This window comes from Vipera berus (assembly GCF_964194415.1).
Source record: "Vipera berus genome assembly, chromosome: 8".
Classification (NCBI taxonomy): domain Eukaryota; kingdom Metazoa; phylum Chordata; class Lepidosauria; order Squamata; family Viperidae; genus Vipera; species Vipera berus.
The window spans coordinates 24,114,878-24,383,458 of record NC_138211.1 but is presented as its reverse complement, the minus strand read 5'-3'; the positions used below and the strand labels follow the sequence as shown (position 1 = coordinate 24,383,458).

At 46.6% G+C, this 268,581-nt stretch overlaps 11 protein-coding genes across 20 annotated transcripts; 6 read left to right on the top strand and 5 right to left on the bottom strand.

The window, feature by feature from the left end:
• The first annotated feature begins 31,836 nt into the window (after nucleotides 1-31,836).
• Nucleotides 31,837-55,592, top strand: VAMP5 (vesicle associated membrane protein 5). Of its 3 annotated transcripts, XR_014027224.1 has the most exons (4): nucleotides 31,837-32,302; nucleotides 38,384-40,519; nucleotides 54,588-55,197; nucleotides 55,424-55,589. XR_014027224.1 is itself a non-coding variant. In XM_081333768.1 (3 exons), the coding sequence occupies exons 2-3, from the start codon at nucleotides 40,358-40,360 to the stop codon at nucleotides 54,780-54,782; spliced, it is 357 nt and encodes a 118-aa protein (XP_081189894.1). In that variant the 5' UTR covers nucleotides 31,837-32,302; nucleotides 38,384-40,357; the 3' UTR covers nucleotides 54,783-55,592. The 3 variants fall into 3 exon arrangements, 2 of the variants coding, with proteins under 2 accessions (XP_081189894.1, XP_081189895.1); XM_081333768.1 differs by having other exon boundaries at nucleotides 54,588-55,592; XM_081333769.1 differs by having other exon boundaries at nucleotides 31,838-32,302; nucleotides 40,382-40,519; nucleotides 54,588-55,592.
• Nucleotides 55,593-55,867: 275 nt separating this feature from the next.
• On the top strand, nucleotides 55,868-57,346 carry RNF181 (ring finger protein 181). Of its 2 annotated transcripts, XM_081333767.1 has the most exons (5): nucleotides 55,868-56,194; nucleotides 56,277-56,410; nucleotides 56,572-56,678; nucleotides 56,745-56,819; nucleotides 57,061-57,346. In XM_081333767.1, exons 1-5 carry the CDS (start codon nucleotides 56,103-56,105, stop codon nucleotides 57,106-57,108), a joined length of 456 nt encoding a protein of 151 aa, XP_081189893.1. In that variant the 5' UTR covers nucleotides 55,868-56,102; the 3' UTR covers nucleotides 57,109-57,346. The 2 variants fall into 2 exon arrangements, with proteins under 2 accessions (XP_081189893.1, XP_081189892.1); XM_081333766.1 differs by having other exon boundaries at nucleotides 56,572-56,819.
• A 221-nt stretch (nucleotides 57,347-57,567) lies between these two features.
• On the bottom strand, nucleotides 57,568-92,319 carry TMEM150A (transmembrane protein 150A). The gene is made up of 8 exons (XM_081333765.1): nucleotides 92,304-92,319; nucleotides 70,383-70,571; nucleotides 66,071-66,118; nucleotides 65,870-65,956; nucleotides 65,639-65,706; nucleotides 60,099-60,226; nucleotides 59,355-59,532; nucleotides 57,568-59,078 (listed from the first exon to the last, which is right to left on the bottom strand). Exons 2-8 carry the CDS (start codon nucleotides 70,445-70,447, stop codon nucleotides 58,831-58,833), a joined length of 822 nt encoding a protein of 273 aa, XP_081189891.1. The 5' UTR covers nucleotides 70,448-70,571; nucleotides 92,304-92,319; the 3' UTR covers nucleotides 57,568-58,830.
• Nucleotides 92,320-97,439: 5,120 nt separating this feature from the next.
• Nucleotides 97,440-101,524, bottom strand: LOC308671654 (UPF0561 protein C2orf68 homolog). 3 transcript variants are annotated; one of them, XR_014027263.1, is made up of 5 exons: nucleotides 101,311-101,463; nucleotides 101,083-101,198; nucleotides 100,825-100,988; nucleotides 98,832-99,090; nucleotides 97,440-98,174 (listed from the first exon to the last, which is right to left on the bottom strand). XR_014027263.1 is itself a non-coding variant. In XM_081334022.1 (4 exons), exons 1-4 carry the CDS (start codon nucleotides 101,394-101,396, stop codon nucleotides 98,968-98,970), a joined length of 489 nt encoding a protein of 162 aa, XP_081190148.1. In that variant the 5' UTR covers nucleotides 101,397-101,463; the 3' UTR covers nucleotides 97,440-98,967. The 3 variants fall into 3 exon arrangements, 1 of the variants encoding a protein (XP_081190148.1); XR_014027262.1 differs by lacking the exon at nucleotides 97,440-98,174 and adding an exon at nucleotides 100,134-100,321 and having other exon boundaries at nucleotides 98,954-99,090; nucleotides 101,311-101,524; XM_081334022.1 differs by having other exon boundaries at nucleotides 97,440-99,090.
• On the top strand, nucleotides 101,514-111,184 carry USP39 (ubiquitin specific peptidase 39). Its single transcript, XM_081334021.1, has 13 exons — nucleotides 101,514-101,733; nucleotides 103,566-103,635; nucleotides 104,683-104,777; nucleotides 105,155-105,291; nucleotides 106,144-106,296; nucleotides 107,630-107,855; nucleotides 108,209-108,286; nucleotides 108,632-108,699; nucleotides 108,917-109,105; nucleotides 109,766-109,908; nucleotides 110,418-110,553; nucleotides 110,667-110,753; nucleotides 110,846-111,184. Exons 1-13 carry the CDS (start codon nucleotides 101,538-101,540, stop codon nucleotides 110,894-110,896), a joined length of 1,629 nt encoding a protein of 542 aa, XP_081190147.1. The 5' UTR covers nucleotides 101,514-101,537; the 3' UTR covers nucleotides 110,897-111,184.
• A 1,751-nt stretch (nucleotides 111,185-112,935) lies between these two features.
• Nucleotides 112,936-130,225, bottom strand: SFTPB (surfactant protein B; the record flags this gene model as incomplete). The annotated part of the gene is made up of 10 exons (XM_081333429.1): nucleotides 112,936-113,256; nucleotides 113,853-113,933; nucleotides 114,892-115,043; nucleotides 115,544-115,727; nucleotides 116,822-116,911; nucleotides 117,295-117,444; nucleotides 117,747-117,872; nucleotides 118,536-118,607; nucleotides 120,083-120,237; nucleotides 130,183-130,225. The coding sequence occupies 10 exons, from the start codon at nucleotides 130,223-130,225 to the stop codon at nucleotides 113,047-113,049; spliced, it is 1,263 nt and encodes a 420-aa protein (XP_081189555.1). The 3' UTR covers nucleotides 112,936-113,046.
• A 7,152-nt stretch (nucleotides 130,226-137,377) lies between these two features.
• LOC308671679 (receptor expression-enhancing protein 4-like) lies at nucleotides 137,378-146,139 on the top strand. Of its 4 annotated transcripts, XR_014027267.1 has the most exons (9): nucleotides 137,378-137,758; nucleotides 137,990-138,062; nucleotides 138,185-138,261; nucleotides 140,539-140,659; nucleotides 141,147-141,260; nucleotides 141,665-141,797; nucleotides 145,107-145,197; nucleotides 145,566-145,738; nucleotides 145,861-146,085. XR_014027267.1 is itself a non-coding variant. In XM_081334076.1 (8 exons), exons 1-8 carry the CDS (start codon nucleotides 137,544-137,546, stop codon nucleotides 145,918-145,920), a joined length of 954 nt encoding a protein of 317 aa, XP_081190202.1. In that variant the 5' UTR covers nucleotides 137,378-137,543; the 3' UTR covers nucleotides 145,921-146,139. The 4 variants fall into 4 exon arrangements, 3 of the variants coding, with proteins under 3 accessions (XP_081190202.1, XP_081190201.1, XP_081190203.1); XM_081334076.1 differs by lacking the exon at nucleotides 145,107-145,197 and having other exon boundaries at nucleotides 141,147-141,248; nucleotides 145,861-146,139; XM_081334075.1 differs by lacking the exon at nucleotides 145,107-145,197 and having other exon boundaries at nucleotides 145,861-146,139.
• NUDT18 (nudix hydrolase 18) lies at nucleotides 146,129-147,754 on the top strand. The gene is made up of 3 exons (XM_081334078.1): nucleotides 146,129-146,391; nucleotides 146,486-146,699; nucleotides 147,089-147,754. The coding sequence occupies exons 1-3, from the start codon at nucleotides 146,245-146,247 to the stop codon at nucleotides 147,688-147,690; spliced, it is 963 nt and encodes a 320-aa protein (XP_081190204.1). The 5' UTR covers nucleotides 146,129-146,244; the 3' UTR covers nucleotides 147,691-147,754.
• A 146-nt stretch (nucleotides 147,755-147,900) lies between these two features.
• Nucleotides 147,901-165,220, bottom strand: FHIP2B (FHF complex subunit HOOK interacting protein 2B). Its single transcript, XM_081334079.1, has 17 exons — nucleotides 165,151-165,220; nucleotides 164,980-165,058; nucleotides 164,653-164,822; nucleotides 162,749-162,853; nucleotides 162,438-162,566; nucleotides 161,338-161,511; nucleotides 161,003-161,194; nucleotides 159,788-159,862; nucleotides 159,583-159,659; nucleotides 159,265-159,469; nucleotides 158,604-158,773; nucleotides 157,980-158,120; nucleotides 155,509-155,599; nucleotides 150,284-150,427; nucleotides 149,828-149,968; nucleotides 149,560-149,663; nucleotides 147,901-149,115 (listed from the first exon to the last, which is right to left on the bottom strand). Exons 1-17 carry the CDS (start codon nucleotides 165,199-165,201, stop codon nucleotides 148,977-148,979), a joined length of 2,187 nt encoding a protein of 728 aa, XP_081190205.1. The 5' UTR covers nucleotides 165,202-165,220; the 3' UTR covers nucleotides 147,901-148,976.
• Nucleotides 165,221-165,247: 27 nt separating this feature from the next.
• On the top strand, nucleotides 165,248-202,854 carry NDUFA10 (NADH:ubiquinone oxidoreductase subunit A10). The gene is made up of 10 exons (XM_081334074.1): nucleotides 165,248-165,347; nucleotides 168,312-168,480; nucleotides 169,464-169,679; nucleotides 171,035-171,121; nucleotides 191,108-191,229; nucleotides 191,710-191,789; nucleotides 199,117-199,171; nucleotides 199,614-199,699; nucleotides 200,917-201,025; nucleotides 201,469-202,854. The coding sequence occupies exons 1-10, from the start codon at nucleotides 165,282-165,284 to the stop codon at nucleotides 201,535-201,537; spliced, it is 1,059 nt and encodes a 352-aa protein (XP_081190200.1). The 5' UTR covers nucleotides 165,248-165,281; the 3' UTR covers nucleotides 201,538-202,854.
• DMTN (dematin actin binding protein) lies at nucleotides 202,384-226,234 on the bottom strand. Of its 2 annotated transcripts, XM_081334072.1 has the most exons (15): nucleotides 226,071-226,225; nucleotides 212,824-212,881; nucleotides 209,597-209,671; nucleotides 208,760-208,915; nucleotides 208,437-208,481; nucleotides 208,111-208,219; nucleotides 207,635-207,691; nucleotides 207,398-207,553; nucleotides 206,630-206,736; nucleotides 206,447-206,552; nucleotides 205,288-205,352; nucleotides 204,729-204,779; nucleotides 204,352-204,417; nucleotides 204,164-204,244; nucleotides 202,384-204,043 (listed from the first exon to the last, which is right to left on the bottom strand). In XM_081334072.1, the coding sequence occupies exons 2-15, from the start codon at nucleotides 212,839-212,841 to the stop codon at nucleotides 203,930-203,932; spliced, it is 1,206 nt and encodes a 401-aa protein (XP_081190198.1). In that variant the 5' UTR covers nucleotides 212,842-212,881; nucleotides 226,071-226,225; the 3' UTR covers nucleotides 202,384-203,929. The 2 variants fall into 2 exon arrangements, with proteins under 2 accessions (XP_081190198.1, XP_081190199.1); XM_081334073.1 differs by lacking the exons at nucleotides 202,384-204,043; nucleotides 204,164-204,244; nucleotides 204,352-204,417 and adding an exon at nucleotides 204,424-204,605 and having other exon boundaries at nucleotides 204,731-204,779; nucleotides 226,071-226,234.
• Between the last annotated feature and the right edge of the window lie 42,347 nt (nucleotides 226,235-268,581).

Genomic DNA, 268,581 nt, shown 5'->3' with positions numbered 1-268,581 from the left:
ATCAAGGAAAACTTCTGGTAATTTGGCTGGATATTTTTCTCAAGGACTCTGCACAATCAGTCATCAGTCTTGTTGCCTAATTCGTTCACCCTTTCCAATACCACCTCAGTTCAGTAAATGGTGATCTGTCTTTCAGGTCTTCGAACAATGCACTCATCAGTTATGATTCGGATTGAATGTGGTTTAAACCCAAACCAAACATATGGCTTGTTGCCCCCCAAAACCATTGAAAATGGAAGGTGCCTCAGCTTTGGGTGAATTTCTGAGTTGCACAAAATGCTGTGATTCAGATACGCTCACCAAACTCTTCTAATGAGTTTTGAAAAAACCTAGTCCTTTGTTTCTGTGTACTGTGTTGTTCCATATTGCATCACCAATATCATGACTAATGCAGCCAAGGAGCCAAAAGGCACCAGCTCTCCTTGCCTCTCATCTCCATGCACTTCCTGTGCATAGATATCAAATTTATTGCAAAAAGCAGCAGACATAAAAAAAACAGAAAAATCTGCTTGTTTTCTGATTGGAGATAGGATTCTTAAGCCAATGTGTATTCTGAGACAGATTAAAATAGGATTACAGCCCTGGCTTGATATAGTTGTGACATTTCAACAATAGCTTTGCTTAATTACTCCAAAAGAGAAGAGCCACCTGCTTTTGATCATTGTTTCCGGCCTCAAGTGTGCTGTAAGCAGGAATGAAAAAGTTTTGTCTTCTTAGAGGTGAGCTGTTCTTCAGTCCTGAAAGTTGCCTTTCTGCAGCTGTGCAACCCTCTCCAGGGGGCTCGAGTTCTGGATTCAAAAATTGGGGTGGGGGTGGGGTGGAGTTGTGAGTCAGCAAAGGTTATCCATGGGTAAATGTTGTGGGAATGCAACCTGGGAGTTCTTCAAGTTGGGGAAAGGACGGACTTTTGAAAATGTCGAATAGGTGGTGCGCTGCTTCCAGACTTCAATGACTTTAAGAGGGGTGGGCCTCAACTCTCAGAATTGCCCCCTCCCTGTGTTGACTTAGACTCCAACCCCTGGGTGCCTGGCTGTTTGTCCTGGCCACCTACAGACAGTCCGGCCAACAAAATGGTAGAGACCAGCAACTGGTCTCTGAATTCCTAGTTGAGCGCCAGAAGAAGAAAAGCAGTTCCCTCAATTCCTGTGTTTAAATCTCCAGACAGAGCTGCCTCTTGGCAAGAGTGCCACCAGGTGATTTCTGCAAAGGAAGACCTCTGTATTAAAGAAACCAGGCTGGGCAGTTCTTAAGTGGACAGAACAATAGCTGTTGATTCAAAAATAGAAGACCTTCCATTTCTTCTTCTTGATCGTCCTCCTCTTCCCTCTCAATATCAATTACCATGTTTCCCCAAAAATAAGAGCTTAGTGACAGTTCGAAGTTACAATGGCACTGAAAAAAGTGCCCCCCAAGCCACAGCCGAGCAAGACACCTGCCTGCCTCCCTGGTGGCACTCTTCCTTCTGTCCGAGGTTTTCACTGTTGTGAGAATTTCTGTTGAGGATTGGCAGTGGGGGTGGGGTGGGGGTGTTTGATTTTTATTCCCCCCCTCTGCTGGGTGGTTGCAGCAGGTTTTGGTCACTCCACATGACTCTGGGACACTGTGACCGTCATAAATATGAATCAGTTGCCAAGCATCTGAATGTAAATCACAAGGCCCTGGAGATGCTGCAACATGCCAGCTGAACACTGCTTCTTCTGGGCTCAGCAGAAGCGCCAGAATCAGCATTGAGCTCCACCTGGATCCTGGCGCTTCCACTGAGCCCTGACAGCCCTGCAGCTCCAGCCGTCTCTCGCTCAGGCTTGTGCAGTGCTGCCACCAGTTCAGCTCATTCCCCTCCCCCGCTACCACTTTTCTAGGATGGCCGCGTACCACCTGCCAGGTTCCAATGTACCACAGGTGGTACCCATACCACTGGTTGAAAAGCCCTGTTCTAGACCATCCTCAAATTTTATGAATGCATAAAAGTATAAATGGCATCGCCTGGCCCTCGCCTCACTCCAGTGCAGACAAGATGCTAACCTTAATCACTGAATGAAGGTAGAAAAGTAACATTGAATCATATCCATAAGATATACTAGGCAGCCCGTGCTCCGCAGTGGGGGAGGGGAGAGGCAGGGAAGAGCACAGGTGAGGAGGTGCTCCTGAGGAGACCTGGGGCTGCACCTGGGATCTGCTCCCTCAGCCCCCCTCTCCCACCGGCCCCCCTTCCAAGCTGAAAGGGAGCGCTTCTCCATCCAGCTCCTCTCTGCCTCTGGAAGCAGAAAGGCAAGTTAGGCAGAACCAAGAGCAGCCTGGGAAATCCTGTCCTTTCCTCCCCACCTGTCTCAGGTGTGACTGGGCTCCCAGGAATGCCAGGTATTTGGCTGCTGCCTTGTGGGAGGGTGTCCTGGCCCTTTGGCATCTAGGACACCACAGGGAGTGGGTGGTGCCCAGGTGCGCCCCTCCCTGCCCCAACTGTGTCCCCAGAACAAAGGACATTTCCTTCTGGGGTAGGATGGGCCAAGGAGCAACTCCTCAACCAGTTTCCTCATTAAATCCCCAACAGCCGAGTCACAGGCAGGTAGAGGTAACCCTCCCCCACACACATACACACCCCTGGGAACTGAGTGAGCTACTTGCACTATTTTCCCCACAAAGGGAAAGAAAGCCGTGTCGTGCAAGGAAGGGAAGGGATTCCTTCAGGCAGAAGAAGGGCCACAAAGCAGCCACAAGAGGAAGGAAAGGAGGGAGATGCATCCAGCGCCCAGAAAGCTGCTGGGTGCCGCTTCCACTGGAATCCACCACACCTGGCACACCACCAACCGCAGCACCTTAAAAATTAAGTACAGAGAAAAGTACTGTAAATTTACAGTACACATATAGGTAAAACATTACCTTATTATAGTCTGTTGTTGTAGAGATAAAATATAAGATTCATCTAGGATAATGTAGAATAACAGAGTGGGAGGGGACTTTGGAGGTCTTCTTGTCAAGCAGGAGGCACTTTGCCATTCTGGACAAGCCACTGTCCAATCTCTTCTTGAAAACCTCCAGTGTTGGAGCAGCCATGACCTCTGGAGGGAAGCTGTTCCACTGATTAATTGTTCTGACAGTCAGGAAGTTTAGTCTAGACTAGGCAGTTCTCCAGCCATTCTTCGTATGTTTTAGCCTCCAGTTCCCTCATTACCTTTGCTGCTTTTCTCTGCACAATTTCTAGGGTCTCAGCATCTTTTTGTATTGTGGCAACCAGACCTGAATGCAGTGTTCCAAGTCTGGCCTCACCAGTGTGGAATAAAGTGGCTTTAGTTCCACTTTATACTGCACTAGTTCTATCTATGTTGGATGGAATTGTGGTTCCTGTAATGTATTGGCCTTTTGTATATGTTGTAAGTGTTTGCTCTTGTTGCACTGCCTGCTAATTGCTTGCATTCAGTTGCTAAGTGCTAGTTCAGTTGCTAGCCGGCCCAGACTAGTTGTCTCCAACCAGCTAAGTAGGTCTTTGGGCGGGGAAACCTATGGTTCAAACCTATTGTTCGCCACCTATCGGCCAACCGTATAAATAGCTGCGCAGCAGCTCCTATGATGCTTCTCTTTTGTTTGACCTTCAATAAAGCATGTTGCTGTTTTGAACCTTCTGTCTCGCTCAATGCCTGCAAAGAACCAGCTACACAACAGTTCCTATCTCTGCTGTTTTATTATTTTAACTTTAACTGTGGGGTTTTTTTTAATGTAGCAATGCAACATGCACACAGTCAAAACAGATCCAGGTGAATCTCAACAGACATTGGGCCCTATCTAACAAAGTGAATTTCAATACAGAGAAAATAAAGTCTTAGACTTAGGCAAGAAAAAACGAAAGAACGCATACAGATTAAGTGAAACCTGTCTTAATAGCAGTAACTGTGAGGGGGATCTTGGAGTCTTAGTAGACAATCAATTAAATATGAGCTAGCAGTGTGCCAGTGTGCATTAGCCAAAAAAGCTAATGCAATCCTAAGTTGCATTAACAGAGGGACTGAATCAAGATCACGTGAAGTGTTAATACCCCTTTATAATGCCTTGGTAAGACCACACCTATAATACTGCAATCGGTTTTGGTCTACTGCAATCTTGAGACTCTAGAAAGAGTGCAGAGAAGAGCAAGTAAGATGGAGGCTAAAACATATGAAGAACAGTTACAGGAACTGAGCATGGCTAGTCTAGTGAAGAGAAGGACGGGGGGGGGGGAGATGATAATAGTCTTCTAATATTTGAGGGGTTGTGTCAAAACTGATTTGCACTTTCACCTATATTCTGCTTTGCTTGCAGTTGGACAAAGAAAAGGAGGGAGGGGGATGGAATGCAAGGTGACTGTAAGAACCCAATGGCCTAGTTGGAAATTGCCAACTGATTTTAGCCTCATGATAAAGTCCCTCAATTGAAATACTTCAAAGACTTTCCTTGCAACTGAGAACTCAACTGGCCATTGAGAGCTGAAAGGAGCTTTGGGGAGAGACTCCTTGTATCTTACACCTCCCAGGCTGCATCCCATGGCCATCAGGTGCAAAATGGGCTGTGTCCACTTTCTTCCGTTTGTTCAGCCAAGGCACGAAGGTCCTGCTATTTTCAGCTGTGCCTCTGCATCGCACTTCTTCCTTCTCCTGAGCTGCTCCCTCCCGGCACCAGTGGGAAGAGCCTCTTAAAGGTGCACGGCCTTGGCAGTCAGCGACCCATGGCTTTTGGCAAAGTCAATATTTAGCCAGCTCAGCTCTCATCTTACAAGGTTCTTTAACGAAATTCTGTTTAGAGGTGGGGTCACTGCCAAGAGGTTTCAGACTGGGCACATTTGTATGGAACATTACCTGCAAAGTTGATGAATTTCAGTCATTTAGAAAAAATGCTTTTGAATTTGAAAGCTGTAGCACTGTCTATAGAGCGCTCTAGTGACAACAAAGAAAAATGGTGTTAAGACTCCATCTACTCGCTGTCGTTTCCTGTTTCCTTGGGCTACAGTTTTTCCTTAAATGCATTCATCTTTAGCTGCTGCTTCTGGCTGCCTTCACATAACCTTCAGAGAAGAAAACCTTAGTTAAGAAGAACACCCAGAGGCAGCCTGTGAGACAGCCTATGACCTCTCTGAGACCAGCAACCCTGAGACTCATAGGTGAACATGACTCTTTACTCCTAGGAAAGACAGAAGTCTCCATCCAAACCAAACACAACAAAGAAGAAACAAGAAGCCAGGAAGGATAAGAGAAGAATGTCACTCAAAGGCTGGAGCTGAACAACCAATTTCACACCCTCCTCCTGGAAGGAAACATGCAGACACCTGGAGGAGAGTCCTCATCAAGTGTGCCAGGGACAAAAAGTAAAGTAGCTAAGAATTTCCCCAAAACTCTGAGTCTTGTATGTCTTGGTGATTGGTGACTCATTTCTCAGAGGGACAGAGTCATCATTTGTAGACCAGACAATTTTTCAAGGGACATGCAAAGATTAAAAATGTGACACTAAGACTTACTAAAATTACCATCCCCTTCTCCTTCTTCATGTGGGCATGAATGATACAACAAAGAGCCTGAAAAAATGTGTAAGGAACAAGAAGAAAGAGACTCTGGAAAGAGTGCAGAGAAGAGCAACAAGAATGATTAGGGGGTCAGAGAAGAAGGGTAGAAGGAATTGGGTGTGTCTAGTCTAGTGAAAAGGAAGACCAGGGGTGACAGGATAGCAGTGTTCCAATATTTGAGGGGCTGCCACAAAGAAGAAGGGGTCAACTTATTTTCTAAAGCACCAGAAGGGAAGACAAGAAAAAATGCATGGGAACTAATCAAGGAGACAAGCAACCTAGAACTAAGGAGAAATCTTCCGACAGTGAGAACAATCAAGCAGTGGAGTGGGTTGCCTTCAGAAGTTGTGGGCGCTTCATCACTGGAGGCTTTTAAGAAGAGACTAGACAACCTGAAATGGTGCAGGGTCTCCTGCTTACATGGGAGAGTTGGACTGGAGGATCTCTGGGGCTCCTTCCAGCTCTATTATTCTCTTCTGTTATTTTTTATTCTTTCTATGATTACGTATATCCATCTCATCAAGCCCAAAGAAACTCTGGGATAGTATCTCCTGCCATGGGTGGGGGAATTGGACTAGGAGACCTCCAAGCTCTCTTACAACCCTCTTATTCTGTGTTCTAGGCTCACTGGACAGGCATGCAGGTCAAAATAGGTAAGAAATTGCTAGAAGAACATTTATCCACTTTAGATGAGTGACGTGGGACTAGAAGGCCTCCAAGGTCCCTTCTGTGTTCTCTATTTAGTTCAAATCTCTGGGATCAGATGGATTACATCCCAGGATACTGAAGGAGCTGGCAGATCTGGCCTTGGAACCACTGAATAAAATCTTTCAGGACTCCTATAGCACAGAGAAGTGCCGGGGGGCTGGGGAAAAACCAACGTGGTTCCAATCTTTGAGAAAGGTGGGAAAAGGAGGACCTAGGAAACGATAACTGATTAGCATCAATACCTGAGAAAATCCTGTAAAAGATAATCAAGCAATGGATTTCTGAGTTCCTAGAGATGAACAAGCTGATCAATAGAATCTTGTTCTGGGGGAAAAAGCATCCGAAAGCAATTTTCCATAGTTAGGGGGGGGTTAGCCCTCCCCCCCCAGAAAAAGGTAGCAGTTTAAGTGTTTTGGAGAAACAGAGATGTCTACAACATCATTGTTGATATAACAGAGAGAACAGAAAAAAGAAAAGTTTGGGGAGTTTTAATTTTTTTCTTTTTTTATATTTTATATTTTTTTTGGAGAATATTGGATCAAACTTGGTCTAAACCAGACATGTCAAACACAAGGCCCGGGGGCCGGATCCGGCCCGTGAAGTGGTTTCCTGTGGCCCGCGAAGCCATCCTGGAAACAGTGAGGGAACGGCCCCCACTGCCTTGGCCCTGGCCCAGAGACCCTCCTTCTGCCAGAGACCCTCAGATCTGTCCCACTCCTGCCCAGGCCCCCATAGGCACCCTTGATGCCAACGATGTAGAGCTGGCCACGCCCACCCAGTAGGCCATACACACTCTAGCCACGCCCACCCAGTAGGCCACGCCCACCCTGGCCATACCCACCCGGCCCCCTGAGGGCAACCGCAATGCTGATGCAGCCCTCAATGAACTTGAGTTTGACACCCCTGGAAACTAACTGGAAAATTACAAAATGGGCATCTGAGGACATCTAGTGGCAAGAGCAAAGAACTACACTAAACCATTTACTGAACTTATCTAAGATTTTGTCTAGAAACTTAGAACTCGGTTAGATGTCCGGACATAGTTTACAGTTTAAACTCTTTGATGTTCCTGACCTTCAAAGTCCTGTGGATTATAGCTGAAAAGAGAAGAGAAAGATATATTGTGTTGAATATAGTCTTAATGGCTTGGTGGAAGGCGGGTGTGGGGAAAAAGCCTTAGATTTTGAAAAAGGAGTTGGGGGGGGTAGAAATAAAATGAGTGTTCCGAATTTAAGTAAAACTGATAAGAAAGCGCCTTCAGCCCCATCCTCCACCTCAGCAAGCCCGGTGTATCAGAGATCAATTGAAACAATGCTCCAACAAGAAAAAGCTAGCAACTTCCAGAAGGAGATGCAAGCGACATTACAAGTGATCAAGAAGCAATTTCCCCCTCACAAGTAAGATACAAGGAAAAACCATGACAAAAGACAACCATAATAAAATGAACCAAAAAATTAACAATTGAAAAGCCCTCCCCTAGAGCGGGGCTTTTCAACCAGTGGGATAGGTACCACCTGTGGTACATTGGCACCTGACAGGTGGTATGCGACCATCCTAGAAAAGAGATAGCGGGGGAGGGGAGTGAGCTGAACCGGTGGCAGCACCGCACAAGTCTGATCGAGAGACGGCTGGAGCTCGGCACTGATCCTGGCGCTTCTGCTGAGCCCAGAAGAAGCACCGATCAGCTGGAATGTTGCAGCATCTCCAGGGTCTTGTGATTTACGTTCAGATGCTTGGCAACTGATTCATATTTATGACGGTCACAGTGTCCCAGGGTCATGTGAAGTGACCAAGACCTGCTGCAACCACCCAGCGGGGGGGGGGAAATAAAAACCAAACACCCCACCCGACCCCCACTGCCAATCCTCAACAGAAATATCACAACAATGAAAACCTCGGACAGGAGGAAGAGCACAACCTGGCGGGCAGGCAGGTGTCTTGCTCAGCTGTGGCTTGGAGGGCACTTTTTCAGTGCCATTGTAACTTCGAACAGTCACTAAGTGAACTGTTGTAAGTCGAGGACTACCTGTACTTCATCACTTTTTTCCTCTTTTTTTTGATCATCAAGTTTTTGACACCTTGCTAGGCGACTGGTGGTGCTCGGATGTTGCCATATCCTAAAAGTGGTACAATGGGTGAAAAGGTTGAAAAACCCTGTTCTAGATTTCTCAAGTGGTTTCATGCACACTATCCTGATAAACCTGATTGATGTGTTTGTTTTCCTCTCTTATCCTTCCCTCTTTTCTTTTCCAGGTGGATTTGTTGCTCTATTACAGGGGCTGTATGTCTGACCCCTCTAGTACTGCTTTGCTTATGTACTCATTTTTGGGGTCTGCCATTCTGGTGGGAAGGGGCTGATTGCTGGGGAATGTATTTGTTTTGCTCTGCTTTTTCCTCTGGGAAGATGCCTCCCTCCATGAAAAAGGAATGTGGCCTGAAGACATCTGCCTTATCTCCACACAACAGAGCCTGGGACCGTTGGGAAATAAGAACTGAGAGAGACTTTGAGACCACGACAAAAGACAACCATAATAAAATGAACCAAAAAATTAACAATTGAAAAGCCCTCCCCTAGAGTGGGGCTTTTCACCAGGCGCTAAATCACCAGGTTCTCAAAACAAAATAGCACCTTTGGATTGGCTGGATTTCAAATGGATGGTTGGACACTGGAGATCTTCAGATCTTGTTTTGCTCTACTGCTATTAAAGGTAAAGGTAAAGGTTCCCCCGCACATGCGTGCTAGTCGTTTCCGACTCTAGGGGCCGGTGCTCATCTCCATTTCAAAGCCGAAGAGCCAGCACTTGTCCGAGGACGTCTCCGTGGTCATGTGGCCGGCATGACTAGACGCCAAAGGCGCACGGAACGCTGTTACCTTCCCACCGTAGTGGTCCCTATTTTTCTACTTGCATTTTTACGTGCTTTCGAACTGCTAGGTTGGCAGAAGCTGGGACGAGTAACAGGCGCTCACTCTGTTACGCGGCACTCAGGATTCGACCCGCCAAACTGCCGACCTTCTGATCGACAAGCTCAGCGTCCTAACCCACTGAGCCACCGTGTCCCTTTTCTACTGCTATTACTAACTCTCAATAAAAGTTCCTTTTGAAACAATGCCTGTTTCAAGAATTCTGCTTTCTTAATGGATTGATTACATCCAGAATAAATATGGGACTAAAAAGTTTCATTTAGCATTTGAATAAGTGTTGATGTGATATTTATATTGCTTGTAGTCATTTTATAAGATTTAAAGTGTGATAGACTTAATAACTTGTTGTTAGCATATGGTAGATTATGATTGTTTTTACTTTTATACCTTGTATTTAGCTCTGGGAAGTCGGGGAGGGGGGAAGGGGAGGGGGGGAGGGTTGGGCTGGGTTGGGAAGGGGTGGGTGGGTTGGGAGGGGTTGTTTTGTTAAAGATAAAATGTATTGAAAAACTTTTCAATAAAAAAAAAGAATTCTGCTTTCTTGGGAGATCTAATTGAGGCAGATCCTCTCACAGTTTCTGGCATTAAGCCAATTTTCACCTAATCTACTGTATACCTATACAATTGGTTTTTCTTAAAAAGGTAAAGGTAAAGGTTCCCCCGCACATGCGTGCTAGTTGTTTCCGACTCTAGGGGACAGTGCTCATCTCTGTTTCAAAGCCGAAGAGCCAGCGCTTGTCCGAGGACGTCTCCGTGGTCATGTGGCCGGCATGACTAGACGCCAAAGGCGCACAGAACACTGTTACCTTCCCACCATAGTGGTCCCTATTTTTCTTGCCTAAGGGTAAAACCTTACTTGTCTTCTGGGGTATTGGCTATTCCTGCCAGCTTAGTGTTGTCTGCAGATTTGATGAGTTCCCCTTCTAATTTCCTCATCTAAATTGTTTATGAAGATATTGAAGAGTATTAGGCCTAAAATAGAACCCTGAGATACCTCATTGCTTACTTCCCTCCACGTGGATGTAGTTCCATTAAGGACTACACAATGAGTGTGATTTGTCAGCCAAATGTCTATGGAGACTGTCAGTCATCCAGGTCATAGTTGTCGAAAAGATGCTTTTTCATGAGGCAACTGGCCTTTTTTTTCTTTAAAGACATTTGGCTTCTCATCCAAGAAGCTTCTTCAGCTCCAACTAGATGATCGGGAAGTTATACTCCTTGCAGACAGCTGGTAATTTGCATTCTTTTAGAGTTGTTGAGGCCACTTGGAGGTTTATCTGTCATCAGGGTCACATGAGTAGTGAAAATTGAACAGCCTTCTCTCAACAGAGCAGGAGGGATACAACATCATCTATCACCAGTCTACAATCCAGTCCTTTTAACATTTTCAAGAAGGCTTCACACATTGCTTTAATTGTGTTCTGTTGCTTGTGTCTGTTTTATATTGAATTCCAATATAACAAGGTCACTCTCCTCTAAAGTTCCTACAACTTCAACCCCCTCTATCACTTCTTCTCTGTTGGTAAGAATAAGGTCCAGTATAGCTCTCCCTCTAGTTACCTCCTCTACCTTTTGGGTGATGAAGTTGTCAGCTGCCACTGGGCCTTCTTGTCTAAGAGCCTGTGTAACTGCAGCCTTGTGTGGGAGGAAGGCATGGTAAAAATTCAGGAGTCCCAAGAAGGCCTGAAGCTCCCCCTTAGACTTAGGGCAGGGAGCCTGCTGGATTGCCTTTAGCTTTGAATCCACCGGGTGAATGCCTGCGGCATCTATGTAGTAACCGAGGAACTCGGTCAAGTCTACCCCAATCTTACACTTCTCTTTTTTTAGCTTCAGCCCCGCTTTGCGGAACCGCTGAAGGCCGGCCTTGAGCCATTCTGCTAGTATTTCCCTTGACTCCCCGGCGATGAAGACATCATCAAAGTAGGGGCACACCCCTGGGATTCCTTGAGCGTACACTCCATCACTCCCTGGAAAAGCCTGGGGGCAACTTTGACCCCGAATTGGAGACACTTAACCCTGAAAGCCCCCCTGTGGGTGACAATTGTCTGAGCATCTGCCATGGTGTCGTCCATGGGCAGCTGCTGGTAGGCTTGCACCAAATCTAATTTTGCGAAGATGTGACCCCCCTGCAGGGATGCCAGAATGTGGCTGACCACAGGCACCAGGTACGCATGTTGTTGAAGTGCACGGTTAATCGTGCACTTGTAATCTGCACATATGCGGACCTCCCCATTGGCCTTAAGTGGCATAACTATGGAGGTCTCCCACACCCCACTATCAACTGGTTGTAACACCCCCTGCTGCACAAGCTTGTACAGCTCTGCGTCTATTTTGGGTTTGAGGGTGAAAGGCACTCTCCGAGGCTTGATCCGTATCGGGGTTACTGTAGGATCAACATGAAGGGCAATAGCCGGCCTCTTGTATTTTCCTAAACTTGGGCTGAACACATCAGCAAACTCATGGCAAACTGCTGACAAATCCGCGGCTTGCATTTTGTGGATGCCGGTCACGTGGATGCCCAAGGCATCAAACCAATCTAAGCCAATGAGGCTTGTGCAATGTCCTTCCACGACTACGATGTCTTGTGGATCATCAACCCCCTTGAACTGTACGTGGAGCGAGGCCTCGCCCTTGATCGCCACACAGGAATTTTGGAAGTCTGTGAGCAAAAGGTTTGACGGCCTGAGCTTGGCTCGTCTGCCACTGCGGCTGCAAATGTGCTGGAAGGTCCCTTAGGAGATTATGGATAGGGCTGACCCTGTGTCCCATTCCATGCTGCATGGAACTCCCTGAAGCTTGACCTGAAGTCTAACCTTCTGTTTAAGGGGGCAATGGGCACCAGTCCTGTACACACTCCTCCGGCTGGAGCAAAACCCTACTTTGTGTTGCCCCGGGGCACCGGTACCTCTCCTGAATGTGTCATCTGGCAGCCCGTCTCTTTGGTGACCTCTGCAGATGGCAGCAATGTGGCCTGCAGTCCTAGCATCTATGGCGACCTCCACAGCCCATGCATCGAGGTAAGGGAACTGCCTTGTCAGCTGGCCATGGTCCCCTCTCCGGTTGCTTCCTCAGCTGGTTGATTTCGAGATCCAAGTCAGAACCTTCTGCGTGTTCAGTGTTCTTGTGGTGGACGGTTTCTGAGCTGTGTGTGTTCATGGAGGGCCACAAAGCTTTAACAGCCCCTCTGGCGGCTTCATTGGCCATCACCTCCTTCAAGGCGTCTTGTAGTGAGAGGGTCTCCTTTGCGAAAAGCTTCTGCTGGAGCTCTCGGTTGTGTAGGCCGCAGACTCGCCGGTCCCTCAGTCTTTTCTTGAGGTCTGCAAAGTTACATAGTCAATATGTCTGTCGGAGGGTGGCTATGAACTCGATGGCGGACTCTCCTGGCTGTTGCTCCCGCCACTCAAATGTGTGCCTCCACGCTATGATGGATAGTTTCGGCTCGAAGTGGTCCCTGAGCTTCTTCAGATCTGTGTAGGTGACCGACTCGAGCAGAGCAGGGGAGACCAGGTTCTTGGCTATATCAAAGGTAGTTGGGCCGCATACGCACAGGAGTGTCGCGGCTTTCAACTGATGTTCGCTAACCTCATTAGCACGGAGATAATTCTCGATGCGAGAGATGTAAGAACTCCACCTCTCGGGGTGTGCCATGTCGAATTCCTCCAGTTTCCCGACTTTCGCCATGGTGAGTTGCTTCTTGCTCGCAATGCCTTGTGCTGCTGGCTTCTGTGCTGGCCCTAGGATGGATCCTTAGGGTGTGGTGGTCTCCAGCGTGGCTTGCTGGCAGACCGAGGGGGGGGAAACATAGTTCCTGCCAGGCTATGGTGCTGGCTTCACCCCCTAGTGGTTTCAGGCTCTCATGATTAAGCAGCACATCCCACCTTCGTTGCCACTGTTAAGTTCTTGGTTCAGTTAGGCATTGACGAGGCAGAGCGGTGAAACAGCAAGCATGTTTATTAAGTACCAACAGAAGCAGCTCTAATGGCTGCTGAACAGCTATATATATGGTTCACCTGTAGGCAGCAACCAATAGATTTAAAGTAACAATTCCCGCCCAAAACATAGTTAATATCTTGGAGACAGACAGTCTGGGTTGCAGCAACAAGAACCGTTAAGCAATCATTCACTTAAGTACAGCAATTAAGGACACTACATTGTGCAACTGATTGCAGCAATTAAGTCCAATACATTATAGAAACACATCCAGCCGGCTCTTTAAAAGCCCTGAGCAGATTTTGTTTGGGGAAAAGCATGACAAATCTTTGTCCCTGGGAAGCAGATTTGGTCTCTGTGGGTAATGGTGACACACTGGTGTCTGCTATTACCCTAAACACAGATTTCTGTATATCTGTGGAACCATGAATAACTCTGGAGAGAGTCTTTAATATTTTATTTTTTCCCCTCCTACCTGCTGTTGCTTCAGTGAGTTCAACGAACAAATGATACTGATCTGCTTCCCTCCAGCAACTGCTGGTGACCACCGAAGTCTACAAGAAGAGCGAGTGCCGATGTGATCCTTTCACCTTCTAGCAATGGAGGACCAGCCCAAAAAGAGAGGGAAGCCCCCTGAAAGCGATATTTCTCTGGGGCTGCAAACTGACGGAGCCACTGCAGGGCTGATTTAGTGTGTTGCGTTTGAAGATAATGTGACAGTTGGTGTATGTGACCAGCAGATCAAAGCCAACACTGACACCTGTCTATCACCAGGAATCCTTGCAAGAAGAAATAATAATTGAAGAAATAGTTGTATTCTAAAGAGTGACTTTAAGTTCCGAACTTAAGTAAGCTGCTAGGGACCTACACTTTCATACTTTGTATGTTTTGGGTCCGTTCAGGAAATTCAAGATTGATGGCTTAAAAAAGCTACAAGAGTGTTGTTACCATTTCTGCATTTCCCAATAACAAAATACTTAACCTTTTAAAATGAGCTAGCTATGAAAACAGTTTTTGGGAAACAAACAGCTTACAAAAACTGTAAATGAATTACATATTTTTTTTAAAGGACATGGAAAAATATTTGTGCTTACATCACCATCTTTGGCAAGTTCCCTGCCACACCGCCTATTATTTGCTTCTAGTTCCTCTGTATTAATCTCTTGAGGCCCTGAACATACAAAATAACTTTCTATAAAATGGCATTCTATCAAAGGAAAGCACAAGAAAAGTATTCTAACTGGTTTCACACAGATCTTAAGACCTGAATAAATTCACTGTTCGCCAGGAACTTGTCTTTTTAAGTGTGCTGAAATCCCTTCCGGCCAAAGGACCACCTAGGAACATCGTGATGGGGTAGCCAGCACCCCTGGCATGCACTCCCAGAGCCGAGTGTGACGGTCTGCACTGGCCGCATTTCCACGCCCGCATTTCCCCAGCAATGCTTCACCAACACTCCTGCCCTGCGTGCCACTCCCAGCCGATTTGCCGAGGGACTCTTGTCACTGCGAGTTTTGCTTCGGCGGGCCTCCCGGTGGCCAGGCGGGAGAAGCGGCAGAGGCAACAGCCCGGCCAGCGCTCACTCCCATCGGGGCCGGACTGCCTGTGCACTCGCATCCCAGCCCATTGGGGGGGGTGCTACGGCCCCGCCAGCAGCCACGGGACAGTCAGGAGGGGTCCCAAAGGGAGTGCAAGTTGCGCCCACAGCCGGAGCCTCGGTGGCCCCGCAGCAAAAGTGCAGCCGGTGGCCCCTTCCCCCCAGGAGACCCAGGGCATGCTCCAGGACGATGGGTGGGGGTGTCTCCCAGGCAAGGTGAATGTTCTTTGGGGAGCCCTCTGTTAGAGATTAAACTTGATTTGGGTGACAATATTATATAATGGAGTAAAAGCACCTTTAAGGAGTTAAACGGCCTAAGGGTGTGGCTGTAATTATTCCACATAAAAGAGAGTTAGATGTTACACATAGTTGCTCTTGTATATGTGTTTGATGTTAGTGTTTGGATACCTCTTGTTCTCTTGTTTGCTAACTTGATATTTATTCTCTCAAGAATCAACTGCTTGCTACAGTGTATATTGTTTTTGATATTGGTAAGCAGCTTTTGTATTTTGATACTATGTTTTTTATGGACTGACTTTTATGTGCATGATACTGGATTGATACTTGGACTATTTCTTACTGTGTTTCTTTTTGTTGTCTGAGTAAAAATAAGTTATAAAACTCGTGTTAGTGCATTACTGTTTGCCTAAAAGTCCCAGTACAACTTCCACTGTGTATTAATAATACTCTGTTAAACAAACCATTTTTTCAACAACATATTCTAACAATGGTTATGGGCCCAGATCCAGTGTGGTGCTGAGGACTGGCACAGTATTGTATTTATATTTCCTAACTGAGTTTTCAAATTCAGACAATGGCACAAGGACTATTCAATCCATTCTGCATTACCCGGCTTAATGGGTCAAACTACGTATCCTGGTCTACACAATGTAGTTTGCTATTACAAAATCAAGGTCTTTGGAAAATAGTCCATAATCCTCCTGATGTAACTGCCTGGGATCCAACTAATGAAGAAGATAACAAGAAGATTGTAGACTTCAATAAAGACAATGATAAGGCTTTATCTATCATTGGGCTAACATTAGGAGACCAACAGCTAGTCCATGTGCGTGGAGAAGAATCTGCTGCTAAATGTTGGGCTAAGTTGAAAAAGATTTTTGTTCGGGACAGTGTTGGTGCTCATATAAATCTTACCAGAAAGCTATTTAGAGCTAGACTGGAAAAGAATGGCGATATGTTAGCTCACCTTAACTTTATAAAAGCAACTTTGTTGGAACTGCAAGAAAAAGAACTTATTTTCTCAGAGCTTCACCAGGTTTACATCATTTTATCATCATTGGATGAGAGCTACGATGCCTTTGTATCGTCCTTGGAGGTTTTGTCCAAAGAAGACCTAACTGTTTCTTCAATAACTGGAAGGTTGTTGGAAGAATCAAGATGTCGTATGGAGAGAAAACAGTTGAGAGAGCCATTGCAACAAGAAATAAAGAAGACTGAATCTGCTTATATTTTAAGGAAATGCTTTAATTGTGGGTTAAAGGGACATATTGCTAAGTTTTGTCAGAATAGTAATTGTCAGAGAAAGGAAAGCCATAGAAAGAATAAAAAGCTGATTAATGTAGCTGTAGCTAATAGAACTACTAATAACCACAATTGGTGGGTGGTAGATAGTGGAGCTACACACTGTATTTCAAAAATAAAAAGGGATTTTGAGAATATAAGGTCTAGTAAAAAATATATTTCTATGGCTAATGGCTGGAGAGTCAAGGTCTCTGGAGAGGGTAAGGTTTACTGTTCATTTTTAAAACAAAATTTGGAAATGCTATATGTTCCCAGATGTGATTATAATTTATTATCAGTTAAGGCATTATTGGAAGCAGGTTTTAAAGTTACTTTCCAAGGGGAGGAATGTCTTATTCAAAAGAATGAAGTGAACTTAATAGCTAATATGAAAGACGGTTTGTTTGTAATTAGCAATGATCCTATAATAATGGCTACTACTTGTACAAATCAAAAACCACATGATGAATGTATTCATTTATTACATAGAAGATTGGGTCATGTGAATTTTAATACACTAAAAAGAACTGTAGCTTTGTCTAATGGGTTTAAGTTAAAGGCTTGTAAGAAATATCTGCAGTGTAACGTATGTGGTAGAGAAAAGAGCAGGGCAGCACCAGCTAATAGGTTAGATGGATTTAAAACCACAACTCCATTAGAACTGGTATTTATGGATTTGATAGGTCCTATGAAACCCAGTTTAGGGGGTGCTTGCTACATATTAAATATTCTAGACCATTATAGCAGATATGGGTTCTGTTATCTCCTTACGTCAAAAACTGAAACTATACAAACAATATCTAATTGGCTCAAGTTTGTACAAAGGAAAACTCAGTTAAATGTAAAAACCATAATAACAGACAATGGAACTGAGTTTGTTAATAAACAGTTTAATGAGCTGTTAGTTTCAGAGGGAATAGAGCATAGACGTACAGCTCCTTATAGACCTCAGCATAATGCATTTGTTGAACGGAGGGGCCAAACATTGCAAGCTATGATTAGATCTATGATTGAAGATTCTGGTTTACCTGATAGCTTATGGGGAGAAGCAGCAAAATGTGCTAATCATATTTTAAACAATGTGGTTAGTTCAGCTACAGGTAAAATTCCTTATACCTTATGGTATAAGAGAAAACCAAATCTTAGTTATATTCACACATTTGGGACACCTGCTTGGGTACATATTCCAAGTTCAATAAGAAATAAAGGAGAACATAGAGCTAAACAATTATTTTTTGTTGGCTATGAGTTAAACCATAAGTCTTATCGGTTCTGGGAGAAAGGTACTAAAAACATTTATTGTAGTTCTAGCGCTGTTTTTCAAGAACAGTCAGGCTGGGAAAGGGTAGAAGATATTGTATATATTCCTCAACAAGATTTAACTAACTCCTCAAATGAAAGTGATAAAGAAGAGGAGGAAACTGCTAGAGAGATCAAACAAGAACCACTGATAGTGGAGACAGGAGAGGAAGAAGATAATAATGTAAATGTACCTATAAGTCCAATAATTCTCAGAAGGTCTAACAGGGAAAGACGACAGCCTGATCGTTTCGAGGCAGGTTTAATTTGTCAAATAGACATTGAACCTTCTAATGTTGAAGAAATAAAAATGTATCCTGAGAATGAAAGAAAGAATTGGAAAGTAGCTATGGATAAAGAAATAAAGTCTTTGCAAGATCTTAATGTTTATCAAGAGGTTAAAATACCTAAAACAGAAAAGTTAATTGGATGTAAATGGGTTTTTAAACTGAAAGAAAGTGTTACAGGAGAGGTAATACATAAAGCAAGATTAGTTGCTCAAGGATTTGCACAGAATAATAGTGATTATGATGAAGTATTTTCCCCAACGTTAAGAGCTTCCACTCTTAGGGCTGCTTTAGTTTGGGCAGCAAATAAGAATTATAGTATAAAACATGTAGATATTGAAACTGCTTATTTGCATGCAACATTAAACCATGATATATATATGAAAGTTCCATCAGGAATAGAAAGTAAGGTAGGGTACTGTTGGAAACTGAATAAGAGTTTGTATGGTTTAAAACAGTCAGGTTATGAGTGGAATAGATGTTTAGTAAAAGAGTTAAATAGTTTGGGATTTAAAGCTAGTATTGCAGATCCTTGTTTATTTATAAAACAGCAAAATAGTGAATTATCATTGTTATTATTATTCACTGATGATATTGCTATTATAGCAAAAGATGAAACAGAAACTGAAAGAATAATTTCAGGGTTAAAAAGAAAATTTAGAGTAAAAGATCTAGGAGCTATTAGTCATTATCTAGGGCTGGATATTGTCAGGACTAGTAAAGGATTTAAACTGTCTCAAGCTAAGAAAATTAATGGTTTGCTGAAACGTTATAATATGGAAAACTGTAAACCAGTAAAAACACCTATGGTTCAAGGTTTTGAGAGTTCAGCAGATAACAGCAATGTCTTTGATAAAAAGATATATCAATCATTAATAGGCAGCTTGATGTATTTATGTAACTGGTCAAGACCTGACATAGCATTTACAGTTAATCATTTAGCTAGATATTGTGAGAATCCTACAACCAGATGTTGGCAAGGTGCGAAAAGAGTTTTAAGATATTTGAAACACACCATACATTATTCTCTATATCTAGAGCCAACAAAGGAATTGGAACTAAAAGCATTTGCAGATGCTAGTTTTGCATCTGATACTGTAACCAGGAAATCCACTTCAGGATTGGTTGTATTATTGGGAAACGCTTTAGTAGGATGGAGGTCTAACAGACAGAAGCATATAAGCTTATCAACAACTGAATCCGAATTTTCTTGTCTATCTTTATTATGTACTGAGCTATTGGTATGGAAACAATTATTGTTTGATATGGGTTTAAATTGTAATGAACCAATAAAAGTGTATGAAGACAATCAAGCAGCTATAAAATTAGCAACTAATGCTGCAGTGAAAACTAGATCAAAACATACAGATCTACGGTATCTAAATGTCAGACAATGTGTTAAAGATAATTTGATTAAACTGGAATATTGTGCAACTGAAGATAATATTGCTGACCAGTTTACTAAAGCTCAGGGTGCTATAAAGCATAAATCTGTTTGTGATATGTGTAATTTGAGATTGTAAAAATATATGTATAATATGCCACCCAAAAGGGGAGATTGTTAGAGATTAAACTTGATTTGGGTGACAATATTATATAATGGAGTAAAAGCACCTTTAAGGAGTTAAACGGCCTAAGGGTGTGGCTGTAATTATTCCACATAAAAGAGAGTTAGATGTTACACATAGTTGCTCTTGTATATGTGTTTGATGTTAGTGTTTGGATACCTCTTGTTCTCTTGTTTGCTAACTTGATATTTATTCTCTCAAGAATCAACTGCTTGCTACAGTGTATATTGTTTTTGATATTGGTAAGCAGCTTTTGTATTTTGATACTATGTTTTTTATGGACTGACTTTTATGTGCATGATACTGGATTGATACTTGGACTATTTCTTACTGTGTTTCTTTTTGTTGTCTGAGTAAAAATAAGTTATAAAACTCGTGTTAGTGCATTACTGTTTGCCTAAAAGTCCCAGTACAACTTCCACTGTGTATTAATAATACTCTGTTAAACAAACCATTTTTTCAACAACATATTCTAACACCCTCTTTTTATCAGCTTGCTTTTTATAGGTCTCAGAAGTCTTTTTTAAAGCAGTTTTCGTGTTTCTCCAAACTTCTTCCCACCCCCTCACCCATTGATCAAGTGTCTGGGTAGCAGAGGGCATTTGAGGGTATTCAGGTATTGGGCTGAACTCTTTTTCCTGTGGCTACTCTGAAAGGTGCATAGCCAGTGCTGCTGTGAACAGAATTATTGTAAGCCACCTCTGCAAAAGGGAGGAGGTCGGTCCAGTTTGTTCATTGGTATGAAACATAACATCTGAAATATTGCTCCACCATCTTGTTAGCAGATTCTGCAGCCCCATTGGTAACTGGATGGAAAGCAGATGACAGGTCTTGAGATGATCCAATTAATTTAATGCTTCTCCAAAACTTCGCTGTGAACTGCACCCCTCTATCTGAAATTATTCATTTAGGGGCGCCATGCAGCTGATAGATGTTTCAGGAACAATTTAGTCAGTCATTGGGCTGATGGGAGTCCTTTGCAGCCAATGAAATGAGCCTGCTTCGAGAACAGGTCTATTACAGTCCAGATGACAATATTTCCTCTACTTTAAGGTAGGCCTACTATAAAGTCCATAGCTATTTCTTCCCATGGTTTAGAAGGGTCTGCCACTGGCTGAAGTAACCCAGGGGTTTTCCCTGGGATTATTTTCATGGTGGCACATACAGCACAACTCTTGACATATTTTTCCACATCCCGCTTTAGCCCCGGCCACTAAAATTGCCGGCGGATGAGATGTAGACTTTTTAGATATCCAAAGTGTCCAGCCTGTTTTACGTCATGCCTATGTTTGAGAACCTTAAGATGGAGGGCTTCAGGCAAATATACAGTTTCCCCCCTTTGTAAGCCAAACCATCCCTACATGTTAGGGAGGTTTGATTGTCCTTGAACCATTGATCGGTGAGGAGTTCTTGCCCCAGGGTCATCAGAATTAGGGGCCCTGTGAGGTGTGAGTTGAGCAGCAGTTTGTGGATTGGAGATAATTGCCTTGTTAACCTCTTCGTGTTCGCTTTTCTACTGGGGCAATCGCAATAGTGCATCAGCTAGGAAGTTTTTTCCTCCCAGTATGTACTTTAGAGTGAAGTTGAAACAGTTAAAGTACTGCAGAGAGTTTACAGTGCCTCTAAATTTTTGTGATCTGTCCATACTTCAAAAGGCATCTTGCTCCCTTCTAGATAGTGTCGCCAGTTTAATAGTCCCCACCTAATTGCGAAGGCCTCCTTCTCCCAGATTGCCCATCTCCTCTCGTCTCAGAGTGGAACGACCAATCCCCAGCTGTTAGGTTCATCATGGGAAAAGGGGAGATAACATCAGTCCGTCTCCAGATCACACAGCGATGGTTGACGGCTCTTCACACCTTCCTCTGGGATTGTAGAAATAAAATAGGCACAGAGGTTACATTCTTAATTCCTTCCCTTGTTCTTACTGACAGTTTAGGGAGATAAATTCAGAGAGAGATATAGCGCAGGGGAACAAGATGTTACATTGTAGTGGATAGAGGAAGCAAAGGCAATAAACAAAAGCAAAAGGCTACATTGTAGCAGATAGAGAGGAAGCAGAGGCTATAAACCCACGGACACATCCCTCCTCTCCCTTGGGAGTATGGCAGAACCCAAGGAAAGGTGATATTAGCCTTTGGGTTAGAGCAGGGCTTTTCAACCAGTGGTACGGGTACCACCTGTGGTACATTGGCACCTAGCAGGTGGTACACGACCATCCTAGAAAAATGGTAGTGGGGGAGGGGAATGAGCTGAAGTGGTGGCAGTACTGCACAAGCCTGAGAAAGAGACGGCTGGAGCTGCAGGACTGTCAGGGCTCAGCGGAAGCACCAGGATCGGTGCTTCTTCGGGGCTGTCAGGGCTCAGCGGAAGCGCCAGGATTAGCTCCAGGCTCCAGTTGGAGCTCGGTGCTGATCCTGGTGCTTCTGCTGAGCCCAGAAGCGCCAATCAGCTGGAATGTTGCAGCATCTCCAGGGTCTTGTGATTTACATTCAGATGCTTGGCAACTGATTCATATTTATGACGGTCACAGTGTCCCAGGGTCATGTGAAGTGATCAAAGCCTGCTGCAACCACCCAGCACACGGGGAAGGGGGAATAAAAACCAAACACCACCCCACCCCACCCCCGCTGCCAATCATCAACAGAAATGCTCACAACAATGAAAACTTTGGACAGGCGGGCAAGCAGGTGTCTTGCTCGGCTGTGGCTTGGGGGCACTTTTTTACTGCCATTGTAACTTTGAACAGTCACTAAACAAACTGTTGTAAGTCGAGGACTACCTGTACTTCATCACTTTTTTCCTTTTTTTTTTGGTCATCAAATTTTTGACACCTTGCTAGGCGACTGGTGGTACTCGGTTGTTGAGTCCTTTGGGAGTAGGGCGGTGTATAAACCGAATTAATAAATAAATATCCTAAAAGTGGTACAATGGGTGAAAAGGTTGAAAAGCCCTGGGTTAGAGGGGATAGATAGAAATGGAATAGGAATGGGTTCTGACATGACATATGACACCAGTGAGATTAGTGAAAATGTTTAAAAATATTTCAAATAATTGTTGGAAATGTAAACAAAGACCAGGTACTTATTATCTTATCTGGTGGACATGCCCTAAAACAAAAAAGTTTTGGGTTAAGATACATGTATGGTTGGACAAGATGACTAAACCAGAATTGTTTTTGCTGGGAATAATAGGAGCTAATTATGAGAAGGAGAGCGAATATTTAATATTGCATTTATTAACAGCAGCAAGAACTGTATTTGCCTATTATTGGAAAAATGAAAACTTACCATCTGAAGAAGTATTAATCAAGAAAATTTTAGAATCTGCAGAAATGGATAGATTGACTTTAGAGATTAAAGAGAAAGAAGATACAGTTTACTTTAGAAGATGGGATAACTTCTATCAATGGTTAGGAAAACGAATTAGGGAGAAAGGAATGTGATATGTTATTTTGAATACATACTAGTAAGAAGAATGTTATGGATTGATTAATACTGTTTACGATAAACAATCATATTTACTACTGTTATCTATTACTATATTAATTATTGTTAGTTAAACATATGTACCTAGACAGTATTCTGTTTGCTAAATATTGAAAATGTTACTGGGGGATAACCCCAATGTTGATCCCAACCTTGTCCTAACCTCAATCCTCACCCCAACCCCAGCCTAAACCCTAACCCCAATCCTGACCCCATTTTATCCCTAACACTATAAAATCCAATAAAACTCTTTTTTAAAAAAAGATACATTTGTCTGGAATGTTATAGATCTCCTGCTTGGGCAGGGGGCTGGACTAGAAGACCTTCAAGGTCCCTTCCAGCTCTATCATTTTATGTGCTATATTTTAGTAAATGAATTAATGAAATAAGATAAATTCTGCCACTCCAGAGGACTATACCAAGAATTAACCTCTAGAATCCTCCTTTTTCCTCTCTATTGGCCCAGATGGGTAGAATATTTAGAACCCAGAGCTAAACTTGAGCTGATTTAGTCCAGATCATTCATTAGGGTTTTTTTCTGGCAGATGTACTAATACATAATGCTTGACTACCTTGTCTAACCAAAATAGGCTAGAACAGGGGTGTCGAACTCAATTTCACTGAGGGCCACATCAGCATTGTGGTTGCCCTCGGAGGGGGGGTTGTGTGTGGCCAGGGTGGGCGTGGTCTACTGGGTGGGCATGGCTGGAGTGCATGTGGCCTACTGGGTGGGCATGGCCAGCTCTACATCGTTCATGTCAAGGGTGCCTATGGGGGCCTGGGCAGGAGTGGGACAGATCTGAGGGTCTCTGGCAGGAGATGGGACCGGGGCAAGTGCCAAGGCATGGTCCACTGGAGGAGCCTTACTGTTCCTCTCAGGTCATGTGGGGGGGGCTGGATGGTGGCACGGAGGTCAAATGCCCAGCCCAGCCCTCAAGCACCCACAGCACTAAGCCCAGCCCCACTTCCCCAAGGGGGTGCCCAGCTGCATTTACCTCCTCCTCAAGGCTGCTGCTGCTGTGCTTGTTCTCTTTAGCCAGGTTGCTCATGATGCGTACGAGGGCAAAGTCAAGAGGGTGGCCCACTCCCTCACCATGTGAGGAGACCTGGCTTTGTATCCAAAGCTTCCTTAGCAATAGGATGGGAGACCCCCAGGATAGGCCAGAAGGAGGGGGCAAGGGGATGGTTAAAGGGCAGCAGGGCAGGACTAAGGCAGGACTTCCCTCAGACCCTCCCTCTCCTTCCCTCCCTCTCCTCTCCCTCTCCTTCCTTCCTTCCTTCCTTCCTTCCTTCCTTCCTTCCTTCCTTCCTTCCTTCCTTCCTTCCTTCCTTCCTTCCTTCCTTCCTTCCTTCCTTCCTTCCTTCCTTCCTTCCTTCCTTAGTACAGAGTGCTGGGAGCCTTGGTGGAGCAGTGGGCTAATGCCTCCTTAAGTAACACCAGCTGCCTGCAATTAGTGCAGGTTCACATCCCACCAGGCTCAAGGTTGACTCAGCCTTCCATCCTTCCGAGGTAGGTAAAATGAGGACCCAGATTGTTGGGGGCAATAAGCTGACTTTGTAATAATGCCGCTTGGGGCCCCCCCGAAAGCCCTAATAAGCAGGCATATACATAGAATGAAGGCTATTGCTAAGCACATTGGTTTGTGCTTAAATTGTAAGCCGCCCTGAGTCTTCAGAGAAGGGCGGGATATAAATGGGATTAAATATATATATATGTGGACCTTTGGTCATTCGGGTTTTCCCCGCGTAGAAATGAAGGTGTAGGCGCAACGTTTCGACGGAATCCCATCCGTCATCATCAGGCTGGTGGCTTCTGCTTCCTTCTTCTGGGAGAAGCATGTGGTAGTGGCTGTTTGTTCCTCTTTTTTAAACTGCCAGAGGGGGTGTGTTCTGTGGGTGGAGGTGTGCTCTGATTGGGTGGGGGATTAAGTGTGTTCTGATTGGGTGGGAGTGTGTTTTGAATGGTGGGTGTGTTCTGATTGGGTGGGGGTGTGTTTTGAGTGGATGGGCTGGTCTCAGCTGCCAGCCTTAGACCTGAGCTGGTGAGTTGTGCTGCTTTTGTTCGGCTTCGTGTTTGTGGTGGTGCCATGTTTTTATAGTGGGTGTCAGTTTGCTTATTGTGTGGTTTGGAGGGGTTTAAAGTGGCTGATGTTGCAGCTGTAGTTAGGTTTCTGTTTTGTGGTTGTGTGTCGTTATCATTGTGGGTTCGGATTTGCTTTTTGAATGGTTGTGTGGTGGTGATGTCATGTGATGTTATCATGAGTTTGGGTCTGGTATCATTCTTGGTGGCTGGGACTCTTCTGTCAATCAAGGCGGGTTTCCAAATGGCTGGTAGGCGAGAGGTATCATCTCGTTTGTTCATGCTGTGGGGGCGTTTTTCTATCTCAATGGCTTCTCTGATTATTCTGTTGTTAAAATGTTCAATTTTGGCGATAGTTTTGGTTTTTTTAAAATCAATTTCATGTCCCGTGGCTTCAAAGTGTTGGACCAGGGATGAAGTTTGTTCTCCCTTTCTAAGTGAGTTTTTGTGCTCTTCAATGCGTGCACTTATTCTTCTGTTGGTCTGTCCGATGTATGTGGTGGTGCAGGTGGTGCATGGGATTTCGTATACTCCTTGGTTTTCTAACCCAATTGTGTCTTTGGGGTTTCTTAGGATGGTGGATATTTTTCTGTCTGTGTAGAATGCTGTTTTGATGTTGTGTTTTTGGAGGATCTTGCTGATTCTGTCTGTGGTCCCTTTTAAGTATGGGAGGAGGGCTTTGCCATTTTCTTGTTCTCTGTCTTGGGTTTTCGTGGGTGTCTCTCTTCGGATTAAGTTGGTAATCGTGTTTCTTTGGAATCCATTGGCTGTTAGTACATTAGTGAGAGTGTGTAGTTCAGTTTTTAGGTGTTGTTCGTCAGCTAGGTGTTTTGTTCTGGAGATGCGTGTCTTGGCTACGGAGTTGATCTGTGCTGGGTGGTGGTGTGAGAGTGCGTTCAGATAGCGGTTTCTGTGTGTTTTTTTATGGTAGATAGTGTGTCCTAGGGAGCCGTTGGATTTCTTGTAGACTAAGACATCAAGGAAGGGAAGTTGATTGTTAGCTTCTGTTTCCATGGTGAATTGTATTTTGGGGTGTAGGCTATTGAGGTGTGTGAGGAAGTCATCCAGTTTTTCTTTGCCGTGTGGCCAGATTACGAAGGTGTCATCTACGTATCTGAGCCAGAGTTTGGGTTTGTGGTTTGATTTTTCTAGAGCGAGGGTTTCAAAGTGTTCCATGTAGAGGTTTGCGATGACAGGTGAAAGGGGTGATCCCATGGGTGCTCCTTCCATTTGTTTGTATCTTTGTCCATTGTAGATGAAGTATGTGTTGGTTAGGCAGTGGTTGGTCAGATCTAGGATGTGTTTTGGGGGGTTGTATTTATTTCGGATAGCTGTCAAGGCTTCTTTGATTGGCACTTGGGTGAAGAGGGATATGACATCAAAGCTCACAAGTAGGTCACAGGGCTGTAAGTTTAGTTTACTTATGATCTCTATGAATTGGAATGAGTTTTGTACGTGTGAGGTGATGGAATTTGCGTAAGGCTGTAGTTGTTTGGCAAGAAATTTGGCTAGATTTTGTAGAGGTGAGCCTATGGAGCTGACTATGGGTCTGAGTGGGGTTCCTTCTTTGTGTATCTTGGGCAGACCATAGAGCTTGGGACATCTGGATGATTTTTCTCTGGGAATGATTGTTTGCTGGATCTCTTCACTGATGGGGGTGGCTTTTATTTTGGATTTTGTGGTTTTTTCCAGGTAGGTCGTGGGATCTGTCTTGAGGAGTTTGTATGTGGAGTCTTGGAGTAGGTTGGATAATTTGGTATGGTAGTCAGATGAGTTCATTACTACCGTGGCATTGCCTTTGTCTGCTGGCAGAATGATTATGCTGGTGTCTTTTTTTAGGTTAAGTAGTGCTGTCTGTTCCTCTTTGGGTAAGTTGCTTTTGGGTGGTTTGCTGGTGCAGAGGATGTTGGTAACTTCGAGTCTGATTTTGTTGGCGTCTTAATTTTGGTCAGGCTGGATTCGACTCCGCATATAATGGTTTCCGTGGGAATGTGTTTGGGAGCGACTGCAAAATTAAATCCTTTAGACAGGACGTTGGTTTCGGCTTTGGTGAGAATCCTATCTGAGATGTTGTGCACAGTTTGTTTCATGTGTTGCTGTGAGAGAGGAGGGGTTTGTTTCTGGCGTTCCTTTAGTCTTCGGAGTTTATTGGTGTGTGTGTCTGTTTTGTAGGCAGTCTCTGTTTCAGCTCTCCAGACAGCGATTTGTTTGAATTTGTCCCAAAGTGTGGGGTGGATCTTGTTGCTGAGTTTGAGGTGAAGTGTGAGGAGGTCTCTGTTGATTCGGTCCAGGAGGAATCTTTTTGTGTGGAGTTCATTTCTGATTAGGGCCAGTTCAGTTCTTATCAGGATGCGTTTGATGGCTGCAGAGTTGGAGTGGAATTTCAATTGGAAGGATGTGGGGATTAAATTTTGATCTCGGCAGTTGCGTAGGAATGTGAGGTCACACAGAATGGAAGCTCTTCGTACTTCGAGTTTTTCGTAGGTCCTAGTTAAAAAAGAGGAACAAACAGCCACTACCACATGCTTCTCCCAGAAGAAGGACGCAGAAGCCACCAGCCTGATGATGACCTACACCTTCATTTCTACGCGGGAAAAAACCCGAATGACCAAAGGTCCACATACAGACACCCGCGAATATATATATATATATATATATATATATATATATATATATATATATATATATATATATATATATATATATATATATATATATATATATATATATATATATTTGAGATGAGGGAGGAAGAAAAACAGGCAAGAAATGCAGCTAGGGAAGTGTCATCCTTAGTGAGGAATAAAGAAATGCACCATCGCCTGGAAATGGCCAGCACACGGCCCTCGCCTACTTCATGTATCCAGCTTGGTGGGCTCTGGGGGAGGGGATGCCATGAGCAGCATGAGAGTCAATGTTACCTGCGCAATGCTGCCCAGCCCCCAGCCTGCCCAGTTTTGGCAGGCAGCAGGGTGCTCTCCTTACAGTGCTGAGAGGCTGAGCTGGGTGGCACGAATCTGAAGAGAAGTGCAATGCTGCCCAGCCCCTAGCCTGCCCAAAGTAGGCAGGGCCATGTGCTAGCTACTTCCAGGCAATGGTGCATTTCTTCATTCCTCACAAAGGGTGATACCTTCCCAGCATGTGCCCAGGGGGCAGTGCCGACGTGGCAGGGGCCGGTCCTTCGCTGTTTCCAGACGGCCTTGTGGAGCTAAGCCTAAATGTATTTCAGCATAGATAACCACCATGAAATTGTACATTGGCTCCCAGCTGGCCTGGGCCAGGGCCAAGGCAGCAGGGGCTGTTCCCTCAGTTTCCAGGATGGCTTCGCGGGCCACATGAAACCACTTTGCAGGCCGGATCCAGCCCCCGGGCCTTGTGTTTGACATGTCTGGGCTAGAAGAAACTATTCAGCTGAGCTAGGATAAGGTATAGCATGCTTAAAATGATTTTACCTATTATTTCTTTGATACTGTAATTGTCACATTCTTACTCATGAGGGCTGTTTCTCAGTTCAGATGAGAACATTTAATAATGGCCAAGCAGGGGTCATGGGAAATAAACAGATGAATCACTGAAATAAACTGGCAGGCAGCCTAATTTACAATGGTTTTGTGTTCTGCATAATTAGGGTTGAAATCTTGAACTACACATTAAGAAATGACTTGGGGTTACAATTGTTGTTGTTGTTAGTTGCGAAGTCGTGTCCGACCCATCGCGACCCTATGGACAACGTTCCTCCAGGCTTTCCTGTCCTCTACCATCTTCTGGAGTCCATTTAAGCTCATGCCTACTGCTTCAGTGACTCCATCCAGCCACCTCATTCTGTCGTCCCCTTCTTCTCTTGCCCTCAATCTTTCCCAGCATTAAGGCTATTCTCCAGTGAGTCCTTCCTTCTCATTAGGTGGCCAAAGTATTTGAGTTTCCACTTCAGGATCTGGCCTTCTAAAGAGCAGTCAGGGTGGATCTCCTCTAGGACTGACCGGTTTGGTCGCCTTGCAGTCCAAGGGACTCGCAGGAGTCTTCTCCAGCACCAGAGTTCAAAGGCTTCAATTCTTTGGCGCTCAGCCTTTCTTATGGTCCAGCTTTCACTGCCATACATTGCAACTGGGGTTACAATTAAGGGATTATAAATAACTGACCTCACCTTATTTTTCCACTTGCAACTGAACATATTTGTTTGTTTCTTGTATTTACTACTAAATATTTTGTGGTTAAATGTTTTTTTCCTTTTTCCTTGACTTACAGCAAAATTGTTTCTTCCATTTTCAAATTTTATACTTATATAAACCCTGATTGTGGAGGTGGAAAAATGTTATTATTCTGTGATTTATTTTAAAAATGTAATATATCCATCAAATTAAACTCCTGCAGATAAGCTTGTGATACTTTCAATCTACTGGCATTAAACACAGTTAAAACAGTGCTGCAGTCTAATTAAACTGTCATCCATCCCACTTGGTTTAATTAGCAAAGAAAGACTCCTGGTTCATTTTTTTCCCAAGGGTATACTTTACTGAGAACAAAGTGGTTACAGATTAGAGCAGACAGAATCTGTTGGCTTGGTGCAAAAATGATGTAATTAACTTCCCAAATATCCAATTAAAAATTCTCAGGTTGTTTTGGAAACAGACCCTGCGTTCATGCCTTTCCCATCTCCGTATTCCTTTTGCTGACGTTGTGCTTGATTGGTGCCCCTCACAATCAGGGCTGGCTCTGCTCTGCTTCAAACCTGACCCCCTCCAGCCACCCACATTCCAATATCTCCCCCTCCCGCCGTTGCAGGTGTCAGGCTGGCAAGATGCAATGCAAAGCAAGTAGCAGAATGGCAGTCATGACAGAAACATATAAAACTCGAACAAAATTGCCAACCATACTTATCTGATCCATCACTAGAATAAAGTGATGGACAAACACACAACCTATGCTGGGAATACATAAAGCAGAACGTAATTCTTTTCTTGCACTTGATAATTTGTTATTACAGAGGTCAACAACTGTTGAGCAGCTCTGACACGCACTCAGTACCCAACTGCAAGGACTTTCCAATCTGGCATCCCCAAAAGCAAATGTTGGGATCTGGATGCCATCAAGAGGGAGCTCACGGTTCCCACAAAGCAAAAGGCATTCTGGAGGGGGTGAAAAAGCACCCCACCCAGAAGGAGCACACTTGCCTGTCAAAGCGACGCCTGTGTTCCTGCTGCCCCCGGTTGCATCACGGAGAATGAGGCACCAAGAAGTCTTCAGGGTGAAGGCTTGTTCCTAGCACAGAAGCAGGAAAGGGGAGCTAGTGGCAGTGAACTGGCCACACCAAGCTGGCTGTGGTGAATGTCTATGAAGATTCTCCATCATCCAGGTCATGGTTGTTCCAAGGGTGCTTTATCAAGAGACAACTGGGCTTTCTTGGTTTTTCTTTGAAGACGTTTCGCTTCTCATCCAAGCTCTCAGAAGAAGCTTTTTGGATAAGAAGCGAAACGTCTTCAAAGAAAAGCAAGTAAGTCCAGTTGCCTCTTGAAAATGGCCCTGGTGAGTTATCCTAGATCTATCCAGGAGAGCCTCCTTCCTTAGCAGACTCTTTTGCACCACTCAGTCCTTGCTGTATCATCTGGCCAATCGTGTGGAGCTATCAGTGCATGTGAGGGGGGGATGAGGTAGCATTTTTTGGAGATTGGGGCCTCCCTTCTTGGAGACAGATGCCATCCTTGCAGACCGAGTGGTGTCCTAGTGAAGGTGCAATGCCTAGTTTAGCTTCCATTTGGCTATCCTTAAAGAAATGCCTTGACTGCTCCGTACTTAGAAGCGTGCAGCAGCTCCTCCTCCCAGCCCCTCATTTGGAATGCCTTTGGGCCCTGGGCCCACTGAGCGTGTGTGCCAGTTCTAGACCCGTCCTGTGTAAATTGCTGGAGAAAAGCAACACTTAATTATTTCCAGAGCTCCAGCGAGAGGAACTTTTACTGCAGAAGGTCACTGCACGGTAAACAATCTCTGGTTGTCCTTAGTGGGGTTTGATTCTCCCCAGAATAGCTCCTGAAGGTGCCATCTAGAAAGTCTCTTCCCTTCCCCCCCTGTCCAAGATCTACAAGGGCAGGTGCGGATGGCAACGGAGATGCTCGGCTTGCTCTGGCTCACATCTGCTCCTAGCAAAGGAAGCCTCGCCTGCCCCCCCCCCCCCCGGTCTAACTGAGGGATGACTGCAGAGCAAGCGGTCTATGAAAATCGACTTATGCTGCCTGCCTGCCTGCCCGCCCGCTCTTATCCAGCACCATCTCCACCCCCCAAAATATAGCACTTGGAACTAGGACTAGGAACAGCAAGAATGGCAAAGAAAGTAGGGAACCAGAAAGACCGCCATCTTGACTGAGACGAACATCTTCGTGGATTAGCACAGAATTCACCAAATACTTGTCTGACAATCAGGCGCTCGCCACCGGCTCCACAGGAAGCTCCCACCAGCAGATTCTGAGAAATGCTAGAACAGCATTGAAGGACACCAGCCGGGTGGTGGGACATTTAACATACTCAAAGCCGACGAAGGCTTCCTGGAGAAGAGAAATCCAGCCCAAGGAGGAAATCTAGCTGACTATTGATGCTGGAGCACTTTTCATCAAATCGGGTGGGGCAACTTCAGCTAAATTGAGGCCGGGCAGTTCGAGGGGGGGCGGGCAGGCTGCTTCCAGCCCAGACGGCCCAGGAACGGCTCAGCGGGACGAGCTGCCGCTCCGAAGATTCCTGGCCTGGAACCAGTCCGGCTCTGCTGCCAGAAGGCGCCTGGCTTGGAGCGGCCTTCCGTTCCCAGAACCGCTTCGCGACCGAATTCAATTCCAGTCCTCCTGGAATGATACCAGGAGCCCGCCGAAAACCCCGCTAGAGGTGGGCCTCTAGTTTAGTTTCACGGCCTCTACTGCAGTCCAAAGCGGCTCTCGGGCCTGATCCGGACAGGCGGAGCCCCGATCTCGGGTGCTGGATCGGAGGACGGGAGGGGGAAATCCCACCGCTCTCGCCTCTGGAGCCCAGCGGGACCCGCCGCCGCGGAGGCCCCGAGGCAGAAGAACGCCGCTCCCGACGGTCAGAAGTTAACGAGGGCGGGAAGCAGCGGTCCCTGCAGCCCAGGCGGGGCGGGCGAGCGGCGGCGGTCTTCCGCTCGGGGCTCCTGGCCGGCGCGACCGTCCGCGGCTCCGCCAGGGCTCCGGGAGGCGGGGAGGGCGGCCCTCGGCCTGCCTCGAGGCGAGCGCGGCGTCCCGCCCCCCGAGAGCTCCGGAGGGGCGGCGAGCTGTCGGGCAGCAGCGGGTCCCGCCTACTCCTGCCCCGCGGGCGGCCAGAGGACGTGCTCCGGCTGCTCCCCGAGGTCCGCTCCCGCCGCTGCGGCTCCCGGCGCCGGCCATGGTAAGTGCGGAGCTCCGACGGCTGCCTCTTCTGCCCCGGGCGCGGCTCTCGCGCGGAGCGGAGCCTCGTTCCTCCGCGCCCGCTGCCCCGGGGACTTGTGCGGGCTCGACGGGGCGCGGGGACGCCCCGGCTTCTCCTGGCCAAGAGGCCGTCTCGGGTTGCCGGCCTTGGAGGCTCTCAGTCTGGCCGGGTATTTCTGGGCCGCGGCGAGATCTGCTCCGTGGCCTCCTTGCGGGGACGGCTCCTCGCGGTGGGCTCCTGGGCGGCCCTGGCCCCTCCTGGCCTGTTCAGCGCGGCCTTTGGCGGCCCTCCGGTTCCAGGGGAAGGGCAGCCGTCAGCCCGGTTCTGCCTCGGGAGGAATTTCCTGTAGGGAGGGTAGAAAGACCGGCTCCACTCTGGTCCCTGCCGGCCTTTGGAACGCGCCTAGACGGGACGATCCAGCTGGCCTTGCCCCGGGAACCCCGCAGGCCCCTCGGCCTCCCTTCGGGAAATGTCCCGACGCCTTTCAAGGGTGGAAAGCCGCATCTGAGAAAGCGCTTTCCGCGGTCTGGGGCACGAGGCCGGCCAGGAGGACGGGGTGTTTGCCCAGCCGGTCTCACTGGCGAGTGGGCAACTGTATGAATCGATATAACTAATTAAACGGCGAATAACCTTTGGAGGGGCCGCTGTCTTGGCGTCCCTCTGGCTCCGGAGACCGAGGTGGCGCCCACCTGATGGGGGTAAAAGGCAAATGCGCCCGGCGGGAGGAACGGCTGGCCTTTCACTTCCTCCGCTGCAAAGAGCCCGGCGTGCCCCGAGGGCCTCTGCTCCTCTTCCGCCTGCATCAAGGAGGTTCCCCCAGTGTGAAGAAAGGTGCGGGGCACGGAAACACCCAGTGCCCAAATGCGGAGCTCAGCCCCTTTCAGATCCCCCCTCTCAGCTCAGCCTGAAGCCCTTAGTTCCCCACTTCCAGCAAAAACTGCCTGTCCGAGTGGCTTTGGAATTGTTATGATTAAAGAGGATAACAAATAATTTAAAATGAATTTAAGTAAAATTTATTAATTCTGGCCCAACTGATTTTTCGTATTGCACACCCTCAGCTTCCTTGCAGTTTGAAGTGATAAAGAGGCCACTTGGTGCTTTTAATTAGCCATATTGGTGTACTTATGCAGAAGTTGTTAGACACCTGGTGGGCACCAGATTTCTACCCTCCCTGCCTCCCACCCCAATCATGTGCAGGAAAACAATGGCGACCCAGGCCCTGCTCCAAAACTATGCTGCCTCAATACAAGGCACCTGTGGGGCCCAGCATCACTATTGACTCAACTGCAGCGAGAGCTCAGCGTGGGAGAGAAAGAGGGGATATAGTTTGTCTGAATGTGTTCAGAGTATGTTAGTGCTGAAGGTCAAAGCCTCTGGTTCATTTCTCCCCCAGGACATTATTAATGATCGAATCGTGGGATCTGTGGCTGTCCTTGCTCTGGATTGGCTCTAGAGTTGGTCCCACTGGGCCTACCCTGGCAGTACCTGGGACTGACAATTCAGAGGTGCTGCGACTGGAAAAAGCCTTTCACGCAGCAACCTCAGGTTGAGCTGAGTTTTCCTTCCATTGTATGAGTCCAGAGAATTGTGATATCAGCTATCAGCCTCCACTCCTTGTCCACAGCCTGCACCTCCGGGCTGGAGCCCTGTGGAATCGGCCTCTGCCCATTTCCAGGGAAGGGAGCCTGTTCAGCCAAGGAATAGAATAGAACAGAGCTGGAAGGGACCTTGGAGGTCTTCTAGTCCAGCCCCCTGCTCAAGCAGGAGAACCTGTACCATTTCAGACAAGTGACTGTCTTCTTAAAAGCCTCCAGTGATGGAGCGCCCACGATTTCTGGAGGCAAGCTTGTTCCACTGGTTAATTGTCCTCACTGTCAGGAAGTTTCTCCTTAATTACTTCTCTCTTTGGTCAGCTTCCAACCATTGTTTCTCATCCTGCCCTCGGTGCTTTGGAGAATAGTTTGACCCCCTCTTCTTTGTGGCAGCCCCTCAGATACTGGAATACTGCTATCATGTCTCCCCTGTTTCCTCTTTTCTCCGGACTAGGGAAGGAGGGAAGGCAGAGAAAGAGCAGCTTCTGGAGGCTCCCTGGCTTGTGCCTGCTCCTCCCTGGCTGTTTGCAGAAGTGAAGCTCTGAAATGCACCTTTCAGGGGCTGCTGCTTCTCTGCTGCTCAGTTGCTTCACGGGTGCAAGTCAAATAACGGAAACTTCTGGCTGCCTTCAAATGAATCTCTCCCGCCCACAGGAAGCGCCGCATTTCAGACGCTGCTTCCTGGCAGAATCTCCCCGGGGCTTTCCTTGCCTCCTGTTAACCAAATACCCGAGGAGCTGGCACTTCCTTCAGAACGAGGCTCTCAGTGGGAATATTTGAAAAGTTTCCAGCAAGGATTCCTGCACACACTTTAAGGCACTTTGAAAACACATTCTCTGCTATGCAGCACAAGATGGGATCACAAAACAATTTTAAAATTGTTAATTTAAAGCAAAGGTACAAAAAAGTACTATGCCTGGTAACAAAGGCAAAACCTCTTTTGAAGAGAAGAAAGAGATTAGGAAGCGGGTTCAGTAGCAGAGCTGGACCAGCAAACATGCCCCACCCTGATGCAGAAGTACACGTCCTGACCTGCTTGACGGTGCTTCTCAGGCTTCAGGAAAACACAAATCCTGATACAGCGATAGAATGACCAGCTACTGACCTCAGTCGATTTTCACTCAAGTCAATTTGGGGAAACAGATGGGAGAACCACGCACCCAGTGCGTGCAACCATCTCTCTGGCTTTCTCAGCTACACCTCTTCCCATAAGCTCATCTCCACTTCAGTCCCACAAAAGAGTTTTTCATTTCTTGGCTCCAGAGACCTTGATGGACTTCCATCTGCATCTTCACCCACAATCCAGAAGAACGATGTCAGTTTATCAAACAAGTTCATTTCCTGGACCTTTTGGTGAAGCTGCACAATGGGCATAAAAGTAGCGCCATAAATGAAAAAGTCCAGCTACCACCCTGAACACAGTGAAACATCAAATTGGTAGCCCAATCCTGGCAGAATAACCAAGTTGGAAGGGATCTTGGGGATCCTTGAGTGCAACCCGCTTCAGGAGAACCTAGACCATTTCACCTAACTAACCACGTAGCCTTATTGGGCCAAACTTGTTAAATAAAGCATTTCTCAGTTTAGAATATCTCTAATGAGCAAAAATATCAAACAGATCAATCAATCCAGCAATAATTTATTAGAAGTCTCATCCAGAACAGAAAACTATGGAGCTTCACTTTTTGTTGCCTTTGTGCTTATTCCACTGAACAGCCATCTTGTAGGGCTGGGTTGGAAGACCATTTTGGTTTGCGGGCCCACTGAAGTGTTGAAGCCAAATGCTGGTAGGCCGGGGGAATAGAACTTGAGAGAAGAAACATATTTTAACAGAGGATTACTACCAGAAATGCTGGGCCAGAAGGCCAGCCAGGGAAGTTAAGGCAAGGAAGAGTCATTGCTGAGCTCTTGGAAAGAAGAACTGAGCTTTACTTGAAGGCAATTTTACTTTATTTCAGTAAGTGGCCGTGCTTGACCTACTGTCAAGCAAGTGGGCAACGTACAAGTACAAATCATATTAAAGGGTTTTTTTAAAAAATAATAATAATGGTGCTCTGTTGAACAGTGTGCAGTGTTTTTCATTTAATTCCCAAGAGATGCCTTCGATCACACAGAAACATGAATGTAGTCCAAGAATGCAAATCTGTAAAGCAGCTGCATTTTCCTGGGACCTCTTAGCAGCTGCGAAAGTTTGTGTCCAGGGTAAGTGCCGAGTCCCTGAGAGGCTACAAGGTTTCGGTTGAGTTTGTGGGAATGTTGAGGTTCTTGACAACTCAAGAGGAGGCCCTTCCCTGAAGCTTTTCCATCCAAGGCTTCAACTTTGAGTCCACTGTGAGAGGTTCCTTCCCGGGCACAGAATCTGCCCTGCAGTTCTTTGGCAGCCCACCAAAGTTCTTTTCCTTGGAAAGCCCCAGCCCCCCCCCCCCCGGGCTGGCTCCGAGACCTCCTCTCCTGCTGTTGCGCTTCAGCCTTGGCTTGGCTGCCCTCTCTTCTCTGGCTCCTGTCCACAGAGTGCGGAGGAAGGTTTAGGGAAGGCCGGGGTGTCGGATGGCCAGTGCCAGAGAAGGCTTTGGTCTTCTTCCCAGGCGGATTGTCAATCGCAGGCAATCAGTATATATTGTTGGGTGTTTGCAGCAAGACAGCCAAGTGCATGGATAAAGAGGGTTTTCAGAAGGAGCGCCATGGCAGGCGGCTGCAGCAGGTTCAATGGGAACAGTAGTGGCAGGCTGTTGGTTCCAGAACTCTTAGGGGGACAGTTTGCCCACATTGCAAGTGATGCAATGAGAGTGGGGTCCCCCTTCTGCCACCTGGAAGGCAGGCGAGGGAGGGAGGGAAGGAAGGAAAGTAAGTGATTTGTTGTCTACTTGAAATAAAATTCACAAGCCAAAACTTCCAAGAGAAAACAATGGCAATTTATTTGTACCTCTTTGCAAAGGGGGTGCTCCTGTGCATGCAAGCAGTGGACACACCTTAAATCTTCAATATCCATTCTTTATATTCTCCATTGCCATTACAAATTTACCTCCCACCTCTTCTTCATTGGCTTTGTAATCATACTGTAATCATGTTGTCACAACCTATCCAAAGCTCCTAAAGGGAATACGAATTTCCTTTTATGGTTGTTAGTTCCTAGGGCTTGTCTCTAAAGTTGCTATCGTATCAATAGATTCTGGTTAGGATTCTGGTTAGGACCGGTTTTCAGCAGAGACCTTCCTAGATGCAATTCTCAAGTTTCAAGCTAGGCTCATGAGATTAAAATGTATGCAATGTATTTGCTTCACAGGCTTGCATGTCCTCTCACGGTTCTGTAAAAACAGTAAGCTCTTTTTCCCACAATCCCTCCTTTTTCTTTTCACAATCAGTATTGATTTTACACTCATATTTCTCAAAATTGTTTCAACATTCTTCCAGCCTCTTCACTCTCATCTTTCATTTTCCATCCGACCAAGCAATCTTTACAACTCATCACCATCATTGGTCCAAGCTGCATACAACAACAAACCATCATTCCAGTTATCAGTATTAAAATTCCCAACACTATCAATTGTTTTACCCATCCGGCCAAGTTAGGGATCCAATCACTGAGTCCTTCCAAGGGATTCCAACCATCCCTCCCTAGGCCCTAGCCCACAGGTCTGCAACCCGCGGCTCCGGAGCCGCATGCGGCTCTTTCAGCCATCTCCTGCGGCTCCCAGTCCTCTGCCATGTGCAGTCCCCAAAAAAAAGTGGGACTAAAAAAGTTCAACCAATCAATGCAAATATGCAGGGTAGGTCCATATCTCGCCTTGGCTCCACTCTTCAGTCAAACCCTGTTCTGCGCATGCACGCATGTACGTGCATGTGCACACATTTTTTGCGGCTCCCAGTTTTTCCTTTTGTGAGGGAACCAGTTCCGAGTGGCTCATTCACTGTTTCAGGTTGCTGACCCCTGCCCTAGCCGTTTCTTGTAATTCATTTACTTGTTCATGATGTTTCTCAATTAGTTCAGAATAATCAGGTACTTCTTCACTAGTATTATGTATCCAAGTGCAACAAATATGATCAATTCACTCTGCACATAGTTTACTCACAGCAGCTGCTAAGCTCTCTATTTCTAATTGCTGCCTTAACAACGTAGTCCTCACTATTTTTAATTCTTCACTTAGTAACATTATATCACTTTGAGTTATGTTTATTATTTCATCCATAATATTGGTGTAATTATTTATTCTTTTCATCATTTCCCATCCCCATCCTGTAAATGAAGGGGCTAAAGTCCATCATCTGTCCTCAGTTTCAAACAAGTTATCTTTTTTTCCCCTCCTATTTAACAAATATCTGGGATATTCTGGTGTGAATACATGTGTCTCATCCTGCACCTCCATTACCGGCACCAACTTGGCAAGGTAACACCATCGGATTCTCCTCGTGTTCGTATATTGGAAACATTTGTTTTCACAACAGTAATGAATGTTATTTCCCACACTAGGCATTAGCAACACCGTTGTGCCTTTCTGATCCTGCATCCTGGCATTGTTCACAGCCTCCAAAGCGTGGAACCACTGATGTGGCAGATCATCTCCAGTCCAATTCAGATAAGCCTCATACAAAGATTTTTTCTTGGATGATTGAAACAAACTTCTGGTGACACTTTGAACATTGAACTTATCAAAGGTGCCGGGAGTCATGGTGGCACTGACTACAGTATTTCCACACCAGCCATCTCCAGTGGTTAAAATTCCTCTGATGCACCAATCAGGGACATATAAACTTCCCACTATCTCTTGTATCTGTATTTCTCCCAACTGTCTGTCTCTCCCAACAAAGTTTCCATAATGAATACTTGGAGTACTCATTAAAATCCGTGAGATATTAATAGGAACCGCTACCATTGGAATCTTCATTGTCTTCTCATTCAAATGAGAACATACCCAACAAATGGAGTGTCCTGATTTCCTAGCATAAAGATATTTCAAAGCTAGCCAAGCATCGGTTGGTTTGATATCCATAACTTCCATATTCACATCATAAAATGGTTCAGTATTTTCTATAATGTCAGTAACAGGTACAGCAGAAGGAGGAGGAGTGGCTTGAAAAGCATTTTTTAATTTGTTGCCATCTCCACCCTTCATCCAAATGCAGACCTTAACCTGCTCATTCAAATTATTGCTAGTAGTAATAATTACGTCATCCCACGGACACCATTTAGTGGCAGTATATATCAATATACACTAAGGGGGCCACCGTTTTCTCAGTTTATTAACTAATTGTTGACTGAAAACTCTAGAAATTGGTGCTTTACCTTTCACTTCTGAGCTGCATTTGCATTGTGTTCCAGAACTTGCTGGAAGTGTTAGGACTGGAGTGAAAAGTAGGCCATACAATAACAACAGCAATATCCCCATCTTTCTCTAAGCAAGGAATATTACAACAATCAACAGTTAACAAGATGATAACAGTGATAATCAGTAATACAATTATAATTGTAAAAGAACACACTCAGGAACTGATATTTCTTCTGACTTCTTTCTTCCAAACACACAGAAAAGTAGAAATCCAAGTGCAATTAACAAACCCCAAGTTACCCAAAATTGCCGAGATTCCAGCATCAGTTTAATTCGTAGAGGATGTTCAGCTGGTTGAACAGTCCAGATGGCTGGTTCTTCCACTGGTCCCTTCATTTGGGTATTATGTGTCCATCCCTTCTCTCAGGTTCTCAGTGCAGTTTCAGTGGTTAACAGCACTTGGTATGGTCCCTTTTAAGTTCATTATAAGGACAGATAGATAGTGAGGAAAAAAACATGATTGATTCGTTCATTCATTCATTCATTCATTCCTGCATTTATATCCCACTTTTGTTATTTTTACAAATAATTCAAAGCAGTGAACATATCCATCTTCCTCCTCCTATTTTCCCCACAACAACCCTGTGAGGTGGGTCCAGCTAAGCGAGAGGGACTGGGCCAAAGCCACCCAGCCAGCTTTCATGGTTCAAGTGGGACTTGAACTCAAGGTCTCCTGCTTTCTCGTCTGGTGCATTAATCACTAGAGCAAACTGGCTCTCAAATGTTAAATGTGTGGTATCTGGAGCATGCTAAGGGAAAGATAAAATGCAACAAATTAGCAAGAAATGTGTGTTTGGGATGTTTAAATGCTCTGCCTCCATTAGCTTTGCTCATCTTCTACTGGAAATCAAGAAAAATTGTGCAATGCACGGCTGACCCTCCAACAGTTTTTCTTTCCAGAGGAAGGTCCCTTCTGGAGGAGGTTCACCTGGGGTGCAGAAGGGCGGCTTGCACCCTGAGCAGACCTGGCTGCTCTCTCATGAGAATCCAGGGCCGTCACATTGGCGTGAAAAAGGCATCTTCAGCTCATCTGCTTTAGCCTCCCTGGCACTGGGCAGCTGCGCCTTGCGCCTCTCAAAGAGCGTCTTCTTGAGCCCCAGCCCCTCCTGTCCCACCCTATGACACCCTGTCCCCTTCTGCAGGGCGAGAACCAGCTGGGGCGATGCCAGCAGAAGGCTGAGGAGGTGACGGAAATCATGCTGGACAACTACACCAAGGTGTTGGACCGCGAGGGCAAGCTTAGTGACCTGGATGAGCGGGCTGATGAGCTTTGTAAACAGGTATGGAAGGTGATGTGGGGACTGGGTGGGGCATCCAGGAAGACCAGTGTGCTGCCACCACGTGGCTGTGTGGAGAAATGTGGGCAGTCAGACCCTCCTACCCTATGATGTATTTCCTTTTCCCTCCCCTTTCTGGGATGGACTTCCTCCTCCTTTGTCCCTACAGAGTCCATTCTCTTTTAGCCCGAAGACATGGGGTAACTTGCAGACTCAATATGCAGTTCCTGGGAATACTACCATTTTCTAACCTTAGAGATACCTTGGAAATATCTTGGAAATGCTGTAGAAAGGTCATCTGAATGCATCCACCTACTGTATTCAACTGTACATGCAATAAAGGTATTTCTATATGATAAAAGGTGTCTCTACAAGTTCAAAACTATCTGGAGAGATCTCTTAATGTTAATGATATCTGTTATACAGACCATAGAAATCTTAACAAGAGATTAATTAATTAAAGTACAACAGCTTCGATCCAGAATAGTTAGAAAATGGCATTAAATTCCTCTTGTCTGCATATTCCTGCAATCAAGCATAGTTAGAAAATGTGTTTTAATTCCTAAAATCTGCAGCCTAAAGTCTGTAATGTTTTCTACAATCAAACTCAGTCAGGAAATGTAATTTGAATTCTTTCTATCTGCTTCTAAAGTGTGCATGATTCTCTGCAACTAAAGCTCAGTCAAAAGGTGCTTCTATAAACACTCAAAAGGCTTGTTAAAAATTTACTGCCTCCTTGCTTGAAATGCAATGAATCTCTCCTGAGATCTGTCTCCAACATTTCTAATTACAAAGAGAGACTGTGTTTGTAAGCTTGAGTTTTGTGAAATCAAGATGCAAAATTAGAATTTCCTGTCTGTCTTCTACTAAAGAAAACATTGCCTCTCACCTAAATTGTCTGAGAAAGTTCAGAGATTTACTGTTGCAAACAATTGGTTTCAGAGCTGAATCTTTATTCAAAGAGGATAAAAGTTTGTTCGTTTGCAAAACCCTTTCTCTCTGGCTCAGCCATAAAGTAGGCAATAAAAGAGTAATAAAACCATAAATTGTCATGGAAACCAGGCATCTGGTGGAAGGAAGCCACTGCTAGTCTTTACCCCCACCTTTGGAATGCCAGCTAATGTAGCAGCTTGCAAGCTTGGTTTTATGCTAAGGCAGGCAGCGACCCCTAGTGGCCAAATTGAAACGCTTAAACTGTCTGCAAATTTGAAACGCATGTAAGCTATGCAAGCATTTTATTTGGATAAGCAAGTGATTTATCGTACTCTAGCTATAAACTAGGAACAAAGAGCAAATTAACCTTCGTCAGACACAGTTTTATAGCCTACAGTTGGTATTCTTAATACAGACAGGAAGTCTCTCGAGAGTTCCAGACCGGCTCACGACTAGTGGTCATAAAAAGGAACAATTGCCTCACTTTGCATCCAAATTCAAGCTAGAGACAATAACAGGCTTGTATCCAAACAGCGACCTCTAGTGGTCAAGGGGTGAACTTCGCTGAAGTACTCACCTACACAAGCAGCATCCCAGTGGCTGCTCAGCAAGTAAAAGGCTTGTCCTCAGGCACGTGTAGAGTGCCTCCTAGTGGTCAAAGGGTGAACTTTCCTGAAGTCCCTAACCACGCAGAAGGTCCCCCTAGTGGCCAACAGCCGAACTTCCCCAAAATCTCTGACCGCACAGAAGGCACCCCCTGGTGGTCAAAGACTGAAGTTCACCGAATTTAGTCAAAATTAACTAGGAAGTTTTCTGTATCTGTCCTAGCCATGGCAGGGTGTACCATTGATCCAGAAGAGCTGGTTCAACCAGACAACCCTGATTTGCACCAAGAGGTTGCAAGACCCAAGCGTACAATAAAACCAACCCAGAAACTCATAGAAAATTACGAGGCAATTAAAGATGAACTTTCCAGTGGTCTGCCAAAGCTATGGGACAGAACCGCACACGCCATGACAATTTTGCAGAGTCTTAAGGGCAATCCTGCTAACTTGAGAGACTCTATAGATCGCCTATCTGCAGCTTATGAATGTTACCAACGGCAGTATGCAAAATACATAGGTTTTTTGAATGACTCTAATGTAGATGATTCCTCAGCAGAATTAACCAAAATTGAGGATCTGAACCAGCAAAGAGATCTCCTAGTACAAGATGCAATGAATAAGGCAAAAATCCGTATTGCTGAACTGCAGGATACCAGATCCCATAGAACCACATCAACTAAAGTCACAGTACGCTCTGCTAGATCCTCTCGCTCCAGGGCTTCAACGATATATCACAAGCTACTAGAGGCCCGTGCGCTTGTAGAAAAAAAGGACGTGCTTGCTTCCTTTGTCAGGAAGGAAGTTGAAATAGAAGCCCAGAGAAAAGTCCGTCAAGCAAAGGAGGAAGCCCAAATGAAAATTCTGCAAATAGAAAAGGAACAAGCAGCTGCCCTGGCAAAGCTGAAGGTCCATGAACAGGCAGCGAAGAAAAACACCAATGTGGAGTGTTCCATCCCAACAGTAGTGGAAGATCCGATGGAATGCACCAGTCAATACGTGTTAAAGCATAATGTTTGCAACGATGCAGAGCCATCTTCCACATTGCCTACAAACATCACAGAGACCCCAGAACTGTAAATGCCTGTACTCCTTCAGCACCACAACACAAGTTCATTCTCTGCACTTCCCACTCACCACTCAGAGACCACAGAACTGCAAGGGCCTACACCCCTTCAACAACGCAACACAGGTGCGTCAGCTGTGCTTCCCACAAAGAGCACAGAAGCCCCGCGCCTGCCAGAGCCTACATCTCTTCAACGCCCAAAAGCAGATACGTCAGCTGTGCTTCCTACAGACAGCACAGAAGCCCCAAGCTTGCCAAGGCCAGCACCTCTTCAACGCCCAGAAGCAGGTGCGCCAACACTTCAAACTGCACCACCTCTTGCCAACGACAACGTAACTTCCAGCAATGATCAACGGTTGAATCGACAGCCAGCACAAGCTTTAGAGAATACACCGCAGCTGAATGCCTTTACAACATCACTCTATCCTGGTGCACCTCATCCTTATTCACCAGAGAACCTCCACACCCAAGGGGCCCAACAAGTTTCTTTGGCATCAAGGAGTTAGGGGTTAGACCGTTCTGACCATGATTTGACAAGAGCTTCTCAACTCTAGCCCCTCAAAGTTTAATGACCGTCCAGAGACCTACAGATTCTGGAAAGCAACCTTCAAAGCTGCTATTGCTGATCTCAACTTCAACATGAGAGAGGAACTCGATCTACTCTTTTCCTTCCCCCCATTCTCATATTTTTGCAGGTTCATAAGTCACCATGCCTGGACGAACAATGACCCCAGCTTCAACTACCCTGAATCCAGTGTGCCTGCTCCAAGGTATGTTAACACAGCAGCTCAACACAAAGATTCACGTGGAGCTGTGTCTACAAGAAAGACGGACATCTCACCTCCTATATCATCTCCTCCTCAATGGAGTGATTCAGGTGGTGGCAACTCACATCCTGTACCATCTCCTCCTAAATGGAGCGATTCAGGTGGTGGGGATGAAGATCCCAATCGTCAGTGTCCTATTCACAAACTGCCTCACCCTCTTAGAAAATGTCATCAGCTTAGAGCAATGACTATACAAGAGCGGAAAGAGGTTCCTCAAAACTTGGAACATGCTACAGATGCTATGCTTTATATGGTCATTTATATATTCATTTTGCTAAAAATTGTAAAGCCTTTGTCAAGTGCAAAGAATGCGATAGCGACAAACACGATACAGCTACGCATCCTGCTCCACTTCCAGGCAATCCACAGCAACCACCTGTATCCAACCCCGCTTCAAATTATGGGGAGCAGCATGGCGGGGAGCAACAAAGTCACGCTCCAGTCACCAACGTTTCACCTTTACCCTATCTTCAAGTTAGAGACCTTGTTCTGTTTAAGGAGCAACAACCTCAAGAATCAAAGGGCACCAAAATCTTTCATCAGACCATCGCAGAACTTGTCCTGCTTTTGCCTCTTGAAGACTGAACTCATTGTTTTCCTTGTTGAATCCTGACTTCAAGAAGAAAAGTGCCTTCAACTTGATCTAGACTATTGAGGCCTGAAAAGGCAATTGTTATTATTACAATATATATGCATGTTCTTTTATATCTTTCAGGTCTTGAACACAACAAGCAAAACCTCAGCCTGAAAGGGCAGTTTTTATTATTGCAATATGTATGCATGTTATTTCTTATATATCTCAGGTTTCTATGTCTTATATATATCATGTTGATTTTTATATCTTTCAGGTTTTATACCTCATATGTATGCATGTTTATTTTATATTTCTCAGGTTTTTATCTTAGGTTTATTACTTATCTTAGGTTTATTACTTATATCTCAGGTGTTTATGACAATTAGCAAACTACAAATGTGTATTTGCATTTGTATAACTACCGTTATACGTCTTTATATGGTGGTATTATGTAATACCTGATGGGGAGTGTGCTGCCACCACGTGGCTGTGTGGAGAAATCACAATGTGGGCAGTCAGACCCTCCTACCCTATGATGTATTTCCTTTTCCCTCCCCTTTCTGGGATGGACTTCCTCCTCCTTTGTCCCTAGAGAGTCCATTCTCTTTTAGCCTGAAGACATAACTTGCAGAATCAATATGCAGTTCCTGGGAATACTACCATTTTCTAACCTTAGAGATACCTTGGAAATATCTTGGAAATGCTGTACAAAGGTCATCTGAATGCATTCACCTACTGTATTCAACTCTACATGCAATAAAGGTATTTCTATATGATAAAAGGTGTCTCTACGAGTTCAAAACTATCTGGAGAGATCTGTTAATGTTAATGATATCTGTTATACAGACCATAGAAGTCTTAACAAGAGATTAATTAAAGTACAACAGCTTTGATCCAGAATAACCAGCAAGCTCTTTGTCCACAGCCTGGCAAGGGCAGCTGGGCCTACCTGCCATTTGGAATTTCAGTGGGGTCAGGTCCAAGGAACATAAACCAAGGTTGGAAAGGGCCTCAGAGGTCTTTTAGTCCAACCCATGGCTTCAGCAGGAGACCCTATATTATTCCAGAGTATCTCCAAAAGCCTTGATGTTCATGTGTCCACGGTAAAACAGACTGTGTACAAATGGAGAAAGTTTAGCACTGTTGGTACTCTCCCTAGGCGTGGTCGTCCTGTAAAAATGACTGCAAGAGCACAGCGTATAATGCTTAATGAGGTAAAGAAGAATCCTAGAATGTCAGCTAAAGATCTACTGAAATCTCTGGCACATGCTAACATTTTTGTTGACACATCTACAATAAGGAAAACATTAAACAAGAATGGAGTACATGGGAGGACACCACGGAGGAAGCCATTGCTGTCCAAAAAAAATATTGCAGCACGTTGGAAGTTTGCAAAAGAGCACCTGGATGTTTCACAGCACCACTGGCAAAATATACTGTGGACAGATGAAACCAAAATTGAGTTGTTTGGGAAAAACACACAACACTATGTGTGGAGAAAAAAAGGCACAGCACACCAACATCAAAACCTCATCCCCACTGTAAAACATGGCGGAGGAAGCATCATGGTTTGGGGCTGCTTTGATGCCTCAGGGCCTGGACGGATTGTTGTCATTGATGGGAAAATGAATTCCAGAGTTTATCAGGACATTTTGCAGGAAAACGTACGACCATCTGTCCGCCAACTAAAGCTCCGCTGAGGATGGGTGATGCAACAGGACAATGACCCAAAGCATACAAGTAATTCAACAAAACAATGGCTTCAACAGAACAGAATACGCCTTCTGGAGTGGCCCAGTCAGAGTCCTGACCTCAGCCCGATTGAAATGCTGTGGCATGACCTTAAGAGAGCGATTCACACCAGACATCCCAAGAATATTGCTACACTGAAACAGTTTTGTGAAGAGGAGTGGTCCAAAATTACTCCAGATCGTTGTGCAGGTCTGATCTGCAACTACAGGAAATGTTTGGTTGAGGTTATTGCTGCCAAAGGGGGGTCAACCAGTTATTAAGTCCAAAGGTTCACATACTTTTTCCACCCTGCACTGTGAATGTTTCCATCTTATGTTCAATTAAAACATGACAACAGCTAATGTTTGTGTAGTATTATTTTAAGCAGACTGTTTTTCTATTGTTGTGACTTACATGACATTTAGAGCGCATTTTATGACCAATTCATGCAAAACTCCACATAATCCCAAAGGGTTCACATACTTTTTCTTGCAACTGTATTTGCAGAATTTTCATTTGGGCTTCCACCTCTGCTTGGCGAGCCTCCTCCTCTGCTTGGCGGGCCTTCTCCTCTGCTTGGCGGACTTTTTCCTCTGCTTGGCGGGCTTTGCTCTGGACTTCTATTTCAGCTTCCTTTCTGGCAAAGGAAAGAAGCACGTCCTTTTCTTCTGCAAGCGCACGGGCCTCTACTAGCTTGTCATGTATGGATGAAGCCCTGGAGCGAGAGGATCTAGCGGAGCGTACTGTGTGTCTACTTGATGTGGACCTATGAGATCTGGTCTCCTGCAGTTCAGCAGTACGGATTTTTGCCTTATTCTTTGCATCTTGCACTAGGACAGGGGTCGGCAACCTAAAAAAGGAAAAGAGCCACCGGGAACCGGTTCCATCACAAATTAAAAAAACTGGGAGCCGCGTGCGTGTGTCCATGCACGCGCATGCGCAAAAAACGTTTTGCGCATGCGCAAAATGGTTTTTTGCGCGGACGCACGCGGTTGCCAATTTTTTAAAAAGTGAGATGGAACCGGTTCCCGGTTGCCCGACGGCGACGGCCCGTCTGCAAAGCTGCCGCTTTCGGCAGCTTTGCAGACGGGCCGCGGCAGCGTCCTCAAAGAGCGACGCCGCGGCCCGTTCACGCGGAGGTACGCGCACACCTCTCCAAAGGTTTGGGGAGGTGCGCGCGCAGCTCCGCCCATTCAGGGAGGTGCGTGCGCACCTCTCGGAACGGGCCGCGGCGTCGCTCTTTCAGGAAGCTGCCGTGGCCCATCTGCAAAGCTGCCGCTTTCGGCAGCTTTGCAGACGGGCCGCGGCAGCGTCCTCAAAGAACGACGCCGCGGCCTGTTCGCGCGGAGGTACGCGCGCACCTCTCCAAAGGTTTGGGGAGGTGCGCGTGCAGCTCCGCCCATTCGGGGAGGTGCGTGCGCACCTCTCGGAACGGGCTGCGGCGTCGCTCTTTCAGGAAGCTGCCGTGGCCCATCTGCAAAGCTGCCGCTTTCAGCAGCTTTGCAGACGGGCCGCGGCAGCTTCCTCAAAGAACGACGCCGCGGCCCGTTCGCGCGGACCTCTCCAAAGGTTTGGGGAGGTGCGTGCGCACCTCCGCCCATTCGGGGAGGTGCGCGCGCACCTCTCAAAACGGGCGGTGCCACTCTCCATTTGGAGAGGTGCGCGCGCACCACTGCCCCTTCGAAGAGGTGCGCGCGCACCGGGCGGCTGGGAGCCGCAGGAGACGGCTCAAAGAGCCGCATGCGGCTCCGGAGCCGCGGGTTGTCGACCCGTGCACTAGGAGATCTCTTTGCTGGTTCAGTTCCTCATTCTTGGTTAGTTCTGCTGAAGAATCATCTACATTAGAGTCATTCAAAAAACCTATGTATTTTGCAGACAGCTGCTGGTAACTCTCATATGCTGCAGATAGGCGATCTATAGAGCCTCTGAATTCAACAGGATTATCCTTAAGGCTCAGCAAAACTGACATGCAGTATTCAGTTCTGTTCCATAGTTCTGACAGATTACTGGAAAATTCATCTCTAGTTGCCTCATAATTTTCTCTGATTTTCTGGGTTGGTTTTATTGTACGCTTGGCTTTTACAGCAGGATCTTTGCACAAATCAGAGTTGTCTGGTTGAACCAGCTCTTCTGAATCAATGGGACACTCAGCCATGGCTAGGATAGGTACAGAAAACTTCCTAGGTATTTTTAACTAATTCGGTGAACTTCACTCTTTGACCACCAGGGGACGCCTTCTGCATGGTTAGAGACTTCAGGGAAGTTCACCCTTTGACCACTAGGGGGCACTTTCTGCGTGGTTAGAGACTTCAGGGAAGTTCACTCTTTGACCAATAGGGGGCAATCTACACGTGCCTGGGGACAAGACTTTTACTTGCTGAGCAACCACTGGGGTGCTGCTTGAGTAGGTGAGTACTTCAACGAAGTTCATCCCTTGACCACTAGATGTCGCTGTTTGGAAGCAAGCCTGTTATTGTCCCTAGCCTTCACTTGGACACAAGGTCAGCCAAATTGTTTCTTCTTAGGACCACAAGTTTGTAAGCCGGTCTGGAACTCTTAAGGAGCTGCCTGTCCGTATTAAGAGTGTCAACCGTAGGCTGTAAACTGTGCCGTTAACGAAGCTTAATTTGCTCCTTGTTCCTTTGTTTAGAGCTAGCGAGACTGAGCTTCACGTGCAGTTTAAATTTGCAGACAGTATAAACATTTCAGTTTGACCACCAGAGGTCGCTGCCTGCTTTGACATAAATCCAAGCTTGCAAGCTGCTGTATTAGCTTGCATTCCAAGGGTGGGGGCCTCTTTCACTGAGCAGTAAACCAAGGGCTTGGTTGCCAAGGCAGTTAATTGTTTTATGACCTTTTTATGGCTTCCCTGAGCAGTCTTTTGAACAAAGGATTTTAGCAAACTGGCAAACTTTTTTTTTTCGTTTGAGTAAAATTCAGCTCTGAACACAAATTGGTTTGCAAAAGTAAGTCTGTGAACTTTCCAGTGAAATTGGGTGAAAGACAGTTTTGGAGAAGACAGACAGGAAGTTTCGATCCTGCATTCGATTTTATAAACTCAAGCTTACAAACACAGTCTCTCTTGCAATTAGGAACATTTGTAGCATTCAAAGTACATCTTAGCAGAGTTCATTTGCATTTCAAGGCCTCTCCAATTACTTAAAACGCTGGCTAGTGATTCACTGGCAAGGAAACAGTAAGATTTTAACCAGCCTTCTGGCTGGTTTCCTCAGGAATACAGGAAGAGACAACATTCACAGAAACTCAATCCTAGAAACACGGCTCTGCTTCTTGCAAAATCAGCTGGAGAATGGCGAATTACTCATCTCCTTTTTATGGCAGGCATGCACTATTTCGAAGCGCCTTTTGACTGAGCTTTGCTTGCAGGTAACATGGACATGTAGGATTGCAGACATGAGGAATTCAAATTACATCTTCTGACTAAGCTTGCTTGCAGAAAACATGCATACTTTAGATTGCAGACAAAGGGAATTCAAATTACATCTTCTGACTAAGCTTGCTTGCAGAAAACATGCATACTTTAGATTGCAGACAAAGGGAATTCAAATTACATCTTCTGACTAAGCTTGCTTGCAGAAAACATGCATACTTTAGATTGCAGACAAAGGGAATTCAAATTACATCTTCTGACTATTCTGAATCAAGACTGCTGTATTGTGATTACTCTCGTTATCACTGTTAACAGCCCTTTTCCAGATAGCTGAACTCATGAAATACTTTGATCATCCAGAAATACCTTTATTTGCATGTAGCGTACGTTACAGCATGATAAGGTGAGTTAGGAGATTTATTTATTTATTTATTTATTTATTTCGCCCCCCCCCCCAAGCGGCATTATTACAAAGTCAGCTTTTTGCCCCCAACAATCTGGGTCCTCATTTTACCTACCTCGGAAGGATGGAAGGCTGAGTCAACCTTGAGCCTGGTGGGATGCAAACCTGCACTAATTGCAGGCAGCTGGTGTTACTTAAGGAGGCATTAGCCCACTGCTCCACCAAGGCTCTATTGTACAGTGTTCCAAGGTCCGAAGATGGTAATAACTCCCAGCGTCTGCACATGGATCTGGAGCACATGTCTGCTGGTTATCACGTCTGCCGGTTATGGAGGATATCAGGCACAGAGCCAACAAGAAGGAGGAAGTTCATCCCAGAAAAGGGGAGGGGAGAGGAAATACATCATAGGGTAGGAGGGGTTCTGGCTGCCCACATTGTAATTTCCCCAAAACGGCCACGTGGTGGCAGCACAATTCATCATATGCTTTAGCCTACATCCCTTATCATCTTTGTTGCTCTTCTCTGTACTCTTTCTAGATGTCAAGTTTCCGATGGATGAGCTCTTCAAAGGACTCTGAGGCATTATTTACCTTAAAAGTCTTTTATTAGAGCCCTGTAACATCGGCAATGCCCCTCCCCTTAGCACAATAATATTAAACACAGTTCTCCTTTCATTGCCGTCATTAATCACATTCTCCAATTAGTTTGAAGGGTCAGTTTTCCCTTCTGTTAGACAACCCACCAAGTTCTTATCTTCTCTTATTTCAAAACAGCCTTGAGAGACATTCTTCCTCTTCCCTCCAGCACCGATTCTAGCTCTAAAAGTAACACACGTTTTAAATATGAAATAGCTGCTTCTTCATCTTTTGTCAAAGCAAGAACATCTGATGTTAGCAGCATTGACGCTAGAGTCTCAGCAACTTTTTAATATTGTGGTGTCCAGAACTGGACACAGTATTCCAAGCGTGGCCTCACTGTCCACACTATAGAGTGCTATCATTTCCCGTAATCTTGATGCTATCCCTCTGTTGATGCATCTTAAGACTGCATTGGATTTTTTGGCACTGTTGGCTCATACTTAACTGCTGCTCCACTAGGTGGGACACCTAGGTCCCTCTCACAGTCACTATTGTTGAGCCAGGTAGCACCTATTCAATATCTCTGCATTTTATTTTTCCTGCCCAAGTGTAAGACCTTACTTTTCTCACCACTGAACTGCACTTCGTTGGATAGGGCCGTGTTCAAGTCTGTCAAGATCCTTCTGGATATTGACCCCATCTTCTAAAGTGTCCGTTATTCCCCCGCCTTGGTATTGTCTGCAAATCTGATGACTTTCCCTTTCATCCCCTCATGTATATTATTGATGAAGATATTGAAGAGTACTGGGCAGAGGTAGCCCTCTGCATGCTTCCCTCCACTGAGGATTATATGTTGAGCCTGGTTTGTCAGCCAGTTGCAAGTCTGGTAGGGATGCTGTGTATCCTGCATTTTTCTCTTTCCAAGGAGTAGGTTGGGATCTACTGTTATCGACTGCCTTACTCAGGTGGAAGTCAACTAGTCCAACAGTATTTCCCTGATTCACTAATTAGCCACCTTGTCAAAGAATACAATTAGGTTTGTCTGGCGTGATCTTTTTTTAACAAACCCATATTGGCTTCTAGTAATCACTTTGCTTGTTTCCAGGTGCTTGAAAATCCATTGTTTGATTGGATTCTCAGGTATTATTGACAGACTGATTAGTCTGCAGCTTCCTGGATCCATTTTTTCCTGTTTTTGAAGTTTGGAACCACATCAGCTCTTTTCTTGTCCTCTGGGAATTCCCTGGTGCTCCAGGAGCTTTGAAAGATTTTTTTCAGTGACTCTCAGATCGCATCTGCCAACTCCTTCAGAGCCCTGGGGTGTCATTCATCTGGTCCTGGAGATCTGAATTCATCTGAAGGGGAGAGAGATTCTCTTAACATTTTCTTGCATATTTTGACTTTTATTCTTATTCTCCTTCTATAGTACTGCTTTTGATGTTTTTTCCTTTTGTGTAAAGACAGATGCTGAGAATGAATTAAGCAGTCCCATTTTCTCCCTGCTGCCTGTCACCTCCTTGCCAACTTCTCCCATTAGTGAACCAATAGTTTTCTTGATTTTTTCTTGTTTTGTCATGTTGAATTGTTTTTATTGACATTTGTAGCAAGTCTTAGTTCGTTCTGAATCTTAGCTTTCCTGACTTCATCTTTGCAGATTCCAGCCATATGCTGGTATTCTGCCTTAGTTATGTGTCCCTCTTTCCATTTTTTGTACTTCTTTTTGTCTCTCAGTTTTTCAGAGTTATTTATGCAAGCATACTGGTCTCAGTGATATTGTGTTAGACAGAGCTTTCATAATTCCATTTTTCAGTTTCCCAAGTGTCTTGAGTTGTTTTCCCGGTTAAAATTGCCATCCTTGGAATTCTTCCTAAGCTTTCTCTTTAAGCTTTCTTAAAGTCCAAGATTCTAGTTTGACTTTGTTCTATTGGTTCTGTGTACCCTGTATTGAATTCCAAAATGACATGATCGCTCTCCCCCAAAGTTTCCAGAACTTCAACTCCTCCTATAGCTGACCCTCTGGATAACATTGTTGTCTGCTAGGTTCTTTAGGAACCTGTTTGATCTCCTACTAGGTGCAGAGTTTGTCTCCCAATTGATAACAGGGTAGTTAAGTTCCCCATCACTACTGTAGCATGCATCCGGCACCCTTTAACTAACTGATTAGCAAAATGTCCATCTATTTCCTCTGCTTGGTTGGGAGCTCTGTAGTCGGAATGGGACAACTTGCTGTGACCAACTCACCGCAGCCAAATCACTGCAGGGACAACTCCACATGGGACAATTTGCTCTGCACTGAGCGACAGCGTCCGTATGCCCCGACCGGATCTTTCGTGTTTTGTAACACCTTGTATTTAACTTGCTTTTTTTTTTACCTTGCCACACAAATTTACATAAATCTTTCTGCCATTGTTTAAATCAGGGGTCCCCAACCTGTGGGCTGCGTGAATGGCTGGCCAGTGTGCGTTTGTACGCATGCACAGAGCCCCTCTTGTGTGAGCATCGCCACAAACGTCGGCATTTGCAGCCTCACTCGTGCGAGCAACAGGTGTTTGTGCACACACGTTTACCCCTTCCACAAAACCATCCCTTCTTTCCCTCCTCTCCCCCGCTCCAGGCCGCCAACACCCAAAGGTTTAAATGATACATCCATTGTTAGAACAGGCATTGTCTGGAACACAAATAGCATGCTAGGTAAAACGTTAAATTTTAGTCACAGAAATTCTTCCCAATAGTGAGAATTGTAGTTTTTCCCATCTTAGCATATCCTTTCCAACTTCTTAACATTTTGAAAAAATGTTTTGTTATGATTTAATGTGGTCAGTTAAAACAAACTGATGGCATTTGCCTTATTCAGCCTGGCTGATGTTCCAATGGTTTGAACCTCTGGCTCCAAGCTGTAAAAGCAGCTTCAACAAACACATAACATTAACTGGAATTATTAGTGTTGTAATGCACAGCAGTAGGGTCTTACTCCCTCTTAACAGCCTTCGGTGTTGAATAAAATAGATTTTGCATCCCCTCCAAAAAGGTGCCAAACCACTCTGTTCCACAGCTTCTGCCATTAATTTCCTTTCCTTTCCTTGTGGGTTTGCTTCTCCTGGAAAAAGACCATGAATTCTGTAGGGAGCTGAGTTCCCCTCTGCCTAACCATGTGCAGCTCTTGGGCCCAAATATGCCCTTTCAAAGCCACACCAGGAATGACCGGGTTGTTGACCACCTCACTTCAGTCCACTTTCCTGTTATCACCACGGAAGGGGCTGCTAGAAGCCTTACGGCGGACTCTCAACCAGGCCTTGAAGTCAGAAGTGGGGCCAGAGGCTGTGAGTAGCTTTCAGGCAGGTACTTGCAGAGAAGTGTGACTGGGCTGAATCTCTCTCCTCACTGTGGAATTTGTGCCTGGTCTTCTAGGCTGGCCACTGGCCACTTCCCTCAAGCAGGCAGCCATTCCAGGGCAGAAGCTGGAACACGCGTCTTTTCAGCCATTGGCTCTACTGATGGCTAACCTTCATGACGTGGGCAATTCCCATGGAAGCCACGGAGAGACCTTAGGGCCAAAGGCCCATGGCCACAATGGACCCCAAATTTCCATTGATAAGCAAAACACTTGTTAACTGAATTGTGCTCTACTTTATGACCATTTTGCCACAATTGTTAAGCTAATCACTGCAGTTGTTAAGCACATCTGGCTTCCCCCATTGACTTTGCTTGGTGGAAGCCAGCTTGGAAGGTTACCAATGGTGATCACATGAGCCGGGAGAGGGGAGCTGTCGTGAATACATGGCAGTTGCCAAGTGCCTGAATTTTGATCATGTGACCATGGGGATGTTGCAGCAGTCTGACATGTGGAAAAGTCACTTTTTTCAGTGCCGTTGTAACTTCAGTCACTAAACAAACGGTTGTAAATTGAGGACTACCTGAATTTACTGGAATGAGATTACAGCCACCTCCAATTGGGTTTTTTTTTAGAGTTCTGCTTTCACCAAGACAACAAAGACACTGGCCCAGAAGAAACGCTGGGAGAATATGAAATTCAAGATCATCCTGTTGGCTGTGGTTGTGGTGGCTGTTCTGCTCATCATCTCAGCCATCACCCTCTACTTCACTCTCTCTGGATCTGGGAACCAGGTGGCTCCAGCAAAGACCAGCACTGGTGGCGACTGATCAGCTGAGCTTTCAGGGGTGCAGGGCATCGGGGCTTTGCTAGGACCTGGCAGTAGCCTCGACCTCCTCATTTCTCATCGTGGCAAGCAAACTGAGAAAGGAAGCAAAGGACACAGCCCTCTTGACGTCCACGACCTCAACACCAATAAAGACTCTCTGTGAGTGAGTGCCAAGGAAGCCAGCCAGCCTCCCTGCTTGTGTACTTCCTGCTCCATTGTCCCCGAGGAGATGCATTACTCCCAGCAGCAAGGCCTTGTGCGCTGATGTTCAGTCTTGGGCTACAGCAATCAAACCGGGCCCAGGCCTTGAATCTCCTGCCTCCAGCCGTCTGGTTAGAAAAGGCTCTCCTCCCGCTGCTGCCCACCCCAGCTGTACTTGGGGAAGGGCTTGCCCTCTTCTGCACCTAGGACAGAAGGTATATCCCACCACAACTGACACTTGTGACCTGTGGGGTGGGGGTTGCTTGGCTGTACCATTCTTGTGGATACTCCCAATTGCACACATTTTTGGTATAGGAAGGTTTCAGGATTTTTGAAACATTAAGCCTCTTAGGGTGTGTTTTGCCCTTTCTGCCTTAAATTGGTGGGAAGCTGCCCCTGGTTTTCGGCCCAGAACGTGCTCTGAAGTCTCCCGTCTCCTAGGTCTTGTTTTGAGGCACCGAAGGGTCCCCGACGAACTTGGCCCGCTTACGCTCGGCGTGGAGCCGCTTCTCCTGGGACGGGAACTCTGGGCGTCTGAGAGCTGCGCGAAGCCCACCGCCCTCCCGCTCTTCCTCACGGGGAAGCCCCGGCCCGCCGGCTGGACGCGGCCGGCCAGGTTTAACTTCGCTGGAGGGAGAGCCCGAAGCGAGCGACAGCCAGCCTCCCCTCGCCTACGGCTTGCCACCACCACCACCCCGTCTTCTTCCAGCCGCCATTTGCGCCCGCGGCTCTTTCGCCAGCGCTGCCTGGCGAGCCCCGCCGATCCCCGAGCAGCCCCGACGGAAGAGGCCGGCCCTGGAAGGGCCTCGGGTGGGCGTCGTGAGCGGAAGGGAGCCGCTCGCGCGGCGCTGCGGAGGCCGAAAGAGGCGACGGTTGGCGGTCGGGACGCTGCGCTCGCATCCGGAGACCGGCCGGCCTCTTGCGCGGCTGGCGGGGTCGCCTGAAGCCGGCTCTCCGCCCCTCCCGGGGCCGCTCGCAACCAGAAGCGCCTCGGTCGCGCAACGGGGGCCGCTTCTGCGCTGCCGGCCAATTGCGGCGGGGCGGGGGAAAAGCCGGAGGCCCGCCCGGATTGGGCGCCGGCCGAGGAGGGCGCGGGCGGGACCGGCCTCCCGTCGCGGCCATGGCGTCCTACTTCGAGGAGCACGACTGCGAGCCCGGAGCCGCGCCGGAAGAGCGCCTGCCGCCGCGCCGCGCCCTGCTGGAGCTGGCCAGGTGGGCCCGGGCGGGGGCGGCCGGGCCGCGAGCCGAGGAGGGGCCCGGCCGGCGGGCTCACGGTCGACTTCCGCACCTCTAGGTCTCTCTTCCGCGGCCTGGAGATAGACGCGGGCGCGCTGCAGGGCGGCGACTGGGACCACCGGCTTCCCCCGCCGGCCGCCAGACGGGCCGTGGAGGGCCTGCCCGAGGTCCGCGTCAGCGCCCCGCAAGCAGGTGGGCGAGGGTCGCGGGCGCTGGGCGGGAGCGGCTCCCCCGCGGGCCTTCCGGGAGCAGAGGCGGAGTCCCGGGGGCACTTGCGGAGAAGCTCTCGGCTGACGGGGCGGGCGGCTGCAGCGGGTTTGACGCCGTGTTGTCTCTCGGCCCTCCGCGCTCAGCCAAGGGGCTCCGGTGCCCCGTGTGCCTGCTGGAGTTCGAGGCGGCGAGGACGATGCCCTGCCAGCACCTCTTCCACGCCGGCTGCCTTCTTCCCTGGCTCGGAAAGGTGAGACGGCGGCGGGGAGAGGGGAGGCCCCCCCCCGCGCAGGTGCTGAGGCCTTTCTCCCTCCAGACCAATTCCTGCCCGCTGTGCCGCCACGAGCTGCCCACCGACGACCAGGAGTACGAGGAGCACAAGGAGGAGAAGGTGAGGGGGGGCGGGGCTGGCCTTGGACTGCCTGCTCTCGGGCCACTGGGACGTAGCTTGGAAGGGCAGGGCTCACACCCGCCTTGGAAGGGGGGCGACTTGGTAGCAGAGCTCTTGCGGTCAGCAGGAGCCCGAGAGCCAAGCGACTCGTCTAATCTCGGTGCTGCAAGTCCAGGGCTCGCTGGGTGATGTGCTTCAGTTTGAGGTTTGCAGGGTGAACTCCTCTATTTTAATCTGAAAGGCTCGAAGCAGCAGCAAGTGCACCGGCTGGAGTATCTCCATGGCGTGATGTACACGTGACCCTACAGTGTCGCCTTCATCATCTGGGGCAACCACCGCAGGGATTTTCCCAGTTGCAAAGGACAGGAGCAGCTTCCGGGGACAAGAAACGCCGCACTGGCAAGTCCTGTCCTCCTCCTCCTCCTCCTCCAGAGTGGCATTCAAACCTTCTCAGTGCTTTTTCTAAGCAAGTCCCCAAACACGCAGAGAGCTCAGAGTGATTTTTGAAAAATAAAAGGTAGCAAATGGCTTGTTTTCAACGGTGAGGTTGTTTGGCATTGTTGGGGCAGAAATGAGGGGAACTACCTCCCAAAATGGGCTATGTGCAAAAAAAAAGTAGTATTCAGTTTCTCTCCACTCTTTCCCATGTTTTGTTCTTATGTCACATCCAGCCATATTAACTCCCACTCCTAGCAAGTGCCCAGCGTAGGATTTGCGGCAGGCTAGAAATTATGCTGTTCTACCTGGGGAAGATAGAAGACAGGCTGGCCAAGGAGAAAAACCTTGTGAAGGGCCATCTATCTAGAAAATATGTAATAAACATAAAAACGTTAACATGCATCATACTCTATAAAATATATAGGACACCCTACACAATTTACAATCCCTGGGTCAGGAAGCTGCCTTCTGTTGATTAAGCTGCATTGCAGAGCTGTTGATTTGGCTGCTTCTTACTCAACCCAACATTTGGGTTAATTGAGGGCAACGGGCAGTATCCTTCCAAGTTTCCTCTGGAGGACGAGATGCCCAACACAACCACTGTGGTCTGAGCTTAGAGACCATCTTACATCAGCAAACCCTTTTCACTTTGCAGAACAAGGAAGACTTCTGTCACCCAACTCATATGAGCAGCAGGAGGAATTTAGCTGTTAATCTAGGGTACTGAGATGGGACATTTTCCTCGGCAAAAGTATGAGTGGGTTGTGTCTATGCACTGCCCAGATGTTGAGCTAGGTTTTGGTGTGGGCAACATCTGCATTCACAAAGAGATCCTGGAAAGCAGAAGGGTCCTCAAGGCAAACATCACTTGACTTTCTGCTGCTCTGGGGAGGGCTTTGTGGCATGGAAAGTCCACCCCCCACACACACTTTGCAAAACAGAGATGCAGAACACAGAAACAGTCATATACACCACAAGCAGTCTTCCTCTGATAGCTCTTTTTATATTTCGTTTACATAGGTAAAAGATACAAAACAGTTCTACAAAATATCAAACCGCTTTACCCCTAGCTGAAGAGAAAGGAACTGTATGATGTTGGGGGTTTGTGAAAATAGTGGAGGTGGTCTTTTTTCCATACTTCAGGTTTATTTTCCTGAAAGGCCTGGAACAAGAGGGGTGTATTTCCACCAGCATGGGACATCCCCAAATAGGTTTGCTTCTGCAGCTTAAGCATCTCTTGCCTCGAAAGGAAATGGGGTGGCAGCAAGGCACAATTTTTGCCAGAGGAACCTGGATTCTTGGGTACCCTGACACGCACAAGAGCCCTGTTCTGGCTTGGAGGCACTTCCTGGAGGATGGCAGGAGATCCAGCAGAGAAAGCGCTTCAAGGTGACCTGACGCAAAGGTGGGCAAAGAGATCCTTGGGACATCTCTGGATGTTTGGAAAACAAAGTTCTCAGATGGGCTAGGCAGCCATATATTCTTTAAAAAACCATCTTGGTATAAAAAGGAAAAGCCAGCCCGCCAGAGCAGCGGAGAGGGCGGGATGGACCGGCTCTCCCTCCCGCCACCCTCATATCATGGCAATGCTCTCCGGGTGGCAGTTCAGGTGGGCAGAGGGGCTGCTGCTGCTGCTGTCTGGCAACTTGCAGCCTCGGCCACTGGAGTGCTGCAAGGCAGCAACCAGGGTCTTGCTGGAGACGGCACCAAACTCGTAGCTGAAGGTCCCATAAAAAGCGAGAATGTCAATGACAAAGACCCACTCGCAGATGGCGGCCAGGTGCTGCAGGAGGAAGCTCTCGTGGGTAAAGAAGGCACCGCCTGTAGTGGGGTCAAGGCAAGGTCGGAAGAAGGTGGCCTGGCCCAGGGGATGCCAGGTGCCCAAGCAAGGAAGTCAAGGCTGGTGCCCACCCAGGGACTGAATTGGGGCAGGACACGATTCTTCTGCACGGGGGAGAGGGGCGCTTGTGAGAAAGCACAGGAGCACAAGAGGTGGGCCGATACGTAACTTCAGTTGGAGGAGAAACGAGAAGGGGGCTCCGGGCCACAGGGCCGTCTCAGCCTCTCCCCAACCAGCAGGTTGCCATAAAAGGATACTGAGGACAAGAGCGATGAAGGCCGTGGTGGAGAGGAAGAGACGCAGATGGGCCATCCAGAAGTCCAGGGCAGAAACGGCCGTGTGATAGGAAAGGAAGCACTGGAGGCAGACGAAAAGCAGACCAGCTGGGAAGGCAACGCTAGCTCCGATGTAGTGAAGAGATTTGGCATAATCCACCTGGAGGCAGCAGGAAGCCCAAATAGGATGGATGGTTCTTGTTGGGCCTCTGCCCAAGCCAGCTCTGCCTCAGCGGCACATTGGGCAACTCAGGCAAGGATGCCCAGGATGAGTCTGGCTCCAATGAAGCCGCCAAGGGCAAAAAGCAGCCATTCCCTCTCTGGGAACACAAACATCTTGCAACATCAGCATGAGAAACACAGCAATAGGTCAAACGGCTAACCCAACTGACATCCACTCCACCCTGGCAATGCCGAACAGCCCGGCTAAAGAGGTGTTCAGGTTGGCCATTTTCTGGCAGCTCTGCGTTTGCAAAGGCCTCCCTTGTGGCGTGTAGCAGACCGGCTCTGGCCGCTAGGGCAAAGGCAGTCTTACAGCAGCAATTATTGCCTTATTCAAACCAAAGGAGTCAGCTGCTCAAGCTTTTGTTGAACGATGGGAACGAATCTGCAGTGTGGTTCTCTCTGCTCCACAAAGGCCAAATAGCCAAGAGGTCCCACAGGGCCAGGAAGCAGAAACAGCACACAGCAACCCTAACCTTGGAGACAACTGTCCTTTCAACCAACCTGAAAATTCCCAACCACCACCAGGCCAGCCGCGTTGGTGCAACCTGTGACAAGGGCTGCTGTGTTTATCCCGGAGGCCTGTCTCTGCTCTAGGAGTTGCCCATAGCGCAGGAAGCAGATGATGGCCACTGGGAGGGGAGAGAGAGAGAGAGGCGTCAAACCCAGCATGCAAAGCAGAAGAATAAAGCTGTGGGACCTCATGGGAATGACCTTCCCAAGGACAAAAAGCCCATAGGGACGTGCACAACATGGCAGTCAAAACCAAGCAAGCCATCTTAAGCCTTAATATGTTGCATGACTGACTTATCAAGACAAGCTAAAACTTGGCATGATGTTGAAACCAGACCATGCAAAAAACATGGTTTTATTATCATGAATTCTAGTGAACTCAACAGTCCAATGAAAAGAAAAATGGGAGGAGGGTTAGAGAAGGATATGGATGCACAAAGGGAGTGTTTGATCTATATGTTGGCGGCCACATGTATAGGAAATAGAAGGTGGGTATAACTGAGGAAAAATGTTAGCAAATAATACCATTTGGAGACCTTCAGACTAAAGAACGAGGGGAACCTGAGCTATGAGAGAGACTTTAAAAACAATAGAAAGCATATTTATTTGGGGGCCATGTCAATTACAAAAGCCACAGACTGGAGCTTGGAGAACAGGTTCAGTCAAGAGGGAGTGGAGACTGAGCAGAGCTTCTCAATCTCTGCCTTCCTTCGGTCTTCTCCCCAAAGGGGACTGCGGTTCAAGCAGACCTAAGAGATGGTCAAGAAGGAGGGACAGGAGTCTTCACAAAGCTTGTGGGCATCATTTCAGAGCAGGGGTTCCTATCTTTGCAGGGGGGGGGAGGAGAGTGGCCCTTGGCAACTGTGGGCCATTCTGTTTGATGCTGATTATTCAGCAGAATTCTGGAACTGATAAGGAACTGGTCTGCAAGCCATGCCAAGTCAACTCCATCTTCTCTGATAGATCAGTTTAGCTGACTAGGTAACCACCACTTCAGTACATAAACCCTCCAGTCCAAAACGTAGAGGAGAGAGTCAGCTATACTGCTAAGTTTGTAAAGCCGCCCTGAGTCTTCGGAGAAGGGCGGGATATAAATGGAATTAAATAAATATACTGGACTTAAGTTGCAGGAACTTTGGGGAGAATATTGGAATTCAACATAATGAAGGTACAAGCAATAGAACAAATCAAATCAGTGTCTCTCACTTTAAAACAGTTTATTTCAGCAAACTTAGAACATGGGAAGGATTCTATGGATGAAAATTTTAAAGGGGAAACTAACTCAAGATTAACTTGGGAAACTCTGAAAAATGTGGGTATAAAAGCCCAGTCTGGTACAATACCATTGAAAAAGAAAAATAAGAAATCCAAAAGAAACCAATATTCTGGGACATATAACTAAGGCAGAATGGCCAGCATATGGCCAGAATCTGCAAAGATGAAGTCAGGAAAGCAAAGGCTCAGAATGAACTAAGATTTGCAACAATTGTCAAAAATAGTTTTTTAAAAAAGGTTCAACATGAAAAAAACAAGAAAAAAGTCAAGGAAAGAATTGGTCTACTAATGGCAGAATATGGCAAGAAAATTATGGGAAGCAGGGAGAATGCAGAGCTGCTTAATTCATTCTTTGCATGCAAAAGTAAAAAAAATAGGCAAGCAAATGGTAAGGCAACTCCTGTCCACCCTAGATCGACCAGGAACAGATGGATTACATCCCAGAGTTCTGAAGGAACTGGCAGACGTGATCTTGAAAACCATTGAACCATACTTTCAAAGATCCTGAAGCACTATGGAACTACCAAAGGACTGGAAAAAAGCTAACGTGGTTCCAATCTTTAAAAAATGGGGGGGGACAGATCTGTTGTCCAGTGTGCTGCAGCTCCCAAAAAAGCCAATGCAATTCTAGGCTGCATTAACAGAGGGGTAGAATCAAGATCATGTGAAATGTTAGTATCACCTTACAATGCCTTGATAAGGCCATGCTTGGAATTCTGCATCCAGTTTTGGTCACCACAATATAAAAAAGGTGTTGAGAACTCTAGAAAGTATGCAGAGAAGAGCAACAAAGATGATTAGGATGCTGGAGGATAAAACATATTACCGTATATACTTGAGTATAAGCCGACTCGAGCATAAGCCGAGACCCCTAATTTTACCCCAAAAAACTGGAAAAAGTTATTGACTCGAGTATAAGCCGAGTATAAGTATAAACTTGGCCCCTTCTTAGCAACATATCTATATTCTGTGCCACGACGAGCCGCTCGTTGACTCTGGCAGCATCCCGGAGCTGGCTCGGGCCGCGGTTCGCAGGGTCCGCTCATCAGGCTGCCAGGCTTCCTGGCAGCACATCCCGCAGGGAAGGTCTGCTAGGGAGGCGGCAGTCAAGCGTTGTTTCCCTCCTCGTGCGTGTGTGTGTGTGTGTGTGTGTGAGACCTGCGGGAACGGCTGGTAGAGGTGGCGGCAGTCCGGCGTTTCCCCCCCTCATGCATGCGTGCGTGTGTCAGACCCGCGGGAATGGCTGGTAAGGAAGCGGCGTCCCCCCCCCTCCTGTGTGTCGGGCCCACGGGGCTTGACACACAGAGAAACGCAAATGCCGGACTGCCGCCACCTTTACTAGCCATTCCTGCGGGTCTGACACACACACACACACACACACGCACGAGGGGGAGAAACAACGCTGGACTGCCGCCACCTCTACCAGCCCTGCAAGCCTCTGCCGCCCCTTCTCTCCGCTGCCTGGCCTGAACAAAGAGGAGCCGAAGGGAGCAGCTCTGCAAGGCTCTGCCGCTCCTGTCGGGCCCGGCACGCCCGACATTCAGCAGGGCCGCGGAGCGACCCACCGGGCCCCGAGATCTACCGCCGGTGCCCGCGGTCTCCCGAAAAGCCGGGGAAGTGCACAGCCGCCGCGACAGCCCAGCAACCGCCCGCCCGACGCCCGGGGAGGCCACAGAGCAACCTACCGGCCTCCGGGAACAGCCGCCAGCGCCCGCCCCTCCCCAACAAGCCGGAGAGGAGCACAGCCAAGGAGACGGCGCAGCGGCCACCCGCCCATCAGCTGGAGAGGCCGCGGAGCGACCCGCCGGCCTTCGGAAGCAGCCGCCAGCGCCCGCGCCTCCCCAACGAGCCGGAGAGGAGCGCAGCCGAGGAGACGGCGCAGCGGCCACCCGCCCATCAGCTGGAGAGGCCGCGGAGCGACCCGCCGGCCTTCGGAAGCAGCCGCCAGCGCCCGTGCCTCCCCAATGAGCCGGAGAGGAGCGCAGCCGAGGAGACGGCGCAGCGGCCACCCGCCCATCAGCTGGAGAGGCCGTGGAGCGACCCACCGGCCTTCGGAAGCAGCCGCCAGCGCCCACGCCTCCCCAACAAGCCGGAGAGGAGCGCAGCCTAGGAGACGGCGCAGCGGCCACCCGCCCATCAGCTGGAGAGGCCGCGGAGCGACCCGCCGGCCTTTGGAAGCAGCCGCCAGCGCCCGCGCCTCCCCAACGAGCCGGAGAGGAGCGCAGCCGACGAGACGGTGCAGCAGCCACCCGCCCATCAGCTGGAGTGGCCGCGGAGCAACCCGCCGGCCCTCGGAAGCAGCCGACGAGCCGGGGAGGAGTGCGGCCGCCGAGTCGGCTCAGCGGCCACCCGCCCGGCACCTGGAGAGGCCACAGGGCGTCTTGCCGGGCCCCGGGAACAAGCCAGGGAAGGGCGCGGCCGCCAACGCGGCCCAGCAGCCTCCGGGGCCGTCCGGAAGGCTGGGGAGCAGCCATACGGTGGCGCAGCCGGCAGTTGCCCAGCGCCCGAGCAGCAGACCAAGGACGGGCGCCAGGGTGGACCAGGAGGCGGCAGAGTCTACCGGCGGAACGGCAGAGTCTACCGGCTCTGCAAGGCTCTGCCGCTCCCTTCTCTCAGCAGCCTGGCCCGAACGAAGGGACGCCCCTTCGTTCGGAACAGGCAGCGGAGAGAAGGGGCGGCAGAGGCTTGCAGGGCTGGTAGAGGTGGTGGCAGTCCAGCGTTGTTTCTCCCCCTCATGCGTGTGTGTGTGTGTGTGTGTGTCAGACCCGCAGGAATGGCTAGTAAAGGTGGCGGCAGTCCGGCATTTGCGTTTCTCTGTGTGTCAAGCCCCGTGGGCTCGACACACAGGAAGGGGGGGAATGCCGGAATGCCGCTTCCCTACCAGCCATTCCCGTGGGTCTGACACACACACGCACGCACGAGGGGGAGAAACAACGCTGGACTGCCGCCACCTCTACCAGCTCTGCAAGGCTCTGCCGCTCCCTTCTCTCAGCAGCCTGGCCCGAACGAAGGGACAGTTCTTTTTTTTGTTCACTGGAGTATAAGCCGAATGGATTTTTCAGCCCAAAAAGTGGGCTGAAAAATTCGGCTTATACTCAAGTATATACGGTAACAGTTGCAGGAACTGGGTATGTCTAGTCCAATGAACAGTAGGACTAGGGGTGACATGATAGCAGTCTTGCAATATTTGAGGGGCTGCCACAAAGAAGAATGGGTTAACTTATTTTCCAAAGGTCCAGAAGGCAGGATAAAAGCAATGGATGGAAACTAATCAAAGAGAGAAGCAACCTGGAAAAGGAGAAATTTCCTGATAGTAAGAACAATAAACCAGTGGAACAGTTTGCCTTCAGAAGTTGTGGGTGCTTCATTGCTGAAGGCTTTAAAAAAGGGACTGGACACCTATTTGTCTGAAATGGGTTAGGGTCTCCTGCTTGAGCAGGGAGTTGGACTAGAAGACTTCCAAGGTCCCTTTCAACTCTGGTATTCTGTTACAGTTCACCCTCAGTTCTGGGAGCTCACTGGGTGAGTTTGGACCAGTTGCTCTCTCTCAGCTCAAGTTGCCTCTGTGGGAAAACAGAAGGAGGGAGCATTGTGTACGCCACCTTTACTCCTTATATCAAAGGGGAAAATATGAATCTAATCAGCATACAGCATAAACTTATATATCAGCAAGATTAATTTGAAAAAGAACAAATGGGAAATCCTACATTTGAGAAGGAACATTAAAAATATAAGTACAATACGGGAGAGACCATCCTGGATTGCAGTAGATGTCAAAAGGATTTGGGTATCTTGATCAATCACAACTTGGACATGAGCCAGCAGTGTGACGCAGTGGCAAAAAGAGCAAAGGCAATTGTAGGTTTCATCAATAGACATGTGTCAAGCTGAAGAGAAGTTATTGTAATACAAATCCAGAACATCATGTCCAATTCTGGGCACTGCATTTTGGCAAAGACTTTGAGAAAACAGTGGATTCCCAGAGGACAGCCACAAAGGAGGTGGTGCCTGGAATGCTTACCTGATGAAGGTAAGATACCTGCTATTCCCTCACCCTGCTTCCTGCCCAGAATTGTCCTTCAGGAAGCCACAAATATGCTAAGATGATTTAACTAACAGAGGAATTTTTGCTCTGGAAAGCCTTGCTGCCTTGGATCAACAGCTGTTCACTGTGTGCAGGTGGCCAGTTGCCATCTTGCCACCAGCTTCTTCACATGCTAATGAGATTGGGAAAAGAGAGGGAAAGGAATGCTTACCCAAGAAAGCTCCAACGTTCCCAATAAGGCTGAAGAGGCAACTTTCAGGAGGGTAAGTGCCACATTTACTAAAGGGAAGGAAAAGAGCATTAGCACGAGACACAAGTCACCCTATGCATTTGATATGAACCCACCCAATTTGGGAACTGCCTGGCACCATTTCATGATGCCACATCAAGAGCAGCTCATGCAGCCGCTGGCCCATCTTCCACGATCTTCTTTCCACCTCACCTGATCAAAGGGACATCTTCCAAGGTGCAGCAGCTTTTGGGGTAGCCGTGCTTGGTAGAATCAGCAGAACAAGATTCGTTGTACGACCTGCAGCCATTTGGATAGATTACGTGGCATTCTGAGATGCTCCAAGAAAAAGAGACCCAACACCCTCCTCTCTCCCACTAGCGGAACGTCCTCCTGTTTTCCAGCACAACTCACCAGTTCTCAACAGGGCACACATGCTGGTTCACAACTGCCATGGCGTAGCTAGGAGCAAAATAGATGGTGCAAAATAGATGATAAGACAGCAATAATTGGGTAAGTTTGAAAATAAATAGTTCCCTAATGTTTATGGAAGTCTGTGTTAGCCTCTCTCTCTCTTGGCTCTCCAACTGATTGCTCAAAATTTTCAATCAAAGCAACAATATCAAATCAGTTGAACAAACTCCTTTAATTCCCCCAGTACGTTTTTAAATTCCACTGAAATGGCAGAGAATGCGGCTTTCCAGCACAGGCCTCCCTGGGTGAAGGAACTCCCAAGTGGTTCACATCACCAGACCCACAAAGCGTTTAGAAGAAACCACTTTCACTCCCACGTGTCAGTTTAGCGAGACTGAAGGTTACAGAAAATGGCCAGGATTAGGGAGCATCTCTCGTTCACCTGCAACTGCCCATCTAGGCATGGCTTGCCAATCTTTCCCAAAAGGCCTTTCAATCGCTGACCCACTAAAGGATATATAGGCAAGATTCAGTACAGTCCACTACCTGGAGACTGGAGACCTCTATCCCTAGAAAAGCAAGCTACAGAAAATTTCCAGGAAACCACAAAACCTTATAGAAATTTCATTCTGGTTGTGCCATTTGCTCAGAAAATTGGCCCAGCTGGGGGTAGCATGGAAGCCAGGAACTTTGCTTTCCGAGCAGCCTTCAGGAGATCAGGTATGAATGTGACCTTTGCCTGACAACCCACGGCCAACTCTGGTTGCTTAAGTCTGCCAGATTGGTCCTTTGAGCATGTAGGTTAACAATAAAAAGTTCCACATTCAGTTTCTGCCCAAAATGTCCTCTAAAGATTTGGGCTTGGTCCATTTGAAACCAGGGTCCAGAGGAAATACTTTTAAAAACTGTTGCTGTAATCACCACAAAGTTTCCCACTGGGCTTGCATCCTTTTATTTCACCAATTCTGCATTTTGTCTCCCAAATATAGAGCTGTGGAGCACCCCAAACCCATGAAGGTTTTCTTGATGGCAAACTTAGTAATATCAAATTTTTGCAAACAACAAACTATGTTGTTCTACCTAGGGCATGTTTTCCATATGATTCAGTTAAATCAATGCAAACACTTTGGACCAGTTTAGAAATGATTTGATGCCAGATAAATAGAAATGGGAGTTATCTTCTGTCTCACCTTGCTGATCTTGGCTGACCTACTGTAGCAAACTAGGCAGTTAGTCCGAGGGACTAACCATTTTTGAACCAAAGTACCTAAAATGGGTTAACTTACAGAATGCATCCAAAATTCAGGACTCATGACTCCCGTAAAATTAAAATTTGGCAAATTTTATGGAACATTTTATGACATAAATATTAACAAAGCAATTTTTGCCTTAATACAAAATGTCATCAAATATTTCCTGTGGTCAGCCCCTGATGTTTGACTATGTTATACGGTTTAACATGGCTCCTTTCAAGACAGAGATTCCTGCTTGTACCTGTCACAGTTGAAAGTATTAAGAAATCTGGTGAGGAAACATCTCTGAAAGGGTGACCCAACCGTCATCTAGTAATACCTTGGCTAGTATTATTTAAAAAGTATACCAGAACTATTTAGGCTTTCCCCAGTGCAGTGTTGGCTATTTTAGTTCCTAGACCACGGTCAGATGCAAGAATTTAGTTCTTCCAAAGAATATAGCCTAAAAAGATGTAAAAAAAAATGAAATCTAAATATGCAAAGCGTTTTTCTAATGTGATAAAAATGTCCTTAAAGATGATATTGATAGCTGCACTACAGTATATGGGAAAGATACAGATGGGAAGCTCCCAATTCAATTCCACCAACACAGAGGAAAATTGGTAAATTAATAAAACCCATATTCCTTCACTTGAACCAAGAGGTATAAATTTGTATGCTCAAAGCTATGATATGGTAACTATGGAGAAATCTAATTGGTTTACAAACTAAAACCAAGCTCCAATGATAGAATCACCTGCTAAAATCACAGAGATACAATGTGAAAATAAAAAATTGGTCATAAACTGTCAGGTCCTGAAATCCTTCTTGTTTTCCCTGATACATGCTCTTGTTTTGGGGCCTGCCATTCTGGTGGGAGGAGGGGGGAATTTGCTTTTGCTTGGGATAACTTTCGCTTTCTCTTTCCTCTCCTGCCTCTCTCCACTTGGTTGCAGAGCTGGAGAAGACCTTGAGATGTGTGCCAGTTACCCACACATGCCACCTGTGGATTGGCTGGATTTCAAATGGACATTATGACTTTGGTAGGAGGAGGAATATTGCTGTTTTAACTATTCCGTTTAAGTGGGATTTTCCCCAGATCTTGCTTTGACTTCCCTACTGTCACTAACCCCTAATAAAAGTATCCTTTTGAGACAATGCCTGTTTCAAGAGTTCTGCTTTCTTGGCTGGTTAGCCGAGGTGGGTCTTTACATAAACTTTGAAATGTTTGGATGTTGGTTCTGGAGTGCTCCATATCTGCTTTTGGAAACCCAGGTAGGAGTATGCGTGTGTACATACAACTACTTACACACACGCCCACACAGCAGAAATTGAGATGAGACAGAGAGAGGGATAGATAGATAGATAGATAGATAGATAGATAGATAGATAGATAGATAGATAGATAGATAGATAGATAGATAGATAGATAGATAGATAGACAGACAGACAGACAGACAGACAGACAGACAGACAGACAGACAGACAGACAGACAGACAGACGAGACACAGACCGATGTGGGGGTGCAAAAGGGTTATATAGTTTTAACATTTCCTCTGGAGTATTTTTTTAAATCAATTTGTATAGACACCCCCCCTCACAATTTGTGACTCTGGCAGTTCACACAATTAAAAACAACCAAAAACATATATAAATACAATAGAAAAGTGTTATTAAAAACAATAATGCCTCCTGAGCGGTTTAAAGCTGTGGTTTGCTAGGAAGCCTCAGCTGCCTCCACAAAAGAGGGGGGGTTCCCTTTGAAGAACCACAGTGGACCCTTTTCTTGAACTGAACTGAAATTTCCACCATGCAGTTCTGTCTCTGCCCCAAAGGCCAGGTCAGAAAAAAAAAACTTGTTTTGTGTGTGAGTGGGGGGGGGATGAAAGTTGCAAGCTACCCAGCAGCAGCTCCGGCACCACATTGTTTCCTATTGCAAGGCTGGGCCAAGCAGATAAATGTTGAGTCTGAATAATCAACTGAGGAGCTGCAATGTTCAATTTATTTATCAAATTAAACATGGCAATGTTGCTTAGAAAATCCCTTCCCACCTTGCATTTGCACAGAGCAGCAGCAACTTTCCTCCTTCAGATGTAATTTTGCTCCATGTGATGCTAAAGAGTAAATTACTTTGGAGGAACAAAAGTTCAGTTGAAAGATAGTTGTAATAAATAGAAACACCACCCCCCCTCCATATTCCTGAGTGGGGGATATTTCCAGAGCAGCTTCTGCACAGGGTCCTTCCCTTCTCCCCTTCCCAAGGCTGAATGGAAAGTTCTCAGTGGTAGCAGCTGGGTAAGGCAAGGACACAACCTGTTGCTGGCTCTTTGTGGGAAACAGACCAGGCTCTATGTTTATGCTGCAAGACGGAGGCCTCATGACGTAGGCATATCAATCAGGTCATCCGCAGGAGCAGGACCACCCCCCATTCAATCTGCAGTTTGGCAGAGACTGCCCTAAGCAACACCACCTGTTGCAATCAGCCTGCCTGCACGTGGGATGTGTGTTTGTGTCTTGGGCCAGAGAGCCAGTAAGGGTTATGCACTGCACTTACATCCTCCCAAGAGCATCACAGTAAAAGTAGCCATGATGAGGGCAGGTGAGCCACATTAGGCAACCTGGCCCCAAAAGATCACGGTCTCTTTCCTGCTGGACCACAGAAAGCGTGGGAAGCTCTGGCTAAGCCAGGCTGCTGGGGCAGGAGGAAGAAGTAGCCGCAAACCGTCCCTTCCAGAGGAGACATGAACATGAGCTATGGTGATCTGGCTTTAAGCCCCTTGTGGTCTCTGGCATGTTCAGTACCAAATGCCATTCAGAATGCAGAAAATCACACAACCCTGTTCCTTCATGAATCACAGCATATACAGGTCATGATTTGGCAACACCTTTGCTAAGTAACCTTTTAGGAAGTAATTCTGCTAGCAGGAACCCAAGAGAACCGCTGACACAACCTCGCAGCAGTACTTGGAGCTCCAGGAGCAGCAGAAGGACCAGACGGACGCTTCTCTGCAGGAGGAAACAAATCATGCGGGCTCTACCTCTCATGCATGACCCAGCCACAACTCACAACAGCTCTTACACAATCCATATTCCAGTGATTGAGAAGGTAGAGAGGCTGATAGGAAGGATGATCCACGCAGTCATTAGTGGGTGCAGAAGAGGGACCCTTAAGAGGAGGAGGGGGGAGAGAGGAGAAGGGAGGGGAGGGGCAGGATGGAAGTGGGAGACCCGGCCGCAGCCCAAGGCCTCCAGCTGGAACCAGGTGCTCCTAGAAGAGAAGCAGGAGAAAAAGATGGGTCAGTCAGTGTCAGCCCTTCCAGGAAATGACTAAACAAATTCTACTTAACGGAGTCTTCTAAGTCTGAAGGCACAAATCTCCCCCTCCCACTTTTAACTGTCAGGGCAGGTCCTTCCTAAGTTTCTTCTCTGGCCTCAGCCACTGGGGACCCCTGACTCTCTGATGTCTCTTCCCCTCGTCCCCCCAGGTCATTTCCACACACCACTAGTCAGCAGTCTTGGACAATTGTCTGACCATGCAAGTATTTTCTGGAGTTGCCTCTTCTCCAGATCAAGTTTGAAGACAACATCACAAACCGCAGGCCGTATTTCAAGAATGCCACAGAATGTCTTTCAGTTTTTGCCCCAAGTCCCAACAGAATCCCCTCAGGCCAACACTGCCCAACTCCTTCCTTCTTGGTTTTAGAAATTAGCAGAGACTTTACTTAGAGGACAGGCTGTGTTATTAGAGAGTAGAACAGAAATATCTCAGCAGAAGACATTCTCTCAGTCTTCCTGCAAAAGGCATGCAAACCAAGGTTCCCTACCAAGATATCATAACCTCGCTCCCTCAGAAGAAAGCATGCAGACAGACACCTGGAGAAGGGACATGCATCATCAAGTGTTCCTGTGACAGGAAGAAAAGTAGACCAAACTCCTCCCCCCCAAATGACATGTGTTGACGATAGGAGATTCACTTATCAGGGGAACAGAATCAGCAGTCTGTAGACCGACAATCAATCTAGGGAGATGTGTTGTCTCCATGGAGCAAAAATCAAGGATGTGGCCGAGAACCTTATTAATCAAGCCCACAGATTACTATCCCTCTCTTCTCTTTCATTTGGGGATGAATGACACGACAATGAATCTGAAAACAATACCAAGAGACTATGAGCAGCTCTGCCAAAAAGTTAAGACGTTAGGTGCAAAGGTGGCGTTTTCATCTGTACTTCCAACGAAAGATCCACATCCAATGAGGGAGCAAAGGATTTTAGAAATGAACCACTGGCTCAAAGGCTGGTGCTGCCGAGAGAACTTTGCACTCCTAGACCAGGGTCTGCATTACCTACACGAAGGGCTTCTGGCAAGGGATGGGCTGCACCTCACAAGAATTGGGAAGAATGTACTTGGAAAACAACTGGCTCAGCTTATCTGATGGGCTTTAAACTAAACTGAGGGGGGAGGGTGGCCAATCTTTAGGCTCTTCAGGTAGAGGAGGTAGAGAGCATGTGGGCTAATGTAAAAGGAACAAAAGAATGACATTGCCATAGGTGTGTACTAGAGCCCATCCAACCAAGCAGAAGAAATAGATGAACCTTTTGCCAATCAGTTAACTAATGTGTGCAGGAAACACACCACAGTAGTAATGGGGGTGACATCAATTGGGAGACAAACTCTGCATCAAGTAGGAGATGGAATAGGCTCCTTGCGAGCCTAGCTGACAATTTTGTCATCCAACAGGTAGAGGAACTAGAAGGTCAGCTGTACTGGACTTAATTTTTACTAATAGAGATGAAATGATACAGTAGAGGGAGTTGAAGCTGCAGGAAATTTGGGGGACAGTGACTATCATATTGGAATATAATGCAGTCACAAGCAATAGAGCAAAACATACTGGGATTATGTAAGGCATTTAACAAAGTAGATTACAACCTACTTCTTAGTGAGCTAGAAAAATGTGGGACAGACAGCATTGCCAGCAGATGGATTTGTAACTGGCTGACAAACCGTACTCAACGTGTAGCACTCAATATATCTACATGGAGGGACATAAGCAGTGGGGTACCCCAAGGTTCTGTCTTAGGCTCACTCCTCTTCAATAGCTTCGTAATCATTTTAGATGAGGGAATGGAAGAGGAACGCATCAAATTTGCAGATGACTCCAAGCTGGCAGGAGTAGCCAATACCCCAGAAGGTAGGCTCGAGGTCCAGGTGGATCTCAACAGACTTGAACACTGGGCCCTATCTAACCAAATGAAATTCAATTTAGAGAAAAGTAAGGTTTTACACTGAAGCAAGAAAAACCAAACGGATAGGTGGAACCTGGCTGAACAGCAGTAACTGTCAGAGGGATCTTGGAGTCCTAGTGGACAATGACTTAAATATGAGCCAGCAATGTGCTGCCAGTGCAATCCTAGGCTATGTAAGGTATACAAGAAATGTATATGTTACAATTTTTTATAATATAGGCAAGTTTACAGTTTATAAAAACTGCCTGGAGTTAGTATTTTAAAGCATAACTATCCATCAAAGTGTAGCCATGTTTAAGCATGAACTCTGTTACATACATAGTTTCTAGATGAAAAGAAGGCATTCTTATAGATAAACAAGGGACGATATAAATCCTTTGTAATTGCAATTATCCAGTTTAGGTAGACATGCTCACCTTGTAGGTAAGCTACAACCTGAGTTAGCAGGATGTTACAAATCATGCCACTGTCAACGCTGTAAACATTGGATGTTCCCGCTGCGACAACTGATGAAAATCACAGCCATTTTCGCTTTGCTTTTAACATGCTTTTTCTCCTATTTAGAGATCAGGTACAGAAGTGGGGGTGGGGGGGTGGGATGAATGCTGAGCTCAGTTACCATAATAATAAACGCTGCTTTGTGGGAACCCAAGGACGAATTGATGATGTTTTGGTGGGCTGAGGAGCTGGGGAGAAAGCCCTTGTTTCAGGCTAATTGGAGAACGTGATTTATGACTGCTTGTTGGGGGGGGGAATTTATTACTTTGTATGGGGGGGAAGGGAAACTAGTTTTGGGTTCAACTATGTAGTACTGATACTTTGTTTCCTGAATAAAATGTTCCTTGAGGAAGAATTCTTGCTTGCTTGCTTGCTTGCTTGCTTAACATACAAATGTTAAAAAAGATTAAATTAACAACCCAATGATAAAATGATAAAATATTAAAAATATTCTATTTAAAAATCCCTATCGTTAGTCCAGGTCAGCCTGATGGAAGAGAAATGTTTTAAGGCTACGATGAAAGGACCGGAGATTCGGGGCCATCCGGAGCTCAAGGGGAAGTTGATTCCACAGGACCGGTGCTCCCACAGAGAAGGCCCTCCCCCTGGGGGTCGCCAGCCGACATTGTCTAGCCAACAGCACCCTGAGGAGGCCCTCCCTGTGTGAGCGCACCGGGCGATGGGAGGTCATTCCTGGCAGCAGACGGTCCTGCAAATATCCCGGGCCTAAGCCATGTAGGGCTTTATAGGTAAGAACCAGCACCTTAAATCTCACCCGGAGGACAACCGGTAACCAATGTAGCTCACACAGGAGGGGTGTAATATGGGAGTATTGGGATGCTCCCATCACAACCCGTGCAACCGCATTCTGCACCAGCTGGAGACTCCGGGTGGTCTTCAAGGGCAGCCCCATGTAGAGAGCATTGCAGTAATCTATATGGGAGGTAACGAGTGCATGAGTGACTGTACGTAGAGCATCTTGGTTCAGATAGGGGCACAACTGGCACACCAGGCGAACCTGGGCAAATGCCCCCCTGGCCACAACTCCTATATGATCTTCAAAACTGAGTCGTGTATCCAGGAGGACGCCTAAGTTGCGCGCCTTGAAGTTCTTTTGATGGGTCACAAGATACTGGGTTTGTTGTCACTGTGAGTTGGGGTGAGGGGGCACGAAGGGAGGCTCAGCCAATCTCAATGTATACATAGTTGTACTTTGACAATAAAGGTCCATTCATTCATTCATCTATCGGAACCATGACAGCCACAGATATGGAAGGAGAGATAAGAAACAAAAGGGGCTTTTCATCTAATAATTGGAGGTCTGGTTGCTAGGCGGTCAGAAAGCATGTGACCAGAATGGACCTAGCAACTGGGTCTGGAACAGAAGGATGTGGCATATTTTACAGGACAGGACATAAAAGTGTATGCTGAAATGATTCAAGTGTGGCCCTTTCCTTGCAGGTAGAAGGGTGCATGAGCCTTTGCAAATGCTTCAATAAAACTTGTTTTGTTTTCCAACACTCTTGGAGTTGAATTATTCCTCACAGCTGCATTAACAGAGGGACAGAATCAAGATCATGTGAAGTGTTAGTACTACTTTAAAATGCCTTGGTCAGACCACACTTGGAATATTGCATCCAGTTTTGATAACCACGATATAAAAAACATATTGAGACTTTGGAACAAGTGCACAGAAGAGCAACAAAGATGATTAAAACGTATGAAGAATGGTTGCAAGAATTGGGTATGTCTAGTCTAGTGAAACCCCTTCATGGATTACTGCCTTGTTGTGGCGAAGGGGCTTGCATAATTCAATGAAGCTATGAGCTATGCCGTGCAGGGCCACCCAAGATGGACAGGTCATAGCAGAGAGTTCTAACAAAACGTGATCCACTGGAGAAGGAAATGGCAACCCACTCCAGTATCTTTGCCATGAAAACCCTATGGACAGTACCAAAAGGCAAAACGATATGACGCTGGAAGATGAGCCCCTCAGGTCAGAAGGCGTCCCATATGCTACTGGGGAAGACCAGAGGGCTAGTACTAGTAGCGCCAGAAAGAATGAAGCGACTGGGCCAAAGCCGAAAGGATGCTCAGCTGTGGATGTATCTGGTGGTGAAAGGAAAGCCCGATGCTGTAAAGGTTTTTTCTCCATAGGAACCTGGAATGTAAGATCCATGAATCAAGGAAAGCTGGACGTGGTCAAACAAGAGATGACAAGACTGAACATCGAAATCTTAGGTATCAGCGAACTAAAATGGACAGGAATGGGTGAATTTAATTCAGATGACCATCAGGTATACTACTGCAGGCAAGAATCCCTCAAAAGAAATGGAGTAGCCTTCATAGTCAATAAAAGAGTAGGAAAAGCAATACTGGGATACAATCCCCAAAATGACAGAATGATCTCAGTTCAAATCCAAGGCAATCCATTCAATATCACAGTAGTCCAAGTCTATGCCCCAACCACCAGTGTTGAAGAGGATGAAATTGACCAGTTCTATGAAGCCCTACAGCACATTATAGAACTAACACCAAAAAATGATGTCCTTATCATCATGGGGGATTGGAATGCTAAAGTAGGAAGCGAAAAGATAACCGGAATAACAGGCAAGTTTGGCCTCGGAGTACAAAATGAAGCAGGGCACAGGCCGATAGAATTTTGTCAAGAGAATACGATGGTCATAGCAAACACTCTTTTCCAACAACCCAAGAGACGGCTCTACACATGGACAGTCAACACAGAAATCAGATTGACTATGTGCTCTGCAGCCAAAGATGGAGAAGCTCTATACAGTCAGTAAAAACAAGGCCAGGAGCTGACTGTGGCTCAGACCATGAGCTTCTCGTTGCAAAGTTTAGGCTTAAACTGAAGAAAGTAGGGAAAAGCAATAGGCCACTCAGGTATGAATTAAATCATATCCCTGTTGAATATACAGTAGAGGTGACAAATAGATTTAAGGAATTAGATCTGATAGACAGAGTGCCTGAAGAACTATGGACAGAGGTTCGCAACATTGTACAAGAGGTAGCAACTAAAACCATCCCAAAGAAAAAGAAATGCAAGAAAGCAAAATGGCTGTCTGAGGAAGCTTTGCAAATAGCTGAGGAAAGGAGGGAAGCGAAAGGCAAGGGAGAAAAAGAAAGATATGCTCAATTCAATGCAGAATTCCAGAGAATAGCTAGAAAAGATAAGAATGCCTTCTTAAATGAACCGTGCAAAGAAATAGAAGAAAACAATAGAATAGGGAGGACCAGAGATCTCTTCAAGAAAATTGGAGAGATGAAGGGAACGTTTCATGCAAAAATGGGCATGATAAAGGACCAAAATGGCAGGGACCTTACAGAGGCAGAAGAGATTAAGAACAGGTGGCAAAATTACACAGAAGATGATGCAGTAAAAGTGCTACATTCAATTTGCCAGCAAATTTGGAAAACTCAACAGTGGCCACAGGATTGGAAAAGATCAGTTTACATTCCAAATCCAAAAAAAGACAGTGCCAAAGAATGTTCAAACTATCGCACCATTGCACTCATTTCACATGCTAGTAAAGTTATGCTTAAAATCCTACAAGCTAGACTCCAGCAGTATGTGGATCGAGAACTACCAAAAGTACAGGGAGGATTTTGAAGAGGCAGGGGAACTAGAGATCAAATTGCCAATATACGCTGGATCATGGAAAAGCTAGGGAGTTCCAGAAAAACATCTACTTCTGCTTCATTGACTATGCTAAAGCCTTTGATTGTGTGGATCATAACAAACCTCGGAGACGAGGTCTAGAGAGTTGTTGGAGATCCAGCCAGTCTGAGTCTGACCGATTGCGGTTAAGAACCTTTATGAGGTCTTATCTCGCGGCGATGAGGACAGCAAAGTCTAATTACTTCGCTGCCCTCATCGCGTCCGCAGATAATCGCCCGGCTGCCCTGTTTAGGGTGACTCGCTCCCTCCTTAATCAGGAGGTGAGGGAGGAGTCCTTGCAGGGGCGGGCCGAGGAGTTTAGCTATCATCTGACGGACAAAATCGCTCAGATTCGAGCCGGTTTGGATTCTGACTGGGCAGAGACTGATGGGGAGGAATCGAGCGGTCTAGAGAATGTTACCTGGAGTGAATTCGATCCTGTGACCCCAGATGAGGTGGACAGGATCATGAGGAGACTGAGTTCCGCCACGTGTTTATTGGACCCGTGCCCCTCCTGGCTGGTATATGCAGCCCGGGAGGAGGCACGAGGCTGGTTCCAGGCAGTAATAATTGCTTCTTTGAGGGAGGGTACCTTCCCTGCCACCTTGAAGGAGGCGGTGGTGAGGCCCCTCCTCAAGAAGCCTGCCCTGGACCCGGCTATTTTGAACAACTATCGTCTGGTCTCCAACCTTTGCTTTCCTGCGAAGGTGGTTGAGAGCGTGGTGGCACTTCAGCTCCCTCTGTTCCTGAAGGAAACTGATTATCTGGACCCGTACCAATCAGGTTTCAGGCCCGGGTACAGCACGGAGACGGCATTGGTTGCACTGGTGAATGATCTCTGCCGGGCTCAGGACAGGGGTTGTTCCTCTGTCCTAGTCCTATTAGACCTCTCAGCGGCTTTTGATACCATTGACCATGGTATCCTACTGCGGCGTCTCAGGGGGTTGGGAGTGGGGGGCACTGCTTTACAGTGGTTCTCCTCCTACCTCCTGGGCCACTCGCAGTCGGTGTTGACGGGAGGCCAGAGGTCCGCCCCGAGGCCTCTCGTTTGTGGAGTTCCTCAAGGGTCGGTCCTCTCTCCCCTCTTGTTCAACATCTATATGAAGCCGCTGGGTGAGCTCATTCATGGTTTCGGGGTGGGGTATCATCAGTATGCTGATGATACCCAGCTTTTTCGTTCCACCCCGAACCAACCCAGTGATGCCCTCGACGTGATGTCCCGTTGCCTGGAGGCGGTCCGGGTTTGGATGGGGAGAAACAGGCTTCATCTCAATGCTGCCAAGACTGAGTGGCTGTGCCTACCGGCATCTCAGACTAACCAATCTTTTCCATCGTTAACTATGGGGGGTGAGGTGTTACCCCCCGTTGATAGGGCCCACAACGTGGGTGTCCTCCCGGATTCACGGCTCAGTTTGGAAGATCATATAGGAGCCGGGGCCAGGGGGGCATTTGCCCAGGTTCGCCTGGTGTGCCAGTTGTGCCCCTATCTGAACCGAGATGCTCTACGTACAGTCACTCATGCACTCGTTACCTCCCATATAGATTACTGCAATGCTCTCTACATGGGGCTGCCCTTGAAGACCACCTGGAGGCTCCAGCTGGTGCAGAATGCAGCTGCATGACTTGTGATGAGAGTTTCCCAATACTCCCATGTAACACCTTTTCTCCGCGAGCTGCATTGGCTTCCAGTTGCCCTCCGGGTGAGATTCAAGGTGCTGGTGATAACCTATAAAGCCCTAAATGGCATGGGCCCGGATTATCTGAGGGAGCACCTGCTGCCAGCGTCAATTTCCCATCGTCCTGTGCGCTCCCACAGGGAGGGCCTCCTCAGGGTACCACCGGTCAAGGATTGCCGACGGGCAATCCTCATGGGGAGGGCGTTCTCTGTGGGCGTGCCTGCCCTATCGAATCAACTGCCAACGGAACTCCGGACTTCCCCCGTCTTTCGTTCATTTCGCCGGGACCTAAAAACCTGACTTTTTGAGCTATCTGGTCTGGACTGAGGGGTTTTAATGTTTTTAAATTGTGATTTTAATTTTTTGGGGGTAGACTTAATTTAATTTAATTTTAATTTTATATTGTATTGTTTTTAAATTTTGGCTTGTAAACCGCCCTGAGTCCTTTGGGAATAGGGCATTATATAAAACAAATTAATAAATAATAATAAACTGTAGCAAGTTCTTAAAGAGATGGGAGTACCAGACCATCAATTAAATCTTGAGAAACCTATATGCGGGTCAAGAAGCAACAGTGAGAACTGGACACGGAACCACTGATTGGTTCAAAATTGGGAAAGGAGTCCGGCAAGGCTGTATACTGTCGCCCTGCCTATTTAACTTATATGCAGAGCACATCATGAGAAAGGCAGGGCTAGATGAATCAAAAGTTGGAATTAAGATTGCCGGGAGAAATAAAAACAACCTAAGATATGCAGATGATACCACAATAATGGCAGAAAGTGAAGAAGAACTAAAGAGCCTCTTGTTGCGGGTGAAGAAGGAGAGTGCAAAACTTGTGTACTGAACATTAAGAAAACCAAGATCATGGCATCCGGCCCTCTCAATTCCTGGCAAATAGATGGGGAAGAAATGGAGGTAGTGACAGATTTTATTTTCCTGGGCTCCAAGATCACTGCAGATGGGGACTGTAGCCAAGAAATTAAAAGACGCTTGCTCCTTGGGAGGAAAGCCATGGCAAATCTAGACAGCACACTAAAAAGCAGAGACATCACCCTGTCAACAAAAGTGCGTATAGTCAAGGCTATGGTCTTCCCAGTTGCAATGTATGGCAGTAAAAGTTGGACCATAAGAAAGTCTGAGCGCCAAAGAATTGAGGCCTTTGAACTGTGGTGCTGGAGAAGACTCCTGTGAGTCCCTTGGACTGCAAGGCGATCAAACCGGTCAGTCCTAGAGGAGATCAACCCTGACTGGTCTTTAGAAGGCCAGATCCTGAAGCTAAAACTCAAATACTTTGGCCACCTGATGAGAAGGAAGGACTCACTGGAGAAGAGCCTAATGCTGGGAAAGATTGAGGGCAAGAGAAGAAGGGGATGACAGAGAATGAGGTGGCTGGATGGAGTCTATGAAGCAGTAGGCGTGAGCTTAAATGGACTCCAGAAGATGGTAGAGGACAGAAAGGCCTGGAGGAACATTGTCCATGGGGTCGCGATGGGTTGGACATGACTTCGCAGCTAACAACAACAACAACAACAAGTCTAGTGAAAAGAAGCACTAGGGATGACATGATAGCAGTGTTCCAATATTTGAGGGCCTGCCACAGAAAAAAGAAGGTCAACCTATTTTCCAAAGCACCAGAAGGCAAGGCAAGAAACAATGGATGGAAACTTATCAAGGAAAGAACCAGCCCAGAACTAAGGAAAAATTTCCTGACAGTGAACTAACCAGTGGAATAGCTTGACTTCAGAAATTATGGGCGTTCCATCACTAGAGGTTTTTAAGAAGACACTGGACAGCCATTTGCCCAGAATGGTATAGAGCACGGGTCGGCAACCCGCAGCTCCGGAGCCGCATGCGGCTCTTTGAGCCGTCTCCTGCGGCTCCCAGCCGCCTGGTGCGCGCGCACCTCTTCGGACGGACAGTGGTGCGCGCGCACCTCTTCGAACGGACAGTGGTGCGCGCGCACCTCTCCAAATGGAGAGTGGCACCACCCGTTCTGAGAGGTGCGCGCGCACCTTTCCGAAGGGCGGAGGTGCGTGCGCACCTCTCCAAGCCGCCGCCGTCCCGTCCGGAGACCTGCCGCGTTCGTCAAACATTGACGAACACGGCAGCTGTGCAAACGGGATGGCGGCGGTTTGGAGAGTGCGCGCACACTCGCCAAACTGCCGCCATCCCGTCCGGAGACCTGCTGCGTTCGTCAAACATTGACGAACACGGTAGCTGTGCGGCGGTTTGGAGAGTGCGCGCGCACCTCTCCCAAGCCGTCGCCGTCCGGAGACCTGCCGACGTTTGGGGAGGTTTGGGGAGGTGCGTGCGCACCTACGGTCGTTCGGAGAGGTGCGCGCGCACCTCTTGGAATGGGTAGCGGCGCCGCTTCTTGGGAAAGCTGCCGCAGCCCGTCTGCAAAGCTGCCGCTTTCGGCAGCTTTGCAGACGGGCCGCGGCAGCTTTCCCAAGAAGCGGCGCTGCTGCCCGTTCACGCGGAGGTACGCGCGCACCTCTCCAAAGGTTTGGGGAGGTGCACGCGCACCTACGGTCGTTCGGAGAGGTGCGCGCGCACCTCTTGGAATGGGTAGCGGCGCCGCTTCTTGGGAAAGCTGCCGCAGCCCGTCTGCAAAGCTGCCGCTTTCGGCAGCTTTGCAGACGGGCCGCGGCAGCTTTCCCAAGAAGCGGCGCTGCTGCCCGTTCACGCGGAGGTACGCGCGCACCTCTCCAAAGGTTTGGGGAGGTGCACGCGCACCTACGGTCGTTCGGAGAGGTGCGCGCGCACCTCTCGGAATGGGCAGCGGCGCCGCTCTTTGAGAAAGCTGCCGCGGCACGTTTGCAGGCTGCCGAAAGCGGCAGCTTTGCAGACGGGCCGTCGCCGTCGCGCAACCGGGAACCAGTTCCATCACACGTTAAAAAAAATGGCAACCGTGCGTGTTCGCGCATGCGCAAGAAAAAACCATTTTGCACATGCGCAAAACTTTTTGCGCATGCGCGTGCATGGACGCACGCACGCGGCTCCCACTTTTTTTTATGTGTGATGGAACTGGTTCCCAGTGGCTCTTTTCCTTTTTCAGGTTGCCGACCCCTGGTATAGAGTCTCCTACTTCAGCAGGGGGTTGGACTAGAACAGGGGTAGGCAACCTTGGCTCTTTTATGACTCATGGACTTCAACTCTCAGAATTCCTGAGCCAGCATGGCTCAGCTTGGAAACCTCTCCCTTTCCCATCAGCATGGCTGGCTCAGGAATTCTGGGAGTTGACGTCCACGAGTCATAAAAGAGCTGAGGTTGCCTACCCCTGGACTAAAAGATCTCCAAGGTCCCTTCTAACATTGCTATGCTGATTTAAGATGGAGGACTGAGCTAGGGCTGCCTGCTCCATAGGAAATTGCCGATATTTCCTCATACCTTTATCTTATCCCTATTCTATGTCATCTGATTAACAAAGTCCATGCCAGATGTTGGGAAACTAGACCTTCTGATGATAATTGAGTTACTGGAACAAACCACACATGGATGAGACAAGAGAACCCGGAACTGATGGAATGCTTCTACAAACAGTAGAATTAATGACAGGGGTTATCTAAAATGTACGAAGAAACTGCGAATGGAGAGAAGACCTGCAACTCTACTGAAAAACAACTAGTTACTCAATGGCTCAATATAGTGAAGCAGAAGCTGCTCTCACAACTTGAGATAAATCAACTACACATTACATCCCATACTCAAGACGACCTAGAAGAATAACTAGATATGCAGGCAATACCTGAAGCTGGAACATCACTACCACTACCCTAACCAATTGCCAAGGCTCAGCAGAGTAGTACCATCAGATAGTATGTTAGAAAATGTCGACAGAGCCCTCACGACAATCGCTGCTACTTCCAGAACTCAAAGAAATGAATGGCATATTTACAGCCACTGTAAGCTTGGCTACACAATCAAGAACAGCAGTGCATAACCACCCCCTACTACCCCCAAGAAAATTAGGTTAGAGGTGAAGATTGAAGCAACTTGGAGAGAAGTTAATCAACTGGTAGCATTACAGAAGAGTGAGGAAATTAAGGTTAAGACTCAGCTACTGAAAAAAATAGAAGGACCTAATTTCATCTGAAGCCCTAGAAACCACTCATGAAAGGCTCAGAGCATTGGCTACCGGTTTAAGAAGATGTACTGGAGAAATAGAGGCCAAGAAAATAAACGTCCTGTTCTTCAAAGATATCTAAGGTGTACTCACAACTTCAGTGCAATGACACAATAACAACACAGCCACCAACAGCTCTGGAAGAACATATGAGAGAAAGAGAAGACACCAATCCAAAATGGCTGTAGGACCTGTGAGCAGACCACAGCAATCTCGCACAACAGCTACTAATCACCATCACAGCAGCAGGCCTCAAGCACATGAAGACCTAGACTGCACCTGGTTTGGACAGAATCCATACTTACTGGCTAAAGAAACCAACAGCAATGTATGACCTCTGAACAGCACAAGTGAACCAGCTACTAGCAGCAGGCTCCCACCCAGACTGGCTAACACAAGGAAAGACAATGATAATCATGAAAGACACTCCAATAAGGAAACAGCACCAGCCAACTACTGGCCAATAACTTGCTTCTCCACAACATGGAAAGTCCTACTAGGCATCACAGCTGCTACATTACAGGACCATATGGGCCAGTACATGAGCCCAGCCCAGAAGGGCATTGGCATAGGTACTCACCCAAGACTCAAGATAGATCAATCTGAACAAAACCTGGATTGATTATAGGAAAGCCTATGATTCAGGACCACATACAAATGCCTGCCACACAAATGGATCTGTGAATGCCTAGTGCTAGATAAAGTCAACAGAACACTAAGGACTTTCCTCAAGAATTCAGTAGGACTGTGGAAGATAATACTGGAAGTTAACTCAAGACAGCTCACACAAGTGGCCATCAGGGTGATGCACTGTCTCCACTGCTTTTCTGCATAGGCTTAAACACCCAACCCAACTACAAGTACCTCGGTATCACACAGTCACATGGGAACTGTGATGAGGAAGCGAGGAAGACAGCAATATCCGAGTACCACCAAAGGATAAGCAGGTCCGAAAGAGTCAGCTCAATAGGAAAAACAAGATACATGACATGAAAACACATGCCCTGCCAATCATCAGATGCCCTGCTGGTATAGTGCCAATGGATATTGCTGGAAGCTCCTCGCAATGTATCCAAGTTTCTACTACAAGTCCAACACCCAGAGATTGCACACCAGCTGGAAAGGAGGAAGGTGGGGTCTGGTATCAAAGTCACTGTCCCAGATGAAACCTGGAGGATCCAGTACATCAGTAAGATGACACCCACTAAACACAGAATAATAGGGTTGGGACCTAGAGGTCTTCTAGTCCAACCTGCTGCTCAAGCAGGAGACCCTTTATCTTTCTGGACAAATGGCTGTCCAGTCTTTTCTTGAAAACTTCCAGTGATGGAGCATCCACAACTTCTAGAGGTAAGCCGTTCCACTGATTGTTCTGTCAGGAAATTTCTCCTTAGTTCTTGGTTGGGTCTCTCTTTAATGATCTTTCACCTGTTACATCTTGTCCTGCCTCTGGGGGCTTTGGGGAATAAGTCAACCTCCTCTTCTCTGTGACAGCCCTTCAAATACTGGAAGACTGCTATATATCTCTCCCAATGCTTCTCTTTGTTAAATTACCTAGTTCCCTCAATCATTAATTGTAATGGTTTAGCCTCCAGCCCCCTAATCATCTCTATTGCTCTTCTCTGCACTTCTTCTAGGGTCTCAACATCTTTTTTGATCACCCACATTCATTACCAAAAAATGAGGTGCGGAGAAGAGGCCTGAGACAGCAGCAGATCTGACGGGAAGACCAGCTGAGGAAGCGCCATGGCATCCCTCCATGGGATGCACCATCGACAGATTGCTAAGGTAGCAGACATTGTGGAATGCTACCAGTATCCAGAAAGGGCTGGACTAAAAGACAGCATTGAGGCACTGATCACAGCCACAGAAGACCAGATGCTAAGCACCTGGTCGACAGAAGCAGGGGGCCACCACACCAGACAGCATCCAAGATGCAGACTGTGCAGAGCCCTTAGAGGCAACCCAACACTCGGTGGAGGCAGGAATGTGTCACTGAATGGTACAGCCAAGTAGCTGGCATTGTGTACAGGCACATCTGCACAGCATGTTCAAAGTCCGGGTGGAGATCCCAAAGAAGGTCATGGAGAATAAGGGGGAACTTCCAGATCCAGACAGAGAGGCAAGTAATAGCCGATCATCCAGACATCATGGTAGAAGGCAAGGACCAGAAGACAGCAGTGGTGGTAGATGTAGTGGTGCCAAGTGACAGCAACATCTGGAAGGAGGAGGATGAGAAGATGGAGAAGTACCAAGGGCTGCGGTAGGAACTGAAGAGGTTGTGGAAAGTGAGAGCCAAAGTGGTCCAAGAGGTGGAGGGAGGAGCACTTGGGGCGGTGACTCATGGGAGATCCCGGGAACAAAATCAAATCTGTCCAAAAGAGTGCAGGGTTACCTTCAAACTCCCCTGCAGGTTGAGGAAAGCATATATTGCACAAAGAGGTGAGAAAGAGGTTTTTTTTTTAACTTTGCTGAAAGGAAACTGAAGCTGCTATAGGTTGCCTGCTCTTGTCAGTCTTACAGATTATTATAAACAAACCTTTATATATAGTCCATTTTCAAGGGTCAGCTACATATTTTTTCTTGTGAAGCTTCCAAATGAGGCCATTATTGTAATTTCTCAGATGCCACTTTGTCACTTTCTGTATTTCTCTTTTGTTTTCTTTGAACAATGATTGGTTAGGCAGAAAAATCTGGAACAAAAATGGAAACTTCCCAGAGTTTCATAGCACTTATAGGCTCATTTTATAAAACTTGCACTGGGATTCTATAAATTTATGTACTACATTCTTGCCTTTTGTATCTTCTTACTGGTGAGAAATGTTTTAGAATAAATAAAACAATTCCTCCAATATGAATTTGTAGCTTTTAATAAAATGTCTCCTTACTTTTGATAACAAATAGTTCAGTTCCTTTTATTACAGCTTGAGGCTGTAAACTTAAATGAGATTTATTTATTACTATTGACAGTTCTATGCTACTCTGCTCCCAGTAACTGAACAGCTAACACAAAATCAGCTTATTTTAGCATGGTGCTTGCAGAGCCTCCTCTCACAATTTCTCCAGCCTCTGGCAAGACCAAGCACACTTTAGTGCAACACACACTGCTGCTCAGCTCCCCCCACCTTGCTGGGCTCAGACTTATCCTTGAGCAGAATCTGGCCAAGGTCCAGCATTTGCCTCACAACCAAGAGGTCATTCCCTCCTTCACTTGCTGCTCCCACTTTCGATCAAGCCCTTGAGAGGACCTGTCCTTGATGAATTTATGAAATATCTTTTGAAAGATTTTGCCAAAATCTGGATTGTCTGATCTGCCCATTCTATTGGTAAAAATTTATACCCTTCTTATCTAAGAAACTCTGTAAAGTATACAGAGGAACATATCCATCTTTTTGTAACAATACTGTGAGTTAGATTAAGCTGAGATCACTCAAGTTTATTTCATGTAAGAAGATCAGAAATGGAATCAGCTGATAACCAGAACAGTTTCAATTCTTCTTACAGAAATTCAGATCCTTTTGCCTCTTTACTATTAGAGAACATACACAGAAACGTACACGGTGCCAACACATTTCTAAGCCTTTAGCCATATCATTTAGTTATCAGAATTTCACTCATCTGTGGCTTTTCTATCTTGTGTTAAATTTAAAAAAACCAGCCCTTAACAATGTAATTTGAAGATTAATCTCTACCATCCAGAGTTCCAGCAGAATTGCTTCGTTAATATGCATGTTTCTTCTGGGTTCATATCCATGTAACATTTTATGAGTATGATCATTACTACAGAACAATAGAGGTGAAATACGGTGTTCACTAAAATGTTTATTTTCTTATTTTTTACTATTAGTTGTAATGGTTTTACTATTAGTTAAAATGGTAAAAAATGTCCATATGCAGGAGAAAAAACACTTTTTCCTTCAGGGTCTTGGTGTTCTCCTATTTGATGGCACTTTTCACACCTCTCAATTTAACTTTACTCCACACATCATGGCCAAACCTTTAGTAGGAAGCCGTTCGAAGGCCTCCTTAGGCTGAGATTTCCTCCAAGAGCTTTGAGCTGCCAATTACATTCAAACACGCAGGCATATTTCTGAAGGAACATAACATTTGTCCTCCCTTTCATGGATCACTGCCTTGTCGTGGCAAAATGGCTTAGGCAGCTCAGAGAAGCCAGGAGATAAGATGCTGCCCAATGCAGAGAGACCCCTGGGGAGAAGTTCTGACAAAAAACGAAGGGACACCCCAGGGTGGGAGGGTCCGGCGATGAAAGGAAACCCCAAAGTTGTGTACAGAACAAACTTGCATTGGAACCTGCAATGTAAGATCAACGGATCCACGTAAGCTGGATGTGGCCAGACATGAGATGGCAAGACTGAAGATCGACATCTTGGGAATCGGGGAACTAAAGTGGATGGGAATGGGCAAATTTAATCCAGATGGCCAATTTATCTCCTCCTGTGGCCAAGAACCCCTTAGAAGAAAGGGAGCGGCCCTGTCAACAGAAGAGTGGGAAAAGCAGTAACTGGGATACAATCTCAAAAACGACGGTACGATCTTGGTTTGAATCCAAGGTAAACCATTCAACACCACAGTAACCCAACTCTATGCCACAACCTCTGATGCCAAAGAAGCTGAACTAGACCGGTTCCATAAAGGCCGACATCACCTTCTAGAACTAACGCCCAAAAAGATGTCCTTCTCATCACAGGGGATCAGAATGCTGAAGCAGGAAGTCAAGAGGTAACCAGAATAACAGGCAGGTTTGGGGAAAAATGAAGCATGGCAAAGGCTAACAGAGTTTTGTGGAGAGAACACGCTGGTCACAGCAAACACTCTTTTCCAACAACTTATGAGGTGACTCTACATATGGGTATCACCAAATGGTGAATTCCAAAATCAGATTATATATTTTGCAGCCAAAGTTGGAAAAGCTCTATACAGTAAGTAGAAACAAGACCTGAAACTGACTGTGGCTCAGATTGTGAGGCTCTTATTGCAAAATTCAGGCTTAAATTGAAGAAAGTAGGGAAAACCTTCTGGGGCCACTTAGGTATGACCTAAATCATATCCTTTACAAATACACAGTGGAGGTGATGAATTGATTTAAGGGATTAGATCTGGTAGACAGAGTGCCTGAAGAACTATGGATGCAGGTTCGTAACATTGTTATAAGAGGCAGCAACTAAAACCGTCCCAAAGGGGGGGGGGGAAATGCAAGAAAGCAAAGTAGTTGTCTGATGAAAATTTACTAATAGCCGAGGAAAGGGAAAAGAAGGGACAAAGGCACATTGCCCAACTGAATGCACAGTTCTAGAGGACAGCAAGGAGAGAAGAGGAGGCCTTCTTAAACGAAGAATGCAAAAAAATAGAGGAAAACAGTAGAATGGAAAAGACTCGTGTTCTTTAAGAAAACTGCAGATACCAAGAGGAAGGTTCAAAGTTGTCCGTGACAGGCGATAAAAATGATAAGAGACTTAACAAAAGCAGGAGAGATTAATAAGAGGTGGTAAGAATACACAGAAGAACTAGACAAGTAAGATCTTATTATCCCCAATAATCACAATGTTGCGATTGCGGACCTCAAGCCAGACTTCCTGGAGTATAAAGTCAAGTCTTAGGAAGCATTACCTAGCTGACCTATTTAAAATCCTGAAAGAGGGTGCTGTTAAAGTGTTGCACTCAATATGTCAGGACCCAGATTGTTGGGGGCAATAAGCTGACTTTGTAATAATGCTGCTGGGGGGGGGGGCGAAAGCCCTAATAAGCAGGCATATACATAGAATGAAGGCTATTGCTAAGCACATTGATTTGTGCTTCTTAGATTGTAAGCCGCCCTGAGTCTTCGGAGAAGGGCGGGATATAAATGGGATTAAAATAAAAAAAAATAAAAAAACTTTTTGGAGAACTCAACAATGGCCACAGGATTGTAAAAAGTTTGTGTTTCAATCCCAAAGGAGGGCAATGCCAAAGAATATTCAAACTGCCATGTAATTGTGCTCATTTCACAGGCTAGCAAGGTCATGTACCAAATCCTACAAGCTAGACTTCAGCAATATGTGAAGCGAGAACTACCAGAAGTACAAGATGAGTTTTGAAGAAGAACTAGAGATCAAATTGCCAACGTTTGCTGGATTATAGAGAAAGCAAGGGAATTCCAGAAAAATATCTACTTCTGCTTCATTGACTATGGTAAAGCTTTTGATTGGGTGTTGTTGTTAGCTGCAAAGCCGTGTCCGACCCATCGCGACCCTATGGACAACGTTCCTCCAGGCCTTCCCTGTCCTCTACCATCTTCTGGAGTCCATTTAAGCTCACGCCTACTGCTTCAGTGACTCCATCCAGCCACCTCATTCTCTGTCGTCCCCTTCTTCTATTGCCCTCAATCTTTCCCAGCATTAGACTCTTCTCCAGTGAATCCTTCCTTCTCATTAGGTGGCCAAAGTATTTGAGTTTTAGCTTCAGGATCTGGCCTTCTAAAGAACAGTCAGGGTTGATCTCCTCTAGGACTGACCGGTTTGGTCGCCTTGCAGTCCAAGGGACTCGCAGGAGTCTTCTCCAGCAACACAGTTCAAAGGCCTCAATTCTTTGGCGTTCAGCCTTTTTTATGGTCCAACTTTTACTGCTATACATTGCAACTGGGAAGACCATAGCCTTGACTATACGCACTTTTGTTGACAGGGTGATGTCTCTGCTTTTGAGTGTGCTGTCTAGATTTGCCATGGCTTTCCTCCCAAGGAGCAAGCGTCTTTTAATTTCTTGGCTACAGTCCCCATCTGCAGTGATCTTGGAGCCCAGGAAAATAAAATCTGTCACTACCTCCATTTCTTCCCCATCTATTTGCCAGGAATTGAGAGGGCAAATAGATGGGGAAGAAATGTTTTAATGTTAAGTTTCAACCCAACTTTTGCACTCTCTTTCTTCACCCGCAACAAGAGGCTCTTTAGTTCCTCTTCACTTTCAGCAATTAGAGTGGTATCATCTGCATATCTTAGGTTGTTGATATTTCTTCCAGCAATCTTAATTCCAACTTTTGATTCAAGCCCTGCCTTTCTCATGATGTGCTCTGCATATAAGTTAAATAGGCAGGGCGACAGTATACAGCCTTGCCGGACTCCTTTCCCAATTTTGAACCTATCAGTGGTTCCGTGTCCAGTTCTCACTGTTGTTTCTTGGCCCACATATAGGTTTCTCAAGAGACAAATAAGATGGTCTGGTACACCCATCTCTTTAAAAACTTGCCACAGTTTGTTATGATTCACACAATCAAAGCCTTTAGCATAGTCAATGAAGCAGAAGTAGATGTTTTTCTACTTCTAACATAGCTTTCTCCATGATCCAGCGTATGTTGGCAATTTTATCTCTAGTTCCTCTGCCTCTTTGAAATCCTGCCTGTACTTCTGGTAGTTCTCGATCCACATACTGCTGGAGTCTAGCTTGTAGGATTTTAAGCATAACTTTACTAGCATGAGAAATAAGTGCAATGGTGCGATAGTTTGAACATTCTTTGGCACTGCCTTTCTTTGGAATTGGAATGTAAACTGATCTTTTCCAATCCTGTGGCCACTGTTGAGTTTTCCAAATTTGCTGGCAAATTGAGTGTAGCACTTTTACTGCATCATCTTTTGAGATTTTGAATAGCTCAGCTGGAATACTGTCAGCTCCACTAGCTTTGTTGTTGCTCAGCTTTTCTAAGGCCCACTTCACTTCACATTCTAGGATGTCTGGCTCGAGGTCAGTGACCACCTCATTGTGATTATCAGGGACATTAAGCTCATTCTTGTATAGTTCTTCTGTGTAACTTTGCCACCTCTTCTTAATCTCTTCTGCCTCTGTTAGGTCCCTGCCATTTTGGTCCTTTATCATGCCCATTTTTGCATTAAATGTTCCCTTCATCTCTCCAATTTTCTTGAAAAGATCTTTGGTCCTCCCTATTCTATTGTTTTCTTCTATTTCTTTGCACTGTTCATTTAAGAAGGCATTCTTATCTCTTCTAGCTATTCTCTGGAATTCTGCATTCAATTGGGCACATCTTTCTTTTTCTCCCTTGCCTTTCGCTTCCCTCCTTTCCTCAGCTATTTGCAAAGCTTCCTCAGATAGCCATTTTGCTTTCTTGCATTTCTTTTTCTTTGGGATGGTTTTAGTTGCTACCTCTTGTACAATGTTGCGAACCTCTGTCCATAGTTCTTCAGGCACTCTATCAGATCTAATTCCTTAAATCTATTTGTCACCTTGTAGAGCCGTCTCTTGGGTTGTTGGAAGAGAACGTTTGCTATGACCATCGTATTCTCTTGACAAAATTCTATCAGCCTGTGCCCTGCTTCATTTTGTACTCCGAGGCCAAACTTGCCTGTTATTCTGCTTATCTTTTGGCTTCCTACTTTAGCATTCCAATTCCCCATGATGGTAAGGACATCATTTTTTGGTGTTAGTTCTATAATGTGCTGTAGGGCTTCATAGAACTGGTCAATTTCATCCTCTTCAGCACCGGTGGTTGGGGCATAGACTTGGACTACTGTGATATTGAATGGTTTGCCTTGGATTCGAACTGAGATCGTTCTGTCATTTTGAGGATTGTATCCCAGTATTGCTTTTCCTATTCTTTTATTGACTATGAAGGCTACTCCATTTCTTCTGAGGTATTCTTGCCCGCAATAGTATACCTGATGGTCATCTGAATTAAATTCACCCATTCCTGTCCATTTTAATTCGCTGATACCTAAGATGTCGATGTTCAGTCTTGTCATCTCGTTTGACCACGTCCAGCTTTCCTTGATTCATGGATCTTACATTACATTGATTGGGTAGATCACAACAAACTGTGGCAAGTTCTTAGAGTCTCAGACCACCTTAAGGATCTCCGGAGAAACCTGTATGTGAATCAAGAAGCAACAGTTTGGAACAACTGATTGGTCCCAAATTGTAGCAGAAGGCGGCTGCGTATTGTTGTCCCACTCATTTAACTTACATCGTGCAAAATGCCAGACTGGATGAATCTCAAGCAGGAATTAAAATTGCTGGGAGAAATGGCAAGAGCCACTCTAATGGCAGAAAGCGATGAGGGTGAAGGAGGAGAGGACAAAAGTTGGCTTGAACTCAGCGCTAAGAAAACTAAAGATCCTGAAGCTGCAGCCCAAAGGCTTTGGCCACTAGAAGAGAGGACTCCTCGGAAGAGGCGGACGGCGGCGGCGGAGAGGCCTAGACGGGGCCATCCAGGCGACCACGAGGAGTCTGGGCAAACTCCCGGAGACGCGGAGGGGGGGAGGCGGACTCCGCTTGCCGACTCAATAGCAGGTTCTCCGGCGGCCGCCACTCGCCCAGGCCTGACAACGCAGCCCGGCTTCTCCAGACCGCCCGCGCGCTCCCGGCCCTCGGCCGAGGAAGCTCCCCCAAGCCCTCCGTCTCTCAGCGGCCGCTGGAGCCGACCTTTCCGTCCCGCCGCCCTCCCACGCGCAGCGGCGGCCCGGCAGCCCCTTCCCGCCGCGCGGAGCGGAGAGCCGGGAGCGAGCCGGCCCCGTCCCACGCTCCAGCCCGGCCGGCCCCGACAAGGGGAGGGAGGAGCCGGCCTGCCCTCCCTCCCGCGGGGTCTCCCGAGCCGCCCGGCCCCCGCCGCGCCCGGCTCCCCGCCAGCGCCGCCCGGCCCCCACGCGCAGGGAGCCCGCGTGGGCAGCGGCCGTTCCCCGGGGAGGCTGGCCGTCCCGCAAGCCAGCTCTCGGAGGGCGGAGGCAGGGTTGCCGGCCGGACCTGCGCGGAGAGCAGCGGGCGCTTCCCTTACCGCTCGCCGCTGCCGGAGCCTGGGAGGCCAGGCGGCTGCCGCCCAGCTGACCGGGCGGGGCCCAGCCTTCAGCCGGCGGGGAGGGCGCGCGCGGGGAAAGCTGGGAAGAGCCGGCGCCGCTCGCCCCGCCGCCGCCTCGGAGCGAAGCCCGCGCCCCACGGGCAGCCTCCGGGCCGGGTGGCGCGGAGCCAGAGCCGGCGGCGCTCGGGCCGCCCTGCTTCGCCGGGCGGAAGCTCCCGGGAGGCGCCGCGCTCGGGCATCGCGGAGCGGCCCCGGCTGAAGGAGCGCAGAGGCCCCGAGCCGGCCCGCGCTTTGCAGCCCCCGGCGAGAAATCCCGGCTGAGCCCTCGGTCTGCAGGGCCGTCAGCCCCTCCCTGGGGGCGGCGGTGGGGCCCTCGGCGCCTGGGACCCACTCGGGATAATCTCGAAGAAGGGGAGAGAGGAAGGGGAGGGCTGGTCCCAAGCTGCTCCCCCCTCCCCCGCCCGCAGCTCCTACAGCCGAGCCGGGCGCGTTGCTGCTCGCTCGGGGGTGGGTGCTCCCATGCTGGCTGTGCTTGTCAAAATGTGCTAAAACGTGGTTTATTGAATCAATTTCTATAGCCACCCAACTCAATCAAGTTACTGTGGGCGTTTTACAATTCTAAAATTATAAAGCAAAACCATTTAAAAGACTTTAAAAATCCACAAAATAATAAGTAACACCAGCTGCCTGCAATTAGTGCAGGTTCGAGTCCCACCAGGCTCAAGGTTGACTCAGCCTTCCATCCTTCCGAGGTAGGTAAAATGAGGACCCAGATTGTTGGGGGCAATAAGCTGACTTTGTAATAATGCCCCGAGATGGGTCCGAAAGCCCTAATAAGCAGGCATATACATAGAATGAAGGCTATTGCTAAGCACATTGATTTGTGCTTTAGATTGTAAGCCGCCCTGAGTGTTCGGAGAAGGGCGGGATATAAATGGGAATTAAAAAAAATTATAAATCCCAGCCCTGATGATTAACCAATTAATAGTGCAGAGAAATAACTGCCCGGCTACAGAGCCAGGTTTCGAAAGCCTTGGGAAAGGGCAACAGGATCAGGGGGAGATATTACATAAGGCAGGGGCCACAGCAGAAAAAGCTCTTTTCCTCTGGTTTCCACCAGTTGGCCGGTGGGATCTGCAACCTGGCCAATCTGTTGGATCACATTGGACAGATAGAAATTCTTGGAAAAAGACTGGCCCTCAAGTAGCCATTACAATCAAGTTGTTTCCTTAACATTAGTGGGAAATGATACATATGTAACTTTTATTTTACTAAAAACCCTGATGTAAAAGCCTTGGCTGATCAAAGCAACAACAGGCAAGGGAGTTAATGGTTGTGGGCCAATCTTTTAGCTCTCATGGCATATGGCAGGTTGCATCTTTGCAGGGCTTTTTTTCTCATAGAATGCTCAGAACGGGGTTCCGGCACCTTTTTTTGGATGGAACCTTGTAGGGTAGGCAACGTGGGTTGTATGACGTGAGTTCCGGCACCTTTTTCTTTTCCAAAAAAAGCACTGCATCTTTGTATGTAAAATGTTGTGGCAAAGAGCATGAAGGCAGTGGATATGAGACATAAAGGATGTACTAGATCTGTAAGATCTTGTGGAGTGAAAGTGAGGAAAACATGGAAATGAATGGGGAGGTCTAATTGTGAACAAAAGGGCTTTTAAAGAAGAGCAAAATTGTGCATTCTAGGTGGTTGTGGGTGCAATCTAGTAAAAGATGATAATGAAAACCAAAACCGAGGACTTCGTTTGCCGACACAGCTGCTGTGGATGCTTGGAAGGCGAGCTTGTCTTCCACGTCTGATTTTGTGTCACTGGGGGACCCTGGAAAGGGTTGAAAGTCACCCAGTAGGGGCAACCAGCAAGGAGGGGATCCCCGCTGGATTGCGGGAAAGCGCTAGCTCTTCCACTCCATCCGTCACAGCCCTGCAAACCGGCGGACAAAAGACCGGCCATAGCAATATAGCTCATCACTAGGCTGCAGCCAAAGTCACACTTACCTACAAAGCAGCGCGGATGAGACTGGGTGAGATCTGAACCTCTCTTCAATCCTAATTCTTTTTTCTACCTGTATAAAGCTGCCCAAAGTATTTTCCCCTCTGTGGAGAGAGGGAAACACTATCCCACCCTCTAAAACAGCAGCGACTGATTATCCAGGGGAATTTAAAACATTAGAAGAATAACCTGATTCTAACTGGACTTTTACCTTTCTAAACCTTGAGGATCAAAATTTAGTAAAGCAAATTAGAGATTCAAATTGTGCACATATAAAGAGGATATATAATGCTTTAATTGAATTGGATTCGGAAACGGAACTGGTTAAAGACTGCATGATAAAGTGGGCACAAAATATTCAGGAACCAATTTCGTTGGACACCTGGGAGATAATTTGGGTCAGAAATGTTAAATTTACCCAGGCTCAAAATTTAAGAGAAAATTTTTATAAAATGTTTTATAGATGGCATCTGGATCCCAAGAAGCTGTCCAACATGTATCCTAATTTACAGTCTAAATGTTGGAGGTGTAGTTTACAAGCTACCTATTTTCACATGTGGTGGACTTGTAGAAATATAAAAGCTTTTTGGATTAAAATTTGGTGGAACATTCAAAAGATTTTTAAGAGAAAGATAAAGTTTTCCCCGCAATTGTTTTTATTGGGCATTGTTGTAGATTGTGATGTTAAAGAAACTAACTTGATGTTGAACATGATAACAGCAGCACGATTATTGGTGGGACAATATTGGAAGAAGGATAGTTTGCCCACTGTAGAAGAATGGGTGTTTAAAGTTTCGAATCTTGCAGAAATGTCTAAGATTTCTGCTTATCTGAAGGATCATTCACAGGAAAGATATATTTCAGTTTGGAGGAGATGGATAAATTATATTCAAAACAAATATGGGACTAAAAAGTACCATTTAGCTTATGAGTAGATTTTAGTGGGATATTGTTATTGGTACGTTGTTTGTAGTTATGTTAAAAGAGAGTTAAAGCGCATTATGAATTTGGTTAATTGTATATTATGCATAATTTTTATTTAGAATATGATTATTGTAACTATAATCCTGTATTTAGCTCTGGGAAGTGGGGGGGGGAAGTGGGTGGGTTTGGGGTGGGAGGGATTTGGGGATATATTGTAAAATTTTGTTTTTGTAAAACTCTTTAATAAAAAAAATAAACCTTGAGGACTAAAAGATTCCTTATTTTTATTGAAGATTTGGGTTTTTATCTACAAAAAGAAGTAAAATCAGGAAAAGGATTTAATGGACTTAATAAGAAAAATCCTAAATGGTATGGTTGACACCTTGTGGCTAAACCTGACGTTGCAGCCTGTTATTGCCTAATAGACTTGGCTTGCAGCCCAGACTATAGATAAGATTTCTGTAACCTTGGCAGGTATCAGCTGTGAGAAGCTCAGCTGTGTTACACACCAGTGACAAAATTACTTTTATTTTTTTATTGTAAAGCTTTTAATTTAACACACTATTAAGAAAATATGGCTGAAGATCAGGAACAGATCCTTTTTATGATGAAAGCAATTCTTAAAACTATTATTACAGCTACTGATGAAATAAGAGAACAAGATGTCAGCCAAAATATACAAATGCAAACTTTGACTACAACTAAAGAACCAACTACACAGAATATAATAGTGGAACAATTAAATACTATTACAGAAGATTTAATTGACCAACAAATAGGAAAACCCAGAAAAGAGACTGATAATATTGAAAACAGAAAGGATTTTCTACACAAACCAGAAGAAGCCTGAGGACCAAGAAGAAAAACAGACTGAAGGGAAGATAAATATTTCAGGACAACTACATCGAGACGGAAAAAGAGATGGTTAACACTGTCAAAAAATGCCGATTGGATGCCATCTTTTATTTCAAATAACATGTATAACAGGGAGATTCATTTGATGATTTAAAAGCATGGAAATGGAAGGCGAGTTGGCAAAGAAAGAAAGCTAGAATAAGGCTGAAGAAAATTGGGGTTTTGACGTATTAGTGAAGATTAAAAGAGAATATATTCAGATAAGATGTATACTTTGAATACTAAATTTTGTTATGAACTGAGATGAAGAAAATTTTGATTATTTAAAACCTGGAGGTATAAATATTAAGTTAAAATTGAATATTGATTTGTCTACAAAGACTGAATGTAGAAGTAATTAAGATATATATATAAGCTAAAAATCTATGGATAAATGTAATAAACATGTCTCTACTTAGCTGATATAATAAGAATTGTACTAGCCTAAATATGATAGTAGACATTAAGAGAAAAAGAGAGTAAGTATTTGATGTTGAAACGAGAAATTCTGATTACTAAGGTTGAGATATTTGGAAATTAATAGAAAATAAGAATGCTGTATTATTAATTAGATGATGTAAGATGGTGAGAAATAGAACACGTTTGAATAGATGTGTATTCTGAATATTAGACTTTGTGATGAATTTGATAAAGGGAATTTTGGTTACTCAAAATTTGGAAATTATAAACAAATGTTAAATTCAAATATTAATGGAAACTAAAAATTGGGAAAACTAATTAGGACATTGATTGTCCATAAAGACTGAATGTTAAAATAACTAGGATATGCATAAGCTAAACATTATTGATAAATGTAAGAATGTTATTTTTATTTAACTGATATAATAAGAATTGTATTAGTTTAAACATGAGACAATAAATACTAAGACGAAAAGAAAGGAAATATTTAATGTGGTATTTTGAGATTTGTATTAAAGATATCTGTATGTCATTGAATTATTCGTTAACCCAGCTGCCACGTTGCTTTTCAAATACTTAAATGTAAAATTAGAAAATCAATAAAACCTTTTTCAAAAAAAAAGAAAAGAAAAACAAAACCCAATAAAAGGTTTGGGAAAAATTGTGCAAAATTCTATCAAGTGATTTGAATGGATAGAAAGAAAAGAAAAAGCAAGTTATTGGACTTTTCCAAAATTTCAGAAATGAGCAAGGAAGAGTAAGACATTGACACCACCCAAATCGATTCTTAATATGGGCCTTACATTCTTTTGCTTCAGATGCCCAGAAATAAAAGCCCAGGGGGGCTATTAACAAAAAATCAAAAGGGAATCTGGTAGCACTTTTTCCAAAATCGTTTATTAAAAGGTGAGAGCTTATGCCTTTCTGTAAATAAATAAAAATGAAATAAACCAATGACCTTGGATGAGCTTTTTTTTAAAAAACCCCTCATAACTCCACTTTGCTCCAGGTTCCCCCGGAACAAGCCCTGGGCCTGGCTGAAGCTGAGGAACAGAGAGCATTTTGTCCGATTTCCTGGACTGATTTGAGTTGAACGGCTTTGGCCAAATTCTACCTTTCTGGAGTAGATCGCAGAAGCCCCTTAGACTTCTTTTTTAACCTTGATGGATGAAGATGAATTCCTAATGAATCAGTGACTATCAGTGACTATTATGGAAAGGAATCTAACCCAAGTGTTTCTGCTTTCAGGGAAGCAGCTGGTAGTACTGATTACTGAACGGGACGGGGCAACGCAGCAGGTTCTGGGTAGAGCTGTTGAGACCCGCCTGAGGGGGCTACAGGACCCGATCCTTGACATCCACTTGTATGTGCACCACTACAGCTACTTTTCAGTGCCCGTGTTCCCAAATGGCAGGTGTGCATGGAGACAGGGATGCTCTCCAGGGGGCACAGCGTTCCATTTGCCCCAGGGGAGCCCAGCCTTGTAACTGTTCCTTGGAGAATGGCACTTGCCTTTTAAGCTCTAGTAGTCTGGGAGGTTACCTTTTTGTAGCTTGATGCGTTGTGTGCTCCTCCTGAATAGGATTGTTTCCCAGAAACAATCTGGGAAAAAGCTGGTTAAAAAAAATGTAAAATGCAAGTGCTTTTCATAGAAGCAGAGTTCAATTTTGGATCTTCTTTCTACTCCCTGCGTTGTTAATTGTCCAAGAGCCTCTTATACATGTGAACGGGAAGAACAGGGACAACAGTGCCTTCTTATTTACCAACGATGTTTAGTCAACAAAAGGGTCAGGTAGGTTTTCACAAAACCATGCAAGCATTCAGAACAAATTCCTGCACCAAAGAACTATTATGGAGGTTCCAGGACTTTATCTACAACCCTGTGCTACATTTCTGAAAACCTTTGCTGCCAGGAAGAGGGCAAGGTGAGCTAGACTGAGCCCTGCTTCTTCCCACACTCCCCACCACAACCCCTCGGTCAGCCCAGCGGTCTATTTTCTGCACTTTCTGGCTGATCTACCAAAAAGCTGCAAAATCTAGGGAGCAGCTCCCTTCAAGAACCAATTCACCAGCAACTGTCTCTACCCTCAGCATAATACAACGCCCTGAACAGTTGGACGAGGCAGCTGGTAACATCCTGCTACCTCCACCTGGGTCTGGTCTCCAAGCATACAGCAAGCTCGGCTTGGATATTCACCAGAGGGGGAGGCAGACCGCTAAGATACAGGGCCAGCAGGCAAGTCTGGGCTGCAGTAATCTGGCTGGCTTACTTTCTGGGCAGAGCTGCAGGGATTTGCTTCCTTCTGCCACCGCTCCTGATGGTACCCTTGAGCAGCGTAAGGGGATCCCCCAAGCAGGGTCCAGCACCGTTTCCCCTATAGTATTTCCCAATCCCTGCAATGGCTCTCAGCGCTTCACTCGCCGCTTCTCCAATTCCTCTCGCACTCGTTGCCGAAGGGCTTCGTGCAGAGCTGGCTCCAGCTCATTCTGGGCACTGACCTTCTCCACCACTTCTTCAGGGTCATTATCCTGTACCAAGAAGGAAAAGGTGATAAGCTGTAAGTGCCCAACATCTCTCTCACCCTGCTCAGATGACAAAGCGTGCGCAGAAAATGCTCCTAAGCAACTCTTTTGGGATTATAAAGGACAGTTTCATAAAGCTTCTAGACACTGGTGTCAAACTCAGTTGTGTCACGTGATGTATCACAACATTTTTTGCCGTTGTAGAGCCAGGGTAGGCGTGGCTTGCATGTGACACATGCGGCCTGTGGGTTGCCAGTTTGACACCCCTGCTCTAGGAGCTCAATACATACTTTTCAGTCTTTTTAGAAGTAAACAGTGAAAATGGATGGTTTTGTTACCAAACCTCACTGGTATAAACTTCAGGTTGTATTAGTTACAAAAAGGGGGATACAATTCACTTGCTTTACTGCCAGCTTGCTGTTTTTAAAAGTAAGAATAATTTAAAAAGCAAAAAAACCAAATATAGCAGTAGAATAATAAATGCTTGATGAACAGTAAAAAAAACCACCATTTACTGTCAGGAAATATATACACAGCAGCCATGGAGCTAAATAAATCAGTTTTGTCCAAATGTTTCTTAAAACAACTAGTTCTTAGCTAAGAGTCTGAAAACTGCCATTTTTAAAATGACTCTACTCCCAAGAGACAGATAGATGTTCAGCAATGGTGTCAAACCAGACGCGTGAGGTACATGCAAAGGAAGCTGGTTCCAAAATATTAATTTAGAAAATGGACGTTCCATTCTCTTGATGGCTGAAACAACACAGTAAAAATATTACTCCCTTTAAAAATCAAGACACGTGGCAGTAGCCTTTAAAAGGGAAAGTAGTGTTTTAATGCTCCTCTTAAAATGTAGTAAAGGGCTTGCTATATCCCCAATGGCCAGTCCTTCCATGTCAAATGCATGCAGGAGAGGCCCACAGAAGCAGCCAGTCTAAGAACTGGAAGTACAACCCTATATCACTCTCTTGAATGTGCAACATTTTTTCACCATCACGAATGAAATCCTGAATTTGATTTGGAAGACTGATCACGACCTGTGAAATTACCTGGGCATGCAGAACCCCAGGAGTTCCACGTTATCACACTGCTGTGTTCAAGGGCTGCCCCACAACTGTACCACCATAATCCAGCCTTAATCTGTGACTCTCGAAAGCCACGGTTCAACCCTGAGTACAAATATTCTTCTTTATCCATCATGTCATTGCTCTGTGTAAGTTGCACATTGACCGCTAAACTAGACAGGGGCCAAGAAGAACAACCTTTATATTTAACCGTTTAATCGTTTAATATTGCCCATTTTTGTAAAACGTGCTTGAATAGTACGCCCATAATGCCACTGAGGATAGGGGTGTTCCAGACAATGCAGCCTTGAAAACACAAAGCGGCTATGAAAATAAAACTTTAATTCGTGTTCTACTACTGACTTCTCTGAGTTTTGACAAGAGAGCAGCCTTTCCGTCATTCAAGCTATTTGCTTTTTAGCGCAATTAGAAGCAATAAGAATGCAATAAAACGATCAAAAGCCAACTGGACTCGAAACAGGCCTGCTTGTTCTAAATTAGATAGCGGGGCCAGCCCTCCCGAGGGAAACATTCTCCCACCAGCCCGTCCGACGGTAGAGACAAGCGGGCAGCCCCGCAGCATCCCCGGAAGAGCAGGGGGAGGAGGCCGGGGCAGGCCCAGAGCGCTTCGGGCCCGGCCAGGGGAGCCGGGCAGCGCCGAAGCCGCAGCGCCTACCTGGTGGACCACCACCGAGGTGACCTGCCCGCCGTCGGCCTCGTACTCCAGGCAGAAGAGGGCCGGGCCGCGGGGGCGCCGCTCGCGGCTGCTGGAGCTGCTCTCGCTGGACGCCTCCGACTCGCCGCCGCCGCCGCCGCCGCCCGGGGGGCCCCCGGCCGCACCTGCAAGGCGGAGAGAGAGGGCGCCAGGGGGGCTCGCGGGCGCCCCTCCCTCCTCCCTCCCTCCCTCCCTCCGACGGGCCGGGGGGGCACTCACTGCTGCGGCCGGCGCGGTAGACCTGCTGGTCGGGCCTGCGAGGCCGGGCGGGCGCGGGGGTGAGCCTCCGCCGCAGCTGCTCCTTGGCCTGCTTCACCTGGCGGTCGTAGGCGTCCCTGCGCGGAAGGAAGGGCCGGTGGGAGCAGCCCGGGGGCTTCCAGGGGGCCGCCCAGCCCCCCCCCCCGCGGCGGGAGCTCCTCCCCGCCCCCCGCCCCCCCCGAGCCCCACCTGGCGATCTGGTTGCGCCGGATGTGCCGCACGAAGCCGTGGCTCAGGTCCAGGCGGCCGCCCGGGGGCCCGCGCCCCGCCTCCATCGGCCCCTCCGCGCCTGCAGGGCCGGGCCCGGCCGGGGCTGCAACCCCGAGTCCCGCCGGCGGGGGCGCGCGGCCCTCGTGACGGCATCAGGGCGCGCCGCGCGGCTCTCCGCACGCGCCACCGCCTCGGCGCCCGCGGAGATGGCGGCGCGCGTCAAGCGGGAGCCTCGCAGCCCGGGGCCGTGGCCGGGCTGCCCGACGGGCGCGCCTCGCGGAGCGGCCGGCTGGGGGCGGGTGAAGCGGGAGCCGGCCGAGGAGGTCGCCGTCAAGCGGGAGCCCGAGGAGGAGCCGGAGGAGGAGGAGGCGGAGGCGGAGGGCGGCGACGCGGAGCCCAGAGGTGCGATTCTCCTGCCCGGGAGGGCCGCTGCGGTGGCGGGAGACCTCCTCGCCCTCTGGCGGCGGTCCCGTCCCGGTGGTCCCGGCCGGGAGAAAGTTCCCCCCAGTGAAGCAGCCCTGAACCCCGCGTGGTCTCCCCTCTTGGCGGCGGCTGCGATTCCCCGGAGACGGAGCGGCCTCGTAGTTTCCACGGAGAAACGCTGGGCAAAAAGCCCGCTTGCCTGTTCTTGGCCCGCTCCCCTTTGCGGTTTCCCTTCAGGGGGTCTGTGTGGAGGGTTTGGGCCGACTTCTCCAGGAAGGGGTGCCACGGAGAGATCCTAGGCCCCTGGAAACCGGCAGTGCTAGCCCACCGTGCTGACCTAAAGATTCAAACAGGGTTAGAGAACATCCCCAAACTACATTGAGCTTCTTCGGGAGAAATGTCTTTTGCAGGCAGAGCCCCACCATCCCCTGCCAGTCCTCTTTGGATTCAGTGTTGGGGATCATTCCGCTTGAGCCAGGGTGCTTGGACCAGTCTGGGCTACAACGTGTCCTTTAGATTCAACTCCTTATGAGGGAGATACTCTGACTACCCGGTGCAGGGTATGTGAAGGAGGACAAGGGAGTACATTCCAGTGAAAGGGAGTGTTAAATAGACACCTTTTTAACAGCTGGTTTCAAATTAACCATTTCTGGTCAAGGATTCATTCAACCATGCATCTGTCACAAGTAGGAGGTTGGCCTTCAGCAAGTGTGTCTCACTTGCCACAGACACACCATTTAATATCAAATACAGGCAGAAGTGGTTTGCTGAGATGCCTTGTCCCTCAACTGACCTGTACTTCTCTTCCTTCTCCCCCCCCCCAACCTTTAACTGAAAAGGAAACTTAAAACAATAATTAAAAACATTTATGTTTGCCTTTCAATCTTCAGGGCAACTTACTGTTACCTCTGCTCCTATATACAGGTCGGGTACAACCCAACAACCTTCTTCCCTGCCCAGTGAGAGGGGCTCTTGGTAGAGACAGCTTTTGGTTGGGTGGGAAAGAATATTTGGAATTTTGAGAGCGTGGAATGGGGCTTTTTATGAAATAATTGTCATGGGTATGTAGGCATTTGTAGGCAGTAAGGTAGGATGAGAAATAGATCTGAATTTCACACATCAGACTAAATTGTAGATTCTGGCTTATAAACCACAATGCAGAAATCCAAAAATGTGCTAAGGAAAAACCAAATTAATCCTACGTTTTATATGTGACTGGCTCATAGTCATCCCAGGAACCCAGGTCAGTGAATTGTCCATTTAATGGATCTAAGGAAGGAGAGTCATTTGAGCAATTTCTGTGGTAATGTGCTATGTTATGTAATGACGTTATGCAAATAGAACAAATCAATAAAGTGCTGTGTATTGATGTCATTGTACAAATTATAACAATTGCCTGGAATTTTAGGGGATCGTGAATGTCCTATCCTGAATATGATCTATCTAGTAAAAAAAAATCACTATAGTCTTTTCAAGATTTGAACCTACTGTATGTCCCTTCCGTTTATTTCCAGCATTCTAGTAGCTGGAACCGTACTGTATCCATTGTCGGTGTATCTACAGGGTCTCTTATTTGTTTTATGGGATTTCTTAAAACTTACTTGAACTTTAATCTGCAAGGAAAAAGCTAGTTTTTAAAAAATCAGTGTATCAATGTGAGTTGTCCTGTTGGGGAGATGGCAACATAAACATTTAACAAATGAAAGTAAACAATTCATTCCACTAAGGACATTAGATTCCAGCAACTTGCTATCTAACATATTTATTTCAATTTTCATACTAAAGGTTTCTGATTTATTTCTTTTTTTCAGTAAAGTATGGTCGATTTGATCCAGAAGATCGCCGGAGCAGGCATTGTCCATACCTGGATACCATAAACAAGTCAGTGTCAAAATGAAATTGTATGTGTGTGTGGCGGGGGGGGGGGGGGGGAATCAGTGAGTGAATAATTGTAGAAAAAGTGAGTCAATGCAGAGACTGAACAAACATTAGGAGACTGCAGGATGGTCAGTTGGTGGTTGGTGTCCCATCTGAAGCCTCCTTTGGCAAGAGGGTCCCCCAGAAAACAATTCCTGTGAAGCACCTGATGCATGATCAAGAAAAAACACTCCTGGGTTCTCCCCCTCCCCCAGTGGAATGCCTTGGCCCATCCCTGGGATGTTTCCTTTTCTGTGGCAGAACCTACTCAAGAAATGAGGGAAACATCTGGTTCCCCCCTCCCCCCCCAGTATTTTCAGTTAGTTGCCTGTGGTTTCCCCCCCCCCCATTTCCCTTCCTCCTCCCTGGCCTGTCGCTCCAGAACTGGGGAGAGGCTCTCTTTGCTAGAGAGAGGATCCTAAGAAGGCTGTGGCAGCCTCCTGCATGGAAGGCCCGTTCTGAGACGTTCTGCCTTCCTCCAGGGAGTCTGCTGCTGGGCTGACATCAGAGGCTGAGCGTTTTATTTCCACCTTCCCAGATTTCAGAAAATCAAATGCTTGTGTAAATGGAAACAACTTCTTCTCTTAAATGCTACTAGTAAACAAAGGTCCCTTTCTTATGCAGAATCAAAGAATCTGAAGTAAGCAAGAGTCCTAGAGACTGGCACAACTTTATAGTATGCCAGGATTATATATGGAACCTAATAATATTTCCAGGTTTTGTTTTAAGAAAAAAGGTCCTTGGGAGAAAAATCTCTAGTTTTTGTCTCACAGCTTTAAATCTTTCCTCCTAAGTCTTTAGCAGAAAAACATTGTTTTACTGTATGAAATAATGAGAGAGGAAGGGTCATCCCTAATTTAAAAGTAGTGGACCCGCCACGATGAGGTGTTGGTAGGGGTTTTATTTTGTTCCTCTGCATCTACTATCAGGTCCTAGAGTTTCCCTATAATGCATTACTGGGGTGATATTGATAGTTGTGTGTTGTTAAGAATTCATTTTGTACCTCTGCAGGAGCGTCCTGGATTTTGACTTTGAGAAGCTGTGTTCAATCTCACTCTCACATATCAATGTCTATGCTTGTTTGGTGTGTGGGAAATATTTCCAGGGTAAGCCTGATTCAGTCCCTTCTGCCTCTTGTTTGATAGTTGACATAGGAATGTGCATGTGGTTCTTGATCAACCTAGTAGAAAATTTTTGTGCGTAATACCTGGGAGGAGGGGTCTTGCCTCATCTTGGTGAGCTTAATCTTGAGCAGGTATTACAGCTGATCTCTGACATAATATGCATGAATGAGAGATCAGCTCTTGAAATGCAGCCTCTCCCATCCTTTTCCATAAGGGTTGACAGGTCATAATGTTGTGGGCCTATCAGCAGCAATTGATACCCCCTCCAACACGTGACTCCCTCCCTCCCTTCCTGCTTGTAATGCAGATAGCACACAGTTCTTGCTCACGGGGCTGCTCTGCCTCCATCTTCTCCACAGGCCGTGGCTTGAAGTCCCATGCTTACATTCACAGTGTCCAGTTCAGCCATCATGTGTTCCTCAACCTTCACACCTTGAAGTTTTATTGCCTGCCGGACAACTATGAGATCATTGACTCTTCTCTTGAGGACATCACTGTAGGTGGCTTTTGGGGGGAGGGGAGAGGTGGGACACCCAGCTCAACCCAACTCATAATAGTTAAAATGTTCCTTCTCAGACTTTCTCCCCCCATCTGTTGCTACGAAAGCGCAGCAGAGGGGAGGTTTTTAAGCACCCTCCAAATTTAGTGCTTATGTCCAGGATTGTAGTCTGTATTTCTACGTTATACTCATCCTTTCAGCTTTCTTTCTTTTTGTGTTCAATTGAACCTGGAAATGTCTTTTTCCTGTCCAGATTCATTCACAGAGAAAGCAATAGTCCTCCAGTTACAACCATTTGTTCAGCGACTCTTTGAAGTTATAAATGGCACCGAACAAAGTCTCTCCCCTTGGCCTTTGTCCACACCCTCTGCAGGTTCCTCCCTTCGCTTTCTTGCACCCGTGGATGCCCCCTGGGCCCTCCTGCCATTGCCCCCACTCACCCACCCACCCCTTTTTCCAGCCTCCCTGGGCTCTGGTGCACACCTTCACCCGGCCTGCTCTCCCCTTTCCCTGGCTATGTGCCAAGCTCAGGCCACGCTGCAGCACCCACAAACTTGCATGTGAGCTGTGCGGGGCCTTCCCTGCCCGCCTGTCCTCACCCGAACTCTCCCTGCTTCCCTCTTTGGTTAGGAGGACAATGTGGACTGCCTGGCCGCAGTCCCAGTTGCCATCCTAACCTGTAATAATGCTGCATTTATATGAATTATTAAGCTTAATTTATTTATATCTTGATTGACCCTCTAAAAGCTTGAAGTGGAGAGCTTCTTGCCAGACTGGTCTCTCGGGATGGCCTGGCTAAAATTCCCAGCGGAATGTCTCCTCTCTTGCTTATTCTCTCCCGTTTTCCAGTATGTTCTGAAGCCGACCTTTGCCAAGCAGCACATCACCAGTTTGGATAAGCAGGCTAAACTCTCACGTGCCTATGATGGCACCACATACCTGCCAGGCATCGTGGGATTGAATAATATCAAAGCCAACGACTACGCCAATGCAGTTCTCCAGGTACCGTGCCATCTGTGAAGTGGAGAAGGGTAGGAAATCCCCTCCCCTTCACCAATACAATACAGCACAGCACAATACAATGCAATACAATAACAGGTAGGCCTTGTTTAGCAACTGCCTCATTTAATGACCATTCACAGTTAAGGCAGTGATGAAAAAGCAACTTTACGACCAGTCCTTATATTTATGACCTTGACAGGCCTGGAAAACAAAGGAAAGCTGAAGGAAGGTCATAAACACAGTTGTGGTTTTACTTAGCAACCACTTTGCTTAACAAAGTTGGGAGGGACCTTGGAGGTCTTGTAGTCCAACCCCCTACTCAAGCAGGAGACTTTATACCATTCTGCCTAAACGGCTGTCCAGTCTCCTCTTAAAAATATCCAGTGATGGAGCACCCACAACTTCTGGAGGCAAGCAGTTCCACTGGCTAATTTTTGTAACTGCCAGACAGGTTCTCCTTGTTTCCAGGTTGCTTGTTCCGTTGCTTCTTGTCTTGCCTTCAGGTGCTTTGGAGAATAGGTTGACCTCCACTCTGTGGCAGCCCCTCAAATATTCATCTGGTCCTTCTTTTCACTAGACTAGACATGCCCAATTCCTGCAACTCTTTCGTATGTTTTAGTCTCCAGCCCCATAACCATCTTGGTTGCTCTTCTCTGCACTCTTTCAAGAGTCTCAATACCTTTTTTTATATCATGGTGACCAAAACTGGATGCAATATTGCAAGTGTGGCCTTATCAAGGCTAACAACCAAATTGCTGGTCCCAGTTGCGGTTGCTAAACATCCACAGATATTTATTCTTGCAATGAAAAACAGAAATAGTGATATCCTACACAAAATCTGCTTTCATGTTCAAGAATTGCATTGCTTTAATTTTGGTTTCTAACCTGAGAGCAACCAATAGATATTTGGAGAGGGAGAAGCTGAACATTTAAGTAAGTAAGTAAGTAAGTGTGTATTTTGCCACTGACTGTATTTATTTATTTGTTCAATTTATTTGCCACCCATCTATCCGTGGGGCTACTCCAGACGGCTTGCGAGAATAAAAAGGAAGACAGTGAAAGAAGTGTAAAGAGAACAGAAGTAAAATAATAGAACTATAAAATAAATAGCGAAAAAGGAACACAATGCACACACGCACACATACATCAACATGATAACAAAAGATGAGTGGAGGGGGAGTAGAAGGGGAGGGGGAGTCCACCCTGGAGCCAGCAGTCATCTCCAGCGTGGGGACACACACACACACACACAGGTACGTTGAATGCGCAGGCCAAGCAGCAGCAGAGCCAGGTTTTCAGGCTTCCTTGTTTCGTATTTGCGGATGTCGTGTAGGCATTGTCAAATGTCCCGCCCCTGCGGAATTACTTCCTGGAGGAAGAGAATTACAAGCACATCAGGCGTCCTCCGGGGGATATCATGTTCCTGCTGGTTCAGAGGTTTGGAGAGCTCATGAGGAAGCTGTGGAATCCACGGAACTTCAAAGCTCACGTCTCCCCCCATGAGATGCTGCAGGCCGTGGTCCTGTGCAGTAAGAAGACCTTCCAGATCACCAAGCAAGGTAAGAGGCTGGAGGAATCCTGGTGCCAGAGATGACTCCAGGGAAATCCACGATGGCTGTTCGGTGGAATCTTGGATCTGGCCGTCTGGTCATAGTGAGCACATTACTGCTAGGCATCCAAATCTGGAATGTTCCCCATTTGAATCTCTAGATATACGAAGGGCAGCAAAGGGCTACTGAGGCCGTCATTAAGGGGGGACAACGCTTCTCCATGCATGATCCCCTCTTGGGAAATTTTAAAGCTGGAATGATCCACTTCAGGAGGAGGAGATCCTGCTTTAATCATGGAGCCCAGTGTGAGGGGTTCAGATGAGCCCTTCCTTTCATTGCCTCTACCTTCTCTCTCTCTGCAGGTGATGGAGTTGACTTTCTTTCTTGGTTCCTGAATGCCTTGCACTCTGCTCTTGGGGGGACAAAGAAGAAGAAGAAGAGTAAGTGAAAGGTGTCGATACCTCTTGTAAGTTACAGAACCCTTTGTAAGACTACGTCAAGCATCAGGTTTTGAATCAATTCAGGGCTCTGGTCAATTATTCTCTCTTATCCACTTGTGACCCGCCCGACATTGCCTCTTCTTTTCCGATGGCTACAGACAGGCAGTTGCTGCAGACGGTGCCAGGAGGTCTTCTGGCAGGAGGACGGGCAGGCCAGAAGCAACGCACTTTTAAAAAATATTCTGTAATCAGTGTAGAAAACTTTGGAAATCTGCTGATTAAAATCATGGAATATAGGCCTGAATAAATTGTGTTTTCTTTTGTTCTCTCCCCTCTTGCTTGCAGCCATTGTAACCGACGTCTTCCAAGGCTCCATGCGGATATTCACCAAGAAGTTGCCTCACCCTGATCTGGTGAGTTGAGCAAAGGCGGGGAGGATGAAGGCTTGCCTTCGCTAGGGTAGTTAAGTGAGACCCTCAGCTCTCCACAGGCATTTTGGAAGCTGAGTCCAGTGCTCGGGCACTTGAGCACTAAGAGGCCCTCGGGCTGGTCCAGCCACCCCAGCCCACAACCTCCTGATCTCCTCCTCCTCTGCGTGCCTGCTCAGCTCACGGTGTTGCTCTGCTTCAGCCTGCCGAAGAAAAGGAACAGCTGCTCCGGAATGAAGAGTATCAAGAGAAAATGGTGGAGTCCACTTTCATGTACCTGAGCCTGGACCTCCCCACCGCTCCCCTCTACAAGGATGAGAAGGAGCAGCTCATCATCCCTCAAGTTCCACTCTTCAACATATTGGCCAAGTTCAATGGGCTGATGGAAAAGGTAACTCCTCCGCTTTGCCCTCTGCTGGGAGCGTTACAGGCTCCCAAGGCCCCAGCTGGGACGGAGCACCTGCAGGGCAGGCAGCCCCAGTGGGCTCAGTTCCACAAGCGCAGGCCCTTCCCTGGAACCAGTGTCGCCAGCGTCCTTGTCGGGTGGGAAGGGAAGCGCCTCGTCCAGAGAGAGCAGGCCTTCTCCATGCAAGCAGGGAGGCCAGCGGTTCTTTATCCAGAAGGCTTAAGTCTCTTTGCTGGATCGAGGTGTCTCTCCTCCTCTGAGAGAGAGAGAGAGAGAGAGATGGACTGGGCTCCTGGGCCTTACTGGCTGCTCCCTCTCCTGTGCACTGCTGCTCGTGGCTCCTGTCTAGACCTCCCTTTTTGACACTGGTGAGCGCGGCACTAGAGGTACCCCAGTCTGTGCCGCTCCCCTGTCCCCTCTTTACAGTACATGGCTGCGTTTATGTGTCCCTGTGATACCGGACAATAAACGGCTGTGTTTTTAGAAGAGTCATAAGCTGGAGCTTACTGTTGGCAGCTAGCCCCTGATGCTTGCTGGGCATACATAAACTAAGGAAAATAGTTCCAGAGAAAGGGTGTCTAAAGTTGTGCTTTAACCAAAGGTGTCTTGGCTTCCCTGGGAAAGAAAATTTTTTCCCCCCCTCAGGAATACAAGACATACAAAGAGAACTTCCTGAAGCGCTTCCAGCTCACCAAGCTGCCTCCTTACCTCATTTTCTGTATCAAGAGGTTCACCAAGAACAACTTCTTTGTGGAAAAGAATCCCACCATTGTCAACTTTCCCATCACGTATGTATGACCCTTCTGCAGAAGAAACAGCTCTGCCTTGGCAGATGCCAAAGGCCGGTGTCGGGATTTGAAAGGCCCGAGACTGTGAGACTCTGAGCCAGGGGAGGAACCATCAGGCCTTCCAGAGTGATCCGATGGCCGAGAGGCGTGACAAGCGCCAGCAAGGCCTCGGTGCTTCCTAGGGACTTTGTGGGCCCTTTGAAAAGGAGGCCAGTGAGCTGTGCTGCCTCTAGGCATTTCAGAGGGGAAATGGAATTTATTTCTGGGTTTTAGTCTTGCATTTTGTTGTAGCTGTGAGAAATCAGCAAAGAGCTTTTGTGAGCCACGATGGAAGGCTCAGTGGCAGAGAGATTCATGTTGGCTTAGCGTCAGCATGGCAGAAGCGTTTGGCCCCTGAAGCCAATTCCACTTCTCTGGAGAGCCGTAAGAGAAGAGAATCCCTCTGTGAGCCTTCGCAGGTGGTGAGGGATCCGGCCCACAGAGCCTTGATGGTGACTTTCCTGCTGTAGGAACGTAGATCTCCGGGAATACCTCTCCGAGGAAGTGCAGGCAGTGCACAAGAACACCGTCTACGATCTCATCGCAAACATTGTGCATGATGGCAAACCTACGGAAGGAGCCTACCGGATTCATGTGTTGCATCACGTGAGTTTTTGGCTTCCCTGCCAGCCTTCAGCCCTGGGCACTCCAGGGTCTCCCTCTTGTTCTTGAGGCCAGGCTGTGGGTGATGACCTCTGACTTGGACGGGACTCTTGCAGGGCACAGGCAAGTGGTATGAGCTGCAGGACTTGCAGGTGACCGATATCCTTCCCCAGATGATCACGCTGTCTGAGGCTTACATCCAGGTGAGTGCTTGGCATTTCTTCTGCTGCCCACTGAAAGCCACAGGACTAGGAGTGCGCATTCTTCTTAATATGAGTTTACTTTATTTCGGTAGATCTGGAAAAGGAGAGATAGCCAAGAAGAGAGCCACCAACAAGGAACGTGAACTGTGTGTGGAACAGGCCCGGCTAGAGGCTGGAACATTGCTGCAAAGACCGTTTGCCTGGGTCGCGTGGGGAAGCCTCTCCTGGTTTTCAAGTTTTTTTCTGCATCAGGGGACGAGCTTGCCGGCACTTTGGTCCTGATGCAGCACCAGCATGTGGCTCGTCTCCACTTCTCTGGGCACAGAATTCACAAGCCTGTTTCATTCTTCGTTTGGAGAAGACCTTGCAGAGAGACGGGCATTTCTGCTCCTCTCTGTGCATTAAACATGCATGCTTGTTTTTCCCCCTAACCCTGCTGTTTTCCTGCTCTCCTTCACTCCCTACTCCCAGGGAACATGTGATTCAAACAAGGCATCCCATCCACAATGGGTTTGTGTTAGATACTTTCACATTGTTTAGATGCTGCTTTTGGTTATAAGGGAACAAGCACTCAGTGGGACCAGATTCTTTGAAGATACGCGGAAACAACAAAAAAAATCTAAACAGCACCATAATGGATTAGTTAGCAATCTAAAAAGAACTCCATGTGTTCTTAATGACATTCCTCCCTCCCTCTCTCTTAATGACATTCCTCCCTCCCTCTCTCTCTCTCTCTCTCTCTCTCTCTCACACACACACACACACACACACACACACACACACACAGAGGGAGGGAGGGGTTGAGAGAGGGAGTTCAGGCATTGACAAGGGGAAATGAGAATCCTCAGATGGAGATGCACAGAATGGATGACCTTTCAAAGTCCCAGCTGCATTGTTGTCTGAGTGGCATCTGCTGTCGTCCTCACAGCCAGGAGAGTTAAATTGCTTTGAAGACCTTGGCTTTCTGCCCAGAAATTCTGGAATATTACATAAACCTCTGAATCTGTCATCTGGCAGCAGTTCTGATGAAACCCCTCTTCCCCACCATCATGCCTGTACTGTACAACAACTGGTTTTCACACACAAAATGTCAACGAGATCAGAAAAGAAAGATTCAGAAATCCTGCTCAGACTAAGAAGACTGATGCTCGCTGGACATCAGTGGACAGCCCTCTTCTCTACCCATCTTTTCACCAGGGGAAGGAGGCCTCCAATTGTAAAACATGACCCTCCTTGGCCTACCAGAAAAATAATACACATCAACTGGAACAGCCCTGCTGGTGGCTTGTTATTCTGTGGGGCAAAATTTAAGGGGATGGTGTTAATGTTTCCTCCTGAACAATTATCGGAAGGACCGTAACTTGATGCCTGAACAGTGGTCAGTGGGGAGCCATACAGAGAGGCCAGCATTTTCTAGTTGATTTGACCAGCCCTTGGGAGAAGGTGATGGCTATAAATTAAATGATGTTTAATCATTCTGCTTTCTAAGGCAAGGGTTGGGAGATGAGCAGATGCACAGTTCAGCCTCACATTGGGGCACCTCAGAGAAATTCATATTTTTATTACTAATAAATATGGTCTCTTGATTAGTTTCCAAGGTTCAGTAATCCCCTTTTCTTGACAATCTGATTAATGAGACCGTTTGCTTGGATGTTCAGGGCTTGACAGTACTGGAGCAGTAGCTATGCAATGCTAGAAAGTGACACAGCTCTTTTAATGAGCCAGACGGTGCTTGGCTCATATTACTGCATGTTCCAAATTCATTCCAAGCCACTGCATGGCCATACCATTTACTTCCTCCCAAAATATTTCTAATACCTTGGTTGAGTTCTCAATGGTGTCTCCTTAGGGTAAAAAAAGCCTCAAGAATTCTCTGATAAAAGTAAGGTATGGACAGTCTTCAATCCCAGGATTTGTCTTGTACTGTATCACATGTATCTATAAATGCAAACTTAGCTTGCACAAGGAAAACACTTTGTCAGTGTGCTCTGCAGGTTAATTTTAATAGTTGAGAATATTTTCTTCATCAGCACTCAAGGTGAGAGAAGCAGAGCTGTCCTGCCTTAAGTAGGACACTCCTTGGTCGTTTACAACCATGCGTGATTCTGGCAATGCTGTATAGCCTAGAGGAGGATGGGAGAGCGAGAAATTAGATCCTGGTCCCAAACAAGGGATCCCCATCCTTGTGACCCCCTGCAACTTTCTGGGATGAGCCGAGGAGGAGGGGGGTCATAGCTCCTAAATTAATTAGAAATCCATCCTTTTGGGTTTACACTGGTTCCCAATTGTGTCCTCATTGAATTGCTAGGACTAAAACAGCCCCGCCAAGCTGGCAGCCGCTGGCAGTGCAGACTGGCCAGGTCTGAGGGACGCCTGAGAAGGAAGGCCCAGTCCTCACCTGGCATTGCTTGGCTGCACTCAGGCTGGAGCACCAGTAAGTGGGTCCCTGGGCACAGGGAGCGGCGCTTGGCAAAAGCTGCTCGGCTCTGCAGGCCCCCAGTTCCTGTGGAGGGACAAGAGGAAACAGAGGCCCCGTTTGGGTAAGTGGATAGGAGGACCGCCTCTTCTTCCCTCATCACAAGAGGAAGGGGGGACAGTCTGACTTCACTGGCCAACCCTTCTCGTGAAGTCCAGGTGTCCACACTACCCCTTTCCTTAGACTGACCCATTTGCAGGCAGCTCTCTGCAAGTGGGTCAGTTCTGCTTCATTAATCTGGAGAAGCAGAAAAGAGAGCAGTAGCGCTCAGAGTAAATGCCTGTTTCTTTTAAAACCTGGAAAAACAGATCCCCATAATAGCAATGCTTGCAAGATCCCTTTTAACCAGAACAGACCGGCCTTTATCCCTTTCATGCTTGGCTTCTTTTTCCTCACGTTGAATCACAAAGATTCAACAAAGTCTTTCCAAATACGCCTTTTGTATCTGCCCTTTTCCTCTCTCTTTGCTCCCCCAGTCCAGAATATGTGGCTTGGATTGTTAACACCTGTGTCTTCCCGAGGTGCACGGCCTGTGTTTTGTCTCCAATTGCTCCACTCTTAGGATTAGTCAGAACGGTGCACATCAGTTGGCTGTGCTTGAAAAGTTTCCGAGCTCTTCCTACCTGGCAGGTAGTTTGGGAGTCCCATGGCTTCATCAATAGTGCAGACAGCTTTGGCTGGTGCTGATAGATGAAGTGGTTGCACTGTGGAGAGACAGAAACATAGCTTCTGGGCCACCGGAATGCACATCCCCAAACCCCCAACCTCAGCAGGGGGACTGCAGGCGAAAGGGGTAAGGACCAAGGCCAAAGAATGGCCCTCTCCGGATGGTCTGAATATCTTCCTGAATTTTTAAGAACTTTTCCAAAACATTGGAAGCTCTGCCATTGCAGAAGGTATTGAGGATCTGTGAAGGAAATATCTCTGAAATGACCCAACGGGCCATGGATTGTCTAGACATTAAAATGACTGGTTTTGATTAAAATAAACACCGGAGACTTACTTGTATGTTTTACCTCTAGCCCCTTCTCAAGCCACCCCGTTCCCCTCCCCAGTTGCTGTGGCGGACTGGGTGGGCAGGAGCTGGAGCAAATAATGGGAGCTCACCCTGTCACAGGGCACTTGGCTCTCGAACCGGCTGCCAGCTTTCCAGCTGAGAAGCTCAGCATCTTTAACCAACCGAGTCACCACACCCACTATGTCTGTATATGCATTAAATTTAACTATTTAGGAATTTTTTTCCTGTGTCACATTTCTCAATTAACTACATTAAACATGAATAAGATGCACAATTTCCTTGCAGACTGATAGATTTAAACCTTATCCTGGTGAAGGTAGTATCCACATAAGATATGTTGCTGAAATTCTTCTGTTTTGAAAATATTTTCAAAAAACAGTATATTGTTACAGTTCTGAAAATATTTTTGAAAAAGACGCAGCTATCATTAAAAATGGAGGTTCTGGTTTTTATGCAGACCTAGTGACTAACCGCAGAGTATTAGTGATTTGGGGACACCTTGCCTTAGCATAAACTAAGTCCCATGTGCTATTCAGTATCCCATCATGTCTGCCTGTGTCACATCTACAAAAAGTAGCATTCTGCTCTCCCAGGACAGCTGGAATGCTTAGAGCACAGCCGCATCCCTGCCCCAGGATCCTCACCTGAGGCCAGAAGGAAAAGGAACGGCTGCAGGCTGTGGACAAGGCTGCCTGCACTGCCCTCCTGGTGCGATTTGCTCTTAGCGATGCCTTCACTTGGTCACTGATCATAAGACACGTCTGACATCCCTCGGCTGTAGCCGGCAACAGTATGTCTGCAGAGGAGAAGCACAAAGCGCTGCTGAAGTTAGATGGGGGGAGGGGGCACCCCAAGGAAGCCCTTTTCAGCCTCTGCTTTCCCTGGAGGGGTATCGACTGTAGCAGCAAGTCCTCGAAACTGTCTCCTGCGTGAGAGTTCTTCTGCAGCCAAAAACAGACTTCATGGGAACAGACCTCAAAGAATGTCAGGATGATCTAGCATTGGCCGCCTAGCGTGTCTTCATTTTGATACTGAGGACTGGCGTTGCTGGAGACCAGTGAATCTTTCTTGTGCCATTAAAATATTGACAGCGTCTCCCTTTTGAACAGCCTTTCCTTGCTGGAGACACAGCGTGTGTCCCCCTCTCCTCCCACCCTGTGTTTGGCCACAGCCTCTTCTGCACTGGAGTTGGCCTATTCTATTCCCCACATGCCCGTTGCTTCTTGGTCACCTGGTGTGTCATTACCTGGCCTGGGAAAAAGAGAAAAGGAAAGAGCCTCATAGAGACTTTTGTACCTGGACCACAGTTTTCCTCTGAGGCACACATGAACATCATTCCACAGATCAGGCGTGGCCCCAGCTTGCTCACAATTGTGTCCACAATGATCACCGTATATTTCTCCATCAGACACTGGCACATGCCAGCCACAACCGCTGGCAGAATGTAGCAGAGTTTGGAGAAGGCTTTCCCTATAGCGGCCTGAGGAAAGATGGATACATGAACATCTCCATTTCAAGAAATCTGGTGGGGCTTAATTGAAAGCTTCTAAACTCTAGGAGAAAGAGATTCTAGAGATATTACCCAACTTCTTTACAATGTTTGTTCATGGAATGAACAAAGTTTTATTCATAAAATGTATGAATTACCTCCTGAGCTGCATAAATAGAATCCCCAAATAGAAAATTTCTGCTTGGCTTCCCCAGGGGCTGAGAGACATTGTGATGGCACTCCTTCCTCTGAGGGGACTTTTAGCTCTGCTACTGACCACTGTCTCCCTCCTCCCACCTCTTTTCCAACCCTCTTTAGTTTCATCTAGTGGTTAAGGCAAGAGAGTTCAAGTCCCACCTTAGCCATGAAAGTCAGCTGGATGACTCTCAGCCCAGCCCACCTCAGCAGGGTGGTTGTTGTGGGGAAAGTAGGAGGAGGGAGAAGGATTAGATGTAAAAATAATAAAGGCAGGATATAAACAAACAAATAAAATGACTTAAGCTCTTGACCACTGCAAGCAATTCATGGTGAGTTGTGCAAAGTACACTTCCTGTGATGTGCTCTGAATTTTCTTTGCATTAGATCCCTCCGACTCAAGCTCAGCTGCTAAGAGGCAACAAGAAAGGATAAGAGAGCTGGAAGGGACCTTGTGGGTCTTCTAGTCCAACCCCCTACTCAGGCAGGAGGCCCAAGACCATTCCGGACAAATGGCTGTCCAGTCTCTTCCTGAAAACCTCCAGTTTCAGAGCAGGACAGTTGCTTTAGTTATACAGGTCAGGAACAGCCTCGCTGGCTCTCTAGACCAAAAGCAGATCCTACAAAGAGGACCTCTTCCCTTATCCAGGGACCACACCACCCCTGTTTGATTTGCCCTTACAAAAAAGCCACCGCAGCCATTCATGTCCGTATAGACAACGTTCATGAACCCACCGCTCCGATTAGTCCCTTTCCCTGCAGGCTCTGTGAGCGTCAATACACACCCTCCACCCCTTACGTGCCGCACGATTCGCTCCCCTGGTGCTGAATTTTGCAGCCGATTGCTCAAGGGTGCAGCCGCTAACGAGGCAGACCCGGTGATGCCGTACCTTGGGGATGACAGACTCAGCCTTGCCAATAAACGTCCTGCACAACCAGCAGAGAGGCAGGGGGATGGGCAGCAGTTCCCGGGGGGCCTCCTAGCAAAAGAAGAGCCTGTTACTCCCAGGCCACATGGAGCCTTTGGCCGAGAGGTTTCATGTGGGACCTTGACGGCTGCCCAGCTATTTTCCGGCAGCAGCGGCAGCAGCAGCAGCAGCGGCAGCAGCAGCAAAGCCCATCTCTCCCAGTTCCTCACCACATAGACCCCATGGTGGAACCCAGATCCTCTCACCTGCCTCTTGGAAGGTTTTAAAAGACGTTTGGAGTGTGGAAGACAAAGGTGCTTGAGGAATAGAAGGGCATCTTGCCCTTCCCCTTTTCCAGGCCTCCCCTCCCCCTCCCCCTCCGCTACATTGCTGAGAAAGGAGGGGTCCCACAAGCCCTTACCGTGGAGCTGTGGGCACTCTGAAGCTGCCTTTACCTGAGTGTGGCCACTGGGCAGGATGGGTGTCTGGCCTTGCAGCTGTGGAAGGAGCTGCTCTAGCCCTGTGAGCAGCTGCATCAAGCCATCCTTGCTTCCCGGAAGGTCAGCTGGACAGGCACCCAACCGGGCACAAATGACGTGGGGGTCCTGATGGGGAGAAAGGGCATGACCTATGTAGTGGCCAGCAGAGGCAGAACCTAGAGGAGGTCCCTTTCATAAGCTCCACTGGATTCAGGAGCGGTGCAAAGGTCTTGTGCAGAAAGCCTTCCCAGGGCAGCCCAAGTGGCTGTCGGATGCTGCCCAGCCATTCCGGGAACTCCCAACCTAATCCGTACATATCTTGAGATACGCCATCCATCCTCCCCAGCTCAGAGACTGTTTTCCCGGTGAGATTGGAAGAAGAGGTTGTGATGAAGACATCTCCCCATTCATAGGAAGTAACTACTTACAAACTGTTCCTCCAGGCTGGCAATTAAACGAGCATAGTAGTCCTTTACCAAGGCCTGGCACTGTGGGATAAGTGTTTGAAGTGGCAAATTGGTACATTCATGCTCTAAATACTTCTGGAGAGTTTTCTGTTGAGAGATGATTATATGAAGAGGATTACGCAAGATGGGTTGGGACAAGACGGCCTTCCACTTCAGCTGGGAGCTGCTCAGACCACTTGGCCCTGCCCACAGCCTCAAAGTTAGAAAAACATCCATGCAACGGAATAACAGAATAACAACAGAGCTGGAAGGGAAGTCTTCTACTCCAATCTCCTGCTCAAGCAGGAGGCTCTATTCTATTCTAGACAAAGGGCTGCTCAACACCCATATCTTCTGGAGTCTGTGACAAATTGCCACGGCCAATTCATTGCCAGACAACTTGCCACAGCCAGCTCGCTTCAGGACAACTCGCTGTGGGACAAGAATTACACTAATATCAAAGAAATAGTGGAATAGAATCATTAAAGAAAGGATGCAAAAGGACGGACAAAATGAAACGTGAATTGCAAAAATTAAAATATTTTTTATTTATTTTAAATAATTAAATAGAATTATTAAATTGTCCCACAGTAAGTTGTCCCACAGTGGGCTGGCTGTGGCAAGTTGTCCCATTCTGTAACTTCTGGAGGAAAGAAGAACAAATAAACTGCACATCTGAGTCTGGAAAAACTTAAGAAGAATAGCAGGCACTCAAATAATGTTGTTAGATTCTACTCTGAGAGCTGGTAAATTAATGAATTGCTTTGTTACCTTAAAGGTTGATTCCTTGGCCATGCGCACAAGGATGGAGATAAGTTGTTTGCAGTCTGCACACATGTCCTCCTGGAAGAAAACATAATTCACCCTCTGAGAACCTCTTCCGCAAAGCCTTCACTCACCCATCCCGAAGTATTTCCTCTTCTCTGGGCTTCAGCGTGTTGACTTCTGAGCCCTGGCAGTCAACGGGTCCACAGATACCTTTATTCATTTGAGGTAATCCAGTTAAGAACCACCAACCATAGAGTTATTGTAAGATTCCATTAGCAGAATCTTTCAAGACCGAGACTATTGCTGCCCTCCTCTCTTTTTAGTCTCTGGAAAATTAGGGAGGATCCCTTCAGGATGGGCCTCGTGCCCCCCCACCTCTGGACAGAGCTGCCTTGCATCAGACCATGGCTGCAGATCTTCCGCCAGTCTCCCATGGTCCTTCCTACATATTGATGGCAACAGCAGAAGGAGGGAGGAGCTCTTTGATTAATGTTTTCAGTAACTAGACATTTCTTTGAGTAACATTACTAGATGTCTTCGAAGTAACAAACAAGCTCACCATGAGGAATGTAAAGTCTGATAAGAACTGGTTCAAATTGCCAAGAACAAGGAATCTCCTTTATTGTATATAGACTTGAAGTGTAGTAACTTGCAAATTCATTATAATGTGGGAAATATGCCTCCTCAATACGAGGATGAGCCTTAACAAGATCATACTAAGAATATTAAGGCATACTATGAAATGTCACATGCTACCTACTAAAGCTATTGACCATTCATGCTACATCACTGATGGGTCAAATGATATCATGTGTTCTGTACCAGCCTGCTACCGGCCCTGCAGAAAAGGCAGGGACAACCCCTTTTACAAGAAGGCAAGAGGCTGGAACTAAGCCTGCCAAATTTATTAACATAAAAACATAAACAGAGCAAACAGAGCAAAGAGAGCAAACACGAACCATGAAACAGGAGCTATTCAAACAGTTGCCTTCAGCAAACCAGTCCTCCCACGCATTCCCCTTTTAAACAGTTCAGGGCATGGCTTCTCTCTGCCTCCTTCCGAGGTGCCCCATTGCCTTCCTCTGTTTACTCCTGATTGACTGCCTCCTGCGTCGGGCGTCCTTGAACAGGGCCAGCTGTGGGTCATCTTCATCCACGCTGTCAGGCTCACACAGCTGGGTCTGCGTCACAACCAGGTGGGAGGGGCCTGGCTGAGGGCTCTCATCAGCAAGCTCTCCAACCCCCTCAGCAACCTCTCCAACACCCCCCTCCTCCTCCTCTGAATCGTCCGACCCAACTGCGGAACCCACAGGCTGACCCTGAATCACAACATCATGCAGTGAAAGAACTCATTACAAACCCAACTATTTGAACTGAATATAAAGCGATTCTCCATCTTTCCTCTTTTGGGTGAAGTGACTCTCTTTACTTGTTTACATAACAAATACGTTTTTGTCTGCATTTCCGGCTCAGGTGCCATTTGGGCAAAGGCCCACTGGGCTAGCAGATCTGCTGATATTTATGGCTAACAGTAACATCACAATACCTACATTGCTGATTCTGTTCCAGAGACTCTCATTGCTGGCTTGATTCCACCCAGTCTGGACACAGTGATCCAAAGCACCACACTTGATAGCTGCTATTAAGTTGCTGCACCAGTACGCTGCCCCCTTGGCACATTCATTCTGGATCTTGCTGGTTAGGACTGGAAAGGGAAGGAGAAGGTCAGGTTGTTACTGGTTGTATGCAGTGAGGACAGAAAAAACAGAATGCATTAAAAACCATTTTAGCCTGCCCTTATGTTCAGGGCAAATATATATTCTTTACATAACACTTCTCTAAAATAGGTTAAGTATAAAGATGTTGATTGGCTCAAGGTTGTCCAGTTCATTTCATAGGAGACTAAGCTGTTACACTTGAGTCATTTCCCACCAATGAGATATAGCATTTGTTCGTGTCTTTCTGCTTTGGCTTGCCAAAATAGTACTGCAGTTGGTCCTCAAAATACGGCCAAAATTGGCACCACTGTCCATTGCTAAGCATTACAGTCATAAAGCAGGACACCACGTGACCACACTGGTTAGCAAAGGCAATTCCATCAGCCCCAGTTGCCACTGTGACTTCAGGCAGGGAGGCCATTAAGTGGAAGTGAAGGGAGTCCCAGGTAAGGAGTGCAGGGATGCTACAGGGGGGGGGAGATCCCGAGAGTCCCTGCACAGGCTGCATGAATTGGGGAAGGTGCTGCAGGAGGGCAAAAGCCCAGGGAGGTTGGGAAAGAACATGCTGTGACTTCACATGCTCACTGAGCGAATAAGTAAGTCAAAGATTACATGGTGTTATGTTTATGTTAGTGATGGCAAAAATCATTTTTTTGGTGGAAAAGCAAGGGTATCAGCCTGGCAACTAAATGTAGAATAGTCCATTTTCCTTTTATATTGACCCAAATGCATTCGAGATGGTTTTCATCATTGTTGTGCTCTATTTCTGTAGAGATGTAGTTATTTCTTATATAAATAGTGCAACTCCTCCTCCTCTTTTGTTTGGTCTGTTTCTTTTAAACGATTTAAATTCCTCTAGCTGCGTTTTCCATTTATGGATTTCATCCCAACAAGTTTCTGTAATGGCAACAATATCATACCTGCCTTCATGTACTTGGAATTAAAGATGGCCCTGTTTGTTTCTTGTACTTTGAGCATTGGTGTATAGGCATTTAAGTCCTTTTTGATGACCCTGTGTTTGCTTTCCACACCACCTGTTTTGTTCTTTCTTACCACTTGTTTGATTGCCCTGAGGTCTGTGAATAGAATTAGCTTTCAATACTTTGTCTCCCTCCCCCTCCAATTTTGTTTAAAGTTCTTCAGATAAGGTGAGCCAGCTGGTTTCCAAAGACGTTCTTCCTGGTTCTTCTGAGGTGTAACCCATCCCCTGCCAAGGGCTCTCCCATGCAGGCATTGTGGCCATGGTCTAAGACTCCAAAGTTCTCTCGATGGCACCATCCCGAGCCAGGGATTTGCTTCCATGGTTCTTCATTCCTTCATTGGATGCCTACCTTTCATGGAGAGTCTAGGAGAAAACAAACACCTGTACCCTCATCTCTTTGGCTTCCATGCCTAGCTACTTGCAGTCTCTTGATATTGTTGTCAGTGACTTTGTCGTATCATTGGTCCCCACATAAAAGAGGAGAAAGGGATAATAATCTGTGAGGTTAATTATTTTGTAAGCCCTTTAATTATCTCTTTGATAATTGCTCCTGGGAGACAGCTACCCACCCTAGTCTGATTGTCTGTTCTACAAGTCGCTGGTTTAGTTCCCTTGAGCAATGAATCACATGCCTTTTTTTCTTTTGCTTCCTGATTACTTTGGGATCTATCTTATAGGTTTTGGGCTGCTAATTAGGAAAATAATTTGTCACAACCTATCACATACTGTTTTATAGAAATATTCTGTTTTGGCACTGTACATGTTGGTTGTGCTGCACACATGAAAGAAACATATAAAAACATGGAACTGTCCAGTACACCAAGTACAACTGGAATATCTGTGGACATCTAAAAGTAATGGCTCTGCTGCTTGAAATGCAACTCGGATATATCCAGTTGTTGTTGTTGTTGTGTGAATGGGACAGCTATGGAAGAAAGTCACATTACATTAAAAATAAATTGCCTCTATAATAGAATTTGGTTCCAGGACAGAACAAGGTGGCACCTTAACTGCTTGTTGAACCGATAAAGATATTTTTGCCTTTGCTTCACATAAAACTCTGACTAATGAAAATTTTTGGGACAGTGATGAACAAGGAAGTTAAAGGTTTTCATTATTTGAGATAGTATAGGTTCTCCTGCCTGAGCAGAGGGCTGGACTAGAAGACTTCCAAGGTCTTCCAGCTCTATTCTATTCTAAGATACATGTTTCCAAGAATAACTCATGCCAAGATTAAGGAAGACATTTTTGTTGGTCCGCAGAACTGATATACCATCAATGACAAGCAGTTTGAAGATCTGTTAGTGGGGTCAGAGAAATTGCCTGGAAAGAATTCAAGGATGTTGTTGAGGATTTTCTTGGTAACTACAGAGCACCAAACTACACTTAGCTGGTTGACAGACTTCTTACAGTATACAAGACCACAAAGTGCAACAGGTTCATTTTCTGGCGTCGACTCCCCTCCGCCCTGTGCGTTCCCACAGAGAGGGCCTCCTCAGGGTGCCTCCAGTCAGAGAATGTCGGCTGGTGGCCCCCAGGGGGAGGGCCTTCTCTGTGGGCGCTCCGGCTTTGTGGAATCAGCTGCCGGTTGAGCTCCGGATGGCACCGGATCTCCGCTCCTTCCGGCGCGGGTTAAAGACCCATTTATTTGAACAAGCTGGCCTGGCCTGATGGGGAGTTACTTAGGGTTTTAATATTTATATATATTTTCTATTGTTTTTACTGTGGGCAATAATTTAATTCTTTTTTAACTTTTGTATTTTTGTAGTTTTATGATATGCCCTGTTCACCGCCCTGAGTCCTTCGGGAGAAGGGCGGTATAAAAATTTAATAAACCTTAAACCTTAAACCTTCTGCATTCATGCTATTTTCCTGAAAGTCTGTTGTTGTTAGCTGCGAAGTCGTGTCCGACCCATCGCGACCCTATGGACAACATTCCTCCAGGCCTTCCTGTCCTCTACCATCTTCTGGAGTCCATTTAAGCTCACGCCTACTGCTTCAGTGACTCCATCCAGCCACCTCATTCTCTGTCGTCCCCTTCTTCTATTGCCCTCAATCTTTCCCAGCATTAGGCTCTTCTCCAGTGAGTCCTTCCTTCTCATTAGGTGGCCAAAGTATTTGAGTTTCAGCTTCAGGATCTGGCCTTCTAAAGAGCAGTCAGGATTGATCTCCTCTAGGACTGACCGGTTTGATCGCCTTGCAGTCCAAGGGACTCGCAGGAGTCTTCTCCAGCACCATAGTTCAAAGGCCTCAATTCTTTGGCGCTCAGCCTTTCTTATGGTCCAACTTTCACTGCCATACATTGCAACTGGGAAGACCATAGCCTTGACTATATGCACTTTTGTTGACAGGGTGATGTCTCTGCTTTTTAGTGTGCTGTCTAGATTTGCCATGGCTTTCCTCCCAAGGAGCAAGCGTCTTTTAATTTCTTGGCTACAGTCCCCATCTGCAGTGATCTTGGAGCCCAGGAAAATAAAATCTGTCACTACCTCCATTTCTTCCCCATCTATTTGCCAGGAATTGAGAGGGCCAGATGCCATGATCTTGGTTTTCTTAATGTTAAGTTTCAACCCAAGTTTTGCACTCTCCTTCTTCACCCGCAACAAGAGGCTCTTTAGTTCTTCTTCACTTTCTGCCATTAGAGTGGTATCATCTGCGTATCTTAGATTGTTGATATTTCTTCCGGCAATCTTAATTCCAATTTTTGATTCATCTAGCCCTGCCTTTCTCATGATGTGCTCTGCATATAAGTTAAATAGGCAGGGCGACAGTATACAGCCTTGCCGGACTCCTTTCCCAATTTTGAACCAATCAGTGGTTCCGTGTCCAGTTCTCACTGTTGCTTCTTGACCCGCATATAGGTTTCTCAAGAGACAAATAAGATGGTCTGGTACTCCCATCTCTTTAAGAACTTGCCACAGTTTGTTATGATCCACACAATCAAAGGCTTTAGCATAGTCAATGAAGCAGAAGTAGATGTTTTTCTGGAACTCCCTAGCTTTCTCCATGATCCAGCGTATGTTGGCAATTTGATCTCTAGTTCCTCTGCCTCTTCGAAATCCTGCCTGTACTTCTGGTAGTTCTCGATCTAGATACTGCTGAAGTCTAGCTTGTAGGATTTTAAGCATGACTTTACTAGCATGAGAAATGAGTGCAATGGTGCGATAGTTTGAACATTCTTTGGCACTGCCTTTCTTTGGAATTGGAATGTAAACTGATCTTTTCCAATCCTGTGGCCACTGTTGAGTTTTCCAAATTTGCTGGCAAATTGAGTGTAGCACTTTTACTGCATTGTCTTTTAAGATTTTGAATAGCTCAGCTGGAATACTGTCACCTCCACTAGCTTTGTTGTTGCTCAGCTTTTCTAAGGCCCACTTCACTTCACATTCTAGGATGTCTGGCTCGAGGTCAGTGACCACCTCATTGTGATTATCTGGAACGTTAAGCTCATTCTTGTATAGTTCTTCTGTGTAATTTTGCCACCGCTTCTTAATCTCTTCTGCCTCTGTTAGGTCCCTGCCATTTTGGTCCTTTATCATGCCCATTTTTGCATTAAACGTCCCCTTCATCTCTCCAATTTTCTTGAAAAGATCTCTGGTCCTCCCTATTCTATTGTTTTCTTCTATTTCTTTGCACTGTTCATTTAAGAAGGCATTCTTATCTCTTCTAGCTATTCTCTGGAATTCTGCATTCAATTGGGCGTATCTTTCTTTTTCTCCCTTGCCTTTCGCTTCCCTCCTTTCCTCAGCTATTTGCAAAGCTTCCTCAGATAGCCATTTTGCTTTCTTGCATTTCTTTTTCTTTGGGATGGTTTTGGTTGCTACCTGTTGTACAATGTTGCGAACCTCTGTCCATAGTTCTTCAGGCACTCTGTCTATCAGATCTAATTCCTTAAATCTATTTGTCACCTCTACTGTATATTCAACAGGGATATGATTTAATTCATACCTGAGTGGCCTAGCGCTTTTCCCTACTTTCTTCAGTTTAAGCCTAAACTTTGCAAGGAGAAGCTCATGGTCTGAGCCACAGTCAGCTCCTGGTCTTGTTTTTACTGACTGTATAGAGCTTCTCCATCTTTGGCTGCAGAGCATATAGTCAATCTGATTTCTGTGTTGACCGTCTGGTGATGTCCATGTGTAGAGCCGTCTCTTGGGTTGTTGGAAAAGAGTGTTTGCTATGACCATCGTATTCTCTTGACAAAATTCTATCAGCCTGTGCCCTGCTTCATTTTGCACTCCAAGGCCAAACTTGCCTGTTATTCCAGTTATCTTTTGGCTTCCTACTTTAGCATTCCAATCCCCCATGATGATAAGGACATCATTTTTTGGTGTTAGTTCTATAAGGTGCTGTAGGGCTTCATAGAACCGGTCAATTTCATCCTCTTCAGCACCGGTGGTTGGGGCATAGACTTGGACTACTGTGATATTGAATGGTTTGCCTTGGATTCGAACTGAGATCATTCTGTCATTTTGAGGATTGTATCCCAGTATTGCTTTTCCTACTCTTTTATTGACTATGAAGGCTACTCCATTTCTTCTGAGGGATTCTTGCCCGCAGTAGTATACCTGATGGTCATCTGAATTAAATTCACCCATTCCTGTCCATTTTAGTTCGCTGATACCTAAGATGTCAATGTTCAGTCTTGTCATCTCTTGTTTGACCACGTCCAGCTTGCCTTGATTCATGGATCTTACATTCCAGGTTCCTATGGAGAAAAAATCTTTACAGCATCGGACTTTCCTTTCACCACCAGACACATCCACAGCTGAGCGTCCTTTCGGCTTTGGCCCAGTCGCTTCATTCTTTCTGGCGCTACTAGTACTAGCCCTCTGCTCTTCCCCAGTAGCATATTGGACGCCTTCCGACCTGAGGGGCTCATCTTCCAGCGTCATCCTGAAAGTCTAAGTACAGTTAATGATGAACATGGTGAAATTTTTTATCAGGATTTTATCGGGGCAACTGGAATCCACTGATGCTGGCTGACTATTTCGGACACTGCAGCAAGATGTGTTGGACACTGAGTACAAACAAAGCCCAGCAACAAGACATTCGTAGCTCTGTTCAGCTGATGCAGCATCTCATAAACATTATGCGATTCAATACATTCTAGTCATTAAAAGTTGGTTTCATAAATCTCAATGTTCATAGGTGATACAGTAGTTCTGAAATTATGTTTGTGTTCAGTTTGAAACGGTCTATCATAACCACCAAATGTTTTTAAGGAAGCAAAGCTTTTGGAAAAAATGGTTGTATGTAATGTTCCTACTCAAATTGTTTGCTCAGGTTAGCTCAATATTTAAAATACAAACCAACTGGCAGCCAAAAACACCAAGTTGACTTACGGTTATTTATTTGAAGTGTATAAATGCAAATGCAGTGTGCTGTAGCTGCCAAAAAGCCCATGTAATTCTAGGCTGCATCAACAGAAGAACAGTATGAAGATCACGTGAAGTACCACTATATACTGCTTTGGTAAAACTACACTTGGAATACTGTGTCCAGTTCTGGTTACTATGATACAGAAAAAATGTTGAGACTCTAGGCAATGGTGGAAACTAATCAAGGAGAGAAGCAACCTAGAACTAAGGAGAAATGTCCTAACAGTTAGAACAATTAATCATTGGAACAGCTTGCCTCCAGACATTGTGGGTGGTTCATCCCTGAAGGTTTTTAAGAAAAGATTGGACAGCCAATTGTCCAAAATGGTTTAGGATCTCCTGCTTGTGCAGGGGGTTGGACTAGAAGGTCCCTTCCAACTTTGTTATTCTGCTAAGGAATCTCTGATGTGCTGCTCGTCTTAAAGTTCAGGGTGAACCATGTTAAGACAGTGGAGGGAAGGCACTCTGCTTAGAAAGTTAGGTTCAGAATGTCAGAATCTCTCCAATTCAGACTGTAGTTTGTCTAGTCCAACACAGTCCCTAGATATGAATGAAATTGAGAAAAATAGCTTTGTTTTCCATGGTCTAGTGCAGGATTTTTCAACTGGTGGTACGCATACCACCTGTGGTACTTTGCTATGTGGCAGGTGGTAGGTGACCGTCCTAGAGAAGTGTAGTGGGGGAGGGGAACGAGCAAAACCGACCCAAGCCTGAGGGAGAGGCAGCTGCAGATGCAGGACTGTCTGGGCTTAGCAGAAGCCCCAGGAGCCGGCAGGGCTCCATCTGATTGGCTTCAGCTGATTGACGCTTGCTAAGTGGAGCTGGAGGTGAATTGAAGAAAAGGGGGGGAGGAGAGGAGAGGCTATAAAAGGAGGTGGTTTGGATGGGAAAGGGAAAAAAAGGCAACAGGGAAAGAGAATTCAGCAGTCAGGAAGGAAACAGGGACAGTGAAGAAGCAGCAGCTGTTGCTGGAAGAAAAGGTCCCCTGGTTTGTTTTCTCCAGCCAGGAAAATGCAATCAGTGCTGATGAAATGAAAAGCTGGGAGACGAGCATGTTGGAAAGGAGGTGGATTTATTTAGTTCTGGATCAGCTGGCAGTTTGATTGGGTTACCATAAGGATTTTTGTACAGTTTTTACAGCGTTTTGTAATTCAGAGGCTCCTTTGTGTGCTTTGGTTATTGGAATATTTTAGTCTGTATTTTTGGGAAAGATTGAGGGCAATAGAAAAAGGGGACGACAGAGAATGAGGTGGCTGGATGGAGTCACTGAAGCAGTAGGCGTGAGCTTAAATGGACTCCAGAAGATGGTAGAGGACAGGGAAGGCCTGGAGGAACATTGTTCATGGGGTCGCGATGGGTAGGACATGATTTCGCAACTAACAACAAAAGTCTGTATTTTAGGCTAGCAATGAATCCAAAGTATTGACTTAGGTTTAATCCCTTTAAACAAAAGTAATTAGTTTTACCCCTTATCTTGAGTCTGTCTATGGCTTTTAGAAAGTTTTCTTTTCTTTTCTTTATTTATATTCATTTTTATGAATAGAAAGTTTTCTTTGAAAGTAAACAGGCTAAATTTAAAGTTAAAGCTTTTCGCAATTGCCGGAGCCTTTCAGTCTTGAATTGCAACATTGTGACACGTGACACACCTGAGGCAGCTTAAAGAAAAAAACCCAGAGTTTATGTGTTTCTTTATTTTGTGAGCTTTTCTTGATTTGCACTTGATTCCTGTGTCTTTAAGGATACAGAGAAGGGATCTGGGGTGCATTCTTACTACACTGTGGAAGGAATGCTCAGAAGGGAAAAAGGAAGAAGGGCTGACCAGCTAGCGTGTACAAACTCAATTCCCAGAATTCCTCAACCAGCTATGATTGCTGAGGAATTCTGGGAGTTGAAGTCCACAAGTCTTAAAAGTGCCAAGTTTGAAGATTCCTGAGCTAGCTGGTACTGGTGCATATTAATAAACATGGATAAATTCATCATACACTTGTCAGTGCAAAGGGAAAGTGATTCAGCAAAGGAACAGCCACTGAAGAAATTAAAACTGGTACTTTTTTCCTTTCTTTCTGCAGTTTGTAATATTTTATTAGATTATAGAATAAAATACAAAAATACAAAAACAAATAGTAGGACACAGTGGGGAGGAAAAAGGGGGGAAAAGTGAGAGGGAGAAGGAAAAAAGAACAGACTTCCCTTGTTGCAGTAGAAGGAAGCATTAACATTGAACCTCAACTTTTTAACTTTTCCATAATATTATAAACTAGCCATTTCTATAACAACAGATGAGTCTAATCAGTAAATCCCCAAATCCCCCTCCTTTTTTAGTCATCAAATTTTTGACACCTTGCTAAGCACTGTTGTTGTTAGTTGCGAAGTCATGTCCGACCCATCGCGACCCTATGGACAACGTTCCTCCAGGCCTTCCTGTCCTCTACCATCTTCTGGAGTCCATTTAAGCTCACGCCTACTGCTTCAGTGACTCCATCCAGCCACCTCATTCTCTGTCGTCCCCTTCTTCTATTGCCCTCAATCTTTCCCAGCATTAGGCTCTTCTCCAGTGAGTCCTTCCTTCTCATTAGATGGCCAAAGTATTTGAGTTTTAGCTTCAGGATCTGGCCTTCTAAAGAGCAGTCAGGGTTGATCTCCTCTAGGACTGACCGGTTTGATCGCCTTGCAGTCCAAGGAACTCGCAGGAGTCTTCTCCAGCACCATAGTTCAAAGGCCTCAATTCTTTGGCGCTCAGCCTTTCTTATGGTCCAGCTTTCACTGCCATACATTGCAACTGGGAAGACCATAGCCTTGACTATACGCACTTTTGTTGACCAGGGTGATGTCTCTGCTTTTTAGTGTGCTGTCTAGATTTGCCATGGCTTTCCTCCCCAGGAGCAAGCACTGGTGCTACTCAAATACTGTCATATCATAAAAGTGGTACAATGTGTGAAAAAGTTGAAAGGCCCTGATCTAGAAAACCTGATGGCTGCTGGGTAAAATGGTGAAGGGAAAAGCTGGTGATGGAGAGGAGGCAGGAAGCATCCCCAGTTATCTTTGGCCAGAAATGGGCCAAATTGCTATGGGCTCTGGAGGCCCTTCTGCCTTTCCCCTGGCTGGCCTCTTGGGGTGTGTCAGAAGTCAGAAAATCATCCATTTTCTCTCCTGAATTAAGTCTTCTACTGAAGGGTCACGGATTAGAAAATGTTGGGGGTAATTTAAAACAAACGTCACTCACCCCACTGCCTCTCAATCTTTCCTGAGGCCCATCAGGGTATCCTGATTAATTCCACACACACACCCCGCCCCTGTATTGCTTTGTAAGTAATTCAAGGCAGGAACATAGCCCCCTTCCTCCTCCTCCTGTTTTCCCATCCCAACAGCCCCTTTGAGGTGGTCAGCTGGAGAGGGAGGGACGGCCCAAATGTCACCCGGGTGGCTTCAAAGGGCCAGGACTTCCTCAGGCTGAGAAGCCTTTTCCTCCATTTTGGGGTATCTTATTAAGCAGCCTGCCCAGATGGTGGCAGGCCTGTGGGGGGGCTATGGTGGTTCTCCCCACTCAATGCCCCCCCACCCCCGTTACTTACCCAGGCCTCCGGAGAGCAGGCTGAGCAGGAGCAGGGGCCACATGGCGAGCTGTCCGGCATGCATGCCACGGCTCAGACAGAGCCCTTTTTATTCTTCACTGAGCGAGCAAAGGCAGCCAATGGAGAGGCTGATGGAGAAGCATCGCCTGCTTGGCACTTCCCAATTCATTCCCAGCCCTGCGGGACTCCCCCAGGAGGGCGGCTGCCAGGCCCTCAAGATTAGGCGTCTTCAGAGGACGTGGGTTTTGCAACTTGGGATGGGCGCTCCCTTTCAGCCCCTGTGCTTCGACAGCAACGGAGCACATTCACTCCTCAGGAACCTGATGAGGGGAACTGGCAGGTGCTGGCCTGGCTCTCCCTCAGCTGAGCGTGTCGCCCTTGTCCCTTCCCCATGTTGTGGTCTCGGGGGTGTCACACACGCACCTGGTCACTTAGTGCACGTGCCATGGCTCAGCTGGGGCCCCTTGGTAGGAGACCCCCCCCTTTGCCTTTCCACAGAACTGAAAACTTTTATTGAAAACTACCACTGTTCCTCTATTTACATGTAGTCAATGTTATTAATGCAATTTTGTTAAAATAAATGTAATTGTAATAGTGTATTCACTACAATGTAGAAAAAATAATTTTCTGAAATCCTGCTGCAGTTTCTTTTGTGCCAGTATAGTGTATTCAACGAAAGTATTACTTTTGGGAAGAACAATATCCCAGCAGTTCCTTTTTGGATTCGCTAGCTGGAAATCTGACATTTGCTAGGGGAGTGAGGGGCTCCCAAGGCCCCTCCCGACCAAGAGGAGGCATGGCTGGACCTCCATTTTGTGGGCGATGCATCTCACGAAAGGTCCAGGCTGTCCGGTTGGGGGCCGAGGAGGATCTGCTTCCCCCTCAGGATGGCTTTTTGTGGCAGGATTGATTGCTTTTCGGTCAGGTGGGTGTGTTGGGCCTGGCCTCCCTCTTCATTAAGTAGTGAGGCAACTCTTGAAATGGGCTAAGTCCCCTTGAAGTGGGATGATGCAACTGAGCAAACCACTTCTGAACAGACCAGTTCAAGGAATGAGCGAGGAGAGGGTCCTCCTCGAGAGAAGTGGGGGTACTAGAGGAAGAGAGGCCTTTCTCCTCACACATAACCCTCTTCTTTACCTTCCAGATTTTTCTTTTCCAAAATAGATGTGAAGCAAAAAGAAAAGCAAGACTTCACGCATAGGGATACTCCAGACACAAACAACACAGGAAAAAATGCCAAGGGTGGGGAGAAATTGTGAGACAAAGGCTTAGTTTTTAAGCATTTAGTTACATCAATGTACTTGCATTTAACTGAACAGGTGGTCTTCGGGTTGTGATGGCAATTGGGACTGGGACTGTCCTTGTTAAGTGATACAGTGACTACATTGCTTAGCAAGGCCCAGCACCGGCTACACACAAGTGCAGGGAGGCCAAAGGTTGGGCGGCTCAGTGGGGCATGAGTGCAGGAAGGCCAGCGGGATTTATCACAGTGACTTGTCACCTTTCTTGCTGGTCCCCATTGGTTGTGAGAAGCTGGCAGGGAGGGTCACAAATGGAGATCATGTGAATGCAGGTCACTGCACCCATCAGAAGTGCAAGCCGCTTGCCAAGTACCCGAATCGCAATCACATGAGTGCAGGGGCATTGCAGCAGCCAGGATCCGCCATAAGTACCACTTGCTTAAAGGCGACATAAATTAGATTGCTGAACAAGTGGTTGGTAACGAGGGCCACCTACACTGTGCAGCTCAAGTCACACCTTGTAATTGGCATTCTAAGGATTGCTGAGTTATATGCAACTTGCAATCAATTAAATTTAAAAATCTTTTTCACCGTTTGACTGATTCTTCATCTTTTAAGGGTTTTGAATGAAATTTTTGAAGAAACATCTTCAGGATTGTGCAGAGGAATTCATGGAAGACGTGACGGATAAAATTGCTTGGATCTGTTCACAGTTGGAATCCAAGGGTAGAGCAGGTCCATTAGAGATGCCTGGAGAGTTTGACCTTGTTGGCCCCAAGGAAGTGGACAAGGTCTATTAGTGCAACTATTACATCTGTGTCCCTCCTGGCGAGTGAAAGCTTCCAGGACGGTGACTTCAGGTGGGTCCAGGTAATGATTAACACTTCACTGCAGCTGGGGGGGGGTATTCCTGGCACATTTAAGGTCTTGGTCCACCCCCCCTTTAAGAAACCATCCCTGCACCTCCACCCGCCTGAACAATTTTCATCCAGTTTTTTACCTTCCCTTTTTAGGAAAGGTGGAAATGGTCATTATGTGGCAGCTTTAGAGGGTCCTGGGTGAAATGGTTCATATGGACCCCTTTCAGTTGGGCTTCAGGTCCAATTATGGGACAGAAACGGCATTGGTCGTGCTTATAAATGTGAAAGCAGGATGGGGTAATGCATCCAACCTTGCTGCCCTTGACCTCCTTGCGGTTTTTGATACTATTGACCACGATATCCTTTAGTGGACAATCACTTAAAGATGAGCCAGCAGTGTGCTGCAGCCACCAAAAAAGTCAATGCAGTTCTAGGCTGCATCAACAGAGTGATAGTTTCAAGATCACATGAAGTATTAGTACCACTATATACTGCCAAGATCACACTTGGAATACTGTATCCTGTTCTGGTCATCATGATACAATTTTTTTTTGAGACTTTAGAAAGAGTTCAGAGAAGAGCAACAAAGATGATTAGAGGTCTGGAGGCTAAAACATATAATGAACGGTTGCAGGAACTGGAAAAGTCTAGTCTAATGAAGCGAAAGACTAGAAGTGACAGGCTACAACTCTTCCAAAATTTGAGACGCTGTCACAAAGAAGAGGGAGACAACCTATCCATCAAAGCACCAGAGTGCAGGACGAGTTTAGAAGATTATTAAAGAGATATCCAACTTAAAACTATCTCAGAGGCTGCCACAAAGAAGAGGGAGTCAAGCTATTCTCCAAAGCACCTGAAAGCAGGACAAGAAGCAACGGATGGAAACTAGTCAAGGAGAGAAGCAACCTAGAACTAAGGAGAAACTTCCTGACAGTTAGAACAACTAACCAGTGGAACAACCTGCCTCCAGAGGTGGTGAATGCTCCAACACTGGAAGTTTTTAAGAAGAGACTGGCCAGCCACTTGTCTGAAATGGTATAAGGTTTCCTGCCTGAGCAGGGGGTTGGACTAGATGACCTCCAAGGTCCCTTCCAACTTATTATTATTATTAAAACTAAGGAGAAATTTCCTGGTAGTGAGAACAATTAAGAGCCTTGGTGGAGCAGTGGGCTAATGCCTCCTTAAGTAACACCAGCTGCCTGCAATTAGTGCAGGTTCGCATCCCACCAGGCTCAAGGTTGACTCAGCCTTCCATCCTTCCGAGGTAGGTAAAATGAGGACCCAGATTGTTGGAGGCAATAAGCTGACTTGGTAATAATGCCGCTTGGGGTGTGTGTGAAAGCCCTAATAAGCAGGCATATACATAGAATGAAGGCTACTGCTAAGCTTGTAAGCCGCCCTGAGTCTTCGGAGAAGGGCAGGATATAAATGGAATTAAAATAAAAAATAAAATAAATAAATAATCAGTGGAATGGCTTGCCTCCAGAAGTTGTGGGTGCTTCAGCGCTGGAGAGCAACCAGCAGATCTTTCGTAGCAGCTGCTGACATTGTCACTTTAGTGGGGGAGGATCCTCACCAAGGATCAAATAATCATTCATAATCACCTGTTTTTTTAGCAATTACCATAGCAAAGAAACAGTTGTGGAGATATAAATAATAGGAGGTGGTCAGAGTCTGCTACTGAGCCATCTTGTCTCGAAGTCCCACATCAAACAAATCAAGCAAATTTTCCAGAATACATTAAGCCAATTTCTGGAAAACTTACATTACAGGACAGAAGTGACAAAAAGGGGGATATTTCTTGCATCCATCCTTATTTGAGATAATTCTTTGAGGTATCTATTGGTTATTGCAAGATCCAGGAAGCTGATTTAGATAGTCCTTTGGTTCCAACTGGACGTTTTGATTCCTCAGAGAATTTGGGATAAACACAAAAATATCACTATCATGTGAATTCAAGCTATCTTTCACAGTAAAAACAAACTGAATCTTTTAACACAATTTCTTTCTAGGTGAGTCATGTAATTACTGTGACATGTAAATCAGAATCAGAATAGAGCTGGAAGGGACCTGGAGGTCGTCTAGTCCGGGGCTTTTCAACCTTTTCACTGATTGTTCCACTTTTAGGATACGGCAATATTTGAGTACCAGTTGCCTAGCAAGGTATCCAAAACTTGATGACCACTTGAGCATGGTTTGTCAGCTAGTTAGAAATCCATCTGGTGCTGATGTTGTCTATTCCAGGGCTTTTTAACTGGTGGTACGTGTACCACCTGTGGTACATTGGCACGTGGCAGGTGGTACGTGGCCCAGGGTAGCGGGGGAGGGACCAAGCCAAAGTGACGCAGCGCAGGACTTGCCTTGAGAGAATCCTCAGGAGCTGCAGGATTGGCACTTCCGGCACACCCAGAAGAGAAAGGCGGAGGAGGGGGCAGAGACAGGAGAGGCTATAAAAGGAGGCAGTTGGGGGGGGGGGGAGAAAAAAATATATATGCAGCCTTGGGAGGAGGAAGAAGAGTCAGCTGGAGCTGCACCGAAGGTAAAAGGAGGAGGAGGAGGGGCGAGAGGACTAAAAACAGGCCAGGTGTGCACACAGGTGGCAGCAACAAACAGGTAAGAAACGCAGCTGGGGAAGGGTTGCGGCATGAGAGTCCTTCCTTCCCTCCCTCTCACTGTCCCTTCCTTCCTTCCTTCCTTTCCTCTTTGTCCCTTCCTTGCCTCCCTCCCTCTGTGCCCAGGAAGGGACAAGGAGAGGGGGACCGGCTGCCAGCGTGGCTGTGCTGCCAGTGATCATGGCTTGAAAGACCACTATAAATTGCTGGACAAGAGCCGCACAGCGTTAAGAGCAAAGTGGCAGGAAGATATTCATAACGAGGGAGAAAAACAGGCATCCCCTGAAAGAAACCACCAAATGGCCCTCACCCTCTTCACACACCTGTGGACTATTGGGGAGGGGATGCTGCGAGCGGCATGAAAGTCCACATTACCATGCCCAGACCCCAGCCGGGTTTCGGCAGGCAGCCATGCGATCTTCTCACCACATGGAGCGGCTGGGCAAGGCGGTCAACATGCCGAACCTGCCTGTGCGCGCACAGAGGAAACCGCATGCGCCTCAGCCTTTGCGCATGCACAGACAGGTTCGGCATGTCACTGGTTTGCCTTGCCTGGCCTCTCTGCGTGGTGAGAATACAACCTGAGTGATGACCTGGCCATGCCCCCCCGGCCATTGACTTTGCTTGTCAAAAAGTTGCAAAAGGTGATCACATGACCCTGGGACACTGTGACCATCATAAGTATGAATCAGTTGCCAAGCATCCGAATGTAAATCACATGACCCTAGGGATGCTGCAAAAGACATGTGAGAAAAATGGTCATAAGTCACTTTTTTCAGTGCCGCTGTAACTTCGAACAGTCACTAAGCGAATTGTTGTAAGTCAAGGGCTACCTGTACTTTCCCCTTTTTTTGGTCAGCAGATTTTTGACACCTTGTTGGGCGACTGGTGATACTTGACTATTGCCATATCCTAAAAGTGGTACAATCAGTGAAAAGGTTGAAAAGCCCTGGTCTATTCCACCTTTTTCTAGCTTATCTAGCAGTAGGTTGTGGTCTATTTTGTCAAATGAATTATTGAAATCTAACTATACTACATCCACAGTGTTTCACTGCTCTACTAATTTGGTCACTTTATCAAAGAATGAAATAAGATTGGTTTGGCATGATCTGTTTTTGAGAAACCCGTGCTAGCTACCGGTTATAACTTTGTTTACTTTTACTCATCCCAGCTTCTGCCAACCTAGCAGTTTGAAAGCACGTAAAAATGCAAGTAGAAAAATAGGGACCACTACGGTGGGAAGGTAACAGTGTTCTGTGCTCCTTTGGCGTCCAGTCATGCCGGCCACATGACCACGGAGACGTCCTCGGACAAACACTGGCTCTTCGGCTTTGAAACGGAGATGAGCACCGGCCCCTAGAGTCGGAAACGACTAGCACGCATGTGCGGGGAAACCTTTACCTTTTTAATTGTTTGCAGATCTGTTTTTTTATTATCTTTTCCAGGATCTTCCCAGGTATTGATGTTAAACTGATTGGTCTGTAGTTTCCTGGGTCTGTTTTTTTCCTTTTCCCAATCCTCAGGTACTTCCTGGGTACTCCAGGATTCTTGAAAGATATGATGTTCAGAACTCTGGGATGTAATCTGTCGGGTCCTGGTGATATATACTTGTCAAGGTCGAATAGGTGTTCCCTTACCATTTTCTTATTTTATTTTTTGTTTCTAGTATGTCTTTTGCAGTTATGTTTTTTGTGTGTTTGCCTATCATTTTTTTGTGAACACTGATTGCCTGTTACTTCCTTGCCATCTTCTCTTTTTAGTGTGTTGTTAGTGGCGAAGTCATGTGCGACCCATTGTGACCCTATGGACAACGTTCCTCCAGGCCTTCCTGTCCTCTACCATCTTCTGGAGTCCATTTAAGCTCACGCCTCCTGCTTCAGTGACTCCATCCAGCCACCTCCTTCTCTGTCGTCCCCTTCTTCTATTGCCCTCCACCTTTCCCAGCATTAGGCTTTTCTCCAGTGAGTCCTTCCTTCTCATTAGGTGGCCAAAGTATTTGAGTTTTAGCTTCAGGATTTGGCCTTCTAAAGAGCAGTCAGGGTTGATCTCCTCTAGGACTGACCGGTTTGATCGCCTTGCAGTCCGAGGGACTCGCAGGAGTCTTCTCCAGCACCATAGTTCAAAGGCATCAATTCTTTGGCGCTCAGCCTTTCTTATGGTCCAACTTTCACTGCCATACATTGCAACTGGGAAGACCATAGCCTTGACTATACGCCCTTTTGTTGACAGGGTGATGTCTCTGCTTTTTAGTGTGCTGTCTAGATTTGCCATGGCTTCCTCCCCAGGAGCGTCTTTTAATTTCTTGGCTGCAGTCCCCATCTGCGGTGATCTTGGAGCCCAGGAAAATAAAATAATAACCAACTATATAATAAATAACACGAACGTGATAAATAGGGACTTTCTCAGTAGCAGCCTCCACTCTTGGGACCAGCTGGGCTTTCAGACTGAGCATTCAAGGGCCTCGGATGACAGAAACGGCCCCTTGGAGAGGAACAAACGCGCAGCAAACGCGCGGCTGACAGAAGCCGCCACGAAACATCCTCCCGAAAGCCCCGCCCCCGCTCCCGGCTCCCATTCGGCGCTCTCGCGAGACTCCCCGAAGTTGAAGTTGGACTGGAAGCGCAGATCAAGCCGGAGTCTGGCACGTGATGGAGGAGAGGCGGGGGCGGGGGGACTCGCAGGAGAAACTCCGCCCAATCCAGCAGCCGCCTGGATCCAAACAACGGAAACCAGACCGAGGGCTGCTCGCGGCCCCGCCTCGATTGGCCGGCCGCGGCGGGGGCGGGGATAAAGGCGGCCAATGGCAGCGCGCGCGGGCGGTTGGAGCGGCGATGGTGGCCTGGGCGCTGAGCCGCGCCGTGCAGTGAGTCCCGGGCCGGGGGCGGCGGGGCCGCTGGCGGGGCGGATCCCGGGCGGGGAAAGAGCGGCGGCGGCGGCGGCGGCTCCCGGAGAAACCCGCTCGCCCTCCGCCGGCCATGGTGCTGGGCGCCCTGAAGGCCGCTGCGCTGCGCTGCGGGCGGCGGGCCTGGCTGGCTCTGCTGGCGGGCGCCTACCGAGGCTGGCCGGCCTGCCTGACGCCGCCCTTGCGTTACAGGCTCCTGCTGGGGACGCTGTACCCGGCCTACGCCTCGTACAAGGCCGTGAGGAACAAGGACGTCCGGGAGTACGTGAGTGAGAGCCCGCGCGGGGGCGGCAGCCCGGGGGAGACCGCCGCGTCTCCGCGCCCCTTTTCCTCGGGGACCGGGCGGGGGGCGGCGGCAGCGGTCCGACCCACCTCCTGGCTCCCCAGGTGCGGTGGATGATGTACTGGATCGTCTTCGCGCTCTTCATGGCCACGGAGACCGTCACGGACGCCTTCTTTTCCTGGTGGGTGGCTCCTCGCCAGGCGGGACGAGGCGGAACAAGTCGAGGCTTTAGCCGGACCCGGCTGCCTGCGCGTGCAGAAACGCCTGCTGCGAAGGGCTGTGCAGCAGTTGGAATTCTACAGCAAAAAGTAGCACTTAAAGCTCCCCCCTCCCCATCCTTGGCCATTAACCACCTTCTGCATTGGGGAGGGGCTTTGCCCCCACTCCGTTTTCCCAACCAGTGGCTTGCCCTTTTTTCACATCTGTCCGTGACTCAGAATGGTTGTTAGTATTCTGTTCTTCCTGTTTTGCTTGACCTACTATCCGAACTAAGTTCACCTCTTTATCTCATTACATTTGTTGCTCCCCTTTCACGGTTTTCCCAATTTATACTTGCGGTAAGCTTTTCGAGTAAATGAGACAGGAAAAAAATGTCAGCATGGTTTAAATAAGCCACGGTTGGGTTAAAGGTAAAGGTAAAGGTTCCCCCGCACGTGCGTGCTAGTCGTTTCCGACTCTAGGGGCCGGTGCTCATCTCCGTTTCAAAGCCGAAGAGCCAGCGCTTGTCCAAGGACGTCTCCGTGGTCATGTGGCCGGCATGACTAGACACCAAAGGCGCACGGAACGCTGTTACCTTCCCACCGTAGTGGTCCCTATTTTTCTACTTGCATTTTTACGTGCTTTCGAACTGCTAGGTTGGCAGAAGCTGGGACAAGTAACAGGCGCTCACTCTGTTACGCGGCACTCGGGATTCGACCCGCCAAACTGCCGACCTTCTGATCGACAAGCTCAGCGCCCTAACCCACTGAGCCACCGCGTCCCTTTATACGGTTGGGTTACCACCCTCTTAAATCCTAAGTTGACATTTTACTGCTTAATGCAGCCAATGAGTTTGCTGGGCAGAGCTGAAACATTTTACCTCGGGTGTCAAACTCAATTTCATTGAGGGCTGCATCAGCATTGCGGTTGCCCTCAGGGGCCCCTGTGGATATGGCCTGGGTGGGCGTGGCCTGGTTGGGCATGGCCAGCTCTACATCTTTGGCATCAAGGGTGCCTATGGGGGCTTGGGCAGGAGTGGGACAGATCTGAGGGTCTCTGGCAGAAGGAGGGTCTCTGGGCCAGGGCCAAGGCAGTGGGGGCCGTTCCCTCACTGTTTCCAGGATGGCTTCGCGTGGCCCAGATGAAACCACTTCGCGGGCTGGATCTGGCCCCCGGGCCTTGGGTTTGACATGTCTGTTTTAACTGGTTCTGAGCACGTATAGAGGAAAATTGGATCCAGCCCTTCTTGTTAGGAAGATTCAGTTGGGGTGGCCTTCACAGCCAACCCATCACAGGGATGTGGTTTATCGTCTTGCTCTGGCTTTTCTTGTTTGGGAGAGATCATGTGATTGGGCCAGAGTCAAAACAGTAGCTTTAATTGCTAGTTGATTGTTGCCAAGGGGCAAAAGGCGGTCACATGAACATAGGATGCTGCAACCAGTCATAAGTGTGAACCAGTTGCCAAGTGCCCAGATCACGATCACATGCCTGGGGAGCTGGGGAGATTGCTGGGACTGCCAGGACTCCAAAGGCCAGTTGTAACCACCATTCATTCAGTGCCATCATAACTGGTCATTGAACAAATGGTTGTAGGCAGAGAACTACCTACAGTAACTGAAATGGCTCTGTTCTCGGAGGTAGCAAAGGAGTGCTGGGATTCCTTTCGTTCCCTAATCATTTCTGGGTTTTCTGGAAAGGCTTCTTCTAACCCTCCTTAGTTCTGAAAGTAGCCCATTTGCCAGGATAGCCATTGCTGAAGTCTGTTGTGATTCCGTGCCAGCCTGTGATCCCAACAGCTGAGTCCGGGGAATCTGAGGAGGGGTTTGGGGAGCCATCAGAGTCGGAGGAAGGCTCTGATGAGCTCCAAGACTTACATTCCAGTGAGGAACCTGGCCCTTCTGCTCGTGCTCAGGATGAGACGCAGCTGGGTGGGGAGGCTGGGTAGGAGGAAATGAGAGACGCCCGCAAACAAAGAGGCTAGGAGAGTAAGCCAGAGAGAGGCAATGGGGCGACTCGACTCCGGAGGAGGCATTGAGAAGCCACACCTTGAGGACTGAATTACAAAAGGGGAATGTATGTGGGCGGTGCTGGTTGCTGAAGGCAACCTTTGCAAAGTACTTCATGGGATCATGTTCTGTTGGTATTGCCAGCGACTAATTCTCTGTTTTGCATTGTATTTTGTGTGGACAATTTCCTCCACAGAACAAAGTCAGCAATCTGTTGGGCACTGCTGGCTCCATGGGTATCTTTTTGGTTGCAGGTTTCCCTTCTACTATGAGATCAAAATGGCCTTTGTGGTATGGCTCCTGTCTCCTTACACAAAGGGGGCCAGCCTGTTGTACCGCAAGCTTGTGCATCCTACACTGTCCAGCAAAGAAAAGGTAATGCTCTTCCTAGCCCAGGCCACTGTTGTTGGTGAGTGGACAGCAGTGCCCATTGTCCTGTTTTCCCCCTTTTTCTCAATGAAAATAATGCAGAGCATTTCCTGACTGCACCTTTAAAGGCGCTGAGCCTGCATGAAATTATGCCAACTTAGAATGTGCTTCACCAAGGCAGAACAAGGAGTCAGAGCTGGAGGCAGCCTTTGGGAAATGGGTACAGGCAGCAGAAGATTGGGGTCTCTGTAATGATCACACCACGTGTACCGAAATAGCTGCCTCCTTGCCACCCATGGCAATAAATGGGAGGGAAAGATAAAAGGCTTTTTGGGTGCCAGACCTCCACTCCTTGCCCCCCTTCCTTTCCTGCAGTTGAGTGGCAGGAGCACTTCCTTATCCTGTGGCAGGAGATGCATGGGGAAAACCTGGAGGGGATTTTTTGGGGGATGCCCTTCTTCTGAACCTGTCAATTGTATGTGAATTCCTGCAGGAGATTGACCACTTCATCTGCCAAGCCAAAGAGCGTGGTTATGAGAGTCTTGTGAGCTTTGGGAAGAAGAGCATCAATGTGGCAGCCACAGCAGCTATCCAGGTGGCTGCAAAAGTAACCTCTGATGTTTCCTTTGCTCTGATCTCTTGGCGGGATTGGCAAGCTTGGGCCTTGCGGAACGAAGGGGAGGGGAGGTACTGCCATTGGTATTCCTTCCTGTAGAAGCAGGTTTCTCACCCCCAAATCATCTTTGGTAACTAGGCGGTATTGGGCTGCTTCTCCCCCTAATTCTATGCCATTTTCAGCTTGTATCACATGGGTAGCTAATTTCCTTCCTCACCTACTACTACCTCCTATGTTTCTATAAAGGCTTCTCATATATGTACTTTGGGTTAAGTATCAGGAACTGTGTGCTGAGTGATGGATCTTTCTCTTCTGAAATACTATTTCCCATTTCTGAAGCAACCCCTTTGTCGATTCCCAAATAATTCCCTTTAACTCTCTTGTCTCCCGGTTAGGGCCAGGGTGCTCTGGCAGGTCGTTTACGCAGCTTCAGTATGCAGGATTTGCGCTCCATCCCAGAAACAGCCATGGTGCATTATTCAGATCCCCTCTATCTGGAGGAACAGGAACTATGCCGGCAACCAGTTGGTAAGGAAACCTTCATTGTAGAGCAAGAGACAAAAATATCCAGTGTTTTTAAAATCCTCCAAGGCTAGGTTCAAGATGACTACCTTAACATGGCATTCGGTCACTTTTGTAGTTCAGCATTTTGTTTCCTTTTAAAAAAATTTTTTTTATTGACTTTCTAGTTTTACATTTAAGTATTTAAAAAGCAACATGGCAGCTAGGTTAATAATTAAATAACATACAAGTGTCTTTAATACAAATCTAAAATTACCACATTAAATATTTCCTCTCTTTTTCTCCTACTATTTACTGTCTCATGTTTAAGCTAATACAATTCTTATATCAATTAAGTAAAAATATTGTTACATTTATCAATAGTTTTTAGCTTATTCATATTCTAATTGCTTTAACATTCAATCTTTATAGACAATCATTGTCCTGTAATTTTTTTCCCAATTTTTAGTTTCCTGTCAATATTTAACATTTAATATTTATAATTTCCAAGTTTTAGGTAACCAAAGTTTCATTTACCACAATTCATCACAAAATCTAATATTCAAGATACATGTCCTATCGATTTGAAATATTGTATTTCTCACCATCTTACATCATCTAATTGATAATACAGTATAACATTCTTATTTTCTATTAATTTCCAAATGTCTTAAATTTAATGGCCAAAATTTCCCTTATTTCAACATCAAATACTTCCTCTCTTTTTCTCTTAATATCTACTATCTCATATTTAAACTAACACAGTTCTTATTTTATCAACTACGTAAAGGTGCTTATTACATTTATCATTTTTTTAAACTTATATGTATCTTAATTTTACATTCAATCTTTATAGACAATATCCTATTTGTTTCCCCCAATTTTTAATTTCCCATCAATATTCAAATTTAACTTTAGATATTTATACTTCTGAGTTTTAAATGACCAGTTTTCTTTATCTCAATTCATAGCATAATCTAGTATTCAAACTACACATCTTGTTTGTGTGAGTGTATTCTAATTGATAACATAACATCCTCACTAATAAATCCAAACCCCTATTTTCTTGAGCCTTATTCTAGCTTTCTTTCTTTGCCAACTCGCCTTCCATGTCAGTGCTTTTAAATCATCAAATAGATCTCCCTTTGTTATTGTATATATTATTTGAAATAAGAGCCCATCCAATCACCATTCTTTTGGAAGGACTAACAAATTGTCTATTATTCTATCTCCCCGTAGTTGTCCTGGAATGTTTATCTTCCCTTTGGCCTGTTCTTGCTCCTCAAATTTCTTCTGGTTTATATAGAAAGTCTTTTCCGTTTTCAGTGTTATCAGCCCCTTTTGTGGGTTTTCCATTAACTGTGTTTGTTGTCCATTGAATCCTCTATCATAGTGTTTGATTGTTCCACTTCTATTGTGTTCTGTGTAGTTGCTTCTTTAATTGTAGTCAAAGTTAGGGTTTGAACATTTAGGCTGACATCTTGTTCTTGTGTCTTATTTCATTGGAGGCTGTAATAATAGTTTCATGAATTGCTTTTGGCAGAAAGAATCTGTTCCTGATCTTCATCCATATTCTCTTAGTGGTGTATTAGATTAAAAGCTTTACAATCAAGGGATGAAAATAATTTTATCACTGGGTATAGAACACAGCTGAGCTTCTCACAGCTGATATCTGCCAAGGTTGCAAAAGTCTTATCTATAGTCTGGGCTTCAAGCCAAGTCTCTCTTAGACAATAACAGGTTGTAATATCAGATTTAGCCACAAGATGTAACCAATGCCGTTTAAGGTTTTTAAATAAATTTTTATATTTCTTTTTCCAATTTTACTTCTTTTTTGGTAAGTAAAAACCCAAATGTTCAATAGGGATAAGAAATCTTTTGATCCCCAAATTTTAGAAGCATAAATCCAGTTAAAATAAGGTGATTCTTTCAGCGTTAACTCTCCTGGATAGTCAGTCACCACTGCTTTTAGAGGGTGGGATAGGATTTCTCTTCCCTCTCTCCACAGGGGGAAAAATACTTTGGGCAGCTTATACAGGTAAAAAAGATAATTAGGTTTCAAGAGACATTCAGATCTCACCATCTCATCTGCACTGCTTTAGAAGGGCCTGGTTGACTTCGGCTATCTGCAGTCTATGGGACGCGGTGGCTCAGTGGGTTAGGACGCTGAGCTTGTCGATCAGGTCGGCAGTTTGGTGGGTCGAATCCTGAGTGCCGCGTAACAGAGTGAGCGCCTGTTACTTGTCCCAGCTTCTGCCAACCTAGCAGTTCGAAAGCACATAAAAATGCAAGTAGAAAAATAGGGACCACTAATGTGGGAAGGTAACAGTGTTCTGTGCGCCTTTGGCGTCTAGTCATGCCGGCCACATGACCACAGAGACGTCCTCGGACAAACACTGGCTCTTCGGCTTTGAAACGGAGATGAGCACCGGCCCCTAGAGTCGGAAATGACTAGCACGCATGTGCGGGGGAACCTTTACCTTTACCTACCTGCAGTCTAGTGACGGGCCATATTTCTATGGCCGGTCTTTTGTCTGCCGGTTTGGAGGTCTGCCCCGGATCAAGAGGAAGGGCTACCACCCTCCCGCGATCAAGCAGGGATCCCCTCCTTGCTTGTCGCCCCTACAGGACAACTTTCGACCCTTTCCAGGGTCTCCCAGAGGTGCAAAATTGAACGTGGAAGATGGAGCTCACCCTCCAGTGGCCGTGATGGCAAACCGGAAGTCCACATTTTGTGTCTTAGTATCTTCTCTAGATCAAGTTAAACCATGCTATGGATGTTTGTTCAGTTATCACTGGTTATGCCACCAGTTTTACTGTGGGGCAATCCCTTTTGGGTGAACCCAGCCTATTGGAGCAAGTTTGGCTTAGTGGTTAAGACGCCAAACTTGGAACCAGGAATCTGAGTTCCAGTCCCGGCATAGCCATGAAAAACCAGCTGGGTGACCCTGGGTCAGCCATACACTTTCAGCACATCTCATGGGGTAGTGATTGTTGGGAAAATAGGAGGAATGAGTTAGATATGTTATTCCCCCTCTTGAGTTATTTCCAAAACATAAGGTGGGGTGGTCAAATGTTATAGCCACTTTGATGGTGTCTAAGGGCCATACATGCAATGCAGGATTAAGACTTCAGATGAGGGAGGGAATACATCTGCAACAGGAATCTTACTGTAAATTTGACATTTCTGCTGTGCATATCTTGAGATGAGGTACACACCTGTGTGTGCATAGTTTACCAGGGAGGCAAATTGACTCGAATTCAGCCCTACCAAGGCTGAGTGGCTGTGGACGTTGAGGTCACCTAGGTCTACATATCTTCTCTCTTTACTCCTAGGTGGGATCATTTCTCCAGGAGCGTGGTACACAATCTGGGGATTATCATTCCTTCAGCCCAGACTGATTTCTGAGGGTTCTTTTGAGACCGAGTTGAGTTCCTTAAAGGGTGGGGTGGCAAACTCTGCACCAAGTGCTTTGCTTTTAATCAAGAATCCAACATAAATTTTGTAGTTCCTTTTTCCAATCAAAAGGGATGAGAGATCTTAAATGTCAATCAAGCCAGATTTTTTAAAAAATGTTGACAGTTGGAGATACTAGTTTGCGCGTGTGATCAGTCAATGCAGGGATCTGGTTGAAAGTAAAGAGGGTATGGCGAATCTCAGTTTCATTCATGGGGAGGTCAGACATTCCTTTTATCAAGTTAGGGGCGCCTTGCATCCAGCTTCAGTCTGGACAGACATCCAGAGGTTCACAGGTTGCTGCTCTCTGAGTCTTCCTTCGGCCTGTATTTGCCTAGGGCGCAGGCAGCAGCCGGGCTCCGATAGCGAGGAGGAGGAGGAGGAGGACTGCTGGACAGACTCTGAAGTCTCTGCCCCCTCCAGAGGCCGCTGCAAGGACCCCGCCCTTCCCAAGCCCTTGGCCAGAAGCCAAAGCTTCCGGCAGGTGAAGAAGCGGCCGCCAGCGAAAGAGGTCAGGCGGCAGGCTGGGCCAGGCGGCGGGGAACCCCGGGCTTGCTCTGGCTCGGAGCGGGGGGGGGGGATGGAGTCCTGGCCTCGCCCCGCCAAACGCTGCTGGCCGCCTTCTTTTCGCAGAGTTCTTCTCGGGGGCTCCGAAGCCGTTCCCGGAAGCAGAGGCCGGACCAAGAGCCCTAGGCTCTCCCGGAGGCGCGGCGGGCAAGGCTTCCAGCTGGGTCAGGGCCAGCTCTTCGTCGTTTCCCCACGCCCAGAGCCGCCCGGCCGCGGGCCGAGGAGGAGCTGCCGCCGCCGCCGCCGCCCTTGCCCGGCTCGTTCGCGCGCGCCATCCCCGGCCGGAGCCACCAAGCGAAGCTTCCTCGGGGCCGCCGCCCCTTTTAGCCTTCCAATAAAGGCCTTTTCCCCGCCCGCGCAGCCTCGGCCCGTCTCTTGCGGGGGGGGGGGGGAGCGCCCGGCGGGGGCGGGGCTGCCGCGCGGGCGACGCAACGGCCTCCGGGCGGCGGGATGGCGGACGAGGAGCTGCGGGCGCTGCTCGGCGGGGAGGGCTGGCCGATGCCCGAGGCGGGCGGCAGCGACCCGGGCGCCCCCGAGCCGGCGCGCCTGCGGGGCAACGTCTGCTACGTGGTGCTGGCGGTGCTGCTCAACGAGAAGGTCCGCGGAGTCGGCCCCCCGCCCCCCCCGCGCGGCGCCCGCGGGCCGCCCATTGACGACCCCTTCTCTCTCCCCCCCCCGTCGCCCGGCGCAGGACGAGGTGCTGGTGATGCAGGAGGCCAAGCGCGAGTGCTACGGGAGCTGGTACCTGCCGGCCGGCCGGATGGAGCCCCGCGAGACCGTGGTGGAGGCCGTGCGGCGGGAGGTGCAGGAGGAGACGGGGCTGCAGTGCCGGCCGCTCACGCTGCTGGCGGTGGAGGAGCGCGGCCCCTGCTGGATCCGCTTCGTCTTTCTCGCCCGGCCCACCGGTGGGGCCCGGCCCGGGGATGCGCGAGGGGGCGGGCTGGCCGGCTCTGCTGGAGGGGGCTCCGCGGGGGACGGAGCGGGAGGGGGCGATCCGCCGGCTGGAGCGAACGCACGAGCTGCCCCCCCCCCCCCCCGACTGGCGGGTGGGAGGTTTGAAGCCCCTGGATGGAGTTTTGGCTGTTCCCAAGCGAGCGTTCTTCCCCCGGCTGGAGCCCTGGCAGGCGGCGCCTCCTTCCAGTCCGCGGGCTCGCAAAACGCTTCCTAAAGCTTGGCGCGCCTCCTCTCGCCAGTTTCTGCTTTGCTTGCCCGCCCTGGCATCGACCTCCCGCCGCGGCCCTTAAGACGAGTCCGGCCGGGCGCAGCTCCCTAGCGCTGATCTCCCTTTCTCTAGGCGGGACGCTGAAGAGCCTGCGGCAGGCAGACGCGGAGTCCCTGCAGGCGCTGTGGTGGGACCGGGAGAGCCCCGCCCTGCCGCTCCGCTCGCGGGACATCCTGCCCTTAATGGAGCTGGCCCTGCAGTACCGCGCCAGCCCCCGCCATCCTCCCGTCCTGCCGGTGGAGCTGCCCTGCGCGTCGGTTTGCCAGAGGTTCTTGCTCGTCTTCGCCGGCGGCAACGACTCCTTGTGGGTGCTCCTGGAAACGGGCGGGGTGCCGCACCTGCCCGTGGCAATCAGCAGCCTGTCTCCCTCGAAGCCGGGCAAGAGGCTCCTGGCAGCCGTGCAGCCGCTGCTCCGGAAATGCACGGCCCGGCCCGAGGTGGCCGTCCGCCTCCAGGGCCTGCTCGGCCTGCAGCATCTTGGCAAGGATCCAGGGCAAAGCGACGGCATCTGCTTCAACGTTGTGGCCACGGTCGGAAGCGACGGCTCGCAGGAGCCGGCCCCACCGGCATTGCAGGAGCCGGCTTTCACCTGGTGGGAAGTGGAAGAGGCGGCTCTGAAGAACCAGCTGCTCCAAAGGCTTCGCACCGCTTCCTTTCTCCCCATTTACAGTTAGCTTCTCCCAGCCGAGGGCTGCGCCGGAAATGGAAGCCGCCCGGAGTTCTGGCTGGGATAGAAACGCCCCGAGGTCACCAGACGCACAGCAGGCCTGGGATGCCTCTTTTCCAAAGGATGCTATTCTACCCACCCCTGCTGAAAGGAAGGTGGGCAAGGAAGACCAAGCAGTCCTGGCAGCCCTTGGTACGTTCACAGCTAAATGCACAGCTGAATTAATAAATACATTTATTTCATTGTGGCTCTGCTGTGTTTCTTGAAGGAAGAATGTAAGATCAGAAAAGGTTCCCAGACTTTCATTTGTTAGATGCACAAGCCGTCATTCCTCCAGGGGCTCAAACCGGTGTTGCCACCGGCTCTCCTCAGCAGGGCAGGTTTCTCTTTCTTCCATCTTCATTTTGGGCCAAAGATCAGCTTGCTGCAGAGAGCTAGGCAATGTGCCCAGGCAGCACAGCACCTCCAGACCTCCTTCCCCAGACAATTTATAGACTAGGAGAACTTTGCAAGAGTCCTAGGAATGAGAAGGTAGGAGAGGCTTCCATTATCTCACCACAGCAAGCTCTGGGTACAAAAGAAAACCAGGGATAAAGTAGCATGGCAGGATTAATCTTTAGACTGATGGAAAGTATTGCAAAAAATAAGTCCTGGCACAGAACCTTCAGCTGAGCACATATGCCAAGAAAAGTGGGCAAGAAGAGGGTCACTCAGCCAGACAGCCCCACAGAGAGAATACAGGAGGGCTCTGGACAGGAGCCTTTCGTCGTTTGGCCTGGGCTGCACTTAGCGATGATCATGACTGAAATAAGAGTAGCAAACATAAAAGGAGGCAAAGTTATAGCAACAGATTCCCAAATCCATGCACCACAGAAAACTCCTCTTTTACAAGGACCTCTGATTTAATCCCAATGGCTAAAATAAGCTGAAAGTATCTAGTATTTTTTAGAAGATAAAATCCAGATGCTTTATCTGGCTCTTTTTCTTCTTGGCATTAGGCCAAGACAAAGGACAAAGCTCCGGTTGGCAAGCTGGGTCAGGCGCCAGAAGGCAGGCAGCAGGCTCAACAAAATCCCAGCGCGATCAAGGAACACACATTCCTCCGGAGACCTGTGTCAGGCAAACAATGCTTCTCACCCCAACCGTCCATCCTTATTTGAAGCCACTTTTGTACCAAGAAGAAGCTGCTGCTGCTGCTTTTCTCTACACACAGGAAGTCAGCCATGGTGTTGCTCTCAACTACTGAAGGCCTCAAAGAGGCAGGGGAGCCAACGTGCCAGAGACCCAGACCTTTCAGCTGGGTGAAGGAGCGCACTGCTGACTCTGCCCAAGAGGGCCCTTAAGGGCAGACTTGACAAAGACGATGGCAGCCAGTTCTTTGCAGAATTCCTCCAACACGATCACCCCCTCCAAGAACATCTGGTGGCCAATCCTAGAAAGAGATTGCATGCAAGACAAAAAAGGAGTTTTCCTCCTCTTATCAGCTGCCTTTCCCTCCCATGGCTGATTCTAGGTGATGCTTACAAAGACCTCTGGGCAGGAGAGCAGGCTTAAGGCCCATCTGGTTATCATTACTGCTCTTGCATGTGCACTAGAGGCCTCGGGCTGTGCACGTTTTCTCCAAGGCAGGTCACTGCTGTTTGATCACAACTGCTGCCATCGAGATCAAAATAATAAGCTCATCTTCTCTGGGCCACAGTGGTTGTAACGGTCTCTGTGCAGCATGCGGGTGGGGTAGCTTTGCCTTGGGCACATTGCCATCAACTTTGGAAGTTGTGCAGGCAAGTGCCCGGAGGGGCCTGAAAATGCTCCAGCCAAAGCTGAGCTCTGACATGAACCAAAGGAAGAACCGCCCCGTCCTCTCTGTCCCACTTACGGGGGGTCATCTGGCACCAGCCCCATTAGCTTTTTCCGGACTAGCAGCACGTTGGTGGAGAAGTCTGTGATCCGATGGGCTTTGTGCACCAGGCTGCTGATCACCTGGCAAGAGAGAACGGGTCAAGAGGCTGGCAGAGGGAGCAGAGCTTCTTGGCTGCAGCAACAGCAGCCAGAGAGAACGTGGCTGGGCACGCCTTGAATCAGCTGCAGAAGCTCACAGCACCCTGTGTTTCCCACCCTGGGCTTGGCACCAACCCAAATGTTACCCTAATTAGCACCGAGAAGAGAGTCCTGCAGCCAGGGGCCAATGGGAGGTAGGGGTCCAGAAGGTACTCGTGGAGGTGAGGGTGAGGGAAGAGGGCCAAGCGAGACAGTACCGACGTCACCTGCAGATTCACTGCATAGGGCTGCCGTGGGGAGGGAAGGAGAGGGAGAGGGAGAGGGAGAGTAAAATGCAGTGTTACATTCACAATCTGCTACTGGTAGCCGGTTCCATCAACCGCCCACAAGAAAAGGGAGCAGGAGGAAGCTGCTGCCTGCGATACATGCCCAGTACAAGGGCTGCACTGCACCAGGTTCCACAACTAGGAAAAGCAGGACGCCTTGAAGCTACCTCCCTGCAACTGACGGGGACCTCTTCCCACCTTGCTGTCACCAGAGCATCCTCCGTATTGGGGACCAATACGTATTGCTCTCCTAGGCTGCTTCCCTCAGGATCCCACCTGGTGTAAGATCTGGGCCAGCCGATCAAAGAGCACCTGCAGGAAAGGACCCTCATAAAAGCGGGGTCCCGCTGGGTTGCTCTTCTGGGGCAGTTGAGTCTGGGGCCACGTCCAGCCCGCAACATTCGCACAGCATTCTTGAAACTGCAAGGAGACAGAATTGGTTGGGTTTTGGATGGTCTGGATTCTCATTCTTTTCTCACAAAGTTTTATATTTTGCCCATTTCTGTATGACTTGAAAGAGTCCTACCGAAACTCAAGATCCAATAGTTCGAACCAGACCTGGGGACTAATGAGCAACTGGCTCAACGACTGTGTCAATGCTGCTAACATCGGATGTTCTTGCTTTGACAACTTATGGAGATGCAACCTTTTTCTTTAACTTGTGTGTTACTCTTAGAGTTAGAATTAGATGATACTTGGGGGGGGGGGGAGAAGAATGTGTATGGGAATTAGTTAGACATAACAATATTGTAGTAGTGTATGATTCAAGGTTTGAAATAAGAGATGGTAAGAAATGGCAGGTTGGAGAACTGGAGGGAAAGTCTGCATTTCAAACCAATTGGAGAATGTGATTTATGACTGTTAATTAGAGGAGGGAATTGTGCTTTGATACTATGTGTTCAGGGGAGGGGAATTCAGATTTTGGCTTCCACCATGTACGTGCCGATGCTATGCTTCTTGAATAAAGATTCTTTAAGGTAAACAATACCTCAAAGTTCTTTGAAGAGCTTCATCTGTCGGAATCATGACAGATTGCAATATTGAGCGTTACGTGGCTAAACCTCCCACCTGCAGTTGGGCGGTGGGTGTCCCTTCTTCATAGGCAGCCCCGTCCATCGTGCGTTGCAGCAGTCAAGGGTCCCTGATCCAAGAGTCCCCACGCTCTGATTTAGCCCAGCCTTTGCAGAGGTGCTTCCTGCAATGAAACCTTGTAACCCGAGGGCTTCATGCTGGAGCTGGGGTGGAGCCAGAACTGACTTGCAAGGGTTTACCCTGTCCTCGTTTGGATAATCTTCGGGCACCAGGTCTTCCGCAGCACGTCTGCCTCGACTTCCGGCCAGAATGGCAAACAGACATTCTGCAGACTGTGCATCGTGGGAGACATTATTGCTGAAATTGATATTGGATCGGGACTGCAGAAAATTCTCCCCGTACGAGAGATCTCAAGCTTCCTCACGTGCTCTCTGGGCAAGGAATGAGGAGTGATGAGCAAAAAAGAACTTTTTTGCAGTCACTTGCGATCATCTGGGACTGTGGGATTCCCTCAAACCCTGAATGTAGCCTTTTTGGGAGACTCAGAGTCAACAACAGCCAATACAAAAGTCCTTTTTAATCTCTTTGGAGTTTATTTTTTATTTTTACTGTTAAATAAAGACTGCAAAACCTTCAGAACTGCGAGTTTGATTTTTGTTGTTTTACTTCAATCCGTCTAGAAATAAATTTTTATAATGCAGATTTTTAAGTCTTTTCTGATTTATGCAGCAAAAGGAGGATTGTTGTGTTGATTTTAGAATGTTTTTTAAAGCAGATTGAGAATTCATTGGATATGATTTTAAAAAAGAATTTGAAGCTAATCTTAACTTGTGTTTCGAATTGTTTTTTACAGTACTGTTTTTAATAGGTTGGTCTGTTTTTTCCCTTTGTGTAAAGACGGATGCAAAAAACAAGTTAAATAGTTCTGTTTTCTCCCTCTTGCTTGTCACCTTCTTGCACTTTCTCCCACTAATGGGCCAATCATTTCCTTGACTTTTTTCTTGTTTTTTACAAGCTTTTTTTTGTTATTTTTGAATTTTGCTGCAAGCCTTAGTTCATTTTGAGCCTTAGCTTTCCTCATTTGATCAGGCTATTTGCTGATATTCTGCCTTACTTATGTGCCCCACTTTCCACTTGTTATACTTGTCTTTTTTGTCTTTCAATTTATGAGTTATTTACGCAGCCATGCTGGCTTCTTTTAAGAGCTGTTCTTTTTCTTCTTTGTTGGTATTGTGCTAGACTGGGTTTTTATTATCTCACTTTTCAACATTTCCCAAGCTTCTTGAATTGTTTTCCCCTTAAAGAAAGAGGCCATTGAGCTGCTGAGTGCCGTTCGAAGACTTTGGTGAGAAAAGGAGACCGGCCTGGCGATGAAAAGCACTGAGGTCGTGGAGTTCCAACCCTCCCAAAAATCGGGAGGGGGAACTCCGACCCCACTGGAGAAGGGCCTAGAGACATCCGACAGTGACTCTGATGATGAACCCTTGGTAAGTGGGCCCACTGCACCCATTACCAAGCCCATAGAACTGCTAATCCCAGAGATGGAGAAGGTGGCCCTAAAGGCTTTACTGGACTCAGGGTGCACCAGATGTTTAATAAGCCCAATCCTGATGGGAAATCTGGGGATTCCTGTGAGGAGGCTGAAGAAGCCAATTTCGTTTGGTCAGTTAGATGGATCTATCGCAGGGGGCATCCCGGGCATCCTTTCCACGATGCTCATAAATTTGAGCATCATTGAGACTTTGACTTTTATAGCGACCCTCAGCATGGAATGGCCCCTAATCCGAGGACTGGCATGGTTAAAAAATGGTACCCATGGATGAACGGGAGGACAGGAGATTTGAGATTTCCAAAAGGGAAACCCCACTTGTCCAATAGCCACCGCAGCTCCAAAGGGAAGCATGAGCATGAAGTGGTGGCAGTTATCAATGATCAGGAATTGGGAGACATACCCAGAAAGTACCAGGACCTGGGTGAGTTTTTTTAGTGAGAAGGAATCTGGTGAATTACACTCCCTGCCCCCCATCCCACAGACTGTGCCATTGAGATTGTCCCTGGAGCTAAGCTGGTGAAACCCAAGCTCTACTCGATGACCCCCCCCGAGACCTAGAGGAACTACGCAAATTCATAGATAAGAATTTGGCATGCAGTTTCATTCAATTGGCCAGATCGAAAATGGCACCCCAGTGCTATATTGAGAAAAGGATGGGTCTCTTCGTCTCTGCGTAGATTATAGATACTTGAATGCTGTGTGCATGGACAATGTCTACCCCTCACCGCTAGCCCACCTCTCAAAGGGAAATATTTTCTCCAAGTTAGAATTGTGAGAGGCTTATTACCGGGTCAGATTCAAGGAGTGGGACGAGTGGAAGACCGCTTTCAACCGCCCCCTGGGGTGCTTCCAGTTCAAAGTACTTCCGTTTGGTGCCCCACCTGCAGTATTTATGTACCTTATTAACGAGGTGCTCCACGAGCATCTATACAAAGGGGGTTTGGTGTAGCTAGATGACATATTAATCTACACTGAAACGAAAGCTGAGCATGTAAAATTAGAGCAGTTTTAAACAACTTATAACTAAGGGATTTACTGGAGCTACTTTACTGGAATTACAAAATGACTTTGATAAAGGTGACAAGAATTCTGACAAAAGAAACGAAGAATATGAGAAAAAATATTGAAGAGTTATTAGTGGGACTTAAAGTTTGCTCACAAAAAGAAAAAATACAAAATTGGTTTATTTGATGATATAATGATTTATCTCTGGTGATAATGGTTTTGACTGAGATTGGATGATATAGTCCTTCTGGAAATGTTTAATTGGGTGTCATTGATTAATTTGTAATGTTATCCTTTACAATGCTTAAATTTTTACTTGGGATTGAGCTTTGATTATTTGAAGAGAGATTGGAAGAATTTGCTTAAATGGAAATGATATATATTTAAGTATGTTTTTCTATTAACCCTTACTGGACTGGAGATGTTAATATTAACTACACTTGCTGGAAATGGGGAGAGTTTCTTCTTCTGGTTTTTAATGCATATAGTTTTATGAGGTTCTGTAGGTTTTAAAAAATTATATGTACAGTATATGTGTAATAGTTCTGTATTAGGCTTCTGTATTATTATTGTTCAATTTTATCAACTCTTAATAAAATGATTGGGGAAAAACCTGGAATGACAATACTTGGGTGAGTGTCGTTAGCATACCAAGTACACCTCATGCCCAACAGGTAATCTCTCCCAGAGGTTTTGCATAGACATAAAATGGCACAGGGGGAAGACTGAGGCTGCAGCACCCCAGATCAGCTAGACTAAAACATAACAAGAGACATATATGACAAGAGCTGCCTGCTAAGAAAAAGCAGAGCTGCTGTTAAGATTGTGCCTTACTGCCCAACCTTTGCAGGTCTTCCTCAGAGGTCAGAGGGACTGTGACTGCCATCAGGGGACACCTGCCCTCCAAAGGCCAACCAAGATAATAACCACTTATATTTCTGTCTCATGCTCAGGCCTGAAAGGATCTAGGAAGTTCACTTCCATTAGAGCCCCCACCTGGTAGAGCACACACATCCTCCCTTTTTCAAAGGTTGCTGCACCATTTAAAAAAGAAACAGGTACAAGAAAGGGACCAAGAGACACTGTGCATTTCAGTCGTCATTGGAAAGGACCCCAAGTTCTAAGATGGCGGCACCTGGATCGGCTGCAGCTGCATTGGCTCTCAAAGGTGAAACAATTTGGGAGTGATATTATGTTTGAGCAATGTGGTGCAACTAAGGTAACATGGCATATGACCGACAATCTTTGCGAGTTTCTAGCTGTTTCGGAACTGTTGGTGAGACCATTAAAAGTCGTTGGCGCTGTTTGAAATTCTTCTGCCAGCAGCAAGATCTGACTGCTGGCCCAGCGACCAATTCTATTGCAAATAAGGGCTGTTTCCAAAGGAGGCAGAGGAGGAGAGGTCCTGGGGCTTATGGAGCAAAGGAACTGGATGAGGCTGTCAGCAGGCCCAGAGGATGGGAGAGAGGCTTTTGGAGGAGTTGATGGTGGCGGCAGCAGCGTGCTCCAGGGGCAAAAAGAAGCGAGGCCTCTTTAAGGAAAAGGTGGAAGAGACAGGATCAGAAAAAGGAAAGGAGGCGAGGTTGTCGTGCAGGAATACAAACTAATTTGAGGGCTAATCCACATGGAGCTCTGTTTCCATCTGTCCTGTTTGCCATCGTTCACTCCCTAGAGACTAAAATGGAAGATCTGTTGCTTGAGCTGGCCACGAACAAGGAGTGTATATTGGAGGCGGTGACCCTTTGAGAGCTGTACGCAACAAAATTTCATTTTGATGTATGCCAATTGGTGTACTTTCAAAGTGACAATAAAGTTGTTGTCATCATCATCATCATCATTACAATTAACACTGGACCACTGGAGTTCAGAAAAACAAACCAACTGCAGCATAGGAGCGAATCAAAGGACTCACCAGTACTTTAGCATCATGGACGTAAGTGTCATATCCTGCCTCCTCCAGATAAGGTGAGGTCTTCACCTCACTTGGTACTAGGCAAAGGAAGCTGGGTAAAAAAAAACACACACAAAGAAGATGGTGGTCAGAGCTCTGCAGAATTGTGTTTTCTGCCTGGTCGCCCTTCATCCTTTCTAGCCAAGTAGAGAAGCCTGTTTTGACCTGAGCTACACCATGCCCTGCAGGTGGCTTGCTTTGGGCTACCTCTGTTCATACCCCCCTGGATAAAATCCCCAGGCTGAATGACAACCAAGCCACGTGCCACGCGTGCCACAGGTGTTTTGCCTTCCGGCATCCCCAAGTCAGCTCTACAGAAGAGGCTGGGTTTTCTGCCTGTCCTCTGCCTTCAGTCCTTTTGGCTGCCAAGCAATTTGCAAGTGCCCTCCTCAGAGTTGCTTGCAAACCCCCAGGGAGCCGACCCAGAATTTGAGAAACGCTGGCTTCGACAAAGGGTTACAAAAGCTGATGGAGTTAGCAGAGATGGCTAACGTGACTGCTTTGATAAAAGAAAAGAATGTAAGTACTTTTGTTTCTACTTGGAAACCACTTCTGGACTTTGTGCTTAAGGTTGAAAAAAATAATACTATTATATCGGGTATTACTGATTAGACTAATTTGTTGGTATAGAAATGGCTAGTTCATACTACTAAAGAAATGTAAAAAGTTGAGATTCGATCTTAATGACTTATTTTACTGGCACAGGAATCGGAAATTAACTCCTTTTCTTTCCCTCCCCTTCTCCACAATTTTTCATTTTCCCTTTCCTTACTGTTGTCCCATACTATCTGCTTTTGTATTTTCATATTTTATGTTATAAATGAATAACTAAGATGACCCAAGGCCTGGAGACTGAAACATACGAAGAACGGCTGAAGGACTTGGGTTTGGCCAGTCTAAAAAAAAGAAGAAATAGGGAAGACATGACAGCAGTACTCCAGTATCTGAGGGCATCAAATTATTCTCCAAAGCACCAGAGGGCAGGACGAGAAACAACGGTTGGAAACTGATCAAGGAGAGAAGCAACCTGGAATCACGGAGAAACTTCCTAACAGTGAGGACAATGAACCAGTGGAACTGCTTGCCACCAGAAATTGTGGGAGCCCCATCACTGGAGGTTTTTAAGAAGAGACTAGACAGTCACTTTTCTGAAATGGTATAGGTTCTCCTGCTTGAGCAGGGGGCTGGACTAGAAGACCTCCAAGGTCCCTTCCAGCCCTGCTCTATTCCATTCCATTCCATTCCATTCCATTCTAATTATTATTCTATTCTATTCTATTCAAATTAAAAAAGAGAAATGTTGGCTTCAAGCAAGTGTGCTTTTTTTGCTTTGTCATCTCTTATTCCTTCACATTTTTATATATATTTTGACTTGAGTGTTCCAGGATTTGGGAAAATCCAACTGAATCCCTGAAGTAGAAGATGGAAACTAAAATCAACATATACATGGAGACAGTTTAAATTTTTTTAATCCTTTTTTTATAAATAACTCAAATGGAGAACATACCTAACATTCCTTCATCCTCCTATTTTCCCCACAACAACCCTGTGAGGTAAATTGCGTGGAGTGTGTGAATGGCCCAACCAGTCGGCCTTCAAGCCTAAGGCAGGCCTAGAACTCACAGTCTCCCGAGTGTAGCCTGGTGCGTTAACCACTACAGATATTCCTTGACATATGACCAAAACTGAGCATGGAATTTTGGTTGTAAGTTGTTACAGTTGTTAAGCGAAATGTCCACGACTGCCTTGTTCAATGATTGCAATCTGAGCTTTCTCTGTTGTGGTTGTTAAATTACCACATGGGGGTGTGAGAGGCCCACAATCCACCAGCATGTGGAAACCTGCCATGGGTCAGGGGGAGTTGGCCACCTCAGCACACTGAGGCACAGACCTTGCCTCTGTCGCCCCCCCCCTCCCCTTCACTAGCATATTCTCCTCTGGAGAGGAAAAGGCTCTGAGTTGCAGCATTGGGAGGTGCAGAGGCTCAGAGCCTTCTTGAATTCTGGCTTCGCTAGCAGTTCAGACAGATTTCAAGTCTTCCCCACTGACTCGCTGGAGAAACCAGCAGAAAAAAATGGACAAGTGGCAATCACATGGCCGCAGGGCACCTGGCTACTGATCGTGTGACCACGGGGAGGGCAGTGCAATATTTTACAATACCCAGAAGTATTTTATGGGCACCAGGTCCATGACTGTTGTTATACAACCAGACATAGGTTAAACTACCTGTAGACAAACTGGCTCTTTCACAAACTTCTGCATAATACACTCTTACACAACACCCTTCTGATGTTCATAGAGGCAGAGCGCCAAACCCGGTAACTTAGGCAGTACATCGCAACCATCTTGTACATAGTGGCCTTGCATCTTCATAACACAAATAGGGATGCAAGCAACTGCTACTCCCTGCCGCTGCTCTACAAAAGCCGTACCTGCTGACTGCCTCCTTCACATCCACAGGCCCCGCTGGCTGGCCAGGTCCTTCCTTTGGAACCAAGGTAGCTGGTTGGCTTGGCCTCTGTGGCTCGGCTGCTGGGAGTCCATCTGCAAAGTAAGGATCTTCTTCTAGGTCTCTGCAGAGATAGGAACAGGCCAGCCTTGACCATGTTTTCAAAGTGACAGGCTATACTTTCACTTAAATGAGCAAAAACACGATATTTAATGACAAAGACCAGCTTCAACACTGCTCGTCTCAGAAAAGGGGAACAGACAGGTAACATGCTGGTTTGTGAATCAGCCCTGGGATCCAGGCTCATCAGCTGCTGCTTGAGCACAAAGATGATGAGATCAGCCCAATCCAGGTCCTCCCTTCTCCCCTCTTTCCCCCCTGCACCACTGCCTTAGTCTGTAAGCTAGAGGGAAGGCTCTGTGCTTCTTGTGGGGGACTGCAAACAAATGCCAACACTGTATCACAGGAACCAAAAATGATTTCAAGCCATCAAAAGCGGCTCATCTTAATAAAAAGGGTCAGCCTGGTGCTAAGAAGAGACTTTTCCTCATCACTTGCGAACGTAGAGGCCACCAAGTGCCATCAGCTCCTTCCCCGAGTCACTTACAGCCCCTCCTCACAAAACTCTTGCTCAGGGACAGCAAGATCTTCCTGGCCAAGTGGACTTCTCAAGACGTAGCTGCGTTCCTCCAGATGGCACAGCACCAGGCTCTGCAAGATGCGCTGGTCAGGAAGCCAAAGCAGCTCCTCAAACAACTGTAGGGTGGCAACGCTGATCTGCAGCAAGGAGGAGAATGTGAACAGCTGGACTTGGTGAAAATGCCCTGATGGCTTCCAACAAGCGAGCCAAGACACTCAGGCCACAGACACCACAGAGGAAAGCCAGCTTTTAGCTAGCTGTCTCCCCATGCCCTGCTACAGTTTAAGTCACTAGCAAGATCTGGGCTACTGGGGGAAACTGGAGCCTAGAGTTAGGCAACAACTCCCCAAAGTTCCCAATTCTCAAGCAAAAGGCACAGCAGACTATGGTTAAGACCACCCACCCACCCACACAGAAGGGCTTCCATTTCCTTGCTGATCTTTGAAGCTGCCACAGAACTCGAATGGAAAGCTCCCATTCCAAAGCATCAGGGCCTCAGTGAGGAGGAAAGGCTGCTTTGCAGATGCCGTCAGGTACTTGTGGGCAGAGCTAATTCCAGGCATTCAAAGTATCGACAGCTTACGCTGCAGCTCTTGCGGAAGGGACACGGGATTGGCAGGAGGCTCACCTCATCAGACGGATGGCTGCAGTTCTCAATCAGTCGTGAGCAGAGGCTGGAGCTCTGTGGCCGCCAGGCTGAATTGGTGGGCCTGGCAGGATCCATTTCTGCTCCCAGCAGAAACCCAGCCAGCTGCTGGAGGAGGGCAGGAGCATGAATCCGTCTCGCCAGGCCCGTCAGGATGGCCACTGAAAAGAGAATCCCAGAGTCTGACCTGCCAAGAAAGGACCCACTGAGCAAAAGAGGCCTGTGCTTGGCGGTGCTTCCCGTCGGAGCTCCCTGGCGGTGCGACACGTGCAGTCAAGGGCCCGCTCAGCCCACACTCACATCTCCAAGAGTTGAGGCTGCAAGGTTTCCAGGAAGAGCCTCCGCCCCACAGTCGTGCTCAGGGCATCTCCGACAACCTGATGGGGTGCACAGCCACCATTAATCACTCCTCCCATTCCACCACACCCCAGCTAGGCATCCCTGGCCTTGGGACCAAGAGGGAGAGGAAAAGGGCACGGGGAGAAGAGGGGAAAAGGTTTCTTACGGGATGAGCCTGTTTCACGAGGCGGTCACAAAAATCCAGCCAATCAAAGAAAGCCTCTAGGCTGTGTTTTCCTGCCTGCAAGTTCAAAAGAGAGGAGGTTCAACCCAAGGACACCTGCTCACACTGGCATCCTTTTGCTGTGAAGGGGAGAAGAGGAACCAAACTCAGAGAAGTGGGTTTTCCTACTCCTATTACCATGCTTGCCAATAGATTCCTCCCTATAGGTGCATTTGTGTGGCTAAGCCTCAGTCATTCTGCTAGGATATCTTTGCACTCCTTGTCTGATCTCAAATCACTACTTTACACAATTGGTCCAAGTAGATTTGCAACAGGGATAAGCTGCTGAAGAACAAGATGCAAACCAGAAAGATGGGAACACCTTGAGTGGGTGACAGTGTAATCTGTCTCCCAATGTAATGCTGCAGATCTTTGTAAGCAGCGTGAATCTACTTGTTATTCCACCTCTTAACAGAAAAAAACAAAAACCAATCAGGTCAGTTATTATTTAATAGAGCCAACTAGCATATATATAGGTAGTCTTCAACTTATGGCAGCAATTGGCACCAGAATTTCTGTTGCTTACCGATGCAGTCATAAAATGCAAACACCTCACTTGGCAGCACCAATCCCTGCACTCTTGGTTGCTGTCATTAACGGAATTCCACACTTCTTGCCAGCTTCCCACAACCACAGTCAGTGGGGCACATGGCAGGAAGTTGCAAGTCCCAGGCAGGCACAGAGGTAAGTGGTTGCTGCTGGGTTAGGGACAGAGCCTGGGGAGGTGTCGCCAGGGCGAGTCTGCAAGAGTCAGAGTGAGGGTCAAGGAGAGTAGGCGACTGTGCAGCGAGGATCAGGGAAGCAATAACTGAAAGGTGGGGCACCGGCTGGAGAGGGTGTGAGTGTGCAAGAGGTTCAACATGGGTCACGGAGGGTGCACAGGGTTATGTCAGGATGCAGCATGAATTGGGAAGGGTGTGCAAGGAGGTAAAGAGGGTGTCACACAGATCAGGCAGGAATCAAGAGGATGCAAGGTGGTGCGAACTGGGGAGAAGGTGTGAGAGTGAAGGGTGGATTGGGGAACACACAGGGAGGGTTTGGGTCGAGGAGGATTTGTGGGGTGTACAACAGGTGCGATGAGAGGTTGGGAGGGCTGAGTGAGCAGCAGAAGTGTGAAAATCTCAGGAGCAGAGATTGTGGGCTCAACAGGTCAACAACTTTGTACCTGCATGGGACGGTAACATCGGCAGGCTTGATGGTAACAGGGATGGCATTGTACAGGGAGCAGAGATAGTCGGATAGCAGAAGGCACAGCATGCTGTCTTGGGCCAAGGCCTGGGCAGCGGTTGGATGGTCCACACTGGTAAGAAGCAGTAGGTTCTCTTGGGCTTTTAGCACAACCTTCTTGTTCTGCAAGGAGGAAAAATAATACAGTTCCTGCCAAATGTCCTCCTCCTAGATTCCGTGTGTGGAAGCGAAGACTCAGGCAGAGACAAGCTCATCCCATCTGCTCTTCACAGGCCCCAGGGCTCTCAGCACCGATTATTTCATACCTTGCTCTTACATAAGCCAATGAGAGCAGTCACCAAATTCAGCATGGAGGCAGCAGGGTCCCCGAGCGGTTTCTCTGGACACAGCCCTCCACCCTGCTCTTCAGAGGAGGGCGGGGCCTGGCCAGAGGTCATGCTTGGCTTAGCTGCCAATCCCAGTGAAGCAACATTCTGGCCCTTGAAAGCAAAGGGGAGAGGAAGGAGAGTTCAGGTCAGATCAATTTCTATTAATAAATCAATATTGGTTCTAATTTTATATACCGGTAACTCTTATAGTTGTTTTTATATTTAATTTTTTATCACTAATAAGCCAGAGTCGCCTTAACAGTGAGATGAATGTCATATACATTTAATAAATAAATGAATACAAATAAGCTCAGCAAGATATATCATCCTGGTTTTGCAAGAATAATTGGACGTAACAAACAAAATGGACCAGTTCTATTTCCTAAGGCAAATCACCCAGTAATCTTGAATCCCTACAACGAAAGGGGGGAAAAATCAGGCAATTCGAGCCAGAATGCATATGCCTAGAAAACATCTAGTCATTCCTGCACAGAAGAGTCAGGGGACACAAAAATCCAGTAAAAGTCTTTTCAGAACTTTTCAGAAAGCAGGCAGCAACAATTAAGAAGCCCTTCTAATCCCATTCTCAGTTGCACAGCTGTTATGCCCTCTGAAGTGCATAATTTGGCCTGCCTAAGGCTGCGGCTGCAGGAACAGGAGGAGCTATAGCAGCAGCTAATGTTCACTTGGCACAATCTTCTTCTCCACATGCAAACCTACAGGCAACCAAGTCCTGCACTGTCTGCCCCTACAGAGGAACAGAGAAATGATTGTGGAGGCTGTACCTGGAGGCCATTAGCAAAACAGGGAATTAGAAAGACAGGACAAGAGTGAGAAAGAAACAAATGTTTTGCCTTGACTCTCTTTGGTATAAGAACGAGGGAAGAGGAAATGCTGTCGGGAATTCTAAGTTCAGTTGTTACAACCTGTTTCAATAAAATACAATTCTAGTTATTTCTTGTGATGTTTGTTTCCTGACCTAGCCTGGCAGGGCTGATACAGTGTGAAAAGGATCAGCACACCCAACAATCCCTTACCTCTAGGACGTATGGTAGGAGAGCAGGTTCCTGCCTGATTTTGGTACATAGAACACCAACAAACTGCAGCACTTCCTTCTCGGGCTCAGGGTTAGGGCCTAATGCATCACCCTGAAGCTGAAGAAGTTTCTGCAAAAAGATTGAAAGGTGGGCCAAAATCAGTAAATACAGAGATGCTTTAGAAATATCTTAAGACTGTTAAACTGGACACATTTTCAAGTCACTAAGAAGTAGCTCCCTTGAAAGAATGGTGATTTTGCTTTATCTTCAAAATGGATGCCAATTGCCGAGTTCCTTAAAAAGGCCCTCACCTGAACAGGCCGGTAAACATTGAAGTAATGCAAGAGCGGGCTCTGCATCTGCCCCAGCAGGCGACTGAAAAAGAGAAGCACCTGTGACCTCATTCCTGGAGGATACTGTAGGAAGCAGAGAAACAAGGCTCACATTAGGAAAAGTTCCTTAAAGCTTTCCATTAAAAATGTCCATCAAAGACTACATTACTTGACTATCTTGAATGCTAATGGAACACAGTGATAGTCTGAACGTTAAACTGAAAAACAAGCATCAGGATGTAGGTACAGGTCAAGTACAATCTATTGCAGAATAATTGTTGTCAGTCCTATGGTTCTGAAGTATTCTTGTCTGTTTCCCAATATATGATTTAGGGGACATCTTGCACAAATGTGAATTGTAAGACCTGCTCCAATTTAAGACTTTTAAGAAAGACCTCAACTCCATTTGGTTGAAGTGATAGGTTCTTTTACTAAAGTTAAGTGGTTGCAGCGAAATTGAAGCTAGATCTGAGTATTCTCATGCAAAGCTTACATTTCCTCCCCTTTCCCTGGCTCTCTCCTCTGACCAGTCCATCAGTGTCCAATAGTACGCCCTTTTGATGTTTTGGGAACCACTTTGATGCTTGGCACTGCTCAATTCTGTTCCCAGGTATCCCTGGCAGCTGCCTTATTCTAGTTTAGCACCTCTGGTTCTTGTCAGCCTGTCTCTCCCCTCTCCATTTATCTTCCCATTCCCATTCCCTAACTTTACTTCCTAAATTCCTGCCCCCCTCCTCACACTTTATAGCAGGATGGAGAACTCATCAAATTTGCAGATGACACCAAGCTGGCAGGAATAGCCAACACTCCAGAAGATAGGCTTAAGATACAGAAGGATCTTGAACACTGGGCCTTATCTAACAAAATGAAATTCAATGGTGAAAAAAGTAAGGATTTACATTTGGGCAAGAAAAACTAGTACAGTATCAGTGGTACCTGGCTCAATAGTAGTAACTGTGAGAGGGATCTCAGAGTCCTAGTTGACAATCACTTAAATATGAGCCAGCAGTGTGCTGCAGCTGCCAAAAAAGCCAAAAGAGCTAGGCTGCATTAACAGAGGGATAGAATCAAGATCACTTGAAGTGTTAATACCACTTTATATAGCTTTGGTAAGACCACACTTGGAATACTGCATCCAGCTTTGGTCGCCATGATATAAAAAAGATGGTTAGGGGACTGGAGGCTAAAACAAGAATGGTTGCTGGAATTGGGTATGTTTAGTTTAATGAAAAGAAGGCTTAGGGGTGATATGATAGCAGTGTTCCAATATTTCAGGGGTTGTCACAAAGAAGAGGGAGTCAACCTGTTCTCCAAAGCAACTGAAGGCAGGACAAGAAACAACGAATGAAAACTAATCAAGGAGAGAAGCAACCTAGAACTAAGAAACTTGCCTCCAGAAGTTGTGAATACTCCCACACTTAGTTTTTAAGAACAGATTGGATAATCATTTGTCTGAAATCGTATAGGGTTTCCTGCCTGAGAAGGGAGTTGGACTAGAAGACCTCCAAAGTTTCTTCCAACTCTGAAATCATCCGACTCAAAGGATGCCAATGAAACAAAGAAGCTGAAGATGGCAGACCTGACATTATCTTACTTTGATAAATGAAATTAGCACAAATAAGACTTTTTAAAGCAAACAGACAAAAATGAAAATGAAGCCACAGTAAAAGATTTATTTGGAAGAAGAATGACCTATATTTAGGTATAGAATCTCTAGAGAAATGAGTTTGGAAATTATGCCAAAGAGGCCAGAATAAGAAAGGGGTATTTTCAATTAGGTAAAGGAATGTCTGAGTTATGACTGGAAAAGTCCTCAGGAAAGAAACCCCCAAATTGCGCCGCTGGCATTCCTGACAAAAGGGAGGCACCACAAGAGGAACCACCTCTGCTTTCCCCAGAGTGCTGAGTGTCTCCAGGACTTTGTGCCGCAGCAAGTATTCCAGGCAGGGTCCCGTCTCCCCTTCCTGCTGTTGCTTCTCCTCGTAGACCAGGATGTCCAGCATCTGTTTTAAGCGCCAGGGAATATCCGTCTGCTTCGCCGACTTGTTTTCATCTTGGGAAAAGACGGAACATCAGCAGCGGCAGCAGATGTGGCCGTCCTTAAAAATCACCGCGAAAGGCTTTCCCCTCCGCCGCCGAATACTCGGCAACGGAGCCCCTCGCCCTCCCGCCCGCAAGGGAGCCGCGGGGCCGGCGCCGGAACCTCCCACCTGCGGCCTCCAGGTAATGGTGGGTGACGCCCTTCCAGTGCTCCGTAAAGGCGGCCGGTAGATCGAGGCGCGGCTCCTCCTGCAGCGGCGAGAAGGCCCCGTCAGGCGACCCCCGCCGCCCCTCGCCCCCCCCCCCGCCCCCGCCTCGCCCCGCCCCGCAGAGCCACCCACCGCCTCCACGGCCCGCCGCAGCAGATCGCCCAGCCGGCCCAGCAGCGCCATGGCCGCCCCGCCTGCGCCCGCCACGTCATCCGCGCGCGACGGGGCGCGGGGCGGAGTCTTGTCCCCGCTGCCCGGCTGCCATGTCCTTGGCTGCGCTGCTGCGCGCGGCCCGCGCCCGGGGGCGCCTCCCCGCCGGGGGGCTGCTGGTGAGGAGGGGGCCGCGGGGGAGGCGGGGCCGCGCGGCTGGGCTCGGCGGACCCTCGAGGGCCTGGGCCGCGTCGCAGGAGCGGCCGGAAGCCCCTCGCGGCCCTTCGCGTCCTGGGGCTCTTCGCGTCCCGGCGGCCCTGGGCGGCTTTGACCCGCTGAAAAGGAGGAAGACCGAAGCGGGAGGGAAGAAAGGCCGACCGCCGAGCATCGTCCGAGGGAGGGGGGGGCTTCCTCGGCGGCCTTGTTTAATCTGAGGTGTGGGGAGCAGGGAGGGGAGGCCGAGACAGGCCCTGCCCAGCTGACCCATCCCGGAACGGTTTGGGGGTTTAAAGCGCGGTCCTCTGCAGGAGGCACTGTAGTAGTCCGGCCATGCTGTTCCCCTCGGGGCTCAGCCCCCCAGGTGGCTCCCAGGAGAACCTGCCAAGCGTGTGGGGGTCTTGGGCGGTTTCAGGCCCCAGCAGGGGAGATCTCGGCGCTTCTTCCCACAGCCCCGTCCTTAAGACACTCCTGGGGGCCGCTTTACAAGGGTGAAAGGGTCAAGGGGACCCCACTCCATAGACACACCCAGCCATTGCCTCCCCATTCCCTCTAATGTTGTGATGAGTGAGAAACCAGACCACCCAGTTTGCCACTTCAACAGCACCACAGGGGTTGGTCTTGAAGTGGCAGGACTTAAGAGTAGCCCTGTGCAGTCTTGGTCCCCGTAGACCCAATGCAATGTCTCCCTCCTTCAAAGTCCAGCACCCCTGCCAATTCTGCCACCATGGCCCTCTGTTACCTCCTCAGCCTCCACATCCCTGGTAGCCAGCCGCTCTTATGCCAGAGAGTAAGGTTCGTGCCCTGTAACATAATTGCTTGCCCTTGACAGACACAATAAGGGCTTTTTTGTATCTGAAGATTCAAGCACATGCTTAGGTTTAGGTTTATTCGATTTCTATACCGCCCTTCTCCCGAGGGACTCAGGGCGGTTAACAGGGCATATATAAATAAATAACAGTACAAAAATTAAAAAGAGATTAAACCAATGCCCAATTAAAATACAGATCCTAAAAACTGACAAAGATGTCACTCTCTCAGCCCAGCTCTCCTCACAGGGTTGTGGGGAAAATGGCAGGAGGACAGAGTATTAGGAATGTACTACCACCTTATTTAGAAATTAATAAAGGCAGGATAAAAATCTAATAAATACATTTGGTGTAGGTCATAACACTTTAAAACAAAACTAATAGAATGAAATAGAAACCCAAATTAAATAAACAATAGAAATCAGCATTGATTTTTGTATATTTTTTAATAGAATGCCTAAGTCTCAAGGTGGTTTATAAACAAAACTGATGTAGTCAACTCATGGAAGCAACATTCAAAATATAATGCTGTCCTAAATCAACACAAATGCCTTGTGGGAAAGTAAAGACTTGACTTACGCTGTATGGACCAAACATCCTTAAGGATGTTCCAAACAGGGTGCAGCCACAGAGATGATTTATTAATGGATTCTTGTTATTTCATGAGGGTAGTAATTCTTATTGAACTTCCCCTTAAGAAGTACTGCCTCTTGGCTGAAAAGATAGCCCTATAGCCACTCAACACCAAACAATGCAGGACTTTAAAGGTCATCAACAACATCCTGGATTTGAACCCAGATCAGCAACCATAACATAAATCCCAATCCCATTTAGAAAAACACCAACTTCCAAGAAAAAGAATCAACAGAGGTAGCTAATTTGAAGATTTTGAGAAAGATGATATTTGATTAGCATCTGAGTAGAACATGGGGATAGGTGAGATAAAATAGCCTTTATTGTCACTTTTTCTGTGTGTGTACTGGCACGCATTAAAAATGAAATTCCAATGCCCGCTCTCAAAAGAGTGTGTGTGTGTGTGTGTGTGTATACACAGCCATATCCAGACATACATATACATGTGCTGCACGTATGTGTGTGTATATATACACACATTCATACAGATACCTACGCATATATTAATCACAGTCCATTTTGAATAAAAGAGTCTTGAGAGTTAACGAGATTGATATTCTATGGTACAAAGCTATTACAGAATCTGGTTGTTCTGCTTCGGCTACCACAAAGCCGCCTCCTCCTCCTCCCAGAAGGTAACAAAAGAAAACAGGACATGTAGAGGATGTGTAGCATCCCTGACAATCCTGCAGACCCTGATCAAGCAGCGCTTACATGCCACGTCCTAGATAGAAGAAAGTGAACTTGCAATAATCTTACTCTGCTGTCCTCACCACCCTCTAAGAGAGCTTTCTTAGATCTAGGTTACCCTCTTTCTGAATGGTCCCTATTAATCCTTTGGTCAGTCAGTTGTTACAGAAGAATTTCCAGCCTTGCCATCATTAGCAGTTGATACTAAGGGTGCATCTTAGTAATTGCAATATAACTGTTTAGAAACAGATTTCTAAATTCTATTTAAAAACTTGGTAATTAGTTTGAAATGCTGTGTCATTTCAGAGTAGTGAGAATTATGCTGGCAGCTACTGATCTTTATTCCTCCCAGTGTGATGGCAGTTTAAATTGATCAGGCCATTTATTTTAAATGCTTATAATGTGAAACTGTTTTGTGAGGGTGAAGTTTCGTTCTCCGAGCTTATGGATGGTTTTCCCAGCGTTTCGTTACCAGGCTAGGTAACATCTTCAGTGGAGTTTCTGCAACATTTGGAAACCAACCCACAAGCTCGGAGGATGAATCTTCACCCTTGTCCTACACCCGAGCTACAGATATTCACCACTATTGTAGACTATCTTTTTATCATTCAGGGTGTCAAATCACTCTCACCTTTTATGGATTGTTATGTTCCTTCTGTTTATGTTTTTGATTAAACCATTATATGTAAACCTCTGCTTGATAGATAATTTCCCCATCTCCAAAATGTCTGTGGGGAATATTGTAAATAACTCTATAGAACATAGATGTGTGTTTGACAGATATTCTCTCACCAGGGAAAGCTTCATGTCAGTTCCCACAGGAACCTTCAGTATGGCTGGACAGCATATATATTGGGAGATAAAGCTAGTGCAAAGTTCACTGAATACAGCAAAGTCTTCACAGTGGATGGTAATCTGCATGCTGGCACAGCAAAACTTGCCCAACAAGTGGCAGAAATATTGGGTATGTAATGGGCCGTTGTATATTGCTAAATTATGCAGTATAGTCACTGAATATCAGGAATGTGGCGCTATTATAAGAGATACAAATAAGAATGCTGCCAACAAAATGATACCTGTTTTAATTTCTTGTTACTGTGTTAGCTTCGGGTCAGCTGCAAATCTCACTTTGAGGCAATTCTTTGGTGAATAAGAGAGCAGTTGCCTAAGGCTCCCAAGTAGCTCATGCAAGCCTGTTATATTTAGAATTGAGAAGAAAGAAAATTGTACGTGTGTGTGTATATACACATATACGCGCACACACACACAAACATATACACATACACCTGGCTATTGCTTTCAAAATGGAATAATTATTGCTTGTGCACATTGTCATTTTGTTGAGTGTGTGTGTGTAAATGCAAGGACATAAATTCTACTTCTGTTTAGCTGATGCATAAATGCATCACGATGAGTGCAGGTAGCGCTTAACTTACGACCACAATTGAGCCAAAAAAATCTTTTGCTAAGTGATTGTTAAGTGAATTTTGCTCAATTTTATGACCTTTCTTAACAAGTTGTCAAGTGAATCACTGCTGTTGTTAAATTAATAACACAGTTGTTAAGTGAATGTAGTTTCCCCATTGACTTGCTGTTTAAAAAGTTGCAGAAGGTGATCACATGACCCCAGGACTCTGTGACCATCGTAAATATGAACCAGTTGCCCAGCATCTGAATTTTGATCATGTGACCCTGGTGGTGGTGGGTGTGCAATGGACATAAGTGTGAAAATCAGTCATAAGTCACTTTTTTCAGTGATGTAAGTTTGAACGATCACTAAATGAACTGTTGTAAGTCGAGGACTATCTGTACTTTTTTCAGAAGAGGTTTTTCTTCCTCTGTACAAGAAGAGGACTGTCTCTTGAAAAAAGAAAATTTCACCAGAATCTGGGAAGAATGTAATTTTCTGCATCAGAAAATATTTGGCCTTTTTAATGTCCTTTGCAGGTTTGCGATATTTCCCAGAAGCCGATATCCATTTGTTAGACAGTCTCACGGGAGATGGAAAAAAACTGGATTTAAAATATAATGGCAATTGCTGTCTGGAGACATTTTACAATGAACCTAAGCATCCAAATGGAAACTCTTATCGGCTTCAAGCTTGGATGTACTGTTCCCGCTTTCTGCAGTATGCAGATGCTCTCAACCATCTCTTGAGTACAGGTGATTAGCAACATTTTATTAATGTAAACAAGTGAAACAAATAACAATTGGGATTGCTGTGCAGCAATGTCACTGCCTGAGCTCCTGAGTGGGTGGCCAGATTGGTGATGGAGTTCTCCAAGCTTATGGTCCCAGGGGATTTGAACCTTCCTTAGCAAGCTTGTGGTTCTCTGGAATCAACCCCTGCTGTAGGGAAGCTAGACTGGTTAGGTTGGTCCACCTCAGGACTCAGTGAGTTTCAGAGGGAGCTTGCAGTTGGTCTGGGCATGGTCATACCTGTGGACATGCTGCACGGTCTGACGAAACTCTGGTGGCTACTTATGACTTTGAACTGGATTGCACCTGAGCAGCCTCTCTGCAGCCATGGAGGCTGGTTTACAGAAGAGCAGAGGGAGATGAAGCAGGTGAACAGATGCCTAGAGCTCTGCTGGCAGACAACAAGGAGTGGACCAATGCAGGCTAAAGCTGCTTTTAGAACCTGCCTCTTGATACTAAGAGAGGCAAAATATATGCGTCTCTGCACTCTTTCTTCATCCATAGATTACCATCTTACACCTTCATTCGGGTAACCCAGACCATCTTAGGAAGAAGTAGTAGTTCTAGAGTTCAGCTGCGTGGTTGTTGTGAGGAATATGCTGGGCACCTGACAGATGAAACCCACTTGGATTTGCTCTGCATTGGGACTCCAGCCTTGAAGCAGGTTCAGTGGAGGCTGCCAGAGCTAAATCTTGCATAGTTATTTGTGGAGAGTTTAATGCTTTGGGGGCCACCTCAGCTTGGCCCCCTCTGTAGTAGCTCCATGGTTCTCCTGGCTGGCTGAGGCTGCCCGGGAAGGGACTTGTGATTCAGTTTGGGTGATGGTTTATTCCTCTTAAGGAGGCAGTGGTAGGCCTCTTGCCTGGACAATTTTCATCCTTCCCCTTTCAGGGCAGGTGTAGAGAAATGGCCAGACTGCAGCTTCAGTGGACTCTGGATGAAACTGCTTATTCGGAGATTAGGTTAACCCCACCTGCTGGCCTTTCTCAGAGCCCCAAAGATCTGATTCTGAGCCTAGGTCTCAGGCGCCGGTTTCCTGGTTATACTGATGATTAATTATTATTGTGTTTTAATTTTTGTTATTTTATTTTTATATTGTTCACCAGTCAGAGTTACTTGTTGAGATCGACAGCTTAAGAAACCTGCTTTTCTAAAAGCGGATTTTCCTAAAAAGAAACTGGGAAATGAAAGAAATGTACAGAGAGGTAAATGAGCCACCTCAGCAAACTAGGGAGTGCAAAATGTTTAAAACACGAAACTGGTCCAGGCTGAAATGCCCTCTAGTAAGTTTTATGGCTGTGATGCTCCCTTCATTTCAGGACAAGGAGTCGTGCTGGAACGCTCCCCCTACAGTGACTTCGTTTTCTTGGAGGCCATGTCAAAGCAAGACTACATTCACCCAAGGTGTAAGTAATGCTCTCTTTGTTTGAGAAGTGATGATTGCTGGTGGTCTTCTTAACCTTCTATTCCCCCAAATTTTTACAATTCTACATTCAAATTCCCCATCCCATTCTCAGAGCTCTATTTCTATTCCCACTGAAATTTCCACTGAGATTTATTTTATGGTCAGTGACAAAATTGTGTAGTAGCTTTTCGTCATGGATGTTAGGTTGGGGTGATGCAACTGGATCCTCAGTGCAAGAAAAAATTGTGAGTTTGCATTCTTGTTGTAACTTTAGTGCAAAGCTGACCTATACCTGATGAATATGAGCCTTGGTGGAGCGGTGGGCTAATACCTCCTTAAGTAACACCAGCTGCCTGCAATTAGTGCAGGTTCGAGTCCCACCAGGCTCAAGGTTGACTCAGCCTTCCATCCTTCCGAGGTAGGTAAAATGAGGACCCAGATTGTTGGGGGCAATAAGCTGACTTTGTAATAATGCCGCGTGGGTGGGTGGGTGGGCGAAAGCCCTAATAAGCAGGCATATACATAGAATGAAGGCTATTGCTAAGCACATTGATTTGTGTTTTAGATTGTAAGCCGCCCTGAGTCTTCGGAGAAGGGCGGGATATAAATGGGATTTAAAAAAAAAGAATATGTAGAAATAACAAAATGTTTAAAACAGGATTCTTTAGTTAGAAAAACCATCATTTCTATTTCATAAGTGTTGCCTTACTTATGAATCATACTTGTATGCTGCTGCAATCATAATGACTCTTGGAAGTTCACATTGAAACAATACAAATAACAAAGCTCCCTGCAGAACAAACAACAAAAAATACAACAAGACTACATACAAGACTAGAAAGAAAAGATGGTGGGCCTTAGAAAAGATAGTATGTCATATATCTAAGCATCATCATCGTCACCAGCCAGTCACGTCCGACCCTCAGCCATTCTATGGATCAGCACTCTCCATGCCCCTCGTGTCTTGCACTGCGTCCTTCAGATCCACCATGGTCATCCAGGTGTCATCCTTTGTAGCGTCCAGCCAGCAGATACTAAGGCAGCCCCTTCTCCTTTTTCCACTGATCATGCCCAGAACGATTGGCTTTTTTAGTGAGTCAGCTCTCATGACATGCCCAAAGTATGACGGTTTCTCTCTGGCAATTTTGGCTTCAGGTGATATTTTTGGTGAGGTTCGGTCTTTCTTTGTGATTTCTGCAGTCCATGGGATGCGTAACAGCTCAAAGGAGTCCACTCTTCTCCTATCTGCCTTTTTCAGAGTCCATATTTGACAGCCATTAGTAGCAATTGGAAAAAATATGGCCTTAACCAATCTGCATTTGGTTGTGAGGCTGATGCCTTTATTCTTCCAGATGTTATTCATGCCAGACTTTGCAGTTCTTCCAAGTGTTATATGCCTTCTGATCTCAGGGCTGCAGTCACCACCTGAGTCGATTTTTAAAGATGAATTGCTTTGCTGTTTCGATGGCCTCACTGCCAGTTTGCACTCTGACCTGGGTGTTCTCTGCAGTGGTCATTATCTTTCTTTTCTTGATGTTACGGTGCGGTCCAAATTTTTCACTTTCATGTTTTGATTCTCAGGAGTAACCGCTCCAGATCTTCCTTGATTTCTCCGAGTAACGTTGTGTCATCTGCATATAGGAGGTTGTTGATATTCCCACCACCGATTTTTTAACCCCAATGGCAGATTCCTCCAAATGTGCATTTCTCATAACTATTTCTATGTACACGTTGAATAGTATAAGTGACAGGATGCAGCCTTGCCGAGAGCCTTTTCCAGTTCTGAGCCATTTTGTGTCCCCATGCTGTTCTTACAGTGGCTGCCTGATCAGAGTACAGTGAGTGAATGAGCTGGATGCGGCGTGCGAATATTCCCAGTTCTTTGAGGCAGCTCCAGAGCTTGTCATGGTCAACACAGTCAAAGGCTTTTGTGTAGTCAGTGAAGCACACGTAGAAGTCTTTTTGGTATTCCTTTGCTTTTTCCATCATCCAACCGAGAATGGCAATATCATCGCGCGCTCTTCTTCCTTTCTGAAATCCTGCTTGTACAAGACTTCCCTGTGGGTGGTTGGATTCAAACGTGGCTGGATTATCTTCAAGAGAATTTTTCTCACATGTGGCACCAAGGCTGTGGTTCGGTGGTTGGAGCAGTCTTTCGTACCACCTTTCTTTGGGATTGGGATAAATATCGGCCTTTCCCATCCTTTTGGCCACTGGCCATCTTCCATACACTTTGGCAAAGCCTTGTCAATGCTTTTGTTGGCGGTAGTTTCCGCAGCTCTGCAGGAATTGCTGGGGCTTTGCAGTTAGGCCACCGGTTGAGCGCCCACCCTACCTCCTCCTCCATTTCTGGTAGGTCAGCTTCTCCTCTTACGGCTTGGCCTTGTTTTTCGTTCGTGTAAAGTTGTTCTACATATTCCTGCCATCTTTCTCTGACTGCTTCATGTAGATGAAGATTCAGTCATCAAGGCCAAAAGTATCTCAAAAAGTTAAGTCATGGCAACTGAACCAAACTTTGATAATTTAACCTTTTGAGATTCTTCCGATTGCTTGTTGGTCATGCAGTTCCTGCCCATCACATCCTCGGAGGGCTTTCTGGCCTTCTCCTCATAAGTGAAATGCTCTCTTGTATGACTCTCGTGGCTCCTTCCTCCATTCTTACCTTGCTCAGCCCTGTGCTCTTCTTTATCTTTTCTGGAGCCTTGCATTTAGTCTTCGCATTTCTTCCCTGTCCCTCATGGCTTTTGCTTTCCTTCTCTCTTCTGCCGTCTCTATCGTAGCTTCTGATATCCATCTGGCCAGTTTCATTGGTTTCTTTTATGTAAATATATCCTTGGGTGACAGTTGTTTTTATTTCCTCCCATAGCTCATCTGAGTCCTTCGGGAAAGGGCGGTATATAAATCTAATAAAATTAAAAAAATTAAATTGGTTGTCTTTCTGTGATATTGATCACAACTTCAACTGCGTATGCCTGGGGAAACTTCTTAATAGATTAAATTTCCAAATCATGGGTGGCTGTTTGGAACCGCAGCGCTTGGCAGCTAACAGTTCGTGGTCTGATCCACAATCTGCACCTGGGAACATTTTCACGGCAAGGATGGAACTTTTCCACTTCTTTTGGCATAATATGTAGAATAGTATAGAGCTGGAAGGTACCTTGGAGGTCTTCTAGTCTAGCCCCCCACTTAAGCAGGAGAACCTATACCATCTCAGACAAGTGACTGTCCAGTTTCTTCTTAAAAACTTCCAGTGATGGAGCGCCCACGATTTCTGGTGGAAAGCTGTTCCACTGGTTGATTGTCCTCACTGTCAGGAAGTTTCTCCTTAATTCCAGGTTGCTTCTCTCTTTGGTCAGTTTCCAACCATTGTTTCTTGTCCTGCCCACTGGTGCTTTGGAGAATAATTTGACCCCCTCTTCTTGGTGGCAGCCCCTCAAATACTGGAATACTGGAATGTAGTCAGTTTGATTTCAGTGTTCTCCATTTGGTGAAGCCCAAGTATATAGTAGCCGCTTTCTGTTGTTCATACCATGTGTTCATTATGCTTAGCTGTTGTTCATAGCATAGCTGTATCAGATGTTCTCCTGCCTCATTTCGTTCACCAAGACCGAACTTGCCTGTGATCTGTGTCTTCCATTTCTCCTACTTTTGAATTGAAATCTCCAGTAATATAGATAATGTTGGAAAACTTTTATAATAATAATAATAATAATAATAATAATAATAATAATAATAATAATAATAATAATAATATATAATATATAATATATAATAATATAATAATAATAATAATAAGTTGGAAGGGACCTTGGAGGTCATCTAATCCAACCCCCTGCTCAGGCAGGAAACCCTATACCATTTCAGACAAATGGCTGTCCAGTCTCTTCTTAAAAACTTCCAGTGTTGGAGCATTCACCGCTTCTGGAGGCAGGTTGTTCCACTGGTTAATTGTTCTAACTGTCAGGAAATTTCTCCTTAGTTCTAGGTTGCTTCTCTCCTTGACTAGTTTCCATCCGTTGCTTTGGAGAATAGCTTGACTCCCTCTTCTTTGTGGCAGCCCCTGAGATGTTGGAACACTGCTATCATGTCACCCCTCACTCTTCTCTTCGTTTTCTGTGGTTTACCCTCTTTTTTATGCAGTATGAAACCTACTTGTCTTCTTCTGATGATATCATTGCCAGAATAGTATATGGTAGGACCATCAGAGTTGAAGAAGCCACAGCCAGTCTTGTGAGCTTCAGTGATGCCTAGTATATGAATGTTGAGCCTGTTCATTTCATTCTTAACAGTGTTCAGCTTTCCTAGATTTAAACCATTGATGTTCCATGCTCCTAATTTGAAGGTCTTTGAACAGCGGAGGGATCTCTCTTCACTAGGAACTGTGTCAATAGCTGGGGGGCCATTAGGATTTGCCCCATCCATGTCATGGATGCTCCTGCTACTTAGATGGTCTCTTTGCTCTTCTCCTGTAACTTTATTGGTACCTCCCAGCCAAGGGGATATACTGCTCGGTGCCATATCTTCCACATCTTTGAGTTGATCCATAAAGTTTTTTGGTGGGAAAGACTGTAGTAGGTTGCCAGGTCTTCCTCCGAGCTGGAGCCATGTTGGCCAGTTTTAATAGGCTTATATTGATTGTTCTGTATACTGTTATGTTGCATCTAAGCAGGAACATATTAACTGGAAAGGGAAACTTGCATGATTTGAATCTTAACATTAAAAATATTTATGAGTCCAAAGGGAACTGATTAGTAGACCATAATTTATTTTTCAGTCCTTCTTTACCTCTTTTTGGATGGAAAAATAAAAAACCTGGAGATTAATCTTGACTTGAAACAGAGTTCACCTTTTCCTGTATGGGGAGAGTTTTATGGAGCTCCTGACTAGAAGGAAGGTGATACTGCAAAATGTCTCCCTTCCATTGTGAGGTTGCTCCCTCCCTGCTTAGAAACAGCCAGTTGGGGCCAGGGAGGTGATTCTAGCCTGCTTCTGTGTGGCACCAAGCGGCTTCTTTACCTGCTGAGCTGTTAGCTTGTAAGAGTCACATAGTGAAAAGTGTGAGGGAGCACTGCCTGCTGGATCAATGGGAGGCAACTTGAGTTGGCCAAAGGGGACCCAGCAAACATCCTGTCAGGCATTGGAACCAGGGCAGGTTTGTCAAAAACAGGTCATGCCAGACAAAGCTTATTGCTTTTTTTTAACAATGTTTTATTAATTTTTTATCATCACAAATCCTTAATGTTTTATCAGCAACATGTTGTCTGGGTTCCAATATTTAGTGTACTAATACATGTTAAACTCCTATCTCCCTACCTCGTTTTTCTAGCCATTGATAAAAGATATCCCATGTTCTAAAGCCATGGTGGCAAACCTATGGCACGCGTGCCACAGGTGGCACGCAGAGCCCTCTCCGTGGGCACGCACACCATCACTCCAGTCCTAGGCCTTCAGCTGGGTTTTAGAAAACCTTTTCGCTTTAGGAATCCGCCGCCATGTGCAAAAAAAAAAAAGGTTCAATCAATCCATCAATTTCAACTTCTTGCGTGAAAAAAAAAAATCTCGCCCCAGTCTACCAACGCAGCCACGCCCACCCAATGGCCCACACCCATCTGATTGGCCACACCCATCCAATGGGCCACACCTTTCCGGCATAACAACGATACATAAGTGGTATTTGGGTTGCAGTTTGGGCACTCCGTCTCTAAAAGGTTCGCCATCACTCTTCTAAAGTATTCTGAATCTTCTTTCTTTTTCATTTTCAGTGTCAGTCTGTCCATTTCTGCACAGTTCAAAATTTTCTTAATTATCTCTTCCTCCGCTGGTAATTCTTTATCTTTCCAGTGTTGAGCAAATACAATTCTTGCTGCAGTTAGTACATATAATATTAAATATACACATTCTTTCTCATAATTTCCTACAATTATACTTAACAAAAATAATGCTGCCTTAAAATTTACATGTTTCTTTTAATCATTTTCTCTAACCATATATGTATTCTTGACAAAAATCTTTTGGCTTTAGGGCATGTCCACAAAAGATGATAGTATGTGCCTGGTTTTTGTCTACATTTCCAACAATTCCAAGACATATTTTTGAATGTTTTTGCTAACCTCATAGGTATTAAGTGCAATCTATAAAACATTTTATATAGGTTTTCTTTGTAAGCCACCGCCTTTGTTATTTTAGAGTTTCTTTCCCAAAGGCTTTCCCAGTTTTCTATGTTATACCCAAAGTTTTTTGCCAATGTTATTGTTTCTTTAACATGTCCTCTTCCATCTTTAAACTTAACACATACTTATACAGTTTCTTAATCAATTTTTCATCTGATGTCAATAATTTCTGGTCAAATTATTTCTGTTCTTTATAAAATCCAGATGTTTTAGCATCTTTTTCATATCTCGTGTGGATTTGCAGATATGGCCACGATGATAGATCAATGCCCTGTTCTTCCAATTCTTGTCTAGATTTTAGTTTTCCTTCAATATTCAAAATGTCTTTATAAGTCACAATTTTCTCATAGTTAATGAGGTTTGGGTGAACAAATGCTTCTATTGTTGAAAGCCATCCAGGTATTTTCATGTAAATTTTCGCTTTTACCTTTTCCCATTCTAGAAGTGCGTTTCTTATATAGTGGTTTTGAAAGTATATATTTTATTAGGGAGACGCGGTGGCTCAGTGGGTTAGGACGCTAATAAGAGTGAGCGCCTGTTACTCGTCCCAGCTTCTGCCAACCTAGCAGTTCGAAAGCACGTAAAAATGCAAGTAGAAAAATAGGGACCACTCCGGTGGGAAGGTAACAGCGTTCCGTGCGCCTTTGGCATCTAGTCACGCCAGCCACATGACCACGGAGACGTCCTCGGACAAGCGCTGGCTCTTCAGCTTTGAAACGGAGATGAGCCCCTAGAGTTGGAAACGACTAGCACGCATGTGCGGGGGAACCTTTACCTTTACCTTTATATATTTTATTCTTCCCATACCATAGGAAGGCATGCCATCTGAGTTGTAGGTCATGCCCCTCTAGGTATAGTAATCTTTTATGTCTTAAGAGTTATCCACTCTTTTAACCATGTTAATACAGATGCTTAATAATATAAAGCCCAATCTGGCAGCCCAAATCCTCCATTTTCTTTCACTTCTTGTAGCATTTTCAATCTAATTCTGGCTTTTTTTCCTTTCCAAATAAATTTCAAGATCAAAATTCAGCAAAGAATTTTTTTCCAGTTTTATAGGTATTGTTTGAAATAAAAAGAGTAATTTTGGTAAGATATTCATCTTCACTGTTGCTCTTCTCCCTAGCATTGAAAGTTGTAGACTTTTCCATTTTTCCAAGTCTAGTTTTATTTGTTTTAATAATTAATAATGATTAATCTTTTATTGTTGCACATCTTGCTGTTAGGTATATCCCCAAATATTTAACTTTCTTAACTATTTGAAGATCTGTTTTTTCTAACAGTTAATTTTTTTGTTTATCTGTAAGGTTTTGGGTTATCACTTTGGTCTTCTCTCTGTTTTCAGTCCTCCAAATCCTTCTATCTTTTTCCGAAGCTTGAGGCTTGTCTCAAGCAGCTCTTCTAATATAAAAAACCAAGTCATCCGCGGATGCTTGTAGTTTATATTTTTCATCTTTTATCTCCATTCCTTTAATTTCTGAGTCTTGCCTAATATTTCTGTTCAATACTTCCAATGTTAATATAAATAATAATGTGGTTACTGGACATCCTTGTCTTGTGCCTTTTTTAATATTAAAATTTTCTGTAAAATCTCCATTTACAATTACTTCAGCTGTCTATGATAAATTATTTTAATTATTTTTATAAAGTTTTCTCCAAAGTCCATTTCATTTAGTTGTTAAATCATAAATCTTCCCTGGGTGCATTTCATAGTATTCCAAAGTATCTAAAATCATTCTTAAATTATTTTTTATTTGTCTCTTACGTAAAAATCCATTTTGGTCTGTATGTATAAATTCAATCAAAAATCTCTTTAATCTTTCTGCTATTATTGAAGCAAAAATTTTATAATCCACATTTATATTTATTGGTCTATAATTCTTTATTGTGTCAAGTCTGAATCTTCTTTGGGTATTAAAGTAATCTTGGCTTCTATCCAAGTATTTGGTATTTTAGCCTGTAAAAGTTACTTCATTACACAGTTCTTTCATTAATGGGCTTAATGGATCTTGTAGGCATTAATAAAACACTGCAGATAGCCCATCTGGACCCGGGGTCTTACCATTTCTTTTCCTTTTTATGGCCTCCGTTACCTCCATCATTGATATTTTTTCATTTAGCATCTTTTGGATATTCTCTGAAATTTTTGGTAAGTCAGCTTTTTTTGTGTATTGCTTTATTTTTTCTTGAGAAGTTTCTTGTGTCTCGTAAAAGTCTTTGATTGTTTTTTGAATTATGTCATTTTGGAATTGTAAATCGCCGTTTGAATCTTGCAATTTATTTATCAATTTTTTTTCTTTCTTTTTTCAATTGGTATGCTAACCACCTACCCGGTTTATTAGCATTTTCAAAAAACTTTTGTTTTTAATTTGTTGGACCATTTTTTCAGCCTCTGCTAAGTTTAATTTATGTTTTATTATTTCCATTTGCTTTTTAAGAGTTTTCTTTTTTTCCCATTTATATCCCGCCCTTCTCCGAAGACTCAGGGCGGCTTACAATTTAAGCACAAACCAATGTGCTTAGCAGTAGCCTTCATTCTATGCATATGCCTGCTTATTATTAGGGCTTTTGCCCCCCCCCCCCAGCTGCATTATTACAAAGTCAGCTTATTGCCCTCAACAATCTGGGTCCTCATTTTACCTACCTTGGAAGGACGGAAGGCTGAGTCAACCTTGAGCCTGGTGGGACTCGAACCTGCACTAATTGCAGGCAGCTGGTATTTTCCCATGTATTTTACCAGGAAACATAGGGCAACCTAGAAAACTCAGTGTCCTCCTTAGGTAGTATATTCCTTCCTTTGCCCCCTGTTTTGCTACTTCTGTAATCCAGCTTCCCGTCTACAATTGCATTAAAATCTCCCATTAAGCAAATATTTTGATATTCCAATTCCACTGTTTTTATGTAATTTTTGATAGAATTCTTCTTGTTTGTTATTAGGTGCATATATTGCTACCATCAGTATCTGTTTTTGGTTTATCATTATTTTCACCATTAATATTCTTCCCTCTTCATTGTGTAGATTTGTTTGGGGTTCGTTGTCTCTTTAATACAGTCATGGCCGAAATTGTTGGCACCCCAGAAATTTTTCCAGAAAATCAAGTATTTCTCACAGAAAAGTATTGCAGGAACACATGTTTTGCTATACACAGGTTTATTCCCTTTGTGTATTGGAACACAACAAAAAAGGGAGGAAAAAAAAGCAAATTGGACATAATGTCAAACAAAACTCCAAAAATGGGCTGGACAAAATTATTGGCACCCTTTCAAAATTGTGGATAAACAAGATTGTTTCAAGCATGTGATGCTCCTTTAAACTCACCTGGGGCAAGTAACAGGTGTGGGCAATATAAAAATCACACCTGAAAGCAGATAAAAAGGAGAGCACTTAGTCTTTGCATTGTGTGTCTGTGTGTGCCACACTAAGGATGGACAACAGAAAGAGGAGAAGAGAACTGTGAGGACTTGAGAATCAAAATTGTGGACAAATACCAACAATCTCAAGGTTACAAGTCCATCACCAGAGATCTAGATTTGCCTTTGTCCACAGTGCGCAACATTATCAAGAAGTTTGCAACCCATGGCACTGTAGCTAATCTCCCTGGTCGTGGACGGGAGAGAAAAATTGATGAAAGGTTGCAACGCAGGATAGTCTGGATGGTGGATAAGCAGCCCCAAACAAGTTCCAAAAGAATGCAAGCTGTCCTGCAGGCTCAGGGAGCATCAGTGTCAGCGCGAACTATCCGTCGACATTTAAATGAAATGAAATGAAACGCTATGGCAGGAGACCCAGGAGGACCCCACTGCTGACACAGAGACATAAACAAGCAAGATTACAGTTTGCCAAAATGTACTTGAGTAAGCCAAAATCCTTCTGGGAAAACGTCTTGTGGACAGATGAGACCAAGATAGAGCTTTTTGGTAAAGCACATCATTCTACTGTTGACCGAAAATGAAATGAGGCCTACAAAGAAAAGAACACAGTACCTACAGTGAAATATGGTGGAGGTTCAATGATGTTTTGGGGTTGTTTTGCTGCCTCTGGCACTGGGAGCCTTGAATGTGTGCAAGGCATCATGAAATCTGAGGATTACCAAAGGATTTTGGGTCGCACTGTAGAGCCCAGTGTCAGAAAGCTGGGTTTGCGTCTGAGATCTTGGGTCTTCCAGCAGGACAATGACCCCAAACATACGTCAAAAAGCACCTAGAAATGGATGGCAAGAAAGCGCTGGAGAGTTCTGAAGTGGCCAGCAATGAGTCCAGATCTGAATCCCATTGAACACCTGTGGAGAGATCTTACAATTGCTGTTGGGAAAAGGCGCCCTTCCAATAAGAGAGACCTGGAGCAGTTTGCAAAGGAAGAGTGGTCCAAAATTCTGGGCGAGAGGTGTAAGAAGCTTATTGATGGTTATAGGAAGCGACTGATTTCAGTTATTTTTTCAAAAGGGTGTGCAACCAAATATTAAGTTAAGGGTGCCAATAATTTTGTCCAGCCCATTTTTGGAGTTTTGTTTGACATTATGTCCAATTTGCTTTTTTTCCTCCCTTTTTTTGTTGTGTTCCAATACACACAAAGGGAATAAACCTGTGTATAGCAAAACATGTGTTCCTGCAATACTTTTCTGTGAGAAATACTTGATTTTCTGGAAAAATTTCTGGGGTGCCAACGATTTCGGCCATGACTGTATATAAAGTTATTCCTCTTTTCTTTCGTTGTGCTATTGTGGAGTTTCCCGATTTTCAGTTGTTCCAACAGTTTATAGTATTGTCTCTTAATATGTGTTTCTTGGAGACAAATTATATCCATTTTTAATTTTTGTAGTCGTGTAAAAAAATTTTTTCTTTTTGCAGGGGAGTTCAATCTGTTTATATTCTTTGAGAGAATCACATTTTCCTTCTCTGACTCCTACAGTTACATTTAGGTTTTATTCTCCTAGTTGTTCTTATCTGTGTCTGTTCTCTTGCGTTTGCATTTTTTGTTTCTTCTTCTTCCCTTGGTTTGACTGCTCCTTCTATTGCTATCTCTTCCTGGTTTTTTGCTTCTCTCTGCATGAAATTCCAGACTTTCAAAAAAACTCTGTAACTCTCATAGAACTCCATTGCCTTGAGTACAGAGTACAAAGTACAAAGTCCATTGCCTTTGTAACTATCTGCCGGAGGGTTTCTAGTTGAGAATTTGTGTTATTAATTTTTGATTCATTTTATTAAAGTTATCTTTTGTCTCCTCATTTTTTTCCTTGTATCTTCTTTGTGAGAGGAGATTGCCTCTTAGATTGCTTGTAATGCCACTTGCATTTCCTTCTGAAAATTGTTAGATTTTTCTTGTTGAAGCATTGATTGGGCTTGCAAAGGTGGAGAACGGGGCTGAAGGCATTTTCTTGCCTGTTTTAGCTAAATTCTAAACACTCGTTTTTGTTTCCACCCCCCAAATCTTTTATCAGCTCTAATACTTTTCCCAAATGCCCACCTTAAACAAAACCATTAATCTTCTATTCAATACCATAATATATCATTTAAATTTGTCTTCAATAACTTATAGTTCTTGTCTGTAGTCTCTGTAATCTACTACACTCCCTGAAAGAAAAGGAGCACAAAGAAAAAAAATTGTAATTCACTTCTGTTTGTGAGACTCACTTCCGGAGCAGTTGTCCAAAATCCAAGGTTATCGCTCAGTCAGAATTTATAATCCGCAAGGTCCTACTATTCAAAGTTAATAGTCCACAGGACCTTCTCCAAGGGAAATCACCAACAGTTATTAATTATTATTAATTCGGTTTATATACCGCCCTACTCCCGAAGGACTCAGGGCAGTTTACAAGGCAAAATTTAAAAACAATACAATATAAAATTAAAATAAAATTAAATTAGGTTTAGCCCCAAAAAATTAAAATCACAATTTAAAAACATTAAAACCCCTCAGTCCAGACCAGATAGCTCAAAGAGCCAGGTTTTTAGGTCCCGGCAAAATGAACGAAGGTTGGGGGCAGTTCGGAGTTCCATTGGCAGTTGATTCCATAGGGCAGGCGTGCCCACAGAGAACGCCCTCCCCTTGGAGATCGCCCATCGGCAATCCTTGACTGGCAGTACCCTGAGGAGGCCCTCCCTGTGGGAGCGCACAGGACGATGGGAAATTGACACTGGCAGCAGGTGCTCCCTCAGATAATCCGGGCCCATGCCATTTAGGGCTTTATAAGTCATCACCAGCACCTTGAATCTCACCCGGAAGGCAACTGGAAGCCAATGCAGCTCGCGGAGAAGAGGTGTTACATGGGAGTATCAGGAGACTCCCATCACAACTCGCGCAGCTGCATTTTGCACCAGCTGACGCCTCTGAGTGGTCCTCAGGGGCAGCCCCATGTAGAGAGCATTGCAGTAGTTTAGCCGGGAGGTCACGAGCGCATGGGTGACTGTGCGTAGGGCATCTCGGTCCAGATAGGGCCGTAACTGGCGCACCAGGCGAACCTGGGCAAATGCCCCCCTGGCCACAGCTCCTATATGATCTTCCAAACTGAGCTGTGAATCCAGGAGGACGCCCACGTTGTGGGCCCTATCAACGGGGGTAACACCTCACCCCCCATAGTTAACGATGGAAAAGATTGGTTAGTCTGAGATGCCGGTAGGCACAGCCACTCAGTCTTGGCAGGATTGAGATGAAGCCTGTTTCTCCCCATCCAAACCCGGACCGCCTCCAGGCAACGGGACATCACGTCGAGGGCATCACTGGGTTGGTTCGGGGTGGAACGAAAAAGCTGGGTATCATCAGCATACTGATGATACCCCACCCCGAAACCATGAATGAGCTCAGCCAGCGGCTTCATATAGATGTTGAACAAGAGGGGAGAGAGGACTGAACCCTGAGGAACTCCACAAACGAGAGGCCTCGGGGCGGACCTCTGCCCTCCCATCAACACTGACTGCGAGCGGCCCAGGAGGTAGGAGGAGAACCACTGTAAAACAGTGCCCCCCACTCCCAACTCCCTCAGACGCCGCAGTAGGATACCATGGTCGATGGTATCAAAAGCCGCTGAGAGGTCTAATAGGATTAGGACAGAGGAACAACCCCTGTCCTGAGCCCGGCAGAGATCATTCACCAGCGCAACCAATGCCGTCTCCGTGCTGTACCTGGACCTGAAGCCCGATTGGTACGGGTCCAGATAATCAGTTTCCTCCAGGAACAGAGGGAGCTGAAGTGCCACCACGCTCTCAACCACCTTCGCAAGAAAGCGAAGGTTGGAGACCGGACAATAGTTGTTCAAAATAGCCGGGTCCAGGGCAGGCTTCTTGAGGAGGGGCCTCACCACCACCTCCTTCAAGGCGGCAGGGAAGGTACCCTCCCTCAAAGAAGCAATTATTACTGCCTGGAACCAGCCTCGTGTCTCCTCCCGGGCTGCATATACCAGCCAGGAGGGGCACGGGTCCAATAAACACGTGGCGGAACTCAGTCTCCTCATGATCCTGTCCACCTCATCTGGGGTCACAGGATCGAATTCACTCCAGGTAACATTCTCTAGACCATTCAATTCCTCCCCGTCAGTCTCTGCCCAGTCAGAATCCAAACCGGCTTGAATCTGAGCGATTTTGTCCGTCAGGTGGTAGTTAAACTCCTCGGCTCGCCCCTGCAAGGGCTCCTCCCTCACCTCCTGATTAAAGAGGGAGCGAGTCACCCTAAACAGGGCGGCCAGGCGATTATCTGCGGACGCGATGAGGGCAGCGAAGTAATTAGACTTCGCTGTCCTCATTGCCGCGAGATAAGACCTCGTAAAGGTTCCTAACCGCAATCGGTCAGACTCAGACCGGCTGGATCTCCAACAGCTCTCTAGACCTCGTCTCCGACGCTTCATCTCCTGGAGCTCCACAGAAAACCATGGAGCCCACCGGGATCTGCGCCGGGTCAGAGGTCGCAAGGGTACAACATGGTCGAGCGCCTCGGTGGTAGCCCTTTCCCAGGCATCCACCAAGGCGTCGGCCGGGCTGTAAGCGAGGGGGATAGGTATAGACCCAAGCGCTGTCTGGAACCATTCTGGATCCATTAGGCGCCTGGGGCGGAACCACCTGGTCGGTTCCACAGCCCAGCAGCGGGGGGTGGCATAGCGGAAGACCAACCGCAGGAGCTGATGATCGGACCATGACAGGGGGACAATAGTTGGCGAGCCCCCTCCCAGATCATCAAACCACTGCCCAGATAAGAAAACTAGGTCGAGAGTGTGTTTTCCCCCATGAGTTGGACCCTGAATTACTTGGGTCAGGTCCATGGCTGTCATGGAGGCCATGAACTCCCAGGCCAACTCAGACGACCCTCCCAGAGAAGGCAGGTTAAAGTCGCCCAGAACTATAAGTCTGGGAAACTCAACCATCAACCCTGAGAGGGCGTCGAGAAGCTCGGGCAGGGCTGTTGCTACACAGCTGGGCGCCAGGTATATTAGCAACAAGCCCAACTGAGCCCCAGGGCCACACCTCAGGAGGAGGGATTCACTCCCGCCTATATGTACAATAGTGGTCTCCCGCGGACATAAGGTCTCCCGTATAACTACCGCCACCCCACCGCCCCTGCCCTGAGCCCGTGGACAATGTAACACACAGAAACCTGGAGGGCAAAGCTCAGTCAGAGGGACATCTCCCTCTGAGCCCAACCAAGTTTCTGTAGTACATGCCAGATCTGCATGTTCCTCCTCGATCAAATCACGGACGAGGGGAGCCTTGTTCACAACGGATCTGGCATTAAAGTACACCAGCCTGAGCTCAGGGGCCTCATCCCCCTCACCCCCAGATAAACGGGTACCAACCGGAGGGTATTCGCACGCCACCGCTTTGAAGACAGCGGGGGCGCGATCCCAGGTGTTGATATGGCCCTCTGTGTAACCGCCTGCTGCCGTTCCCAATCATCGTGGGGATTTGAAACCCCACCCCAATGCCAGGGAAACCAGGAGACCCTAACCCCAACCCCATCTCGCTGGGAACCATTTCAGGCCCGGACTGACGACCGGTTGGTGGGGCACACCCCAATTCCCTCCCAACCCTACCATTCCCCCCCCTAACCCTTTAAAACAGCTGGCTAGAAAACATATTAGGGGCCTCTTAATATATCTCCACCAGAGGCCTCTATCTATGCCCAACCACCTCTCGGGATCCCAACAATTGGGCCCGTCCTTAAGGGGATTGGAGGAAAAGGCAGCAGGTCGTAACCAGGAGGGAGGTGCCCTCCTGAGGGCATACAGGTTAGCACTGGAGTAGCGCAAACGAGCCATATAATAATAAAAAATATCCACATAGGGCACTTGTTATCAAATGGGTACTCAGATGGTATTAAAATAATATCAAGATGACGTTGATATTGAGTCCGGAAAGTACCTCAGGTCCACCAATCCGGCTCCGCTCTCACCTGAGCCGGAACCAGGCAAAGAAAGCCCAACCGCCCTCTCACTACAGCTGGGCATCCAACCTGGGGTGGACAGAGTACGGGCTACTGGGATAAACCTACCCCAACTGGTCTCTCACACCAGTGGGGTGGTTGATGACCAATCCAGAACCACCCTCTCACCGTGGTCAGGTCCCAGGTCCATTTCAGACTATCAGTAGGGAAGTCACAGGAGCAGGGGCATAAACCATATCCAAATAATCAGCATAAAATTAAAGATGAGCAGATGAGCAGAAAGGACCCGGGTCAAAACACCACAGCTATAGTTCCGAGACCACGTCCACAGCCGAACTCCAGGCCGCTGTTGTCACCTCGCTGCTTCTGCTGTGGAAAGGGGGGACCACCGTGCCCAAAAAAAACCCCTAAAAAACTGCGCCCTGCTCCAACCGGGCGTTAAAACGCAGTTGAGCTTCCACTGTCCTTAAATAGTTCTGAGATTAAAAATCTATAATCCAATAGGCTCCCCAGGCAACAAGAAAAAAAAAGAAAAGGGAAAAAAATGGGGAGAGCGGGAAAAAAGTTTATAATCCACTTCTATCTTCCGACACCAACTCTAACCAATTGTCCCAAAATCCAGAGTTGCCAATCTACCAAGATTATAATCCAAAATGTCTTACTGTTGATAGTTCCTTACCATTCACTCTGTCTCTGAATGGTTTGTAAAATTACAGGTCAAGCAGTATTTGTAATCCAAAGAAGCCAGATGGGTTCAAAATAGTTTGCAGTTTTAGTTGTAATCCATCCTGCAGAAAAGACAGCCCAAGAGGTTTTTCTCTTTTCCTAGATGCAATCTACAAAGCTATGAGGTTCAGAGACATCAAAGGATTTAGTCTGTTATCTGTGTCTGGGCTTCAGGCCAGGTTCCCTCACTCCAGAGACAAAATATAAACAGAATTTAGTGTAGTTCTTTTTTCACCACTAGATGTCACTAGGTGTTTGTTTTGTAACTTTACAGCCAGGATTTTTTTTCTTAAAGCTTACTCCGATACCAAGGAAGTTAAAAAAATTTGTAAAATATTATAACTCCCCAAACTTTTTTCTCTGTGCTGTGTCCAAGTTAATTTTATAGTCTTCTCTATTTTCCCCCAAGAAAGCTTAAACCACCACTTTTATTCTGGGAGAAGGGGTAAAAAAAGGAAACCTCCCCCCTCGCTTTAGTTTTGGGAGTTTCCTTTTTCCCAAGAACAAGTTTTTAAATCATAGAGGAAGGAAAATAATCTCACCCAGATTCAAATATGTTCCTTATGCTTGTTAGATGCCGTTTTTTTCTCTCGAGGTCAGCAGCTTCTGACTGGCTGCATGTTGTTGTTAGCTGCGAAGTCGTGTCCGACCCATCGCGACCCTATGGACAACATTCCTCCAGGCCTTCCTGTCCTCTACCATCTTCTGGAGTCCATTTAAGCTCACGCCTACTGCTTCAGTGACTCCATCCAGCCACCTCATTCTCTGTCGTCCCCTTCTTCTATTGCCCTCGATCTTTCCCAGCATTAGGCTCTTCTCCAGTGAGTCCTTCCTTCTCATTAGGTGGCCAAAGTATTTGAGTTTTAGCTTCAGGATCTGGCCTTCTAAAGAGCAGTAAGGATTGATCTCCTCTAGGACTGACCGGTTTGATCACCTTGCAGTCCAAGGGACTCGCAGGAGTCTTCTCCAGCACCATAGTTCAAAGGCCTCAATTTTTTGGCGCTCAGCCTTTCTTATGGTCCAACTTTTACTGCCATACATTGCAACTGGGAAGACCATAGCCTTGACTATACGCACTTTTGTTGACAGGGTGATGTCTCTGCTTTTTAGTGTGCTGTCTAGATTTGCCATGGCTTTCCTCCCCAGGAGCAAGCGTCTTTTAATTTCTTGGCTACAATCCCCATCTGCAGTGATCTTGGAGCCCAGGAAAATAAAATATGTCACTACTTCCATTTCTTCCCCATCTATTTGCCAGGAATTGAGAGGGCCAGTTGCCATGATCTTGGTTTTCTTAATGTTAAGTTTCAACCCAAGTTTTGCACTCTCCTTCTTCACCCGCAACAAGAGGCTCTTTAGTTCTTCTTCACTTTCTGCCATTAGAGTGGTATCATCTGCGTATCTTAGGTTGTTGATATTTCTTCCGGCAATCTTAATTCCAACTTTTGATTCATCTAGCCCTGCCTTTCTCATGATGTGCTCTGCATATAAGTTAAATAGGCAGGGCGACAGTATACAGCCTTGCCGGACTCCTTTCCCAATTTTGAACCAATCAGTGGTTCCGTGTCCAGTTCTCACTGTTGCTTCTTGACCCGCATATAGGTTTCTCAAGAGACAAATAAGATGGTCTGGTACTCCCATCTCTTTAAGAACTTGCCACAGTTTGTTATGATCCACACAATCAAAGGCTTTAGCATAGTCAATGAAGCAGAAGTAGATGTTTTTCTGGAACTCCCTAGCTTTCTCCATGATCCAGCGTATGTTGGCAATTTGATCTCTAGTTCCTCTGCCTCTTTGAAATCCTGCCTGTACTTCTGGTAGTTCTCGATCCACATACTGCTGAAGTCTAGCTTGTAGGATTTTAAGCATGACTTTACTAGCATGAGAAATGAGTGCAATGGTGCGATAGTTTGAACATTTTTTGGCACTGCCTTTCTTTGGAATTGGAATGTAAACTGATCTTTTCCAATCCTGTGGCCACTGTTGAGTTTTCCAAATTTGCTGGCAAATTGAGTGTAGCACTTTTACTGCACTGTCTTTTAAGATTTTGAATAGCTCAGCTGGAATACTGTCACCTCCACTAGCTTTGTTGTTGCTCAGCTTTTCTAAGGCCCACTTCACTTCACATTCTAGGATGTCTGGCTCGAGGTCAGTGACCACCTCATTGTGATTATCAGGGACGTTAAGCTCATTCTTGTATAGTTCTTCTGTGTAATTTTGCCACCTCTTCTTAATCTCTTCTGCCTCTGTTAGGTCCCTGCCATTTTGGTCCTTTATCATGCCCATTTTTGCATTAAACGTTCCCTTCATCTCTCCAATTTTCTTGAAAAGATCTCTGGTCCTCCCAATTCTATTGTTTTCTTCTATTTCTTTGCACTGTTCATTTAAGAAGGCATTCTTATCTCTTCTAGCTATTCTCTGGAATTCTGCATTCAATTGGGCGTATCTATGTTTTTCTCCCTTGCCTTTCGCTTCCCTCCTTTCCTCAGCTATTTGCAAAGCTTCCTCAGACAGCCATTTTGCTTTCTTGCATTTCTTTTTCTTTGGGATGGTTTTGGTTGCTACCTCTTGTACAATGTCGCGAACCTCTGTCCATAGTTCTTCAGGCACTCTGTCTATCAGATCTAATTCCTTAAATCTATTTGTCACCTCTACTGTATATTCAACAGGGATATGATTTAATTCATACCTGAGACTGGCTGCATAGGTGTGGCCAGTCTTTCTCCTGTCGGTTCTGAGGGCTTGCTAAGCACATTGATTTGTGCTTAGAGTGTAAGCCGCCCTGAGTCTTCGGAGAAGGGCGGGATATAAATGGGATTAAAATAAAATAAATAAATAAACAAGCAGGTCGGCTGCCATCTCCCCACAATCTAGAAGGGTCCCCTCTTGCTTTGTCACCTCTCCAGGGCAACTTCAGGCCCTTTTTGGGGGCCCAGCAGGAAGAAATTGGGCGTGGGAGGCAGAGCCCTGCTTCCGTGCATCCATCTTATTGCGATGTCAAAACCAGAAGTCAAAGCTTATTGCTTTTTTGACAAAGTGAGTAAATTAGTGGATAAGGATAATGCTGTGGACATAACTTACTTAGACTTCACTAGGCATTTGACAAAGCAGACAGCCTATTTGTTGGTAAGATAGAACAATGTGGGATAGACAGCATCACCACCAGATGGATCCGCAGTTGGCTGACCAACTGCACTCAACATGTAGTCCTCAATGGTATTACTTCTACATGGAAGGAAGAATGAGGGAAACATGGGGGCCAGACAAGAAGTAACAGGAGATCCAGCCTGGATGTAAGGAGACATGTCCTGACCGTGAGAACAATTAATCAGTAGAACTGATTGCTTCCAGAAGTTGTGGCTGCTCCATCACTGAAGGTTTTTAAGAAGAGATTGGGCAACTATTTATCTGGAATGGTATAGGACACAGGTGTCAACCTAGCAGCCTGTGGGCCGAACGTGTCATGTGCAGGCCACACACCCCCGGCACCGCAAAGGCAAAAACTGTCATGATATGTCATGATACGTAAAGTGAGGTGATCGAGTTTGACACCCATGGTATAGGATCTCCTGCTCGAGTAGGGAGTTGGACTTAGAAGACCTTGAAGGTCCCTTCCAACCCTGTTATTCTAAGTAAGGAAGCCTAATGCTTCTGCTTGCTTTCCTTGAAAGACATTGCATGGTTAGGTGAATAAATCATTTGCATATGTATGCTGCTTTTTTTGTAGGTGTGAAACACTACTATAGGATGAAGCATCTTAGTATTTGTGAGGTTTTGCCTCCTCACCTGGTCCTTTATATTGATGTTCCTGTCTCAGAAGTTAAGAAAAGGATTGACAAGATAGGCGAGGTAAAGTTGCATTTGCGTCTCAATTTGTGACCAGAACAATTTGTTGTATTGGGGCTTTGGCTGTTTCTCTGTTGCTTAAAGCTGAAGTTGAAGCTATTTGGCAGGGACAAATTAACTTTAAATATAGGCTAAGTCTTCCAATATCTATTGCTCCTTTTTTTTAATCCAGCAGCTCTGAGTGGATTGATTCCTACTTTCTCTGAGGAAGAAGCTCCCTCCATGTAGTAAATAGATCCCTTTCAGATCCAGCTGATCTCACCTGAAGGGAGTGGTCAGCTGGTGATGAACCTCCTAGAATCCACCAGGATTGAGGAGGTGGGTACATGGAGGGAAGGGGTGGGGAGGAAAGAGGTTTGCTCAAAGATGCTTGGTTTTTCCATAAATGTTTTAAATTCAAGGGCTAAAGCGTAAAGTCGTACAAATATAATCTGATCAAGTCAGGTAACAGAATTATTCTCATGAATTGCATTTTGTTTTTAGCCCTACGAAAAAAACGTATCAACAGCATATCTTCAAAGCATTGAAGATGTCTATAAGAAATCTTTCCTGCCACAGATGAGGTAAGTGGAATGTGGGACATGCTTGTTTTAAATGGTCAGAATTTTGTGGAATACACTTGAGTTTTTTAATCAGATTATAATAATGACTGTTGTTTTACTTGTATTGCTTTATATTTGTTGTGTACCACTCAGTTACTTCTAATGAAGTGTGTGTGTGGGGGGGGGTGTATAGCATTCTGACAAAAGACTACCAAGTGATTCTGGCAAGATTTGTTTTAGATAAATTCATGCTGAGGTCTGATTATTACATTTGGTCTTCAAGCAGGTGGTAGACTGATCTCTTTGTTATCTGTGCTCCAGTCTCCCCAGGGCCAAACAGTGACGATCTGAACTTTCTTGGATCCTTCTATCTCTTCATTAACCCTTTAGGATTTCTTTCTTTATTTGTGCCAGAGCACCTTCAAATTATAGACATATAACATTCAACACTGAACAGGTAAAATAAAATAAGTATAAAATAGATCATAGAGGTAGAGCACATATAAAAAGTATATAAAATAAATAGAATTAAAGATAGATGACATTCGCCCAGTCTCAGGCCACATCGGCAACACTTTCTCTTGCTTGCATGAGGTCTTCCTCCGTACATTTGAAGGACATTGTGTGCACTGTAAAATGTGTGAGACGGATTGTTCTTCTGCACATTCACACAGAGTATCTTCTGTAGAGAAGCCCCATTTTCTTAGATTGTCCTTTGATCTTCCTACCCCACACAGTCTATTTAGCAGTTTCCATACAGGCCAAGGTTGTTGTTGTCTGGGCGGAAGGCGGTTGTGTGGTTGTGGCCAGTTGCCTAATGGCTTCTGACTCACCTTCCATAATTCCAGGGCGTTTTGTGGCAACTACTTGTTAGAAGGAGTGGAAGTTTTGAAGAAGCTCTTCCTTGATTTCAGTCTTAACCTTGCAGGTTGTTGGCCGTATAATAGGTGTGTTTCTGCAGAGGTCACTTTAACCCACATTTTCTTTGCAGCGCTTTCCCAGCAGAACTTTGAAGGAGGAAACAGCTAGATAGTGCACCTTTTGTATGAGGGTTGGTCTCACTGCTTTGTTTAGGGCCATGTCCACCTATTTTGCATGTACCAAACAGAGCTGGTGTATTCTCTAACGGTAGCATAGAGCTAATGCAGGAGTTCTTGATGGGTGTGGTTGGGTACCCCATCTAATGCCTGCTATCTTTCTCAGAATGTCGTTCCTAGCAAATATTTTCTGTTTGGTATTAAAACAGTGGTTCTTAAAGGTAAGTGTGCGGTCCAGAGTTATGGGGAGGGGGGAGGAGGACATGAAAGGAGCCTCCCTGAAGATTGCATTACTTTGGCAATTGGGTGTCCCCTGGGCAAGCAAATTCTTTCAACCCAGAGGCACCCAAAATAATACATAAAGTTTCTTTTGACCCTCAACAGTTTCCTTAGGAAAATGTTTGGGAAGCAACTGTCCCATTCTTGAATAGTTTCTTTTTCACCTCTCAAAGTAAAAGAGATAAAGGGGGTATCTCTTCCTGAGCATCTTTTCTGTCAGGCACAAATAACTAGAAGCATTCACTGAGTTCAAAGCACAGCATTTATTATCGCTGCCTGTACACAAGAATCTAGTCAACTAACGGTTAAAGCTAAATTGGTGCTAGATAAAGGTCAGTGGAATTCATGAGGGCTGGACTTGGGTCTCTTGTGGCAATGCAATGACTCCCAAGTGATGACATGTTAACTCTGCTTTCCAGTTCGGCCTTCTCTTCTGCCTTTTCTCTGGGATGCAAATAGCTGCCCTGTCACATTCCTGTCAGTGTGAATTCCACCTTGTACGCTTGTGTCCCCTTTTTCGTTCTTTTCCTCTTCACTCTGTGTAGACAAACATAAATTTCCTTCTGGTGAATTATCTTGCCCCAGAGTACATGGTCATCGGGCAGGGGAGTGGGGGGTGAAGGACCGATAGGCCTGTCCTGAGTCAAACTCCCTGACTTTCCTTTTCTCGCCTCTCAGACTGTCCGGGGCTCCTTGAATAAAGGCCCCTTGGCGGCACTTTGAGTATATTCAGGGACACTAGATTGATACATTTCCTCAAAGTGAGTTGCTACTTGTTAAGAGGCGTGGAAGTTTTGAGGAAGCTGTTTCTTGACTCAGTCCTGGCATCTCCTTTGGGGTTCTTTGATATCCGTTCTGCAAATTCTAAATTAACCATTGACAAGCAGATTATTGGAAAAAGCAGTTTACCTGATCTTGATCACTTAAGTTCATTGAATCTAAATGCCACAAAGAAAGATAAACAAAAGACATCAAATGAGATCAGCATGGTTAACCAAAGAGCTCTCTGTCAAATTGAGGGACAAAAAGGTCAAATATAAAAAATGGAAAGAGGAGCACATAACTAAACAGAATACCAGCAAATAGCCTGAATCTGCAAGGAGGGAATCAGAAAAGCTAAGGCCCAGAACGGCAACTAATGCCAAAAATAAATTGAATTTTTTTTTCAATATGTATTTGATTCATTTCATCAGGACCAACAGGTTCAAACTGATTCCAGATAATACCTCCATGGCACCTGCTCAGCCAAATCCAAGATTCCAAATTCTAGAATATTCTTTTTATCTGTCTGATTGGTGCTTTGGAGAATAGCTTGACCCCCTCTTCTTTGGGCCACCCTTGAAATATTGGAACACTGCTCTTGTGTCACCCCTACCTTCTTTTCATTAAACTAGACACACCCAATTCCAACAGTCATTCTTAATATATTTTAGCCTCCAGTCCCCTGATCATCTTTGTTGCTCTTCTCTGCACTCTTTCTAGAGTCTCAACGTCTTTTTTACATCGTGGTGACCAAAACTGGATGCAGTATTCCAAGTGTGGCCTTACCAAGGCATTATAAAGTGGTAATAACACTTCACGTGATCTTGATTTTATCCCTTTGTTAATGTAGCCTAGGACTACACGTTGAGTCCAGTTACAAATCTATCTGCTGGTAATTCTGTCTAACCCACATTTTCTATTTTATCAAGTAGGATGATAAGTCTGCTTGATCAAATGCCTTACTGAAACATTCCACAGCATTCCTCTGGTCCACTAATTTTGTCACTTTGTCAATAAGATTTATTTGATCTGTTTTTGACAAACCCATGTTGGCTTTCGGTTATGACTTTGTTGCCTCTAGTTAATCACAGATCCATTGCTTGTCTTTTCCGGAATCTTCCCAGGTATTGAGGTTAGGCTGATAGGTCTGTAGTTTTCTGGATCTATTTTTTCCCCTTTTTTGAAGATGGGAACTACATTAACTCTTTTCCAGTCCTTTGCTAGTTCTCCAGTGCTCCAGGATCTTTGAAAGATATAGTTCAGTGGTTCTGAGATCACGTCTGCGAGTTCCTTCAGAATCTTGGGGGTGTAATCCATCTGGTCCTGGTTATCTGAACTCATCTTGGTTGGACAGGTGCTCACTTACTATTTTCTTGCCTGTGTTAACTTGTGTTCCTAATCTGTTTTTTATGGTACTGTTTTTGATAGCATGGACTGTTTTTTCCCTTTGTGTAAAGACGGATGCAAAAAGCGAGTTAAGTAGTTCTGCTTTCTCCCTATTGCTTTTCACCTTCTTGCCACTTTCTTCCACTAATGGACCTATCATTTCCTTGACTTTTTTCTTGTTTTTTACATGTTGAAAGAAGCTTCTTTTGTCGTAAGCCTTAGTTCGAGCCTTAGCTTTCCTCACTCCATCTTTGCAGGCTTGGACTATTTGCTGATATTCTGCCTTAGTTATGTGCCCCTCTTTCCACTTTTTATACTTGTCCTTTTTGTCTTTCAAATTATCAGAGAGTTCTTTATGTCGCCATGCTGGTTTCTTTTGAGAGCTGTTATTTTTCTCCTTCATTGGTATTGTGCTAGACTGGGCTTTTATAATATCACTTTTCAAAATTTCCCAAGCTGCCTGAGGTGTTTTCCCCTTGACCACGGGTTGGCAACCCGCGGCTCCGGAGCCGCATGTGGCTCTTTGAGCCGTCTCCTGCGGCTCCCAGCCGCCCGGTGCGCGCGCACCTCTTCGAACGGGCAGTGGTCCAAATGGAGAGTGGCACCACCCATTTGGAGAGGTGCGCGCGCACCTCTCCGAACGGGCGGAGGTGCGCGCGCACCTCCCCAAACCTTTGGAGAGGTGCGCGCGCACCTCCGCGCGAATGGGCAGCGGCGCCACTCTTTGAGAAAGCTGCCGCGGCACGTTTGCAAGCTGCCGAAAGTGGCAGCTTTGCAGACGGGCCGCGGCAGCTTTCCCAAGAAGCGGCGCCACTGCCCGTTCGTGCGGAGGTACGTGCGCACCTCTCCAAAGGTTTGGGGAGGTGCGCGCACACCTACGGTCGTTCGGAGAGGTGCGTGCGCACCTCTCGGAATGGGTAGTGGCGCCGCTTTTTGGGAAAGCTGCCGCTTCGGCAGCTTTGCAGACGGGACGTGGCAGCTTTCCCAAGAAGCGGCGCCGCTGCCCGTTCGCGCGGAGGTACGCGCATACCTCTCCAAAGGTTTGGGGAGGTGCGCGCACACCTACGGTCGTTCGGAGAGGTGCGCGCGCACCTCTCGGAATGGGCAGCGGCGCCGCTCTTTGAGAAAGCTGCCGCGGCACGTTTGCAGGCTGCCGAAAGCGGCAGCTTTGCAGACGGGCCGTCGCGCAACCGGGAACCGATTCCATCACACATAAAAAGAAATGGCAACTGCGCGCGTCCGCGCATGCACAAGAAAAAACCGTTTTGCGCATGCGCAAAACGTTTTTTGCGCATGCGCATGCATGGACGCACACACGCGGCTCCCACTTTTTTTTATGTGTGATGGAACCGGTTCCCAGTGGCTCTTTTCCTTTTTCAGGTTGCCGACCCCTGCCCTTGACGATTCTCATCCATGGAATCCTTCGAAAGCACTCCCTAAGTTTATTGAAATTAGCTCTCTTAAAAGTCCAAGACTCTAGTTTGACTTTGTTCTATTGCTTATGCTTCCATCATGTTGAATTCCAATATTGGATGATCACTCCCCCCCATCCCCCAAATTTCCTGTAACTTCAACCCCTTCTATCATTTCATCCCTTTTAGGGAGAATTAGGTCCAATGTGGCTGATCCCCTAGTTCCCTTCTCTACTTTTTGGGAGACAAGGTTGTCTGCTAGGTTTGTCAGGAACCTGTTTGATCTTCCACTTGGTGCAGCGTTTGTCTCCCAGTTGATGTCAGGGTAGTTAAAGTCCCCCATTACTATTGTGATGTGCTTCCTACATACATTATTTATTTATTTATTTATTTGTTTTTATAGACCGCCCTTCTCCCGAGGGACTCGGGGCGGTGTACAGAGGAAGGAAGGTATACAATTGAACAGTAAAAAACAATAAAAAACAATAGTAAAAACAAACTGGGACCCCAATTAAAGCTATCATGCCAGGCCGGACTGCTGGAACAGGAAGGTTTTTAAGTCGCGTCGGAAGGTACGGAGGTCGGGGGCCATCCGGATTTCGGTTGGTAAGCTGTTCCAGAGGGCTGGCGCACCCACTGAGAATGCCCTTAGTTAAATGACTAGCAAAAAGGCATCTATTTCCTCTGTTTGGTTCGGTGGCCTATAGTATACACCTGTGGCAATGTCATTTCCCCCCCTTTTTATATTGACCCAAATGCATTCAAGACAGTTTTCATCATTGCTGTGCTCTATTTCTGTAGAGATGTAGTTATTTCTTGTATATAGTGCGACTCCACCTCCTCTTTTATTCCGTCTGTTACTTTTAAACAATTTAAATCCCTCTAGCTGCATCTTCCATTAATGGGTTTCATCCCACCAAGTTTCCTTAATGGCAACAATATCGTATCTGCCCTCATTTATTTGAATGTCTAATTCACCTATTTATTCCTCATATTCTGTGCATTGTTATAGACATTTGAGTCCTTTATGACTGTCTCTGTGTTTACTTTCTACACAACCTGTGTGGTTTCTGAGTCCCCCTACTTCCTTACCACTTGTTTGATTAGTCATTGCATCTGAACAGCTTGTGCTAAAGGTGACCCCTCGGGGGTGGGCTGCTTTTGTGGCCTGTCTTTGAGCAGATCCTCCCTGGGAACTGATCTGGGGTAACAGTATGTGCGAATGACCTGGGAGATTGGAGGAAGAGATGCTGCCACAGCATAACATTCGGAACCTCAAGGGGGGATGGAGCTAACCTAATGTCGGGGGTGGTGGTATGCTCCATAAGGCAGGTACTGTGGCAGAGAAAGTCCAACACCTGGGATACCTGCCAAACACCTGGGATAGCTGTCCCTGGCAAATGGGACCTGCAGCATGCCCTCTCTGCAGGCCTGATGGGAGAGAGGTGCTCTATAGGTGTCTTGTATAACATGTTAACGTATCCTTTATGCAGTTTTACAGGGAAATTAAGGAACTAGACTTGCCCTGTAGATAGATCAAAGCTGAGGTTGATGGTAGAATGGAAATTGTTCAACTCATGATGGAACTTGGTCAGAGACTCGTTTTTATGGGCTCAGATGATAAAAATATGATCAATAAGTCTCACGTTAAAAAAGCGTTAAGAGCAGAGAAAGTGTTTTAGTCATCTATTGTAGACTAAAAGCTCTCTTCCTACTCGCAATTCCAGATGATGTTGCCACTGTCCCAAGACAAAAGTCAGGTCTAGCTGTCAGAGCCACAGTAACCCTGGGTCAGGCAGGCATGAACTCTCAAATTGCTCTCAACTCCATGCCCAAGGATGGCAAGTCCACCATGTCACTCTCCTTTCTCTCTCTCTCTGTCTCAACCCACCTCACAGGGTTGTTGTTATGGGGAAAATAGGAGGAGGAAGGAGTAGGAGCCTTGGTGGAGCAGTGGGCTAATGCCTCCTTAAGTAACACCAGCTGCCTGCAATTAGTGCAGGTTCGCATCCCACCAGGCTCAAGGTTGACTCAGCCTTCCATCCTTCCGAGGTAGGTAAAATGAGGACCCAGATTGTTGGGGGCAATAAGCTGACTTTGTAATAATGCCGCTTGGGGGGGGGCAAAAGCCCTAATAAGCAGGCATGTACATAGAATGAAGGCTACTGCTAAGCACATTGATTTGTGCTTCTTAGATTGTAAGCCGTCCTGAGTCTTCGGAGAAGGGTGGGATATAAATGAGATAATAAATAAAAAAAAGTTATGTTCACTGTCTTGAATAAGGTAATAAACACAGGATAAAATTCGAATAAATAAAAATAACATTGTAATTGTTCTCTGCCAAATATTCCATGTCTTCTTCCATCCTGAGATGCATAGTTCCAGGAGCAATAATGATCTCTCACTCGTTTTAGATTTAGTGTTCTTGTATTTTCTAAATCAAACGGCTTATTGCTACTCTTTTCTTTCTAGTGAGACCTCGGAGATCTTACAATATACAGCCAGTGAACTTGACAGCATGGAGAGAGTAAGTGGTAGGGGCCAACACTTGTGTAGAAGGCTTTTTAGTAATATACTAGACATCATTTGCTGGTTTTAAGTCACAAAGAAATCAGACTAAAACAGGCCGAAAGAAGTACAGTTATGCTAAGCAAAAGCAGGGATTTTTTTTAAAAAAAAAGTTGAAGGAACTAGCATTTAAACAAATAAAAGATGGAATGTTGTGAAGGTAAAAAGTGGTGCAACCATTTAACAATGTGAGAAGCAACAGTAGAGTATATTTTTTTTTCTTTGAGATCAGATTAAACTTGCAAAAGACAGAAGCAGAATTTTTCCACTTTTTATGTTGAGAAAGTTGGACAGGTGGGAACTTTGTACCATGAAGGAATTGGGGTCAACTCTTCCCTCACCAATTAAAAGATTTCAGTTTGTAGGGTTATAGGAATTGATTCCCATCTTTTAATTTACAGATTATTGAAGACATTGAAATGCTGAAATTTGATAAAGGACCTTGGCTTGTACAAGATGATCTTACCTTGCATTACCTGAGGTGTTGGTAAGTTCAGCACTCACGATTGAGAGACATGCTGATTTTTGGAATTTAAGACAGGAAGCAGCCCGTAAGAAAGTGGCCTTCTTCCCAAGAAGCATTTGTGGTGTTTAGTCTGACTGGTGTAATCCAGAGCTTTGACTCCAGAGGGATTTTGTACCAAAGGTGAAGCTGAGGTAGGAGGCAAATCCTAGAAGAGGCTCAAGGATTTCCATGAGCATCTTACTCTGGGCTTCGAAAACTATTTACATATTTCATTTTACATACAGTATCTACACCTCTCTAACCTCAGCACAAAATTTGGAAATTATGGCTGTCAGAATGATTAAAACAATTTCCAGGGTTGACAGTACATATGTGGATCGGTTTATAAATGCTAGAAGCTATGTGATATGTGATAGAAAAAAATGTGTCGGGATTTACTGTAAAGCTTGAAGAGGCACAATCGGAATAGAGGAAGCCTGCCTGCCCCCCTTTGTGGAAAGCGCTGGGTGATTCGGTGGCCCTGCAGTGCTTGTCTCCTTTGGGGCTCTGGATGGGGGGGGCAGATCCACTCTGCCATTTCTTTCCCAGCAGGGAAGTGAGAAACTTCCTTTCCCGTGCAAATCCTACAGCACCGATGGAGACGCCAGGAGGCCTCTGTGCAGGAAAGGGGCAGGCCGGGTCCTCCCGTGCTTTCTGTTAAGAATCGCCATGCTGGCTCACAGCAGCAACGGTTTCTCTTATGCTTTTTCAAGTTATATCCAGCAAAGCCAGCCATCATTTGTCCCCAGCACCTAGTCCTCAGCAATTGGTCTGCTTCTACGCAGTGCAGGCTTCGTTTTATCATCAGAGATAATTGCCTCATTTAACTCGTGTTATTATTTCTTTCTGCCTTTGTGCAAGTTATAAAACTGCAAAATCTTCCAGGTTATAAAACTGCAAAAACTGCAAAAATCTTCCAAGTTATAAAACTGCAAAAACTGCCCAGGTGGGTTGTTGCTTCCTTTCTGTGGGATGGTGGAGAAGTCATGGAGATGCGCTCCATCCCTTTAGTTAGAGGAAGAGACTGTTTTCTCTATCCGCCAACCCAAAGTCTGACCTCGAGATACTTTGCTGAGCTGTGATAAGAATGAGGAAGTCCACAATTCATACTTGGCTAGCTTCATAGTATGTCTGTTTCTCCTAGCTGCTTCGTGATTTCTTTGGGTCAGTCACCGTAACGAGCTTTCTTTTCCTTTCAGCGTTAATGACAAAGCAAAAATATTGAGTCCTCTGGCGGTTCCCGACTACATTCCTGAAGTCACAGTGGGAGGCCTTGATGCTGATGCAATCTACCACAGTTACAGGGAGGTAAGAGGACATTCTCTGGAGAAAATCCGTGTGGCCATTGACTAAGGCCTCAGTCAAGAAGATCTTTGGCTGCCTGTGGAGAGACTGGCCATCGGCCGCTTTGGCGGACCACAACCTGCTGCCAGTCAAGTACTCCTGTTTGAAGGTCACTGATTTGTTTTGCTACTTGATCTTAGACTGGTAGAAAGGAAATACATTTTATTAATAAATTATTCTGATTATTTTATTTAACAATTATTTAAAATTTTAAATCAACTGATGCTGGACCAGTTCTTCTTCTCACAAAGCCCTGGAAACATCCACTTGGAAGAATGCAGATACTTTCCTGCCAAGTGTCAGTTCCCAGGACTTCCTGAGGAGAAAGATCATTGGATCAAGGATATGGGATGGACCTGCTCAGAGAATCGTAGCAGAAGCAAATGTTTGCTTTCCTTTCCTTGTAGCTTCCTGGACGCATGTTTGCACCGGGTTACAATGCTGATGTGGGAGACAAGTGGATCTGGCTAAAATAGCCCATTTCTTTGGAAGAATGAAGTTGGCCACAGAAGGATGATGAAGCACCTGTTAAGCCGCCAGCTGTAAATAGGTGACATCTTTAGCAAAGGTGGCAGGTCTTCAGCTGGAAGAACAAGCCAACAAAAAGGAAGTTGTCTAAACGTTCAATCAATATTCTTCTGAGCAGAATCCCACTAAGGCAAAGAAGGGACACTGTGGCAAGCTTGCTGAATAAAACGGCATCTAGTCCAACCTGGAGCTTCCTATGTCCCTGGCTGAAAACATGAAGTCCCTCAACATAGTTTTTGTCCGTATCTCTTGTCTTAGCCCCCATGCTTTATTTCCATCAGAAGGCCCTGCAGACACAGCTTTTCTTTCCCAAAGTGAAATGCCTGCTTGTCCAAGGCAGCACATTCCTCTCCGGGAAACAGCAGAAGTCTCGGCTCGGCTCGGTTAGCAGAAGGCCACTTCTGCTCCACACGGAGCTCCAGAGCAGAGGTGCTGTCTTTGGGACAGGCCTCCACAGCCATTTGCAGTAAATAAAGTCTCAGAAACACCCCGATTAGCTTGAATGTTTTAGAAGAGTTCCCCAACCTTTTCGGCTTTGAGGACTGGTGGAGGGTGAGAGGGAATGGTTCCACACAAGTGGCGGGCAAGCATGCGCACATGCTCGCCTGCTGTTTGCACAAGTGGGGATGTGCACGCTCGCCCGCCACTTCTGCAACCTGGTTCTGAATAGCTCAAGGCCTGGAGGTGGGCCACGGTCCGGGGATTAGGAACCCCTGCTTTAGAATTCTACCACCTAGGTGAATTGAGCCACCTACCCACCCCACTTCCAAGGAAACACCAGCCCAAAACAAAGCTTTTTGAATAAAGCTGCTTCACATTTAATTAAAAAGGGGGAAATTGTCACAGATTCTGACATCAGCAAAAGTAGGTTGGTGGGACTGAACTACAGTAAGAGGCCCACATTTAACAACAACCACATAAGTAGCGCTCTACGTTTGCACAGAGTGGAATGACGGAAGGGAATGGCATGGTGGGCTGAAACTGCAAGAAAGCGGGTGAGCTGAGTTCCAGGCTCTCGCGGCAGAGCCTCGGAAGGCAGTTCTCACCAATCTGGCACAGCTTTGTTCTCAGGCAGCTGCATTTCAGGTGGGGCACTCGTCCCACATCAGGATGTGCCACTTTGGGGTGTTGGAATGCAAAAGAAGCTGCCGCTTTCTTCACGGCTTGTCCTAGAGTGCCAGGTTCCTCGAGCCAATCGGGCACCCACCTCCCTTCTGCTGAGCATGACATCCCTGGGAGATTGTTTGCCACGATGGTTGGAGAGCCCCCCCCCCCCATTGGATCTGCATAGCTCAGAGTTCCTATTTGCAAAAGGACTGGGCAGGACTCTTCCGTTGCTCGATTCTTCTTTGGGGCTTTCCTTTTCATGGGTGAGTAGAGATTCCACACCCACCTCCAGGCCTGCAGTGAGGATCTGAGCCTTGTGCCCGTCAGCGTAACTGGAATGAGGAGGTGCCTCCTGATCCCCATCACTGCCTCCCCTCCAGCCAGCAGCTGTCAGGGTGGCGCTCCAACAGGCCCTCCTGCCACCCAGCTCTCGTGGCCCAGCAGCAGCCATTATGCCTGTGTCCACCTCTACACAATCGGATGCCTGCTTGGTGGGCGATGGAGGGAACAGGGTCTCTGCACACTCTTGCCTCTGCTGTGTGAGAAGGTTCATCATCAGACCCGTCCTCTGAAGGACTTAAACTGTCCCAGAAACAGTGAAGTTGCAGGGCAATCTTAAGAGGTGTTTTGGGGGAAGGGGATGCAGAATGAGTGCCGTGGGGCTTCACGCACCTCCCCGTTTCTGGGGGAGCAATCCTGCACTCTCCAGGGTCAGGACAGTGGGAAGCCAGCTGCAGCCAGGGGAGAGACCTGCACGGGCAGCTACACCGCTGCCCAGAGCCCCACCTGGAAGCCCAGCCCGAGTCTGTGCACTAAGAAGGCCCAACAGTCCATCGACTCACAAGAGGAGGGCAAGCTGGGGCAAGGTCCCAACTGCCTGGGGAGGAGAATGAAGGCAACTAGGGGGGGGAGACTGGCCCTTTTGAGGTGCCTCTGTTTTGGGGTGCCTGCTCCACAAAGCTTGCCATTTGGCCACGGGGACAACCAAGGCAGTGACGACGTCCCTCCTGCTGGATGGCAGTTGAGGAGGTGCCGCAGAGGTGCCCCACTTTCCCACCCAACTATTCCAGGTTCTGGCTCATCTCCTTTTCCCCTGCCCGACGGGCCCGCCGGCTTCCTCGTGGCTGGGAGGGGGGGGGAGTGTTCCTTGGCGCCTGCTCAAGAGGTGCCCTAAAGCCTCTGCGATGCACGACACACGCGGAGCTCACGCTGGGCAGGGAGGCTGCGAGGGACTCAGAAGAGGCAGGCTTTCTTCTTCAGCTCATTCCGCTTCCACAGGGCCAGTCGGGAGAAGTCCTCCGGGGGCATTTCAAAGACCCGCTGGAAGTCCTCGGGCGACAGGTGCCGCTGAGGGGGGAGAAAGAGGACGCTGCTTTGAAGGGCTCCGCTGGGCCCAGCCCACGGCTGCTAAGCCAGGTCTTTTCCCTGCCTGCCTGTGCCGGAGGGGCAGGAGGGTAGGCGCCATACCTCAAGTCGTGTTCGGTCCACTCCTGGGGGCAGTTTGACTCGCCCTCGGTTGGTCACCATCAGCATCTCATAGGGATAAATCTTTGACGAGGGAGAAACAAACAGCCAACCGGTCATCAGGCCTGGCCTGCGGAGGAAGGCCTTGCTTTGTGGCCACCCTGTCCCCCCCCCCCCCGGTGGGCTCTCACCTGTTGCTCCAGCATGCTGGGGAGGGAGCTGCCTCTGTCCATGCGGCTTCTCTGGCCATTCTGCAGGGGAAGAGGCACAAGCGGCCCTCAGCTGAAGGCAGGGCTTCCCATCCATCCCATGGGACCAGGGTGGGCGGCCCCTGCCCCCTCCTCAGGCCTGCCCCTGCCGAGCCTGAGGGTGTTGGGCAGGCGTCAGTGTGGGCGGCCTCAGTGCTGCTCTCCTCCCCCGTCAGGGTGCCTGCTCACCTGCAGACCTGCAAGACAGAAGGGAGAAGGTGGCCGGGCCATGATTGGACAGGAGAAGAAAGACTCAAGGGCCCAAAGCGGGTGGGGGGTCTGCCTCTGCTCCAAGCCTGCAAGGGACAGGAGTTTCTCTCACCTGGACTGCCTTTCTCACTGCTGCCAGTTCCAAACTCGGTCGACTGCAGCTAGGGAAAGAGAGTAGCAGAGCAGCGTCATCCACGGGGCAAGGTTGACTAGAACAAGGCAAGGCTTGAGCAGCTGTGAAAATGCTGCTGTCCAGGCAGGGCTGGACCTTGAAGCACACAACCCAGGCGTCCGGGTGAAGCAGGCATGGCAGGACAGGCACCCCCCGGGCTTGCTCAATGCAAACCTAGCTGGAGGAATTGGGGCAGGAGGGATGGCTGACGAGAGGGAGGGCAGGGCAATTTGAAGGGGGGGGGGACACCCAGAACATGCTCTGTTCTCTTTGAATGCTGAGGCCTTCCTTCCATCCTCCCCCATCTATCCTTCCCTTCCCTTTTTCATTTCATTTCCATCTTCGAACAATCAAGAGCAAGAACCTATTTGAAAGTGGAAATCCAGCTACATCCATGCAAGGAAGTCTTCCGCAACCTGCCTGCCCCTTTCCCTTCCTTGCTTGTTTGCCTTCCGAGTGCCCCGGGCCCCACCTTGCTCCAGAGGGTCTCCCCTTACCCTGGCAAGCGTATTTCTCCCAGAGGCAGGAAGTGCGGCTGATTTTGAGCTCCCTCCATGCAAAGCTGGAAGAGAAGAAGCTGGTCAATGTGGGGCAATACTCCAGAGGATGGATTGGTCGGGGGGGGGTGTGTGGAGCAGGACCACCTTTTGCTGTGACAAGCAGATCTGGCCAATGGGTGGGGTGGGGAGCCAAGCAGCAGATGGGAGCCCATTAGCTTCAAAACTTCAGAACCCACCACTTCATTTATTCCTGCTCTTAAGGAGCAGCACAAGGACAGGAAGTGCCCAAACTCTTCTGTGGTTAATTTCTAAATTATGAACAGCTGGGATTGGGATTAAAGGTTTTACAAACCCAAACTGCCCAGTCTTTCTAGCCTCTTTTGGGAACTGAATGAATCACAGTTCTAGTGTAGACTTTTTCCATCACTCTGTCCTGAAGGCCGCTTCCTTCTCTCCTGGCAAAGGGCAGATATGCAGCAGGGTCCACGGGCTCTCAGGGCGGAAATGCCAATTCATGGCAGCACCAGCCACAACTGCCCTCTAAAATGGGGGTGCCCTTAATGGTGATCCATCAGTGTTCGTGCCAAAGGGCAGCCTCGCCCTCCAGAACAACGGCCCCTTGGCCATCTCCAGTTTAGTGAAGAGACAACCGCCACACTCAGGCTGTCGGTGCAAGAGAGTCATGCAGCTGCACAAGAAGCGAAAGGCCGTGCTAGACCATGTTAACGGAAGGACCACCCCAAGATCAGGAGTCCCCTGCACTGCGCCGGTCATCCTGCATGGACACTGAGGGAGAGCTTGACAGACATTTCTAGAGGAGAGCAGCCAGGTCGAGGGCGGATGATGATGACACTCAAGCACCCCAAAGCCACCATATGGGGTGGGAGCTCAAAGACAGGACAAGAAACACTGGGTTTTAATCACAAGAAAGCAGATTTGGTTGGCCATCAGGATGAATGTCCCCCTAGTATGGGCCAGTGCATTCTTCTTGGATGCAGCTATGTAAATAGACCTTTTAGAGCCCACTCATCTGTTGGTGCAGATTCCTGCTCTATCGGGGTGGATTAGATCATCTCCAAGGTCCCTTCCAAGGCTTGCATTCTAGGACTCTACACAAACAGCCCCCCTCAGCACTGACGGGGGGGGCATCACTCACAGGCATGGAAAGGAGTTCGGTCTGGAAGCGAGCGGGTCTTCCTCCGGATCGGGAGAGATTTCTCCATCTCCTCCTTCAGAATGAGTTTGCCCAGATTGGAGGCCACCTAAGGTGGTGAGAAGAAAGAGTGCTGAAAGGACCCCCCAAGTGACCCTCCCCCCCTCGCCAGGTGCTTCCCCCTACCTTGCTCAGCTCCTGTTCCTGCAGCTCGTGGAGACTTTTCATCTCTTCTGAGTCCTCATCCACATCCTCACCTCTCCTGGATGCCTTTTGCCTCCGCCACTCAGTCTCTGGGAGGGTGCAACCAGGATTTACTAACTGCAGTTGTGTGTTTTTGTGTGTGTGTGTGTGTGTGTGTGTGTGCGTGCGTGCGTGCGTGTGCACCCACAGAAGGCTTGGAAACCAAAGGTTTTTGTCTTGCAATACTAGAAGGAGCAGATCCTTTAAGAGGGAACTCGGTCTGGAACTGGGACCTTTGTGCTTCATTAAGCAACCCTGGAGGGCTTCAGAGCCCCTTCAGAATCTGGGGAATCCATCAGACTCAGCTTTGAGGAAGATATAGAGTCTCCTACTTGAGCAGGGGGTTGGACTAGAAGACCTCCAAGGTCCCTTCTGTTCTGTTAAGGAGAGGCAGAGTGGTCCCTGTGCAGGGGGCAGGGGCTCCCTGAGAGAAGAGAAGCCGGGCTCATTCCAGGCGGCATCCACGTCTCCACTGCCTTTCCGATCGCCCGGCTTCTTCTTGGGGAGCCTTCTGATTCAGCCTGATAAAACCAACTGTGGCTTTTCCATTTTTTCTGTGGATCAACACCGATAATTGTCTTTCTTCTCTAAAGCGAAAGGACCCCGAGGGAAGACAGAGGAGGAGAACATCCCCTGGAGCCTCCTGAGCGGTTTGGTTGCTGCTCAGAGCAGCAGATCTACAGCGAGGGCTGCCTGGTGAAGAGTACCTACCCATGACGGCCAGGGAGGGCGGGCAGGGCCAGTAGTCGGTCTCAATCTTGGCTGGCTGGCTGGGATCTGGTGGCTGAGCAGCCGGGAATTTGGAGGATTCGATAATCAGGCCCTCAATCAGCCGTTTGCTCTCGGGAGTTGGTGCCAGCCCAGCCTCTGGAAGAAGTCAAGAGTCCTGAGTCCCAGATAACATACCACCCCTCCGCCCCCTCCGCCCCTCCCCGGAGCAGCTCCTACCCCTCTGCTTGTAGATGGGTGGCTTCTTGTAGATGTTCATCTCTGTTGTGTTGGTCTCTGGGGAAGGAACAGAAATGGGTGAGCTCTCCATGCAAAGAAGGTGCCCAGGTCCACCCTGTACTCTCTCCCTCCCTCGCTGGTGTATTTGCAGAGTAACTCCACTTTTTTGGGGGGGATGCACCCTGGTGACCCAGAGGCTGGAATAAAACCAGCAGCTTATGGTGCATGATAGACCACCTGCAAACAACCAGAGGAGGAAAACCAAAAGGCTGGTCTTGGACGTGGGGGGCTCGAAGAGGCAAATGGGTGGCCCCTTCAGAAGTGGCCCTAAATGCCAGGGAAATGGCTTGCTGAGCCTCTCTGCAGCTCCAGGTGGGGAAATGCTCCTGAGCTCCTGGACCAGCATCAGAAAGTTGCGCTGCAGAAGCCCTGGCATTGGAGCAGGAGGGCCTCACTGGCCCCGAGAAAGGCCGTACCAGGATGATGGAAGTGCTGGACTCCAGAGCGGTTTCTGCTGCCTGCCCGGCGCCCAGAGGCCTTGTCAACACTTCCTGGGGATTTGGCCTCTGCCCAGTCATGGCTGACCTGAAAGCAGAGAGTGAATCAACAGAGGGACACCAAGGAGAAGGCCCTGCTGGCTGCTGGGCTTTGTATCCCCTCCTCCCGAGAGCGACTCCGTCCTTCAAAGCTTCCTTGCCAAGGACAGCAAGTCCACAATATAAGCAGACCCAGTCTGAGCCCACCCACCCCCAAGTGCCAGCAACCCCCTGCCCGTCCAACCGCACATCGGAGGAGCACTTACTTCTGGCGATGGGGGAGGAGAGAGAGATGTGGGCGAGAGCGAAGGCTGCAAGAAGAACAGCCGGGAAAGGTGGACGTTACTCGACCTAAAGTTACTCTGCTAACGCCCCTCATGGTTGTCCTAACATTGCCAAACTGCTGCTGCGATCACTATAGGAAACTCGTTTGGGAGCAGCGCAACAGCCTGGCTGTTCTCCACTCTCCCAAGAGGATGGACGGCCACGTGGTGGACGAGGACCTCAGCCCAAAAAACATCCCTGCCTCTGACCTGGCTGGAAGGAGGCTTCCCTTTCCAAGGCCAGCCCCACCGACTGCAGGCCTCACCTCTCGGCTCCTTGGCCGGTCCACGTGGTCGAGGAGGGAGTAGGTGAAGTGGGGCTCATAGATCATCAGGTCAGGACGCTCGATGTCCAGGATTGCCTTGTCCCGGGGGATGGCTGCCAAGTCCTTGTAGGCAAGGACTTCGTCATCCATTTTGGCCTGGGAAGAGAAGTGGCCGGGGGGAGCGGCCATCTTATGAAGATGGCAGAAAGAGAGAAAAGCAAGGTGCCTAGATTGGGACACACACACCCCGGGAAGCTGCCCCCATTCTGTTGGGACTTAGGGAGCACAAGCCAGAGCCAAGACTGTATAGCACCTCCCCAATGTTGGGAGTCCCGGTTTGATCAAGTGGCTAAGGAAAGCAGGGAAACGAGTTCGAGACCTACCATGGGCACAAAGCCAGTCCTGGGATCCCAACTCCTCACAAAGACACCAAATTTCCTCCTTGAGAAGCAAAAGCTTTCAGAAGGACTGGAATATGCCTTGAGGGCCAGATGAGTCTGTGAGATGCTGAAGCACCCGAGCCTCATTGGACTCCTGTGCTTCAACTCCCCCCCCCTGGCTTCCTTTGTCCGAAGGTCCCAGTATCCCCTCTGGCTCCCCCATGCTCTTTTGCCCCTCCCTCAGAGCCGCTGTATCTGGGGCACGGGCCCTTCCTGGCTCATCCCTCCCTCCAAGAGCAGCTTTCTTCCCTCAAACTTTGGTAAGAAAAAGCCATTTTCTCTGCTCCCTCCACAGAGCCCCTTCCTTCGCCCTCTGCTTCTCCTAGTTCTGTTTTTAAGCTGGCCATAGTTTGCTCAAAGCAGGAGAAGTGGACTCAAGGCATCTGCAGGCTCTCACCACGATGTTGGAGGGAGATCCGGGGACCGCTGAGCCCCGAGCCGAGACAACGATGCTCCTTGGGGAAGTCAGATGCTGCAAGGAAAAAGGAGGCTAATCAGGAAGGCTCAAGCAGGCCTCTCGCTGCCTTTGGCCTCCTTCAGGAGCAGGCCTGAGGGCAATCAGCCCCCTTGGTGGGAGGTCAAAGTGCCCTGTACTCTTTTGTGAGGGGGGGAGAGCTGCTTACAGGATGCACATATTCGCCCCATCCTTTATTTCCTCCCCCACCCCCCAATCAAACACCTGGATTTCTTTGCCGACATGTTTGCAGTGCAATCTGGGGGTGCAGCCTCCTGAACTCCATCTTTATCTATAGGGGGTGAGGTGTTACCCCCCCGTTGATAGGGCTCGCAACTTGGGTGTCCTCGATTCACAGCTCAATTTTGAAGATCATATAGGAGCTGTGACCAGGGGGGCTTTTGCCCAGGTTCGCCTGGTGCGCCAGTTGCAGCCCTATTTGGACCGGGATGCCCTACGCACAGTCACTCATGCACTCGTGACCTCTCGGATAGACTACTGTAACGTTCTCTACATGGGGCTGCCCTTGAATACCACTCGGAGGCTCCAGCTGGTGCAGAATGCGGCCGCGCGAGTTGTGATGGGGGTCTCTTCTGCTCCGCAAGCTGCATTGGCTTCCAGTTGTCTTCCGGGTGAGATTCAAGTTGCTGGTGATGACCTATAAGGCCCTAAATGGCATGGGAGCACCTTTTACCGGTGTTAACTTCCCATCACCCTGTGCGCTCCCACAGAGAGGGTGGCCTGCCGTCGGTCAGGGAATGTCGACTGGCAGCCCCCAGGGGGATAGCATTCTCTGTGGGCGCGCCTGCCCTCTGGAATCAGCTTCCGGTTGAGCTCCGGATGGCTCCCGACCTTCGCTCGTTTCGCCGCGACCTGAAGACTTGGCTATTTGAACTTGCCTGCCTGGACTGAGGGACTGGGATTTTAGATCTTAAATTTTAAAAATTTTAAATTTTAGCATGTGTTTATTGTTTAGGGCTATCTGATTTAATCTCATTTTATTTTTTATACATTATGTGTTGTTTATAGTGTTTTAATTGCCTTGTACACCGCCCCGAGTCCCTTCGGAGAGGGGCGGTATATAAATCCAAATAAACAAATAAATAAACTCAAAGGTTCCTCTAGAAAAGGGACACATTTTGGGGTGGGCCAAGGAGAAAAAAGACGATTGTGGTGAACCTATTTTCTGAGGAAGCTGATGGAAGCCAAATGGCTGGCCGTTCAAATGGCCCAGTGCCCTGGCGCTGGTCAGACCGGAAGTCTCATTTCCCCAGTGGTGCTGCCCATCTCGGACACCTGGGGAGCACTTATGCACCTTTCACTGCCAATCGCATTGCTCCAACTGGGAATCTTCCTCCTGCCTCAGTTGTGCCCATTTAACCCTGCTGGATGGAGCTATTGCTCCTGTTCAGGTTTTGCTACTGTCCCTTTCAGGCTTGCAGCAGGCAAGGGGAGGACGCCACCTGAATGTATCTAGGCTGGTGAGTCTCTCTCTCTCTCTTTGTGCCCCCATTTGCGTTATCTCCCCAAAGAAGCAGAAAAGGAGGGAGGGCCCAGTTGGTGCTGCTACCTCAGGCCAGAGATGGCTGCCGAGGAGTTTGGTGCCCGAACGGGTGTACTGTGCCGCACTCCAGTGACCTGCTGAGCCAGACCCAGGATGGCTGATCCAGAGACAGGACCTTCCAGAGATCAGGAAAGCAAGCGGTGGGGCAGGGGGTATTGGGCATCCTGAATGAACCTGGGGGATGATCAGAGCGCTCCAAGAACAAATCTAAATGGGGATTGGTGAGTATCTGCTTAGATGAAGGTCTCTGTGTTTCAGGTCTGTGGTTTGTTTATTTAGCTATTAAATTTATATAATCGCCCATCTCATGAGAAATATCTCTTGGCAAGCTTACAATAAAATATGTTTTGTGCATACTTTATTAAAGCAGAGCTCTGCATCTGACAGCATTTTGTAGCCCATGTGGGCTATGATGGGGAGGCAGACACAGAAAAAGATGAAAGAAGAACACAGGCCATAGAATCACAAGGCTAGAAGGGACCTCAGAGGTCTTCTAGTCCAACTCCCTGCTCAAGGCAGGAGACCTTATTCCATTCCAGCCAAATGGCTGTTCACTCTATTCTTGGAAACTTTCGGCAATGGAGCACCCTCAACTTCCAGAGGTAAACTGTCCGACTCATGGATTGCTCTTACTGTTGGAACATTTCTCTTTACTTCTCTCGTTGGCTCTCTTGTTAACAAGCTTCATGTCTTGCCTTCATGTGCCTTAGAGAATAACCCAATCCCCTCTTTGTGAGAGAGAGAAAGGAGAGCAACTAAAATGACCAAAGGCCTGGAGAACGGCTGCAGGACTTGGGTCTGGCTAGTCTAAAGAAAAGAAGAAACGGGTGACATGATAGCAGTATTCCAATATCTCAGGGGCTGCCACAAAGAGGAGGGGGTCACGTTATTCACCAAAGCACCAGAGGGCAAGACATGAAAGAATGGTTGGAAACGGATCAAAGAGAGAAGCAACCTGGAATTAAGGAGAAACTTCCTAACAGTGAGGACAATTAACCAGTGGAACAAGCTTGCCTTCAGAAATCATGGGTGTTCCATCACTGGAGGTTTTTAAGAAGAGACTGGACAATGATTTGTCTGAAATGGTATAGGTTCTCCAGCGGGGGGGGGCTGGACTAGAAGACCTCCAAGGTCCCTTCCAGCTCTATATTCTGAAGTACTGAAAGACTGCTATCACGTCCCTTTTCGTTTCTGTCTGAGCTGTGAGGAAGATGGAAATCTTGCAACAGCCACTTACTGGTGGTGCTAGTGCCTCCTCTGCTTCCTGTGGACACCTTGGCTGCATTGCTACAAATAACTCTGGGCAGAAAGGAGTAGCCATAAAGGAGAACGTTTGTAGCTCAGGCTCCCTGGTGGTTCTCTGAGCTGGGTTGTTTCCTTTCAGACGTTTTATTACTCAAATAAAGTAACATCAGTGCTACCTAGAAGGGAGTGGGGTTTGCTCATGAGTGCCCCCTACTAGGACTGATGATGTTGCCTAGTTTGATAATGAAATGTTTGCAAAAAACCCACCAAACTCAGAGAGCACCAAGGACCTTCAGAAAGAAATACTGGGCACGTTTTCCAAACTGCTGAACAAACAATCCCCCCACCCCCGAGAAGTCACCTTCTTCAACTTTTCCATTCAGCCTCCACGTTGGCAGCCTCAGCTCACTCGGCGAATTCTGAAGGGGGAAAGAGGAGACAGTGAGTTTAACAGAGGGATGCTCAGAGGAGAGGTGTGTGTGTGTGTGTGTGTGTGTGTGTGTTGGCAGATTGCAGCCCCGGAAAGGGCCCTCCACCTGGGCCAGGCTGTGGCTGAAATCCGGGGGGGGGGGGAAGCCTTTTCCCACTTGTGCAATGGAAGAGCAGCATCTTCACAAGGAGCCCTTATTTAACATCTGGTAAAAAGGAGGGGGTCCCTGCTTTTATATCAACAGCCGATGGTGCAAAAATGTAACTACACTAAAGAAATTCTGTGATGTGGACTTAGAGTCATTAATTATCAACTGCAAACCATTTTATTCTCCACAAGAATTCTCCTCATTCCTCCTATTTGCAGTGTATGTTTCGCCAAAAGCTTGCATAAACAATGCATTACGAACTCTAGCTGACCAGATTATGTGGGCTGGAGAAAAATACCCAGATTCACTCCTCATTGTGTTAGGAGATTTCAACTGTGCTAACCTAAACCAAGAGCTAGCAAGATACTTCCAGCACATCAACTGTCTCACTAGAGGCAAGAATACTTTAGACCACTGCTACACAACACTAAAAAATGCTTACTGCTCTTTATTTATTTATTTATTTTATTTGATTTGTATACCGCCCTTCTCCCCAAGGACTCAGGGCGGTGAACAGTGACATAAATATACATATATACACCCGGGGGAAGGAAAGGCGGATTAATAATCGCATTAACAGAGAGCAAATATTTGCCACAAGCAGCTGTGGGACACTCTGATCATCGTACCATGTACCTGTTTATAGACGAAGGGTTAAAACCACAAAACCAACAATTAAATGAGTGAAGTCTTGGACTGAGGAGGCAAAGCTAAAGCTCCAGGCTTGCCGTGACTGCACAGGTTGGAATGTTTTCGAAGAGACCTCTGTAGACTTGGATGAGCTCACAGATGCCGTAACATCATATGTTAGCTTTTGTGAAGACCGATGTGTGCCAACCAGAAACCTGCAAATATACAGTAACAACAAGCCTTGGTTCACAGCTAAACTCAAGCAGCTACCTCGTGCCAAAGAGGAAGCCTACAGGAAAGGAGACAGAATGCTGTAGAATCGGGCCAGGGGTGTATTAACAAGGAGGAGCGGAGCAGGAAAAAAGAAGCTGCTCTGAAAAGCTAAGGAATCGGCTCTCAACAAATGAACCAGAAAATATGTGGAAAACTCTCAAAAATATCACTGGTTACAGCAAACCTCCTCTCCGTGCCGAAGGGAATCAACAACTGGCAGATAACCTGAATGTATTTTACTGTAGGTTTGAGAGGAAACCACTGTCACCTATCTCCCCCACCTCCCCCATCTCAGATACAACAGCCAAACCTCCTGCAACTGACCCCATCCCCCTCCCCTCCCCCCACCTCTGGTGATCACAGAAAATGATGTGCAAGGTCTATTTCACAGACAAAAGCCTGGAAAAGTACCAGGCCCAGACAAGGTAACCCCTTCTTGATTGAAAGCTTGTGCTGACACCAATTGCCCTCCCCCGTCTCCACCCGCATCTTTAATAAATCACTAGAGATGGGCTATGCTGCTTGTTGCTTCAAGTGCTCTACTTATCATCCCAGTGCCAAAGAAACCCTCCATCAAAGAACTGAATGACTGCCGACCGGTTGCTCTGACATCTGTAGTTATGAAAACCCTTGAAAGGTTAGCGCTGGCCCACCTGAAAACCATCACGGATCTGCTGTTACACCCCCTTGCAATTTGCCTACTGAGCAAATAGATTGGCAGATGATGCTGTTAATATGGCTCTGCACTTCATTCATCCCAAGGAGCTGCTGAGACAGTTGGACAGAGGAATTACTGGGCCTGTCATTTGCTCCTCTATAACTGTCTGGTTTGGCACAGCGACCAAGCAAGACAGACACAGACTTCAACGGATAGTTAGAACTGCAGAAAAAACAATTGCTACCGCCCTGCCTTCCATCGAGGACCTGCATGCTGCAGGGGTCAGAAAGAGGGCTGTGAAAATATCTGCAGACCCCTCACATCCTGGACATGGACTGCTTCAACCCCTCCCCTCAGGATGCCGCTATAGGGCATTGCACGCCAAAACCACCAGACACAAGAACAGTTCCCCCCCTCCTCCCGAACCATCACTCTGCTAAAAAACTAATTCCCCAAAACATGGTTGAACTACCTAGTAAGGCTGTATTACTATTATTCTTCCCATCTTTCTTGTTACCTATCTCCTTATGACTATGTTTGTTGCTTGTATCTTATGATTTATATTGTTTTATTTAGTATCATAGTATGATTTATGCTGATTGCTTATTCAGTATTCTATGACTATCACTGTGTTGCATCTTATGATTTATGACAGGGGTGTCAAACTCAATTTCACTGAGGGCCGCATCAGCATTGCAGTTGCCCTCAGGGGGCCGGGTGGGTGTGGCCAGGGTGGGCGTGGCCTACTGGGTGGGCGTGGCTAGAGTGCATATGGCCTACTGGGTGGGCGTGGCCAGCTCTACATCCTTGGCATCAAGGGTGCCTATGGGGGCCTGGGCAGGAGTGGGACAGATCTGAGGGTCTCTGGCAGAAGGAGGGTCTCTGGGCCAGGGCCAAGGCAGTGGGGGCCGTTCCTTCACTGTTTCCAGGATGGCTTCGCGGGCCACATGAAACCACTTTGCGGGCTGGATCCAGCCCCCGGGCCTTGTGTTTGACATGTCTGATTTATGATGAATGTATTTTTGTTGTTTATGATTATTTATTTATTTATTTATTTATTTATTTATTTATTTATTTATTTATTACTTGTATCTACACTGAGAGCTTATGCACGTCAGACAAATTTCTTGTGTATCCAACCACACTTGGCCAATAAAGAATCTTTTCTATCCACTCAGAACCAGAATGCCCCCCCCAGCCCCCACTCAACTTGCCTGGGGTTTCAAGCTACAAGCTCTCTGTGTTTGAACCCTTCCTTGGAGAGCCAGGTCAAAATGCGGAACTAAGAAAATAAGATGGAAGTTAGTTTTCCCCAGCGCACTTGAAAGGGCCAGCAGGATCTGCCCCCACCCCCAGTCAATCACTGGTAATTCTCCAGAGCGTGACCAGGGAAGACAACAGGAAATCTCTCCTCAGCCAGTGAAATATTCTCACATACAGCACGATCCAGAACTCAGAAGGCATTGTGCATGCACACTAAAGGAAAAGGCATCCCTAGAGGCGCACGGGGCCTGCTCGGGCCCACTTCCCACCGACCCTCCGGAGGGCAACTCCTCAGCCAGGCCCAGCTGGGAGACCCCGCAACCCTCCCGGAGCCTTGCGCCTGGGGGGATGAGCTGATGGGAGGCTGGGGAGGTGGGCAAGGGGGCGGGGGGGGGTTTCCCAGTTTTAACAATGAAAGAGAACCACTCCGGGGAGAAGCAGGGAGACCTTGTACATCAGCCGGTTCCCAGGGTTTCCGCAGCCCTTCAGCCTCTCTCTCATCGCTTCTGCGGCTGGAGAACTTGTCTGCGTTGGAGGGCAGAGATTCCCTTCCTGGAGGGAAAGGGGGAGAGAAACGGGGAAGGGACAAATGTTTCCCAGGCTGTGCTGACAACTCAGCACATGAGCAGGAAACCCCAGCTCTGAGTGGCCGTGCCCACCAGCGCCTTCTCCTCAGCCTGGCCAAGCGGCTGCTGCTCTTCCCCCAGACCCCACCGGGAGCTCGGCAGCCCCCCCCAGCACACGGCTGATGGGGCCTGTGGTTCCCCCCCCCCCCCCGCCGATTGGCTGGGCTGGTTGGCTCCTGCTGCAAAGGGTTAAGTGACCTTTGCGGGACGCGGCGCAGGCCGGGGAGGGCTCCGGAGGCAATCCTGGCAACGGAGCAGCTGCGGCTCCTGCAAAGGGACGGCGCTGCGGCAGCCCCGAGGGGGAGGCGTCGGGGCCGCTGCCACAAACCGCTCCCGAGCAATGGATCTCTCCCTCTGGGAACACCCCCCCCCCCGCGCACGGAGCAGGGCTTCCGGCCTCGCCTTCCTCGATCAGCTCTTGGTTTCTCTCCGCCCGCCCCCCCCGCCCTAATCTTGCTGCTTCCACCGAAGTGAAACGCCGAGGGAGAAGCGCCAATCCTCCTCCCCGGGTGCCGCCTGTCTGATGCCGGGTTGTTGACTTAAGCCGAGCGCTGGAGCTGAGGCGGCGCCACTTGCGAAAAATAATAAAGCTGGCAGCGCTGTTAGGTGGAGCCGCTTATCCCTTTGGGATTTCGTTGGAACAGAGCAAGCGGGGCGCGGACTCCGGAAGGAGAAAGCTAAAGGGTGCCCCCCCCAACAGTCCTTTTCTATGACCAGATGGAGCCTGCAGAGTTCTTTAAAGTAGCCCTCAAGCTTTGCTCCCATCTTCCCTATTTCGCCCTAGATGTAAATTCAGAATTTTTGACCTCTGACAGCAAGCGACCACCTGTAATCCTTCAAGAATTATAAGAAATTAGCATCAAAGTAATAGAATCAAGAAAAGTGTTTGGGTGCCGAACAACCCTGCACGTTTTCTGGACTGCAGCCCGTGCATCAGGGATCGGGTCCATCTCTGTACTTGCTGAGGCTGAACAAGGAAGCCAGGAGCGTTGCCTGGGGAGAGGAAGGGAGCCGCTGCTCCAAAGCCTGGCTGGAGACAGGCTGATCCGTCGGTGAAAAGGCTTCCCCAAGCCGCATCCCACAACCAGCCTCTTGTTGAGCCCTTGTAGGAGCAAAGGCAGAAGAAGGACGAAGGGGGACTTTGCCCCTCTCACCCTGCTGCAGTTGGGGTGCCATGTATTTGGGGTGCAGCTGAAGCCCACACCGAACAGAGGGGGGCACTGCTGCTCCCCCAAAGCCTGGTCCATGGGCAGTAGGAAATACGAAGAGCACCAGGTAAGGCGGCATTGCCTGACCCGGCATCCGGCAGCTGAGCTTGCCTTTCCATAGCACAGCCGGGTGGACTGCTGGCCTGTGAGGAGGACCACCCTTTGTTCCCCAGAGGGTTTGGCCAGCAGCCACTGCCTCATATGGGGGCTCTGCAGAGGTTTCAAGTGGCAGCACCAGCTAGTTCCTTCCCAGGGACAACAGGTGGTCATTTAGATGTTCCCTCTTCTGGACCACCAGGTGTTGCAGCTAAAAAACTCCCTTTGCTGGGTCAATGTGAACTGGTCAGTGTGCCTGGTCAGCGCCACTCAAAGGGTTGCTCTCTGCACCAGCCTCCTTGAGGAGACTGAGTTAACCAAGTTAATCTTTAGCGGACAGGCTTGTTTTCTTTGATCCTCTTATTTTTAATAGCCACCCAGGGTCATCTGGAGACAAGTAGCTTTAAAAATATGCTTAATTATATAAATACAATACTTTAAAGCTAGGAATGAGTTTGCCCTTTGGTAGAAGGGCATGGCAATGATCCAAATAAACTAGCTTGTGGGATTAATTAGGTGGGGCAGACCCCCCCCCATTGCTGCAGGAGGGGTTTTTATTTTAGGTTGCATCACACCAAGGATTGCTTTTGCTTCAAAATGGCAGGCCACTGGGGCACTAATTTTGGCATCTGGAGTAAGACTGTACCCAAAGCTGGAAAAAAAATCTAATCAAATCATGGTGAGTTTCCATCCTTCCTGTGTTGGTGCTCCCGTTCACACAGGAAGGCCCTTAACCTTGAACTTCGGTGTCTGGAGATGCAGCCAAAGGGAGGTGTGGGCAATGCTGAAGTCCAACAGCCTTCCGAGCAGCTGCCCAAGGGAGCCTGTGCAAGTTGACCTGGTCCCTCTCAGAGCGCCCTGTGAGCACCGGCATTGATGTGCCAATGGCTGGAGGAGAGGGGGGCTTGGCCTTCTGCCAGGGAGGTGGGCCTCGTCTCTCACTATTCACCCTGCATTCGCAACCCAAAACAAACAGGGTTTGCTTTCGCATCAAATGTCTTGTGCTTGGAGGAGGTAGGGGATGCTGGAGCCCAAACTGTGTGCTTAGATACTTGGATACCATGTACATTCTCTGCTTAGACACCTAATTCCCCCGCGGCCTTCTCCAGCTTGAACATGCCCTTGGAGGCAGAGAACATACTGTACCCATGAGTACAATGAGGAGGGGGGCATTTTCTTGTTGCACTACTCACCTTAGCACAAGGCTTAGCCAAAGCCCCAGGAGTACCAGAGCAGATCAAGCCGCCTTTTGAACATATCAACTAAGAACCTTAAAATCAGGGGGATCTTTTAAGGTTTATGCCTAGCTCTTATTTCTGTGGCTTTGTAAATGTGGTGCCAGGTTATTTATTAAATTTCTATGCTGCCAACTTCCTGCAGAGTCATGGTGGCTTGTAAAAAAAATCAAAACATGCAAGCTAAAGACAAATAACCACCAATGTCACTATACCCCCCCCCCATCAAATGGAAATCTGCCAACACTAAAAAGATGTTGGCAAGAAAAACCAAATGCAACAGCAGCAACTCTGAGAGGAATGAAAGAGTCCTAGTGACAATCACTTAAGTGTGCTGCAGCTGCCAAAAAAGCCAATGCAATCCTAGGACAGCATCAAGATCACATGAAGTACTAATACTGCTATATACTGCTTTGATAAGATGACATTTGGAATACTGCATCCAGTTCTGATCATGATACAAAAAAGATGTTGAGAGAACAGCGTCGGAGACGATTGGGGACTGGAGGACAAAGCATATGAAGAAGGGTTGCAGAAATAGGTCTAGTCTAGGACTAGAAGTGACATGATATCAACATTCAAATATTTGAGGGGCTGCCACAGACAAGATGGGGTTGTTATTCTCTTGAAGGCAGAACAAAAAGCAATGGATGGAAACTAATCAAGGAAAGAAGTAGCCTAGATTAGAACTAAGGAGAAATTTCCTGACAGTGAGAACAATTAATCATTGGAATGGGTTGCCTTCAGATGTTGTGGGTGATTCAAGAAGATACAGACAGCCATTTGTCTGGAATGGTCTAGCAGGGGGTTGGACTAGAAGACCTCCAAGCTCCCTTCCAACTGTAATTCCGTATTCTGCAAGATGAGACTTGGAACAATTCAGCTCTGGATTCTGTCAGGAAGGCCTCAAAGGGCAGCTCCCATTTTGCTGGAACCACCACAGGAAAACGCTGCCACTCGGCGCAGGGGCTCCTCCCGAGCTCTTCCCACGGGGCTGTTCTGGAAGGTCAGCTGGGAGAAGACGGCCCAAACCCGAACCGCGGCTCGTTGCCGCTGCGAACGCCGCCCTGACATAACCAGGAGCCCCGGCCCGGCCCGGCCCCTCCCCCGCTTCCCTCTGCCCGGGAGCGAAGCCGCGCAAGGCGGCGCCCCCCCGCCCCGCCCCGAGCGGAGACCCCGAGCAGACGCGGCCGGCACAGCTGAGCCGGGGGCGGGCCAGCCTCGGGAGACCCCCCTCCCCCGAACGGAGGCTGCTCGGACGAGGCTCCCGGCCGGCTGGGAGGCAGACGAGCCAGGCCCGCTTCGGAGCGCCTCCTCGGCAAAGCTCCGGGGGGGGGGCGCTGCCTCTGGGCGAAGCGAGTCCTTCTCCGGCGCACTTATCGGGGCCGCCCAGCAGGGGCCCCGCCCGTATCAGCCGCCGGCAGCAGCTCCTCCGATCCGGCCTGCATGGGGCGCGCAGATAAGGGGGGCCGCTGCCTTCAGGGGCCGGTCTCGCGGCGGCCGCGCTCCTCCGCCTGGCCCGCCTCCCAGGAGCCCCGGCGGGCGTAGCACAGCTCCGGAGCCCGCCCGCCCGCCCGCCGGGCGAAGCTGCCTGTCGCGGGCCGTGGCAGTTCATGCGTCGGCCGAATGCCTCCCGCTGCCCAGACAGGAGCACCTGGGCGGGCGGGCGGGCGGGGGGAACGAAGCCGGCAGAAGAGCGAGGGCGTTCGGCAGCGGGCCAAATGCAGCTGGGGCTGCGCAGGCTCATTCCCTTCCTGCCCCCCCTCCCTCCCTTCCTTCCTGCCACTCAGCGTTCCCACGTTATCTTTAAAACATGCTGAGCAGCTGTCCTGCCCCCATTTTTATTCTAAGCATAATGGTTTTTCTGTGCCAGGATGGTGATTACAAAGCCTGCCTGCGCCCACAGCTTTCCAAGAGAGCCCCCAGTGTAGCGGTTATCACCCCAAAGCTGCAGGGAAAAGTGAGAGTAGGCTTCTGTCCATAAGCCAAGCCCCCCTTTCTCCTTCCCTTCTCTTCCTCCTCCTCTTTTGCCCCAGTGGAAGCATCCCCCCCTGCAGGGAAATGTTCACAAGGGACAGTACAAAGAAACAAGGAATTCTTACAACCGACAAACCGATCAAGCAACTGTAAAAGATTTTCTTGGGCTGCTGCTTCCTCCAGTCTTTCCTGTGAGGAGATTGTCCCCCACTCCATTTGGGATGACCAAAGACTTGAAACAGCTTAAATGTCCATCACCATTTACTTATTAAAGATTTAAACCATCATCTATACCTGTCCAGCTGTTGTTGTCAGAAAACAACTATGTTGTGGACAGCCTGTTTTCACTTCAGTTATAAATACAGAAACAATCCATGTATAAATAAGGGGAGCATGAATTTCTGATTGCATCAAAGGAGGGAGGTTCTGGAGCATCTGCCTCACCATCCAGGGGGAGGAAACGGGGAGACTTCTCTTCCCATAGGGGGGATCCAGCCACCCACCAGGCCTCCAGCAAGGGGCCAAGTCCCAACCAGAGAGTTCTTCCAAAGGCAGCTTTAAAACTGAGGGCTTCCAGGCAGGAAAAGACTCCAGCCGAAAAGATGTAGTTCTCCTCAGTGTGTAGTATGAATAGAAGAATGACTTTGCTTAATCAGTGTAAGCAATTCGGAACAGTCATCTCTGTTAAAATATTGTAGCTTAAATACATTCTGTTTTAAAAGGCTGTATCTGTGCATTGATTTCAGCAAGTCCGCAGCATGGATTTCTTGCTGGGCGAGCAGCTGCTGCCTCCTCTTCTTCAGTCAAGTCCACTTGAGTCAATGAGAGCCTCTGCAGTTGCACCCCGGAAGCTGCCCTGCAGGCAGACGAGGAGGAGCTGCCGCAGGTGGGAAGGAGGGCTTCTCCAGGCAGAGGGCAAGTCAGGCCTGAACAGTCCACGAATGACACTCTGGCCAGCCGTCCCCCCACTCGGCTGCACATGCCAGACATTTTCATCCCAGGATGCTCTCCCCAGCCTCTTCTTGCTTGTTGTACCTCAAGGATTTGAGCTGCATTCCTTGCAACGGCATTATTTTGCACAATTTTAAACCTAGGGATAATGTCCGGAAGAGGCCATTCCAGGCCTCAGAGTAGAAACCAGAAAGCTATTTCCAGCGATCTAAGCTTTAGTGGCCCACTAAATCTGCAGATGATACAACTGCACATAGTCCTGGAATGCCTCTCCCCAAGTGTTATGTAAATTTAGTTGGCCACAAACAACTTTTGGTTGTTCGTGTCTTATTTGCCGGCTCCCCTGTCACCAGTGAAGGATTCACTTTCTTGTTGCTGAATCTCGTTGCTCTGGGAGAGCCTGGGGCTCTGTGACTTCAGGGAGCTGTTGCTGCTGGGCTGTGCAGCCGATGATTCAGCAACTGCCAAAGGGGAAGAAAGGTAGAGGCGTGAGTGGCCCATGTTAAGCCCTCTGAGCACCAGGATTAGAAGGCAGAGAAGTGGAGCAGACACAGCTTCATGGGACTTCCCTGAAGTCCACTGAAACACTTTCTTTTCTTTGGTGGCATTCTGTAAACAAGTCCCCATTGGATTGAGCCTGTGTGTAATCTGCAGAGGGGTTGATGACCATGGTGAGGAGTATCTTCCTGCAGAAGTATCTGATGGGAGGTCCCAGAAGCACATGGGGGCTTTGAGGCAGCCCCACATGCTGCAATTTCATGTGAATCCTCTCTTTACCTGACCCCCAAGTGATCTTTGTGGGTCTTGGAGCTTCCGTGTCCACTTGAGTTGTCTGAAGCTATCCTGATAAGTGAAAACTCCAAGCTCTTGACCTGTGGTAGACATTTTCTCTGCTAGAGTATAAACACATTTTCTCTGGGTAAGCATGTATCTAATAATTTATTACCAGTAATTCTAAACTATTTTAGAGTTTAGATGCTAAATATGGAATGAAGCATACAAATAAAATGCATTACAAAAAGTATAGTATTTCTGTCTGGCCACCTCGACAGCTTCGTCAGTTGGGTATATGGAAACATGGCATAAGTCTTATGATGCAAGAATTCAAACATGAGAAGACCAGCCTGCAGGCCTTACCTGAAATACCTGTCCAAATCAGAAGATTCTGGCTCCAAGAAAATGCTGCATTCATAACAGTGATGTCTCTGTGCCAAAAGAAGCGTCCTTGCAACTTCATGTCAATCCCAGGTTGGGTCCTTCTTAGTTTTATTTTTTGCTAAATCATCTAGCCTGTTGTGGCAGTTACTTGCTCAGGGAGTGTGGAAAATCTTCCCCCAATTGGGGTTTGGGAGGAGAGACTTTTCCCCTCCCTACTTAAAGGAGTTTTTAATGGCAGCAATTCCATCCTGACTACTAGGAGAATTGGGCGGGTTTTGCTTGGTAGGGATAAGCGGCCGTCTGCTCCAGCTTCTTGCAAACAAGAACATCAGCTATTATTTCTTTAGGCCTGCAATCCTGGCTTCTTTATTGTATCATTACCCAGAATCATAAGCATATTGGCCAGCTCCCAAGCTTGCATACTCTAATCATTTAGCATTGATCAATGATGTTGTCTCCCAAATCTTCCCTCCTCCTCCTCCTTGGTGGAACAATTCCCATGAACCCCCAGAGCTGATCAATGGCAAAGGTGATAGGAACTGTCCTCCTTCAGCAAGAATCTTTCTTTCTTGATCCAGCCAAGAGGCTGTAGGGAAGGAGGCCATTTTGGGGTTCTGTGCTTGACTCCAGGGCTCAACACAACCCGTACCTGTTTCCAGATAAGCCGCTAAGGGTGCAGTGGCAATAAGTCATTTTGGTAGAAACATCACTACAAAAATCCCAATTTCCAAAGGTTCTGTACCACTTAGTCTTGTAGATTTTGCTGAAAAGTGGCTTTTCTTTTTCTTGGATGCACTTTTTCCCTGACATTTCATTGCAGCCTATCATTCTGTAACATAAATGTGCTATTCTGCATCTTTCACTTTAGGACAAGAGAAAGGAGGTTTGACATTTCTTTAAGAGAGCTACATCAGTGTCAACCAACTACTTAAGGAGCTGTTACCAAGCCAGGTACCCCCCATCCAGTACTGTATTTTCATTTAACTGAACACAATTTCATTACTTCCCTCCTATCAAGATGGTTTTCAGTTTATTTCTGTCTAGCTGTCTTCAAATTATCCAATTTTGTTTCCTCTCAAAATCTAATATGCATCCCTTCCCCCGCTCCATCAATCATTAATATTAATGTAGAGCTGCCGGTCGAGTTTGTGGAGAACCCACTGACCAGCATTTTGCTGAACATCTTCATGTCCAGCAGCTCACAGTTCACTTGCTGAGCCCATGTGGTGCCATATTTTGTTAAATGCTTTGCATGAAATGTCTACATCTACAGTCCACAATATATTTCCAGTTTCAGGCTATACTTTGGATAACCTATTGTGGATTTATTTTTCCGGTTACAGATTTTCACTAAAGCTCCTTGGGCTTCCCTTGCCACCAATCAAACAGAGAAGTCAAAATGTTGGATTCAGCCTCAGGAATTGATCGGGCGCCAGCCCCGCATCCTCCCTTACTGGCACAACCAGAGAGACGCCAGCGGAGGCTTTTCAAGTGCAGAAAGCCAGCCCTGCTGCAGCGCCAACGGGGACCTGGCCAGCCGCCCAAAGACGGCAGCAGCCAAGCGGGCGGGGACGACCCAGAACCAGAACCAGCGCCGTTGGGGCAGCCCGGCAACGTGCCCCCCTCGGAGGCTGCCTTTCCTCCACCCCTCTGCGTGTGTGTGTGTGGGGGGGAGGGTTTGGGGGCGGCCGAGCCAAAGCAGCGCCGCGCTCCTGGGCAGTTGTCCTCGCTGAGAGCCCTTGTAGCGCTCACCGCGGAAGGGGCCGGCGCGCCTTGCCTCCCGACCCGGTGGCGAGCAGTCGGCGCCCGGCAGTGACAGGGCGGCGGGGCAGCGGGGAGAACGGAGAGGGTGGCCGGAGCAGAGCAGGGAACCGGATCGACGCGGCCGCAAAGGCAGGCGCATGCGCGCTCCCCCCACCACCTTACCCTCGGCTTTAAGCGCACCGAAGCGCTGGGCAGGCGCGGCCGGGCCGGGCCCGCTGCTGCTTCGCGGCAGTTACGGCTCAGCCGAGGGCATTTCAGCCGAGCGAGGGCGGGTCTGCCCACGGGAGTCTGCCCACGGGAGTCCCTCTCGGCCTGCAGGGCCGCCTGCTCCGGCACCCAGCCCTAGCCCGGCTGGGAAAGGCCGAAGAGCGCAGCGCGAACGCGGGGAAAGGTCGCGCGAGGTCTCCGGCCAGCGCCGCCATCCCGGCCCGAACAACGGAGAGCCGCCGCAGGGACTCCGTCGGGGAAGGCGCCCCGCCGAAGCCCAGCGAGCGCGGCTCCGCAGACCAGCCAGTCGGCCGTCGGTTGTCCCGCGGGAAGGCCTGGCCGCGAGAAGCGAGGCGAGCGAGGCCGGCAGGTGTCGCGGCCCTTCTCCCGCCCCTTCGCAACCCGCGCGGGGCCCGACTTACCGGCGGCGCTGGAGTCGGCGGCGGCCGAGCGCGGCAGGACCAGGCGGGAACGGGGCGCGCCGAGCAGCGGGCAAAACGCACGCCCGGCCGAGCCGCTCCCTCTGCCCGCCCCCCGCGGCTCCGCGGCTCCGCGGCTGGGCTGGCTGGGCGGGCGGGCCGAGGGGCGACGAGCCGCGCCGTGACGAAGCAGGACTGGGCGCGCCGGGGGAGGGGAGGGCCGGGCAGCGGGCTCGCCCGGCGGTTCTGCGTCGGGCTGGCCAAGGACCAGCGCAGCCCCTTTTCGCCAGCACCGAGCCCGGCTCCCCCGGCCGCAGCCCCGCATAAACTGCTCACGCCGCCTCCCCCCGGCGAAGGGCGGCTCCGAGGCCCGTTTCCTCCCGCGGGAGGCGGACGGCTTTCCCGGGCGCCTCCCTCGCGGGCCCGTTTGCCCGGCCCCCGCCCCGCACCCGGGAGCTCTCGGGAAGCGGCCCTGGGCGAGCGCCGGAACCCGCCGTCCGTCCGGAGGGGATCTGCCCCTCGCTCCGCGCCGGTGCCCGCCGCCTCCCTCGCCTCCGAGTCCTACCTTCACAGGAGCCGCGGGGCTCGGGCGGGCGGAACGCTCCGTCCTGGGGGCGCCGTCCCCTCCGCGGCCAGCATCTCTTCGCCGCCGCCGCGCCCGTCACCTACGCGTCGGAGCCGCCGCCGCCTCCCCGTCGTCCCCGGCAACCTGTGCCGGAGCCGCCGCCGCCGCCGCCGCCGCCGCCGCCGGTCATTGGCCGCGGGCTCCGAAACGGGCGGCCCTTGGCTGGGAGGGCGGGGGCGGTTCAGGGCCCCAGTGGACGCGCGCCTCGGCCCTCCCCGCGCCGCCCCCGACCAGGCGCCGCCCCCCGCAGCACGCCCGCCTCGCCCCACCTGCAGCGGCGCGGCGGCGGCTGAGGGGACCGGTGGGCAGCCGCCGGCCTGCAGAGAAGCTTCCCCCGCAGCCGGCGAGGGCTTCGGGCGGCCCGGGAGCCTCGCGAGGGGCGGCGAGGTCTGCGCGGCGGCCGCGTTTCGGGGAGGGGGGGCGGCGGGGCGGAGGCGGGAGCGCGCGAGCGGCCGGGAGGTCGCGCCTGCCGCAAACCGGGCGCGGATTGCCGCTTTCCTTCCGCGCCCGCCAGAGCCGCCGCCCTTCTGGTGTGCTCTGCGGTCCACGCGGGGACCGAAAGGCCGGGAGAGCGGCGGCATCGGCCGCGTGTCCCCCCGCTCTCTTGGCCTCCTTGGGGGGCCAACCTCCCAGGCGCGGGCACCCCAACTCCCCCGGGTTAGCCCCGCGAAGCGCCCTCGTGCCCTCCGAACGTTACGCTCCGCGGGCTGCGTAGTCCAACGAAGAGAAAGACCGGGGAACGTGCTAGACGTCTCCCAATATTTGAGGGGCTGCCACGAAGAAGAGGGATTCAGCCAAAGCACCAGAAGGCCGGACAAGAAGCAACGGGACCTAATCAAGGAGAGAAGCAGCCTGGAACTAAGGAGGAACTTCCTGACAGTGGGAGCAATTAACTGGTGGAACAGTTTTTCTCCAGAAGCTGTGGATGCTCCGTGGCTGGAGGCCTTTAAGAGGAGACTAGGCAGTCAATTGTCCAGAATGGCACGGGGTTTCCTACTTGTGCAGGGGGTTGGACTAGAAAACCTCAAGGTTCTATCCAACTCCATTATTCTGTTATAAAATAAATAAAACTACCCTGATATCAACTGTAAGACAAACTTTGCAGCTAGAGGGAGATCAAGGTGAGCCTAGTTGACAGCTTTGTGATCCAAAAGTTAAAGGAGGGAACTAGAGGGTCAGATATACTGGCCCTAATTCTTACTAGCAGAGAAGTGATAAAAGGAGTTGAAGTTATAGAAACTTTGTGGGAGAGTGACCGTGTCATGTTGGAATTCAATATAATGAAGACAACCAATAGACCAAAATCAAAATAGACTTTAAGAGAGCTAATTTCAACACATTTGAAATTTCAACACATTTCTCCCTGTCCGTCACCTTCTTGCCATCTTCCATTAGCAGATTGATCGTTTCCTTGACTTTTTTCTTATTTTTTAATGTTGAAAGAAACTTTTTAACAAATATTTTTGAAATTTGTTGCTAGTCTTAGCTCATTCTGAGCCTTAGTTTTCCTGATCATCTTTGCAGGCTATATGCTGGTATTCCGCCTCTTTCCATTTTTTATACTTGCCCTTTTTATCTTTCAGTTTATCAGAGAGATACTTGTGCAATCATACTGGTTTCTTCTAGGATTTCTTGTTTTTCTTTTTAAGTGCTGGACTGGGCTTTTATGATCATATTTTCCCAAGCTTCTTGAGTTGTTATTATTGAGTTACTGCTATATTAAAACAGAAGTTAACTATTAGTTGAGAATTCTACAAAGGAAATATTGGGTATCAGAAGATGTATTTGTTTGATGATTTTTTAATGGTTAAAGTTAGGTTGCTTTGTATTGCTTTGGCCATCTTTGTTATAGAATTTAATGGTCAGGAGTAGTAAGTAAACAACAAACTGTATTTACAAAGAGTCTTGCCTTTCATCTTACCTTAACCCAAACCGTAAGGGTGCTCCCACCCCAGAAGAAGATGGGGACCCCTTGCTGTAAGGGGGTGGGTGGGAGAACCTTGTTTTCTTGCAGACCTAGAAGTCCTGGGTAACTATGTTTAAGCAAATTAGGTCAGAAATTGAGGCTGCTATGGAAACCGTGCCAATTCAGTGGTGGGATTCAGCCAGTTCGTTAGCTAATTTTTTGTTGCCCAGGCCCAGAATGGACTTCCAGAAGTGGCATCCACACAGAAAACTGGTTGTTAACATATTTTAATCCTAACACTGCTTTAATTGATCTGCTCATGAAACTGAAAGGACAATCATTTGAAAGCTGTAAAAATGGACCGAAACTCCTCACTTCAGTTTGAAGAAACAGGGTTGATGGAAACATGAAAGATGATTCAGTGGAGACCTTTTCTTTCAGCTGACTTGGGCAGCCGTGACCGTCCAGTCGTGTCTTCCTTTTTTGGCTGTGCTTGGCCCCACGCACCATGTGTGAGTGTGAAAGAGTTGCATAAGGAGGTTGAAGGAGAGGCTTTCTGAACCAGAGATAGTCCCTGTACTGCAATAGGTTCACCAGAGGCTGTGATCATGAAAGCCTGCTTTTCTTTAATTAAGTATTTAACAGCATCATCAAGGAAAATAAAAACAGAACAGCAAGAGAAGCAGAAGTAGATAGGGAGGATATGTAGAAGAATTATGAAATTAAATGAAAATTTCAAAATTACATTGGGTGGGTTTTACATAATAAAATAGCTCAATTTGAAACTTCAGATTATTAAAATCAAGATAATGTGCAATAATAAGCAAAAATAATAGTAAAGATTAAATTATAAATAGGAAAGATTGTAATAATTTTTGCCTAGACTAAAAACCTCTGTTTAGCAAGAAACGAAACTGAAAAATGTTGAAACCTGATGTTAGAAAAAACCCAAATTTTAGATACAGAGCAAAACCACAACCTGGAATAACTCAGGAATGGTTTCTATGTTAAATTGAACTCTTTCTCATCTTTATTTTTCAAATTCAGCCTTAGTTTTGATACTGAATCAAATCAATTAAGTTGCCAGTCTTGTAGAGAAGTGAATGTACTTAATTTCCAATAAATATCCTCACTAGAGCCAAAGAACGTGTTATCTACATTAACAATGAATACTGGAGTGATAGATCATCACTAAAACATCTTGAACAAGTTTTGTCCATGTGTCTAACATTCACTGTACATTTAATATTTTTCTTACATTGTCAATTGAATCATAGTCTTTGACTTGTTAGGTTTCAGGATTGTACTTCAACTGTAAGCTGAGAAAAGCTAGCAAATTGTCTGAATTGTGTATTGTAAACTTTTCAAATTTAGCCAAGTCTCCAAGCATTTGTAATTCCTTTAGAATTAATTGCATATTTGGAGATATTGAAACCAGCGAGATGATTCTGACCATTCTAAAGGAAGGAAGTGTTAAATACTGGGTTCGTGGCTTCAATGACTAGAGACGAGTGAGTTCAGCAAAGATCATTGTTTATTGCTTGTAGGAACTGAACTGAGGAACAGGGCTGCTGTTCTGGATCGAAGCTCATTGTGCTAGTGATTTAATTCCTTGTTAAGACACTTGCAATGGTCTGTTTAAGCGAATGTAGTCACAATTAACGGCCCTTTCCAGACAGTGAACTCATAAAGCACCTGGTTCATCTGAAATACCTTTATTTTGCATGTAGAAGATTACAGCAGAGAAGGTGTGGTCAGGTGAAGTCTGGATGGTACTTTAAGGTCAAAAGACAGTAAGGGGATTACTGTCCGCATGGCTTGTGTTCAGATGTTACAATGGAGGATGGAACACAAAGGAACAAGGAAAAGGAGGAAGTCCAACCCAGAAGGGGTGGATCCTAGTACATCATGAGCAGGACAGGAAATACATCACAAAGGGGGAAGGTACTGGAAGACCCAATTAGCATATTATAATTTCCAAAAGCAGCCACGTGGTGGCAGCACAGCTGCGAATGCAGCAATTTATACCCTGGCCTCTAGGCAGCGGCCAATAGGTTTAAAGTAAGGCAAGAATCCCTCAGAAGAAATGGAGTAGCCTTCATAGTCAATAAAAAAGTAGGAAAAGCAATACTGGGATACAATCCTCAAAATGACAGAATGATCTCAGTTCGAATCCAAGGCAAACCATTCAATATCACAGTAGTCCAAGTCTATGCCCCAACCACCGGTGCTGAAGAGGATGAAATTGACCGGTTCTATGAAGCCCTACAGCACCTTATAGAACTAACACCCAAAAATGATGTCCTTATTATCATGGGAGATTGGAATGCTAAAGTAGGAAGCCAAAAGATAACTGGAATAACAGGCAAGTTTGGCCTTGGAGTACAAAATGAAGCAGGGCACAGGCTGATAGAATTTTGTCAAGAGAATACGATGGTGATAGCAAACACTCTTTTCCAACAACCCAAGAGAAGGCTTTACACATGGACATCACCAGACGGTCAACACAGAAATCAGATTGACTATATGCTCTGCAGCCAAAGATGGAGAAGCTCTATACAGTCAGTAAAAACAAGACCAGGAGCTGACTGTGGCTCAGACCATGAGCTTCTTGTTGCAAAGTTTAGGCTTAAATTAAAGAAAGTAGGGAAAAGCGCTAGGCCAGTCAGGTATGAATTAAATCATATCCCTGTTGAATATACAGTAGAGGTGACAAATAGATCTAAGGAATTAGATCTGATAGACAGAGTGCCTGAAGAACTATGGACAGAGGTTCGCAACATTGTACAACAGGTAGCAACTAAAACCATCCCAAAGAAAAAGAAATGCAAGAAAGCAAAATGGCTGTCTGAGGAAGCTTTGCAAATAGCTGAGGAAAGGAGGGAAGCGAAAGGCAAGGGAGAAAAAGAAAGATGTGCCCAATTAAATGCAGAATTCCAAAGAATAGCTAGAAGAGATAAGAATGACTTCTTAAATGAACAATGCAAAGAAATAGAAGAAAACAATAGAATAGGGAGGACCAGAGATCTTTTCAAGAAAATTGGAGAGATGCAATTTTCATGCAAAAATGGGCATGATAAAGGACCAAAATGGCAGGGACCTAACAGAGGCAGAAGGGATTAAGAAGAGGTGGCAAAATTACACAGAAGAACTATACAAGAATGAGCTTAATGTCCCTGATAATCACAATGAGTTGGTCACTGACCTTGAGCCAGACATCCTAGAATGTGAAGTGAAGTGGGCCTTAGAAAAGCTGAGCAACAACAAAGCTAGTGGAGGTGACAGTATTCCAGCTGAGCTATTCAAAATCTTAAAAGACAGTGCAGTAAAAGTGCTACACTCAATTTGCCAGCAAATTTGGAAAACTCAACAGTGGCCACAGGATTGGAAAAGATCAGTTTACATTCCAATTCCAAAGAAAGGCAGTGCCAAAGAATGTTCAAACTATCGCACCATTGCACTCATTTCTCATGCTAGTAAAGTTATGCATAAAATTCTACAAGCTGGAATCCAGCAGTATGTGGATCGAGAACTACCAGAAGTACAGGCAGGATTTCGAAGAGGCAGAGGAACTAGAGATCAAATTGCTAACATACGCTGGATCATGGAGAAAGATGTGCCCAATTAAATGCAGAATTCCAAAGAATAGCTAGAAGAGATAAGAATGACTTCTTAAATGAACAATGCAAAGAAATAGAAGAAAACAATAGAATAGGGAGGACCAGAGATCTTTTCAAGAAAATTGGAGAGATGGGACTTCCGGTGGCGGTGCGGCGCCGAAGACAGCCTCCCCTGGCTGCCCGCGGCTCAGCTGTTTGTTTTTTCGCCCGAAACAGCGCCGATCAGCTGTTCGGGCGAAATTGAAGCCCCCTCCTCGGGAGAAGAGGAGGGGGTGAGGCCCCAGGTAGGGGTAGAGTTCTCCGAGGCCGCCTGAGCTTGGAGCTTGGGCGGCTGAAGGATCGAACTCCCCCGAAGCCTGGGTTGCTCCCAGCTGGCCGTCGTCTCTGCTCCGATTTTTTTTGGAGCAGAGCCAGGCGTCTGCGAACCATCCCTGCCTGAAGAAAGGACTATGATTTAAAGGAGCAGGCAGAGCGGTGCAAGAGGGAAAAAGGTGAAGAGGATTATTTTATTATACTCTCGAACTTGTTGGACTTTTTAAACTTTAATTAAAAGTGCGTCATAATTGAGGATTAAAAGATGGCGGCTAAACCTCCCTCTAAAACTCTCCGGAGTGGAGGATCCTCGCCGGTGCAACAATCATCACTACAGGCGTTGCACCCTCCTGAAGTGCTGACATCGAAGGATTTGCGAGATGCTCTGGATAAACATGCCCAGGTACTTTTGGACTCAATTAATCAATCAATTGCTGATAAATTTGCACAGATGGAGGAGAAATTGGAGAAATTCGAGGAAAGAATGGAAGAGAGGATGGAACAGAAGTATAGCGTGATGAGGGTAGACATTTTGACTTCAGTGCATAAAGTGGCGGAATGTGTGGAAGATTTAGATGAAAAAGTGGATGATTTGGCTCAAAGGAATGCTATATTAGAAGTAAAAGCACGCGAGAATGAAAATGTAAGAGGCAAATTGGAAAGGGAGTTAAGCCTTACCCAATATTACCAGATGCAGTTTGCTGTCAGAATCAGAGGTTTAAAAGAGAATGTTAAAGAAGATTTAAAGCAGCTGATCTCTGAGGCTCTCGAAGGGGTATTGAACCAGCCAGCATCTGAAATAAGAGCAGCTATGGATAAAGTGTTTCGGGTGAATTCATGGATTGCTAGACAGAGAAAATTGCCTAGAGATGTGGTGGTTTATTTTGCAAAAAGAGAAATTAGAGATCAAGTTATACAAGCTGCCTATGATGCTAAGGTCGTGATTGCTGAACAAGAAGTCTTGGTTTTAAAGGAGATTCCTCCAAGGATTTTAAGGGGAAGAAAGGACTATACATTTCTTGTGCAAGAGCTTAAGCAAAGAGATATAAGGTTCAGATGGGAGATTCCAGATGGGCTGATGGTGATGTATGAAGGTAAAAGGTACAGGCTGATTACTGTGAAGCAAGCGCGTGATTTCTACAATAATGTCTTAAAAGCAACCCCATTAACGCTTCTGGAAGCTGGAAAGGGATCTGGAGAAGAAGAACAACAAGAGGAGGAAACAGAGGAAATTGGTGCTGGAGGAGATCAAGCTACAATTTCTTTGGATGATCCTAGAGAGCAAAGAGTGACACGTGCTGCTTTAAAACGAGCAAAGAAAATAAAAGAACAAGATCAGCAAAAGCCTTCAGATTCTTCACAACGCATTCATAGCCAAGCTGTGGGAGGAGCACGGCCTAAGGAAGTTAGTCCTATCAAAGCTGTGGTCCAAGAGCTTTTCGAGGATATACATGGCAACTAAATTTTTAACCTGGAATGTTAATGGACTAAATTCACCGCAGAAGAGGAAGAAAGTTTTTCAATATTTAAAACAATTTAAGATAGATGTTATATGCCTGCAAGAAACGCATATTAGAGTTTTGGATCAAAAGTACTTATTGAACTCGAAGCTGGGTACGCAATTTGTTGCTTCTGCAGAGAATAAGAAAAATGGAGTGGTTGTTTATGTTAAAAGTGCCTTAACAGCGGATCTAATCGAAGCAGATAAGCATGGAAGATATGTTATGATTGAGCTGTTGTTAGCAGGTAAAAAGACGCTTTTAGTTGGATTATATGCACCGAATCAACAACAAGCTGACTTTTTTAGTTTACTTCATACAAAGCTTACCCAGTTGGATTATAAATCCTTTATTTTTATGGGGGACTGGAACGGAGTTATGGATGTACAGTTGGATAAGGCTGGAGCCTTTAAGCGCATTCCAAGTCACGCTAGACTGCCTAAATCTTTTTTTGAAATGAAGGATGACCTGGAATTGCGAGATATTTGGCGTGAGAGACATCTGCAGGAGAAGGATTATACTTTTTATTCTGATAGACACCAATCTTTTTCGAGGATTGACTTTATTTTGTTGACTAATGATTTTCTTTTGAGAACTAAAAAGGTGAAGATCTGCGCAAGAATTATCTCTGATCACAGTCCAGTGTGGTTGGAGATTGATAAGGAAAAAGGAGATAGGCGCTCATGGCGCGTAAATGAGAATTTGTTTAGAAATCAGAGAAATGTGGAAGAATGCAAACAGCGGATGAAGGATTTTTTTGAGATTAATATGAATAAGGGTACCTCTATGGATATGGTTTGGGATGCTAGCAAGGCCTACATGAGAGGAGTGTTGATATATATGAATAATAGACATAGACGTGCAGTGGAAACTAGAAGGAAAGAACTGGAGAATGAAATAAAGGAAAAAGAAAAGGCTTTGATTTTGAACCCAGAGGATGTGAAGATCAAGGAGGCTATTAGATTGTTAAGAGGACAATTTGATAAATTAATGGCTGACCAAGTGGCGACCAATCTGCGGTTTGCTAGGCATAATACTTTTTGCAATGCTAATAAACCAGGCAGATGGTTAGCTTATAGACTGAGGAAAAAACAAAGGGCATCTAATATAGATAAGATTGAGTATAAAGGAAGGGTTGTGTATCAACAGAATCTTATTAAGGATGCCTTTGTGGATTTTTACTCGAAATTATATACTAAAGAGGACATTAATGCAAAAGATATTGATAAGTATTTGGAGAAGGCTAGCATTCCGGTTCTTACGCAAGTACAAAAAGAGGGGATTAATCAACTGATTACAGAAGAAGAAATTTTTAGAGCTATTAAGGAACTGAAGGTGGATAAAGCACCAGGCACGGATGGCTTGACTGCGGCCTATTATAAAAACTTACAATTAGAGATGATAAAACCGTTAAAGGAACTGTTCCAGACAATCCAGAGGGGGGGAAAGGTGCCTCCGTCTTGGAGAACAGCTTTTATCTCTTTGATTCCGAAGGAAGACCAGGATGCTACTTTAGTTAAAAATTACAGACCGATATCGCTTTTAAATACAGATTATAAGATATTTGCTAAGGTTTTGGCTAATAGACTGATGAGGGTTCTGCAACAGGTGATTCATGGGGATCAAACGGGGTTTATTAGTGGTAGGCAAATGAAAAATAATGTGAGACATATAGTTGATGTGTTAGAGTTTTTGGAAAGGCACAACCAGATCTCTGCAGCGCTAATTTTTTTAGATGCTGAAAAGGCTTTTGATCAATTGAATTGGCAATTCTTGTTGAAAGTTCTAGATAAAATGGATTTTGGGGAAAAATTTTTACAGCCGATTAGGGCATTATATCAAAAACAAACTGCCCGAATCATAGTCAACAATAGCCTGACAGTAGCATGTAATATTGAGAAGGGCACAAGGCAAGGCTGTCCGTTATCGCCCTTGTTATTTGTGTTAACATTAGAGATACTATTGGTTAAGATTCGGAACTCGGAAAAAATTAAAGGGATACAAGTTGGGGATCAGGACTATAGATTGAGAGCATTTGCAGATGATCTGGTTGTTACAGTGACCCAGCCAGAGAACTCTGTTGTGGACCTGATGGAGATAATAACACAATATGGGAAGGTTTCTGGATTTAAAGTAAATATACAGAAAACTAAAATTTTGGCTAGAAATATGACAGTTTCACAGAAGGCTCTCTTAGAAGGATTAACTGGATTTGAGATTGTTAAAAGGGTTAAATATCTGGGGGTGATTTTGTCGCCCTCCAATACAAAGCTATATAAAAATAACTATGAAAAACTATGGGGGAAAATTCAAAAGGAATTGGAGAGTTGGCAAAAATTGCAATTGTCTTTGCTGGGACGGATTGCAGCAGTGAAAATGAATGTCCTGCCCAAATTTTTATTCTTGTTTCAAATGATACCGATTCTTAAGAAAGACTCTAATTTGGAGGAATGGCAGCGAGGTATCAATAAATTTGTGTGGGCAGGGAAAAAGCCACGAGTTAAACTTAAGATTATGCAGGATACTCGTGAGAGAGGTGGCCTTAAACTGCCTAATCTTAAATTATATTATGAAGCTGCTGCATTAGTAGGAATAAGTGATTGGATTAATTTGACGCAATTGAGGTTATTAAATCTTGAGGGCCATGATTTGTTGTTTGGCTGGCATGCATATTTGTTGTATGATAAGAAGGTAGATACTGTGTTTAGGATGCATATTTTAAGACAGGCATTGCTGAGAGTTTGGAAGAAGTATAGACATAAGCTAAGCAGCAAGATACCATTGTGGGCAATTCCAAAACACGCAATAGAAAATATACATGCTGGTTTCAAACATGATGTGACTACGTACAAGGAAATTTTAAGCCTGGAAAGGAATGTTTGGTGTTTGAAATCATATAGCCTCTTGCGAGAAGAGAAGGTTGTTCAATCTTGGTTTCAATATATTCAACTACAGGCCAGGTGGAAAGAAGACCAGAAAAATGGATTTACAATGACTGATGGAAACTTGACTAAGCAGATTAGAAATCAGGGGTCAGCACATATTAAACGGATATACCTTGCATTGATAGAGATTGACTCGGAAACAGAGCTTGTTAAGGACTGTATGATAAAGTGGGCCCAAAATATCCAGGAAGTTATTACAATGGACACGTGGGAAAAGATTTGGGTGAGGAACGTAAAATTTACACAAGCTCAAAATTTAAGAGAGAACTTTTACAAAATGTTTTATAGATGGCATCTAGATCCTAAAAAGCTTGCAAGTATGTATCCGAATTATCAGCCTAAGTGTTGGAGGTGTGGTGATGAAGATGCAACGTATTTCCACATATGGTGGACTTGTAAAAAGGTTAAGGCTTTTTGGATAAAAGTCTGGTGGAATATGCAGAAGATTTTTAAACAGAGGATAAAGTTTTGTCCGCAACTTTTTTTGTTGGGAATAATTGCAGACGCTACAGTTGTGGACACTAAGCTGATGTTGAACTTAATTACGGCGGCAAGACTTTTGATAGGCCAATATTGGAAGAAAGAGGAGCTGCCGACCATAGAAGAGTGGACTTTAAAGGTTTCCGACCTGGCAGAGATGGCGAAGATTTCGGCTTATTTGAAAGATTATTCGCAAGAACGCTATATTATGGAATGGAGAAAATGGATTGAGTTTATCCAGAACAAGTATAGGGTTAAGAAGTTTTACGTAGCATTTGAATAAGTCTTCTTTCGTGTTTTTTTTTCTTTTTTTTTTTATTCTAGTTTTTTATATATATTTAATATTGTTAAGGTGTGTCTTTTCCTATATAAGCTAGAGAGTGATGGATTTTAGAACTTATAGTTGTTAGTATATGATTGTTTATGATTGCTTTTTATATATATACCTTGTATTTAGCTCTGGGAAGTCGGGGGGGGAGGGGGAGGGTGGAGGGAGGGGGGCAGGGAGGGAGGTTGGGGGGAGGTAGGGGGGGAGCAGGGAGGGGGAAGGGGGGTTTTTTAAGGGAAAACTGTATTTTAAAACTTTTCAATAAAAAAAAAAAAGAAAAAGAAAATTGGAGAGATGCAATTTTCATGCAAAAATGGGCATGATAAAGGACCAAAATGGCAGGGACCTAACAGAGGCAGAAGAGATTAAGAAGAGGTGGCAAAATTACACAGAAGAACTATACAAGAATGAGCTTAATGTCCCTGATAATCACAATGAGTTGGTCACTGACCTTGAGCCAGACATCCTAGAATGTGAAGTGAAGTGGGCCTTAGAAAAGCTGAGCAACAACAAAGCTAGTGGAGGTGACAGTATTCCAGCTGAGCTATTCAAAATCTTAAAAGACAGTGCAGTAAAAGTGCTACACTCAATTTGCCAGCAAATTTGGAAAACTCAACAGTGGCCACAGGATTGGAAAAGATCAGTTTACATTCCAATTCCAAAGAAAGGCAGTGCCAAAGAATGTTCAAACTATCGCACCATTGCACTCATTTCTCATGCTAGTAAAGTTATGCATAAAATTCTACAAGCTAGACTCCAGCAGTATGTGGATCGAGAACTACCAGAAGTACAGGCAGGATTTCGAAGAGGCAGAGGAACTAGAGATCAAATTGCTAACATACGCTGGATCATGGAGAAAGCTAGAGAGTTCCAGAAAAACATCTACTTCTGCTTCATTGACTATGCTAAAGCCTTTGATTGTGTGGATCATAACAAACTGTGGCAAGTCCTTAAAGAGATGGGCATACCAGACCATCTTATTTGTCTCTTGAGAAACCTATATGCAGGCCAAGAAGCAACAGTGAGAACTGGACACGGAACCACTGATTGGTTCAAAATTGGGAAAGGAGTCCGGCAAGGCTGTATACTGTCGCCTTGCCTATTTAACTTATATGCAGAGCACATCATGAGAAAGGCAGGGCTAGATGAATCAAAAGTTGGAATTAAGATTGCCGGAAGAAACATCAACAACCTAAGATATGCAGATGATACCACTCTAATGGCAGAAAGTGAAGAGGAACTAAAGAGCCTCTTGTTGCGAGTGAAGGAGAGTGCAAAACTTGGGTTGAAACTAAACATTAAGAAAACCAAGATCATGGCATCTGGCCCTCTCAATTCCTGGCAAATAGATGGGGAAGAAATGGAGGTAGTGACAGATTTTATTTTCCTGGGCTCCAAGATCACTGCAGATGGGGACTGTAGCCAAGAAATTAAAAGACGCTTGCTCCTTGGGAGGAAAGCCATGGCAAATCTAGACAGCACACTAAAAAGCAGAGACATCACCCTGTCAACAAAAGTGTGTATAGTCAAGGCTATGGTCTTCCCAGTTGCAATGTATGGCAGTGAAAGCTGGACCATAAGAAAGGCTGAGTGCCAAAGAATTGAGGCCTTTGAACTATGGTGCTGGAGAAGACTCCTGCGAGTCCCTTGGACTGCAAGGCGATCAAACTGGTCAGTCCTAGAGGAGATCAACCCTGACTGCTCTTTAGAAGGCCAGATCCTGAAGCTAAAACTCAAATCCTTTGGCCACCTAATGAGAAGGAAGGACTCACTGGAGAAGAGCCTAATGCTGGGAAAGATTGAGGGCACTAGAAGAAGGGGACGACAGAGAATGAGGTGGCTGGATGGAGTCACTGAAGCAGTAGGCGTGAGCTTAAATGGACTCCAGAAGATGGTAGAGGACAGGAAGGCCTGGAGGAACATTGTCCATAGGGTCGCGATGGGTCGGACACGACTTCGCAACTAACAACAACAAATTGCTGCCCTAGAAGCAGCGAATGGCGGCGCTGGAGATGGGTTGTCTGAGGAGCTGGCAGCTGTTAGCCAGCTTCCGTGCTTAAACAACCTACCAGGAATTAACCCACGTGATGTTCCCTTAACAAGACAAAGCCCAATACATTACACCCCTCCCCCCTAGAATGTACAAACATTATAACAACGAGAATGATTACAGCAATACGAGTTTACAGAGGTACAACAGTAATGTGCAATATACACATTTTTCCATACTGGCTAATACAGAGGGTCTCCTAACTAGCAGCACAATGATACACACAACATCATAGCTCAGTTATTTCAGAACAAAATCTTGTAAATATGCAGGAGGCTTGCGAACCCTTGTGGAATGCCTGGGAGACCCAGGCACTTCCTGGCCTACCAACATGCCTGCCAGGCTGGGTAGACCAGTGTCCGTAAGTTCAAGTGAGTCTGGTTGACTCGGAATTCTCTGGCTGGCCCTTCCAGGATGGCCCAGCCCAGAGTCCAATTGCTCCGCAGAGTTAGCACAGCGGCTGTAGTGTTCTGGTTTGCTTTCTCCATCAGGGCCCCCATGTTGCACTCCTGGGCTTTCCTCTCCTACGGCCACCTCCCCGTTGCTCTGACTGCTTGGCACCTCACAGCCTATGGATTGATCTGCCTGGCTGCCGGTTTGCGGTCCATAAATGGGACCTGGGATGAAATCCTCGCTTTGTGACCATTCTGGGAAACGCTTTCTAAGCTGATCGATATGGCGACAGATGACTCGCCCGCCCTCTAGGCCCACTTCGTTTGAGAGAGGGCCCAACGTTTTGGTGATTTTCCCTGGCACCCACAAGTTCCCATGCCCATAGTTCGTGGCCCACACCCCGTCGCTCACATGCAGCCCCCTCAGGGGTTTTGGGCGAGAGGCCTCAGCCGCCACCCGGTCTGGGTGCAACCTGTCCAGTTTCGTGATTAGGCGCCTCCCCCAGCGCAGCTCTGCTGGGCTTTTCCCTGTTGCCGTGCATGGCATGGAATGTTGGCAGAGCAAAAAGTCGGCCAATCTGTGGTGCCAGTCCCCAGTCACTACATGCCTCAAAGACTCTTTTGTGGTGCATACCATACATTCAGCTTGACCATTAGTAGATGGGTGAAATGGAGCTGATGTCGCATGCCTAATGAGGCTTGCCCTCAGGAATGCCTGAAATTTTGCCGCATGAAGCGATTCCAAAACACTGTCCCTTAATGAATTGGGAACTATGACCCTGTTCCCCCAAAGAATACAACCCTTATGAACTGAGAACTCAGGTCTCCTTGTGAAATAGCTCTGAAACTCAGGACCTGGGCTTTTATCTAGCCACCCCGTGTGTACCCAAGATAGCACTCTGCTTAGATTCTTATCTGCTGCCGTTTCAGCAGCTATGTCCCCCGCGTGGAGGGGAAACTCCGGCAAGTCCTGAATGGACAAAACACGTGCTGCTGGGGCCGGATCTGGTTCAATTTGCGGCAGTGGAAGCCTGCTCAGGCCATCTGCATGGCTCATATCCTTGCCAGGTTTGTGAATTAGCTTAAAGCTGTAAACCAATAAAAAATGGACCATCTTAGCATCCTAGGAGATAAGATGTGGGGTGTCTGTCTGTCTGTAGTGAATAACCCCAATAGCGGTTTATGGTCTGTGAAGACCATGAAGTCCCTGCCGTATAAGTAGTCGTGGAATTTTTTTACTCCAGCTACTATAGCCAGTGCCTCTTTGTCGATTTGAGCGTAATTACGCTCGGCGGACAGTGTCCTCGAATAAAAAGCAATTGGAACTTGAGTTCCATCTCTAAGTGACTTAGGACTGCCCCCACCCCATATGGAGATGCGTCACACACTAGGCATACTGGCATTGATTCCTTGAAATGAGTGATCGTGGAACTGACCGACAGAAGAGCCTTCAGTTCCTGAAAACTTTTTTCGTGAACACTAGTCCACTTCCATGCAGCATTTTTGTCCAAGAGCTGGTGTAACAGCTCTGCCACTGAGGCCTTGTTAGGAAGCAATGCGTGGTAAAAATTTAGGAGGCCTAGGAATGCCTGAAGCTCTCCCTTCGTTTTGGGGCTGGGTGCCATCTGAATGGCTTTTACTTTAGACTCAGCAGGATGGATGCTGTCAGCATCTATATGGAAACCCAAGAACTCAGTTGAAGGGACTCCAATACTGCACTTATTCTTTTTAAACTTGAGGCCTGCTTTGTGCAGCCTTTGAAGGACGGCTCTGAGCCTCCTTGCAAGCACCTCAGTGGATTGACTGGCGATGAGCACATCATCAAAATAGGGGCAAGCCCCCGGAATGCCCTTGAGTGTTCGTTCCATAATGCCCTGAAGACCATAGCCTTGTATACGCACTTTTGTTGACAGGGTGATGTCTCTGCTTTTTAGTGTGCTGTCTAGATTTGCAATTGCTTTCCTCCCCAGGAGCAAGGCTTTTTTAATTTCTTGGCTACAGTCCCCATCTGCAGTGATCTTGGAGCCCAGGAAAATAAAATCTGTCACTACCTCCATTTCTTCCTCATCTATTTGCCAGGAATTGAGAGGGCCAGATGCCATGATCTTGGTTTTCTTAATGTTTAGTTTCAACCCAACTTTTGCACTCTCCTTCTTCACTCGCAACAAGAGGCTCTTTAGTTCTTCACTTTCTGCCATTAGTGTGGTATCATCTGCATATCTTAGGTTGTTTATATTTCTCCCGGCAATCTTAATTCCAACTTTTGATTCATCTAGCCCTGCCTTTCTCATGATGTGCTCTGCATATAAGTTAAATAGGCAGGGCGACAGTATACAGCCTTGCCGGACTCCTTTCCCAATTTTGAACCAATCAGTGGTTCCGTGTCCAGTTCTCACTGTTGCTTCTTGACCCGCATATAGGTTTCTCAAGAGACAAATAAGATGGTCTTGTACTCCTATCTTTTTAAGAACTTGCCACAGTTTGTTGTGATCCACACAATGAAAGGCTTTAGCATAGTCAATGAAGCAGAAGTAGATGTTTTTTCTGGAACTCCCTAGCTTTCTCCATGATCCAGCGTATGTTGGCAATTTGATCTCTAGTTCCTCTGCCTCTTCAAAATCCTGCCTGTACTTCTGGTAGTTCTCGATCCACATACTGCTGGACTCTAGCTTGTAGGATTTTAAGCATAACTTTACTAGCATGTGAAATGAGTGCAATGGTGCGATAGTTTGAACATTCTTTGGCACTGCCTTTCTTTGAAATTGGAATGTAAACTGATCTTTTCCAATCCTGTGGCCACTGTTGAGTTTTCCAAATTTGCTGGCAAATTGAGTGTAGCACTTTTACTGCATCGTCTTTTAAGATTTTGAATAGCTCAGCTGGAATACTGCTCTAAGTGTGTTCCGTTGATGATGGCAAGCCCAAGATCCAGTCTTGGAAAACGTTACGGCTAAATATACAAAGGTGTTCATTGGTTCACCATCTAATTGCCATCTATGTCTCTCATGATGTTTTCCAAACACCATGATTTTTTATTTAGATTTACTGATGGTTAGGGAATTGTCTTGGCAATAGGAGTTAAACCTTCTTAATAGCCTACAGAATCCTACTTGTGAATACGATAATAGGATCATATCATCGGCTTAGAGCAAGCTATTACAGTATGTATTTAGGATCATCGGCATATGTACCATGGGATCCTTCATTAACCCTGGCAGGTGATTAATGTATAGATTAAATAATAACGGGGTCAGGATACACCCTTGTCTTTCCCCTTTGTGTGAATCCTGTTAGTCAGGGCTCCATTAACCCCATACCACACCTTCAAACAGGTAGTAGTGTAAAGGGCTTTAATCAAAGCTAGTAATCTAGGTTCTATTTTAAGAGATGTCAATTTACTCCATAGTACTTCTCTATTTACAGTATCAAATGCTGCTGTAACTTCTATAAAGGCAGCAAATGGGACTCCTCTTATAGGCATATTTGGCAATTAGATGGTTCAGGATAAAGCAATTATCGATAGTAGATCAGTTTGATCTAAAACCTTCTTGTTCTTCTGTGAGGATATGTTTTTCCTCTACCCAGATTTCAATCTATTCAAAAGGAACCTAACATATATTTTTGCTACAAGGTCAATAAGACTAATGGGTCTATAATTACTAGGGTCCTTTTTATTCCCTTTTTTATATATGGGAACAACTATTGCCATCTTCCAATAATATATACCAACAATATATCATCATAAAAAATTCTTTTAAATTGTAATTTAGTGTAAATTTTAAAACATTTGTCCACATATTCTTTCGTTCTTTACATTTTATCCAAAGTTTCATGCCCACCGAATTGTTTTTACATATTCACTTTCCAAATTCAAATACATTTTATAAACCTTAGCAATAATGTGTTCATCACCACTACAGTAGGATTTCCGATTCATTTTTAACAAAGTCAAACCCATAGCTTTTTGTCTAATTGAAATCTTTCAATTGTAAATACATAAACTAACGTCCCTTTGCCTAAAAATATTCATTTAATTTCTTTTTACAGTCTTTTACAATTGTCTCCTTTTACAATAGATTCATTTAATCTCTTTTCTAAGCACCAAAAGAACTGGGTTATGATCAGAAAAGATTTAGGAATCATGGTGTCTTGGTTGTAGCATTTCTTTCTGGTCTGCTACAGATTCCCCAGTTTTGTTTTGTTTTTTTATACAAACTTTATTGATTTTCTAATATTACATTCACATATTTGAAAAGCAACGTGGTGACTGAGTAGTAGTGATTCAATTACATACAGATATCATTACTACAGATTTCAGATTGCTACCATAAACATTTTCTTTTTTCCCTTCATATATACTGTCTATTTGTAAATTAAAAGACAAATTTTATCTTATCAATCACATAGAAGAAAGCTTTCTTACATATATCCAAAGTTTTTAACTTATATTCTAGTTTTTTAACATACAATCTTTTAGACAATCAATGACCTAATACATTTTTCAGTTTTAATTTCCACTAACATTTAGATTTAGTGTTTGATATTTATCATTCCCAAAATTTTTATTATACTCCCAATTAATCTATCATTATCCCTCACAAAGTCTAATATTCAAAATACACATCCCATCTACTTAACTTCTGACCCTCTATATCAACAAGTTAAGGATATAATATGATATCCTTTTTGCTAGTTTTCAGTTTTTTTAATAATCAAAATTTCTTTTTATTTCAGTATTTAATACTTCCTCTCTCTTCCTCTTTGTATCTGCTATCTCTTGCTTAAACTAATTTTCGTTTTTAACATTCCATATAGACGTATTTATTACTTTTAACAATAAGTTTTAGCTTATCTACATTGTTCACCCTTACATGACCTTTATACACAAATCAATATTCAAATTAGCTATTAGTATTTAAACTGCTAAATTTTAATGACCAATTTTTTTTCCTTTATCTCAGTTTATAACAATGTCTTGTGTGCTGCCGCCACTTGGCTGTTTTGGGAAATTATACATTATGCTAATTTGGTCAGCCAATCCCTCCCCCTTTGTGATGTATTTCCCTGCTTGCTGAGCTAGACTTCCTGCTGCTGCTTGGCTCTGTGCCTGATCTCCTCCACAACCGGCAGATACACGTGCTCCTCCATTTCACATGCAGACACTGTGAGTCGTAACTGTCTTTTGACCTTGAATTACCGTCCATACATCATCTGTCTATACCTTGTCTGCTGTAATCTCATCTGCATGCAAATAAAGGTATTTCTGGATGATCAAGGTATTTCATGAGTTCTGCTATCTGGAAAAGAGCTGTTAACAGTGATAACATCTGCTTATACAGACCAGCACAGGGGTCTTAACAAAGGGATCAATCACAATACAGCAGCTTGATCCAGAATAGTCAAAAGACAGTTAAATTCCTTCTGTCTGCAATCCATATATGTGCATGTTATCTGCAAGCAAGCTTAGTTAAAACGCAATCCATATGTGTGCATGTTATCTGCAAGCAAGCTTAGTTAAAAGGCAATGCATATATGTGCATGTTATCTGCAAGCAAGCTTAGTCAAAGGCATCATTTGCCATTCAATTTCTAGCCAGCATCTTAAAGTAATTTGGAGAGACTTTGAAATGAAAATGAATTTCTACTCAGATCTACTTTGAATGTTTACAAATGTTCCTAATTGCAAAGAGAGACTGTTTGTAATCTTCAAGCCTTTGTGAAATCAAATGCAGGCCCAAAAATTTCCCTGTCTGTTTTCTCCAAAGGGAAACTGCCTTTTCCCCAAATTGGACTGGGAAAATCACAAATATCCTGTGTTGCAAACCCAATTTGTGTTTAGAGCTGAATTTTACCCAAAAAAGAAAAAAAGTTTGTCAGTTTGCTAAACTCCCTTTGTTTAACAGACTGCTGAGAGCAGCAATAAAAGGGCCATAAAACAATTAGTTACATTGGTAACTAAGACCCTGGTCCACTGCTGAGTGAAAGAGGCCCCTACCCTTGGAATGCAAAAAGTAAACAGCAAGCTTGGATTTATGTCAAAGCAGGCAGTGACCTCTGGTGGCCAAACTGAAACGTTTATACTGTCTGCAAATTTAAACTGCATGTGGAGCTGTATAGACAGAGAAAGGTATTGATTCACATTTATGACAAGCCATGAAAGCACTTTATATGGAAAAAACAAGTGATTTAGCTAACAATCCTAAAATATATGTTTTGAATCTCCAGAAGGGAGATTATTCAGCAAGCCTACAGTTAAGTTACCTGCAACTGAACGCCTAAAGCAAAGCAATCCTACCCAGTCCTACTAGCTCTAAACAAAAGAACAAGGAGCAAATTAAAAGGCTTGCTTCCAAACAGCGACCTCTAGTGGTCAAAGGGTGAACTTTGCTGAAGTACCCACTTACGCAAGCAGCACAGCAAATATAAGGCTTGTCCCCAGGCACGTGTAGAGTGCCCCCTAGTGGCTAAAGGGTGAACTTCCTTGAAGTCTCTAACAATGCAGAAGGCATCCCCTGGTGGTCAAAGAGCAAAGTTCACCAAATTAGTTAAAAATACCTAGGAAGTTTTCTGTATCTATCCTAGCCATGGCGGAGTGTCCCATTGATTCAGAAGAGCTGGTTCAACCAGACAACCCTGATTTGTGCAAAGATCCTGCTGTAAAACCCAAGCGTACAATAAAATCAACCCAGAAACTCAGAGAAAATTATGAGGCAACTAGAGATGAATTTTCCAGTAATCTGTCAGAACTATGGAACAGAACTGCATACAGCATGTCAGTTTTGCTGAGCCTTAAGCATAATCCTGTTGAATTAAGAGGCTCTATAGGTCGTCTATCTGCAGCATATCAAAGTTACCAGCTGCTGTCTGCAAAATACACAGGTTTTTTGAATGACTCTAATGTAGATGATTCCTCAGCAGAACTAACCAACATTGATGAACTAAACCAGCAAAGAGATCTCCTAGTGTTGGGGTAGGCAACCTCAGCTCTTTTATGACTCATGGACTTCAACTCCCAGAATTCCTGAGTCAGCTGACTCAGGAATTCTGGGAGTTGAAGTCCATGAGTCATAAAAGAGCCAAGGTTGCCTACCCCTGTCCTAGTGCAAGATGCAACGAATAAGGCAGAAATCCGTATTGCTGAACTGCAGGAGACCAGATCTCATAGATCCACATCAACTAAAGTCACAGTACGTTCTGCTAGATTTTCTCGCTCCAGGGCTTCAACGATACATGACAAGCTAGTAGAGGCCCATGCGCTTTCAGAAGAAAAGAAAGTGCAAGTTTCCTTCGCCAGGAAGGAAGCTGAAATAGAAGCCCAAAGCAAAGCCCACCAAGCAGAGGAGGAAGCCCGCCAAGCAGAGGTGGAAGCTCAGAACAAAGCCCGCCAAGCAGAGTCGGAATACAAAATAAAGATTCTGTGAGTGGAAAGGGAGGAGGCAGCTGCCCGAGCAAAGCTGAAGGTCTATGAACAGGCGATGCAGGAAGGCACTGATGTGGATTGTTCCATCCCAATAGAAGTGGAAGATCCGATGAAACACACCAGCCAATATGTGCTAAAGCATAATTGGCGGAGCCAAGATGGTGGAGAGGCAGCAAAGGCTGTAAAGAGCTCCTCCAAAAGTAAAGGTTTTATTTTATTTTACTTTATTTTTATTTTAACTTTTTAACCTCTTTTAATATTGTATTTTAACCTACCTCTTTTAAACTTTTTAAACCCATTTTTAACCCATTTCAACCTTTTAAACCATAGTTTTAAACTTATTTTTAAACCTGTTTTAACAAACCTGAATGGGGAAAAGAAGGAAGAGACAGCACTCTGCAGCAGAAAGTATATCCAAGCCTTTAAAGCAGCAGAAAATGGAGGATTATATTGCAAACAGACAGTCTGCTCCAGTAAGTAACGCATTCGCAGGCACCTTATCAGATAAATTTAATTTATGTGACTCATTGGAAGGGGACTTACAAACTGAACTGGAGAGCAGACAGCGTGTGGAGTTGTCCTCCTCCCTCTTGGAGAATGGCTCCCCTCCTTGGAATCTGGCAACAGCCTCTTTTACACAGGAGGGAGATGTAGCAAATTTGAAGGGGGAAAATGTGACAGACTTCCTCTCTAGACAATGTTTGCTTACAGCTCAAACTGTAAACTCAATATATAATCTCTTGTCAATTGTCATGGATAAGGTTGATTGTCTGAAAGAGTCTTTTGCAGAGTTTGTTAGGAGCCACCCAAATACTGTGGAAGGACTTGGGAGGATAACCATGGACAGACATGGGATGGCTAACTCAGAAGGTGAAAGTAGAGAAGGACCTTGTTCTCCTCCCAAAAATTTGAACACCTACAGAGAAAACACTCAATCAGGCAAAGGTCTAAGAGATGACCAATATAACTACAGTCTGCAAACTAACCAGGTTACTTTGCAAATTTATGACAAGAGAGTAAATAGAGGGCGTTGGAGCAATAGAAAAGCTATTAGGCTGTCCCTGAGCCAGCTGCTCCGCTGTGAATTCACTCTGATAGATCTACTACATGTAGAGTGGCTGCCAGCAAGAACACAATGTATGAGAATTCTCCTATCATTCAAGCAGCCCACAATTCCCTCCATGCTCTTCAGAATGAAGCCCTTTCTGAGCTTTTTCTCTATATTTCCAATAAGGGTCTTTTGCTCAGAAAAAGTGTGCCCACTCCTGAAACAGCGTCACCAAGAGGGAACTGTCGCTTTAAATCTAGGCTGCAACAGCCCTCACACTACTAAGCCTGAGGCTGCTGCAACGGAACTGACCCTGAGAAAGCAAAGAAGCAATATACGAACTGTGTTACCCACAGCTGCAGGAACTGCTGAGGATGTGCCAGAGGAAATGTTGATTGACCTATTCAGTGCATTGCCAGAACCTGAGCAAGTTAACATCATTCAAAGATTGGACGACCTAAAAGAGGCACTGACAACAACCCAATCTACAGCAAAGCCTCTATTTAATTTGGCTCCACTAAACACGCAACCTTGTGACAAGATATTTAATCAACAATCTGCCTTTACCTCAACAGTAAAAAAAGGTGTTGTCACACAGGCTGAGAGTGGAGTAACTGCACTGACTGACCCAGCCTCTGAGAAACAACTGAAAGACAAAGGGCTTCATCACACAGTGCCCCCTAAGCTGACAAACACTAAGGACATAATCCAGCTTCCATCCTCATCTGATTTAGAAGTTCCCACAACATCTCTCCACAAGATGAACCCTCAGCCATGCCCCTCCAAAAATGGACATAAATCTACATTTATAGACTTAAGCCAGAGTACCTGCTCTGTGGAAAAAAAATCATTCTTGGAGCAAGAGCAGAGGCACACTGGCAACCGAGATATAGAGGAGCAACAACAAGTTCTGCAACCCACGAGGAGAAATATCAAACCTCACAACAACTGTGTTTATATGAGAAGCTTAGATGATATTGACCCAGCTCCATTGTCAAGTTGACATCTGGCATTTCCACCATCTAGCCAATCAACCAAGTCAGACCACGTTGCTTCTGAGAACCCCATACAGTTGATGACCTGGAACATAGCTGGCTGGAAAAGGATGGTTGATAGTGGACTAATGAGCTTTCTTTCTAGATTTGACGTAATAGCCTTTCAAGAAACCTGGCTAACCGAAGTGGATGAACCAGTACAATTGCCAGGCTTTCAGGGATGGGCCTCCCCAGCCCTAAAAACAAAGAACAAAGGGAGACCCTCTGGTGGGCTATGCATTCTTATAAAGGAAGAGTTGCAATGGCAGGGAGAGAAATTATATAACGAAGATAAGTATCCGTACTTTCTAGCTGTCAAATTTGAATATGACCAGTTTGAGTTAATATTGGTAAATGTGTACATTCCTCCAAGCACATCCCAGCACTATAATTTTGAATATTGGATGGGCTTGGAAGTTATCTTAGAAGATATATCTATATTGTACCCTCAGTCCATAGTGGTATTATTAGGAGATCTGAACGCTAGACTGGGTCCCTCTCTGTATGAGCTTGCCCAGAAGAAGGGAATCCCAGGGGAGTTCTTTGATAACCATCCTCAGTGGCTCTCAAGAGACTGTAAAAGTAATGCCGCTGGCCTGCTCCTAGTCTCCTTAATTTTTAAGGGTAATCTCCAAATTTTGGGAGGTAAGGACAAGAATTATACATACCCTTATACATACCACTCAGCCAATTCAAGTAGTGTACTGGATCTCTTTTGTGTGTCTAGAGATAAGGCTGACCTCTTCTCAGAGGTCACAGTACACCTTAGCGACAATAGCGACCATCAGCCTGTAAGTGTGACATTGCGAGGCCGCTCAGATTTAAGACCATATAACATGGCTGACAGATGGCTCACCAAAAAGGTAGAGGTGACCCAAAATAAAAGGTTAATTTGGGCCAAAGTTGATACTAAGGCAATATTAGAATGCCTTAAAACAGAGAATGCTACTAAGTGGGCTAGAACAATACAGTCATCTACTACTGACTGGATGTCAGCCTTCAATGCATTCTCCAATCTGTGTAACATACTGAAGAAACACTAGTAGCTAAACCTACTACAAAAAGAGCCCAAGTGGGTAGACTTTGCTGGTTTGATCCTGATTGCCAGCGACAGAAAAAGAAATTGAAGGCAGCCATGAGGCTTGCCCAGAGGAATCCTACTGCCCATATACAAGCTAAGATGCTGCACACAAGAAGGGAATATAAAAAAACTATAACATTAAAGAAAAAACGTTTTGCCATTTCAATCTGGTCAGAACTTGAGTTGGCTGCCAGAAGTCATAATTCAGTATTATTTTGGCACTCAGTAGCAGGTATTCTGAAGGAACGGAGATTTGCATTTGACATACCAATCTCTGCTGCGGACTGGGAGAATTATTATCAGTGCTTGTTTGCCCCCACCGAACCGGTAAAGAAATTATTTTTAAACAGTGATTTGGTAAATCCTAGAACTCTCCCCCCTTGGCCACCAGTCTCAGAAAAGGTGATACAGTCCATCATTAAAAGCTTAAAGAGCAATAAAGCCCCAGGCGAGGATTTTTTACCAGCAGAATTATTTAAGAAATTTCCCAACTGGTGGGGCCCTGTATTAGCAGGTCTTTTTACACACATAAATAACACCTGGAAGATGGCAATAGTTGTCCCTATATATAAAAAAGGGAATAAAAAGGATCCTAGTAATTATAGGCCCATCAGCCTGATTGACATTGTAGCAAAAATATATGCTAGGTACCTTTTGAACAGAATTGAAATCTGGGTAGAGGAAAACAACATCCTCACAGAAGAACAAGCAGGTTTTAGACAGAACAGATCTACTATTGATAACTGCTTTGTTTTGAACCATCTAATTGCCAAATATGCCTATAAGAGGAGACCCCTGTTTGCTGCTTTTATAGATCTTACAGCAGCATTTGATATGGTAAATAGAGACGTACTATGGAGTAAATTGACATCTCTTAAAATAGAACCCAGACTTCTAGCTTTGATTAAAGCCCTTTACACAAGTACCTGTTTGAGGGTGCGGTATGGGGTTAATGGGGCCCTGACTAACAGGATTCACACAAATAAAGGGATAAGGCAAGGGTGTATCCTGGCCCCATTATTATTTAATTTATACATCAATGATTTGCCAGGGTTAATGAAGGATACCATGGTACACATGCCGATGATCCTAAATACTTACTGTAACAGCTTGCTTTATGCTGATGATATGATTTTATTATCATACTCACAAGTAGGATTACGTAGGCTATTAAGAAGATTCAGCTCTTATTGCCAGGATAACTCCCTAATTATTAGCAAATCCAAATCGAAAATAATGGTGTTTGGAAGAAACCATCAGAGACATAAGTGGCAATTAGACGGTGAACCAATTGAACAGGTTAATACCTTTGTATATTTGGGAGTAACTTTTTCCAAGACTGGATCTTGGGCCTGCCATCATCAACGAAGTACATTTAGAGCAAAAGCCCGTTTGAATTTATTGCTCAAACTAAAGAACCATAGTTACCCAGGGTCCCTAGCTCCACTACTCAAAGTTTATAAGGCTAAGGTTACGACAATGCTCTTGTATGGAGCAGAAATTTGGGGTCTTTATTCAACCACAGCTTTAGAACGAACACAGTCCCAGCATCTGAGATGCATTTTGGGTGTAGATCCAAGAACATCTGCTGCAGCAGTTAGAGCTGAATTGGGAATTCATACAATTCAGGCATTATCTAAAATTAGAGCTTATAACTACTGGTGCAAAGTTAATGAAATGGAGACTGATAGACTCCCCAAATTATGCCTACTAGAGCAAATAAAACTGCAATCACAAATCTCCTGGATCACCAAACTAACAAATTTTGTAAGAAGCTGTGGCCTTCCTGTTTCTTGCGTAACAGGAGAACAATCTAAAAAAAGAGTTGCCCAAAGAATTAAGGATATAGAAGCACAAACTGATATAGCTATCCTTAGTAAGGTGGGTAACTAGAAATGGCTGAGTAAATACAAATGTACTTTTCAAGTGGACAGTTATTTGAAGTTACAACTCCCAAAACATCTTAGGGAGATATTTACGAGAGCGAGATTCGAACAGCTTGATACAATGGTCAGATATGGGAGATTTCATGCTATACCGTACAATGAGCGTCTCTGCATTTGCGGAGCAGCAGAGGTAGAGGACCTGGCTCACATCCTATTTGACTGTTGTTTGTATAAGAGGGTGAGAGACAGGTATCTTGGTCTATATACCAAACGAATGACCCATTTGGATCCCCATATCAAAATAACTTACCTTATGTCCGGCCAGAACTTGAAAATAACATCCAACGTAGCACAGTATTTGAACAAAATGATCCAGTTAAGATCTGCATATGTGGGACTGATTGGGGTAGATTGTAAGGGCGACTCCAAAATATAATGTTTCCATATTTTATCTATATCTTAAATTTGCATTTTATTACTATTTTAACTTAAATTGTATTTTAATTCCATTTTAAATTGTATTTTATCAAATTCCATTTCGGATTGCTTTTATCTAGTTTTGGTGACGATTTGTTGCTGGAACTTTGTACTTTGATATGGCCCAAGGGCTAATCAATAAAGTTGTTGTTGTTGCTAAAGCATAATGTTTGCAACGATGCAGAGCTATCTTCTGTACTTCCCACAAACAACGCTGTCCTGACTCACCACACAGAAATCCCAGAACCGCAAAGGCCTGCACCTCCTCAACACCACAACACGAGTGCATCAACTGTACTTCCTACGAACATCACAGAGACCCCAGAACTGCAAAAGCCTGCAGCTCCTCAACACTACAACGCAGGTGCATCAACTGTACTTCCTACGAACAACACAAAGACCCCAAGCCTGCAAAAGCCTGCACCTCTTCAACACCACAACACAGGTGTGCCAACAAACTGCATCACCTCTTGCCAATGACAATGTAACTTCCAGCAATGGACAACGGTTGAATCAACAGCCAGCACAAGCCTTAGGGACTACACCACAGCTGAATGCTCTTACAACATCATTCTATCCTGGTACACTTTCCCCTTATTCACCAGAGAACTTTCAAACCCAAGGGGTCCCATGAGTTTCTTTGGCATCAAGGAGTGAGGGGTCAGACCGTTTTGACCATGCCAGATACATGATTCGCTGAGAGCTCCTCAACTCTAGCCTCTCAAAGTTTAATGACCGTCCAGAGACCTACAGATCCTGGAAAGCAACCTTCAAAGCTGCTATTGCTGATCTCAACTTCAACGCCAGGGAGGAACTTGACCTACTCATAAAGTGGCTGGGCCCAGAATCCGCAGATCGTGTTCAAGGACTGAGAACAGTACATGTTGACTCCCCAGACGATGCCTTATTCGAAAGACTACAAAACTTTCTGAAGATAGGCAACAAAGACAATTACAAGCTTCAAAGACTAAGTGATCTCCTCATGGAAATAGAATTGGCAAAAACAGACCCACGTCTAACTGGTCTGAGCTACCTGGATTCCTCCCACGGTGTCAATCCAGTGGTGTCAAAACTGCCATACAACCTGCAGGAGAAATGGACATAGCAAGGCTCAGATTACAAACTACGCCATAATGTTTCCTTTCCCCCATTCTCATATTTTTGCAGGTTCATCAGCAAACATGCCTGGACGAGAAATGACCCCAGCTTCAACTACCCTGAATCCAGTGTGTCTGCTCCATCATCATCATCAAGGTTCATCGGCAGACACGCCTGGACAAGAAATGATCCCAGCTTCAACTACCCTCAATCCAGTGTGCCTGCTCCATCATCATCATCAAGGTATGATAACACCACAGTTAAACACAGAAACTTACGTGATGATGCTCCATCATCATCATCAAGGTATGATAACACCACAGTTAAACACAGAAACTTACCATCCCCTACTCATCGGAGTGGTTCGGGTGGTGGAGATGAACATCCTAATCGTCAGTGTCCTATTCACAAAAAACCTCACCCTCTCAGGAAATGTCGTGAGCTTAGAGCTAAGGCTATACAAGAGTAGAAAGAGGTTCTCCAAAAACTTAGAATATGCTACAGGTGTTGTGCTTCATATGACCATCTTGCTAAAGATTGTAAAGTCTCTGTTAAGTGTACAGAATGCAATAGTGATAAGCATGTTACAGCTATGCATCCTGCTCCACTTCCAGGCAATCCACAGCAACCACCTGCATCCAACCCTGCTTCAAACCATGGCGGGGAGCAACAAAGTTATGCTCCAGTTACAAACGTGTCATCTTCATGCACCGAAGTGTGTGGGAAAGATTTCACTCACAAATGCTGTGCCAAGATATGTCTAGTCAAGATATATCCAGAGGGTCAGCCCGAGAAGGCTGCCAGGATGTACGCCATAATAGATGAGCAGAGCAACAGATCCCTGGTCAAACCCAAATTCTTTGATATCTTTGGCATAGAAGGACATGCAACACCATATACGCACAACACCTGTTCTGGTCGTGTGGGGACTTCTGGCAGAAGAGCTGATGGGTTCATGATTTCTCCTATCAAAGCGCTTAAGGGCATACCATTGCCATCATTGGTTGAGTGTGACCAAATACCAGACAACAGGGAAGAGATCCCCACCCCAGAAGCTGCGTATCACCATCCCCACCTAAGGCACCAATGGACATGAATGCCGACATCTTAGTCTTGCTGGGAAGGGACATTCTCAGAGTTCATAGAATACGCCAGCAGTGCAAAGGACCTGACGATGCCCCATATGCACAAAGACTTGACCTAGGCTGGGTAATAGTGGGAGATGTATGCTTAAACAGGATGCGCACACCGTCTGAGATCAACTCCTTTAAAACTAACATCTTAAGCAATGGCCGTGCATCTCACTTCAGACAATGTCCTCACCACTATGAAGTGAAGGAGAAGCCTCTTGACATCATCCAGGTATCTGATTTTACCTGTCACCTCTGATGACAACTTAGGCAGCACAGTGTTTCATACTACACGTGATGACAACAGAATAGCCATGTCAGTTGAAGACAGAGAATTCACCAACGTGATGGACACTGCATTCTCCAAAGATATGTCTAACAGCTGGGTTGCACCTTTACCTTTTCATACTACCAGAGCCAGACTCCCAAACAATCACAACCAAGCTCTATCTAGACTTCACTCACTACAACGAACATTAAAGAACAGGTCTGAAATGAAGGACCATTTCATTGCTTTTATGAAAAGGCTCTTCGACAACGACCATGCTGAGCCAGCTCCACCTCTTCAAGAACATGAGTGCTGGCATTTGCCTTTCTTTGGTGTGTATCATCCACGCAAGCCAAAGCAAATCAGGGTAGTGTTTGACTCCAGTGCCAAGCATCAAGGTGTGTCCTTGAATGATGCTCTTCTCACAGGTCCAAACTTAACCAACAACCTTGTAGGTGTACTCATGAGGTTCAGAAAGGAACCCGTTGCCATAACCGCTGACATTGAGCAAATGTTTCATTGCTTTAAAGTAAGTGAAGACCATAGGGACTTCTTAAGGTTTTTATGGCACTGTGATAACAACATGGACAATGAAGTGATTGAATACCGCATGAAAGTACACGTTTTTGGAAACAGTCCCTCACCTGCTGTTGCAACATATGGTCTGCGAAGGACTGCTCTTGAAGGTGAGAAGGACTATGGTGCAGTTGCTCGACATTTCATCGAGGGGGACTTCTATGTGGATGACGGACTCAAATCCTTACCCACAGACGAAGAAGCCATAGACCTGCTCCAAAGGACACAAAGTATGCTTTCTGAAGCTAATCTCAGACTCCACAAATTTGCCTCAAACAGTGCTGCAGTTATGAAAGCCTTCCAGACCAGTGATCATGCCAAAGGATTTAAAGACCTTAATCTGGGAGTGGACACCCCCCCCCGAACAGAGAAGTTTGGGCCTACGGTGGAACCTATCAAAGGACACTTTTGGCTTTCATGTCAGCTCTGCTGATAGACCATTCACCAAATGTGGTGTTTTGTCAGTAGTGAATAGCCTATATGATCCACTCGGCTTTGTGGCTCCCATCACCATACAAGGTAAATCTTTACTATGACAGCTTTCAGAGTCTAGTAAAGACTGGGACGCACCACTACCAAGAGACAAGCTCCCAAAATGGGAGTCCTGGAAACAATCTCTACATGCCTTAGATGGAATTGACATACCACGCTGCTACACTCCAGTTTCCCTTACAGCAAGTCAGACCAGGGAAATTCATATCTTCTTCTCAGACGCATCCACTGAGGCCATAGCAGCTGTTGCCTACCTCAAAGTAAGAGACTTTATAAATCGGAACCACGTAGGGTTTTCGTTTGCCAAAGCCAAGTTGGCACCCAAGCCTGAGCACACAATCCCTAGGCTTGAACTTTGCGGGGCTGTATTGGCTGTAGCGATTGTAGACTTCATATTGGGTGAGCTGGACATTCAGATACATGATATCAAATTTTACACAAACAGCAAGGTTGTCTTGGGTTACATATACAACCAGACAAAACGTTTTTATGTTTACGTCAGCAATCGTGTAGAAAGGATCAGGAAATCCTCAAAGCCTGAACAATGGCATTACATTCCATCAGAACTTAATCCTGCAGATCATGCTACAAGGCCACTGTCGGCAAGTGCATTTGCAAGTTCCTCTTGGTTAACAAGTCCTAAGTTCCTGCTTGATCATACAGAAGAAAGCACAGCTGAGGTCTTCAATCTTCAAGATCCTGACAACGATCCAGAGATTCATTCTGAAGTCAAGACTCTCCTCACCAGATCTGAGCAGAGAGCCATCATGGACTGTCAACGCTTTGAATGGTTCTCCAAGTGGACAAGGCTTGTACGCACCATTGCAAGGTTAGTTCACATTGCACAACATTATCACACCAAGTCCAGTGATACTGAATGTCAAGGCTGGCATTTCTGTAAAAACCCTCTATCAGCAAAAGACATTGCTAGAAGTGAGCTGATCATTATATGCAATGTACAACAGAATGTCTTTAGCACAGAAATCAAATGTATCCATGACAAGCAGAACATTCCAAAAAACAGTCCAATCGCCAACCTGAACCCATTTATAGACATTCATGGCATGCTAAGGGTTGGTGGACGTTTAAATAAGGCCAAAATGGGAGAGCAAGAACAGCATCCTCTTATTATACCTGGTCGCCATCATCTCTCCACCTTGCTCATACGGCACCACCACGAAACAGTTAAGCACCAAGGAAGACATTTCACAGAAGGTGCCATAAGAGTGGCAGGCCTTTGGATTGTAGGAGCAAAAAAACAGATTACAGCTATACTGCACAGCTGTGTTCAATGCTGCAAATTAAGAGGAAGGCATCAGCAACAGCAAATGTCAGATTTGCCAGCTGACAGGCTAAGCACTGACCCACCATTCACTCATGTTGGTCTGGATGTTTTTGGGCCATGGTCAGTAATAGCACGTAGAACACGTGGTGGCCAAGCAAATAACAAACGTTGGGCAGTGCTGCTCACTTGTATGAGTGTGCATGCAGTACACATTGAGGTTTTAGAATCTATGGATGCTTCATGTTTCATTAATGCTCTAAGGCGATTCCTTGCCATCAGAGGACCAGTAGAGTCATTAAGGTCTGACTGTGGAACTAATTTTATTGGAGCCTGCAGAGAATTAGAAATCAATTCTAAGTCAGTCCAGGACTTTTTAGCTGAAAAGGGCTGTACTTGGATCTTCAATCCTCCACACTCTTCTCACATGGGTGGCTCATGGGAGAGAATGATAGGAATTACATGTAGAATATTGGACTCTATGCTTATGGACTTGAATTCTACAAGGCTTACTCATGAGGTCTTAACCACCTTCTTAGCAGAAGTGTCTGCTATAATCAACTCAAGGCCACTTGTTTCAGTGTCTACAGATCCAGAATTCCCAACCATCCTCACTCCAGCTACTCTTCTCACTCAAAAGCTCGGATCTGTTCCTGTTCCACCTGGAGATTTTAAAACAGGAAATCTATACCATGATCAATGGAGGAGAGTACAATATCTTGTGTTCAACATGCACATTTATCTATGTAAGTACTTTCTGTTTTAGATTTCAATAAGATGGTGGAAACTCCATTCTTCTTGACTCTTATTCTGGCTTTTTTTTCCTTTGCCAAATCATCTTCCATGTCCTTGTTTTTGGGTCATCAAACCAGTCTCCTTGTATTATCATGTATATTAATTAATATTGACAAAATCATCCAGTCGCTATTTTTTTGAGAGGACTTGTAGCTCTAGTGGGTCGTCTCTTTATTCTTCCATACCGACGTGGTTGTTCTGAATTGTTTATCTTCTCATCCAACTGTTCTTTTTCTAAATCCTCTAGTTCCTTCTGAATTGTATAAGAAACCTTTTCCTTTTTCCAAGTTGTCGATGTCTTTTCTGAATTTTCAAATGTCAATATTTGTTGAATAGTAGATTCTTCTGTCATCGTATTTGAATGTTTCATTTTTTCTGTTGTATTTTGTATAGATGATTCTTTAGTTGTAGTCAAAGTTTAGGCTTTCATATCTGGGCTATCTTCTTGTTCCTTCACATAGCCTCTTAGTATTTCATTGGTTGTAGTAATAATTTGGATTAATGTTTTCAATATAGTGAGTTTGTTGATCTTCATCTATAAGGAAATTTTGTTCCTGGTCTTCTAACATATTGGTATTTTAAGCTAAAGACTTTACACTTAGAAAAACCAAGAGAGATTTTTTTTCGTAGGTAGGGAACACAAAGCCTTTCACAGCTGTTGTTTCAAAGTTCTCAAGGTTATGTATCTTATCTATTTCCCTGGGCAGTCAGCCAGACCCCTTTTAAAGAGTCCCAAAGTTGTCTTAATCTTTTCAGTTGTTCTTTTTTTTCATAAGAATCCAGATTTCCAACAGAGGTAGACCATGAAAAATAGGAAGTAAAAAATCTTTCAATCCACATGCTTTGATAAATAAAGTTCCAATTGGGATTCAGTTACTTTTTCAACGTTTAAAACTCCCCTGGGTATTTAGTCGCCGCTCTTTCTGGAGGGAGGGCAAAATTCCCCCTTCCCTCACGCAGGGGGAAAAATGCTTGGCAGCTTAAGGAGGTACAGAAAGTAATTAGGGTGTAAAAGAGGTAGATCTCACCCAGTCTCTTCCGCACTGCTTTAAGAGTTGCCTGGTGGAAAATGTGACTTCGGCTGTTCATAGCCTAGGGATGAGCCATGATGGCCGGTCCTTTTGTCCGCCTGTTTGGAGGGAACACCAGGTCTAATAGGAGAGTTGCGGCTCTCCCACGATCCAGTCGCCTCTTCAGGGTGACTTTCAGCCCTTTTCAGGGGCCCCCAGAGATGCAAAACTGGATGGGGGAGAGAGAGCAAGTCTCCCAGCCATCCATAGTGGCTGCGTGGCAAACTGGAAGTCCAGATTCCCCAGTTTTGTACTTACAATGTTTTCTAAGTCAGAAGAACCTTCTCTGGGAAAAGAGAAGTTCTGGAAACCAACCCTTTTGCTCCCTGGTTGGCTGGATGCTCTCAGAGAACTTCTTGAGGAAGAAGTAATTGGGTGAATCTTTGGCTGTGGTTGGGTAACCAAGAAACAAGTTCACTGTGGAAGAACCAGCCATTTAAAATGGACAATAAAGTCTACCACTGCCTCTTAGACACTAGCTTTTTGCATATTTACCTCTCAGAGGCTTCCTCTGGCTGCAGCTTGCTTTCTCCTTTTTGTTGAAACATCGTCATTTCTGAAATTCTGTTTATAAGGGCTTCGTGTAGTCAGTAGGTCTTGTAATATTGAGGTTATGTCAGGTGAGGGTCAGATCAGGGTCTTATGATGGATCAGGTGTGGGTGTGTCAAGTGAAGGTCTTGTGATAGGTCAGGTGTGGGTCACCAGTGAGTGTCTTGTGATGGGTCAGGTTATGAGTGTCATTGGGTGAAGTGTGGTTGGGGGGAGCTTGCATGGGTTGGTTGAGGGTCAGTGTGGTCTCTGGTTGGCTGTGTGGTTGATTTGGATTCTGAGGGGTTCGTAGGCTGGTTGTAGGTCAATGTGTCTGTGGATGGAATTGCTTGTGGAGTGCCAGGCTTCAATGAACTGATGAGCGTGGTGGGTGGTGGCATGGCTGATAATTCTTGTATTGCTCCAATCAAAGTGGTCCTGTTTGGTATTGGTGTGGGTAGATATTTGGGACCCTCCACGATGCAGATGCTCTGGAACTATGGAATTTTAACCATTTCATGGCGGCCCTCAGGAGACGATTTGAGGATCCCTTGGCTGATCAGAAAGCTAGGAAGTGCATAAAAACTGTCAGGCAAGGGTGATGCCCAATAGCAGAATACACAGAGGACTTTCAAGCCCTGGCCAGCCGGCTTAATTGGCCAGAAATTTTGGTGGGCCATTTTAAAGATGGACTAAAAGATGACCTTTATTATGCCTGCATTACTGGGGGGGACCCTGACCAGCTCCACGACTGGTACCTCCCTAGCTGAGGAGGCTGAAATCGATTGGGCCAGGAAACAACGATGCCTGGGAAGATCCTGGAAAAGATCTCCAGAGGAGGGAGCCCTGTAGGCAGCGAAACAAACCCCCACCACTCCAAGACCATCAGGCTGTTCCAAATGTGGGAAGGATAGCCACCGCACCATTGAATGCCGCTCAAAGACTCCAGTCTGGAAGCCTGACCGAGCTGTAGGGGGGAAGCCCAGGAAAATCCCGCCGAAGCCGAAGGAAACGGCCATGAAAAGCATGGAAGTTGTCAAGGTCCTAACCCCCTCAAAGTATGTTGGAAGAACTCCAACCCGGACTGGAAATCCCCCAGAATCCTTGGAGGACAGCTCGGAGGACAAATCCCTAGTAAATGGACCCATGGCGCCCCGGAGAAAGCGATGCCGGAGAAAGTTGCATTAAGGGGTTTGTAAGACTCTAGTTGCACTCACTGCCTCATAAGCCCAAACATGGTGGGAAACTTAGGAATCCCAGTGAGGAGGCTGAAGAAGCCGATTTTGTTCAGTCAATTAGATGGGTCCATCACAGGGGGGATCCCGGCCACTCTCATCACGCAACCCATCCAGCTTACCATAGGGAACCATATAGACTTTAATGTTCATGGTGACCCCTGGAATGTAATGCCCACTCATATTAGGCATGGTGTGGCTAACGAAATGGAACCTGAGAGTGGACTGGAGAACTAGAAAACTGAGATTCCTGAAATGTCGATGCAAAGGGAGCAGCTCAGAATAAAGGGGAGGCTAAAATTCCGGAAAGTGCGGCAGCAGTGAATGATGGGGAGCTGGAAGCATACCAGAGGAATATCGGGATCTAGTTGAAGTGGTCAACGAAGGGAAGTCTGATGAATTACCCCCACCCCCCATGGACTGTGCTACTGAAATCCTACTGGGGGTGAAATTACCCAAACCAAAATTATATTCCATGACCCCTTGGGAGTTGGAGGAATTAAAAAAAGTCATAGAAAAGAATTTGGTGAGAGGGTTTATCCAACCAGTGAAACCCAAAATGGCAGCCTCGGTGCTATTTCATGAAAAGAAGGATGGGTCTATTTGTCTCTGTGTGGATTATAGATCTCTTAATGCAGTGAGTGAGAGTAATCTCTACCCCCTCCCTCTGATGAACATATTGGCACATTTGCCTAAGGGAAAGATTTTTTTCAAAATTGGACTTGAGGAAGGCTTATTATCGAGTCAGAATTAAAGAAGGGGACGAGTGGAAAACAGCATTCAACTGTCCCTTAGGATGTTTCCAATTTAGGGTCCTGTGGTTCAGGCTTCAGGGAGCACACGCAGTATTCATGGAACTGATAAATGAAGTGCTCCAGAAGCATCTTTATAAGGAGGTGCTTGTCTACCTGGATGATATCCTAATATTCACAGAAACAAAGAAGTAACATGTGAAATTGGTCAGAGCAGTGCTGAACAAGTTACGGGCAGCCCGCTTGTATGCCAAATTATCTAAGTGTGAGTTCCACAACGACAGAATCATTGAACGGCATAGAGATAGACCCTGAAAAGGTCCGGGTTGTATTAGAATGGGCTCCACCCCGCACCCAGAGACAACTGCAAAGCTTCTTCGAGTTTGCAAACTTTTGCCACCAATTCATCCCCTTTCGCGTAAATCACACTGCCCATCACAAATCTGCTAGAAACTAAGGGGGAGGGGAAGCTGAAGCCCAGCCAGCCTTTAAAATGGACTGTGGAGTGTCAAACTGCTTTTGAGAAATTAAAAACATTATTATTCTGAGTGGAACCAGTGCTAAAATACAGAGACCCAGAGAAACCTTTCATAATTCAAGCAGATGCCAGTTGTCATGGTTCTGACTAATGAAACACTTCAAAGAATCTTCAGGCATTGTTTATTCTAAAAAGTCTATAATAATGAGAACAAAGTGTTGGCATGGCATGGATGGATGCCAAAATCTGAATTCCCCTCCCTTCAGCACCTAATATGTGGCATAGTTCCCTCCTCCAAATTAGCAGTCATGAATCACATCCTCCAATCAGTTTGAAAGGCAAAGCTTTGCTTCCGTTCTATAACGTGCCATTTCTTATCTGATGAAAAACAACTGGGGTAGCATTCTCCTCCCCCGTTTCATTTAATTCTAAGAGCAAAACAATTTAAAGGAAAAGGCTGCCTCTTATATTGTCAAAGCAAAAACATCCAATGTTTACAGCGTTGACATCTGCCCCCCCCTTACAAAAAGGATAGATCCTGTAATGTAAACAAAAGCATATGTCAGGGATTATTATCTCTTGGTTTGTTTGGTTTTTTTTCATGAAACGTTTTGATGAGGCTGTCAGCCTTCACATCGCTAGATTTCACCCAAGTAGCTTTAGACAGTGAGTATTCCTTCCATTGTACTAGGTATTGCCATTTCCCTTTAAAAATTCTAGAGTCAAGAATGTCTTTCACTTCATAGTGTTTCTGACTTGCTACTACGAGGGGCCCAGGTGCCTTAAGGGGAGGTCTTAAGGTGGAGTCCCAAAAAGGTTTCAGCAGCTGCAATGGAAGACAGGGTGAACTCTCCCTAAAAGCCTAGGGAGTTTTAATTCTACTGTGATGGGTTGATGATCCTGTGAGCTGCACTCCTCTATCCAAAATTATTCACTTAGGGGCACCATACAGCCGGTAGATATGTTACAGGAACAATTTAGTCAGTCACTGAGCAGATGGGACTCCTTTGTAGGTGATAAAATGAGCCTGCTTCAAGAACAGGTCTATTACAGTCCAAATGACAGTATATCCTCTACTTTTGGGTAAGTCTACAGTAAAGTCCATAGCTATTTCTTCCCATGGTTAAGAAGGTCTGCCACTGGGACTTCCGGTAGCGCTGCCGCGCTGAATGGCGGCGTTTCTGAAGCCGCCCGATCTTGGGATGCGTTAGAGCGTGCGGAGGCAGCGAAAATCAGCTGTCCCGTGGCACCGAAGTCTCTCCCTCGGGAGAAGAGGGAGAGGCGAGCTTGTTTGGGTAGAGGTAGAGCTCCTCTGTGATTCCCCCAACGAGTTTGGGGGCTAACGGAATGAGTTCCCTCGGAGGCCAGGCTTTCTCCACTCCCAGGACGCTTTCACTCCATAAAGGACTGGAACAAGACGCAACAACTACATCTGCTGCTTAGATGGGACTGTATTTTTTTTTCTTTGAGAAGCAGGCAGAGCAAAGCAGGAGGATTTGAATTTTCAAGTTGGATTTTAACTTTAACTCAGACTCATTATCTTTTTCAAGTTTTAAGCTGATGGAAATGGAGTAAAAATGGCGCTGGAATGTTTCTTTCTTGTGTGAATTGACTGTTTTGGAAAATTGTTATATTTTGCAACATAGCAAGAGATACAATTTGCAACTGATTCTACCCAGTACCGGATTTTGTGTATTTGAAAGCTTGTCCTTTTTTTTATTGAAGGATAAGGAACTTTGGGAGAAAAACTTTTATTTTTTCTCCCTTCTCTTTTTTTTCTTTTCAACTTTGATTCTGCTGGGAGAAAGAGGAAACCGAAACCTAAGAGATGGCTGCAAGGCGTGGGGGAGGCCCTACAATCTCTAAAAGTGTTATTTCTTCACCTTTACCACAAGCTGCAGGGCAAACTACAACAAAACCTACAGTACAACCACCTTCCCCCCCCACCACCTGCATTTACATTGGCAGACATTCAGCAAGTTGTGATGCAGTCAACACAAGTAATAACACAAGTATTACAGCAAGAAATAAAGGAAACAAAGGAAGAATTTGTTAATCAAAATAAACAGATGAGGGAGGATATAGTGTTTGCACTTCAGGGCTTGGCTGCACATATTGAACGCCTGGATGTTCGTGTGGATTCAGTTATGGAGTATGTGGAGAATCTGGAAAATAAAATCATCAGTGCTGAACAGAAAATAGACAGAACAGAGGTTAAAATTGATAGAACAGAAGATGAAGTCATCATCTCACAATACAAAGACATGGAGTTTGCATTGCGCATCAGAGGCCTTAAAGAGAATCCTAAAGAAGATTTGGAATGGGAAGTGGCACAAGCAGTAGCTCCTGTCTTGAAATGTGAACCTGAAGAATTACTTAAAGAAATGGATAAGACATTTAGGGTTAATTCCTGGATTGCTAGACAGAAAAATTAACCTAGAGATGTAGTGATTTACTTTTCCAGGAGATCAACTAGAAATTCTATTATCCAGGCTTTTTATCGGGAAAGATTTCAAATTGCAGGCCAAGATATTATAATTTTAAAGGAGATACCTCCAAAAATTCTTAGAAAAAGGAAAGATTTCGCTTTTCTGTCCGATGAGCTTAAGAAGCGACAAATTCAGTTTAGATGGGAAATACCCAATGGAATTGTGGTGAATTATGCAGGGACGAGGTACAGGTTGAATACAATTTTAAAAGCAAAAGATTTTTATACTAAGGTCCTTAAAGCAGGCTCACCACCGTCTCCTTGAGTTAAAAGAACAGAAGTAAGACAAGAAGATAAACAATTGAGTGAAGGGGCAATGTCATTGCCTCTTGAGGAGATGCGGCAGGCTGAGATTATGGAGCAGAGTTTGGCGTTAAAGGAGGACCCGAAAGAACAGAGGATGACTAGGGCTGCATACAAGCATATGGAAAAAGAGCAAAAACAGAAGCTTGTATCTGGTCTAACTACGGAAGATGCGGCTGTTTCAGAGCCTGTGAGAGGAGTACGTCCGAAGAGAGCAAGAGGTGATCTTCAGGCTATGTTCCAAAGGCTCATGGTCACCAGAGATGGTGAAGTTCCTGACATGGAATGTTAATGGCTTAAATTCACCACAGAAAAGAAAGTACCGTATATACTTGAGTATAAGCCGACTCGAGTATAAGCCGAGACTCCTAATTTTACCCCCCAAAAACTGGAAAAAGTTATTGACTCGAGTATAAGCCGAGGCTGGGAAATGCAGCAGCTGGAGGCTGGATCCCCCGAAAGACGTCTCTGCTGAGATGAGAGAACGGGGTGGCAAGCCGCCGAGAGAATGGGGCGGTGGAGTGCTCCGCCGAGAGAATGGGGCAGCTTGCTGTTCTCTCGGTGCAGCACGGCAGAGGCTGGATCTCACGAAAGAAGTCTCTGCCGAGAGAATGGGCGGCAAGCTTCCACCACCCCATTCTCTCAGCGGAGTGCTCCACCGCCCCATTCTCTCGGCAGCTTGCCACCCCGTTCTCTCATCTCAGCAGACGTCTTTCGGGGGATCCAGCCTCCACCACCCCATTCTCTCGGCGGAGCGCTCCACCGCCCCATTCTCTCGGCAGCTTGCCACCCCGTTCTCTCATCTCAGCAGAGACATCTTTCGGGAGATCCAGCCTCTGCCGTGCTGCACCGAGAAAACAGCAAGCCGGCCCATTCTCTCGGCGGAGCACTCCACCGCCCCATTCTCTCGGCGGCTTGCCACCCCGTTCTCTCATCTCGGTGGAGACTTCTTTCGGGGGATCCAGCCTCTGTCGCCCCCTTTTCTCAGCTGGGCTCTGCCGAGACGAGAGAATGGGGCACCAAGCCGCTGAGAGAATGGGGCAGTGGAGCGCTCCGCCGAGAGAATGGGGTGGCTTGCTGTTGGCGCGGTGCGGCGTGGCAGAGGCTGGATCCCCCGAAAGAAGTCTCTGCCGAGAGAATGGGTGGCAAGCCTCCACCATCCCATTCTCTCGGCGGAGTGCTCCACCGCCCCATTCTCTCGTTTCAGCGGAGACTTCTTTCGGGGGATGCAGCTTCTGTCACCCCTTCTCTCAGCTGGGCAGCTGAGAGAAAGGGGCGGCAGAGGCTGGATCCCCGAAAGAAGTCTTCGCCGAGAAAATGGGCACTGAGACGAGAGAATGAGGCATTGGAGCGCTCCGCGAAGTATGGGGCGGTGGAAGCTTGCCGCCCATTTTCTCGGCGAAGACTTCTTTCGGGGGATCCAGCCTCTGCCGCCCCTTTCTCTCAGCTGCTCAGCTGAGAGAAGGGGGCGGCAGAGGCTGCATCCCCCGAAAGAAGTCTCCGCTGAGCGAGAGAATGAGGCGTTGGAGCGCTCCGCGAAGTATGGGGCGGTGGAAGCTTGCCGCCCATTTTCTCGGCAAAGACTTCTTTCGGGGGATCCAGAAAGGGGCGGCAGAGGCTGGATCCCCCGAAAGAAGTCTTCGCCGAGAAAATGGGCGGCAAGCTTCCACCGCCCCATACTTCGCGGAGCGCTCCACCGCCTCATTCTCTCGTCTCAGCAGAGACTTCTTTCGGGGGATCCAGCCTCTGTCACCCCCTTCTCTCAGCTGGGCAGCTGAGAGAAAGGGGCGGCAGAGGCTGGATCCACCGAAAGAAGTCTTTGCCGAGAAAATGGGTGGCAAGCTTCCATCGCCCCATTCTCTCAGCGGAAGCTTGCAGAGGTGGCGGCGGAGCTGCGCGTGCAGCTCTCCAAACCGCCGCCGCCCGTTTGGAGAGCTGCTGCCTTCGTCCATGTTTGATGAAAGCAGCAGCTCTCCAAACTGGGGGGTGGAAGTTCTTTTTTTTTGTTCACTGGAGTATAAGTCAAAGTGGATTTTTCAGCCCAAAAAGTGGGCTGAAAAATTCGGCTTATACTCAAGTATATACGGTATTTTATTATTTGAAACAACATAAAAATGACATTGTTTGTTTACAAGAGACACATATTGCATTAAAAGACCGAAAGTATCTGGCTAATTCCCAATTGGGAACACATTTTGCATCTTTTGCTCTGGACAAGAAGGCTGGAGTGGTCATTTATTTAAGAAAAGATTTTTCGGCTAGATTAATCGAATCGGACAAACAAGGGAGATATGTTAGTATTGAATTAATGCTACAAGGAAAGAAAGTTCTTCTTATTGGATTATATGCTCCAAATCAACAACAGCAAGTTTTTCAAATTTTTACATCAGAGACTAATTGAATTGGATTACAAATCTGTTATTATGATGGGGGACTGGAATGGAGTTTTGGACTCATCTGAAGACAAGAAGTGATCTTTCAAAAACTTTTCTAATTCGAAATTGCCCAAAGCTTTTTTTGATTTGAAGGAGGATCTGGAATTAAGAGATGTATGGTGGGAAAGAAATATGAAAGACAGAGATTTTACTTTTTTTTCGGATAGACATAAATCTTTCTCCAGGATTGACTTTATTTTAATTACTACTGATTTTTTCTCTAGGGTTAAGAACATTAAGATTTTTCCTAGGACATTGTCGGATCATAGTCCTGTTTGGTTGGAGTTTTTTTTGCTGAAGATGGTAGTAGAAGATCCTGGAGACTGAATGAAAATTTATTTACAAAGGAGGTGTTCTTGCAGAAATGTAGAGAACATTGAAAGAATTTTTTGTTATAAATGTGCATAAAGGTACATCGATGGGAATGGTTTGGGACGCCAGTAAAGCTTATATGAGAGGGGTCTTGATTTATATGAACAATGCTTATAGGCGTAAGCAAATGCAAAAACGTATAGATCTTGAGGAAGAGATTAAATCTAAGGAGAAAGACTGTATTTTAAATCCACTGGATAATAATTTAAGGATTTCGATACATTTATTGAAAGAACAATTTAGTATGCTATTGGCTGACCAAGTAGCAACTAATTTGCGTTATGCTAGACATAATACTTTTTGTAACGCTAATAAGCCTGGTAGGTGGTTGGCTTACCAATTAAGGAAGAAACAGAAATTACGTACTATAGATAAAATAGAATATAAAGGAAAAGAAGTCTATCAACAAAAGCTGATTAAGAGGAGTTTTTTAGATTTCTATTCGAAATTATATTCTAGAGAAAATATACAAGCTTTAGATATAGATACAGGAAGCTCATTTTCCGAGACTTTCAAAAGAACAACTTGAGATGAATCACTTAATAACATCAGAGGAAATCTCTTTAGCTATTAAACAGTTGAAAGTGGGCAAGGCCCCGGGAACAGATGGATTAACAGCAATTTATTATAAAAGGTTGTTGGTTGAAATGATTGAACCTTTAAAGATCTTG

Coding starts and splice junctions, on each gene's coding strand:
- VAMP5 (XM_081333768.1), top strand. CDS start 40,358: ATGACACCCTGTCCCCTTCTGCAGGGCGAGAACCAGCTGGGGCGATGC. Junction 40,520..54,587: donor CTGATGAGCTTTGTAAACAG/GTATGGAAGGTG, acceptor GTTTTTTTTTAG/AGTTCTGCTTTCACCAAGAC.
- RNF181 (XM_081333766.1), top strand. CDS start 56,103: ATGGCGTCCTACTTCGAGGAGCACGACTGCGAGCCCGGAGCCGCGCCG. Junction 56,411..56,571: donor CGTCAGCGCCCCGCAAGCAG/GTGGGCGAGGGT, acceptor CTCCGCGCTCAG/CCAAGGGGCTCCGGTGCCCC. Junction 56,820..57,060: donor AGGAGCACAAGGAGGAGAAG/GTGAGGGGGGGC, acceptor TTAATCTGAAAG/GCTCGAAGCAGCAGCAAGTG.
- TMEM150A (XM_081333765.1), bottom strand. CDS start 70,447: ATGACTGCGTGGATCATCCTTCCTATCAGCCTCTCTACCTTCTCAATC. Junction 65,707..65,869: donor GAAGATGTCCCTTTGATCAG/GTGAGGTGGAAA, acceptor CCTTCCCTTTAG/TAAATGTGGCACTTACCCTC. Junction 60,227..65,638: donor GAACGTTGGAGCTTTCTTGG/GTAAGCATTCCT, acceptor CTCCCCTCCCAG/TGGCCATCATCTGCTTCCTG.
- LOC308671654 (XM_081334022.1), bottom strand. CDS start 101,396: ATGGAGGCGGGGCGCGGGCCCCCGGGCGGCCGCCTGGACCTGAGCCAC. Junction 101,199..101,310: donor CGGCGCAACCAGATCGCCAG/GTGGGGCTCGGG, acceptor CCTTCCGCGCAG/GGACGCCTACGACCGCCAGG. Junction 100,989..101,082: donor CTACCGCGCCGGCCGCAGCA/GTGAGTGCCCCC, acceptor TCCGCCTTGCAG/GTGCGGCCGGGGGCCCCCCG.
- USP39 (XM_081334021.1), top strand. CDS start 101,538: ATGGCGGCGCGCGTCAAGCGGGAGCCTCGCAGCCCGGGGCCGTGGCCG. Junction 108,700..108,916: donor AGTTGCCTCACCCTGATCTG/GTGAGTTGAGCA, acceptor GCTCTGCTTCAG/CCTGCCGAAGAAAAGGAACA. Junction 110,554..110,666: donor GGATTCATGTGTTGCATCAC/GTGAGTTTTTGG, acceptor GGACTCTTGCAG/GGCACAGGCAAGTGGTATGA.
- LOC308671679 (XM_081334075.1), top strand. CDS start 137,544: ATGGAGGAGAGGCGGGGGCGGGGGGACTCGCAGGAGAAACTCCGCCCA. Junction 141,261..141,664: donor CTATCCAGGTGGCTGCAAAA/GTAACCTCTGAT, acceptor TCTCCCGGTTAG/GGCCAGGGTGCTCTGGCAGG. Junction 141,798..145,565: donor ACTATGCCGGCAACCAGTTG/GTAAGGAAACCT, acceptor GTATTTGCCTAG/GGCGCAGGCAGCAGCCGGGC.
- NUDT18 (XM_081334078.1), top strand. CDS start 146,245: ATGGCGGACGAGGAGCTGCGGGCGCTGCTCGGCGGGGAGGGCTGGCCG. Junction 146,392..146,485: donor CGGTGCTGCTCAACGAGAAG/GTCCGCGGAGTC, acceptor CGCCCGGCGCAG/GACGAGGTGCTGGTGATGCA. Junction 146,700..147,088: donor CTTTCTCGCCCGGCCCACCG/GTGGGGCCCGGC, acceptor CCCTTTCTCTAG/GCGGGACGCTGAAGAGCCTG.
- FHIP2B (XM_081334079.1), bottom strand. CDS start 165,201: ATGGCGCTGCTGGGCCGGCTGGGCGATCTGCTGCGGCGGGCCGTGGAG. Junction 155,600..157,979: donor GTGAAGGAGGCAGTCAGCAG/GTACGGCTTTTG, acceptor TTTTTTACCCAG/CTTCCTTTGCCTAGTACCAA. Junction 150,428..155,508: donor TCCATGATGCTAAAGTACTG/GTGAGTCCTTTG, acceptor GTCTCCTTGCAG/TTTCAAGAATGCTGTGCGAA.
- NDUFA10 (XM_081334074.1), top strand. CDS start 165,282: ATGTCCTTGGCTGCGCTGCTGCGCGCGGCCCGCGCCCGGGGGCGCCTC. Junction 165,348..168,311: donor TCCCCGCCGGGGGGCTGCTG/GTGAGGAGGGGG, acceptor TTCTCTCACCAG/GGAAAGCTTCATGTCAGTTC. Junction 201,026..201,468: donor TCTACCACAGTTACAGGGAG/GTAAGAGGACAT, acceptor CTTTCCTTGTAG/CTTCCTGGACGCATGTTTGC.
- DMTN (XM_081334072.1), bottom strand. Junction 207,554..207,634: donor ACCCATCTACAAGCAGAGGG/GTAGGAGCTGCT, acceptor GACTTCTTCCAG/AGGCTGGGCTGGCACCAACT. Junction 204,044..204,163: donor TGGACCGAACACGACTTGAG/GTATGGCGCCTA, acceptor CTCCCCCCTCAG/CGGCACCTGTCGCCCGAGGA.